The sequence below is a fragment of the Eleginops maclovinus genome, chromosome 9 (genome assembly GCF_036324505.1).
Source record: "Eleginops maclovinus isolate JMC-PN-2008 ecotype Puerto Natales chromosome 9, JC_Emac_rtc_rv5, whole genome shotgun sequence".
In the NCBI taxonomy this organism is placed as follows: Eukaryota; Metazoa; Chordata; class Actinopteri; order Perciformes; family Eleginopidae; genus Eleginops; species Eleginops maclovinus.
Genome location: NC_086357.1, coordinates 27,150,304 through 27,438,661, shown reverse-complemented (window position 1 = coordinate 27,438,661; position 288,358 = coordinate 27,150,304). Strand labels below are relative to the sequence as shown.

At 41.8% G+C, this 288,358-nt stretch overlaps 7 protein-coding genes and 2 long non-coding RNA genes across 15 annotated transcripts in view; 5 read left to right on the top strand and 4 right to left on the bottom strand.

The window, feature by feature from the left end:
- The window catches only part of herc2 (HECT and RLD domain containing E3 ubiquitin protein ligase 2), a 68,387-nt gene extending 28,240 nt beyond the window's left edge, over nucleotides 1-40,147 (top strand). The window contains 63 exon segments of the mRNA XM_063890989.1: nucleotides 137-332; nucleotides 730-863; nucleotides 1,103-1,279; nucleotides 1,359-1,495; nucleotides 1,653-1,804; nucleotides 1,923-2,114; nucleotides 2,503-2,690; nucleotides 2,776-2,968; nucleotides 3,153-3,335; nucleotides 3,409-3,593; nucleotides 3,994-4,141; nucleotides 4,224-4,420; nucleotides 13,690-13,920; nucleotides 14,006-14,144; nucleotides 14,305-14,451; nucleotides 15,119-15,261; nucleotides 15,509-15,740; nucleotides 15,743-15,775; nucleotides 15,930-16,072; nucleotides 16,490-16,588; nucleotides 16,672-16,840; nucleotides 17,684-17,809; nucleotides 17,885-17,993; nucleotides 18,255-18,394; nucleotides 18,489-18,679; nucleotides 19,442-19,547; nucleotides 19,646-19,737; nucleotides 19,834-20,009; nucleotides 20,116-20,227; nucleotides 20,327-20,408; nucleotides 21,101-21,335; nucleotides 21,442-21,619; nucleotides 21,765-21,846; nucleotides 21,980-22,151; nucleotides 22,249-22,393; nucleotides 22,760-22,985; nucleotides 23,125-23,296; nucleotides 23,516-23,702; nucleotides 23,833-23,976; nucleotides 24,547-24,738; nucleotides 24,835-24,988; nucleotides 25,071-25,178; nucleotides 25,301-25,432; nucleotides 25,522-25,680; nucleotides 25,841-25,959; nucleotides 26,165-26,290; nucleotides 26,664-26,819; nucleotides 27,210-27,524; nucleotides 28,484-28,698; nucleotides 29,054-29,231; nucleotides 29,345-29,506; nucleotides 29,810-29,901; nucleotides 30,072-30,211; nucleotides 30,354-30,541; nucleotides 31,303-31,500; nucleotides 31,677-31,760; nucleotides 32,844-32,985; nucleotides 33,580-33,774; nucleotides 35,189-35,301; nucleotides 38,130-38,320; nucleotides 38,409-38,514; nucleotides 38,597-38,809; nucleotides 39,323-40,147. Coding sequence (XP_063747059.1) covers nucleotides 137-332; nucleotides 730-863; nucleotides 1,103-1,279; nucleotides 1,359-1,495; nucleotides 1,653-1,804; nucleotides 1,923-2,114; nucleotides 2,503-2,690; nucleotides 2,776-2,968; nucleotides 3,153-3,335; nucleotides 3,409-3,593; nucleotides 3,994-4,141; nucleotides 4,224-4,420; nucleotides 13,690-13,920; nucleotides 14,006-14,144; nucleotides 14,305-14,451; nucleotides 15,119-15,261; nucleotides 15,509-15,740; nucleotides 15,743-15,775; nucleotides 15,930-16,072; nucleotides 16,490-16,588; nucleotides 16,672-16,840; nucleotides 17,684-17,809; nucleotides 17,885-17,993; nucleotides 18,255-18,394; nucleotides 18,489-18,679; nucleotides 19,442-19,547; nucleotides 19,646-19,737; nucleotides 19,834-20,009; nucleotides 20,116-20,227; nucleotides 20,327-20,408; nucleotides 21,101-21,335; nucleotides 21,442-21,619; nucleotides 21,765-21,846; nucleotides 21,980-22,151; nucleotides 22,249-22,393; nucleotides 22,760-22,985; nucleotides 23,125-23,296; nucleotides 23,516-23,702; nucleotides 23,833-23,976; nucleotides 24,547-24,738; nucleotides 24,835-24,988; nucleotides 25,071-25,178; nucleotides 25,301-25,432; nucleotides 25,522-25,680; nucleotides 25,841-25,959; nucleotides 26,165-26,290; nucleotides 26,664-26,819; nucleotides 27,210-27,524; nucleotides 28,484-28,698; nucleotides 29,054-29,231; nucleotides 29,345-29,506; nucleotides 29,810-29,901; nucleotides 30,072-30,211; nucleotides 30,354-30,541; nucleotides 31,303-31,500; nucleotides 31,677-31,760; nucleotides 32,844-32,985; nucleotides 33,580-33,774; nucleotides 35,189-35,301; nucleotides 38,130-38,320; nucleotides 38,409-38,514; nucleotides 38,597-38,809; nucleotides 39,323-39,595 — 10,044 coding nt within the window. The 3' untranslated portion in view covers nucleotides 39,596-40,147.
- Nucleotides 40,148-55,593: 15,446 nt separating this feature from the next.
- On the top strand, nucleotides 55,594-89,537 carry oca2 (oculocutaneous albinism II). The gene is made up of 23 exons (XM_063891792.1): nucleotides 55,594-55,829; nucleotides 59,026-59,121; nucleotides 59,797-59,994; nucleotides 60,240-60,297; nucleotides 60,509-60,581; nucleotides 61,101-61,258; nucleotides 61,340-61,422; nucleotides 61,867-62,020; nucleotides 67,899-67,970; nucleotides 70,279-70,344; nucleotides 70,508-70,564; nucleotides 71,769-71,893; nucleotides 72,682-72,820; nucleotides 73,514-73,646; nucleotides 76,419-76,566; nucleotides 77,531-77,588; nucleotides 77,742-77,850; nucleotides 80,131-80,258; nucleotides 80,882-80,941; nucleotides 82,198-82,302; nucleotides 82,670-82,763; nucleotides 83,305-83,398; nucleotides 89,359-89,537. Exons 1-23 carry the CDS (start codon nucleotides 55,594-55,596, stop codon nucleotides 89,444-89,446), a joined length of 2,532 nt encoding a protein of 843 aa, XP_063747862.1. The 3' UTR covers nucleotides 89,447-89,537.
- On the bottom strand, nucleotides 62,944-64,957 carry LOC134869095 (uncharacterized). The gene is made up of 4 exons (XR_010166384.1): nucleotides 64,844-64,957; nucleotides 64,151-64,322; nucleotides 63,882-63,961; nucleotides 62,944-63,764 (listed from the first exon to the last, which is right to left on the bottom strand). It is a non-coding gene; the product is annotated as an uncharacterized LOC134869095 (long non-coding RNA).
- LOC134869347 (uncharacterized) lies at nucleotides 65,175-66,259 on the bottom strand. Its single transcript, XR_010166408.1, has 4 exons — nucleotides 66,060-66,259; nucleotides 65,734-65,895; nucleotides 65,479-65,566; nucleotides 65,175-65,320 (listed from the first exon to the last, which is right to left on the bottom strand). It is a non-coding gene; the product is annotated as an uncharacterized LOC134869347 (long non-coding RNA).
- Nucleotides 89,538-103,332: 13,795 nt separating the features above from the next.
- On the bottom strand, nucleotides 103,333-150,540 carry LOC134869035 (gamma-aminobutyric acid receptor subunit gamma-3). Of its 2 annotated transcripts, none has more exons than XM_063890432.1 (10): nucleotides 150,462-150,540; nucleotides 149,931-150,181; nucleotides 149,645-149,790; nucleotides 135,764-135,831; nucleotides 124,651-124,871; nucleotides 120,232-120,314; nucleotides 116,152-116,289; nucleotides 114,325-114,477; nucleotides 110,487-110,686; nucleotides 103,333-109,577 (listed from the first exon to the last, which is right to left on the bottom strand). In XM_063890432.1, exons 2-10 carry the CDS (start codon nucleotides 149,996-149,998, stop codon nucleotides 109,299-109,301), a joined length of 1,356 nt encoding a protein of 451 aa, XP_063746502.1. In that variant the 5' UTR covers nucleotides 149,999-150,181; nucleotides 150,462-150,540; the 3' UTR covers nucleotides 103,333-109,298. The 2 variants fall into 2 exon arrangements, with proteins under 2 accessions (XP_063746502.1, XP_063746503.1); XM_063890433.1 differs by having other exon boundaries at nucleotides 150,050-150,181.
- A 7,752-nt stretch (nucleotides 150,541-158,292) lies between these two features.
- On the bottom strand, nucleotides 158,293-190,140 carry gabra5 (gamma-aminobutyric acid type A receptor subunit alpha5). Of its 3 annotated transcripts, XM_063891703.1 has the most exons (10): nucleotides 189,869-190,140; nucleotides 188,056-188,140; nucleotides 187,081-187,205; nucleotides 185,384-185,451; nucleotides 184,690-184,910; nucleotides 178,190-178,272; nucleotides 169,899-170,042; nucleotides 162,740-162,892; nucleotides 161,970-162,181; nucleotides 158,293-160,809 (listed from the first exon to the last, which is right to left on the bottom strand). In XM_063891703.1, the coding sequence occupies exons 2-10, from the start codon at nucleotides 188,136-188,138 to the stop codon at nucleotides 160,519-160,521; spliced, it is 1,380 nt and encodes a 459-aa protein (XP_063747773.1). In that variant the 5' UTR covers nucleotides 188,139-188,140; nucleotides 189,869-190,140; the 3' UTR covers nucleotides 158,293-160,518. The 3 variants fall into 3 exon arrangements, with proteins under 3 accessions (XP_063747773.1, XP_063747774.1, XP_063747775.1); XM_063891704.1 differs by lacking the exons at nucleotides 188,056-188,140; nucleotides 189,869-190,140 and adding an exon at nucleotides 187,320-187,458; XM_063891705.1 differs by lacking the exons at nucleotides 187,081-187,205; nucleotides 188,056-188,140; nucleotides 189,869-190,140 and adding an exon at nucleotides 186,366-186,394.
- gabrb3 (gamma-aminobutyric acid type A receptor subunit beta3) lies at nucleotides 165,573-218,285 on the top strand. Of its 4 annotated transcripts, XM_063891698.1 has the most exons (11): nucleotides 165,573-165,786; nucleotides 192,546-192,593; nucleotides 194,990-195,081; nucleotides 196,028-196,095; nucleotides 204,425-204,645; nucleotides 206,733-206,815; nucleotides 207,436-207,573; nucleotides 208,930-209,082; nucleotides 212,807-213,051; nucleotides 214,202-214,282; nucleotides 215,755-218,285. In XM_063891698.1, the coding sequence occupies exons 1-11, from the start codon at nucleotides 165,692-165,694 to the stop codon at nucleotides 216,088-216,090; spliced, it is 1,560 nt and encodes a 519-aa protein (XP_063747768.1). In that variant the 5' UTR covers nucleotides 165,573-165,691; the 3' UTR covers nucleotides 216,091-218,285. The 4 variants fall into 4 exon arrangements, with proteins under 4 accessions (XP_063747768.1, XP_063747770.1, XP_063747769.1 ...); XM_063891700.1 differs by lacking the exon at nucleotides 214,202-214,282; XM_063891699.1 differs by lacking the exons at nucleotides 165,573-165,786; nucleotides 192,546-192,593 and adding an exon at nucleotides 193,796-193,947.
- A 20,669-nt stretch (nucleotides 218,286-238,954) lies between these two features.
- Nucleotides 238,955-274,951, top strand: atp10a (ATPase phospholipid transporting 10A). The gene is made up of 22 exons (XM_063890619.1): nucleotides 238,955-239,548; nucleotides 247,896-248,100; nucleotides 249,025-249,110; nucleotides 250,619-250,725; nucleotides 250,814-250,945; nucleotides 251,974-252,104; nucleotides 253,484-253,736; nucleotides 253,816-254,033; nucleotides 254,138-254,332; nucleotides 255,643-255,894; nucleotides 256,218-256,767; nucleotides 263,898-264,001; nucleotides 264,476-264,602; nucleotides 265,034-265,218; nucleotides 265,623-265,980; nucleotides 267,218-267,294; nucleotides 268,273-268,398; nucleotides 269,003-269,203; nucleotides 269,377-269,457; nucleotides 269,556-269,660; nucleotides 271,071-271,258; nucleotides 271,877-274,951. Exons 1-22 carry the CDS (start codon nucleotides 239,136-239,138, stop codon nucleotides 272,343-272,345), a joined length of 4,563 nt encoding a protein of 1,520 aa, XP_063746689.1. The 5' UTR covers nucleotides 238,955-239,135; the 3' UTR covers nucleotides 272,346-274,951.
- Nucleotides 274,952-284,263: 9,312 nt separating this feature from the next.
- Nucleotides 284,264-285,919, top strand: LOC134869979 (growth arrest and DNA damage-inducible protein GADD45 beta-like). The gene is made up of 4 exons (XM_063891968.1): nucleotides 284,264-284,522; nucleotides 284,698-284,799; nucleotides 284,935-285,160; nucleotides 285,269-285,919. Exons 1-4 carry the CDS (start codon nucleotides 284,479-284,481, stop codon nucleotides 285,380-285,382), a joined length of 486 nt encoding a protein of 161 aa, XP_063748038.1. The 5' UTR covers nucleotides 284,264-284,478; the 3' UTR covers nucleotides 285,383-285,919.
- The last annotated feature ends 2,439 nt before the right edge of the window (nucleotides 285,920-288,358 follow it).

Genomic DNA, 288,358 nt, shown 5'->3' with positions numbered 1-288,358 from the left:
GTGGAGGGAACCAAGGAGATGCTGCCTTCAGGGTCCACTACAAAAATACGTCATCACAGAACCATGTACTTTTTCACACAACGGAGAAACAAAGAGAAATTGGATTTTTAGGTTGTGATTTTTATCTTTATTTCAGACCCATCAGGAACAAGGCCGCTCCTATAAGGAGGTGTGCGCCCCCGTCATCGAGCGTCTGCGCTTCCTGTTCAACGAGCTGCGTCCGGCCGTCAGTAACGACCTGTCCATCGTCTCCAAACTGAAGCTGCTGAGCTCACAGCCGCGCTGGCGGAGGATCACCCAGAAACTCATCCGGGACCGCAGGAAAAAGAGAGGTGGGATATTCAAAAAGCTCAGAATTTAAAAAAAAAATGTTATCAACTCAAACCTTTTAATTATTTATTACTTTTACTTCCATCAGTAACTCACCTCTTATATTGTCTTTATTTGACTTCTTTTTGCAAAACATTTTTTTAATTGTTTCATTAATTTACTTATTTTTATTTTGGAATAAATTCTAAACTTTCACTCACCCTTTCTCATATTTTAGTTTTTGTTGATATTTTTCTGGCATATTTCTCCTTTCCCCCCATATATTTTACTCATAATCTTTAAATATTTCCTTTTTTATAATAGTGTATTTATCTTAAGAAGTAGGACTACATCAATAAAGTTTCAAATTATTACTTTCTCTTATTTCTGAATTTAAATGTATATGTCTTTTTTATTCAGTGCCTAAAAAGTCAGAGTCTGCTGACATCGAAGAGCCAAAGCTGGAGAACGAAGGGACCAACGAAGAAGAACTGAACGTCCACATCAGCCCCACGCCTGCCGACAGGAAGTCCCCCGCCAGCAGAGCAACCAAGGTTCTTTAATGGGGGGTTTTATTGGAACATCTCCCTACACACTTCTTTGAACCAAGTTTTGCATCCCTTCTCATTGAGCTTTTTCCATTTTTGACACATAAATAAATCCCAGTCCTTAAAGGGATCCAGACTGGTATTGCATCATATCCAGTTTAAGCTCAGGTATATATTAGTGTGCAACCATCACAGTATCACAGAAGCTATGGTTCATATTCCTGTATATTCTTTTGACTTTGCAGCAGGACAAGTGGCATCCGCTGCTCACCACCGTGGCCAATGTGCAGAAGTACCGGTGGCTGAAGCACAGCGTTCAGGGCGTCTTCTCCCAGTCCAGCCTCATGGCCACCATCGTGGAGTTTGCACTGAAGGAGGAGCCGCTGGACGTGGAGAAGATGAGGAAGTGTCTCCTCAAACAGGTGACTGCAAACCACAGATTGCTGTAAAGTAGAAACACATGTTCGATGTATGTGATTTTAAACGTCTGTGTGTTTGCAGCTGGAGCGGGCGGAGGTGAGGCTGGAGGGCATCGACACCATGCTGAAGTTAGCCTCCAGAGACTTCCTGCTGCCCTCTGTGCAGTACGCCATGTTCTGTGGCTGGCAGAGGGTCATACCAGAGGGGACCAACATCGGGTATGTCAACCATTTTTAAGACTGTCTGAAGAAAGATTGCTGGTCTAAGAGGAGATCAGTACATTCATCTCACCTCTGTAAAGTGTATTAAGTAGACTGTGTGTAGGCGCCATAAATGTAAGTATTAAGCCAAGTAACGAGTCCCTCTCCTCTTCAGAGAGCCGCTGTCCGACTGCCTGAAGGACGTGGACCTGATCCCTCCCTTCAACCGCATGCTCCTGGAGGTCACCTTCGGGAAGTTGTATTCCTGGGCGATCCACAATGTCCGCAACGTCCTGCTGGAGGCCGGCGGTCGCTTCAAAGAGCTCGGTGAGTGGCGGGATCTTCCAGGTAGATCACATTTAAAAAGAAATACAATCTGTGTGTGTGTGTTTGTGTGAGTCAGTCGACCTTATCTAACATGTTGATATCCTGTGTTTGTTCCCAGGAGTGCAGCCTGTCCCCCTGCAGACCATCACCAACGAGAACCCGGCAGGACCGAGTCTCGGCACCATTCCTCAGGCCCGCTTCCTCCTGGCTATGATCCACATGCTTTCCCTGAAGCACGGCTCCAACAGCCTCAGCCTCTTACTCAACTCCGGCATACTGGCCCTGACACAGAGCATACTCCGGCTAATAGGTGGGTACAAACGCATCCAAGGTCCACAGAGTAGAGAGGGGCAGGGATGATGTAGTAGACCCTGATGCAGCGTCTCCCTGCTCCCCTCTACAAAAAGTAAATGTGATTTTGGATCACCGCTAAGCTAAAGGCGGCTAATGTTGGGCTATAAAGCAGTGGTTCTCAAATGAGGGTAGGCGGACCCCTAGGGGTACATTGAGTACTGCAGGAGGTTTGAAGGAAGTTAGAATAATGAGAAAATAGTGGGACATTTTTAAAAGTCGACATTTAGAAAAAAGAGAGCAGCCTGTTTCTTTTGAGAGCCAAAGAAACAGACTGCCTGGAAAAGTGGAATAATTGTCGTCACCGAGAATGACAAAGCGTGTGTGATGTCACTTCCTGTCTGCAGGGCCCAGCACAGACAGCAGTGAGGAGGACCTGAGTGTTTGTCCTCATGGAGGATCAGCTACAGTCCTGGAGGAGTCCAGGAAGGAGGCGGTTCCAACCCCCCTCCCCGCCTCGGGCCCCGAGCTGGCTGCTTTGATGAAGATTGGCACCAGGGTCATGAGGGGCGTCGACTGGAAGTGGGGAGATCAGGTACCTGGATTAGTTCTACATAGAGCTGTGAAGTAAACTGTCTTTAAATCTAGGGTTCAGTGTTTGACCCTGTGCTGTTTTTCAGGACGGTCCGGCTCCAGGTCTGGGTCGGGTCATCGGAGAGCTCGGAGAGGACGGCTGGATCCGAGTCCAGTGGGACACAAGTAGCACCAACTCCTATAGGATGGGCAAAGAGGGCAAATACGACCTGAAGCTGGCAGAGCCCCCCCCAGCTGCTCAGCCCCCGACGGAGGACTCGGACACAGAGGACGACACAGGTCAGACAGCAAAGGGAACATAATAACATCACTATGTAACACTCGCGCTCCTATTGGCTAGCGTTCCAACACATTGTACATGATAGGCTAAGGGGCGCGACATCTGTAAACGGTTGACCAATCACAAGAGAGCCGGCCGAGACATGTGTAATCGGGGTTTTAAAAACAGCATTTATCTTTACAGAAGGCGAGCTGATGGAGAAAAGCAGCCACCCGACGGCCATGATGCTGAACAGCACCGTGAACCTGCTGAAGACCCTCTCTCTGACAGCGGGGATCCATGCTGAGGTCCTGCAGAGCGACGCCACCCGAACCCTCTGTGGGCTGCTCCGGATGCTGGTGGAGAGCGGAGCCAACGACAAGTCAGGTAGCTGAACCGCCGTGTTCATAAATGTCTCTTCCTAGCCTCCTATTCTAAACGGACCTCTCTCTGCTGTCAGGCTGCCACTCCCACAGGCTGGTGTCGCGGGAGCAGCACCGCAGCTGGTCCACGCTCGGCTTCATCCGCAGCATCGCTCTCATGCCGCAGATGTGCAGCACGCTCAGCACCTCTGCGTGGATCGGCCTGCTCATCCGCATCGTGGAGGGACACCATTCCTTCAACGCCGTCACTCTGCAGAGACAGGTAGGAACATTACCAGAAAAAAAAGAGATCCTCAGACATCATTCGTGACGGTAGAAAAGTTAAGTAGCATCCGGTATTAACATTATTAAATGGTAGGATGTGTATTTTAACTAACATAACATCATTTTAAAACACCAGAATGCTTTGTAAAATACTGAAAAAACTGTAATTGAATTCAAATCCTATCATTTAAGCTGTGACTCAGGAAGTACATAGATGTCTTCCACTCAAATTGTTTAATTCAAAACACTTTAAGGGCTTCCAAAGACTGGAAAAGCACTACATAAGTTCAGTTAAAAGGCTGAAACCAATTATTACTCAAGTCTTTTGTTATTTGCTGAACATTTTAGGCTGGAAACCACCTCTGTGACGGTGCTTCTTGTCTGTGTTGTGTTTCCAGATTTTGGCGCTACGTCTCCTCGCGGCGGTGTTGCCCTCGTGGGACAAGACGGAGCGAACCCACGACATGAAGTTCCTGGTGGAGAAACTGTTCAACTTCTTAGGAAGCCTCCTGAGCACCTGCTCCTCAGACCTGCCGCTCCTCAGAGGTAAGGCCTTAAAGGGACTTGTCTTTACTCAAATCTGCTTTTTATTACCTTGGTTTTTTATATTTCCGCTTCCTTTGCACAGAGGGTTCCCTGCGAAGGAGGAAGTCCCGCCCCCAGGCGTCTCTGACAGCCACTCACAGCAGCACCCTGGCGGAGGAGATTGTGTCGGTCCTGAGGACGCTGCACTACCTCGGCCAGTGGAACGGCATGATCAACGACTACATCAACGCCCAGCTGAGCTCCATCGGAGATGTCATCGCAGGCTGCCAGTCTGAAGCTGTGAGTGCAGAGTTATGGACGGTGTGGTGCAGGAATGAGTCCTGAAGCTGGAAATGAGTCAACATTAGCCGCTGTAGCTGCCCCTGACGCTCTTCTTCTGGTCAGAATTAAACCACGCATCGACTGATGCTTAATGAGAGTGATGTTTATTTTTTCCAATGATATTTAATGTCTTCAGACACAAAGTACACCAAACACCAACACCAAACACCGTGAAAAACTGAAATGAAATAAATATAACAGTCTTAACATCGTCATCTTCCAAACAAATGAATATCTTAGGCCAATATCTTTTACAGTCCGTGAATATCCATGTGGCCTTCATGAAACTTAAATATGAAATCTTACAGACTATTTAAACATAAAATGTACAGAAAAAACAGTTTTCATACCGTGTGCGCCTTCTGACCGGAAAATCAGGAGCTGCTAAGGCTTTACGGACACACTGTTGCACACATCTTGCTCCTTGAGCAGCGCAGGTCCAAAAGACTGAAAGCACGTCTTCCCAACTACTTATTACGTTTATCACAAGACTTCCTGTGCACGTCATTACGTCATTATTACGCATCAAATTATTAATTCACATTTAACCTAATTATATATGAAATAGAGAAAGAATAAGAACATAAAACTACCTTAAACCAAAAATATTGCATGACAATAATATACAAAAATATTAATGCAACAAATAAATTGGCACACCTTTTCAGCGACAGCTACACTGCCGCCAAAATCCAGAGATTTATGTTACTCATTTTTGAAACTTGGAATTAAATCTTGGAATTTTCCCTAAGATAAGAAAACCACTTTCCCACTTATTCTTGTGTAAGATCTTAAACACTAAAGATCAGCATGCTTAAAGTGCTTTTTGATACTTGTCTAATAATGTTCAACTAGTACTACTAGTTTTTGAACTGGTCTTTCTAGAAAGGTTGGTTGAGTTAAGCGTTCACCTCGCTTTCCTAATTTACTTTGTGCTATCTGGATTTTAACCTTGCGCACCAGACCATCATCCTCCTCTCTTGCTTCCACAACTCTGGCAAGTCTCCATTCATTTCTCGGAACATTATCCTCCTTGACAATGACAACGTCCCCCACTTTCACATTTCTTCTGGGCACATGCCATTGTTGTCTGAGGCTTAGGTTAGACAGGTACTCTTTTTGCCACCTACTCCAGAATTGCTCCGTTAGGTATTGCACTCTCCTCCACCTTTTCCTGGCATACAAGTCTTCTCTCACAAAACTGCCTGGTGGTGGGAGTGGCACAACAGCTTTCATGGTGAGCAACTGATTCGGAGTTAGAGGTTCAAGACTCTTCGGATCACTGATGGTATTCGTGGTGAGCGGACGACTGTTTACGATTGACATAGCCTCATAGAAAAATGTCCTCAATGACGTGTCATCAAGTCTTCCCTTGGCTTGTGCCAAAACAGTGCTCATGACGCTCCTGACAGTCCGAATTTGGCGTTCCCAAATCCCACCCATGTGGCTTGCATCAGGAACGTTCATGAGGAAATCACACTGCTTTCTTGCAAGGTAAGTTGCAATCCTCTCTTTGTCTAGATCCTTCAGACCCTTCTTCAATTCGTTCTTAGCTCCAAGGAAATTGGTCCCCTGATCAGAGCGGATCTGTCTTACTGCTCCTCTAAGAGCTATGAAGCACCTCAAAGCATTCAAGAACGCGTCTGTTGAGAGATCCTCCAACATTTCTATGTGGATGGCTCTGGAGCTCAAGCAGGTAATCAATAGACCTTATCTCTTGAATTCTTTACGACCCTGTTTGGTATAAAAAGGGCCGAAGCAATCAATCCCTGTGTATGAAAACGGAGGCGAGGGATCGACTCGGTCACTGGGTAGGTCCGCCATACGTTGTTGCTCTGCCGAACCACGCACCTTTCTGCAAGTGACACAGTATTTGATATGCTTGGCCACTATCTTGCTAGCACCTAATATCCAATAACCATTGGCTCTGAGCTCATTCAACGTCTGACCTCGGCCTTGGTGCTGCGTCTTCTTGTGACAGTGGTCAAGAATGAGCTGGGTGACAATGCCTTCCCTAGGTAAGATCACTGGATGCTTCAACTCCAGGGATGCAGAAGACATTCTTAGTCTGCCTCCTACCCTGAGCAATCCATCTTGAAATATTGGATCAAGTTGATGCATCTTGTGAGTCTTTGGCAATATTGATGACCCTTGGCTGAACCATTTGAGTTCTTCTTCAAAGGCCTCTCTCTGTGCTGCTCTGACTAGCACAAGACCAGCTTTTCTTCGTTCCTCAACACTGATGGGACCGGTTCTGTCTTTATGTGCCAGTCTTTGGATTCGCACAGTCACGTTGAGAGCTGTGTTCCAATCTGAGAACCTTGAGATTCTTTTCAGGAAGTTTTCTTGTTCAACCACGTCAGTTCTCAAGACCTTCACCTCAGGGTCGCCCACAAGAAGTTCTGGTCTTCTTTGGTCTGTGACAAGTTCTTGTTGCCACAAGAAATCTGGTCCTCTCAGCCAACTTGAGTCTAGCAGCTCTGCCACCTTGAGGCCCCGTGACGCATGGTCTGCTGGATTCTTACCCGTCTCAACATAGAACCATTGACTAGGATCAGTTGTGTCTCTTATCTTCTGAACGCGGTTGGCTACACCGTTTTTTATGTAACCGAGCACTACCTGTGAATCGGTCCAGAAAAACTCTCGATCTATTTCCAGCTCCAGCTCTTCTCTGAGGGTGTTACTAACAGCAGCAGAGACTGTTGCTGCTGTGAGCTCAAGGCGGGGAATGCTGGTAACCCTTATGGGTGCCACTCTGGCCTTACCCATGACTAATGCACAGTGCACTTTCTCATCTGCAACAACTCTAATGTATGAGCATTGGCCATAGCCATTAGTGCTGGCATCTGAGAAATGATGCAGCTCAATTTTTCTGACTGTGCCGAGGGTTTCAGGGATGAAGCATCTTGGAATTTCTATTTTTTGAAGACTCTGTAAGTCTTGGAGCCATGCTTCCCATTTTGGCTTCAGTTCAGGGGGAATGGGTTCATCCCATCCCACGCCCTGTCTGCACATCTCTTGCAGCACTCTTTTACCGTTCAAGAGGTAGGGAGCTAGAAATCCCAGTGGGTCGTAAACACTGGCTACTGTTGATAAGATTCCCCTCCGTGTGGCTGCCTTTTCTGTGAGGACGACATTGAATGCAAATGTATCCAGCTCAATGTTCCATCTTATGCCAAGTACACTCTGTGTCGGAAGCTCACTGTAATTCAGGTCTACATCTTGGACAGCACTGGCACGTTCACTCTCTGGTATTGCATCCAAAACTTCTCTGTTGTTGGAGACGAATTTGTGTAAACGCAGCTGTCCCCTGCTGCAGATCTGTCGCGCTTCACTGACAAGCTGGATGGCCATTTCAACAGACGTGACGCTGACCAGCCCATCGTCCACATAAAAATTCTTGCGAAGGAAGGTCGCTGCCAGTGGTAAGTCTTCCTCATATTCAGTGGCAAGGTGTTTCATGCCATAGTTAGCACATCCCGGGGATGATGCAGCGCCGAATATGTGGACACGCATGTGGTACTCCTTAGGGTCGCTTTCTGTATTTCCATTGTCCCACCAAAGGAATCGCAGGTATTCACGATCCTCTGGGCTGACGTGGAAACGATGAAACATTTTTTCCACATCGCAGTTGATTGCAATCTTGTATTGGCGAAATCTGCACAGGACTCCAGTCAGAGTGTTCGTTAAGTCTGGGCCTGTGAGCAGATGGTCGTTCAAGGAAGTGCCTTCAAATTTGGCGGAGCAGTCAAATACGACCCTAATCTTTTCAGGCTTCCTGGGATGATACACCCCATGGTGCGGAATGTACCATGTGCTGCCTTCTTTGGGGTCCACACTTGCTTCTTCTGCATCCCCATCTTTAAACACACAGTCCATGAACTTGATGTAATCCTCTTTGTATTTAGGATTCTTCTCCATTTTTCTTTTTAAATGTTTCAGGCGCCCTGTAGCAAGCTGCCTATTGTTTGGCAACTGAGGACGCGCCCTAAATGGTAGTGGCATCTCCAGATGTCCAGCATCGTTGTGCCTGACCTTGTCATTCAACATGTGTAGAAATTGAATGTCTTCCTGTGATATTGTCTTTTCTTTTGGGTTTGTGTCAAGAAAGTCAGTCTCCAGTGCTTTAATCACTGAGGCCGGTGTGATGGGCGGAAGCTCCTTCACAGAGACACGGTGGCAGAATCTGGTCTCATTGTTTGTGCTAGAGCAAGGCACCGTGGCTCCAACTATGCTCCAGCCTAATGCCGTCTTGACTGCATAGGGTTCATGTTCTTCTCCAGATACCACTTCCTGTGGTTTCAGAGCCCTTGCACAGTCATAGCCAACCAGGAGTCCAACTGGACAGTTCAACAAGCTTGGCATCTCTTCAATCACACTGTGAAGATGAGCCCACCTCTTTGCTGTTTCACTTGTTGGAATACTATTCCTCTCCAACGGAACATATTCCTGTGTATATGTTGGTGGTAGCTCAATGCTCTCTTGTGAGTGATACCCTCTCACCCTAAGTCCAACAGCTCTGTGGCAGTTCACAATAGAACTCTTGTCAGTCATTGTTGACAGTTTCAACTTCACAGGTTCTGTGTGAGCTTGAATTTTCTGGCAGACATCCTGATCTATGAACGTACTGCTACTTTGTGTGTCCAATAATGCATAGACTAAGAGTTCTGGGCTATTCTTTGCCGCACTGGAAAGCCAAACTGGGACAATCATGGAAGTACGGTCACCGCTGTCCATTCTCACATTGCACAAGCTTGTGGAAGAACTTTCATCTTGCGATGGTACCTCTTGCTTCTTACCTTGAGGAAAATCCTCGTGGAGTGGAGTTGGGTGATTCCGCTTGCAAATGTTACAAGTTGCTCTCTTTCGGCATTTTTTGGCAACATGGCCGACTCTAAGACACCCAAAGCACATGTTGTTGCTGATAACAAACTTTTTCCTGTCTTCAAGAGGCATGGCTGCGAATTTTTCACACCTGTAGATAAAATGATTTTCTTTGCAGCAGACACATTCTAAGGGCCTTTTTGGTTGAGTTACAGGCAGACTGGCTGTAGAACCCTCTGTGGAGCTTGAACCCTTCTGAGAGGAGGTTTCCCTTGGCATCCTTGCTGTCATCACCAAGGTGTTGGCCTTAGGACGCTTCTGCTCTTTATCAGTTTTCTCATCCATTTGTTTCAGTGCATGAAGGGATGAGACTGGGTTGCACGCAATACATGCTTCTTTTGCCATAAAGCTTGAAAACTCCTCGAAGTTAGGATATGGTTTTCCTTCATCCAATGCTTTACTCACAAGCCGATTCCAGCGGGTAGTTAACCAGTCAGGCAGCTTCTGCAGCAATTTCTGGTTTTCTTCACAATCATCTAGCACCGTTAGACCAGCAACATGTGGCATTGCATTCTTGCAAGAGATGAGGAAATCACTAAGTTCTCTCAACTTCAGAGACTCCTTGGGTCCAATTTTAGGCCAGCTGCTCAACTTCCCCCGGAATGCTCTTTGAATAACGAAGGGATGGCCATAACGTTTATTCAGGGCTTCCCATGCCTGGGTGTAAGCTTCTTCGTCACTCCGATAGAATGTGCCTTCTAATACACAAAGTGCTTCTCCACTAATGTATTTTTTCAAGTAGAAGAGCCTGTGCGCTGAGTTTGTGCAACTTGTTTCAATTAACGCCTTGAAACTAGTGCGCCACTCTGTAAATTTGAGTGGGTCTCCTGTAAACATGAATGGTTCTGGTGCTGGTAGTCTAGTCATTACCAGGGACTGTTTTAAGGCTTCAACCAGCAAGGTTTCATGTGAAGTTGGGGCTACTTTGCTTTCAGAGCTAGGCAAGCCTGAGAGATTTTGGGGCACCTGAATGGGTGGAGTGCTGTTATGCTGCGTGGGAAGCTGACGTGGAGGCAATGTGATTATTTCTCTTTCTCCTATTTCAGCATTTAACTTGAATTCCTCTTCAGCATATACAGTGTATTCAGCCTCCATGGCCTCAATATCCCTCTTATCTTCCATCATTTTTAACCTCTCTTGTTGGGCTATCACCTCTTTCCTTTGTTCGGATATTTCTTTTTCCCTTGTAATTTCAGCACGCTTTGAAGCCAATCGCGCTGCCACCTCTACCTTCTTTTGGGACACCTGACTACCAGGCAGACTGCCCCCTGCAGCTCTCGACACTGTTGAGCCGTATATTGACTTGGCGTCATCTCTTTCGAGCAATTTCAAGAGTGATTCTTTCACTGTGTCGGGGTCAAACTCTTTATCTGCTTCTGCATAGCGTGTATTGAGAAGTTTGACTATTTCTGTTGTCACAGAAGAGCAGCTATCCATTTTTCTCCTAATGTCCGGAGATGGTGTGGTCATGGTGCGCAAGCTATCATATTCTTGCTTTAATATTGGTTCATATACACCTAAGGATTGAATCATGTCGCCTAGTTCCTTTTTAGTGCACTCTTGCTTTAATTTGGTCCTGATAAACTGAACCTCAGCCTTAAAGTTAACATAAGCATACATGAACTTCTTTTCCCTTTTGGAACTCTCCTCTTTTAAGTATTGAACCCATTTTTCAGTTGGATGCTTCTCTCTTTCAGATCGCCTCAATTGTTGTTCAGACTGAAGTGTTGGTTCGAGCCCTATGTTATGAATTTGAAGATCTGCATTAATTTCAGCTATGCGCTCTTCAATGCCCTGTCTTTCTGATTCTTCAAGTTCAGTGTTTAATTTTGCCTCTAAGTCTGTCTTCTCTTTTACCAGAGCTTCAATTACTCCTTCTAGTACACTTGTATCTGTTTTGCCCTCTGCCATTTTGTTCAACACTTAGCATGCAACTTAGTGTAATATTAAATCTTTAAATGTAATGTAAACTACTGAACCATAACTATGGACCCGTCATGAAATTACACATTCACAAATAGAAAACAAGTTACATACTGTTCAATTTACAAACTGTCAAAATGCAACAACAAAGGAGCACGAAATATTCAGTTCAATCTGTCCAGTTCAATGAACTAAATCAAGTTGGAAAATATACAATCTGACCTGTTATCCGTTGCAAAGGTAGGCTTACTCGTCAGCTGAATTGTCCCTGTGCACCGTCTTCTTGCGCTGTGCCCTTTTCCCGCGCTGGTTTGCAGCTCGCGCAGCCTCGCTGAACAGATGCCAGAGTGAGTAGGCAGGTCCACGCGCTGGCCTACCCATAGACTGTATATATAGATGGACAGAGTGGCTCCATTCAGCTGTGTTCTATAGAATTGAAGCAACCGAGGCGACGCCATCTTTGAAAATTTGGAGCCAGTTCGAAGTACGCTTGCGCAGTAGAATCTGAAGCATGCGCAGTGAAGAGGAGGTCGCGATCAGACCCGCCCACTCATCGAGTGAAACACGCCCCTTATCGAGTGAAACACGCCCCCTTCTCCGTCCGTTCCCCACCACACACACAGGCCGAGTCCGACTCTCTGGGGCTAAACTGGCTGAAACTATACAACATCGTCTTCAACATACAAATCTATCTGTTTTTCGTTGGTATATGACCATAATCCTTTCAAGGATGTCCGAAAATCTATAGATTACTGTCAAATTAAGTTAACTTTCTAACGTTAGCGGCTAAGCTATCACTACCGTCATTTTAATGAGTTCGCTAGCTAATATTAAGTTAATATTCACTTACCGAAAAAACTGCACAGAGCTCCCCTGAGATGGCCTGTTGGTACAATCAACAGCACAACACGACATGACTGTCAATATATAAATGTAAAGTAATAACAGCAAATAAAACAAATATGAGTTGCCTGACAAAAGAACACCACTACAGCCGAGCCTACAGCTACTCTGAATGAAATGAAATGTTGAAGGAGGTTGCAAGCGGCTGCACTGTCAATCAAAGTGTAACCACGCCCCTTTTATATTTATTAAAATAACATTAAAGAAAATAATTTCTCGGGAAAAAGAAAAATGGTGTGATGTGAAGCACCTTGAAAGCTATTTTTTCGAATAAAAAGTTGTGGATGCAAAATTTGTTTTAGGTGAGAAAAGTGACATAGAAAGTTGGTTACTTGCCCATTGAAAATACATGGGAATGGGCGGAGCTACGCATTGTACTGCAGCCAGCCACCAGGGGGCTCTGGACTAGCGCTTGCTTCACATTTAACGGACGAACCTCTGTCCATCAATATATACAGTCTATGGGCCTACCACGTCAAGCCAACGCTCTGGAGACGCAGGCCCTCGGAGTTTCACAGGAAAGCTGATGCACCTCGGCTGTTGTTCCGACGGCTGTTGTTCCCTCTCGCGGGTGTTTACGCTGTCCTCCTTCCATCGACGGTCTCGCAGTCACCATAAAAAATCTTCCTCCATCCATCAAACGCTGCACCTCGAAGTTTCTGCAGGAGCACGCTCTTGTCGGGTGTATGCTGCGTTTCACTCGGTCGAGACACCTCTCCTCGACGTATTCTTCACTTTATGCAGACAGTTTCACTTCCCTCGAAGGATATGTTTCTCACTCCCCTCGGAGAATACGTTTTTCACTGTAGCTGCCCCTGACGCTCTTCTTCTGGTCAGAATTAAACCACGCATCGACTGATGCTTAATGAGAGTGATGTTTATTTTTTCCAATGATATTTAATGTCTTCAGACACAAAGTACACCAAACACCAACACCAAACACCGTGAAAAACTGAAATGAAATAAATATAACAGTCTTAACATCGTCATCTTCCAAACAAATGAATATCTTAGGCCAATATCTTTTACAGTCCGTGAATATCCACGTGGCCTTCATGAAACTTAAATATGAAATCTTACAGACTATTTAAACATAAAATGTACAGAAAAAACAGTTTTCATACCGTGTGCGCCTTCTGACCGGAAAATCAGGAGCTGCTAAGGCTTTACGGACACACTGTTGCACACATGTCGCTCCTTGAGCAGCGCAGGTCCAAAAGACTGAAAGCACGTCTTCCCAACTACTTATTACGTTTATCACAAGACTTCCTGTGCACGTCATTACGTCATTATTACGCATCAAATTATTAATTCACATTTAACCTAATTATATATGAAATAGAGAAAGAATAAGAACATAAAACTACCTTAAACCAAAAACATTGCATGACAATAATATACAAAAATATTAATGCAACAAATAAATTGGCACACCTTTTCAGCGACAGCTACAGCCGCCTTTAGCTTAGCAGTGGTGACGGGAAGTCATGTGATGTGAAACCTATCCTCTGTTCCAGTGTTTCCTGGAGGAGTTCTTCCCTGAGTCTGACGGTCCTCGTGTCGGCTGTCTGATGGCGGTGATGGCGGTGATCGGAGGGATCGACGGGCGCCTCCGGCTCGGCGGACAGGTGGTCCATGAGGAGTACGGAGAGGGAACGGTCACTCGCATCACGCCAAAAGGACGCATCACTGTTCAGTTTTACGAGATGAGGACCTGCAGGGTGTGCCTGCTCAGCCATCTCAAACCGGTATGGAAGTCACTTCATGCTCTGCTTATACTTTCAGTTAAGTAGACCAATAATAAACTGATTTATTTGATGTTGTTTTCCTCAGCTGCCTGCGGTTTCCTTCAGTGTGCAGAACCTGCCCTTCACTGAGCCCATGTTGGCAGTCTGGGCTCAGCTGGTCAGCCTGGCAGGAAGCAAACTGGAGAAACAACGCATGAAGAAGTCGATGAGCCGCGGCCTCACAGGTACAGTGGATCCCACACGAGACTCATTAATATCGTATAAAATAATAAAGGAAGGAATAATAGGAACATCCAGGCTTGTACCTCGGCAAAATGCATGACAGTTTGTTCCTGCTTTGATTTGGTGTCCAAGGGGTATTTAATCAGACTTCCTGTGTTTCAGCCGACCAGGTGGACATCCACCTGCTGCGCTGCCAGCAGCTGAGGCTCTACATCCTGAAGGCTGGCCGGGCGCTGCTCTCTCATCAGGACAAACTCCGACAGATCCTCTCCCAGCCCGCCGTGCTGGACATCGGACCCAACCCGAGCGGTGAGGGGAACAGTCTTTATGGAAAACTGATCCGGTTTAGCTCTGTGGAAATGCTGTGTGCATTTGTAGGTCAGAGTACCTTAGGTGTTGTAGATTCCCTGTCTTTACTAAGAAACAGTAAATGGGAATTGTGTATTAAACTTGCAAAATATGTTAGGAGGAGTTATTATTCGGCCTAACAGGAAGACAGCTCAGTCACAACAAGGACAGAAATGCTTCATATCACTTTTACTCTTTTAGAAAAATATATTATTCATTAAAGATACGTACTTCCTTGTGGTTATCTGTTCTTATGGTGCCTTGATTGAAGTACTATTTTTATTTGTTTTTGACACAACTTTGAGCTTCAGTTTAGTTTAAGAGGAGCTGGTTATCTCCATCCAAAGTATTAGAACAAATCACCGCAAGGAATATCATTTAAAACCCGTTATCGAAGTATCACTTAAACATATGATAGCCGTTCCTTTTGTTGTTATTATTTTGTCTAAGAAAGTTAAATAACATTCATAACTTTTCTGCTGCTTCAGTCCAACATCATGGCTTCCAGTAGGGGAACCCAACAGCTGCTCCTGTCTGATTAAGAAATCTGCTTGCAACCTTTGAACGTTTTTCTGTGACCACATTTGAGTTTATTTTTTACAATACCTCTGTTTCTTTCTGCCTTCAGAGGACCCCGTGGTGTCGTCCCCTGATGCGGGGGACTTGTCCCCTGAGGGGCCCCTGCCTCCCATGATCCTCCTGCAGCAGCTGCTGTCGGCTGCCACTCAGCCCTCCCCCATCAAAGCCATCTTTGACAGGCAAGAGATGGAGGTGAGTCAAAGGGCCTCAGTCAGATTACCTCCGCTTTAATACAAGACCTCTAACTTTTGCTAAGCGTCTACATTAGTCTGGTGTTTTCGAACCAATGAAACAAAGACCTTTTTAAAGCTTAAGCACATTGTGTTGGTCTGTAATTGATATGACCAATTCATGCATAAGTCCAGGAAATGCCGAAGGGCTCACCTACCCTTTCTCACCCTCTGTATTTAACCTCAGCTTTCCCTCTGTGTCTCTGCAGGCTGCAGCTCTGGCGGTGTGTCAGTACCTGGCGGTGGAGTCGGCTCACCCCTCCTCCCCCCTGTTTGAGGAGAGCAGCTCCAGCGAGGCGACCACGCCGGTCACCGTGCAGCACGTCCGGCCCCCCAAACAGAAGAAGCAGAAGACTTCCCCCGTGCCTCCCTTACCCATTGTCCTCCAGCTCATGGAGATGGGCTTTGCACGAAAAAACATCGAGTATGCCTTAAAGTCTCTGTCGGGACCACAGGAAGTGCCTCGGGTGTCCCAGGTAACATTTCATTTCGTTAAGTCCTCAAAAACAAAATTGTAACTGCATTTAAACACCATAAATTCCACTTACATCACCACATTGGTTTTAAGAGTGATGAAAATATGACGGCAGACATAGTAGATAGTGGAGAGTAATAACGTGTTGTCCTCAGGTGTGGAGTCGTTGGTGGGCTGGCTGCTGGACCACCCTGAGGTCCCCCAGTCGGAGCAGTCGGACGCTGACACCGTGTCGGACGAGTTCTCTGACGAGGAGGTTCTGGAAGAGCTAGAGGAGCCCGAGCCCACCTTCACTGTGGTACTTGTTTTTCCTTTAATTCCGCCGTACCACCATCAGTAATGGAGTTAAATCCTTCATCATGATATTATATTTAATACTTTTTTCTACTCACTTTATTAATATTTCAATGTATTTTTCTTTATTTTGTTTTTTCAATTTGTTGTATTTTTTAAAATACTTAAATAATATATTTATTTGTATTTGATTTCTTTTTTTATATTCAATATTTTTAAATACTTTATGTTTATAGTTTTTTTTATTTGTTGTATATTTAAACACTTTTTTAAAACAATATTTTTGTTTTATTTTTCATACCTTATTTGTTTTAGCGATTTTAATTTGCATGTCTTGTTTGACATGTAGAAACGATTGTAAATAAGGTCAAATGAATGATTAAATATACCAATAAGTAAAGTTCCCTGTGTGTAACTCCAGCCTCCAGGTGCAGTGGTGACTGAAAGCCAGACGTTCAAGAAGAGATCAGATTTCCAAAGCAACGATGATTACGCCGTGTACGTGAGAGAGAATATTCAGGTAAGAGTGGCGGCTCATTCGAACATTTGCTAATGAATAAATGAAAGAGAGAGTCTGACGGCTCCTCCTCTCCTCCTCTGCAGGTGGGGATGATGGTGAAGTGCTGCAGAACGTACGAGGAAGTGTACGATGGAGACGTGGGGAAAGTGATAAAGCTGGACAGAGATGGGCTTCATGATTTGAACGTGCAGTGTGACTGGCAACAGAAGGGAGGAACGTACTGGGTCAGATACATCCACATCGAGCTGCTGGGTGAGAACATTTTAACCTGATGTCATAGAGCTTTTCTCAGAGACAATGCATTTCAAATATGGTCCTGGTGTTAAAATTAGCCAATTTTGCTTTTTAAGGCTTTTATTTTGAAAACAAGCCTCACCTGGAGTTTCCTTTAAGGATACAGTAACTCTACAGGGCTTTTATTTTGAAAACCAAGCCTCACCTGGAGTTTCCTGTAATGATACAGTAACTCTATGGGGCTTTTATTTTGAAAAACAAGCCTCACCTGGAGTTTCCTGTAATGATACAGTAACTCTATGGGGCTTTTATTTTGAAAACTAAGCCTCACCTGGAGTTTCCTGTAATGATACAGTAACTCTATGGGGCTTTTATTTTGAAAACTAAGCCTCACCTGGAGTTTCCTGTAATGATACAGTAACTCTACGGGGCTTTTATTTTGAAAAACAAGCCTCACCTAGAGATTCCTTTAAGGATACAGTTACTCTATGGGGCTTTTATTTTGAAAAGCATGCCTGTTCCTGAGCTTCTTATAGAGTATAAGTTACTTTTAGGGCTTTTATTACGTAAACATGTGTCTTTCTGTGCTTTCCGTAGGGATACAGTTACTTTATGGTGCTTTTATTTTGAAAAGCATGCCTCATACTCAGCTCCCTGTAAGGATACAGTTACTCTATGTTGCTTTTATTTTGAAAAACATGCCTTTTCCACGAGCTAACTTGAAGGTAAATTCAAGTTATTGAATCACATTTTTAAAAGATAGAATTTTAAAGCTCACACACAAAGCCAGGCGACTTGTTTTCAGCGTCTTTCCTCTTCACCCTCTGACATGTTTCGGGTCATTTTTTGCTTTGATTTCAGGATTCCCACCACAAAGTTCTCCCTCCCATATAAAGATAGGTGACAAAGTGAGGGTGAAGCCCACCGTCACCACACCGAAGTACAAGTGGGGCTCCGTCACTCACAGGAGCGTGGGGGTTGTGAAAGGTAAGCAGGTTATCTGTACATGCAAAATGAAAGAGACAGAATCCACCGCTAACAGAGTGTGATGGTGTGTTTCAGCGTTCAGTGCCAATGGGAAGGATGTGATCGTGGACTTCCCTCAGCAGTCCCACTGGACCGGCCTGCTGGCTGAGATGGAGCTGGTGCCCAGTGTTCACCCTGGAGTCAGGTATGGACTTCTATCATCCTTCCTCTGCCAAATTAACTAGTCATCTCAAAAATGTAGGATGGTTTAAAGACCTGTTTCAAACTCAGCCGGACCGACTGACTGCAGAAAAAACGTATAAGAAATAGATTCAAAGTTGCATTCTTATTCCATAGGTTGCCGATGTAGGCTACCTTTCAACTTGCTATAAACGTGTCATTATGATACATTCTGGTCCCATATAGCCCAGACCAGCACCATTTGAAATGCTTGTGTTGTCTGCAGGTGTGACGGCTGCCAGATGTTCCCTATAAACGGCCCCCGGTTCAAATGCAGGAACTGTGACGACTTTGACTTCTGTGAAAACTGCTTCAAGACCCGCAAACACAACACCAGGCATTCCTTTGGCAGAATCAACGAGCCGGGTCAGTCGCTGCAGGAGCATCACTGGGTAGATGAGAGGAGGCAGTACTTCCTGTTTGTACTGTTTTTTCTAAGCTGTGTTTCCTCCACCATCAGGCCAGTCTCCGGGTTTCTGCGGCCGCTCAGGGAAGCAGCTGAAGAAGCATCACAACAGCCAGCGCGGGATGCTGATCGACGATTGGTCGCGGGCTGTGAAGAGCCTGAACGTCTCGTCCTCCGTGAACCAGGCCTCTCGCCTCATCGACTCCAGCGACCAGTGCTGGCAGTCCTCCGGCTCGCAGGGAAAGGCAAGACATTAAATGCTTAGAAATCTTGACTGTGTGATCCCATGCTTTTTAATACCAGCGTTCAGTAGGTTTTGATAGCAGTAGCCTTATTGTTGCTTTTTGGGGCTTTTAATTTGAAGTTCAAGCGAATACCAAAGCTTCCTGTAAGTATCTAGTGACTTTCTGGGGATTTATTTTGAAAAACAAGAGTTGCCTTCTTTTAAGTATACAGTATTTCTATGGGGCTTTTATTTTGAAAAACATGCCTCCTCCTGAGCTTCTTGTAAGCTAGTGAGTTTCTAGGGCTTTTATTTTGAAATATAACGCTAATTCTGAGCTAACCTTCAGGACAGATTTACTTTCTAGGGCCTTTATTCTTAAAGACATGCCTCTTCCTGAGCTTTGTAAGGATACAATTACTTGCTGTAGCTTTTATTTTGAAAACATGCCTCTTCCTGGGCTTCTTTTAAGTAAGTGTATGTTTCTGGTGCTTTTATTTTTGAAATATAACACTAATTCTGAGCTACCCTTTAGGATAGACTTACTTTCTAGGGCTTTTATTCTCAAAAACATGCCTCTTCCTGAGCTTTGTAAGGATACAATTACTTGCTGTAGCTTTTATTTTGAAAACATGTCTCTTTCTGCACTTCCTGTAAGAGAAAAGTTACTCTAGGGGGCTTTTATTTCGAAAACATGCCTCTTCGTCAGCTTGCTGTTAGATATGATCTTTATTAGAGCGTAATGCACTTTCCTGACAGGATTTTCTTATGCTTGCCTCTGCAGCACTGGATCCGTATCGAGCTGTTTCCAGATGTTTTGGTGCATCGGCTGAAGATGGTGGTAGATCCAGCAGACAGCAGCTACATGCCCTCACTGGTGGTGGTGTCAGGCGAGTTGACACACACTCCCACCTTGGTTTAGACACATGTTTGGAAATGTCTGCATTTTTTGTCAGCAAAAGTAATGTGTTTTCTTCTGAAATATCAGGTGGAAGCTCTTTGAACAACCTAATTGAGCTGAAGACGATTAACATCAATCCCACAGACACCACCGTCCTGCTCCTGAGCGACTGCACTGAGGTCAGTTGGTTTTAATTTGTGGTGATTTTCTATTAGCTTAAATCACTTAGTCAACAATGGTTGTTGTTATAACTAAAATGACGTCCTTCCCAACAGTATCACAGGTACATCGAGGTCGCCATCAAGCAGTGCCGCAGCTCGGGGATCGACTGTAAGATCCACAGCCTCGGCATCGTGGGACGCATCAGGGCGGAGGACGAAGACCTGGCCACCGTCCCCTTCCTCGCGTCCGACAACGAAGAGGAGGACGACGAAAAAACTGCCACTGGGAGGTGAGATGTGTGGCGGTAGAAGAGTTCCTCGTTTATATTAAGCAGGCATTACATTACAGCTGCAGTTAATTCATCCTCACTGAGTGTGTGTGGTTTCTTCCTCCAGTCTTGCTCGTAAGAAGTCCTCCGGTCTGGAGTCAGCAGCCACCATCAGGACCAAAGTGTTCGTCTGGGGTCTGAACGACAAGGACCAGCTGGGGGGACTCAAAGGCTCCAAGGTGCAGAGCTCACCCTAATTGAAGTGCTGCAGGGTTTTAGTGCACATGTATCCTGTGGGAGAAGCTCCTAAAAAAACGTCGTTTTTGTGTCCTCCACAGATCAAGGTGCCGTCCTTCTCTGAAACTCTCTCTGCTCTCAATGTGGTCCAAGTGGCCGGTGGTTCCAAAAGCCTCTTTGCAGGTGAGTGTTGAGTCTATAGAGTTGTTTTTGCACAGCATTTAATTTATAGTGAAATTAATTTACGATAAAAAATAATATAATTATTTATTATTATTATTATGTTTATTTTATTAACAAATCAAATCCATGTATAGTAAACATTATTTTAAATAATTAAAATCCAATTAAAAAAAACAATGCACTATTTTCACCTATTAATTTAATGTTCAATTAATCTGTTCAATATTTTCTCCATTCATAGTTTAAGCATTTGGTCTGAAAATTGTCAAAATCATCTAAAATATTAAAACCTATTTAAATGTCTTGTGTTTTCAGTCCAAAACCTAAAGAAATTAACTTAAATATGATATAAAACAGAGAGAAGCAGCACATTTGAGAAGCTGGAGACACTAATCCTGGCATTTATGAAATGGAAAATGACTTTAAGGACTAATTAATGATCAAACTATAGTTGGTTATCTTTTTTCTTGAGTTGAGAATATTGAGAGACACGGTCAGAGAGACGCTCCCGTTATTCAGACATTGTATCGTCGTTTCCTTGATTGATTGATTGATTGATTGATTGATTGATTGATTAGGAATGATGTGCCAAACACACGTGTGCTGCAGATGGGTTTATTTGTCCTCATGTTTTTAGCCGAACTAGATCAGTAAATATTGAGTTGTGTGTACCCGTTGTGTCTGTGCTGCAGTGACGGTGGAGGGGAAGATCTACGCCTGTGGAGAGGCAACAAACGGCCGGCTGGGCCTGGGTCTCTCCAGCGGCACCATCCCCATCCCCCGGCAGATCACCGCGCTCAGTAACTACGTGGTGAAGAAAGTCGCAGTGCATTCTGGGGGACGGCACGCCATGGCGCTGACCGTGGACGGGAAGGTGTTCTCGTGGGGAGAGGGCGACGACGGCAAACTGGGACACTTCAGCAGGATGTACGTTAACCTGCACTAGTACTGGGAAACACTCCTTTATCTTGTGGGGAAACTTAGGGAATAAACTGGTTCTAAAAATGACGTTTTTTTGGCAATTTTCCTGTAGGAACTGTGACAAGCCCCGGTTGATCGAGGCTCTGAAGACGAAGCGCATCCGGGACATCGCCTGTGGCAGCTCCCACAGCGCCGCCATCACCTCCAGCGGGGAGCTGTACAGCTGGGGACTCGGGGAGTACGGCCGCCTCGGACACGGAGACAACACCACGCAGCTCAGGCCCAAACTGGTATGACTATATTTTTCTATTGAGCGCTTTCTCAGATTTGTGACTTGTTAAAAAAAGTCACAAATCAGCAAAAAAAAAAGTAAAATTTCTAAAATTTAAATCGGATATTCTCTGAGATTTACTCCTCTTTTTCTGTGTCCTTTAGGTGAAAGTGCTTCTGGGACACCGAGTTATCCAGGTGGCTTGTGGGAGTAGAGACGCTCAAACTCTGGCCCTCACTGATGAAGGTATTCCTGTTAATGCACTGAAAGATATCCTTCAGATTATACAGTTTCATTATAAAGTCTCCAGAATTACCCTTATTACTCCTGAGAAGTCTTACAGTTTCTATTTAGTGACGTGTATTTTATTTCCTGCCAGGCTTGGTGTTCTCCTGGGGGGACGGGGACTTTGGGAAGCTGGGTCGTGGAGGCAGTGAAGGCTGCAACATCCCTCAGAACATCGAGAGGCTGAACGGGCAGGCGGTCTGTCAGATCGAGTGTGGGGCTCAGTTCTCTCTGGCGCTCACCAAGTCTGGAGTGGTGTGGACCTGGTGAGAAGGAGGATTTTTTTGCAGTAATTATTTCAGGATGCTTCTGAAACATCTTTTCCCTTTCCAATGAGTGTTGACTCTCTGTGTGTCCTGACAGGGGCAAAGGGGACTACTTCCGCCTGGGCCACGGCACCGATGTCCACGTGCGAAAGCCTCAGATGGTGGAGGGGCTGCGAGGGAAAAAGATTGTCCACGTGGCGGTGGGAGCGCTGCACTGTCTGGCTGTTACAGAAACTGGACAGGTGTGTACTGACCTTCACAGCGTTTAAAAACCAGACCCTCGGCTCAGTTACTGCCGTGGCTCTGAGCCAGATGTGTGGTTTCTCCTCCTGTAGAGCGACTTTATTTATCACTCCTCCGACCTTTGCTGTCTCACGGCTGGTTTCACTTTATATACTACCATCCATCAGAAGGAGTTTAATCACGTCCTATCATGAGAGGCAGCTACTCAATATTTGACCATTTAAAGAGGTTGTTAAGATGGAGTGCTTCGAGCGATTCCTTCACTCTTTCCTTTGCAGCTTTTCTTTCAAGGTTCCTTCACAATTATCCATTATCAAAGTGTGAAGACATGCATGCTTCCACTCTGTCTCGTGCCTCTCCATCAGGTGTATGCGTGGGGCGATAACGACCACGGGCAGCAGGGGAACGGCACCACCACGGTGAACAGGAAGCCCACCCTGGTGCAGGGTCTGGAGGGGCAGAAGATCACCCGAGTGGCCTGTGGCTCCTCCCACAGCGTGGCCTGGACCACCGTGGACGTGACCACGCCCTCCGTGCACGAGCCCGTCCTCTTCCAGACCGCCCGGGACTCGCTCGGAGCGTCGTACTTAGGTACTTTTCCACTCTTAATTGTGGGGTTTGTTTTGGAGTTTACTTACGAGGTGGCACAGATGGGACTGCAGCTCTGACTGTCTAATATTTGCAGGAGCTGTGTGTGTGTGTGTCATCGTGTTTGTGTTTGTTCTCACAGGCGTCCAGTCCGACAGTGACTCGGCAGCAGTGAACAACAAGCTGAGCGGGCAGAGCAGCGTGAAGCCCAACCGGCCATCGCTGGCCAAGATCCTGCTCAGTCTGGACGGAAACCTGGCCAAGCAGCAGGCTCTGTCCCACGTCCTGTCAGCGCTGCAGATCATGTATGCTCGGTGAGTCGAAAATGCATCCTGTCCTGCTGGGCCTGAATGCACCATGTGACACAGCTGGGTTAATGACTAGCTAAGGGCCTCCTAAAGCCTTAGAATAAAAGCCAAAATGACACGTGACATGCACACTAAGAAGTCTGAATAAACACGGAGTAGCTCAGCAGATACAAGGCACGGGAGGGTGTGTGTTACCGCTAACAGGAAGTGTTGTTCATTCCTCAGTGACGCAGTGGTTGGAGCTCTGATGCCAGCCAGCATGATCCTGCCTGCAGAGGTCCCCGCCAGCTCCCCCATTCCCCACTCAGACTCCTCATCCTCCTCCAGTGTCAGCGATGAAGAGGGGCCTCCGGTCCTTCCTGAAGCCGAGGAGAGGCTCAGCCCCAACCCCTGGCAAGACAAGAAGGGAGAGGTGAGGGTCAAGGTGTATTCAGGGAGACATTAGTAATAATAAAGGGTGTTACCATGCTAGATTTGGCACCCTAGTGGGTCTAGCTTATTGTGTGAACATGGCGCTAATGTGTGTGTGTGTGTGTATGTAGGCTACCTCCTCAGAAGATGCCGTCACCCCCTCATCAGCTATAACTCCGTCTGCCTCCGGAGCTTCTTCTCGTCCCTTCATCCCCGTCACTGATGACCCCGGAGCCGCCAGCATCATCGCTGAAACCATGACTAAGACCAAAGAGGTGAGCCTGTCTCACTCAGCAAGTGGTGCAGGAATGAGTCATAAAACCCAGAAATGCATCGGCAGTTTAGCACTTCTTTTTCCCTCGTCTGTGTTTTTGTATTATATCTTCTGCAATAATACAAACTCACACGGAGAAATCCCATTGGCTTTTTGTAGAGGGAAGCAGGGAGATGTTGCCTTCAGGGTCAGACTACAAACATACGTCAACCACGTGTTCCCCACTCTGTATCATAGCATTATGTATAATACTCCTTTTTGAATTTGCAGATGTGACCTCTATTTTGAAATCCCTTTTTCTTTTCTTGCAGATTTCTGACTTTTATTTTGAAATCCTTTTTCTTTCTTTCACATTTGTGACTTTTATTTTTGAAAGAAAAGAATCTTGCAGCTTTGTGAGTTTTTTTATCAAGCATTAAGCCCATCTGTGTCCATGCAAAAATACAAACTCACAGAGAAATCCCACTGGCTTTTTGTGGAGGGAACCAGGGAGATGCTGCCTTCAGGGTCAGACTACAAAAATATGTCAACATCATGTTCCTCACTCTGTGTATTGTTTGCTCCTCCTCAGGACTCGGAGAGCCAGAGTAAAGTGGTGGGTCCGGAGCCCCAGTACCTGGATGAGTTCACCAGTCTGCTCGTTCCCGATGATACCCGTGTGATGGTGGACCTGCTGAAGCTGGCGGTGTCCTGCCGCTCCGGGGAGAAGGGGAAGGAGGTGCTGTCCGCAGTGCTGTCAGGCATGGGAACCGCTTACCCTCAGGTGATTTCTCTTTGTGATTCCTTGTAAAGACGGCAGGGTTGGGAGGGTAACGGATGTTGTAACGTTGGGTTAATCTGCGTCTCTGTGTTGTTGCAGGTGGCGGACATGCTGCTGGAGCTGTGTGTCACAGAGCTGGAGGACGTGGCGACGGACTCTCAGAGCGGCCGTCTGTCCTCGCAGCCCGTCGTGGTGGAGAGCAGCCACCCGTACACCGACGACACCTCCACCAGCGGCACCGTGAAGATTCCAGGTACAAAACACGGGACTTTCAATGAGAGTTTAGGTCTTTAATTGTCTTTTCTCTTTGATGTATCTCCTATTTTGTCCTGCAGGTGCCGAGGGTCTGAGGATAGAGTTCGACCGACAGTGTTCGACCGAGCGACGCCACGACCCGCTGACCATCATGGACGGAGCCAACAGGATCGTCTCCGTGCGATCAGGTAATGAGAGGAGGACCGTCAACCTGAGTAACCATTCAGTGTGTGTGTGTGTGTGTGTGTGTGTGTGTGTGTGTGTGTGTGTGTGTGTGTGTTGATTAATTAAACCTGTGTGTGTGTCTCAGGGCGGGAGTGGTCCGACTGGTCCAGCGAGTTGAGGATCCCGGGGGATGAACTCAAATGGAAATTCACCAGCGACGGCTCAGTGAACGGCTGGGGGTGGCGATTCACCGTGTATCCCATCATGCCTGCTGCTGGTGAGACGCTTTACACAACTAAACCCAGACCATATCAGGGTTTCCATTAGAGAAACATGTGACATTGAGCCTTTTCCGTGTCCCTTCAGGTCCCAAAGACCTCCTCTCAGACCGCTGCATCCTGTCCTGCCCCTCCATGGACCTGGTCACATGTCTGCTGGACTTCAGGCTGAACTTCGCCTCCAATCGGAGCATCGTGCCGCGCCTCGCCGCCTCCCTGGCTGCCTGCGCTCAGCTCAGTGCACTAGGTACAGTATTGTTGCCATAATCATCTCCAAAAGGTTTAAATATATGACTTTTCTTCGACCTTTTAGGGATATTTCCAAGGTACAATAAGGTAAAAGACAAGTCAGATTCCAGGTACAGACTCTACAAATTCATGATGCATTTAATTGAATTTTCGTGCAGCTGCAGGACACAGGATGTGGGCTCTGCAGAGACTGAGGAAGCTTCTGACCACAGAGTACGGTCAGTCCATCAACATCAACCGGCTGCTGGGAGACAGCGAGGGCGAGGCGCGCTCTATGGTGAGATCCCACGAAGAAGAGATTCTTAATTAGTGAAATATTTATTGGGTTTTCATTGAAGCAAATCCTAACATATCATCTATTTTGGTGCAAAGCTACATGCCTGTAATAACACTGTTAATAAACATTGTAAATATTCATACTATACCGTACTATGGAAGCTCAAAGCTCACGAATTAAATGTTAATGATCTATCTCCTTTCAGAGCTTCACAGGCAGTGCACTGGCCGCCTTAGTGAAGGGGCTTCCAGAGGCTCTGCAGAGGCAGTACGAGTACGAGGACCCCATCGTCAGGGGAGGAAAACAGCTGCTTCACAGTCCATTTTTCAAGGTACGTTCATTAGTATTACCTTGTACCACCATCAGTAATAAGCGGTGTTACATAGGAAGGTATTTACTGGACCTTTACTGGAGAAGTCTGTTAAAGTACGAGAAATTTAAAGTCATATTGTCCGGTGAAAATCATCACAATGGTGCGATCCAGACCTGCTTATACTTTGGTGTCTTCCAACATATCCTGTTTTATTTCATCCAAGAATATTAAGAGCTTAAAGACATTATTGGTGTCTCTTAATTATATCATTCTCATCTTCCTATTGGTACTTTTACATTTTCCTGGAGACTTTAACCAAAACCAATTAGGTTTAACGGACAGCTGTGTATTTTTTAAGGACCATAAAGGAGTTTTTGTGTTATTTGTTCAGGTGTTGGTTGCTCTTGCCTGCGACCTGGAGCTGGATACCTTACCCTGCTGCGCTGAGACCCATAAGTGGGCCTGGTTCCGCCGGTACTGCACCGCCTCCAGGGTGGCCGTGGCTCTGGACAAGAGGACCTCTCTGCCCAGACCCTTCCTGGATGAGGTGAGTCTTCATCACACTTTCGCATCAAAATTGTATTTTTTGTTTTTGATAAAGAAATGATATTGTTACTGGGCATACTACAAAATGATCTGTTAGCAGTACAAGCTATCTGGTAGCAGTGTAAGCTATCTGTTAGCAGTAAAAGCTATCTGTTAGCAGTACAAGCTATCTGGTAGCAGTACAAGTTATCTGTTAGCAGTAAATAACTAGCAGTATAAGCTCAATGTAAGCACTACATGCTAACCCTCAGACGTAGAAACAAGCTGTCAGGACTGGAGTATAACCTAACAATAAATAGGCTAACAGCTACATAAATACATATATATAAATAATAGTAGTTTGTCTACCCTCCATTAATCTATTTCCCTCCATATCTCCTCGCCCTTGAAGGTCACAAAGAAAATCCGGGAGCTAATGGCCGACCACGAGAGCATGAACAGCCTCCACGAGAGTCACGACTTGTTCAAGCGCGAGCACGACGAGCAGCTGGTTCAGTGGATGAACCGGCGACCCGACGACTGGACGCTCTCGGCCGGGGGCAGCGGCACCATCTACGGCTGGGGCCACAACCACAGGGGCCAGCTGGGCGGCATCGAGGGGGCGAAGGTCAAAGTTCCCACGCCCACCGAAGCCCTCGCCACACTGAGGCCGGTGCAGCTGATCGGGGGGGAGCAGACGCTGTTCGCCGTCACTGCAGATGGAAAGGTCAGAAACACAGTCATTAACATGTTTCTATGCTCAATGTGCATTCTTTATCTGTAACACATTTTAGCAAGAGTACTAACGGTGTATTAAAGCTCCAACAATGTTACTAATTGATTTCCAACTGTAATTGGTTATTTGCTGGAGGAATCTTTCCATCAAAAATATCAGAAAATGCTGTTTTCAGCTTCTCAGTTTGGGGATTTTCTGCTTTTCCTCTATTCTCACATTAAAGTCAATATTGTTTAAGATTTAAAGACATCAGATCCGTCTTTGAGAAACCAAAGGAGGCATTTTTTAATATTTTCTGACATTTAACACAAAAGCCCTTTAATTGATTGAATAATCTGTAGATTAATTAAACATTAAACTAATTAAAATGCATTAAATCTTCCTTTCATGTCCCCTTAACCCGACACAGACACAATATTCCTATCAAGCTGTTTACATGGCTAATGAAACTTAACAATATTCTTGTAAACAAACTGTCAAAGTGGGATTTTGTTTCAAGATTTCCCTGATTTCTGACTCGTTTGGATGTTAAAAACAGCCTCATTTTTATTCCTTCAGCGACCTTCTTCGAAAGATTGATAGTTGTGATATTTGTGCATTTCAAAAAACCTTTTACATTTCAGATATTTCCTCATTTTTAATAGTTGCTGTGTTTCTCCTCCTGAACTATAATAAGGACTCATATTTTTGGCCTGAAATTTGATGCAAAGTGCAGTAAAAAAACAACATAAGTGCATTTCTTGAACGTGCAGAATCCCAAACATGCTCCGAAAACTGAAATTATAATCAAATATATTGATAAGAAAATGCTGAATAAGTCCCAATAATGAATTTCCAGCTGAATTTATTGTCATATTCTGAACAATAATGGAGTATTAGTGTGTAGTTTTGGCTCTTGTCTTCAAGGAAACCGTGACAGTCAGACTAATGCATTTCTTCTCCATCCTCAGCTGTACGCCACAGGGTACGGAGCCGGGGGCAGGTTGGGTATCGGGGGCACGGAGTCCGTCTCCACCCCCACCCTGCTGGAGTCCATCCAGCACGTCTTCATCAGGAAGGTGGCCGTGAACTCCGGAGGGAAGCACTGCCTGGCGCTGTCCTCCGAGGGGGAGGTGTACTCCTGGGGAGAGGCGGAGGACGGGAAGCTGGGCCACGGGAACAGAAGGTCGAGACTCAAAGTTATTCATTTATGTCTCAAATAAATGTAGAAATAGTTTTAAATATATAATAAAAACATGATTAAGGAAATCCATAAGATAGTGTGATTAAACTATATAAGTATTTCTTAAATGGAATTTTTCATACAAGTTTTGACCATTTTTGGAGGATTTTTTATCTGAACCCCCTTTTTTAATTAAGAAGACTTAAAAATACTAATTAAAGCAACACATTTCCTTCTCTGTGGTCTAAAATAGTGCCCCTACCCCCTTATCTTTTCTCTCTGTCATCTTTAAAAGAAAACATCTTGAATGGCATTTGTTGAAACTGCAATATTAACATCGACTCCCCTCTGTTTTCAGCCCCTGTGACCGCCCTCGTGTGATCGAGTCCCTGCGTGGGGTGGAAGTGGTGGATATCGCAGCCGGGGGGGCTCACAGTGCCTGCATCACGGCCAGCGGGGAGCTCTTCACCTGGGGTAAGGGTCGCTACGGACGCCTGGGGCACGGAGACAGCGAGGACCAGCTCAAACCCAAACTGGTCAGTGATCATAAAGTCTCCATACAGTCTGATCCTTTTGCAACAAACACTGTAATCCTGCTAGTCTTCAATTAACCTTACCTAACACTGTGTGTGTGTGTGTGTGTCTGCAGGTTGACGCTCTGCAGGGTCACCGGGTGATCGATGTCGCCTGTGGCAGCGGAGACGCTCAGACTCTGTGTCTCACAGACGACGACATGGTCTGGTCCTGGGGGGACGGGGACTACGGCAAACTGGGCCGCGGGGGAAGCGACGGCTGCAAAATCCCCATGAAGGTGAGAGAGTTCACACTGTAGGAGGCAACACAGGTCGGCAGAGGCATGGCTTTATACTAGTGGCTTCTTTTCTTCGTTATTTCACACAGGAAGGGAACAGAGTTCGTGTAAAAAGCATCAAAATGTGTTTTAATTTTCTTTCTTTCTACATTTAAATACCTGATTACTAAAGAGCCCAGAGACACAATCAGATCAGGATCCTGGAGGCAGAATGCGTCCACATTGTGCTGGGATGAAATGATTAATGCAATAGATCTGATGCGTGTTGTAAATCCTCACACAGCCGCTGTATTCACTTCACAGATCGACTCTCTGACCGGCCTCGGCGTGGTCAAGGTGGAGTGTGGCTCTCAGTTCTCCGTCGCGCTCACCAAGTCTGGAGCCGTGTACACATGGTGCGTCTATATCTCTGTCTCCATCACCTAAAGCCACGGCTGACACCTGACACACCGTACATATACACACATGTATAGAGCTCAGAGCAGGTCAAGATTGTTCATTAGAATCAATATAAAAAGATGATGAACAGAGATTCCTAAAAACACATGCGTGATGTCGTTCTCAGGGGGAAAGGAGACTACCACCGCCTCGGACACGGCTCTGACGACCACGTGCGACGCCCCCGACAGGTTCAGGGTCTGCAGGGGAAGAAGGTCATCGCCATCGCCACGGGGTCGCTGCACTGCGTCTGCTGCACAGAGGATGGTACGGTTCATGCACGGCCCTCCTTTCTGAAGATATAATAGACGTCACCCTCAATGTATTGTTAACAGTTGGTCTGTTAACGGTGCAGCTAAGCCGTGTCGGACCGCAGATTCTCAGATTGTAGTTTCTGTGTTTGGCTCAGGAGAAGTGTACACGTGGGGCGATAACGACGAGGGCCAGCTTGGAGACGGCACCACCAACGCCATCCAGAGGCCACGGCTGGTGGCGGCGCTGCAGGGCAAGAAGATCAACAGGGTGGCCTGCGGCTCCGCGCACACACTCGCCTGGTCCACCAGCAAGCCCACCAATGCCGGGAAACTGCCCGCACAGGTACTGGAATCAGCCTTCATTCTTTATACAGTGACACGTTGGATTACATGTGATTCATTTATCCCAAATAGGGTATAGCAGCACGTTGACAAGGTGAGTTAAAATATGTAAGGGATCTTATGCTGCTCCTGTTTACCATAAGTGCTTACTGTCTGTCTTCCTTTGTTGATTTCCCTCTTTCCAAATTTAATGCCTTTTTTTTTTTGTTCTTAAATTCAGGATTCTAATATTTTCCAAAAAAAATCCACTGAAAAACATTTTCAGAAAAGAAAACAAATCAGAAAGAAAAAGGTTTTCTGAATTCTGGAAATAAAAATTCCAAAATAAGAAATATTTTCAAAAAATCTGGAGAAAAAAATATCAGAAAATAAATCACAAAACTGTTTCAGAAAAATTCCATTTTTTTCTAAAATTATATAAATTCTGACTCTTAGAGTTCTGAGGTTACCAGGGGGAAAACATCCAAACAAAAAAAGAACAATATATTAGAATTCTGATTTAAACCTCAGAATTTAAGGAAAGGAAAAAAAAATCTGAATTAGTTTTTCACAAAAAAAATACGGAAAGTCAGAATTCAGTAAAAATAATCACCTGGGATCAGATCTTCAAATTATGTATCATATTTTCATTGTTTATTTGTATTTACTTGTGTGTTTCTTTTGGCCACAGCTGATATTAGATGCACATTACGTCACATGTCCAGCAGGTGGCAGTAAAGCTTTGCATCAGCGACTCTGAAATGCCTCTCCTGTGTGTTGAAGGTTCCCATGGAATACAACCACCTGCAGGAGATCCCCATCATGGCGCTGAGGAACCGGCTGCTGCTGCTGCATCACATCTCTGAGCTCTTCTGCCCGTGCATCCCTATGTTCGACCTGGAGGGGCGGCTTGGCCAGACGGGACACGGACCCTCGGTGGGCTTCGACACCCTCAGGGGCATCCTCATCTCCCAGGGCAAGGTGGGCTTCAGGGATCAGTCAATGTGAAGTCCTTTTATGCTTCACAAAAACACACCTGTGCATTGTTTGATCTTTTACTTTAAAATAAAGTCCTTTCCTGAAGTGTGTTCCCAGATTTTAGTGCATGTAAATGGTCAGATTTTTGGGACTGATGAAACCTCTTTTCCTCTGAACAGGAAGCAGCGTTCAGGAAGGTGGTTCAGGCCACGATGGTGAGGGACCGGCAGCACGGGCCTGTGGTGGAGCTCAACAGGATACAGGTGAGAAAAGACACACACACACACACACACACACACACACACTTTCATCCTTCTCCAAGTCTCCTGCTCACTCTCACTTTAGCCTCCCCCGCGCCCCACCCTCCCTGTGTTCCAGACGGGCATTGCATGTGATTCTTTCATAAGGGGATTTTCTGCTGTGTGTGTGTGTGTGTGTCTGCGTCTGCAGGAGTTCCTGGACTTAGTTTTACTCCACACACAGTCTCTTCTCGGCCCACTGACCCCCCCTCCCCCCCCGCCCTCCCCTAATGCAGCTTTGGTTGTTTCCATGTCTCAGAGAGCTGTCTCATCCAGGACTTCAGGCTCTTCACTGCTTTGTTTATATACAACAGGAAGTGATTAAACACAGAACAGAAACAAATTAAACCCTGACCTCTCTTCTTCTCCTCCTCTTCCTCTTTTCCTCTTACTTCTCTTCTTCTTCCTTAACTTTCTTGTCATTCTCCTATTACCCCTCCTGTTCATCTTCTTTTGCTGTATTTCTCCTTATCCTTCTTCTCCTTCTCCTTCTCCTTCTTCTCCTTCTCCTTCTCCTTCTCCTGCTCCTTCTTCTGCTCCTTCTTCTGCTTCTTCTTCTGCTTCTCCTTCTTCTCCTTCTCCTGCTCCTTCTGCCCCTTCTTCTGCTTCTTCTTGTTCTCCTCCTTCTCCTTCTCCTTCTCCTTCTTCTTCTCCTTCTTCTTCTTCTTCTTCTTCTTCTTCTTCTTCTTCTTCTTCTTCTTCTTCTTCTTCTTCTTCTTCTTCTTCTTCTTCTTCTTCTCCTGCTCCTTCTGCTGCTCCTTCTCCTTCTTCTTCTCCTGCTCCTTCTTCTCCTTCTTCTTCTCCTTCTGCTCCTTCTTCTGCTTCTTCTCCTTCTCCTTCTTTTTCTTGTTCTTCTCCTTCTTCTTCTTCTCCTCCCCTTCTGTTTCTCCTCTCTATCTTTCCTTCTCCGACCTCTTCTTTTTCTATTGATTCTCCTTTATCCTCCATTCTCTCGTCCTCCTCCCCATCCTGTTCTTCACATCTTCCCCCTATTTCTTCTTTTCCTCCCCCTCTTCCTCCTCCCCCTCCTCCTCCTCCCCCCTGCAGGTCAAGCGTTCCCGCAGTAAAGGAGGTCTGGCCGGTCCTGATGGCACTAAGTCAGTGTTTGGTCAGATGTGTTCTAAGATGAGTTCCTTCAGCCCGGACAGCCTGCTGCTGCCCCACCGGGTGTGGAAGGTCAAGTTTGTGGGTAGGTGTTGTCAGACCTTATTTACCTGTTGTTGTTTGCTCACAGCAGCATGTAAACAAGGACTGGAACATACAGTTCTTGACAGTATTGCTGTTGTATGTTGTAGGACAGTGTGCATGTTGTTGCATTAATTTCTTACATTTAAATATATATATACTTTTTTTTGGGCCCATTTAGAATTTTTTAATAATTGAATATTTGATCGCACATTTTTTACTCTGGCTTCTCATATTAATGTGAATATTTAAAATATATTTTATCCAAAATGTTATTTTATATTTATACTAATCTGCTTTTTTTCCTTAAATTTGACATTTTTACTTGAGATGTTGTTCATATTAATATATTTATTTTACTTAATGAAAAAGAGCATTTATACTTTAATTTATTTAAATGTTTTTATTTCATTTTGACTTATTGCACATTTATTTGTCCACCTTTTAAAAATACTGCTACCTATTTTACACTTTATTTGAATTGATGTGTGGTTGCCTTTTTATTTAATATGTAATAAAGCTTTACCTTTCCTGCTAATCTCCCCGCTGCAGGTCGGGTTAAGTACTTCTGATTCTGATGCTCTTGTGTCTCTCTCAGGGGAGTCTGTGGACGACTGTGGGGGGGGCTACAGCGAGTCGATCGCTGAGATGTGTGAGGAGCTGCAGAACGCTCTGACGCCGCTGCTCATCGTCACTCCCAACGGCCGCGACGAGTCGGGCGCCAACAGAGACTGCTTCCTGCTCAACCCGGCCGCCAAGTCCGCGCTGCACATGAGCATGTTCCGCTTCCTGGGTACGGTCCCGCTAATCTCCCCGTCAGGCAGTGCTAATCCCAGATAAACAAAAACTGAAAATATGCAAAAATGTGCGAAAGCTTCAGGTGCTTTTTCAGAGATAAAACACCTGGACCGAGCTGTGAGCACGCTCCAGTTACTCCACAGATTCAGTGCTGTTGTGTTCGGGTAAAGCTGTAAGCTGGTTTCCAGGTTGATATTTATCCATACTAAAACACCCCTGTATTTATAATTTACACATTTTAACATATTGGTTTATATTGTATTTATTTGGACATTTTCATTTCATATTTGGTTGCACATTTTAGCTTAACCTTCTTATGTTTATGGAAATATCTTTATTTTATTGGTATGGTTTTATTGCACATTATAACTTCTAACTATTTATTTTTATTCAATTATATATTTTATTGGGAATTTTTAATGTATATCCATTATATTCATTTAAATATTTTATTGCACATTTATACTTTAACTTTTATACTTTATATTTATTCAAATATTCAAATAGTCTTTTTTGTTTAAATTAACCTTTTATTGTTTTTTCCTCACTTATGATTATATAAATATATATATTATCTTATACTGAAGTGGAGCAACTTCAAATTCTCTGTTTATATAAACATTATATTTTAACTTTGAATTCTTATGTTTGTTCAAAATATTTATATATATTTCATCTTTTTGCACATTTTTAATACTTCCTTGTATTTATATACATTATCATTATTATTATTATTATTTGTTATTATTATTATTATTATTATTATTTGTTATTATTATTATTGTTATTATTATTATTATTATTGTTATTATTATTATTTGTTATTATTATTATTGTTATTATTATTATTATTATTGTTATTATTGTTATTATTATTATTATTATTATTATTATTTGTTATTATTATTATTGTTATTATTATTTGTTATTATTATTATTGTTATTATTATTATTATTGTTATTATTGTTATTATTATTATTATTATTATTATTATTTGTTATTATTATTATTGTTATTATTATTATTATTGTTATTATTGTTATTATTATTATTATTATTATTATTATTTGTTATTATTATTATTGTTATTATTATTATTATTGTTATTATTATTATTATTATTATTATTTGTTATTATTGTTATTGTTATTATTATTATTATCATTATTATTATTATTGTTATTATTATTATTATTGTTATTATTATTATTATTTGTTATTGTTATTTGTTATTATTATTATTTGTTATTATTATTATTGTTATTATTATTTATTATTGTTATTATTTGTTATTGGTACATTTGACTTTAGCTACTCATTTCTTTATAAAGACTTTTATTTATTTTATTTTATAGCAACTGTCACCATGTGCCCCATAACTAAAGTCTGGTTCTGGTTCTGTCTGCAGGAGTGCTGCTGGGCATCGCTATCCGGACAGGAAGCCCTCTCAGTCTGAATCTGGCCGAGCCCGTCTGGAAGCAGCTGGCCGGCATGAACCTGACCATCGCTGACCTCAGTGAGGTACGTACACGTTCAACGTCGGTGAGAAACGAAAGAGAAGTGCTCCTATTGGCGAGCCCTCCAACATGTGGTCATGATAGGCCGAGGGGCGGGACATCTCTAAGCGGTTGACCAATCACAACAGAGCCAGCCAGCTAAGAGCAGACGTGAAGATCTCTCGCCTCTGTCTAACCCTCATCTGAAAAGGTTTTCTGTAACACGGGGGTCATTCTACTCCTTCTGTGCTCAACTTCAACTTTCGTTGTGTTCGCTCAACTGAGACAATTACCAAAGGTCAGACCTTCCCTCTGATTGCTTTACAGCAAGATGTTTTTTTAGCATTTTCCATCCCGTCTTTGTACTTGTAGGGAGGTTTGGGGTCCCATTACCAACACTTACTTACTCCTATGTGTTTCTACATCTCCTCCTCCTGAGGGTTCCCGTGAATTCAACCTCCACACAATCACAGCCCAGCAGATACTCTGATGTAGTGGCGTCAAATAAACAGCTGCTCGAAAATAGGAGTCTGCATTACGTTGGTGCAGTTCAACAATCAGTACCAGCAGTGTTTGGTAATGAGCATCTCAGTGTTATACAGTATTTTAATTCCCAGTCTCTGCTTGTGTGAAGTTCTCCAGCCTCAGGAGGAGTGCCTCTCCGTGTCAGACATTATGTAACTCTGTATGATCTCATGATCTGCATTATGACCTGCAACGAGAACCCATTCCTTTACATTCCTGCTCAGATTAACCTCTAATCCTCTACAGTGAGAAACGTTCTGTACCGCGCAGGGTGGGGGAGGGGGTCACTTTAAAAAAGTATTCTGTTACAGCTGCTGGTTACCTGTAAAGAGGTTTAACCTTCTCTGAGTATGCAATGCAAACGAACCCAAGGCACTTCAGGCAGTAGCTAACATCGAAGAGAAGTCAGAAGTTTATCAAAGAAATCAGAATTTTGATAAAATAATCAGAAAGAAATCTGAAGTTTGAAAGGAAACAAACTTGGGAGACATAAAGTGTGATGTTTAAAAGAAGATGATTAGGGCCACATGAAGGAGTCAGAGTAAAGAGAAAATATTGGGACTTTTTGAAAATTTGTAAAAAAGTCCGATTTTTTTTTTTGTGAAAAGTGCAAATTTAAATTTGCGGACATTTATTTAGAAAAAGTTCCAGACATTTAAAAAAAAGTCAGATCTTTTAGGAAAAAAGTGATCATTATGAAAAAAGTCAAAATTTTAAGTTTTAAAAGAAAATCAAAAGGAGAAAAAGTTGTGAATCTTTAAAAGAGGTCATTATGACCACATGAAGAAGGAGTCAGAATAATGAGAAAAATAGTGGGACATTTTCAAAGATTTCAGGAAACACTTTGAACAAGATTACCTGATATTTTTAAAGTCGAAATTTAGAAGAAAAAATCTGAAATTGAAAAGAAATCTGAATTTTCAGGAAAAAAGGGATTTTTTAAAGAAACTAGCAGACAGTTTTAAAAGTCGGCGTTTAGAAAAAGATCCATTCATTCGACTAAAAGTCAGATCTTTTAGGGAAAAAGTGATAATTCTGAAGAAATAGTTGGAAATTCCAAAAGAAAATCAGAAGTTTGAAAAGAAAAACCAAAAGGAAAAAGAATTGGGAGACATAAAGTGTGATTTTTTTTTTTAGAGAAGATGATTAGGGCCACATGAAGAAGGAGTTAGAGCCTCTTAAAGCAGATTCAGGCAGTAGGATTACAGATTGACCCTTAATCCTACAGGACAGAACAGCTGACAGAGGAGAGTAACATCTGATCCTTTACAACAAACACTTTCTACTCTCTTCAGGTTTTACTCACACAGTAATCCTGCTAGTTATCCACACTTATTAGAAATGCACCAGTAACCAGATTCTCTTATGGAACTGTAAGGGACACTTTCCTCATTACTCCCCAAGCCTGCTCTCACTGTACCTGCTTCCTAGAATTCCACATTTCAGTTTTAAGAGCCACACTGTCGGCTTTTGTTTAAAGGGGAAGCGTGAGACCTTCCCTCACGCTGTGATCATGAGCTCCTGAACCGTCATACTACGCAGCGGGAGGGAAAACTCTCCTCCCGCACAAAGCTGCTCTTGTTTGGAGTTAGTCGCCCTGGAGATATTGTAAAGGTTGATGTGAAAGCAGGATGGACCGTTGTGACGCTCACGGCGAATGTGATGCGAGCGTGAGGGCACGAGTGCAGCCACGTAATAAGAAAGCAGAGAAGATGAATGCTGCTCCAGGTGAAGTGAGTGCTTATTAAAACACTGTAGGTTTAAAGCAATCACCTATTCTACACCCTGGTGTTATCAATACTGACACACCACGTTTGTAATATACACATGTGATACATTTTTACTTAACTTGTTCTGGATTTATGAATATTTGGACTGTATCTGATCTCTTACTAGAGCGCATTCGTCCTCTGGAGAGCCCTCCCCACTCACATAAAGCAGTCACCCACCCTATCCTTTAAACAAGCGCATTAATCCCTCCTCTTCAGAATAATTCCTCCGCCTTGCTTTTCTTATTGCTCATTTTCATTGGTACTTCTTTATGTTTGTAGAAATATTTTGTGCATTTTTGTGCAATAAATATATAACAGTGAGATGAATTAAGTTCATATTCTAAATGTATTCATGTTTTTATACATTTTATTGGGTTTTTACTTTTGCTTTTAATTTCTTATGTTTTTTATTAATATTTTAGTCAGTTTTATTTCTTCCTTGTATTTTTAGTTTTCTTTTAAACTTTTACAAAACCTAATTCCGTGGTATAAATAAAGATATCTGATTGAAAGACCGATGAATAAATGAGCGTTTGTTCTGCTTTTAACCCCCCAGGTCGATAAGGATTTTATTCCCGGCCTGATGTACATCCGGGACAACGAGGCGACGGCGGAGGAGTTCGAGGCGATGACGCTGCCGTTCACCGTGCCCAACGCCAGCGGGCAGGACATCCAGCTCAGCTCCAAGTTCTCCCACATCACCCTGGAGAACCGAGCCGAGTACGTCCGCCTGGCCATCAACTACCGGTGAGGGAACACACTGAACGAGTAACAAACAAACCCTCCAATCAGAGCGTGTGTTTAACTCTGTTCTTTAACTCCCATGATGCTTCAGGCTCCATGAGTTCGATGAGCAGGTGTCTGCGGTTCGTGAAGGAATGGCTCGAGTCGTTCCCGTTCCCCTTCTGTCGCTTTTCACCGGATACGAGCTGGAAACCATGGTCAGAGTTTCAAAAGTAGCAGACAGTTGTTATTAAAAGTAACTACTGCACAAAGCTAATGCATTACCCCCCCCCCCCCCAGGTGTGTGGGAGCCCCGACATCCCCCTGCACCTGCTGAAATCAGTGGCCACCTATAAGGGGGTGGAGCCCACCTCCTCCCTCATCCAGTGGTTCTGGGAGGTGATGGAGTCGTTCTCCAACACCGAGCGCTCGCTCTTCCTGCGCTTCGTCTGGGGGCGAACCCGCCTGCCGCGCACCATCGCCGACTTCAGGGGGCGGGACTTCGTGGTGCAGGTAGGAAGAGGCGTCTCAGAAGTGTGACGCATTAGATTCACCATGTTTGGGTAGCCTCCTTTCCCCAGAAGCAGGAAGCGAGTATCACAATCTAAAAGTAACCTGATTACTGATTACTGATTATGCAAACGAACCCAAGGCTGTTCAGGCAGCAGCTAACAATGAATAATGAGAAGTCAGAATTTAATCCAAAAATGAATGAATGTTGGAAAAAAAATCGGAAATTAAAGAAACTTCAAATTTAGGAATATTTTGGGATATTTGGAAACCAATGAAGATTTTGAAAAAGTCAGAATTTTCAGGACATTTGGGGATGAAGGTTAGAGTTTTGAAAAGATGTCAGAAATTTGAAAAAGTCAAGATTTAGAAAAAAAGTGATCAATTTTGAAGAAATAGTCGGAAAGGTCAAAAAAGTCCAAATCTGGAGAAAAAAATCAGAAGTTTGAGAATAAAATCAAACCAAGAATGAACCCGCTTCATTTCCTGCAGACCTAATCGAGTCTCTGCCCCCAGGTGCTGGATAAATACAACCCGCCCGACCACTTCCTGCCCGAGTCCTACACCTGCTTCTTCCTGCTGAAGCTGCCCAGGTACTCGTGCAAACAGGTGCTGGAGGAGAAGCTGAAGTACGCCATCCACTTCTGCAAATCCATCGACACCGACGACTACGCCCGCATCGCGCTGTCCGGAGAGCCGGCGGCCGACGACAGCAGCGAGGACTCGGACAACGAGGACGCAGACTCCTTCGCCTCCGACTCCACGCAGGACTACCTGACGGGACACTAAACACACACACACACACACTTTTAATCGACACACTCATGCAGCTTTCTACGAAGACACAAACGTCTGTGGAGGGAAACGTGCAATGAGCTTTATTATAAGCTAACGAGAGCTCTAATTTAGTTTCTTTAAAATGATGCGCTGCACATGTGGTGTTACATGGGAATTATGTATATTTACACTCAAAAAATAAAACAGGCTCCAGCCTAGCACTGTGGTAGACCGCGCCCCCCCCCTCCCCAACCCCCCCTGGTTTGTGTGATTAAACCCTAAGTGTGTATATAGGAATGGATGTACGACACAACAGTAGTATTACTTTTTGTTTTCTTGGTAACCGCCATTTTTCTTTACAAAAAAAAGCATTTTTAACTTAAAAGAAGAGAAGTGTTGGTCACTCACTGAAGGGTCCTTTTAAGGTATCTACCGCCCCCGTCCCCCGTCCCCCCACCTCCACCAAGTCTGTGCACTGTCTCCTTAAAGAATGTATATAATATGATTGTGCCATGTATTCACAGAAGGTCTCATTCCTGCATATTAAATGTTAATACATTTAAATGAGAAAGACTCGAGTGTCATGGTGTTCGTTTAAATGGAGCTATTTTACATTATTTTCTGACAGGAGAGACCATAAACAATTCATCTCTGAAATAAGGGTTATTTTTCTTAAAAATGTCAGTCAATATTAAGGAATGTAAGTCCCAGTTTCTCAGAGTCAGTGAAGTTGACGTCTAATGGGTTCGTTTCGTTGACGTAGACTTTAATGTTCAAAGATGAGCAGAAAGTCTCCATATTAGAGGCGGAAAAAACTGCCTTAAATAACATTTTATCATGAAAATTGACGTAAAATGAGGATTATCAAAATACTTTGAGATTATTTTACTTTAGAACAACTTTCAATTAGTCGACTCGTGGTAGGATGTGTAGAGGAACTGTCCATCCCAGATCCCCAAAGTCCATGCTTATGCATTTCAATGTCCCAAGATATTATAAATATGATATGAAAAGTGGAAATTGCAGATTATAGAGGATGAAAACACCCTTTATAGACATTTACGCTGGAAAACTTGACCCATCGCAACTGTCCGAAAAAAGGTCTAAAAGTATGTGAGAAATGTCTTTAATGTCCAAATATATATACTTTAATGTTATTCCAAACATAAAACAGCACATTTCTAGATTTGAGAAGAAAAAAACAGCATTTGAAGAAATCAGTGTGTGTGTGTGTGTGTGTGTTTGTGTGTTTGTTTCCCTGTACTTGTGGGGACACATTTTGGAGAAACAACCAATTTTATGGTCGGATTTCTTTTTTTTATGTAATTTTTGACAGATCTGGGAGACTTTACAGAGAAGTGTTTCATACATCTCCTTAAAAGGGTGGTTAGTCTGGATCAGGGACTTTATTCTTTAAATGTAATGAGTTTGTCAAGAGTGAAAATGCTGCTGTCCTCGGGAAGCCTTTGTTTTGAACTTTTTAGGTCAGAGGTTCATCTGGGTTCTCTTCTCTCTTTTCAATCTGAATCATACTCTCAATTGCTGTACTGTAGTACAATTTCGAGATACTTGTACCGTAAATTGAGTATTTCCATTTTATTACTTTTACTCCACTACATTTATTTAATACCTTTAGTTGCCGGGCAGATTTGGATTAATGATGTGAAATATAATCAACCCTTAAATCAGACTTTACTTACTCAAGTACAAGACCTGAGTACTTCTACTTTACTCAAGTACAAGATCTGAGTACTTCTACTTTACTCAAGTACAAGATCTGAGTACTTCTACTTTACTCAAGTACAAGATCTGAGTACTTCTACTTTACTCAAGTACAAGATCTGAGTACTTCTACTTTACTCAAGTACAAGACCTGAGTACTTCTACTTTACTCAAGAACAAGATCTGAGTACTTCTACTTTACTCAAGAACAAGATCTGAGTACTTCTACTTTACTCAAGAACAAGATCTGAGTACTTCTACTTTACTCAAGTACAAGATCTGAGTACTTCTACTTTACTCAAGTACAAGACCTGAGTACTTCTACTTTACTCAAGTACAAGATCTGAGTACTTCTACTTTACTCAAGTACAAGATCTGAGTACTTCTACTTTACTCAAGAATAAGATCTGAGTACTTCTACTTTACTCAAGTACAAGATCTGAGTACTTCTACTTTTACTCAAGAATAAGATCTGAGTACTTCTACTTTACTCAAGTACTAGATCTGAGTACTTCTACTTTACTCAAGTACTAGATCTGAGTACTTCTACTTTACTCAAGTACAAGATCTGAGTACTTCTACTTTTACTCAAGTACAAGACTCTGAGTACTTCTACTTTACTCAAGTACAAGATCTGAGTACTTCTACTTTTACTCAAGTACAAGATCTGAGTACTTCTACTTTACTCAAGTACAAGATCTGAGTACTTCTACTTTTACTCAAGTACAAGATCTGAATACTTCTACTTTACTCAAGTACAAGATCTGAGTACTTCTACTTTTACTCAAGAACAAGATCTGAGTACTTCTACTTTACTCAAGTACAAGATCTGAGTACTTCTACTTTACTCAAGAACAAGATCTGAGTACTTCTACTTTTACTCAAGTACAAGACCTGAGTACTTCTACTTTACTCAAGTACAAGATCTGAGTACTTCTACTTTACTCAAGTACAAGATCTGAGTACTTCTACTTTACTCAAGTACAAGATCTGAGTACTTCTACTTTACTCAAGTACAAGATCTGAGTACTTCTACTTTACTCAAGAACAAGATCTGAGTACTTCTACTTTACTCAAGAACAAGATCTGAGTACTTCTACTTTACTCAAGAACAAGATCTGAGTACTTCTACTTTACTCAAGTACAAGATCTGAGTACTTCTACTTTACTCAAGTACAAGACCTGAGTACTTCTACTTTACTCAAGTACAAGATCTGAGTACTTCTACTTTACTCAAGTACAAGATCTGAGTACTTCTACTTTACTCAAGAATAAGATCTGAGTACTTCTACTTTACTCAAATACAAGATCTGAGTACTTCTACTTTTACTCAAGAATAAGATCTGAGTACTTCTACTTTTACTCAAGTACTAGATCTGAGTACTTCTACTTTTACTCAAGTACTAGATCTGAGTACTTCTACTTTACTCAAGTACAAGATCTGAGTACTTCTACTTTTACTCAAGTACAAACTCTGAGTACTTCTACTTTACTCAAGTACAAGACCTGAGTACTTCTACTTTTACTCAAGTACAAGATCTGAGTACTTCTACTTTTACTCAAGTACAAGATCTGAGTACTTCTACTTTTACTCAAGTACAAGATCTGAGTACTTCTACTTTTACTCAAGTACAATATCTGAGTACTTCTACTTTTACTCAAGAACAAGATCTGAGTACTTCTACTTTACTCAAGTACAAGATCTGAGTACTTCTACTTTACTCAAGTACAAGATCTGAGTACTTCTACTTTACTCAAGTACAAGACCTGAGTACTTCTACTTTACTCAAGTACAAGATCTGAGTACTTCTACTTTACTCAAGTACAAGATCTGAGTACTTCTACTTTACTCAAGTACAAGATCTGTGTACTTCTACTTTACTCAAGTACAAGATCTGAGTACTTCTACTTTACTCAAGTACAAGATCTGAGTACTTCTACTTTACTCAAGAACAAGATCTGAGTACTTCTACTTTACTCAAGTACAAGATCTGAGTACTTCTACTTTACTCAAGTACAAGATCTGTGTACTTCTACTTTACTCAAGTACAAGATCTGAGTACTTCTACTTTACTCAAGTACAAGATCTGAGTACTTCTACTTTACTCAAGAACAAGATCTGAGTACTTCTACTTTACTCAAGAACAAGATCTGAGTACTTCTACTTTACTCAAGAACAAGACCTGAGTACTTCTACTTTTACTCAAGAACAAGATCTGAGTACTTCTACTTTACTCAAGTACAAGATCTGAGTACTTCTACTTTACTCAAGAACAAGATCTGAGTACTTCTACTTTAACTCAAGTACAAGATCTGAGTACTTCTACTTTAACTCAAGTACAAGATCTGAGTACTTCTACTTTACTCAAGTACCAGACCTGAGTACTTCTACTTTACTCAAGTACCAGACCTGAGTACTGTGTAGATGTTAACTCTGGCGCTCGGTGGGATTAAAGGACACCTCCCACAATTCCCTCTGTCAGCATCATGAGGGCCGAGCCTCCTTCACGTTTCTCTCGCTGGGAGAAAGGTGATGTGATGCCGACCCCCCTCCCCGTCACTCGTGCACAGGCACCGCTTCACATTCCTCATGTAGTAAAATACCGTGTGTGTGTGTGTGTGTGTGTGTGTGTGTGTGTGTGTGTGTGTGTGTGTGTGTGTGTGTGTGTGTGTGTGTGTGTGTGTGTGTGTGTGTGTGTGTGTGTGTGTGTGTGTGTGTGTGTGTGTGTGTGTGTGTGTGTGTGTGTGTGTGTGTGTGTGTGTGCGCTTCACGTTGTAGCTTCACGTGTAGTTCAAAGGCATGAGAGTAAAAAACCTGTCCTGTTTTATGAAGGCTTGATTTGGCTTAAAAACCATTAGCATTCTTTGTGGACTTAGTGCTTTGCTTCCAGGGAATAATCACAAAGTACATTATGCTGCTGCGAGTCAGGTGCTTCAAATACAGTCAGGGAGAGTGTGTGTGTGTGTGTGTGTGTGTGGGGGGGATAAGTCTCCATTCATACTGTAGTTATGTGTTATTTTGGTTGTTGGAAAAGCTAGTACACAGGAGGGAAATGTTATGCCTTATTCCTACTGCTGTCTTTCCATGTCTTTCTATTTGTATCACTCGCTGTGAATGCTTGACTCATTTGCTAAATTTACAACAGTTCTGGTTAGTTCACGAGAGCGAGGTTTCTAAAGAGCGACTCGGAGCTCCAGACTGTTGCAGAGGAGGCTTAGTGAACAGGAGTGGAAAAATATGGCTTTAGTTTTAAAGTAAAGAGTAAATGTGCACAGTGGGACTTCTATATTTCATAACTGAGAGGAGTCAATCGCAATGTGGATTTGTGAGCTGGTTTTTCAAAGCACTTTATGGCGGATACCAACCAATGCGTGCTCCCTGTGGCAGTTGCTCCCTCCCTCCCCCTCTATTTTCAACCATTAGCTTCCCTGTTTGATCTACATTACATTTCATGCCACTTATTATATCCAAAGCGACTTTTACACATTCAATACTGTGTGAACAATCCCCCACAGCAATTTGATGTGAAGTGTCCAAGGACTCAACGACTGCAGTGGGACTCGAACCAGCTCTTCCCTGATCCGCACTATCCCACTGCGCCACAGCCTCCCACATCTGACCTGTTGTTTTTCTCTCAATAACTTCTATGTTCAGCTGTGTCGTCTCTAACCTTTTTTTGTAGAGATTTTGATTGTTTTTTTTGCCGTTGAGTTGCTGCTTGGTTTGGACCAGGCTGATCGAATGGACGACCTCACCGCGTAAACCGATAACCATCTGGGGGATAGAATAGAAGGGACCCTTAATGGTCCCAGTGAGGCGACATTTACATTCTCCACCTGACCCATCCTACACTGTAAGACTTTTTCCTGTAAAATAACGGCAGCGTTATTTATTACAGTATGTTCTGTGACATGATTTACAGCGCAGTACAGTGTCGTGTGAGGAGCAGAGGGCTGCCATTATACACGAGGAGCAGTGTAGGGAACGGTGACTTGCTTAGGGACACCTCAGTAGCATTTGGTCTTTCAGGGACTTGAACAGGTGACCTTCCAGTTCCCAAACCAAATCCCTATGGACTTCGCCACCACTGTGCTTTAGGGAAACATCGACGTAACGTTTCCATCAATCAGGTTCAGGATCTTTTAGGTAGATTTAGTTTGCAGGTAAAAGGGGAAGGGATCCATCCTGACACACTCTAAAAACAAACAGAGACATCTCTGATAAAAGGACTAACTAAAGTACACCCTGCTCCGTCAGATCTCAAAACATTTGAAAACATTTGAGAAGAGAAAGACTCGTAAATTCATAAATAATGAATATAAATAAACGAACGGCTCACAGACTGTCCGGGCAACACTTCCATCCACAACATTGGATTCAACATCATTCCCAATGTGTCCTTTGAAGGTTTCTGGACTATTCAAGCAGGAAAATGATGCATCCACAGCGTTCCCACACACGGTATAAATACCAGAGGTTTTATGTATTTGGTGTAGTGTGAAGTTATTTCAAACAGCAATATTAAACTTCCTCGTCTTAAATCTTGAGTGTCTTTGGGATCAAATACAATCATTATCCTATAGGCGTCCAGGCATTCAGCCACACTAAGCAAGTAAACTAACTTGGGGGGGGCTGAGGTGGCGCCTTCGATCAAGCTTAGTCTGAGGGGAGGCCCTGAGACTGTGAGAACCCCTGACATGAGAGATTTCTGTATTTGTGTTTCCCCTGAGCTCAACGTGCACAGGCATGTGATGAATGTGAGAGCATCATATGGAGATCCATTGCTTTCCAGGAAAGTGTTTGTTGGCTGCGTCATTACCCTGAAGGCCAACATCGGCTTTACTTTAACAAGAGTGCATTAAAGGAGGTAGGGATGTGAATCCACGGGTAGCAGGGATAGGCCGACAAAACGGGTGATTATATTGAAGTTCTTCACCATTATTTTTGTCCATCGAGCAATTTAGAATTTATTGACCCATCGCGAAAAAAGGCAGAATTTGTCCAAAAAATCGAGGAAATGTACTAACCAGAAAAGTGTGTGTTCAATGTCTTTAAATGTCCAAATATATCGACTTGAATTGATTGCTATGACATTTTATTTAAAACTTCATGTCCCCCCTCAGGATGAATCGAAATAAATCCGTTTGGTTTGAAGCCCGGAATTTCGCCCGAATTCCCTGTGACCCTCTGACCTTTTGCTTGCTTTTCCTTAAAACCCTAAATCTGGCTTAGCAGGCTGACACACACCTCCCCCTTCAACACTTTGAACTTATATTTGGACTGCTAAACATTTCATCATCAATTTGTTTTGGAAAGGAAAATTCACATTTGCACAACTTTAGATTTAGCTTAGCGGTGGAGACGTGAAGTCATGTGACCGTGCTGTAGTTCCTTTATAGCCCAACATTAGCCTCCTTTAGCTTAGCGGTGGTGAGGTGAAGTCATGTGACCGTGCTGTAGTTCCTTTATAGCCCAACATTAGCCACCTTTAGCTTAGCGGTGGTGACCTGAAGTCATGTGACTGTGCTGTAGTTCCTTTATAGCCCAACATTAGCCTCCTTTAGCTTAGCGGTGGTGAGGTGAAGTCATGTGACCGTGCTGTAGTTCCTTTATAGCCCAACATTAGCCACCTTTAGCTTAGCGGTGGTGAGGTGAAGTCATGTGACCGTGCTGTAGTTCCTTTATAGCCCAACATTAGCCGCCTTTAGCTTAGCGGTGGTGACCTGAAGTCATGTGACCGTGCTGTAGTTCCTTTATAGCCCAACATTAGCCGCCTTTAGCTTAGCGGTGGTGACGTGAAGTCATGTGACCGTGCTGTAGTTCCTTTATAGCCCAACATTAGCCGCCTTTAGCTTAGCGGTGGTGACCTGAAGTCATGTGACCGTGCTGTAGTTCCTTTATAGCCCAACATTAGCCTCCTTTAGCTTAGCGGTGGTGAGGTGAAGTCATGTGACCGTGCTGTAGTTCCTTTATAGCCCAACATTAGCCACCTTTAGCTTAGCGGTGGTGAGGCGAAGTCATGTGACCGTGCTGTAGTTCCTTTATAGCCCAACATTAGCCACCTTTAGCTTAGCGGTGGTGAGGCGAAGTCATGTGACCGTGCTGTAGTTCCTTTATAGCCCAACATTAGCCTCCTTTAGCTTAGCGGTGGTGAGGTGATTGGTGGTGGGGGATGCTGCTCAGCTCAGGATAGTTTAACCAAAAAGCCAAAAAGAAAGAAAGTGAGGGAGGGAGAAGGGAGGGCAGCAGCAGCAGCAGCATGTGACTTTCATGTGGGAGTTAGACAAAGAGGCCTGATGGTCCTGTGTCTACAACTTTAAAAAAACCTTTTCCATTCCTGTTTGATAACTGCCTCTAAATCAGTGTTGTAACAGCTGACTGAGAGGACAGCTTCTATTTAAAAAATAGACAATAATTAACAAATAACAGGAAGTCATATATTTTGTGGCCCAATATTTCACTTATTTACTTTACTTAATTTTCTATCATTTATGTTTCTGTTGATATACTTGATTCCCTCCATGAAGCCCAGTCCTACCCGTTGGGGAACAAAGAGATGTAGATGGCGTTATATTTAAAGGGGTTTCCCAAACGATGCAATTAGTGATAGATGGCAGCAGATTAAGTGCAACTTTGAGGTTCAATAAAAGCTCAAGATCTACGTTAGGATTAACAACTCCTTTTGTTCGGGAAGATCAGAAGCCAAACCCCAAAGGAGCTCAGCGAGATCCTGAGTTACACTTTAGTTCATGTTTCTGGTTAAAGATGGACTTCACGCTGTGGCTGAATTTGTGCTCTGTGCCTTGTGTTGGGTGTCAGCCGTTGAGTCTGGATGGATGGATGGATGAATGGACGGACGGCCAACAAGGTCCATTTAGCAGCCGTTTAGCAATGCCGTTTGCTTCTGGCTATCAACCATTGGATTAATTGCCGTGAAATTCTGTACAAACGTTCATGTCAACAAGGGGCTATATCCTGGATACTGAAGTTACTCTCAGGCGATTTTAGCGCCACTATCTGAACCTTTTAGTACTTTAATTTGATCAATTATCAAATACCTGATGCTGTAACGATCATCGGCACCACTCAGCGGGTTTGCCTTGGATACATGTTTATGTGGCTTTAAGATTCAACCACCAAAGTATCCTCATTTCATCCTTAAGTCAGACGTACTTTGTTTATCCCACACTGGGACGTTTTTGCGTTGCAGCAGCGAAATACAAAGAGAAGCAAAACAAATACAAATAATTAGAAGTAAAAAATAAAGTGTAAATGAAATACACAAATGTACAAAAAGGCTATAATAATATAGTGTAATATACACCCATTAACTTCCCCCAAAAACCTCAAGTCAAAGTTGAGGTCCGAGCCAAATTTGAAGACATTCCTTCCAGGTGTTCCCGAGATATCGCACTGGGACCTTTCAGAAAAACTGTAATCCAGCGTGGACCTTAATGGAAAAGCTCCAGAACAAAATACCTGTTTTCTGGGATGTTTACACTTCAATAGATGATATATTATAATTGGTATTCTACACTATGTTCTTCCCAGTCAAACCATCTTCAGTACCTCAGTAACTGCTCCTCATAATGTCATCTGTGAATCACCCCCAGAGATTTAAGAAGAAGAAGGAACCCTCACTGGTCCCACAGAGGGGGAATGTACATTCTGCATTTGACCCATCCTCGTGTTGGGAGTGTAGGGAACACTGCCTTGCTAAGGGACCCCTCAGTAGCACTTGTTCTATCGAGGACTTGAACCGGTGACCTTTCTGTTCCCAATTCAAGTCTCTATGGACTTCACCACCACTGCCACAACTCCCCTACAGGAGATCCATCTCCAGACTCCTCCACTGGAAGGCAGTTGTGTGAAGTCCCTTTTTTTGTATCCCGCTACATGTAATCCATTACTCCCCAGGCTTGAATTCTCCCACCCCCCCCCCCCATCGTCTGTACACAAATGGAAACTGATGATGTAAATACAAGACTTGTTTCAGAAATAATCTCCAATGCAGAAGAATAGAAACCATGAATCTCAGTTATGTGGAGAGTGCCCTCAGGTCAGTGAACGCACCTCAGGATCGAGACGAGTCCTGCGTCACTCGCCCCCCCGGCTCTCTACATGTGATCCCACAGTGTGCACCCCTCCCCTGGACAATCCTTCTGTTTTATCGCCCTGCAGACCAGGTGACTCCCCCTTCCCCCCCGCCCCCCTCCCCTGCTCAATAGACAACATTGTCTCTTCATTTCTGAGAATGGAGCCGACTGGAAACTCAGAATGGTCACTCAGCTGCAGAGAGCAGTTTTTGGGGGAAGTTAATAGGTGTATATTTTGGGATTTGGTTCAGTGGACTGGATGGATCATTTTTTGTACGGAGGGGGCGGGGGCGGGGGGCGGGAGCAGGGGGTTGGTTACATTATTCTGGATCACTGGATTTCTGCTCAGTTGTGTTGCTTTCAAAGACAAATATTTAAAAAGATGAAATTACCGCCGTTTATCTTCAGGTGTATATCAGTATGTAGAGTCTCTACTTTAAAGAGTCCTCTCCTGCTGATGTTCAGGTGTATATCAGTATGTAGTGTCTCTACTTTAAAGAGTCCTCTCCTGCTGATGTTCAGGTGTATATCAGTATGTAGCGTCTCTACTTTAAAGAGTCCTCTCCTGCTGATGTTCAGGTGTATATCAGTATGTAGTGTCTCTACTTTAAAGAGTCCTCTCCTGCTGATGTTCAGGTGTATATCAGTATGTAGCGTCTCTACTTTAAAGAGTCCTCTCCTGCTGATGTTCAGGTGTATATCAGTATGTAGTGTCTCTACTTTAAAGAGTCCTCTCCTGCTGATGTTCAGGTGTATATCAGTATGTAGTGTCTCTACTTTAAAGAGTCCTCTCCTGCTGATGTTCAGGTGTATATCAGTATGTCAGCAGGACATTGGATTTATCAAAAGGACCTAAAGGGACTCTTTGTCGCAGACATTTTGACATCTCATGGGGCAGATTTTCTCTCCCTCTGACCTTCTGACCCTTCTCTTTCTTTTCCTTGAAACCCTAAATGTGGCTAAGCAACATGAGTCCTTAAACCTGAGATGAGTTAGCATATGAGCAATTCCTTTCTCCTCGTCTGGAAGTCAATGGTTTCTGAATGTGTTTTTGGTTGTTGTAATAAGGTCTGAAAGCCTGAAATAAGGTGTGTGGTTAACACAAGTAAAAACCCCGCTGGTGATAAAAAAAAACCATCCCTGAAAATGCAAAAGAGGGGGGGTTAAGTTTTCCTTGAAGCCGCTCTCTCTCTGACCTGTCTGACCTCTCTACACCTTACATCTGTGGAGTTGTCTCCCCCTGTCATAGCAGGTTAGGCTTAGTGACAGCGCGCCCTCCCAGAAAAACTCACATACATCTCAAAATCACCCAAAAAGATAAGCATAGATCACCTTTTGAGTAATCTTTGAAATCAAACGTTGCTTTAATCCAACTCTAAATCTTTAAATGTGTTTTAAAAGGACGATTATTTAAATGAATTCAAATTGTTTTAAACGTTACTTTTTAAAATGTGTTTACATTTTTGATTTAAGGTATAAAAAGCACTTCTTTATTTGTTTTGTATTTTTGTAGTTTGAACAAAGTACGTGTGTGGCATGGCTCAGTAAAATCAAAGTGAAAGAGTCGGTCGTTCTTTGCGCTGCAGGATTTGTAGTGCTTGAGAGGGGAGTGGGTGGGTGGGGGCAGCTAATCAGCGTGGGGAGTGTGGTTGTAAAAAGGTGGAGGGAGTGATTGACTGGGAGAGGTTCTTAGTGCCACTCCCCCTTTCTCCCCCTCCTCTCCTCCTCACCCCTCGCTGCTCAGCAACATCTCCTCATTCTGCAGGCAGCAGCAGAGGAAGCATCACCTCCACGTCTCCTCTTCACCGTCACAGCAAACAGTCCCAACATCTGCAGCACTCCAGCGTGAAGCCTTTTCTGTTGGAGGTTCATAAACGTTATCATCCTCAGCATCATCCCCTTCATCATCCTCTTCATCATCATCATCTTCATCTTTTAAAACAGCCTCATCTTTATCGGTAAGTCTCATTACTTTCATTTCTGTCCATCTGTCTTTCATGCATTTCATCTCAATCAGAATCAGGGACATTGAAAAGAACATGGAAGGAATTTGCTTCCTAATAATTATGTTTGGAAAATATATTTCAAAACATCAATATCACTTTATACCAATGTTATAATAAGAGAAGTTTATATGTCAAATATCAGAAACACAAGGAGACAACCAATGACTCAAAGTGGAAGAGCAGTGCAGCTGAAAAGAGGTTGTGTAGAATGAGCAAAAATATATAGACGATTATGCAAATTATACAGAGTTATGTGCAGACGTTTACCGTGTGGAGAGAGAGGAGCGGCTCACATAACAAAGTCAGTTTCTTTCTGTCCTTTTGCATTCTCTGCATAATGGATTTACACCAGTGTGTTACACTAGTGGGCTTTGTTTCAGGGGGTTTAAGCATTACGTCCTAATGCTCCTGTGTGCAGGACCTACGAAAGCTTTGCAAAATAAAAATCCCTTTCATCCCTCTATGTAAAAAGTTGCATGAATGGCTGTTGTGTTTTCAGACAGGTTGAAAATTGAAGGACAAACTGTGGCGTCGCAGCCATTACTTCTGTTGATGTTCCTCCTGAATCAATTAGAGCTGTGAACGAAGGGTGGAGAAATAAAGCAAGCAGTTTGTGTTTGTCGTCTCACGCCGCCCACATTAAGCATCTCCTCTGTGAGCGTCAGCACAAGCATTGGATGCGGATGTTAGTGAGGGTCCAACAGCAGCCTGACATCCCTCTCAGGGCAGGGAAAAAGGATAGGTTCAGGACGTATTGAATGTCATTTAAGTCACTCAGGTGTTGTCTGTGTCTGTAATGAATAAATAGGGAAAAATGGATTTAAGTGGAATAATATCAACTGATAAATGTTTTAATAAAATGACATGATAGAATATAAAATACAAATAAAATGAAGGGAAATAAATGTAAAAAATCAGTATAAAAAAGAGTCAAATAAAATACAAATAAATACAATACAAATACAAATAAAAGTACAAGTAAAATAGTGTAAAAAAAACATTCAAATACTAACAAAATGAATAAAATGAAATAAATAAATAAATACAAATACAAATAAACAAGTAATAAAATACAAATAAAAAATAGCCAAATAAAATAACATTAAAAATGTCATTAAAATTAATTACTTAATTAATATTCCTATTAGATCTGGAGTATATGATCAATAATGAAACCTTATAATAAATGTATAATTTGCAAACAAATTGTGCATTATTTATTAACTTGAGTAGGTTTTTATGCATGTTAATAAATAATAATTATTAACTAAATATACATAATTAATGTACTTAATAAATAGTATTTATAATAATATATCTAATTTGAAATATGTATTTAATATATGTTTACTGAAAATGAGTTTGGTTCCTTACAGCAGTTCTTTCATTTAAAATTACAGTAAGACATTTAATTAAAAACACAATGAATGAATCTTTAAAGCTGCTTTAATAACTGTGTATATCATACCAGGGGATTAACTCATGGTGTGAAATGTGATAGGGCGGTTGTTGTTACTTATATTCTCTTGTAAACGTTCCTGTAAATAGTTCAGTATCGGGGATCAGTTTCGGGCCTCCTCTCAGACTGTAGTCTCACTCCTCAGGAGGAATTATCTCACAGGGCCTGAACGTCACACGTGAATTCCTGTTGCTTTTCATGTGAGCAATAATACTCTGAACTCATGCAGCCTTTGTGTCGGCCCACATGTCAGCTGTATAGCTGACCTCCTCCTCTGACCCCCGCTGTGCATTCTGGGTACACTGACTGAATCACTCTCTGTTGTAACGCATGATGGCCCGCCTCTGGGTCGGAGGGGCATGACTGAATTTACATGAGGAAGTGTGTGGGAATCAGGTGTGGTGCTTAACGTGTGCAGTAAATCAAGCTGACAACAGTTCGCTCTTTGTGAAGCAGAGCCTTCTTTCCTTCTGGCCGGGGAGAGGAAAGATAGTGATGTGAAGGAAAGAGAGCTGTGCCGCTGGGTGAAGCTCTGATTTGGGAAGTTGATAAGAGAAAAGAAAAGAGACGTTTGATTAAAACAGTTTAAAGCTGCTACACATTTCATTTTATTGATCCAATTAAGGCTGGAATCGATGTTCAGAACAAGATGTAGTACCTGTAGTATTATCGATGGTTGTGTTGGAGCTTTTTCAGTGTCTTCCAGTTCATTGTTTTTGTTCCCTACTCTCAGCATCAGCAGCTCTTGGTCAAAAACATGTCTATAAGTGAACATAGCTCTGTACCTGTGTGGTGTGTCAACTGTTTGGTTGTGCCATATCAAGCTCAGAGGTGACTCAATTTAAAGACTTGTGCTTGTTTCAGTTTATAGTCTTGCTTGTCCAGCACCTTAGTTTTCTCGAATTTCCCCACGGGGATTAATAAAGGTACATCTTCTCTTACCTTATTTTGGTTCACTCCTCTTAGCCTCAGTGGCTACAGGGAGCTGTTTTAGCAGAAAGCTGTGTTTCCCTTGTGGACTTACTGTGACGTCATGTTAATAAATAGTGTTATACTTTAAAGAGAAGCTTCTTGTTCTATTTAAGACCAACTCTTGGTCCTCAAACAAAGACACTAGCATTACCCAGATGGTAATACATGATTGAAAATGAATGCTAATGCTGCTCCATAACAGCTGGCTGTTGAAACTGGTTGCAAGTTGACAACTAGCTAACAAACACTAACAAATGAGGACCATGAAGTTTAGGAGAAAGATATTTCCCTAAGAAGTGTGTGCAGACTAAAAACCAGGCTGAAAGAGAGAGGATATTAGACTTACATTTCCCAGATGGTCAGACACATGATTGAAAATGGATGCTCATGTGGCTGCTGTATTTAGGGACTGGCTGTGTAAACTGAGTGCAAGCCGAAAGGTGTAATATGACAGTGTTGTGTTATAGTTTACTGCTTTGGTTTTCCATCCTGTAACTAAAGCTTAAAGAGAGACGACGTCAGAGCTATATTTAGGAACAAGGTTTTACAGGAATGCTAATATAGCTTTCTTTCTGCTGGATGTGTTAATAAGCAACTGTTTGCAAAAGTGTTAGCATATCAAGCTAAAAGGTGTAATCATCTTTCATTTTAGTTTATTGTTTTGGTTTTCCAGCAGGTAACTTCACTGTATTAGTGTCAGCAGCTACAGGGACTGACCCAGCACCAAAAAGGAGAAAGACAAAGTTGACAGCTAGCTAACATAACTAGCTAACCCTCACAAAGAAGTGCTAGAAAAGATTTAAGAGAGATATATTTCCCTAAGAAGTTTGTGGAAAGCTAAAACCAAGCTTAAAGTGAGAGAATGTTAGAGTAGTATTCCCCAGATGATTGAAAATAGATGTGGCTATCTGCTGGATGGGTAAACAGCAAGCCTACAGGTGATAATATGACCGTGTTTGGTTAGCGTTTAGGAGCTAGAGAGACGGATGTTTCCCCTTTTTGGTCGGTGGAGACCAAAAACAGAGCTAAATGAGACAAAGTATTCGCCTTTTAGTCAACATGTGTTGGGAAAACATGGCTATGCTAATGAATGCTATTGTTGCTCCATATCTTGCTGGATGGGAACTGTTTTCAAGCCTATAGGTGATCATATGACAACGTTGTGTCTCAGTTTATTGTTTGTGTTTTCCAGCCTGTGACTAAAGCATTTTGGATTTGGATTTGCCAGGTGGTTAGAAACATGGTTTAATAAATGCTAATATTGCTTTGTGTCTGCTCAATGAGTAATGTTTGCTCAGCTAAAATGTGATATAATGCAGTGTTATGTTTATTGCCAGTTTCCTCTTTTGGTTTTAAGTATTCAGGTTCACTCATCTCAGTGTCAGCAGCTACAGGGAAATGTTTATAGCATTGAATACACAATGGACATACCTAGCAATGGCAGGAAGACCAGGCTAGTGAACATAGAGGCTTAGAGATAGATATAGACGGTTGGTGGAGACCAAAAAGAGAGGTAAAAGAGATGGAAATGTAGACTTATATTAACCAGGTATTAAGAAACATGACTTGATGAATTTAGAAAAATGAATGCTGATGTTGCTCCCTATCTGCTGGATGTGTAAATAGGCAACACTTTGCTGAAGCGTTTTCCATATCAAGATGAAATACAATAGCTGGTTACTGGATTATTAAACTTTTAATTTGAACTATTTTGAGAAACTAAATCTGAATTCTTCCTCCCCTGCAGCCTCATCATGTACTTGGAGAACAAAAACAATTCGGAGATGGAGATGACCTCCGCGCAAGGCCACCCGGGCCGGAGCAGCTTGAGGTCGCCGGAGGCCGTGGCCGGAAACTTTGGGGAGCTGCGACTCCTGCAGGGCATCTCGGAGAGGAGGCAAACCCAGAAGCTGCAGCAGTCCGCGGTCCTGCCCAACGGACAGTGTGTCATCCACACCGAGGGCTTCGTCCCGGTGCGGCAGGAGGACGGGTATGAAGGGAGAACTCATTAATTGGAGCTTAATTGTTTATTCGCAAGGTTTTTTGTAGAGGAAAAGTGCTCTGGAGGTTTAACTGTGTTGAGGTCAATGTCTGTCGGCTGAATCAAAGAGGAGATAAAAGCCAAAGTGATGGATGTAGACGAAAACCTGAAAGGGATTTCTGAGAGTGCAGATATTACATAAGGGAAAAACAATGCATATATCTAAGATGTATTCCCGCTCAATAATTGGTTCTTCCTTGGCTCATGCGTCACCCTTTTCCCAAGTTCTATGAAAATTAAGCCAGTAGATTTTCCCGTAATCCTGCCGACAAAGCAGAAAAACAATCAGACAAACCAACAAATCTGACCTTCTTTGCACATATAAGTGTTATAAGGCTACTAGGAAAAGAATGGCAATCATTCCCTCACCATTAGCAGCAGTCTGTGGTCCTGTGCGTCGTCACACTGCGTCTACGTCCCGGTGAGACAGGAGGACGGGTATGACACTGAACGCTTTTCATTGAGAGGAGATCTCATTAATTGGAGCTTAATTGATTATTTGCAAGGTTTTCATGGAGGGAAAACTGCTCTGGAGGTTTACATGGGTTGAGATAGATGAGATAAAAAGCCAAAGAAAGAACAAAGACTGAAAAATGATGCATCTATTTCCCGCATGATTCATATCCGCTCTATAATTGAATTGGTTCTTTTGCGGCCCACGCCTCAACCTTTTGCTAAGCAAGTAGGTTTTCTCTTAATCCTGCAGAACAAACAATCAGATAAAACCAACAAATAAGACAGAAAACACAACCATCTTTTATATTATAGGAAAATAAGAGTTTTAAAGCCACCAGGAAAAGGTTGGCAATCATTTCTATGTTTGCGATTGTCAACAAATCCCATGAAAAGGTTGGAGGCGACCAAAATCAGAGCTAAAAGACTAATTTGATTGACCGCATCAGGAAAGAGGACTCTAAATAAATGCCAAAGAGGTTGAAAGGTTGCACCAAATCAACTTAAAAGGTGTTTCACTTATTTAGTCTACAGTTTACATAATATTTCTCAGGTTTTAGTTCAAACAGAGATTAGCACTGATGGTCTTCTCCTCACGTGCAGAAGCAAATTACACACGCCTTGCTGGCTACGTTTCCATGTGATGATTTACACGTGCAAAAAGTTGAGGCTTTCTCGTAAAGTATGATCATTCACACACACTCAGTCTTAAGTGTGTGTGTGTGTGTGTGTGTGTGTGTATCTCAGTCACTCAGGGGGATGCTAATCTGAAGCCCGTGGCTGTGACGTTATTGGGATTAAACCGAGGAATTTTTTTGCTTCGTGAACTAAATCAAAGTTGCATGTGATGGTGGTGGAGAGTGTACTACAGCGGACACACGGAGAGCCCTGTGGTGGGACGGATTAACAGTTTTTGCAGGCAAAACTAGTTTCATATCTGGACAATATTGAGCTTCCTCAGATAAAAAGACATATGAGGTTGCAGGGAACACCGAACTGGCTTCAGCAATTGCAAAACAAATACATAAGAGCAAGGAAAGACATAATGGAAAATGTGCAGCGGATTGGAAAGCTGTGAGGAAGGATCGCTGCTAAATTTGAACATGATTGCCTCTGACATGTTGGGCATTATTTTTCCAGCCAATTAGCTCATACCTGAACAGAAAGAATTCAGCAGCATGTCTGGCACTATTAACAAAGGCAAAATGGACTGTAATGTGATAAAGAAGCCAATTTACCTGGACATAGTGGAGGATCTAGCTGCTAGAGAGCCATTGACATGCATTTAAACCTATATAACATACTACAGGAAAGGGAAAACCCCCCAAAAGCAGAATAGGGCCTCTTTAAAGCCTCTCTGCTGGGTGCCAATCAACTAAAAAACTGATAATATGTTAATGCCGTGTTTCTGGCGCCTCCAAGTGGCCCAACATGTTAAATCACATGACTGGTTTATGCATTATAAAGAAACAACCTGCATAGCAACTTCAAAACCAAAATTAGAAGAAAAGGGCCGTGAAAATGATGAATAACTCCTGTGAAATACGACCTATTTTCCATTGAGAGATATTATTATCCTCGCTGGTGTCCTTAAAACACTGCTCTATAAGTCATCTCTAATTCCAGCTTCAATTTGCTCTCTGTCTGGGCTCAGTATTCCTTAAAGACTCCTCTGTAAACTGTGACCGTGCAAATCTGCATGCAAAGTCACATCTGGAGGACATGAGCAGAGGAAGAAGAGGGGAGAAAACATTTGTTAATCTCTTTATATTCGTCAAAGCGTGTGGAAGAGGATTAGTGAGTCCTTTATCCCCCACATTTATTGATTCAAAGCACCCGAAACACCTTTCAATAGCACAAGGAATCACTGAATAACCTCCTTATACAGAAAATCACATCAAACTATCACAAAGTAGGATCTCCTTAAACTAATTAACCAAAAATGCATTCAAACGTGTGAAGAGCACAGTCTGGGTTTGAGCATGCAGAGGGTGAAATCCCTCAAAGATTATAAGATTAGCCGAGGGGGACCCTTTCAAATTTCTGATTTCTATCGGACAGTTTCGGCTCAGTGGGTTTCGGTGTTTCATTACATAACGATTCCCATGGCGTCTTAAAGTAATTGCTGGGATGACAGGGCTTAATGAAGTCCAAGAAGATGCCATTTATACAGCTTTTGAGACTCTTTACAAGCAAAATAAGAGCATTTCTAAGGGTCCCGTTTATATTTTATAGGGCTTTTCCCTTTCCTGTAGTGTGTTCTAAAGGTTTTAGTGCATGTCAATGGTCTGCAAAGGCTAAAATCCCTGTGTTACCTCCAGAATTCAGCATATATAGTGATCATTTAAATGCATGATATGTCATTTCCCGCCCTTGATTGAAACTGCTGTAGTTCGGTGTGGTCTGCTGTCGTTTTGTCATTTTATTGTGGAATTATGGGTTAATGTGTGTGTGTGTGTGTGTGTGTGTGTGTGTGTGTGTGTGTGTGTGTGTGTGTGTGTGTGTGTGTGTGTGTGTGTGTGTGTGTGTGTGTGTGTGTGTGTGTGTGTGTGTTAATATGACCTCCAGCTGTGCCCCAGTGATTGACAGCTGTGTGTAGACAGCTGATGGCTCCTCGATAGGGTCGAATGACATATATAAATGACTCTTCCTTTATTTTATTGAACTCTTTCTTGTCCCTTTTGTTTTCCAGGCACAGCTTCAGCGTATTAAATATCCTGAGAGGAAAAACCAATTCTGCAAACCTCACAGAGAGGTCGCCGCTGCTGAGGTTCTCTCAGGACGACAGGTGAGTTTTCATTCACAATAGGTTATAGAGCTACGGTGGCCCAAAGCTGCCAAAGTTAGAAAGAAATGGATCAATAAATAAATGGATAAATAAATAAACAAACAAATAACGAATAGATGAATAAATATATAAATCAAAAAATAAACAGATCAATAAATAAGTAAATAGATAAACAAACAAATAAATAATAATAATAATAATATTTGTAATTTAATAAATACTCAAAGATGTATATGTAATAGTATTTTTTTTTAAATGACAGTAATAGTAATCATAATAATAATAACACTGATATCGGTATATTCGTTATTATTATTATTAATAATCTATACAGCATCGATATAGAACTTATGCAAAAATGGTTTCCTTGGTAAGAAATGAACAGAATACAAAAGAAAATGAAATAAATAAAAAGCTGATTTCTCTGTTTTTATTATTACGTGTTCGGTCGAAATGTCCCACATCATTGTACAAGCCTTAATACATTGATTCAGATAGCGCTCTACAACGTCCCACAATGAAAAGCTGATTATGGGATGTTTTTGCTGCTCGGGAACATTTTTCAATTCAGCCCCTCACATCCCCAGCTGGTGCCTTTAATATTAGAGCGATTCCTCTCTGAAGCTGCAGAGGTGCATGCCCTGAGGCCTGACGCCGGTTGTTACTGTTTTCCAGCATGACCTACATGACCCTGCACGACCCGGGCTTCATAGGCGAGGAAGAACCCTGGGACGGAGGCTCTCTGGACCTGGAGAGGAGGTACCGGCTGGGCAGCGAGGTCACCAGCCTCTCCTTATCCCGCTCCAGCTCCTCGGAGAAGGGCGACCCGCTGGAAAACCTTAACCTCAACTTCAGACTCACCAGCAACGTGAAGTGAGGACGCAGGAAAACATCTTCTTATACAACCCCTTAGCGTGCATTCAAACAGGGACAATTTGAGTCCAAGTATCAATAACTCCACCCCTCCAGTACCTAACAAGTAAAAGAAACCTTGAAATTGCTGAATTAAATTGAACTGTTTGGGGAATCGTCTGTTTTAAATGATTTGTTCTACACTGGTTCTCATTCTGAGCCACCTCTGATCTGTTTCAATCTATTTCTCCTTTATTTTTTTACAGATGCTTCTTCAAAATCTCCAAAATTGCCACCATGTTTACCATAGTCGTCCTCTGCAGTGTGAGTACAGAACATCTAGATTGTAATGAAAATAATTCTACCAAAAGATTCTTTCCTTTCCTCTTGTTCCACATCTTTACATTTGAACTGTAATAGATGTTATAAAACACATTCATTATTATTAGTAATAGTATTTGTTATTATTAGGAAGAGTACAAGATCTTCAGAGTAATAGAAGTAAATGATAACAACATCCTTCTCATTTTTCCAGCTGTTCTTCAGCATGTACCCGGACAGAGATAACCCCGTGAGGATGTTGGCCGTCTCCCCCTCAGAAAGTTTCTGTATCCTTTCAGACTGACATGTTGTTTTAGACTTTGTTCTGAAGATACGAACTGCAGCTCTTAAATGCACACTGGAGGGGGGACACGATGCAGATGGGTTTTATTTTGAAGGCACAGGTGAAAAAAGGTGTTAATTTACAAGCGCTCTTCATTCAGAAGTAATCAGTGTGAGTTATGCAGGAGGAGAACAGGTGGGAAAATGCTCCCCACTGTTTTAATATTCACATTTCTTTACCCTTATGTCTTCATTATATTTTTTAAAAGTCTGAAGAGGAAACCAGAATAGTTTATTCAATTTTTAGGAATGAATTAGAAGGGAAATAGAGCTGTTTATGTCTCTTTTTGGTCAGTTTTTGCCCATTTTTGTAGTCAATTTGCATATCTTTATAGTGATTTATAGCTACTGAGTGCACTTGTATAGTCGTTTCATGCCTCTTTGAGTGTCATTTTGTAGGCCAAGCTCTGCACAAACACACATCAGCACCTACAGATTATTTCCCTAACGGCCGTGTCCTGCAGCCATGAACCTGACAGATTTCCGGGACAACGCCCTGCTGAAGCTGCAGGTTGGGGGGGCGTTCTCAGGGGGGATGGTGGACATCAACACGCAGGACTACATCCTGATCCAGGTGGAGCAGACGGAGGGTGGGGGGCAGCGCCGGAGGAGGACGCAGCAGGTGAATTTCTGTCTGATAGAAACATTACTGTGTGTGAAGTGTGGGTCTGCGAGTCATTCATCTTCTGCTGTTTGTGAACAGGTGATTTACAACTGGACCATTCCTCTGCACAGTGAGCGCAGCGACCAGATTCTGCTCACCAAAACCTTTGAGATGCTCAGCAGGTACTTTAAAGCACTCTGACACGTTAATGAAAGAGCTTTTATCCAAATGCTAACACATCATTATGCTACCAATGCTGCTACAAAGGATTCATTGTAAATGTAGTAGCCATTATACCAAAGCACTAGCCAAAACTGTCCAAACTATTATGACAGTAAGTAACACATGATCATTTAACCCCCCTACCCACCCAAGATATTTCAATAACATAAAATAAACACCTGGCAACAGGTGAATTGCGCAACAAAATGTCAACCTGGGTGAATGTTTTTGCCCTGCTATAGACACCCGGATGTAAATAGCCTATGGCAGCCTAGGTGCGTATAGCTTTATGAGCTAAGGACACCTTGGTGTAAAATAGCAAACTGAGTCCTGGATGCAAAGGACCTTCAACACGTGCCTTCAAATAGATAACATGATAATAATAATGCACGTTTCCTGCACAGCGACCCTATCGTGATCTCGGTGCAGGCCTTCCTGCAGGAGGAGGAGGTGGTGCCGCTCTCCATGACCCACCAGGCGCTCTACGTTAACGTGGAGACGCAGGTGGCCATCGCTGCCGTCATCCTCACCGGGGTCTACGTCCTCATCATCTTCGAGGTAAATGTGATGCTACACTCCTCTGGGGAGAGATGACCTATGAGTTTCAATGTGGTTTCTGCTCCCTTGTTGGAAATGTGTTGACAAAAAACTGAAAAATGTGCCATATTAATAAAATAACAACAACAACAACAACAACAACAACAACAATAATAATAACAACAATAATGATAATTAACCAACATCAGTTCTGTTCATAATTCCCAAATGTTCTCCATGTTCTGGATGTAATTGTTCTAATAATGCCATTGTTTTTCCATTGCTTGCTGAATGCTCCCATACATCAGACTCTTCTTTAAATTATAAGTTAAGATGCAGGATATCCAAGGAAGCTTATTTAACGACAAACAAGCCAAACTAAAAACACCTGAGAAACATAATACTCGGGACAGAAAGTCAAACAGCAGAAGGAAACATCTTGAAACAACAAGAACGATTATTGAAGACGATAAATGCATTTCCCACAACACTACATTATTCCAGATCAGATTTTAAGGATAATATTTCGCTTTTATTTGGACTATATGAATGCAATCAAAAGCAATTGGTTGTTAATTGTTAACATTTAACTACACACTAAGAAATGGAAGTACCACTGTGTACCTAAGTCGGTACAAATGCTTGTCGCTGGGGCAGTACCCTTTTGAAGAACAGTAATGTACCCATGCTTACGGGTACTTTTCTGTACCCTAGTCATCTGTACCTATCAAGGTACACATGTGTACCTACAATGACTGAAACGTACCTGTACAAATCATTACCACATAATACCCTTAAAAGGTACTAATCTGTTCTTTAAGGGTACTAATCTGTTCTTTAAGGGTACACGCCAGTAATAATTTAAGGTGGTAAGGAAAATATGCACAAGTAGGTATATTCAAAAATTTTATTCTATAAAATGTCTGCACATTTATGTTCACACCATACACATATAATTTCATCAACTGGATATACAAGTATTCATACAAATGGTCAACCCATAACACAATATTTAACTGTCTTATTCTATAAAATGTATGTACATTTATATTCACATCATATGATTTCATCAACTGGATATACAAGTAGGCTGGATACACATAACACAAGATTAATAATAATGCAATAAACATGTATATAGATGGTCAATCAACACACAATATCAATACTAACACAATTCAAATTCATAGACATGACATTGATGTTTTAAACACCTTTTCCCAATGTGAAAATCTCTCAGTAAATGACATTTCTGCAGAAAATAGAACATGTAAATAATTGTCAAAAGACAGTGGACATACAATTTTGACCAAAGCTTGAACATTGACATTTAGACAAAATATTTTAAGTAAACAAACAAGCTAACCTAAAATTAGGTTCGTGGGCATGGACAAGTCCAATATGCTGAATAAGTTTAGTAAGAGTGAAAGTTCTGCGGCGGCACTTCGTACACTGATATAATGGCGGCATTTCAGTATAGGAGGTTAATAAGGCGAGTCACTGGTGTTGACAGCTTGTCTCCAGCCACCACTATCTGTGCAATGCACCTCTGAAAAAATATGAATGTGTTTTTCAATTGAGCAGGGTACTCCATATTGAAAACGAAGTACATGCAGAACACTGCTCGGAAAGCCTCTTCAACACCAATACAGGAGCACATCCTAACCCCGTCAACTTCGATGATGGTTTCAGCTCTGTCAACAATAGCAGTCTTCCAATCATGGTCCCTCAGCCTAATAGTTGGGTGCGGGGTGGCCGGCTCATTCTAAAAGGCAAAGAGGCAGTAAAGAAAGAAAAACATAATTATACATGGAATATGGTCAGTAGTGGCAAACCAAAGCCATCACATCTTGTGTCTCAAGCAACAGTTATATCATGTTACCTGTCCAAGAATGATCAAGTTCTCGATTTTCTCTTTAAAGATCGATGGCAAGAGGAGAAGTCCACCCCTGGTGTCAATAGCTTGAAAAAAACATATACAAATTAAACTGTAGTACATTTACATCTGATTTGGAACATCAACACAAGTTTGGTATATAACACAACATGTGTAGTCTTTTAAAAAGAACAAACTGCTCTCAAAACTTTGGTTGACAAGACAAGTTTGCTGTACAAATTTAAGTTAAATTTTACAAATTGGCAATCAAGTACCTGCATGGTCCACAGTCAGGGCATCACGTTTTGCATCTAGGTAGACTTGTTTAAGAGGTGATGTGTCCTTCACTAATTTAGTAAGTTTAGGAAGCAGGGAAGTTAAGTTCTCTATGATGCGCCTGTCTACTGGAACTGGGGCAGGATGAATGCAGTCCACCTCATCATACAACTGATTAATAAAGAGAGAGAAGGAAAAAAAAAACATTATAATATGCTATAAAATGCTTTTCTGAGTCAAGAAATCAGGGACATAGAACTGAGATCAGGATACATGAATGCTCTGGAAAATACAGGAACAACAAATTCAATCCTCCATCGGCTTAAGGTTGCTTCATATTATTTTGACAGAGGGTCATAAAGATTCTATCATAATCTATTAATCTGTTTTGTTTTATTTGTAATGATACAATGATCATCATACAGCAGTTAGATGTGTGTACCTTATGGCTTTTGTAACTTGTTGCAATTCAGACAGTAAAGACATACCATCATGGTAGTTTTGGCCAGAGATAGAGATGGAGGACTTGTATATTAATTTCAAAGAATGCCAATGGTTGTACATCTTCGTTTAAAAACGCATACAAAAAAACAGACCATTTCACTGACCGCTGCTGACCAATCATGTAAATAAGTTTAGTCAACGAGTATTTGGTAAATGCAACCTCTGCTATCAGTCAAATGTCAACTTACCCCAGAGGGTGTTGAAAGAAATGGATATTTTTTCAACAGGTCCTCCACAGAAATTCCCTCAGCAATTTCTGAGCGTCTCCATGAGAATGTCCTGGTCATGCGGTCTTTCACGATCATCATGTCAGGTTGCATCTTTGTGTATTGTTCTGTTAGAACTCTGACATGGGCTTCAATAGAGGTAGCGTCTTCCCCAATCACAGCAAACTCCTTTATATACAAGGATTAACATAACAAAAATGACATTACCATATAAAGTTGAATATGACATGAGGTTCAAAAGCTCAAAAGTGAAAATGAATGTGGCTTGCTTACTGATGCACCTCTAGCCTGTTTATGGACTACAACGGCTGATTCATCCACGGTCTTGGACTTTCTGGACTCGGCATACCTCTCTTTGTACTTTCGAACTTCTACATCATGAACTAGAGGAGCACGTTCAGTCTTGAATTTTCTTTTCAATGACATATGCCAAGTATGCTGGAGACCAAAAAAACAAAAGCAAAAAACAACACATTCAAATTCAACATTCAGAAACGCACAATGCACATCACATACGATTATACAAAATAATGAATTTATATGCAGTTCTTGATAAATATCTATACTGTTACCAATTCCATCCATGTATAACTTACATAACCATTGCCATCGATGTCCTTCAGAGAGGGGTATTTCAAGATGAATGCTTTGGCAACCTGAATATACTCCTGGTTACTTGGAAACCTGTTTCAGTAGTGACACAATTGTACACATGGTAAGACATGCTATATGAAATCATCTGTCAGTCCACAGCTCATATGAACTACTGGATGAATTGTACGTCAGCACAGTTTTCTATGAGTCGGATTGAGTCAAAGCTCTCTAATCTGAAATCTGATACCCGTACTTACATTGTGTACTGTGCCATCATCTCATACAAAGTTCGTACGATTATGTTCCGGTATTTTGGAATCTTGTGGCATGGTTCTTTTGCATCCAATTTGTGCTGCACGTCATATGGGAAACGTGGAATAGAAATAATGGCTGGAAGTGTTTTACGTGCTGGCCCCACACTGCAAAAGTAGAATATCATTGCATGAGGCCTCATTCAAATTAAATCAGACTACACTGCCCTGTTAAATATTCATCAAACCAAAAGAAAAAAATAATGATAACTAACTCCCCTCTTAAACATTGTTATACACATTCTAATAGTATAGTAATACAAAACACCTACCTTCTTTCATTTGATGCTGGAGTCTCAATAAATTGATCATCCGATGTCAGCACTTCCAACTCAATTGTTATTTCTTTGTTCTGCTCCACAAAGTCTCGTAATTGCAGTTGCTTTTTAAACGATCTTTCAAATAGGTAAGACATCATTGCTTCCGTAAGGCCTCGTCCCAACGTCTCTCCGTCCACATCATTGTCTTAAAAAAAAAAAAAAAAAAAAAAGGATAACCGGTATCAGTAAAGTGTTCATATATCAACACCAACTATGTTAATATACCATTAAATATGCATAATACTGTATCCAAGTCAAATAAACAGATACGACTTCATATTACAGGTACTTATATTTCTACCGACTGTAAGATACTCTGACTTGCTTCAAAATGACACGTGGGGCAATTTGAAAAACGTAGCCTGCAGTACCCTAATGTAATAGGATACAGATAATTTAACAATTAAAGTAACTGTATGACTATAAATAACCGCACAACATAAGAAACTGTTGAAGGCGAAACAGGAATCACATTAATAGTACCGTTCACTCACAGTAAATTACCAATTCAAGAATGATAACGTAACAAGCCTATTCATCTTTCAAAATGGACACCGCATCTTTCAAAATCACACCGCATGATGTATCAGTCTATTACCATATGCCAATCTAAATAGGCTAAAGTAATATTAGTCGTCGTCCCCGATAGCTTATTGTAATGAATTAGCATCAATGTTTAATGTGTAGTTTTCGAATTTACATTACTGTTCCTTCCATTAACAGTTAGGCTAACTGACTAGGCCAACAGTAACTGCCTCAAAATGGCGAACACGTTTTTAGCTAGACAAGGTTAACAGTAACTTCAATGTCATAAGCTCCAGATAACTTTGTGTTTTAAATACTAGCACACTGCACAACTATTAATAACCAACTACACTCAAACATACTATTGTTGGCCAAACAGGTATCACATTAACTGTAGTTAATAACTTTAAAGTAAGCTGAAGTTCACTATAAAAGCACTAACCTAATGTTAACGTTAGCCAATTGCTATAAATCACAGAAATTCCTACTGACATTAATGTAAGCTATGCTCAACATTGAACCAGAAAATTAGCGTGTGCTATCTTACCAGACAAATTTCACCAGCCCTAACGTTAACGGTCCTGCACAATCATTCTTCGATTCCAGTTCTAACTAGCTAGGTGTTTAATGTTTAAGTTACAGTATATGTAACCTAAATCACTGGTTATTCACACATGAACGTTAGCACTTTATGAGATTAGCGCGCTAATGCTAATCCATTCGCTTGGGAAAGCTCATATAAAAAGTCGTTTACACTTCATACACGTACATAAAAAGATTGTATACACTTACCTCTAAATTTTTGTGCCTCCTCCTGTGTAATATTAATTCCTTCTGACTTCAATTTTTCTAACAGTTGTTCCGTGTCCAAATTTCTGAGCGCCATCCCACCTTGCTTGTACTCTTGCTGATTGCTGAATGATCTAACTGTCATTTTCATGTAACGTTAACGTTAGCTCCTATTGGCGCGCGGATGTGGATGGAGTGGGAAGGGGAGGGGGAGGGGGGAAAGCTGGCTTTTTCTGGGGCAAAAACGGTACAACATTGTACTTCATTGTCATTCAGTACCTTTGTGTACTTTCAGCTTGTACAAAGTACATTTCTGGCCCTGCAAAGCTAAATAGTGTACCTCTGTGGCTGTTATGTACCTATCAGTACAGAAATGTACCTCTTCTGTACTTCAATTTTTGAGTGTGTAGTGTGTCCTTGTTTGATTCAGAGGCGTTAAATAAAGAGTTAATAGGGACTTTATTTTTCATTTTTCAGGTCGTTCACCGAACTCTGGCGGCCATGTTGGGATCGTTAGCAGCGTTAGCCGCTCTGGCTGTCATCGGGGATGTAAGTCTCTTTTAATATTTGAACTATAAAAACTATTCATTAACTTAATCTTAAAACCAAACAATATATTGCTTAAATAAGTTGTGTATGTGTTTAATCTGCCTCCTTCAAATGTGTTAGTTGTCTTTCTCTCTGTGTGTTAATCTTTATGCTAACTATGCTAGGTTTTTTTAATCCCCCTGTATAGTTGTTCTTCTCTCATGGTGTGTTTTTATGGTTTGTTTGCTTTTAAGGATAGGAGTGATTCTAATGGAGACCCTTAAATAAACAATTAACTACATTTATCAAAATATGAGCTGCCATCAATTTTAGGAAGAAAAAAATAACAGTTGAAATTAGCCTTAAGGTGAGCTAGCTTATTAGCCTTAAGCTAGCTACCTTCAATGTGTTGGTAGCTCCATAGGTCGGGAGCGTGCCTGTGTTCCCATAGCCTTATGTTCCCTCAGCCCTATGTTCCCTCAGCCCTATGTTCCCTCAGCCCTATATTCCCTCAGCCCTATGTTCCCTCAGCCCTATGTTCCCTCAGCTCTATGGTCCCACAGTCCTATGTTCCCACAGCCCAATGGTCCCACAGCCCAATGGTCCCACAGTCCTATATTCCACAGTCCTATGTTCCCACAGCCCTATGGTCCCACAGTCCTATGGTCCCACAGCCCTATGTTCCCACAGCCCTATGGTCCCACAGCCCAATGGTCCCACAGTCCTATGTTCCCTCAGCTCTATGTTCCCTCAGCCCTATGTTCCCTCAGCCCTATGTTCCCTCAGCCCTATGTTCCCTCAGCCCTATGTTCCCTCAGCTCTATGGTCCCACAGTCCTATGTTCCCACAGCCCAATGGTCCCACAGCCCAATGGTCCCACAGTCCTATATTCCACAGTCCTATGTTCCCACAGCCCTATGGTCCCACAGTCCTATGGTCCCACAGCCCTATGTTCCCACAGCCCTATGGTCCCACAGCCCAATGGTCCCACAGTCCTATGTTCCCTCAGCTCTATGTTCCCTCAGCCCTATGTTCCCACATTTCCTTTTTCATAAATTTGTATCAGATTTGATCCCCCTTTCTCCCAATTTGGAAGCCAATTACACCCAACCTTTTATCCAGTAGCAACTGACTACAGATGTAATGTAGCTTTTAGCTAAATCTGGGAACATAGGGCCTTTTTTCATGTTCCCATTGAGTACCATGTAAATCTGGGTAACATAGTGCCCTGGGAACATAGGGCTGACCCCTTCCAAACTCTCTCGAGCTCAACACCGCTACTCCAACATTGGGTAAACTCAACTCCATGAGTTAGTGCAAAATTGGGCTGTGGGTCCATAGGACTGTGGGACCATTGGGCTGTGGGAACATAGGACTGTGGGACCATAGGGCTGTGGGAACATAGGACTGTGGGACCATTGGGCTGTGGGAACATAGGACTGTGGGGCCATAGGACTGTGGGAACATAGGGCTGTGGGACCATAGGACTGTGGGAACATAGGGCTGTGGGACCATAGGACTGTGGGAACATAGGACTGTGGGACCATAGGACTGTGGGAACATAGGACTGTGGATACATAGGGCTGTGGGTACATAGGGCTGTGGGACCATTGGGCTGTGGGAACATAGGACTGTGGGAACATAGGACTGTGGGAACATAGGACTGTGGGTACATAGGGCTGTGGGTACATAGGGCTGTGGGACCATTGGGCTGTGGGAACATAGGACTGTGGGACCATAGGGCTGTGGGACCGTAGGACTGTGGGAACATAGGACTGTGGGACCATAGGACTGTTGGAACATTGGGCTGTGGGAACATAGGACTGTGGGAACATAGGACGGTGGGAACATTGGGCTGTGGGAACATAGGACTGTGGGAACATAGGACTGTTGGAACATTGGGCTGTGGGAACATAGGACTGTGGGAACATAGGACGGTGGGAACATAGGACTGTGGGAACATAGGACTGTGGGAACATAGGACTGTGGGTACATAGGGCTGTGGGTACATAGGGCTGTGGGACCATTGGGCTGTGGGAACATAGGACTGTGGGACCATAGGGCTGTGGGACCGTAGGACTGTGGGAACATAGGACTGTGGGACCATAGGACTGTTGGAACATTGGGCTGTGGGAACATAGGACTGTGGGAACATTGGGCTGTGGGAACATAGGACTGTGGGAACATTGGGCTGTGGGAACATAGGTCAAGCAACCCCCACATGAACTGTGAAATGTCCTTTAAGAGGCTTTAAATGTGTGTCCTTTCTAATGAAGTGCTTTTTATTGTAAGTAAATCCCTGTGAACTCATTATTTATTTCTCAAACAGCGGCCCAGTCTGGTGACGGTGGTGGAGTGGATCGACTACGAGACGCTGGCTCTTCTCTTCGGCATGGTGAGACTTTAATTATGTGTTTACTCTGACTAAAATTGAACACAACATCTTAAAGTCCTTAAAAGTGGGCACAATTTTCTGCAGTATCAGGATGGCCAGTGTACAATCCTCTCACATAAGAAGAAGTGTTCTTTTATTCACTCTGATCAAATGCGTCTTCCAGATGGTGCTGGTGGCCATCTTTTCCGACACGGGCTTCTTTGATTACTGTGCTGTGAAGGTGAGTTTTCTCTCAGAAGAAGGTCAGGTATTATATTTATACGGGTTATATATTATGTGCATCTGGCATACTGAGTGACAGGTCTATGGAAGCAGCTGCCTCCTGTCTTTGAGCTATTCCTGAAATCAGCGATGACAAGGCTACAGATTTAACGTTGACTTATCTGACATGAGGAAGATTTAGGACCACCTTTTGAGAATATCTAACGTGCTTTGATGCTTTTCGTTGCATCTTGAATTAAAACTCAGCACTATAAGAGGCTGAGAGGAGTGATGTTAGCTCTGTTTAGGGGCAAAGATCACAGAACTGGGCCATTTACTTATTTAAAGACAGTCTCACTCTTACACAGGCAAGCTATTCGTCTGTGAAAGTGCTGATTAGGAGAAGGGTCTTTTCGTGTCTGTTCGTGCTCCATTTTTGTTTCCTTTTTATACATTTATCCATGTCTTGTGTCTCTTTGTGCTCGTGTTTTGTCTTCTGGTGTTAATTTATGTCTCTTTTGGTTCATAATGGTGTTTTGAAGAGGTTTTGTATCTCTTCGGAGAGGCTTTCAGATGAATTCTGCATCTCTTTATGGTCCTTTTGTGTCAGATTTTCATTGAGTTGTGTCTCCTGATGTCAATTTGTTGTCTCTTTTGGGATCTTTTTGTAGATGTTTAGCCTCTTTTTGGTTGGGTTTGGATTGTTTTACTCTCCTTGTGAACCTGCCGTGTCCCTTGCGTCTCCTGATGTTATTTTTGTGTCTCTTTTTCGGTCATCATAAACTACTACAAATATTTTTGTATCTCATTTGGTGACTCTTTAGGGTCGTTATGATCTTTTTGAAGAGGTTTTGCATCTCTTGGGTCTTTTTGTATCTGCTTTTGGTTAAATTGTGTTTCTTTTTGTTAGTTTTGATCATCTTGTGTGTCTTTGTGGTTGTGTTGTGTCTCCTGATCTTAATTTGATGTCTCCTTGTAGACATTTTGACTTCCCACAACAAGAACTGTTAACAGTAACTTCAAACATAGAAGCATGCCAATGGGGGATTTGTTTGTGAACCAATTATACGACTAATTGTGAAATGATTTAAAAAACAGCACCTCTTTATAAAGTTTCACAAAGACATTTCCCTTTTACTCAATGAAGTGAATCAACACATCTGCTGTTTGTGTTTGCTAATTTTCCACTAACACTGACTGGTGATTATATTCCCTCCCTGCAGGCGTACCAGTTATCCAGAGGACGAGTCTGGCCGATGATCATCATCCTCTGTCTCATCGCCGCCATCCTCTCTGCGTTCCTCGACAACGTGACGACCATGATGCTCTTCACTCCGGTCACCATCAGGTACAGTGATGACGTTTTACATTTCTGTCCCTCTATACCGCCACCCTACCTTGGACTACGTTATCAGGAGACAGAGAGGAATTCAGATTACTGTTACTTTTCTAAAATTGTGGATAACTAACGGGATCACTATGTCAATACAATCTCAAAGCTCATAAAGTGTTTGTGGTAAAGGATCAAATGTGAGCTGTTCTGTTTTTACATGTGGCCCTAAAATTCAGACTTTTTGTCTCTGATGTTTTTCCTCTTGATTTTCTTTTAAAAATGACCACTTTTCTTCAAGATTTCGGACTTTTTCTCATTCCTGACTTAGTTTTGAATTTTCTTTGGGTAAATTTTTCTATCTTTCAAATGTTGACTTTTTCAAAATTCTGACTTATTTTCCAAATTCAGACTTTTTCTCAAAATGCTGATTTATTTGTAAATTCTCACCTTTTTTTTCCCCAATTTCGACTTTTTCTAATTGCTGACTTTCTCAGTCTACAATTTCCTGCAGATTTACACATCAGCTGTTTGTGTTGCCCACATCATAGTCTTTATCACTGCCTCCTTTTTCAGCCACAGTGAACCTTTAACTCCTCAGAATTGCTTCACAGACTGCCACAAACAGTTGATATTTGACTTAAATAAGAGACTAATGACACAGAAGCAGTCGCTCTCGTCTTCAGCAGGGTTGACATCCTGCACGTTAAAGAACCTTTCTATTCCATTATCCTCTTTTATATGTATTATTTTGCTGTAATCTAATCTTGGCTAAAAGGCTTTTGTGTCTCTATCTGATGCTGCAGGTTGTGCGAGGTTCTTAATCTGGACCCCAGACATGTCCTGATTGCTGAAGTAATCTTCACCAACATTGGGGGGGCCGCCACAGCTGTCGGAGACCCGCCCAACGTCATCATCGTGTCCAATCAGGCACTGCGCAAAGAGGTACGTCACAGCTCTCTGCATAAAACCTGTGATATTACACTGACAGAGGAGCGGGTGTGATCTGACACCTGAAACACAACACTGACTGTGTGTGACGGATTAATAATGAGAATGAGATGAAGAGAAAATCCATTTTTGGGATGTACAGATGACGCAGCTCTGACACGTCATCGTCACGTCATTATTATCCTTCATTTGTTTTTACTTTGGTGATAATCAATCTTTTTGAAATGGGTTGCTTTGGTAACTCAGGGGAACACTTGGTCACATGCAATTTCTCTTGTGAATGTTCAAGAACTTCCTGCATGTGCTCTCATGTGCACTTACAGATATATATACTGTGATAGTGAAACAAAGAATCCTATAAAGGTCACAGTTAACCACTTTTCATATTACTCAATATATATTTCTTTATTTTCAGAATCAGAAATACTTTATTTAACTGGGAAATGTTTGTTCACTTAACCCATTTTACCCGGGATGAATAAAGTTTTCTGATTCTCTTTATTTGATCTTTTATTGGACATGTGTCCGCATACTGATTCAGATGGGCCACTATGCATAAAAAAAATACCTTTCCTTTTGATTCTTAAAGAATATTTAGAATCTTTGTGTCCGTGCTGCACGCGGTTTCTGTTTAACGATCAGAATGAAATCTCTCTTTATGTCTAACACATTTCTTCTCTCTTGCAGGGGATTGATTTTGCCAGCTTCACCGGCTACATGTTCCTGGGAATAAGCGTCGTCCTCGTCTCCTCGTTTCCCATCCTGCGGCTCCTCTACTGGAACAAAAAGCTCTACAACAAAGAGTCCATCGAGATAGTGGGTGAGTTCACGCTCTCAGGGCTCTGACATGTGGAGAGCAAGAGGCTCTGGATGTGGAACGATCTAGAAAAATCAATTGAGGGTTTGATTATGAGATTGAGGTGTCTTAACCCCCCCACACAGCAGAGACTCACCTTCTAAGACGATGCAATGACCTCATAGAAACTTCATTATACACATTATTATATCCTGCGCCCTCCGACCCTCACACTTGATGCATATTGCTCACTGAATTGAAGACCCGCCCATGTTTGGCAGGTAATTACAGAATTGCTTCACATTGTCCTCATGGTGATGGAAATCCTTATATACTGGAAAGAGGCTGCTGGAGGAAGTGATGTCTTACACTCCTGAAGGTGACTTTAAAGAGGTCCCAATATGCTTCTTTGGGGTGTTCCGTTTCCTGTAGTGTGTTCTATAGGTTTTACTGCATGTAAATGGTCTGCAAAGGCTAAAATCCCAAAGTTCCCTCCATCCAAAAACCGAGACATTAGAGAGACAGAGACGCTACACACTGATATACACCTGAACATCAGCAGGAGAGGACTCTTTAAAGTAGAGACTACATACTGATATACACCTGAACATCAGCAGGAGAGGACTCTTTAAAGTAGAGACACTACATACTGATATACACCTGAACATCAGCAGGAGAGGACTCTTTAAAGTAGAGACACTACATACTGATATACACCTGAACATCAACAGGAGAGGACTCTTTAAAGTAGAGACACTACATACTGATATACACCTGAACATCAGCAGGAGAGGACTCTTTAAAGTAGAGACACTACATACTGATATACACCTGATCATCAGCAGGAGAGGACTCTTTAAAGTAGAGACACTACATACTGATATACACCTGAACATCAGCAGGAGAGGACTCTTTAAAGTAGAGACGCTACATACTGATATACACCTGAATATCAGCAGGAGAGGACTCTTTAAAGTAGAGACTCTACATACTGATATACACCTGAACATCAGCAGGAGAGGACTCTTTAAAGTAGAGACGCTACATACTGATATACACCTGAACATCAGCAGGAGAGGACTCTTTAAAGTAGAGACACTACATAATGATACACACCTGAACATCAGCAGGAGAGGACTCTTTAAAGTAGAGACACTACATACTGATATACACCTGAACATCAGCAGGAGAGGACTCTTTAAAGTAGAGACACTACATACTGATATACACCTGAACATCAGCAGGAGAGGACACTTTAAAGTAGAGACGCTACATACTGATATACACCTGATCATCAGCAGGAGAGGACTCTTTAAAGTAGAGACACTACATACTGATATACACCTGAATATCAGCAGGAGAGGACTCTTTAAAGTAGAGACTCTACATACTGATATACACCTGAACATCAGCAGGAGAGGACTCTTTAAAGTAGAGACGCTACATACTGATATACACCTGAACATCAGCAGGAGAGGACTCTTTAAAGTAGAGACGCTACATACTGATATACACCTGAATATCAGCAGGAGAGGACTCTTTAAAGTAGAGACTCTACATACTGATATACACCTGAACATCAGCAGGAGAGGACTCTTTAAAGTAGAGACTCTACATACTGATATACACCTGAACATCAGCAGGAGAGGACTCTTTAAAGTAGAGACACTACATAATGATACACACCTGAACATCAGCAGGAGAGGACTCTTTAAAGTAGAGACTCTACATACTGATATACACCTGAACATCAGCAGGAGAGGACTCTTTAAAGTAGAGACTCTACATACTGATATACACCTGAACATCAGCAGGAGAGGACTCTTTAAAAAGCTGGACTAAGTTTGCAGTCGAAACTGTTCTTGATTAAACCGACAGTAAAACTCCCCGGGGATTTGGATAATGGGCAAAGTGGTAAAGCAGGGATATTCCTGTAGAAATTGATTAGCCAGAAATACAAACACCTCTTAGCAGTGTTTACCCACACTCGTGCAGAGAGGCGCTCAGCAGGGGATCATTAAAACAGAGACGCCCCCCCCCCCAATCACTGCTCACAGTTAGAGAGAGAGAGTGTTAGGAGCTGTGTGTTCCACTGAGCTCCATGCACACTGAGGGGAGTCTCTGCCAATCTGCACAATGTAACCCTGTGCAGAGTCCTCTTCTCCCTCTAACCTGGCCTAACAGATAAAGATCAAACAGAATGTAAATATTAATATTTTGTATTATCTAATCATCTGAATTAGAATTAGACACCAGTTTTTATCCGAGAGGGAATTTGGGTTAAAAAAAAAAAAGAAGCGATATTTATTAAAGGATTTAAAAGAGAAGGCAAAAAAGATCACATAAAATTAAATAAAAATGTTTATTAAATTATAGTTAAATTTCCAATAAAAGACTAAATTAAATACAAATGTTAAATATATATACAAACATAAGAAGTAATAGAAACATGTCTAATAAAAGACACAATAGAATAAAAGAATATATAAATGTATTTAAACTCAAGACAAACTGTGCACATTGTAATACAACATATAACTAGTAGTTAAATGGCAAAAATGGAGTATAAAAAAGTACAATACTGGCTGTTAAAATGTAGAGCCTAGATGTATAAAGTAGCATAAAGTGAAACCTTAAAGCTGAACTGAAGGACAGTGTTGTTCCCGTTTGTGTGTTTTTGTTGTTGTTTGTGAACCCTGGATGTTGACTGGTGACATTGAGTGGCATTAGTCACCACAGACTTTAATAAAGCTACTCTCCACCACTGACAGGAGGCTTTTTGTTGTGTCCCTGCAGAACTGAAGCATGAGATCCTGGTGTGGCGTCAGACGGCGCAGCGCATTAACCCCGCCAGCCGCGAGGAGACGGCGGTGAAATGCCTCCTGATGCAGAAAGTGCTGAACCTGGAGAGTCTGCTGCGCAAGATGATGAAAACCTTCCAAAAGTAAAAAGAAAATACATCTGGCATTCCTCAGGATATTTAGATCCCCGCTCACAGAAACACTTATAGTCTCGATAAAGACATTTACCAGAGTTTGGTGTAAACCGGGTAACAGGGTCTCTGCTCCCTCTCAAAATGCAGATTTCTCTGTAAATGTTAAAGTGGTGCCAGGAAACAATCTCTCTGTGGGTCAGAAAGGGTTTAATCAGTCCAGAGATATGGAGGTGGGGTCAGGTGTCTGGTCAGACGGCAGAGACAGCTTACGGAGGATAAATAGGGGATGGATGTCCGGTGGGTCTGCCGGGGGACGAGTGGCAGGCAGCAGGCTGACACTGAGACTGAGATTTCTGATCCTTTCTTTTACTCTCCTTTTCTCTGGAGAGGAAGTAAAGGAACCGGAGCTCTGGATCTATTTGTTGTTGGAGGTGCAATATCTGACTCAGCAGCTTTAAGACGTGAAGACACTATTATTTTCTGCTTCACTCTGATGCAGGATTTACACCTGAAAGTGGGCGGGGCTTAACTTAGACAGGAAGTGACGTCAGCACCTCCTGCTATATTCTATTCACAACCCGCTTACAATGAAGTACTCCATTTAGCATTTATAATGATATTCCTGCTGACTTGTGGTTCATCTAATGCATGCTTGATAATGCACATTTAGCTGAGTTTATTTATAAAAACACAGCATTAATCAAAACAACAAGCGAAGGAAGTCCGAGAACAGTTTGTCCTCTTACCCCAATGACACACATAGCAATTATAGCACAAAACAATTTACAACACTGGGAATTATCGGAAACAAACACACAAAAACATCACACCGGTCATTATGTATTCATAAACAGCTGCTGGAGGCATTGTTTTCCACAGTTGAATACGACTTGAGCCTCAAATTAAATGTATTTTTGTGCTTTAAAGACTACAATATGAGGTTAACATAGCATATGTTTCCTGTGTCCGACAGACAAATCTCTCAAGAGGATAAGAACTGGGAGCAAAACATCCAGGAGTTGCAGAAGAAGGTAACTGTTTATTCTTCCCCCTCAGACCCTGGGACTTGATGCAATCTCCATAATGAAGCCGGCCTCATTCTCTTGAGACTAAAAGCCATCAGTTGTGAAGATTAAAAACCTTGCAAAGCTTCTGACAGAATATGTATTTGTTCTGGTCCACAGCACAGAATAACAGACAAGGTTCTGCTGGTGAAGTGTGTGTCCGTCCTCACTGTGGTCATCTTCATGTTCTTCCTCAACTCCTTCGTTCCCAGCATTCACCTGGAGCTCGGTGAGTGCACGATCATTATCAGCGTCTGTCCCTGCATGGCTACTGATCTGGATTTAGACCCAACACTTTACAGCTATGTGATGCAATTACTGTGTTACTGCAAATTATAACGTGCACTTTTGACCTCATCTCTTTTCAAGCTAAAATATGCAACAATAAAACTGAGTTGCACAAAGAGAAGCACACTTGCAGCCCCTCCATCATGTTTCCTGCCTCACTATCTCAAGGTCTGATTCACAAGAGCTATTGTGGTCATGATATTCCACTTCAAACACGACCATAAAGCCTGGCAAGCTGTGTTTTTGTGTCTGATTGCTGTTATCCATGTGGCAAAGTAGTGAGAGAAGGAGAGAAAAATAAATGTTAAAGGCTCAAAGTGCTACAGGTGTTGACATGCAGAGAGATCTAGAGAGCACTTAAAGTGGAGAAAACCCGGTTGAGTGCCTTCTAGGATGCTCATAGAGAAAATGTGACACAAAAGACATTATGAAATGACTCCTACAGTGGAGAAAACATTATAGATTGACCTTTTCAATCACAATTAAGTGCATATTAGGATGACTTTTTAGTGGAGAAGACATGATTAATTTTCCTTGACGAGGCCCTTCCAGTAGAGTAAACATGACAAAGTGCACATTAGGATGGAACATGATAAAGTGACCCATTGCAGTAGAGAAAATGTGATAATGTGTCCTAAGGTGCCCTCGCAGTGCAGAAACATGAATAAGTTCCCTATTGGGTTCCCTTCCAGAAGAGAAAATACCATGAAGGGATCCCTTCCAGTGGAGAATGGGGGTGGTCTTACAACTGGGAAATGATAATGCTGTGCCATCCTACAGGCTTGACAACGTATTACCCGCTGCTGCCCTTTTTATTTTTCCTGCCTGCCTCTCAGTTTGAATATGCCTCTGATTCGTCTGAATCCTGGCTGCATATTTTGTGCATGTTAGTAATTGCAGACCTGTTGGTGAGGTGGAGGGTTATCTCTTGTCAGCCTGACACAGCGATGTCTCGCTCAGTAGATGACCCTAACAGCATCTCATTAATGCTAACACTTTCTCTAAATGAAGATGGCTGTCACCCCCCCCTCCCCACTGTGAGGGGACACTCAGCCTCCAAACAACCTCGCTTAATTACAGCCGCCGCTCAGGTTCCCTCTCTGTGGCATTTATTAAATGGGAATGACCCCACAGCGCCGTGTTTTCTGTCCCTGTGGAGGGGGAGGCGCCCATCCAAACACACTCTCATTAATGCACACGGGTCACAAGTCTTTTCACTCACAGGTGTTTTTAAAACTCAGCCTCATTAATTTCACACACAAAGATTTAATTTCAGTCTAATTGTCGCCTTGTCTTTTTCCTTCCTCGAGCAAATCTGTTTTAGTTTGAGTTACAATTGTGATTGATCCATCTGCAGAAATCAGGAGCAGTATACCACATACTAACACTTTACTATTTGTGAAGTAAAAAGCTAATGTTGGGCTATAGAGGAACTACAGCACGGTCACATGACTTCACGTAACCCCCGCTAAGCTAAAGGCGGCTAATGTTGGGCTATAAAGGAACTACAGCACAGTCACATGACTTCACGTAACCCCCGCTAAGCTAAAGGCGGCTAATGTTGGGCTATAAAGGAACTACAGCACAGTCACATGACTTCACGTAACCCCCGCTAAGCTAAAGGCGGCTAATGTTGGGCTATAAAGGAACTACAGCACGGTCACATGACTTCACGTCTCCACCGCTAAGCTAAAGGCGGCTAATGTTGGGCTATAAAGGAACTACAGCACGGTCACATGACTTCACGCCACCACCGCTAAGCTAAAGGAGGCTAATGTTAGGCTATAAAGGAACTACAGCACGGTCACATGACTCCACGTCACCACCGCTAAGCTAAAGGAGGCTAATGTTGGGCTATAAAGGAACTACAGCACGGTCACATGACTCCACGTCACCACCGCTAAGCTAAAGGAGGCTAATGTTGGGCTATAAAGGAACTACAGCACGGTCACATGACTTCACGTCACCACCGCTAAGCTAAAGGAGGCTAATGTTGGGCTATAAAGGAACTACAGCACGGTCACATGACTTCACGTCACCACCGCTAAGCTAAAGGTGGCTAATGTTGGGCTATAAAGGATACATGTGAGAGTGTGTTTCACTGTAAAGGCAAATGTTGATGAATCTTTTTCTTCTTCTCCCCCTCCTCTTCCTCTTTCTCTTCCTCTTCCCCCTCCTCTTCCTCTTCCTCTTCCTCTTCCTCTTCCTCTTCCTCTCTCAGGTTGGATAGCAATTCTCGGCTCTCTGTGGCTCTTGGTGCTGGCCGACATCCAGGACTTCGAGATCATCCTTCATCGGGTGGAGTGGGCCACGCTGCTCTTCTTCGCCGGCCTCTTCGTCCTGATGGAGGTATTTAAAACTCAGACCATATCTATAGTATCGGCTGAATTCCAATCGTGTATTTTAGACGAGGTTTTCACACAAAATATTGAAAACTGAAGCGAAACAGCAGCTTTTGAACTTAGCCTCCATGTATTCCAGGTGATTGTATCAAGGTCAACAATAAAACAATAACCCTGTTTAATATACTAAGGTTTCAATAAGGGATTATTTGGGAATTGTAAGTGTAATTTACATGTATAAAAACATTGTATAATCATTTTTGAAAGGTATAATATCTAACATTTCTTCATTAAAACATGTAATATATTCAGCTTTGTAATTTATTTCTTGCTTTTTGTGCATTTATTAGGGTTTTTGTGAATTGGTTTAATATAAATAATGCTTCTTTAGTTCATTTTAATAATTTCTAGAGAAGGTTAGAATATTTTAGCTGTAGATTCCTGTAGTTTTCTAGGTAAAATATGTAACATTAGCTCATTATAAAGGATTGTGTCATTTAAGAGGGCTTTGTAATGGCTGCTGAAAACCAAACAAATAGCTTTTCTTTTCTCAATGTATTCCTACCTGTAAACAATCCCCCTCAGATCTTTTTTTGTTCCATGTTAATCGACTCCTCTCTCATTTTCCAGGCTCTAGCGCAGCTGCAGCTCATCGACTATATTGGAGTGCAGACAGCGATGCTTATAAAAGTGAGTTTCCTCTTTGCTTCTCATCACAACAATCCTCTCTCATGCAGCCGGCATAATTGATAGTTGTGCACAGGTGACATGATATTGCTTTTCATGCATATTGATCCTTTTGTTCTGCACAGCTCTGAATTCAATTATTTTGTTTACATGTGATTCGTTGCAAGGGCCTTGAGGTAATTTTAGCCAAATTCTAGCCTGTGTGCACCGTGCAGACGAGGTGTGTGTGTGTGTGTGTTAGCAGAGAATTGAAGCAGTAATAGCTATGTCAGCTCGTGTTTGGACAGAGAGCCTCCATGAGAATAATAATCACACATGACAGGTGGAGCTGCTCATGGTTTCTGACCTGCACAACAACAGAAAAAATGCTGGGGAGAATAGAGTGGGGCAGGGAGGACACATTTTTGTTGTCCCACCCTGAAGGCAGCATCTCCCTGGGTCCCTCGACAAAAAGCCAATGAGATTTTTCCGTTGGACTTTGGAGACAAATGTTTATGATGCTTACAGGTATTGTTCAGCAGGATAATCTCGACATATTAACACGTGATTTTGGAAGTAAAGAGCTAATGTTGGGCTATAAAGGAACTACAGCACGGTCACATGACTTCACGTCTCCACCGCTAAGCTAAAGGAGGCTAATGTTGGGCTATAGAGGAACTACAGCACGGTCACATGACTTCACGTCACCACCGCTAAGCTAAAGGCGGCTAATGTTGGGCTATAAAGGAACTATAGCACGGTCACCTGACTTCACGTCTCCACCGCTAAGCTAAAGGCGGCTAATGTTGGGCTATAAAGGAACTACAGCACGGTCACATGACTTCACGTCACCACCGCTAAGCTAAAGGCGGCTAATGTTGGGCTATAAAGGAACTACAGCACGGTCACATGACTTCACGTCACCACCGCTAAGCTAAAGGCGGCTAATGTTGGGCTATAAAGGAACTACAGCACGGTCACATGACTCCACGTCACCACCGCTAAGCTAAAGGCGGCTAATGTTGGGCTATAAAGGAACTACAGCACGGTCACATGACTTAACGTCACCACCGCTAAGCTAAAGGCGGCTAATGTTGGGCTATAAAGGAACTACAGCACGGTCACATGACTTCACGTCAGCACCGCTAAGCTAAAGGAGGCTAATGTTGGGCTGTAAAGGAACGTTTAGTCGTCTCATTGAGACACATATTGTTGTGTTGATGGTTTAAGTGTCAGTGAAAGCAGCATTAAGCTAAGTGTCTGACTCTCTCTCCTCTCAGTCGGTGCCAGAGGACCAGAGGATGGCGATAGCGATCATCCTGGTGATGTGGGTCTCCGCTCTCGCTTCTTCCCTCATCGACAACATCCCCTTCACTGCCACCATGGTGAGAGGCTGCATGGTTTAATGTCTGACACACACAGTTCAAACAAGTCACCTTTGTGCGTGCAAAACTAGTCACCACCATTTATTACTTCTTACTTATGTTGTTTAGGATTAAAACTAGCTACCTGCACCTATTGTATTCAACACTATTTATTAAAAAAACATGATCATATCATTTGTTAAGTGGGGGAACCAGTCAGAAAAAGGCGGGGAAAACGATCAAGAAAAAGGCGGGAAAACTATCAGTAAAAGGCGGGAAAACACAAAAACAGGAAGTGAAACAAAACAAGACAAAATAAGATTGTCCTACAAAATGAAACACGCTACACAAGATCCTGACTCCTGTCCCGTCTCTCTCTGTGTCACAGATCCCAGTTCTGATCAACCTGAGTCAGGACGCAGACGTGAACCTGCCGGTGAAGCCGCTCATCTACGCCCTCGCTATGGGGGCCTGTCTGGGAGGTAAGACAAAGCAGACTTAAAAAACAAACCTTTGTTCGGTTAAGATCTTAAGAAAATAACCGTCATCAAGGCCTGACAAGTACTTTAAGGATACTGTGTGAAGGACACAGCGTCAGACAGCTGTCAGTGTTACGGTTAGACTCTCTGCACTGTGACGGTATCGATCTGAAGGATAACGATACCACACTGACTCTCTGAGATCTGAGCGTCAGCACTCTGCCCTCAAGAGATCAGAAAATACTAAAACTTCATAAAAGTCGAGACTCATTTGTTGTATTTATAGTGTCATATGTCTCTATTTCATTGTTTTGTAGTACAGAATAAACAAAACCACAGAAGAAGAAGAATACTTTAACCTTTGATATTTTATCTAAATTTGGCCAATAATGCGTCTGAACTTCAACCAATTAAGGAGTTTTCTTCTATTGAAGCAAAAGGTCTGAGTTCCTCTTCCACCATTGGTTTAATGTGACATTGAACCTATTGTTCCTCACTAAAAAATCATTTAGATGAACAGTTTTTTTCCATATATTATCCTCAGGAAATGGCACGTTGATCGGAGCGTCAGCTAACGTCGTGTGTGCAGGAATCGCCGAACAACACGGATATGGATTCTCCTTCGTCGAGTTCTTCAAGTAAGATTTCTACAGAACTGAACACAACATGTAGGCAGACTTTCTCTTGCGCCCTCTTACCCTCTGCGTGAAAATTGTACTTAAGTCCTTGAGTAAATGAAATGTTACTCTCCACCTCTGGCAGCAGGTGATGTGCCATGCTTGCTTTTAGCGGCCCAAAAAACATCCATTCTTCTTGAGTTTCTTCCGTCAGTGTGTGTGTGTGTGTGTGTGTGTGTGTGTGTGTGTGTGTGTGTGTGTGTGTGTGTGTGTGTGTAAGCTTGTGTAAATTATTCTGCAGGAACAAACTCTGACTGATTGACTGTCACTGATTGAATTGATTCTGAGAGAATCACTCAGGGCCTGATTTTAGAAGTCTCTGGTGGATGAAAAAAAAAGAAGAAAAAGCGTGACGTAAAAATGTCATTAAATCTCAAGCAGGGTTTTGAGTGTGCTGCCACCTGCTCACTAACACCCTTCATTCCTGTGGAGACACACACACAAACACACACACACACACACACACACACACACACACACACACACACACACACACACACACACACACACACACACACACACACACACACACACAAACACACACACCGTGCAGTTTGCTTTGTTGGAGAAGGGGTCAGCGCTGAAAGATGAATAAAGTCTGATTAGGGTTTTAAACGCTCAGTAATAACTTGTCATTTTATGTATAAGTGCAGGTTTGTTAATGAAAAGAGGGCGAGAACATTGCATTCATTTAGTCCTGCAACAAGTCTGAACAGAAAGTCTGATTGTAATGTCAGCAGGTGGGGTTAACACACCGGTGGAATTTGAAGAAGTACATTTACTCAAGTGGAACAAACACATGCCTTGATATCAGAGTCAGAAATAATCTATTTGTCCTACAGAGGGGAAATGTACAGCACAGGTAGGAGGCATATAAGGAAACACCGGTTAATCAAATAGAGATTAAATAAAAATGTAAATTATAATTATGATAAAAAGTCAAACAAATAATTATTATAAATAATTTTAAAAAGTATTACAATAATAATATTTAAAAAATAAAACAGTGATAAATAATCATAACATTTTACTAAAAAGTATTAAAAATAATAATAAAATATATATATTATAATAAGCAATAATAATACTTCATAGTATTATTATTATATACATATTTTTAAATAATAAAAACAACAGAAATACAAAAGCAATATAATAATAATAATAATAATAATAATAATAATAGTAATAATAATAATAATAATAGTAATAATAATAATAATAATAATAATAATAATAATAATAATAATAATAGTAATAATAATAATAGTAATAATAATAATAATAATAATAATAATAATAATAATAATAATAATAATAATAATAATAGTAATAATAATAATAATAATAATAATAATAGTAATAATAATAATAATAATAATAATAATAGTAATAATAATAATAGTAATAATAATAATAGTAATAATAATAATAATAATAATAATAATAATAATAATAATAATAATAGTAATAATAATAATAATAATAATAATAATTGTTTAGAAATTAAAATGTAATTATAATTGTAATTATTTTGCACACAAAGTATTTTCATTTTTTATATTTCCCAGTTTGGGGTTAATAAAGTATTTCCGATTCTGATTCAATTACATCTTGCATATAATACCTATTGCTGTCTTACTGTACTTTTACCTAAATAACATTTCCATTCAGTCCAGTAGGATAAATGCTGTGTGCCCCCCCCATCCCCTTGCTGCAGATATTGGCCTCTTCCTCTGGCTGCAGCTCTGTCTGTAATTGTGTGTTAGTGAGTGCTGGGGGTCTCAGGTGTTTGGACAGACAGGTAAAGAGAGGAGAGGTCTGTCTGCAGCTCTAGGCAGCTGGGACTGATGAGAGACACCCCAACCATTATACTGAGATCCAGCTGAGCCCACAGGGCCCTGGAGGCCTTTATGATAGACCAGCACCATCACAGAGACTATAGTTAGTGCAACCTGTTGCTCCCATCATGCCCCTGGCCCGGATCATCCTCCTGTTGACCTGGGGAGCATGGGATGAAAAATGACTCTGTTGGGTCGTTATGGTACATGAAGCTCACAGAGTTTGAAACATTGCCAGTGGTTGTAGCTTAATGTTTCTAATAGCTGCTGTTAAAGTTTAGCACCTGATTTTTGAACGTGATTTCATCCATACCCGCCCTATAGACGCCGCTTTTTGTGAAGCATCTTAATGCAGAATGTGGGTGGTTAATTAATTATACTACCGTGTGCTTCTTCTCCACTTCAGTTCAGAGGTAAATGATGTACTTTTACTCCACTACATTTATTTAGTTGCTAGGCAGATTAGGATTAATGATGGTAAATATAATCTCCTTTAAATCAGACTGTAGTTCACCTGCAGTAAATCCAGCAGCTACCCTGCAGTATACAAAGCCATTCTAACTAGCTGCACCTTTACCAGCTCTGAGAACACCTTAATGATCAATCATTATAAAACATATCAGAGATATTATTCTGAAATGGACCAATCAGACAATGACTACTTTTACTGTCGCTACTTTAAGTACATTTAGAGGAGAGTACTTTCTACTTTCACTGGAGGAACATTTAGAATACTTTCACTGTGACAGAGTATTCCTACACTCTGGTACTTCTGCTTTACTCAAGAACAAGATCTGAGTACTTCTACTTTACTCAAGAACAAGACCTGAGTACTTCTACTTTACTCAAGTACAAGATCTGAGTACTTCTACTTTACTCAAGTACAAGACCTGAGTACTTCTACTTTACTCAAGTACAAGACCTGAGTACTTCTACTTTTACTCAAGTACAAGCCCTGAGTACTTCTACTTTACTCAAGTACAAGATCTGAGTACTTCTACTTTACTCAAGTACTAGCCCTGAGTACTTCTACTTTACTCAAGTACAAGCCCTGAGTACTTCTACTTTTACTCAAGTACAAGCCCTGAGTACTTCTACTTTACTCAAGTACTAGCCCTGAGTACTTGTCCCACCTCTTCTTTGATGCATCGAGAAATGAACAGCTGTAAACTGTAGTGTTAAAACAGACGTGTTTCTGCAGGTTATTCACAGATACTGTTCTGATGCTGTCAGGATGTCTGACCTCAGACTTCTACAGCAATCAATCATACATTAACAACCACATCCTTTCTGTCTCTGGCTCTACCAAAGATTGGAGGTAGAGATAAAAACATGCGTCCTAAACACTGCACGTTCTGCAAGTCATGCTGTTGATTTACCAGCCTCCCGTTGATCTAGACAGCGTCTCTGAGATTTCATCAGGGTCTTTCAAAGAGCTCCCATCACATGCAATTAGCTCAACAATCGCAAGGTATGATGACAGTTTTAAGACAAGGTGAGCCTCGCTCCTCTTTCTGCCGTTTTGTGGAAACTCTTTCCTCTGCCCTCCGTCCCGCCACACTGCTCCTGTGATGGGGAAGATGAGCATGACTCAGCAGAAGCAGAGGTGACCGCAGCTTGTCTGACTGTGATCAGAGTTTAGAGATTCCCTCACATGGATGCATTTGTTCAACAGACACCAGAATCACAACAATCTCACGTTACATTTCCAACATTTCTACATAAAAAAGGCTGTAAAAGTGGAGTTGTGTATTTAAATGACCGCCTATGTATTGTTGTAAATGCAAAACCCCTAGTTTAAACACAAGCATATTCTGTGTCTGAAAGCCTCGTAGAACCGAAAGTCCCATTGTGACGTATTATATCTACTTAATGTTCTCATTGGGAGGCCAGTCAGTAAGGACTTGGTCTGGTATTTACCTCCTGGGCACCCCTCCCCCCACAGTACCACGATAGGTTAAATCCATAGGCGAAGTGTCACTGTGTGTGTGTGTGACAAGTAAAGAGGGTTTGAGTCCTCTACCCTCCCCCTGCAGATCAATGCACACCACTGAGCTGTTGTGTGACCCTCAGCTAAATGCTACGTGACTATGAAGCTCTGCAGGGTTTTATATCATTGATTCTGCAGCTTGGGGGGGGGGGGGGGTGAAAGGGAAAGGTCTGATAATAGGAGCATGTCAATGGCTGTATGTTGTACACCATTGTAAAGATACCAGCTAAGTGGAGAGGACCTTTGTGTATCTCAGACTCTTAAAGGAACCACAGTCCTCTGATGACGTTAGACGGCCTTGTGAGTTATTTATGTCCGTCGAGCATCGGTGCAGCTCTGTCGGACTGCTCTGGAAATATAATATTGGCAGTTGAACCATTGATTGGTTGATTGGTTTATTGGTTGAATGGTTGATTGGTTTGTTTGTTTGTTTGTCTGTTGGTTTAGTAGTTTGTCCGTTGAACGGTTGATTGGCTGGTTGAACCATTAATTGGTTGGTTGGTTGGTTGGTTGGTTGAATGGTTGATTGGTTGAATGGTGGTTTAGTGGTTGAATGGTTGATTGGTTGATTGGTGGTTTAGTGGTTGAATTGTTGGTTGGTTGATTGGTGGTTTAGTGGTTGAATGGTTGATTGGTTGATTGGTGGTTTAGTGGTTGAATGGTTGGTTGCTTGGTTGAACAAACACATGTGCATAGGTAACCTAAAGTAGTTAATTTTTTCAGAATGCCAAAAAAGAAAAGGAACTATGGGATGGCAGATTGTTTTTGGTTAATCATTGTCAAACACTGGAGAAAACAACTTACGACAGTACTTAGGACAGATATGGAAATAATTGACGAGACATATTTGACCTAAGATCCCTAACCCTCTTACGCTGTTAATCATTAGGAGTTAACTTTGATAATTGATGGCTAAATACAAGACATAATCACCCTGACCTGAGCAAGTCATTCCTGCTCACACTTTGCCTGTGTTACATTAAGATTCAGCACCACGCTGTGCTGGACTCATTATCAACGAGCCTGAGTGCTTCATTAATCCTTAAGTCAAGCAATAGTTTGACATTTCCACATGCAGTTTAAAAGGAATAGTCCAAATTGCTTCCACCTGAATGAAGCGATAGAGACAGCAATTAAGAGGAATTCCCTGACACACAATTATTAAATATGCACACACACTTCCATCATTGTGTGTGCTGCAGAAGTCAGTGTTACATGCCCAAACTGAACACCAAATAATGATCAAATTACTATAGAAAAAACTGCCATAAAATACACTTTTTAATTGATAAACATTTCAAATCAGAGAATATCTCCAACGGTTTCTTCTGGATGTGTGTCAGGGACTGAGGGCGAACAGATCCAGGGCCCGGGAGCAGCCATGTGTTCATGTAGGACATGGAGGGCGTCCAAATAACAAACCATCTGCAGATCTGGAGTTATCTGAGGGCGCATTTTAAATTCACCACGCTAATAAGAAACAAGACAGTAGGCCTTTTAGCTGAATCGACACAGGCTATGATTATATTTAAGGGTTGGAAATGTATAGTAGGGGTCCCCAGCACGTAGAAACTGCCGTATGCTAACTTGCATATGTTGGACAATTAGCCAAATTAGCATGAGTTTTATTAATTAGCATATTCAAACAATGGCAAAAGAAATGACTGGGACAATTTTGGACAATTTAGTTGTAGTTTTGGAGGTAATTGAGCATGTTGAATCCATTTCTGATATTTGGAGCATGTAAGATGGCAGTTTGAGTCCCTTAAATCAGTCCACAGAGGGTAGGGATGTGCCCACTTTCTGGTTAAAACTGCCATTTTTGATCTTTGAAATGTCAGACATTGCTCCAGCATCCTCAATAACCCCACAAAAAATTCCAACAATGTCCAAATCAGCCAAGTCCTTTCTGAGAATATTTTCTGCATATGCTAATTGTGCAATTACAGCAGTTTGTACGGACACGTTTTCTCTGAAATTACCTTTTCATTTCACACGCACTGTTAAATACATCATGAAATGTCATAACTGTGAGAATAAAATGTTTGAATTCATGAAATTAAAGTGTTTTTTTTCCTTTCCTCTTGCAGGTTAGGATTCCCCATGATGATCATGACCTGTATGATCGGCATGTGCTACCTGCTGCTCACACACATCGGATTAGGCTGGAACATGTGATCGGAAGACACTGTGTTAGTGTGTGTGTGTGTGTGTGTGTGTGTGTGTGTGTGTGTGTGTGTGTGTGTGTGTGTGTGTGTGTGTGTGTGTGTGTGTGTGTGTGTGTGTGTGTGTGTGTGACCACTCCCAGCATTCAGCTCTATGTCTCTATCGATATGAAGAACAGCAGCCATATTTTTGAAAATGGCTTTTTTTTGTGTCTCAACTCACATATGTATTTACTTATATGTGCTGTTATGAGTGCATGATTACTCCCCAATACAAGTAATTGCAAAATGTCCTACGAGTACTTTGAATAGTACATTTATAACGATCAAAAAGTTTAGTGTGGACACTTTTCACCCGCCATCTTGGCTAATGGAAGCAGCCACACTAGCAGCGCTTCCTCCAGTGAACAAAGCACTATAAAAGTAATACATGTGTTTCTTTTGCCACTTTTTAATAGACACACCTCTATACAAGTGTCAAAAAGAAGCCATTGTTTATTTAATTGGGTTTATTGGGCAGCTGTAAGGATTTTGCTGCCACTAGCTAGCTCGCTAACGAACAGCAGCCGGGTGGAATTTGAGACCTTCGACCAACGTTGTTACCCAAAACAGTCCCTTTCCCAAAATGCTGACCATGGTGCTACTGCCTCTCTGACTCGTGTCAAACTGTATATTTGTTTGGAGGTCTAAGTGATCTGTTTACATCGTCTCATTTCCTAATTAACTGTATAATACTAAATTGCTTCCTGGAGATGTTTAGGACACATTTCACCCTCGGTTTACCAAACGTTTGTTGATATTTTAAAGGAATACCCAGTGAAAGGGATTTTATAACGTTGAATATTTTTGTCAGATGCCGGAATCTCAATGACTGAACGGCATCGATCTAATCAGAGAGGAGCGGGATGATTAAATACCACTGTTATTAAACTATGTATTATCTATTGTACTGTGTACACAATGATCTCATGTAAAGTGGATGATTTCCTCCAGTTAACCGTGTAGAAAATGTTGGATGTAAAGGCTCTTACCTGGATCCTTCAGTTGAAACTCTCACCTGTATTTATTGTACAGTTCGACGACCTCAAGGTCACGTATGTTTAATGTTCCAGACTTCCACACAGACATCAACATGAACAATAAAGGTTGTGATGTTTCTGCTTTTCATTCGGCTCAGTTTCTGTTTATTCCTTATGAATATTGTCATCACTTTTCTAATAAAGTATAAATAAGTACTTGAAGATTAATCCTCTCATTCAAAAAACATGTGTTCAGCTTACAGTGAAATCGATTAGTGTTCCCTTTATATTAAAACTAAATAGTTGAGTACACCGTGGATTTGGAGAATGCGTATGACCTGGTTCCCTGGGAGATACTGTGGGAGGTGCTGCCATCTTCGTTCCTACCCTCACCTCTAGTCATGAAGGATGGGTCAGGACCGAAAGAACGAGATGGCGGATACAAGCGGCCGAAATGGGATTTCTCCGCTGAGTGGCTGGCATCTCCCTTAGGGATAAGGTGAGAAGTTCAGTCATCCGGGAGGGACTCGGAGTAGAACCGCTGCTCCTTCGCGTTGAAAGGAGCCAGTTGAGGTGGTTCGGGCACCTAGTGAGGATGCCACCTGGGCGCCTCCCTAGGGAGGTGTTCCAGGCACGTCCAGCTGGGAAGAGACCGAGGGGTAGACCTAGGACCAGGTGGAGGGATTATATCTCTTCGCTGGCCTGGGAGCGTCTTGGAATCCCCCAGTCAGAGCTGGTTGATGTGGCCAGGGAAAGGAAAGTTTGCGGCTCTCTGCTGGAGCTGTTACCTCCGCGACCCTGACGGATACGCGGGAGAAGATGGATGGATGGATGGATGGATGGATGGATGGATGGATGGATGATGGATGGATGGATGGATGGATGGATGGATGGATGGATGGATGGATGGATGGATGGATGGATGGATGGATGATGGATGGATGGATGGATGGATGGATGGATGGATGGATGGATGGATGGATGATGGATGATGGATGATGGATGATGGATGATGGATGATGGATGGATGGATGGATGGAGTTTAGTACACCATAATATATGAAAGAATTCATTGTAAATTATGTTGAAAATGATCAAACCTTCATTACATTTTATATAAAAAATATTAAAACCAAATAGTCATAAAAAAAAACTCCGACTAAAGTTTTGTTTAAAAGTATTTAGAAAATGAAAGGTAGAGAAAGTCAAATCATATACAAATGGCAATAGTGCAAGGCATAGCATTTAGAAACAAAGAAAAGAAAGTAGTCAGAAATATAAATAAGTCATACATGAGTTTGTCAAAAAAAAACTAGTATGCTGAAAATACATTTGAAAGTCATCAGTGATATTATAGTATGTCAATAAACGCTTTGCTTGAAGTTCGCTGTTGTTCTCACACCGTGTTAACCGACTGTGAGTTAAACTGACTGCTGTTAATGAGTCAGACTGCAGGAGAGCTGAACAACAGATCAATGTGTTCCTGTAGCTCTGTCTTTACATATTACAACTTTACTCCAGATACTCAGCAGCTATAAGTGTTTGTCTGAAGCATAAGGAGCCTGTTGTGTTGTCCACTTACCCTCCATCCCAAGGTAACGCTCCAGATCGGTTCAATCAGCCGCTAATTTATCAAAGACAGAGAACTCTACAACCAGGGTTTGGAGGAGTACTTTCAGAGGGGTAAACTAACTAAATACATTTACTCAAGTACAAGATCTGAGTACTTCTACTTTACTCAAGTACAAGATCTGAGTACTTCTACTTTACTCAAGTACAAGATCTGAGTACTTCTACTTTACTCAAGTACAAGATCTGAGTACTTCTACTTTACTCAAGTACAATACCTGAGTACTTCTACTTTACTCAAGTACAAGACCTGTGTACTTCTACTTTACTCAAGTACAAGACCTGAGTACTTCTACTTTACTCAAGTACAAGACCTGAGTACTTCTACTTTACTCAAGTACAAGACCTGAGTACTTCTACTTTACTCAAGTACCAGATCTGAGTACTTCTACTTTACTCAAGTACAAGATCTGAGTACTTCTACTTTACTCAAGTACAAGATCTGAGTACTTCTACTTTACTCAAGTACAAGATCTGAGTACTGCTACTTTACTCAAGTACAAGATCTGAGTACTTCTACTTTACTCAAGTACAAGACCTGAGTACTTCTACTTTTACTCAAGAACAAGATCTGAGTACTTCTACTTTACTCAAGTACAAGACCTGAGTACTTCTACTTTACTCAAGTACAAGACCTGAGTACTTCTACTTTACTCAAGTACAAGACCTGAGTACTTCTACTTTACTTAAGAACAAGATCTGAGTACCTCTACTTTACTCAAGTACAAGACCTGAGTACTTCTACTTTACTCAAGTACAAGATCTGAGTACTTCTACTTTACTCAAGTACCAGACCTGAGTACTTCTACTTTACTTGGGTACGAGCTAATGAATTACAGCGGTTCAATGAGAACCCTCTGTCTCTGCGGAGGGGATTGAAGGAGTCCTGCCCTCTGTAATTAAGAGCGCAGTGAGGGAGTTTAAGAGGATCCACTTTAAGGCTATTTTTAAAAACCTCTCGTTACAACACAGAGTAAAACGCCACAGACAGAAAACATCTCTCCTTTGATCGCCCTAACATCGGGATCTCATGAAGGTCTTTTTAATTAGTCCGGGAGGGAAAATCAAACGGAGCATTATTAAACACCATCTGGACGAAAGGTTAGAGCAACATTTACAGAAGAATAAAAGGCTTTAACTGTGAAAAACAAAACAACAAAACTGGAGAAACTGAACTTCGGACTTGGACTGAGTTTTTCTACACTATTATATATATTATTAGTAGTATTTTTACTTTAACGTACGTATTTAAGTTATGTAACCCCGCCCCCTTTTGCCACTTCCGGTTTCTATTAGCATTAGCATTTTTGTGAACAGTACATTTTATCAGAGATCATTTACAGGAAGAACAGGGTAGAGGTAAAGTCCTAATGAATCTGAATGATCCTGTCATTGTGCTTTATAGCTAGCAAACGCTATGTTTCTATCTTTCTGTAAATCAAGCTAGCTACTGTTCGCTAACTATCTGCTAGTATGGAGCTAGCTTACGTTAGCAACAGCTATCTGGCAAATGTTAATGAGCTATCACCAAATCTGTAAAATTGTAAATGAAAATGATCATAAAATCAATAATGAACACGTTTGCAGGACCTGTGTCGACCATTCATGCAATGAGAGTTATTGTCAGGGGTTAAACTGGGATTTGATATGTGGGGGGGGGGGTTTGGACCCTGGACAAAATGATCATTAGCGTCACAACAAAGCTTCTGGTTTCCTCTGGAGCTGAATTTAAACTGACATGTGAAAATGCAGGTTTGTAGCCGATAGCTTTTACTGTCCTGACAGTCTGCAGTAAAAGGAAGCTGAATGATTAATGGCACAACAACAATCCCACGCTCTCTGCAGCTCTGCTCCTGCGGTGGGGGGTTGGGGGGGTTGTAATCTTGCAGGATGTGTGCAAAAGGCATCAGAGTCATCGACAGAAACTGTTGAATTGAAGCTCATTTCCAAACAATCTGACGTTTCTTGACAAGAGTGTCTTTCAGAGCACTGAAATAATGAAAGGATTCTCAGGATAACACCATTTTGATTTGATGACATGGAAAGAAAGACTCTGATATGATGAAGATCCAAAATGCTAATGGACTCATCGATAACCACTGGCACTCTGATCGACCGACTTCTCTGCACACCTCTGTGTTTTCTCATTGCTTTTCCACTGGATTTACCAGCATGAATGCAGGTTACGGAGCGCTCCTGAATGCACCAGGGTTTTTTCCAATAACCAATGATAAATGATGACAGTGCCAGAGTTCATTGTGGCTAATTACTTATTTTATTTTGGACAAGCAAGAAGATTTCTGTTGCATAGTGAATTCAGGGCACAGTGTCCGGTGCCTTGCTCAAGGGCACCACGGTAGGGTCCAGAAGGTGAATTCGGACCTCTCCAATTAGCAGTCCACACTCTATATTTGAAGTCTGTTCAGGCACTTGTACCGGCAACCCTACGACACCCAGTCCAAGCCCCTACTGACTGAGCCACTGCCGTTAATTGGAAGTCACACACTTTCTGAAATATCTTTCAGATGTTTCACTTTGTCAGGGGTTGTCAGCTTTCTAAATGACAGAAAAAAGGCTTGTTTGAAGAAAATATGGAATGGATTTCTTATTATTTTGCGCATTATACTAGAAATGTTTGCATGGAACTATTTGCCGTTTCATGTCTGAGAGTTTACTAACTTTGGGTTTGTTACTACCTGCTTCGGTCCGCCATTAAACCCTTCAAATATATCTTTAAAAATGATGTTGGCTACCTAGCTTCCTCCCTCTTCTTCATCAACCGGCATTCTTGGTATCTGTTGCTCACTGAGATGATTCCCCCCCCCCCCACCTTGATGTTTGTTGGCGTCTCTTAAGCTAAGGAGCCAATATAAGGCTTAGCAGTACAGATAAATGTGGGCTCACTATTTGGCAAGCAACCGGTCACCGTTGTCCTGTTTCTCTGATAAAAGCTGATTAATGATTTATAAAACGTTCACAACCTGATTAATGAATGAATTACAAACTAAACCCTTGAGGGTAGTCTTATAGTCCTACCAAAAATCTTAATCGACCCATCTGACATTTTGCTAAATACTCTTCTTTTCTGTCTTACTTCACTTTTGAACCGTCAGCTCTTTATGTTGCAGCCTCACAGCGTCTGAATCTACCCCTGACGGCATATCTATCTTTACATACGGCATATTTAATGTGATTGGACACACGTTTAAGCTTTGATTACAGGAGCTGCTTCATGGTGAGGATGTGTGGACGACCGCCGGGTGCAGTGACGCGGCTCAGCGTGACTCCAGCAGGTGGGCTTTACATCGAGGTAGCTGCTTTTCCGATTACCAGGAGAAGTAATCACACAGATGTCAAGGTGAAGCACACATCTACAACACTTAAGCACGTCTGTCTCCTGATGTAAGTCAATTGGAAAAATAATTTTTGGGCCCAATGCTTGATTGAATGACACCAGAGTTGTAGTACCACCGTTTGGCCACTAAGGGAACATTTGCCTCAACTGAAGGCTCACTTTCTGGGGGTTCTAAGACAGGAGGCTTCACACTCTGCCTGAATGTGCAGCACTATGTTGAAGTTACTCATGATTATTATCTGTCGCAGCACAAACATTCACACAGGAGCCATCAAAGGCCTTTTGTTCCCCTCTCAACACCGCAGACAAGAGGTTTCACGGGGTAACGGCTTCCCGGTCGATCTAAACTCTCTCGCCTCGTGACCGTTCCATCCCCTAATAAGAGTGCATTTGCATATCTATGACAAAACTGTATCAACCTTTCAGTGGCTCATTGTTTATAGACATGTACGATGATGAGATGATTGCAGAGAAGGGGAAATAAGACGGCGAAGCATCGACTTAATTGGATTTCTTATCGAGGCATTGTGTGCTCGATGAGAGTGTGAGGGCTCCGTCTTGTTCGATGCATGAACGGTTTAACTTTCAACTCTGTGTCCAAACTTTGTTGTCTTTGGGTATTCAAACACTGTGATAGAGAGAAATGCACAGGTGAGACACAATACAAACATCACAGTGAGATTAGCGTCTTTTAAACACCCAAACTAATTCGATTTAGACAAAAAAAGAAACCTGTTTTGTTATGAAATGCCTTATGCAACTACTGAAATGCTGAGGACATATTTTAAAGCTACAGCCAAAATATTGAAACAGGAAAAGAATTACCTTTGCATGGGCTGCACCTACTAGCACCTCCAAAGCTTTGCTGTTCAGCTCATGGCAGGTAAGTAATATATCTCCGGGTCACTTAATCCATCTGGTTGCACAATGACAATGAAATGCCAATGACATCTGACATTGGGCATTGTTCTGTGAGCGGTTTTCACACAAAACAATCAGACAGTTAAACTGCAACTTTCTGGACATGCAATAAGGGTCAATTTTCAAAGTTTGAGGTACATTCCCGTACATTTCCCATATTTTCTCCATTCAACCGTCAAGAAGTGGGGCTTTTTCTTTTACATTCATGCAGCTTTGAAGTTGTTCAGACAGGTAAGCGTCAAGCTAACTTTTTCCTTCTGTATCTACTCTTCATGCTATGCTAAGCTAACACCTCTTCTAGCTGTAGCTTATATTTAGTGTACTGACATTGCAATGATATCTGCTTTAGGTTAACTCTTGCCAAGATGAAGAATAAGACAAATGTCCTCATGCTAAGCTAATGCTTTTCTTACATGTTTTGATTTTTGTTATTCATTATTTTTTAAAATGTTTTTAATTTAATTTAACTTTTAATTTGATTTTATTACTTTTCTTACTCAATCAGACAGGAAACATACGAGAGAGTAACCAGACATATTGACTCCTTTGTGTGGTTGCAACTGATCGGCCCTTCTGTTCGGCATTTATTTGTACCAAACATTAAAATGATACTGTATGCAAAATACTGAAGTTTCTAGGAAAATAATCATGCTCTATGATTTCTGAGATTCTCTGAAGTGTTGCCTGGAAACATTTGTACAGATCCGCAGAGTATCTGAGTTTAATGTGAAGTGATCAGACTGTCTGTGAGAAACAGTACGAGGCAGGAAGGAGATTATTCCTGCAGCTAAATGTCTACAGCCTGCAGCCTCTCAATCCTCTGCACCTGCGCCCTTCGTATGTACAGTACAGTCTACGGCTGAACCTACAGATCAATGTGCAGCCGGTCGGGGTAACATCTTCCTCCCCAACAAACTGAGGATTGGGTTAGAGGGGTGCCTGAACTGGGACCGTAAAACTGCTCAACCTTACCTTCAAAATGCTATAACTCTCTAGTGCTGCATGTTCATCTGTGGAGTTGACACTGAAGAGTTGGTCTTGCATCAGCGCGGAAAGGTTAATTGTTAATGGTTTTAATTTACAGGAGTAGCCACTTTATTTAATCAATTAAATGTAGAGCAAGCAGCAAGCTGTGAGTGATTAAATACAGGTAGAGCAATTACTAAAACAGAAGACTGAATGAAGATTTAATTCAACAACATGCCGTTTGAATAATTGACAAAATCCTAACTGCTAAATTCAATTAATGCAACAAAACCTCCTGATAATTAAGAGGCGAAGTGGCAAGACCATGCAGCGGCAAGACCATCCAAGACCATGCAGCGGCAAGACCATGCAATACCATGCAGCGGCAAGACCATGCAAGACCATGCAGCGGCAAGACCATGCAAGACCATGCAGCGGCAAGACCATGCAATACCATGCAGCGGCAAGACCATCCAAGACCATGCAGCGGCAAGACCATCCAAGACCATGCAGCGGCAAGACCATCCAAGACCATGCAGCAGCAAGACCATGCAAGACCATCCAAGACCATGCAGCGGCAAGACCATGCAATACCATGCAGCGGCAAGACCATGCAAGACCATGCAGCGGCAAGACCATGCAAGACCATCCAAGACCATGCAAGACCATCCAAGACCATGCAGCGGCAAGACCATCCAAGACCATGCAGCGGCAAGACCATGCAAGACCATGCAGCGGCAAGACCATGCAGCAACAAGACCATGCAGCAGCAAGACCATGCAGCGGTCAACAGAAAATACCCGCATACATAAGCACATCCGACCAAACTTCACCAAACTTGTTCTCATAGACTTGGAGATAATAAAGATAATAAAGATTTAAGGAACTTCTGATCTCACTTTACATTTCTTAACCAGGAGGCTGTGGCGCAGTGGGATAGGGTGTTATTCTTCTGATCAGGGGAGCACCGGTTCGATAGCAAGACACGTCACCCCAAATTGCTCCTGCGATTGCCCACAGTATTGAGTATGCTAGTCACTTATAAATAAATAAAAGTGTCCAACAATGGCTCACACAATAGCTGGCTTAGGGAGGTCCTAACTCATATCAAACTTGAGAAGGTTAGATTCTCTGGTTTTCAACAAAACCTGGCAGCCCTTCATTGAATATTTAGATAGAACTACTATTCACCCAGAAAGAGACTAGATGCTCCCCCCCCCCTCCCCTCCCCTTTTTGTTTTTGTTGTTTGTTGTTTGTTGTTTTGCCTTTCTCCTTTTTCTGTGTTTTACTTTCTTTTCTTGTCCTAACAGTGGGTGGGAAGGGATAATGGGTAACTAAGGTTCAGTCATAGAAGCTGTTCTGGCTTAGGTTAAATTGGTTGTTGTTTTCAGCATACACTGTAAGACAAAGCGCTTACTACCTCTTAACAAGTCTACCTGGAAACATTGTATGTGTCAAGTATTGTTTTATATGAACGAAAAATCTAATAAAAGGATTTATAAAAAAAAATAAAGTGTCCAACAAGTAACATGTAGATTTTCTCTTGGGAAAAACCCCGTTAACCTCCCCACACCCAAACAGGCCTCAGACAGTAGCGTCAAGAGAGTTCTGATTATGTGAGCAAATAAATGTTGAATTTGTGATTGAAAATGTCTAATGAAAGATCCATAACATAACTTAAGATAAGATAAGATCTCGTTAAACAAAGTCAATCTGTGCTGAGTTTGTGGAGAGAGATAGGGGGGAGAGATCTTCAGAGTTGGTAGTGGAAACCACTGTGTCACCTCATGTCTTTGTGGATTCTCCGGCTGCTAACTTCATAATAAACCTTCAGTGTTTGCCATCAAAGCTCCAGCGCTCCTCGTGTCTCATTGTGCTTCGTCTCCATTGCTCCAGTAGTTTCCATCACGATTAGCATGCCATCGGAAAATACCTCTCTGCTCCATGGCTTCACTGTGATAACTGCACTTAAAGCACACCGTACATTTTACATTATATTTAATATTCCATACCTTACACACTTAATGTCTATCAAATATCCTGCTTTAGATTGAGCTTTTGTTCCTTTTTTGTGTACATTTTTAGTCCAACATGTCAGTCAGTCAGCCAGTCAGCCAGCCAGTCAGTCAGCCAGTCAGTCCGTCAGTCAGCCAGTCAGTCAGCCAGTCAGTCAGTCAGCCAGTCAGTCAGTCAGTCAGTCAGGCCAGTCAGTCAGCCAGTCAGCCAGTCAGTCAGTCAGCCAGTCAGTCAGTCAGTCAGTCAGCCAGTCAGTCAGTCAGTCAGTCAGCCAGTCAGCCAGTCAGTCCGTCAGTCCGTCAGTCCGTCAGTCCGTCAGTCCGTCAGTCCGTCAGTCCGTCAGCCAGTCAGCCAGTTAGTCAGTCAGTCAGTCAGTCAGTCAGTCAGTCAGTCAGTCAGGCCAGTCAGCCAGTCAGCCAGTCAGTCAGCCAGTCAGCCAGTCGTCAGCCAGTCAGTCAGTCAGTCAGTCAGTCAGTCAGTCAGACAGTCAGACAGTCAGACAGTCAGTCAGTCAGCCAGTCCGTCAGTCCGTCAGTCCGTCAGTCCGTCAGTCAGTCAGGCCAGCCAGTCAGCCAGTCAGTCAGTCAGTCAGTCCGTCAGTCCGTCAGTCCGTCAGTCAGTCAGTCAGTCAGTCAGTCAGTCAGCCAGTCAGTCAGTCAGTCAGGCCAGTCAGCCAGTCAGTCAGTCAGTCAGTCCGTCAGTCAGCCAGTCAGTCAGCAGTCAGTCAGTCAGCCAGCCAGTCAGTCAGTCAGTCAGCCAGTCAGTCAGCCAGTCAGTCAGTCCAGTCAGCAGTCAGTCAGTCAGTCAGTCAGCCAGTAGTCAGTCAGTCAGTCAGTCAGTCAGTCAGTCAGTCAGTCCGTCAGTCCGTCGTCAGTCAGTCTATCAGTCAGTCAGTCAGTCAGTCAGTCAGTCAGTCAGTCCGTCCGTAATAAACTTTGAAAGTTGCTTGAAAAGTACAAAAGGTGACATGTTGTCAATGCCAGCTGCAGGAAATCAGATCTTTATTCCAAACTTCTGCATGGCAGAAAGGTCGGTCACCATGGAAACTGTCAGTGTGTGGTAACGGGTCTGCAGAGTTTTGAATGAGCGTCTACTTTTGTTTTGGTTGTTTCTGCAATGACATCTAGTTGATAAACGCCTTTACTGTGGCTACTTCTGCACGTTTATTGCACGTTGTAGATTTTGTTCCTGCCAATGTTTGTCTCAAATGCATTTTTGCACAGTTGACACCTTGACTTCTCTCCAGTTGCTTTTATTCCAGCTAATAATGCCTGAGAGCAAATTCCTGCCCTCTACTCTTCACACTTCCCTCTCTCGTATCTCCTGTCTCTTCCCTCCCACTAACAAGACACACTGTTAGAGACTGGTGTTGCAGTGGGCTATTTGGTATAATGGTAGCTGTATTTTTAGCATGAGCAGGCAAAAACAGAGCATAACAATTCAGTGTTTTGCCAAATGACCATTTACCAGTCGTGGCGCTGAAGCTAGTCCATTCTTTGTCTATTACATCTACTTTATTATCAATTAGACCTGGATGAATTGAGGTACATTGAGGATGCACAGAAGGATGTTGATACTGGGGTAAAGCACAACAGATGGAGTGGAAGGGAAAGGAAAAAGTCATATGTGCTGTAGGGTCCGTTCTATAACGTTGTGGCACACTAACCAACCCGAGCCTGTTGGAAGCAAAACCAATAACTTGTATTGATGGTGGAGAATATCCCAATAAGGTTTCTTGGAAGATCCTACATCCAAGATATGATCAAACCATACACTCCACTCAATACTGGACCAATCTCAGTCACTTAGAAGACATATCAAAATTGGGGAAAACGTGACCCTTTAGGAGTTATTATATAGTCCGACCAAGACTTGAAGCTTGTGTCTTCCTCAGCTAAACAACCTTTAAAAGGATATCTTTCATTTTAGTTTCATCTTGCTGGAATTGTACAGCTTACCTTTCACCATGTTCTTAAATTACTTAGCATTTAGCTAAAGCTTTTATCCGAAGCAACTAACAATAAATACAATAAACCATAAAGATTCAAAGTAAGGACAGCAAGAACAGCACTAACATATTTAAGTGCATTACTTTGATTATTCCCCAAGGTATTAGTGAAACAGGAGGGACTTCAGTTTGTGACAGAGGATATGTGCACTCTCCGCTTTCCTGATATCAGTGGGAAGCTCGTTCCACCATTTGGGAGTAGGGAGAGCATCAAGGCGTGTCTTTGTTGGAGTGTAGCTGCATGTGCTGAAGTGTAGGTTGATTATTGTTATGACCATGTCTTGGATGTAGGATGGACGAGAAACCTTGGCTGTACTCCGACTGTATAACCCCTTGAACCAATCATGGACAATTTCCATTAGAACGTTGTCAGATGTAGCCTTTCTGCCTCTCTGTTCATGAAAGGGATCCTACTGTGTCTCGTGTGCAGAAAACAGATGGTTAATGCAAAGGCTTATATTTAGCCCCTGCCCTTTGGCAATATTACGTTATTTATTTATAGGTAAGCAAGGGACATTCAATTGTGTTAGATCCTCTTTCAGGAAGGGCCTAATTGGATTTCATATGATTGAATATGTAGACAGACTCAGAGTCACCGGACACTGGGCTCACACCATCACAGTTATGAATTCTTATTTTGAAAAAGTAGAAAACTCATCAAACTGACGGACCCCCATCTAAGTATCACAGCTACGTAAAAGGTGGGTAGATTTGTACGTGTTTTTAGAAGCTTGTCTTTAAATTGACATACTTATGGCTTGTTGCTCTTGTGGACATTTCCCGGGTGCCCTGAGGGTCTTTTTTTTGGCCTATCCTCAATTTCGCCAATGACCAGCGGTCGACGGGGAAAACTGGAGGCATGTTTTCTAATAAACATCCTTTAGACCTTCTTAAAAATGCCTTCCAGTTAAATGCATCAAAGAACAGACTGCACTGCGCTGATGTACATTAAAAAAAAACTTTATTCCAAAAGTACCATAGGTATGAAAATAGCATGGGCATCAGAAATGGATGGTTCAGGCCAAACCCCCCCCCCACACTCACTGGACAGGGGTACTTGCACTTGAATTGAGTAATGGGGTACTTATGCACACTGAAGCCACACACGTGGAAACACAAAGCAGAAGGAGTGTACAGTTGAGTATTGTTGGGTATACAGTAAGTTAGGATACATGTCAACAGAAATATGATGCACCACGCTGAAATACACTGCAGATATCATGGGTCTGGGTTAAAAGTGAAACCTCATCAGCACAAACAGTAGCTGTTAGAAATATTTAAGCCACTAATAATATAGAATGGTGCAGGGATGAGTCCTAAACCCAGCTTGAGTCAGCATTTTAGCACTTCCTGTTCCCTCGTCTGGTGGTTAACACAAAAAGAGATTTTACCGTCATCACGCCCAACATTAGCCTCCTTTAGCTTAGCGGTGGTGACCTGAAGTCATGTGACCCTGCTGTAGTTCCTTTATAGCCCAACATTAGCCTCCTTTAGCTTAGCGGTGGTGACCTGAAGTCATGTGACCCTGCTGTAGTTCCTTTATAGCCCAACATTAGCCTCCTTTAGCTTAGCGGTGGAGAAGTGAAGTCATGTGACCCTGCTGTAGTTCCTTTATAGCCCAACATTAGCCTCCTTTAGCTTAGCGGTGGTGACCTGAAGTCATGTGACCCTGCTGTAGTTCCTTTATAGCCCAACATTAGCCTCCTTTAGCTTAGCGGTGGTGACCTGAAGTCATGTGACCCTGCTGTAGTTCCTTTATAGCCCAACATTAGCCTCCTTTAGCTTAGCGGTGGTGACCTGAAGTCATGTGACCCTGCTGTAGTTCCTTTATAGCCCAACATTAGCCTCCTTTAGCTTAGCGGTGGAGAAGTGAAGTCATGTGACCCTGCTGTAGTTCCTTTATAGCCCAACATTAGCCACCTTTAGCTTAGCGGTGGTGACGTGAAGTCATGTGACCGTGCTGTAGTTCCTTTATAGCCCAACATTAGCCTCCTTTAGCTTAGCGGTGTTGACCTGAAGTCATGTGACCGTGCTGTAGTTCCTTTATAGCCCAACATTAGCCTCCTTTAGCTTAGCGGTGGTGACGTGAAGTCATGTGACCGTGCTGTAGTTCCTTTATAGCCCAACGTTAGCTTTGTACTTCAGAAATCGTTAATCAGTGTTAATATGTGGAGGTTATCTTGCTGAATCCAAGTCTCATCCCTGCCCCGCTCTATACAATAGTGGATAACTTGGCAAAAGACAGAAACCATCTTAGAGCACTTCTAGGCTTATTATTTGTTACGTTCACAGTACTTCACTGAACACATGGATCCGTTACCCAAAACACAACCATTTCCTCCAACATGATTCAATCATTTAGAGATTGATCAGAAACAGAAATGTCTTTGGCTTTTTCATCACAACACTGAATGTGCCTTTGAATCAGTGCAGTGTTTGCACTGGGTTTGTCACCAAAACGGCATTAATACTACACACAGAAGAACACAGCTGTCCTTGCAAATGGATTAGCATAGAACAGACTAATATCATGTCTAAGTGTCCGTCCCTCAGAGGCCAGTCTGGAGACACACAATCAAATCCCAGCATGAATCCCTCCCAGTGTTGACTCCCTTTTGCTTTCCCAGTTTCTGCAGAGACAATACTGGGAAATCTGGACAAAAACATGGGGCCAAAACAACAGCAAATATGAGAAGGGAGCGGTGTGGTCTGCAAATTAAGATCTGTAGTGTCAGTTTAAAGGCACATTGAGTTCATTTTGTTCTGGTAATATGTTAATTATGGGGGATTTGTGGATGTTCTTCGTTAACCCTTTAGGTCTAAATCAACACCTGGACACCGCTTCCAATACACACTGAATATTTAACCATGTTACCGCAACCAACATGTGATTTGTGTCCAAAGTAAATCCCTTTACTTTCATGGTGTAAAATAAAGTCTTACACAAAAGAAAATGGGACATGATGAACATTTAAGGACCCTCCGGAGCCACGTTCACAATAACCCTTGACCTTACATGCGATTTAAAGCCTTTACACACTTGGGGGTGACTCAAAATGTTTAATTGAAGTATTGTTTTCGTCTCAAGAACTTTTTCAATATAACAGCGATGTTTCAGTTTCTACGAAAAGGTGGATATTCTTTTTCTTTACAGTTTTTTTACCGTTTTTAAGATGAAATAAAAGCATCAACCCTTTATGTTTTATTTTGCAAAACTGACATATTTTAAACGTACACTGGAGTGAGCAACGGAGACTAGGTGGAGGCGCCACACAATGATCAAACAATCGTACATACTTGGTGCGACGTCGTACAACGGAATAGAAATGATCGTGATGTTGTAACAAGAGGAAACTCAAATTCACCAAATAAATGTCAGTAACTTCGGCGATATGAAGCTCAGCGCACGCCTTAATATTCTGTCCTTCACATATTTCCATCTTGCTCGCTCACGACTCCAAATCACCAATCGGGGGCTTCTCTCCCCAGCTTAACCTATTACTTTCGTCTGTATTCCCACAAGCCAATCACAGCGCATCGTTCAACCTTTAAATCTCCCCTCCTCACAGCTGTCATTTCAGGTGACTCGATGCAGCCCTCCTCCACCCCCTTCCACCTCCTGCTCCTCCGAATCCAAGGTTCACATCAAGCTTAAACCACTCCTCTTCAGACCGACCTCCCTCAATCCCTTCATGCCTCCACCACCACCAGTGTCTAGACCCCAGGGGGGGGGGTTATCAGCTCAGTTTTCCCTCCCGAATGATTCTCCCGCACAACGGGGTCTAATCGCCAAACACCGGAACATTCATCTGTGTATTCTTGGCAATAACTATATATCAAGCTGATTGAAATGTCAATTAACCTCTGACCGACGCTGCTCTGGGATATTGTTGGTCATTATTGATTGGGTTTTGCATCGCTGCCTTTACAGTATGATGGGTTTAGATGTTTTGTATTCGTCAGCCCCCCGGTGTGTAAAGCCTTTACTGAAGAAAAGTATTACTACTATGATATAAGGACCTATCGTGTGTGTTTTTAGACACTATTGCGTGATGATACGGACTGACAGAAGGAGTTCATTCGACAGATTTTAACAGTCAGGGCCTGTTGAAAGATGTGTTGTGAATTGGGATCTCTGCCCTCCCTCTCTCAGTCTAACGAAGGCAAAAAATGTCCCGAAAAAGAGTGTGTTCTTCGAGCTTCAATCCTAACATGGTACTGCTAGAGTTATTGTAAAGTATAGCACCACTCAGAATAACCTTATTGCATCACCCTTCATCTGTCAGCAGAACATCTGGGCTCCACAGAGCAATCAACAATGATCATAACTGGATATAAAACAATATTTCTGTGGCCAAAAACATGCCATACATTTTATTTTATTGTTACAAAGTATGATGACTTATAAAAACGAACACATTGCCAAATAAAACAACTGAAAGGACATTCAGAAGAGCTGCTCTCAGTGATGAACAGGTGCACTGCCGTGTGTGGCTGCATCCATTTTCATTCAGTATCTCGTTGGTCTGCAGGCACAGAAGGCAGGACTTTACACCAATGCTGAACATAAAACCATGAATACAGCATCAACCCTGGCTAAATCCATCCAGTACCAGCTTTACATATATGTATTGTACTCCTTAAGGTGAGACACTTCAGGCTAGAAAACATCCATAATCCACATTTGGTATTTTACTTTACGGACCTTCTCTATTTGTGTCTGCAGATTTCTACTAAATTCACAAAAAGTAAACTTGAGATGATGCCTCATTTGCACATTTAAACATATAAGTAATGAACTGGGGAAACAGTATGGTGATATATTCAGTTAGCTGTTAGTGTGTATAGCATTTTACAATACACATCTTTAATTCAATTCTCCCCAAAACGTTTTTTTCCCTTTCATCTCATTCAAAGAGTTTATTATTACTAAAAACATGGAGGAATTACGTTCTCCCCCCCAGGATTTTCTGATTTATGAAGTGATTCAAAGAGATGTCAAGAATCCCCTTTGTAAGAAACACATGCCAACAAAATGTAAACTGGTAAACTACGAAACAAGTGTACCTTTTTTTTCATATTCGCCTGAAGTGTCTCCCTTTAAGGTCTTTACCTCCCAACTATACTATATATATACACTGCCCGGACAAAAATGTCCCACACTCTATATCCGTTGGACCTCCTTTAGCTTTGATTACGGCACGCATTCTCTGTGGCATCGTTTCCACGAGCTTCTGCAACGTCTCAACATTTACTTCTGTCTTGCATTCATTTTTCTCCAAGATCTTGTATCGATGACGGGAGATTCAGACCACTACGCAAAGTCTCCTCCAGCACATCCCAAAGACTCTCCATCGGGTTCAGGTCTGGACTCTGTGGGGGCCAATCCATGTGCGAAGTGATGTCTCATGCTCCCTGAACCACTCTCTCACAATCTGAGCCCGATGGATCCTGGCATTGTCCTCTTGGAACATGCCCGCTCCATCAGGGAAGAAGAAATCCACTGATGGAATAACCTGGTCCTTCAGTTTATTCAGGGAGTCAGCTGACCTCATTCTTTGGGGACGTTGCTGAACCTAGACCAGACCAACTGCAGCAACCCCAGATCACAGCACTGCCCCCACAGGCTGGGGACCTGTCTTTGGGCCGGGCAGTGTATATTCACAATTTATACTCTATATTCAAACTTGGCTGAACTTAAAAGACTGGGCACATATGTGAAATATTTGGCACATACATAGCAAAGATAAAATAAATAAAAATAAAAAGGGGATATAAAAAGTTCCACTGCCCAAAGCAGTAGCCTTGGCTGAGGTTATAATCAGAGGTAAATATGTATTTAATCTCAGGACTGGGAGGGCTACACTAAGGCAGTTTAACGGTCACTAATGCCACGTTTAAACACGGGAAATCAAATTATAACACAACCATTTGTTATTAGAACTATAACTCTATCCCAGAACGGATTATCTTGATGTTTCACTCTCTATTGCGTGCAAATAAAAGACAAACTGCACTAAAATCAGTGATCCTTACGAGTGAGATTATTATATTCGTGCCTACAGTAAAGTACAAATGAGACACATTACTTTTCATTTGGCCAAGCAGTGTTAGGTGAAGGGGTCGTTGTGAGTTTGACTGAAAGAAAAACACATTTATTGTGTGTTAAGAGCTCTGGTGAGAAGAAGCTGCTCAGCAACCACTAATACAAGGTGAGAATATGTGTTACATCTAGAAAATAACTCCTGGATTAAAGCGGGGCTGCCTTGGTTCCCTGGGAGTTAACCCTCAGAGGCTCTGGCCTGTGAGAAAGCAGTCTTCATGAGAAGCTGCCTCGTTATTTTTACAGCCTCCAAAAACTCCTCAGCATGATGGAAAGAAATATGGGCCAATTTACAGCCACCAATAAACCACTAATTATTATACATTTACTTTAGGAATATCAGAACATTTGTGGGACATAGCTTACTCACTTTTTACTGAGATAATTGAAACCACTCTTGCAGGATAAGGAGCTAGTGCTAGCAGTCTGTTAGCTTATATTAGCATAATGGGAAACAGGCTAACAGCTCGCCTGGCTCTATCCAAAGTTAAACCTTTATCTTATAGGCTAATCTTCATAGAGAGCTGTTTAAATAACACACATATCAACCTCCTAACCGTACATGATCAACCATTTTAACCCCTTCATATACATCTTGGTAACTTTGGAGAGCAAATGTGTTTCCTTCAGACAAACCCAGGCTAGCCGTTAGCCTGTTTTCAGTCTTTGCTTTAGCTAAGCTAACAGGCTGCAGAGTGGCTAAATATTTAACAACACAAAAGTGTTATCAATTTTTTATCAAACAAAGCTATTTCCTTAAATACCCCAAAAATATCGGTGTTCTTAGAAGATACATAGAATTGCCTGTTGCAACCTCAAGTGTTAGCTTGTGGCTAGCATGTTTTCAGTCTTTACATTAGCTAAGGGGGCTGCTAAATAGCCAAATATTTAGCATAAAAACACGAGTTAGCTTTCATTATATCAGCATGAAAGTCAAGATCTTCCCCAAATAACCTAAAAATATTCCCTTTTAAAGAAATGTGTAAACATTTAAAAAAAGGATTGGCCCAAAGCTGTTAGCATGTGGCTACATCAGGGAGATATTTAGAGACACATCTGGATAACATAGGATTGACCTCATACTTGTTTATTATTAGCTAAACTGAGGGGCTGTCGGCTAGCTTAATATCGAGCATAGAGACAGGAGAGTTGGTATCAATTTCCCCGTGAAGAAAGCCAACAAAAGAGAGTTTGCTGGCTAATCGAACTCTCACCTCCCATCCTCTAACATAAAAAGATGCCAATAAAGACATTGAATTCTTTTTGCTGTACGTTTATATTAATGGCTCTCTTCCCTGGGAACCAATGTATTTATTATAGGGCTCTGATAGTGAGGAGGAATGAGTCAGTATGAAGAGATTTGTCATGTGGTTGTTATACAAACGGCTGTTTTATAAATCTGAACAGGGACAGCCACAATCAGTCAAAGCCAGACTCTTCTATTTTTTAAATTATAAATCATTACTCCCTGATTATTCTAGCAGATAGTATCTACCCCCCGGAGGAAGGCACTATGAATGGTCTGAACGTCCTTGGATTTTCATCAACTGGATCTGACTGATGGCTGGATAATAACGTTCCCTACGAGACGAGTCGTCATCCTGATTGAGAAGTTTGGAGTAGCTTCTTTGTCTTCCCATTCGCACAGTCCATCCTGTTCTCCGTCTGTGTTTGGCATATTGAATGGATGTGCCGTATTCTCTCACCTGAAGTCAGAAATCTCTGCAAAGCTGTGGCACACATTCTCTTTTTATCTCCAGGTAGCTGCTTCAGGTATGCGATGTTACCTTTTTATTAACCTTGAATCTCCTCCGTTAAACTCCTGGTGTTGTGAGCCCCTCTGTGTGCTAAAGGTAGAGATAGCCCACCCAGTACACGATGTTGAACAGCAAGAAGGAGGTGGGAAAAAACACACGTGAGTATGCGTCCAGTTCCAGCAGATCGATGTGGAGGTGTCCTCTCCTCCACCCTCCTCCTTTACACTCCTCCAGGCAGCAGAAGAAGCTCTGGCAGTCTTTCCCGTCCAGACACTCGTAGACACAAGCATCCTCGAAGTCCTGCCAGTACAGGGAGTTGTTTAACGCGATGACGGTGTGCGGAGGCCTCACATCCAGCACGGAGTAGTTCTGAGAAAAAGGGGGAAGACTTTCTCAGACTTAAGCTACCTTAATGTGGATTACGGAATGACATGGAAAACATCCAACAACCTAAAGTCATTTTGTATTTCTACTTATTTATTTTGGTTGTTATCCATGTAATGGTGTTTTCATTTTAATATCATTTCTGTTTCTTCATCTTTCTGTTTGTTTTCTTGCAGCATCAGCACTAAGTATTTTCTCCTGTTATTTCATGTATATTTTAAATATAAAAACCCAATAAATAAAGTGTTAAAAAAAGACTGATTTGATTTGCAAATATTTCAAAAATACTTTGGAATATTTGTTGCTATATGTAATTGCTTTGTGAAAATTCAGTAAGGACTTAATTATATGATTTAAAAAATAAATAAATCCTTGCTAATAATTAAATGTAAATAATTAACTACAATTTGAAGTAACCTGGCTGCTTGTCAACTACCCACAATTAATTCTTTTCCATTTGAATGTCATTAGTTAAATTATTTTTAGTGTTGTATTTTATTCTTTTACTTATTTTAAATAAACTGGCATATTTATATATTTTTCTACTGATTTGCTCATTTATTTGACTGTTCATTTCTCTTGTAAGATAGTTTAAAACTAAATAGATTTCTCCAAATATTAATAATGAATAATTTGATGGAATTTAATATTGAATTTATCTTGTAATTTATTTTATATTTTCATTCATGTTGATCTAAAGCTCACTAAGACATGTGTTTTGAGACACTGGGCTATATAAATGGAATTTGACTTGATTTGAAGCTAAACTGTTAGCATGCAAAGCTTTTAGGTAGCTTTTCCAACAGTTAGTGACACCACAACAAAGTATATTTCTACTGCTTCAATATTTCATTTACCGTACAGAAACACATTTCTAACTGTATTCCTACTCACTGTTCTTCTAGGTTCCCTGCAGCGTGGTTTCTGAACGCTGTACGAGTAGAAGTTCAACGTCGCGTACTCCATCAGCGCGGCGAAGACGAACAGGAAGCAGACGGTGACGAAGAGGTCCATGGCGGTGATGTAGGAGACTCTGGGGAGGGACGTCCTGGCCATGCTGCTGAGGGTGGTCATCGTCAGCACCGTGGTGATTCCTGCAGAAGAGGAAACACTCCTCTTAAGACATGCTGATACAGAGTTTGACCCTGTTTATGTGACTCTGAACTGTGTTTGTTCTCTGGGTGACTTTCATTTTACTGAAAAAGCTCGATATGAAACCCTCTTCAGATCCTGCAGTGTTTGTCTGACGATCCTTCATGATCTCTCATTTATTCAATAGCATATTATATGTCTAAGAGAAGAGAAAGCAGGCAACATGAAACTGTTTGTAGAGTGAGTTTAAAGATATGCTCTAAAAGCTAAAGAGGTTTTACATTAAGAAACATTATTTTAGCAGAACATTTTGCCCCACATGTTTGAGCTCTATTTGATATTTGTTTGTCCTTGTTTATTAAGCTCTTTTTTGGGGGGTATTTTGGTGAAGCACATTGTGTTACATATACAGAAGAGAATCAGGGCGATGTGATATCTGATCCAGTAACCTTTACTATATGAAGACTACAGTTTGATTGCTTAAGTATCACTAAATTGTAAGGAGTCCTTGGGTGTCATGAAGAAGCCCTTAATTAAAATGCAGTGTGTGTTCTTTGGATGGGATTCATGTCGAACGTCCAAAAAGACAGTGAAAACTCCACATAGACGGACACCTGTAGTGAATAATGTCCTCAATATGATATAAACATATACTGTAGGGCTATCCATCGCACATTCACTCCAACATCATGATGGGCTCGTTTAAAGTGATTTCAAATCTTAAAATCCCACACCTGTCGTTTCTCCATCCAGTAACCGTAGCACTGAGAAGCTAACGGATCATTTTCTCTCACAGCAGATTTTTTTCTTTGTGCGTCTCAGATTGACAGACGGGAGAGAAACCTCCGTCCTGCAGCGTCTGTGTGTATGATTACATTTTTTTCCCAGCATTGTAGAGGTGTCTATCAAAAAACACAAACATCTGTGACTGTTTCATCCGGGTTCCCATGGCAACAAGCTATTTCAGGTGGACGCTCGCACTTCCTCCAGCCGCAGCTCGCAAACATGATCACACTTACCTTTCATGAATTAACACAAAGGCACTGACAGGAGAAGTAACGTTCTTCCCATTTCCTGTAGTGTCTTACAGGTTTGTGTGCACGTAAATGGTCTGCAAAGGATAAAATCCCTGTGTTCCCTCCAGAGGGAATTTCTCTCCCACAATAAAAACCATTGGACTCCTTTGTTTACTCCAGCAACATAAGTGACATCACTATGGAACACTCACGCTCCTATGGGCTGGCACTCCAACACATTAACGTGATAGGCTAAGGGGGCGGGACATCTCTAAGTGGTTGACCAAATCGCAACAGAGCCGGCCAGCTAACCAATCAGAGCAGACTGGGCTCTGGTTTCAGACAGAGGGTGAAAAGAGATGCTGCAGCACAGGCAGTATGAGAAACATAAAGAGACTCTACATACTGATATACACCTGAACATCAGCAGGAGAGGACTCTTTAAAGTAGAGACACTACATACTGATATACACCTGAACATCAGCAGGAGAGGACTCTTTAAAGTAGAGACTCTACATACTGATATACACCTGAACATCAGCAGGAGAGGACTCTTTAAAGTAGAGACACTACATACTGATATACACCTGAACATCAGCAGGAGAGGACTCTTTAAAGTAGAGACTCTACATACTGATATACACCTGAACATCAGCAGGAGAGGACTCTTTAAAGTAGAGACTCTACATACTGATAAACACCTGAACACAGTTAATGGTGTTCTGCTTTAGACAGAGCAGCAGAGGAGACAGACAGTGTGGCGGCCCTTAGTGAACATATTACATGCTGCTACTCAGAGTCACACATTGATGCAAATGATTCAGAACAATGATACTAAATGTAATTTTCACTTTCAAATAGAATAAATCAATCAGAGGAAAATAGACAAAAGCAATATGAAATGAATTACCTTTTAAAGAGTGATCCACAGGACTGCACAACAAACAGAGAGCATGCACAAGAGAGACAAATCATAAAACAGAAGAAGATTTAATGACTGAAACTAAATGATAAACACATAGTCATGCAGGTGGGAAGTAAGTACTGTGCTTAAGTAGGATTTAGAGATACTTGTACTTTTCATGCTACTTTATACATCTACTTCAATGCATTTATTTGACAACATTAGCGACTTAGCAGGTTCGTTTAATTAATACAAATATAAATCAACAAGTCAATTATGAGGATTAATTATCAATTAAGAAACCTGGCTTCACCCTATTTGGTAATACTGTTTTAATTTAAAAGAGTTTGAAAGGAAGAATTTTACTTTAACAGAACCTTTCTACAATGAGGTATTATGACTATTACTTCAGTAATATATCCCAGGACTTCTTCCACCGCTGATGTAGATAAATGAAAGGGACAGAAGCACTTTCAAAGAAAAACACGACTCAAGAGTGCAAATGGAAAGCTATGAGAACAGCCTTGACATGAGGTCTGCATCAGTACTTCCTTTTATCTTTATCAGCTGAAGTTTAAAGCAATGTTCCAGACATAGAGCTAAAGTGGGGACAGGATAAATGTATTTATACATGAAGAGAGACTTCTGAGAGCTGCAGATAGACTGATAGAGCTGCAGAGAGACATATAGAGCTGCAGATAGACTGATAGAGCTGCAGAGAGACGTATAGAGCTGCAGATAGAATAATAGAGCTGCAGAGAGACATATAGAGCTGCAGAGAGACGTATAGAGCTGCAGAGACTAATAGAACTGCAGAGACTAATAGAGCTGCAGAGAGACTAATAGAGCTGCAGAGAGACATATAGAGCTGCAGATAGACTGATAGAGCTGCAGAGAGACGTATAGAGCTGCAGAGAGACTAATAGAGCTGCAGAGAGACGTATGGAGCTGCAGAGAGACTAATAGAGCTGCAGAGACTAATAGAGCTGCAGAGAGACTAATAGAGCTGCAGAGACTAATAGAGCTGCAGAGAGACTAATAGAGCTGCAGAGACGTATAGAGCTGCAGAGAGACGTATAGAGCTGCAGAGAGACGTATAGAGCTGCAGAGAGATGTATAGAGCTGCAGAGAGATGTATAGAGCTGCAGAGAGACATATAGAGCTGCAGAGAACTAATAGAGCTGCAGAGATGTATAGAGCTGCAGAGAGACGTATAGAGCTGCAGAGAGACGTATAGAGCTGCAGAGAGACTAATAGAGCTGCAGAGAGACTAATAGAGCTGCAGAGAGACTAATAGAGCCGCAGAGAGACATATAGAGCTGCAGAGAGGCTAATAGAGCCGCAGAGAGACACATAGAGCTGCAGAGAGGCTAATAGAGCTGCAGAGACACATATAGAGCTGCAGAGAGGCTAATAGAGCTGCAAAGAGACTAATAGAGCTGCAGAGAGATACATAGAGCTGCAGAGAGGCTAATAGAGCTGCAAAGAGACTAATAGAGCTGCAGAGAGACACATAGAGCTGCAAAGAGACTAATAGAGCTGCAGAGAGGCTAATAGAGCTGCAGAGAGACTAATAGAGCTGCACAGAGACACATAGAGCTGCAGAGAGACATATAGAGCCGCAGAGAGACTGATAGAGCCGCGGAGAGGCGTATAGAGCTGAAGAGAGACTAATAGAGCTGCAGAGAGAGGTATACAGCTGCAGAACGAACGCAGGTACCTAAAGCGGTCCTGGCTGGAGTGGCATCCTTCTTGATCCAAAAGGAGACCCAGGACAGGACCACGGTGAGGATGCAGGGGATGTAGGTCTGGATGGTGAAGTATCCCATCCTTCTGCTCAGGTCAAAGTACACGGTCATCAGCACATAGTCACCTGTTTTATAAAAACAACACAACATGATCAGAAACTTTACATTAAAACACACACACCTGGAGTCACTGTGACATATACACACATCACCAGACATAGGTAGAGAAATTGTAGGGATAAAGGTTAGACCAAAATAACTCTGACACATTTGGGTTAAGGACTTCTGAAGGTCTTGCATCTAATAAGACAAAAGGGAGAGGCAAGGCAGGTTTTTTATTTTAAAGAAAGTACAAGTCTTAATGATGAATATATCTGTTAATAAAGACTTTAGAGTGTCCCCATAATAAGTGCTAATGAAGCAGGAAGGATGAGTCAGCTCTTTTCAGCTTCCTATTGGAGAGTCTCTTATCAGTGCTTCCTCTCTGCAGCCAATATCACTTATTAGTACTTGAAGGGAATGTAACTTTATTAAGATCTATTTAATTTAAATTATCAGATTGATAGAAAATAAGTCTGCAAGGAAGCCTTCTCACACTTTGGCAATTTAGTTTCCAAGTGTGGTTGGTTTCGAGGACACATTTGACACCTGTAGTCCTTTAATTCTTAAAGGTTTGATGACTTTGCATTACATTTTCTGCCTATGCACATTTTGGGCAATTTGCACAGTTAGCATAAGTTGCGTTCATTAGCATTAAAGCCTATGTTGACAATATCAGAAAGATGGCTTCGGCCGGTTTGGACAATTTTCGAGTCCAATCCAACCAATCCAGAGTCGCCTTAATCTTCAAAATGGACCCAAAATGGACCAGAGGATCATCATCATATGGACATTTTCTGGTTAAATCTGCCATTATTGATCTGGAAAATGTCAGAAATGGACTCAGCATCCTCAATAACCTCTAAAATCACTTCAGAATTGTCCAAATCGGCCAAGCCATTATATTGTCCCCATAGGCAATATTGGTAATTATTGGTAATTATTGGTAATTAATGCCATTTGTGCAAATTTCCCAACATATGCAAGTTAGCATCCGGCAGTTTCTATGTGCTGGGGACCCCTACTATACATTTCTAACCTAAAACTTTGGGGTTCTCAACATTTCCAGGTTGACAACAGGACTGTATGAGCTGGCAACTACAATATATAGTTGACAGTTGTCAGCGTACAGGCAGACAGGAAGTGAGTGTTGGTTCGGATAGACATGCCTCAAAGGTCCTTATTGAACCAGCCACGTTGCTTGGTCACAGGGCATTCTGCCCCCAGCACGGTAGTCTTTATACCACCTGTTTCTTTACGTGGAACAGTCATGCATTAACAGCTCTCTTAGAGGATATGTCAGCAAAACAGTCTGCAAGAAAATGATATGCAATGCAAATTCAAATGGTTTAAAAACACATTGAATGCAGCAGAAGAAAACACAGATAGACTTAGAGGTAGTGCTTAACAGTGATACCTGTTGATGTGTAAGAATGCAGGCAGACAGTTTGTGTGCAGAGTAAAAGAGGCCGAATGCAATCTTGGAACCTATCAGCTGCCCACAATGTAGGGTTTTAGTAGCTTAACGTTAGCAAAACTAGCCACTTCATAAAGACGTCTTGGCCTGGATAACATCCGGCTAAACTGGATCACCCACAGGACCCCAGAAAGGAGTCACTGTTAGACCGAGGGGTGCTGAGGTTGCAGTTGATGTGACAAAAGACTTATCAGGTATTCCACTGATCCGATCCACTCCCTACCTGCTGTCGTCTGTATGACGTCCGTCGTGTTCCTCAGACCCATGAAGTCAAACTGGTAGAGCCTCCAGGACTTCTGGTCCGTCGCCTCCACAGAGTTCTTCCTCCACTTGTAGATCATCTCATCTCGAGGGTATCCGTCTGGAATTACACACACAGCGTGAGTGTTTGACCCCCAGCGATTCATCCTAATGATGGATCTGCTGTTCAGACACACCTGCAGCCGGCGGAGCAACATTAGTCTTTAGCTGCTAATGAAAGACTGTCTTCATGAGGACAGAAAGGCAGATTAAATCGAGGCTTTGGTTCAACGATGCACTGAACCCATCCCGACGGCGCCTGACCTTCACATGGTGTGCACAAATATGAGGAGTGTTTCAACAATCAATCAAACGAGGTTAATGATGTGAGATGAATCCATTTCTGCTTTGGTGTTTGGCCTGGACTTTATTTAACAGACAGGTAATTATATTCAGTAGAAAAGCTAACAAAATGAAGATCTTGCCTGATAGCAGTTTGATGTAAAAGGGATTTAACTAACGAGAACATTAGAGGAGGGAATGTTTCCCAAATTACTTATTGTTACATGTCTGATGAAGAAATGCAATTAACATTTGACACAACTCTCACTGGCTTAAGATGATGCCATTAAAAATGCTTATACTGCGACTAAAATTCACAGTAAAAGCATCATGTTGAATCTTGAATGAATGGCAGAAAACTGCATTAAACAAACCCCAAATTATAGGTTCAATATAACATAGCAGGTTATAGCCTCGAGCTAATAGTTGCTAAATGAAACGTACTATTTATTGTCCTGATTATCGACTTACGTCAATAACATCTTTATGTTTTATGAAGTATTTATTTGGCTTAGTACTTCCATGGTTTCAGTAGACCAGGAGTCATTTCTCTGTAACGTTAAGCTGCTGCTGACTCGTTAACCCACGCGATTATTTCATTTCAGGTTGCTGGAGTGGAGTCCAATTTCCGGCAATTTCATATTAATAGTTATTTTTCTAAGATCAAGATAATCCTTTTTATTGGATTTTTCTGCTAAAACTTGGCCACACCGTCACCGTGGCACAGTTTTCTTTTAAATAGAAACCTTGTCAAACTTTTGCTGCTCCTACACATTGCTCGTGATAGGCTAAGGGGGCGGGACATCTCTAAGTGGTTGATCAATCACAACAGAGCCGGCCAGCTAGCCAATCAGAGCAGACTGGGCTCTGGTTTCAGACAGAGGGTGAAAAGAACATCAACAGGAGAGGACTCTTTAAAGTAGAGACGCTACATACTGATATACACCTGAACATCAACAGGAGAGGACTCTTTAAAGTAGAGACCCTACATACTGATATACACCTGAACATCAGCAGGAGAGGACTCTTTAAAGTAGAGACTCTACATACTGATATACACCTGAACATCAGCAGGAGAGGACTCTTTAAAGTAGAGACACTACATACTGATATACACCTGAACATCAGCAGGAGAGGACTCTTTAAAGTAGAGACCCTACATACTGATATACACCTGAACATCAGCAGGAGAGGACTCTTTAAAGTAGAGACTCTACATACTGATATACACCTGAACATCAGCAGGAGAGGACTCTTTAAAGTAGAGACACTACATACTGACATACACCTGAACATCAGCAGGAGAGGACTCTTTAAAGTAGAGACTCTACATACTGATATACACCTGAACATCAGCAGGAGAGGACTCTTTAAAGTAGAGACTCTACATACTGATATACACCTGAACATCAGCAGGAGAGGACTCTTTAAAGTAGAGACTCTACATACTGATATACACCTGAACATCAGCAGGAGAGGACTCTTTAAAGTAGAGACTCTACATACTGATACACACCTGAACATCAGCAGGAGAGGACTCTTTAAAGTAGAGACACTACATACTGATATACACCTGAACATCAGCAGGAGAGGACTCTTTAAAGTAGAGACACTACATACTGATATACACCTGAACATCAGCAGGAGAGGACTCTTTAAAGTAGAGACGCTACATACTGATATACACCTGAACATCAGCAGGAGAGGACTCTTTAAAGTAGAGACACTACATACTGATATACACCTGAACATCAGCAGGAGAGGACTCTTTAAAGTAGAGATGCTACATACTGATATACACCTGAACATCAGCAGGAGAGGACTCTTTAAAGTAGAGACACTACATACTGATATACACCTGAACATCAGCAGGAGAGGACTCTTTAAAGTAGAGACTCTACATACTGATATACACCTGAACATCAGCAGGAGAGGACTCTTTAAAGTAGAGACTCTACATACTGATATACACCTGAACATCAGCAGGAGAGGACTCTTTAAAGTAGAGACACTACATACTGATATACACCTGAACATCAGCAGGAGAGGACTCTTTAAAGTAGAGACGCTACATACTGATATACACCTGAACATCAGCAGGAGAGGACTCTTTAAAGTAGAGACTCTACATACTGATATACACCTGAACATCAGCAGGAGAGGACTCTTTAAAGTAGAGACGCTACATACTGATATACACCTGAACATTAGTTTTAAATATTAAATATGCATCAGGATAATTATAAACAATGATCGATGTGAAAGGGAAATAGAATACCGACATACCTTTAAGTTACTGCTCTACACTTTCACCAGTTGGAATGAGTGTGTTGAGAGTAAAACCAAAACCAAAAGCTAAAAGAAGCCAAAGCGCTGAGAGGAGCTGAGGCAATGTGTGTGATACTTACTCAGTACTCCGTTAATTAAATCAATCCCAGAGGCGTGATGGCTTTAAAGATGAGCAAATCTCCCTTAATCAGAAAAACAGGGACGTCGGCATGGAAACGGTTGTAATGCCTGCAGATGTCCTCAGGTAAGGAAATGGGTTTAATGGATCCCAGCGGGAAGGGCCCACACGCAGATGAGGCGCAGCAGCGAGCCTTAAGCTCTAATAAGCCGCACAAGGTCTTCTCACAATAAAGACTCCTGATAACGGATCGCTGCGAGACCACTACCGATCCACCGCACATCCGCCACCACTCAAAAGCTTTACTGTCGTATGCTCCATAAGTACCGAGTTTTTGACCAAGGCTCCTCCAACAATGCAACACACTGAACCCAAAACATAAAAGGAAATACAATAGTGCAAGAGACTGAGAGGTGCAAGTACGATGCAGGAATGAGCAAGAAACACAAATATAAAATAGATCAAATCGAGCACAGAGTATTAAAATGAAATAATGTACAATAGAATAAGTTTAAGGCTCCAAAACAAATCAACATACAATATACTTAAAGCATAAAATGAAAAAAATAAAACGATAAATATTATATTTCTTATTATTGAAATTAAATCACTTCCAAAAAAATGGAGTAAATATGAAATTAAAGAACTTAACTCATATTAAAAATGTTCATCGTTGTCCACAGCTGACGTTAAATCGACCGGACTTCTTTCTGCGTATTGATACGACTGCACATACTGTAGTCCCAGGATCAGAGCATCAGAACCAGACCTCTAGAACGTCCAATTCGACCGATCAAAAATCCTAAAACTAAACTGAGCTGTGTAATAATAATACCTAACGTACACGCTTGTGTTGCATGGTGTTCCCTGAGCCCCCGTAGACTGAAACACCTTATATTTAAAAGGATATTCTTGGTGCTCTTCCTCCTCATCTAAGGATCTACATACACCGAAAATGCACAGGATCTCATCGGCTTCCCTCTGAGGACTTGTTTCTTCTCACAGGAACTCAGAGAGCTGGTTTCTTTAAGCAGACTCAAAGAGACTCTCAATGACTTTGAAGCCGCTGTGTCTGAAATGCTTGGCTGAACTTCTAATCTCAATGAAAGCTATCCTGCTAAAATAAAGGTAACACAAACAGATAAAAGGAAAGTCCCGTGGCCATAATAGTCATTAAGCCACTAAATAAAATCGATGTGTTCTACACCCAGCACATTTACTTGGAGGGGGCCACGAGCCAAACGAATAAACCCAAATAAGCAGCCGATGAATACAGAAGAGAATGTGGTAATGTGTCACTTGAGGCGTACTCACAGCTGGAGAAGACGAGCGGACAGGAGTGCTCGTCCATCGGGAAGTTGTGCAGCTGCAGCTGACACTCTGCGTTTATCGTCAGCCTGGAAGAAAAAACAACACCACCAGTTTGTGAGGTTTGATTCCCCTCTCCTGCGTTCTATAGGTTGTGTGCATGTGAATGGTCTGCAGAGGCTAAAATCCCAGTGTTTCCCTCCAACACACTCACAAACAAACGCCTCCATTGGACTCCTTTGTTTACTTCAGGATAGTGATGGAGTCGAGACCGCCTTAACGAGACCAAGACACTACCAAGACCGGGGGGGGGGGGGGGGGGGGGGGGGGGGGGGGGGGGGGGGGGGGGGGGGGGGGGGGGACATTTTCATGAATTTACAAAACCCCCCCCCGGATGCTCTGGACAGGACGTAAAAATCCCTTCCAGATTGGTGATGTCCGAGTTCGAGTCCGAGACCGAGACCTAGACCACGTAAAAGTGGTCTCGAGACCGGTACTACAACACTACTTCAGGAACATAGTGACGTCACTTGGTATCACTCAGGCTCCTATTGGCTGGTGGTCCAACACATTGTAAGTGATGGCTAAGGGGCGGGACATTTCTAAGCGGTTGACCAATCGCAAGAGAGCTGGTCAGCTAACCAACGAAATCACAGAGAGAAATGACTCATTTGAATTAGTGTAGTATTTATTCTTTACGGGTTTTTTTCAAACATTTTTTTAACTTAATTTAAAAAATTGCTTCATTATATATTTAATAATAGTTGATACGTTTTCATATGTGCTCATTTTTCTCCCTGGTTACTTCTCATACTGTGTCTAGGTATCAAAGCCTTTAAACTTTCCACTTTTAAATTCTGATATGCTGCACATCTTATTTTCAGGAGCAATTTTTCAAATTCTTTAAGCTGTTTTTCATATATTTCAAAAAGTTTGTGTGTTTTATTATATATATTTGTGCTCAGTTTTTTAAAACAAATGAATTCCTTCCTAGTAACATCGTAATCCTGCTGATGAGGGAATACAAGGAATGGTTTTTGTATCCTGATTGCGTAATCCTGTTACATGTAATCCAAGTAATTGCAGTATGTCAGACTGACAGCCTACACACACACACACACACACACACACACACACACACACACACACACACACACACACACACACACACACACACACACACACACACACACACACACACACACACACACACACACACACACACACACACACACACACACACACACACACACACACACACACACACACACACACACACACACACACACACACACACACACACACACACACACACACACACACACCAGCTGTATTGTTTGGAAACAATGTGACATTATATATCTAGGCTTTCTTTTCACTGCTCTGCTTCCATTATACCTGCACTATGAGGTTGTATTAACAAGCTTCTTAGAAAACAGCCCACAGCAATTATCCTGTGCAGATTCAGGGGGAGTGTGTGTGTGTGTGTGTGTGTGTGTGTGATGTAGCTAAAGGCCAGACGTCCCATAAGACCAGAGAAACCTGTGGATGTAATTATGCAGCCAGTGCGTTGTTGACCTTCAATTAAAAAGCAGTTAGAGAACGCAACGTTACATCTCTTATCTGAACGGGAACAGAGGACGGAAGCATTAAGGCGTCCCTGACCTCTTTACACAAGATGGAATCAAACGATGAGCTTCGAGATTCAAGAGCTCGTGTTTCCTCTATAAACCAATCAGCTTTTAAAAAAAACGTACGTTGTGGACCTCGTTCTGGTGGTTAAACCAGGGGTTAACCTTTCCTTCGAAGAGGCCCTATTATGCTTTTTGTGTGTTCCCTTTCATGTAGTGTTTTCTATATGTTTTAGTGCATGTAAATGGTCTGCAAAGGCTAAAATCCCTGTGTTCTATCCAGAGGGAGTTTCTCTTCCACACAGAACAGGTCCTCTTTAATGGTTTTGTCCCCATGAGATAAAGTCCAATATAAGAGTAATTAGCACACAGTATCAACATTCGTTCCAATAGCCCACAAGGCAGGAAAAATTAACTCAGCACAGTCAATTCAGAGCGATCTTTGAACCTCATTAAAGCGTGCTATCTGGACAATGCAATGCCTGTGGGAGAGGCGAGGGTATCACAAAATGTCATCTCTGTTTCAGCGACCAAAGCCAATACACATTTAATACCCGATGACATTTCATTGTCTTTCTCTCATGCCACCAACGGAAATTACTCTGCAAAGTTTCCAATGCCAGAATAAATACCAATAAGGCTGCATGAGGAAGATTGTAGCTTCTGACTTGTTCATAGAAACCTTTTGTTTGTGCTGAAATGTTTTGGATATTTAAACATATTGTCGGGTCAAATACAGTGTTTTATGGAGCCTGCTCGTCAGAATTAGACTGAATGAGTAAAAGGAACTACAGCACGGTCACAGGACTTCACGTCTCCACCGCTAAGCTAAAGGAGGCTAATGTTGGGCTATAAAGGAACTACAGCACGGTCACATGACTTCACGTCACCACCGCTAAGCTAAAGGCGGCTAATGTTGGGCTATAAAGGAACTACAGCACGGTCACATGACTTCACGTCACCACCGCTAAGCTAAAGGAGGCTAATGTTGGGCTATAAAGGAACTACAGCACGGTCACATGACTTCACATCACCACCGCTAAGCTAAAGGAGGCTAATGTTGGGCTATAAAGGAACTACAGCACGGTCACATGACTTCACGTCACCACCGCTAAGCTAAAGGAGGCTAATGTTGGGCTATAGAGGAACTACAGCACGGTCACATGACTTCACGTCTCCACCGCTAAGCTAAAGGCGGCTAATGTTGGGCTATAAAGGAACTACAGCATGGTCACATGACTTCACGTCACCACCGCTAAGCTAAAGGCGGCTAATGTTGGGCTATAAAGGAACTACAGCACGGTCACATGACTTCACGTCACCACCGCTAAGCTAAAGGCGGCTAATGTTGGGCTATAAAGGAACTACAGCACGGTCACATGACTTCACGTCTCCACCGCTAAGCTAAAGGCGGCTAATGTTGGGCTATAAAGGAACTACAGCACGGTCACATGACTTCACATCTCCACCGCTAAGCTAAAGGCGGCTAATGTTGGGCTATAAAGGAACTACGGCACAGTCACATGACTTCACGTGTATAAAATAAATGATAACCGCAGAGTTGGATAATAGTGCTGCAAATACCTCTACCTTTCACACGTACAATATCAACTACTGAACCTCTGAAAAGTCCTTAAACGTGATCAGTAATTCTGGAAATGTCTCACAACGTAAGACCAGTGCCAGGAGGATGAAGGGCAGCGTGGAGCCGGTTGTCACTGAAGCAGCCGTTTAAAATAATGTCACGGCTCTAATTACAAAGAGAGCTTCAGGGCAGGAGGGTAGAGCCGTTGAAGAGTTTAAAAGCAGCCAATTTGCACTTACCATCGCAAATGACACTGGTTAATGGTTTTCATGTTCTTACTGGAGCATGTTGGCATCCCAGGATGTTGCAAATATGTCTTATCTCTGCAATAGAGACTCATGGGTCGATTGATAAGTGTTTTGATTCCCAACGGCAGGTTTAAATGGTCTGACTGCACAGAAAACATGGAGATTCAGGGCTGTTTTTATATGAAAGAGGCTACAGACAATAACATACTGAAACCCTAACCATAATGATGCATTCATTGAAATACATTACTGAGTGAACAGGAACTTCTGGAGCCCAAAACCATTCTGAAGAGTAAAAACGATGTAGTAAATGATATTTAAAGGATGAGTTTTCGCAGAAAGACTAAAGGAAGTAAAACTCTTTAAGTCTTTTGTACAAACTGTTCATACAAAGACTCTGCAAACATGGGGAAATGAATAGGTCTGAAACCCTTTTCAGTAGCTCATAAATGGACAAATATCCATAATATTTTGACTCATTTGTGTCAGACAGAGACAAAAAATGTTCTTTCTGCAACTTCTGACGTGTGATGATTTGTAGAATAGTAAATTGAACATCTTTAGTCACCTTGAGCTTTGGAAAACTGATGAGCAACACCATAATCAATAGAGCTTAATACAGCGCAGGTATAAAGCAGCATGAGGTTTATTTACACCGTATTGTACTCCTACAGTTTGTGCAGCTGCTGATTTGGACTCTGTAAGGTCTTCTAAAGACTCTTCTTCCCGAATGAAATGCTTGATCTGCGTCCAAGTACTAAATACATCTTAAAGTAGGGCCAACCCGGTGTCCTAAACTACAGTAACCTCCATTTCTTCATCATTCAGCAGTAGAACAGTTGCAACTCAATTGCCAACATATGCAAAAGCTCCAACGGTACATTGCAAATCTTGACCTGAAACCCTTTACTTTCACTTTACCAGGAACCAATTAGCCAATTAATAACTTAAATCCATTTACCTCAGGGTGTAGAGTATCTTCCCGTCGTTCCATATCCGGAGCAGCTGGTTGGGCATTGTGATCCAGTGGGAGTCTGCGGTCTTGGAGTTTCTGAAGATGGTGTCGGGAAGCCAAATCATTCCAACCATGTTGCTGTTCAGAGTCAGTTTCTTCATGGTGCTGTTGTATCTGAGGCGGCTGTCCGTCCACGTCTGGGCGAAGATGATGTCGATTTGGTATTCCTGAGAGAGCAAATCAAAAGACTTTAAGAGCACGATTAATGCGTTCCCTTATATTTGCTGTCTTTATAGTTGCGTTGATTAACAATTTACATTACATTGTTAACAGACACGTGTTGACAGTGTCTGTTAATTGATTTCTGTGCCTCGGGACTGCAGATAGAAATCAGCTTAAAACTCAAATCTGACATCAATTATTTTTTTCTTTTCTGAGAGAAATGTTGGTTTTGAAGTTTGTCCAGTAAAACATGAACTGAGGGAGCAGCTTCACCAGATAAATAGACTTTTCATTTTGAGATGACACACACTTTATAGAAGGATAAAAGAATTCACTGGACACGCCTCACCTCACAGCTAAGCTTGAGTGCTAACAGTAGCATTTCAGAATCAGATTACCTGTATTCGTGCCACAGAGGGGAAGTTTACAATCATTGCAGCAAAGAACCAAAGACAGCTTAATATCTCTCAAGAAGCATGCATAAAAGCATTAAAGATAACATTTTAATAACTATAAATTACACGATTTACAAGATGCATATCCAGAAGCAATAACAGATAAGCCAGGTGAAAGTATAAAAGGGGGTAGTATAAAAGGCACAGCTATTTACGGTATATATACATTGCATATAAGTCATTGAGTGATACAGTGTTTTTTATACAGTATATACTGTATGTGAGTGGTGGTTGTAAAGTCATGTTGATCACACACACTTCCCAGGAGTCAATGTACATTCTGAACACACATCCAGGAGTAGCTGCACTCAGACACATGAACTGTCCCATACAATCACCTGAGGGTAAACACATAAAGGAGAGTGTGTGCTTCATAGATTCACAGTGTGTTGCCCTTACACATACTGTAAATAATGAAACACGTATAAGTATATGTGACGCTGCCGATCGGAGGCGGGGCTTATGCAAAACTGGACCTAAAGCTCATGAACCCCAAAGTGGTAAGAATGAATTCCCAACTGTTGAAATGGGACCATCTGAAGAGCACCTGAATGGCCTTGATGGAGGTCTACTGTCTCAGATTGCCAGGTGGTTGTAATTAAAGACTAGTCCTTACTTTGGAACTTCTCCGGTGCTCGGTGGGGCATCAACTGGCTCAGAGAAATCTCTTCAGCAACAGTTGAGTTTCTTAGGGTCCCTCAATACAGATTTGCAATACAATGAAATTAATAATAGTCTCCATCCTCCACCGCCTGGAATAAATGTGACCTTTTATCAAGTCTCAGCACCAGTTCACATAGCTTCCCAATTAGGATGAAGGCTGTAATCAGGAGAAGCACTGGGGGCTCGTGACCTTTAATGGCTTTAAGGAAATGAAACACTATGCAGCATCTAATGACCGGGGGGAAAAGTGCTGAAAATGAAATAAATAGAAATCAATTCAGCTGGAGAAATCACATCTGGACATGAATCAGGAGATCTGGGTTGGGATCATTTAAGATATAAACATGTGTAATATGTTATGATAGAAAGACATTTGCTGTAAGAGAATCGATCACTCCCCCCCCCCCCCCCTGCAGATGCTTTCAGCCACTTTGCTGAGAACAGAATAGGTCTTTCACCTCAGCCGCCTCAGAGGAGCTGCTATATTAAGCTCACTGATGTAGAGGTTCTGTGTATACACTCTCAGTGAAATCACAGCTGCACAGTGGGAACAGCTCCACATGATGTACTGCTTCAAACTGAACAAGAACTAATGGTTTCCTGAGGACCTGATGGGTGTTGTATTACTTGTGGAAGTACAAACTGTATAGAGTTGTGCAGGATTGAGTCCTTAACTCGGAAATCAGTCAGAATTTTAGCACTTTTGATTGTGTTCTTGGTTGTTAGCCCGAGCCCTAACCCTATAAGCTGAAAAGATGTTATGTTATATTTTACCAAATAAAATACGTCAGTAAATACCCAACTGCTGAATTTAAAAACACCGCTTGCTTACAAGTTTCTAAAGTAGACGACTAAACGTCATCACGCCCAACATTAGCCTCCTTTAGCTTAGCGGTGGTGACGTGAAGTCATGTGACCGTGCTGTAGTTCCTTTATAGCCCAACATTAGCCTCCTTTAGCTTAGCGGTGGTTACGTGAAGTCATGTGACCGTGCTGTAGTTCCTCTATAGCCCAACATTAGCCGCCTTTAGCTTAGCGGTGGTGACGTGAAGTCATGTGACCGTGCTGTAGTTCCTTTATAGCCCAACATTAGCCTCCTTTAGCTTAGCGGTGGTGGCGTGAAGTCATGTGACCGTGCTGTAGTTCCTTTTTAGCCCAACATTAGCCTCCTTTAGCTTAGCGGTGGTGGCGTGAAGTCATGTGACCGTGCTGTAGTTCCTTTATAGCCCAACATTAGCCTCCTTTAGCTTAGCGGTGGTGGCGTGAAGTCATGTGACCGTGCTGTAGTTCCTTTTTAGCCCAACATTAGCCTCCTTTAGCTTAGCGGTGGTGACGTGAAGTCATGTGACCGTGCTGTAGTTCCTTTTTAGCCCAACATTAGCCTCCTTTAGCTTAGCGGTGGTGGCGTGAAGTCATGTGACCGTGCTGTAGTTCCTTTATAGCCCAACATTAGCCTCCTTTAGCTTAGCGGTGGTGACGTGAAGTCATGTGACCGTGCTGTAGTTCCTTTTTAGCCCAACATTAGCCTCCTTTAGCTTAGCGGTGGTGGCGTGAAGTCATGTGACCGTGCTGTAGTTCCTTTATAGCCCAACATTAGCCTCCTTTAGCTTAGCGGTGGTGACGTGAAGTCATGTGACCGTGCTGTAGTTCCTTTATAGCCCAACATTAGCCGCCTTTAGCTTAGCGGTGGTGACGTGAAGTCATGTGACCGTGCTGTAGTTCCTTTATAGCCCAACATTAGCCTCCTTTAGCTTAGCGGTGGTGACGTGAAGTCATGTGACCGTGCTGTAGTTCCTTTATAGCTAATAGCTATGTACAGAGTGGTCATATAAGTTGTATTTCATCTGGTTTAAGTAATTCAGTCCTCAACTAATTATTTAAATCTTCTATTTTTAGGATTTCTATGTAATAAAATGTCTTTCCACATGAAATGGAAAGAAATGGAAAGTGAAATACTCAATTATAATCCTCTCCTGTCTAAAAGGTGTTGAGTCTGAACACATTTACTCTTATAATGGAATATTTCTCCCATCAATCATGTGGACAAATGACTCATTATTGAGAAACGGCACATGGCTTAATGTGGACTCTGATATGTGGGGAATTATCCACCAGTTTGCTCGAACGTTTAAAAATGAGCAGAATTTAAATCAGACGTCGAGGCGGCCATGATGACCAGCTTTTCATTTCTTTGCAAACACAGCGAGGCTTATTCCTTATTCCACTGACCTTCATGAGTCCTCCTGTAAACAAGGCTTTAGTAATGATTTCTGCAGATTTTATGGATGAACTGGAGACCGGGTGGGAGGTAGGACATATTTAATCATGACGTTATGTATATGCAGGCCAAACAAAACCCAATTCTTAAGGTTTCCCCTGCAAGGAATTGTGTGTTTTATACATTATCAAGGTCTGTATTTCACATTGTGTTGATAATAACAGGTGCAGACAGGGCTGCAGTTATTGTGGCTGTTTAAGAAACGCATATATTATGTATCTTAATGCTTTTTGGTTGGTTAAGGAACACCGTATCAGTGAAAAGATACTCAACTCTACTTTTTTATTTATCTTATTTGCACCATGTATGTTGAGTTGTTGGAGGAGCACGCGACATAAGATTTTCATTGCCAACATATACGCTGTATCTGCTGTGCATATGACAAATAAAACCTTGAAACCTTGAAATCAACTCTACTTTTTCACTGTATTTTACGTATGTTTTTCTCCAGTAGATTTTATGGCTTCACACAACGTCATTTTTACTCCAGAATTTTTACATTTCTTCTTTTTTTTAACCCTTCCTGTTATGTTGTAGTATAATGTCCACATTTTATTATTAATTTCTGATGTTTTTTATAAATATCTTTATTTTATTTGATCTTTTTTTGGACCTTTACTTTAAACTCGTACTTTCAAGTTTACGTAAATATTTCATTTCATTTTGTTTTTATTACAAATACTATAAACTCATTTTCATTTACCTTTATCTTTACTACTTCACCTTCTTTATTATAATATTTGAGTTTTATTTTATCTATTTAAAATTGCACCTATTATTTTGAATTAAATTTGACTTCTTTTTTTTATTGCACCTTTTACTTTAAGTTCTTATGTTTATTTAAATAATATGTGTAATGCTTTTATTGCACATTTTTCAACGTGGTAAGTTTAAATAAATATTTAAATTAAGTTTATGTTTGTATTGCAAACTTAACTTGTTGTGTTTTTATAAATATATATAACATTTTTAATCTCTTTTTTTCTGTCCAGTGGAGCGAGTGTCACGAAACTCAATTTCCCCCAGGATAAAGGAAGTGTTCTGGTTCAAAGCCCAAGGCGTGAAATATTCAGAATATTCACATTAAAGGCAAATAAACCCCCCGATATAATCTGGTTTATTAAACTGAGATAGTTAACTTCTTAAAGTCTGGGTCATTGCTCCAGAAACAGTAAACTGGGGCAGAGCATCGTCTCCGGGGTGCAGCTGAGGATTATGCAGCAGAACATGCTGTATCTGCACTGAGCTCAGAGACTTCCTGCTCCTCCTTCAGCTGCGGGTCTCTCTGCATGTCTCTCTGCATGTCCTCCTTACAGGAAACTAAAGGTCATCCATCATGAGGAGACAAACTCTCCGCCTACACCTGGTGTGAGCTGTGCAGCTGCTGCTTTTATCAAGCCACGCGTAGTTTGTTACGGTACAGTGTGACTTCAGGGTATTGCAAGAAAACACCACGAAAAGAGAACCGGCGTCAGAGGCGGGACGAGGGGAGTTGATCTGCTGATTTTTAAATTACAAAGCTATTGATTTTCCAGCACTGAATAATAACGCATTGAAGTCATTTATCTGAATCTTTTGTCTGTGAATGTTTTTAGGTAAAAGTGATCATTTAGAAGAAAAACAGAAATTCAAAAAAGTCAACATTTTGGGGAAAAAAACAGAAGAAGAAATTATGAGACAAAAAGTGGATCCTTAAAAGAAGATGATTAGGGCCAAATGAAGGAATTAGAATAATGAGAAACACGTGGGACATTTTTGAACGTCGAAATTTAGAAAGTCAGAAATCAGATTTTTTTTTTGATTTTTGGGGAAAAAGTAAAAATAAATAAATAATCGAAAATGTGGAAAAGTCAACATTCAGAGAACATTTCAGAATTTTGAACAAAAGTCAGATCTTTTAGGGAAAAAGTGATAATTTAGAAGAAACAGTCGAAAATTCTAAAAAGTTGAAATTTGGAAAAAAAATCTGAAGTTTGAAAAGAAAATAGAAAGGCACAAAAATTGGGAGACTATGGAACACTGACGCTCCTATTGGCTAGTGCTCCAATATCTTGTATGTGATAGGCCAAGGGGCGGGACATCACTAAGCATATAACCAATCACAGCAAACTGGTCTCTGGTTTCAGACAAAGGGTGAACAGAGGTGCAGAGGTTTCCAGCACAGGGAGACATTTCACAGTAGAGAAAAAAAAGTACTAATATGAACCTGATGAGCAGAATGTCCTCTTTAAGATCCAAAAGTAAAAGTGTTTGCTGTAGGTAACTGTTTTCAGAATCTGGATAATGACTTTTGATGCATCATGTTTGTTAAAGCTGGTAAAAGTTGAATTTCTTTACGCACACAGACATTATCCATCACTTGGTTTATGACTCATTCCTGCACCACTCTATTGCATAGTGTTCCTTTGCCCCGCTGCATGCTGGGAAAGGCTCTTCTCCCCCTTGACCCTTTGTGTAGTAAATAAATAAATGGATGTAGTTTGTTAACAACAGGCTGCTCTGCCCTGCAGGGGGATCTTAATGTCACGCAGTTGTTTTTGTTGTGCATTATTTATGTTTCACAGGTCAATTAATCCAATTAACCTCTGACATCATCAGCTGTCCTCAACAACAAACATCAAACAAACAGCACGGTGTTCGGGGAGCGCCTCTTTATTTAAAAGGTTTTTCTTTAAAGCTTTTCTACCTCCGGAAACTGCCTTTCAAGATGGCAGGGAGAGATAAACCCAAATCTGAATGTATTATTGATGCGTTCGTCACAGAAGCTGGCTCCTGCTCTCTCCACAGTTTAAAGGTTACAGCACTCCCATTGTGTTAAAACATTGGTTGACATTTCACGCCATCAAGGAGAAATTAAAATGGGATGTCTGTGCCGCGGCGGCCAGGACTGCAAATGAGGAACATGTGAAAAAACAAGAAGCCTTTTGTCTCTGTCAGTCTTAGTGGACCTTTCACGATTCTGCCCTCGGACATTTCACTCAACTAATGTCTTCAACTTTATCAGTGAGAGATTTTATGAAGCTCGTTTAAAGCAATCAAAAGGGAAGCACATGCATTCATTCTCTGCAGGTTTTGGGTCACAATAATCTGCACAAACGATGAGTCTGTCTTTATAACACCAAAGGCGTATTAAACTGGCCAGGAGGGTTCACCCTAACTTCCTTAAAATCAGAAAATAAAGGAAAAAGTTAATTATGGATTTGTTTTAAGGGTCCCTTTTCTGTTGTTGGGGGTTTCCCTTTCCTGTAGTGTGTTCTATAGGCTGGTTTGCATGTCAATGGTCTGCAAAGGCTTGAATCCCAGAGTTCACACATTCCCCCCCCCCCTGCCTGAAACGCCTCCATTTGACTTTGTTTACTTCTGTGACATTGTGACATCACCATAGAACACTCACGCTCCTATTGGTTAGTGCTCCAACACATTGTACGTTGCATTGTAAGGCTAAGGGGTGGGACATCTTTAAGGGGTTGACCAATTACAACAGAGTCGTCCAGCTAACCAATCAGAGCAGACTGGGCTCTGATTTCAGACAGAGGGTGAAAAAAGGAGCTGCAGGACAGACAGGATGAGAGACATAAAGAGACACTGCATACTGATATACACCTGAACATCAGCAGGAGAGGACTCTTTAAAGTAGAGACTCTACATACTGATATACACCTGAACATCAGCAGGAGAGGACTCTTTAAAGTAGAGACGCTACATACTGATATACACCTGAACATCAGCAGGAGAGGACTCTTTAAAGTAGAGACTCTACATACTGATATACACCTGAACATCAGCAGGAGAGGACTCTTTAAAGTAGAGACTCTACATACTGATATACACCTGAACATCAGCAGGAGAGGACTCTTTAAAGTAGAGACACTACATACTGATATACACCTGAACATCAGCAGGAGAGGACTCTTTAAAGTAGAGACACTACATACTGATATACACCTGAACATCAGCAGGAGAGGACTCTTTAAAGTAGAGACTCTACATACTGATATACACTTGAACATCAGCAGGAGAGGACTCTTTAAAGTAGAGACTCTACATACTGATATACACCTGAACATCAGCAGGAGAGGACTCTTTAAAGTAGAGACAGTACATACTGATATACACCTGAACATCAGCAGGAGAGGACTCTTTAAAGTAGAGACACTACATACTGATATACACCTGAACATCAGCAGGAGAGGACTCTTTAAAGTAGAGACTCTACATACTGATATACACCTGAACATCAGCAGGAGAGGACTCTTTAAAGTAGAGACTCTACATACTGATATACACCTGAACATCAGCAGGAGGGGACTCTTTAAAGTAGAGACTCTACATACTGATATACACCTGAACATCAGCAGGAGAGGACTCTTTAAAGTAGAGACACTACATACTGATATACACCTGAACATCAGCAGGAGAGGACTCTTTAAAGTAGAGACTCTACATCCTGATATACACCTGAACATCAGCAGGAGAGGACTCTTTAAAGTAGAGACACTACATACTGATATACACCTGAACATCAGCAGGAGAGGACTCTTTAAAGTAGAGACACTACATACTGATATACACCTGAACATCAGCAGGAGAGGACTCTTTAAAGTAGAGACTCTACATACGGATATACACCTGAACATCAGCAGGAGAGGACTCTTTAAAGTAAAACTACAGAAGTATTGACATCATGATATTCTCCAAAGGACCAAAGAGGAGCGTTATGCACCAGTTCAGAATCATATTGTTTGTATTATGATTGTTGATGCGTTCATGTGCATCACAGCTGGTAAATGTGTCTGAAGGACTGTAGATACTGCTGCTGGATATCTTAAGTGTGATTATTAGGAGATGTATAATTGAAGTCGGTAAAATGGGGATTATGGCTTCTAAATGTCTGTACCAAGTTACCTTTCACCACTGCATTAGACACACCTGTAGAAGGGACATTGTTATGAAGTAAATAACAATATTCCAAGGTTGATTTCCCTCCCTGCAGGTGGGAGCCAAACAATTACAGCAAGCTGCAAATATCAGGAACATTACACATTAATATTGAGCTGCAAGCGGAAAATAAGAGGCTGCAGACTTCCTGCCAGCAGCTCGCTAACACAGGGGGAAATGAACTGGCATGGACTGTGTGTTTCTTGGACAGTGTGTGATAGCTCTCCCCACGGTGGGGGGTTAGTATCGGGACCCCACTGGCTCCAGCTTCTGGTCTGGCTTCTGGTTTGGCAGGAGGTCCTGGATTATAGAAGGTTGCTTTGGACACTGTGTGACCCACAAGTGTAAAAATAGCTTTTCCAGAAACACAGAGAGTCTGCCTTCTCCCAGTTATGTTCACTCCTTTTGAAACTCTAAATGTGTTTTATTATATTGTTTGTTTTATATTTTATTGGACGTTTTAGTTTATGTTTTTACGTTTCAATAAATAACTTTATTTTGTCTATTTCTGTAGAAAGTGGGAAACAGCAGATCGAGTCATAGCAATGCTAATGCTGAGCGAGCCTATAGCCTAGTTAGCCGTAAAGGTGGTGTGTGTGTGTGTGTGTGTGTGTGTGTGTGTGTGTGTGTGCAGCAGGAGATTGAAAAGAAGCTGCCACAATGCTGTTATAGTTCCAGTACTGACATTCTCAGAATTGATTAATCATGTTTGTTTCTGCAAACACACAAAAATAATACTGTCTGGATGCAAATCTGTATACCGTATTAGCAATGCTAATGCTAACTGAGACTATAGCCTACTCAAAGCTTCTGTCCCAAAGAAGAAACCAGCATCACTGGAGGAAAATCCCCCTTCCCGAGCAACTAACAATAAATGAAGGTATCTCATTTAAAGAAAACTATGTTAGCATTCAAAACTCAGATGTGACATTAGCATGTTTCTTTTATTGGGTTCATATAAATGTAACACTACCAAATATTCATGCTTTTAAGAAGGTAAGGTTGGCATTTAAGAGAAGTATTTTTATTTGTAATAATATAAAAGGTTCATCATTTAATAACATTTATAATAGATTTCTATGATATTACATTTTCTAAAAATTAGAGCTTTCATATTCTGGTGTCAGTAAACGTGTCTTACATACGCAACACAAACAAGCGGTAATTATAAATCACTCAAAGTCCCCCGGTGATATTATTCTCATAGGAAAAGGCTTCATATTTATGGATTCCTCGAAAAAATACCCAGATCTATGGGTGAGAAGAGCAGATATCGGACTAAGCACTGCTTCTAAAAGTCAGTTTGGCTCAGGCAGCAGATACTGTAGTCAAAGTAAGAGGTGCAACAAACATGAAAGACGTCCCCATGTGTTAAAGACAATCAGAGGTCAGGGGTTTGCTCTGAGTGAAGCTGGTTTTCTGCAGAGGACTCAAACCTCTAGCCTGGCTCCGCCTTCCGACGTACTTCCGCTCAATTTTCATTTCCCTTCAGTTCTAGGTCTGGGGTTTTTGGTATATTAGCGGGTTTTCTCCGGCCAATCTTTCCCTGTCCAATCAGCGAACAGAGGGAGTGGCTGAGAACGATGACGTTGAGGTCGTGCGCGAGTTTGAGTTGTAGTTCAGCGATGGCGGCGGAGAAAGATGCGAGTGAAGCCATTCGGTCTGTTGTGGCAACGCTGCCACGCATGACAGAAGTCACGACCAATCGTAAGCCATTGGTTATGGCAGATCCAGAGTGGCACTGAGCAGATCCCATAGTTTTGAACTTCAACAGAGTACCTGCCTTCAAGTAAAAAACACTTGTCAATGGGGAGTGCCCAGACTGTCTGTACAAATGAAATGTAGTACGAGAGTCTGGTAGGTTCAGGCTATCAAAGCTCAGCATGTGTGCAGTTATATCAGAAACCCTGGAAGCAAAGCTGGACATTAATAAGCCCCTTTCATTCAAACTTTCAGAATACTTCTCTGTCTGATTGTTCCTTGGATGTGGGAGTTATGTCATTTCTTCAGGCGTTATTCCCTAAAGCGGAGGAAATTAATCACCATCTGTCTCCCGGCAAAGGGAGTCATGAAACCCAGGATTATACTCTGCATTGTAATTAGAAACAATAAGAGTACGACAGCTGATACTGCATATGAATTCTTCTCCAACAATGGGGCTTAAAATTAGCTTGTCACACAGAGGGGTGTAGATTTCTTGAGTATGCCCTCAACACGCAAAAGCACATGACGTTGCTTTATGTGGATATAATTTGCAGATATGACACTTTTTAGAAGGCCAAGCCGAAGGTTAGCATCGCAAGAGGTCCATCAAAGAAAAGCAACGGGATGGGAGGTAGGTTTTAGTGCATGTAAATGGTCTAAAAAGGCTCAAATGTCCCCTCCTATTGGCTAGCGTTCCAACACATTGTACGTGATAGGCTAAGGGGCGGGACATCTCAAAGCGGTTGACCGATCACGACAGAGCCGGCCAGCCAACCAATCAGAGCAGACTGGGCTCTGGTTTCAGACATCATGAAGACAGATGGAGAGCTGTATGAGTGTAAACAAATGATTGTCTTACCATATTGATTGAAGACACGGGTCCAATGCTGTTCACAAATATGCCCACATCTATAACAGTTGGTTTCACTGTGGAGAGAAAAGAAAGAGAGGTTATTGATCAAAACCATCGTTGAGGCCCGGTCCGGTACCTGCACCTCCGTCAGATCGATGACTCTTTGTTGTTCAGAGGGAATAGAGCTGCTTCCGTGCTCGTTAACATGAATCGCTCATTAGTCTTCATTACAATAAACACCTCCATGCGTGTCTCCTGAATGCAGAAATAATGCATGTCAATGATTTTGAAATGCAACCGCAGCTTCAAGTTGAATACTCGAGGAAGTTCACGGTAGTCTGCGGGTTTTCAATCCCTCTTATCCCCGCCGGTTTTCACTCCTGCCAACTAATTAAGAAGTGAATTACAACTGTGCAGGCAGATGAATGCAATTAACTGATAAACCAGCGCTGCTTCTACCCCTGATGTGACCAAGATGAAGCGCTGTGGAGCTCCATCCCCAAACTCCAATGTTTCCTATCTAACTCGAGCTGGAAGATAATCCCGCACATGAAAAAAACCTCATCAGCAGCTGAGCAGGAAACACAGGCGGACACAGAGAGGAGGAGCCGGTGTGTGATTAGCAGTGGGGGGTTGCATTACTTTATAAGGATTCAATCACAGCTAAATATAAACCTTTTCCCCCACCACAGCTTTGTGGAAATCCTGAGTTTAAATGGGAATAGAGAGGTGCAGGAATGACTTAAATAGATCAAGTTTATTTTGATATTGCATGTTTAAATATGTTGTGCTGATTTATATTGTAGAGCAGTGTGTTTAAATTAGGGCTGGGCAGGTTAACGTGTTATTATCGCTAACCCATTAATTAATTAACGCCGACAGTGATTTTCATCCATCCGTCTTCTCCCACTTTTCCGTCAGGGTGTCGGAGGTAACAGCGCCAGCAGAGAGCCCCAAACTCTCCTTTCCCTGGCCACATCAACCAAAAAATGGTATTATTTTTTAAAGTCTGTTACTCTTCGGTTTAGGATGGATGTCGTCACGCGCCTCAACCAATGAGATCATAGGGGGCGGGCTTAATGCAAAGCGCAGAAAGTTGCATTTCCTTATCAGTGGACTCTGAGGGTAACTGGTGTTTTCTATAATTATCATAAAACGTTAAAGATAGTGTGAACTAACTTTGGTTTTATACTTGATTTGATGACATTAATTAATACATATTTTAACTGCTACTGTGTTTGCAAACCAAAAGTTATTGCACTGTTGTTCATATTGCAGTACTTTTAAATGAAAAGTACTGCAATTCAATTCATTCATATTCACTTGTTACATTCTTATGTTTGTATAAACATTTAGATTTTATTAGGATTTAATTTATTTAATAGACTCCATCATTAATTGTTACAAAAACCCAATTTCAACATTATTTTGATCCTTTTTTAATATTTAAATGGAGGTTTTTTTTCATTTGATTTCTGATCCTGATCATTCCATTTATGCATCACTACGCCAACAATGGCCTCAGCCAGCACATCATCTACACACACCAACACATTCCTCTTTGCAGTGAACACACACAAAGGAATGAATATCGGCTCCATCTCCTCCGGCAGGATCTCCCTGGTTTCCCCGGCTCTGCTGCTCTCCATGATTCCATGCTCGGAGTAAATCTGTCACTTAGCTCCTGGACTTTCAGAGCGGCTAAGTGACAGCTGTGACACACTGCCGCCACCAGCGCTCACATCCACACTGCGTACAGCTCCCCATCATTTCACATTACCAGTCTTTGTGTCTCGGCCAATTTAGCCCTCAGCGAGAATTTCTCCACCTGCCAGTCTGCGTGTCAGCACTCGGCTAACGTGCTAACAGATGGTGCACGAGAGGACACTTCTGCAGAAAGCCTGCTGAGGCTGCTGCTCAGAAAGCACTTTATTCATAATCACACACACCTGGGGAGGAGAATGCACCGGGTTAGGCTCTAAAAATAAATTAAGCAAAAGGTTAGAGATTCTGAAAGTAATATGTGGCTTTCTTAAAACTTTTATAAAACATAAGTCTCTCAGTCTGCAAATCAGACACATCACCAAATGAAACCCAGTGCAAGTTCAAGCAGGAAGACTGGGTATACATTCATTCACTCTATAGCTGCATTGATCAGCTCATTATAGACGTCCTCTTTTAATCAATTACATTTCACCACAATCGTCAGCAGCCAATCATCGTGCGGCAGTCAAACTTTGATCGGCCCTGGGCGACTTGCGAGGCCCATAGCTCGACGTCAAGTGTGGGTTTGAGAGAGACAGGACGTCTGTCATCTGAAACCGTTGCATGCATTAATGCAAATTGTAGTGCTAAGTGTTTATACCTTTTGCACCCTTGATAATCAGGTTCATCTCGGAGGCGGCACTGGGTCTACGCCTAAACTGAGTCAGATCCTCCCAATCTCCCCATTTATTTAAACCATGAATAAAACTACTGATGTGGGGAAACGATTGTGGTTTAGGTATTAAAAAAGGATGCGAAATGCAGACATTTTATTGTACTTAAAAGAGATCGATAATACTAAAAATATCAAAGCTTTCTTTAGTTCATCTCCAAAAGGAACAAATATAAAGGATAACGTCTTATACAGTATGATCAGGCTCACCGCAGAACTTCAAATCAGACAAAGAGAAGAAGGAGTCAGTGTTTTTCTGATCCTATTGAACCGATAACCTAGGTTTCAAAAGAGAATATCACTGAAAATATAAATCTAACTTAGATCAGAAAAATGATCTGCAGTATACACTTCATTATATTACGGTGGAATTCTGTGACCCTGTTTCTAATAAATTAGGCTTGTGTGCAACTCATTAGCATTGGTAATGTATGTTCAGCAGGAGTGATGCTCATGCAGTGAAACGGAAAGCAAGAACGTGGAGGTCACAATAAGCACACAAAGAGGTTATTAAAATAGCATTTCCCATCATCATTCATAGTTTAGTACCCACTTTCAAACCATGAATGGCTCATTTAGACACGTGACATCAAGTGGACCTGTACAGCAATAACAAAATGAGACCAGCAGGAACAACTTCATCCACAACCACCGCATCCAACCTACAGAGAACAGATGAACTGAACTACAATGACATCCTATTTTCTACATATAGTGGTTGATTATTTGTGCAACACGCAGGAGAAAAGACCTGATTGGAAGTCAATGGACCCTCCGCTAACCCCGTCACCTCAACAGTGAATGTGTAATCACACCAGCTTTTATAGGAGTTAACGAGCCGACGTCACCGGAGACAACAAGGTCGCCGCGGGTCAAAACACATTACAGTGATTTATGGAATGGATTGCTTAGTGATGTTTAACAAAGTGAAATCCAGACACTCAAGTCTTCCTTAGATCGGGTCGGTCGCTCGGTTGTTTTTAGCGTAACTCTGAGGCACTTTAGTTCGTTAGCACCCGCGTCTTTGCTAGCTCTGTGTTTGGTGGGATTAGCATGTTGCTATTGCCGTCGAGTACCTGTGTTTTTGTTATCATAAAAAAAATCATGGGAAATAAAATGTTTTTCAGAAAATACAACTTAAAAATCATTTTCATGTTTCTGAAAAAAAAACGCTTTTAAATTATTTTTAAAAAAGTTTTCGAAAAGAAACGTTTTTTACGGAGCCCGCGAAGGGTCACGTTGGTAAATATTTTCATTGCGTTCCCTCGCAATAGTTTTGCGTTCCCACGCAATGCTTTTTGCGTTCCCTCGCAATAACTTTTGCGTTCCCTCGCAATAGGCTACTTTTTTCCTCACAATAACTTTTGTGCTCCCTTGAATAGGGCTCTGTATTTCCAACCTCACAATAGGCTACACGGTTGATTTGGATTTCAGTCACCATGGATAACCTGGACTTTAAAAAATGATCACAAAAAGGTATTGCGAGGGAACGCAATAGTTTTGCGTTCCCTCGCAAAACTATTGCGAGGGAACGCAAAACTATTGCGAGGGAACGCAATAAAAATATTTACCAACATGACCCTTCGCGGGCTCCGTAGTTTTTTAATAATTTACCAGAAAAAAAAGTTTTACATATTTTTCTAAAAAAAACGTTTTAGAAAAAATATTTCTGAAAACAGTTTTTAAAAAACATTTTCCAAAAATAAAGTTTTTGAATAACTGGAGAAAAAAAAGTTTGAAATTATTTTTCTAAAACCAAAGTCAAAAAAGAAATCTGAAAAAATTCACTTTTGGTCTGATCCCAAACATTTTCAATCCTGTTCCGTATCAAATAGCATGTTGATGTGCTTTGCTTTAAATACCAAAGGGAAGTACAAAGCACATCATGGTCAGGTAAGCACTACACTGCAGCTCTGCTTACCTGACCATCAGCCTTTGTCCTGGAACAAAAAAAGCCCCTTCAGTGTGGGTGGTAACAGACTTAGGTAGGGCAGTAGAAAATGTGTAACCTGTGTAATGAGGCTGCATAGCACTCTTTTGCTGATCACAGTGCTAATTGTGTCGCAGGGTGTAATTTTGAAGCTACGTACAATGCCACTTAGCAGCAGTTAGGCCTTGACGAGTCTTTAATTGAAGTAGAAATTAATTGGTGGTTGTGTGTTGTTCAGCCATCAGGGAAAAATTCAGGGTTGCCACCCGAGAACCGTACTGCACTCTCCTTACGTACAAATACAAAGAACCACCTGGAAACGGGTAGTTCTAAATAACAAGCGGAAGAAGAGAGAATAAGTGCTCTCAGGGGGAGGTTATAATGTGCTCTGGAATACAGTGGTGCAGGGAGGATGTATTTTTGAAGCCCGACCTGGAAGTCAGAATCACAATGGCTCCCTTGATTAAAGCCAAAGGGATTCTATTTTATTATTATTATGGTATGTTTTGGGACATTGCAGAAAATAAGCTCTGTTGGAAACACACATTTATTTTGCTAACACATTTTGTTCAGCAGGATGATCTCCAGACAAAAAACACGTTTAAGCTATAATCCAACTACTTCACGTCACCACCGCTAAGCTAAAGGAGGCTAATGTTGGCTATAAAGGAACTACAGCACGGTCACATGACTCCACGTCTCCACCGCTAAACTAAAGGTGGCTAATGTTGGGCTATAAAGGAACTACAGCACGGTCACATGACTTCACGTCTCCACCGCTAAGCTAAAGGCGGCTAATGTTGGGCTATAAAGGAACTACAGCATGGTCACATGACTTCACGTCTCCACCGCTAAGCTAAAGGCGGCTAATGTTGGGCTATAAAGGAACTACAGCACGGTCACATGACTTCACGTCTCCACCGCTAAGCTAAAGGCGGCTAATGTTGGGCTATAAAGGAACTACAGCATGGTCACATGACTTCACGTCTCCACCGCTAAGCTAAAGGCGGCTAATGTTGGGCTATAAAGGAACTACAGCACGGTCACATGACTTCACGTCTCCACCGCTAAGCTAAAGGCGGCTAATGTTGGGCTATAAAGGAACTACAGCATGGTCACATGACTTCACGTCTCCACCGCTAAGCTAAAGGCGGCTAATGTTGGGCTATAAAGGAACTACAGCACGGTCACATGACTTCACGTCTCCACCGCTAAGCTAAAGGCGGCTAATGTTGGGCTATAAAGGAACTACAGCACGGTCACATGACTTCACGTCTCCACCGCTAAGCTAAAGGCGGCTAATGTTGGGCTAAAAAAAAAGACTTTTTTTTCTAATTTCTGGATTTTTTTCTAAATGTTGACTTTAAAAAATGTCCCAATTTTTTTGTCATTATTTTAACTCCTTCATTTGGCCCAAAATTATTCCTAACGGCACCTAAAAATAATAGTAATAATAATAATAATAGTAATAGTTATTTATATAGCGCTTTTCCCTGGTTCTCTAACCCTAAATCACAGGTTATTTTAGTTCCCTTAAAAAACCTTCGGGAACAGACTACATTTTTATCACTGTCTACTCTCTCAAACTGGGACTTGTTTAGTTCTTTCTCGCAGGAGTATCTTCTTCTTCACATTTTTGTCTATTCATTAATCACATGACCTAACAGGAAGTCCAGATGACACGTGCTCTTGTTTGGTGTTCCAACGAGCTGCAGAATAATAATGAATAATGACTGTATCGTCTTCTCTAACAGACCAGGCTCATTACTACTGGAAGAAATGCCAAGGGGCTCTGAAATATTCAAAAAGCAGAACAGATCACTTCCCTCGGGCTAACGGAACCACGGCCGATCATCTGTCACCCAGTAGCCTACGCAGCGAGACACCAGAGCTACTTAAAAAAGGGCTCTGTAGTGAACGTTAAACTCTGCAACTAAAAGATATCCCTCAGCGTATAAATATCATACAACTGTACCTCCCATAAGGTCCATTTATTTAGCTAAAATAAATTTAGCTTAAGAATTTTTGCAAACATAAAGAAACATAAAAACCGTCTCTAATTAAATTACCCAACTGGTGAATAAAAAAAGGGCAGTTGCTAACAAGAGTCTAAATGAGATGACTAAACGCCATCACGCCCAACATTAGCCGCCTTTAGCTTAGCGGTGGTGATGTGAAGTCATGTGACCGTGCTGTAGTTCCTTTATAGCCCAACATTAGCCGCCTTTAGCTTATCGGTGGTGATGTGAAGTCATGTGACCGTGCTGTAGTTCCTTTATAGCCCAACATTAGCCACCTTTAGCTTAGCGGTGGTGACGTGAAGTCATGTGACCGTGCTGTAGTTCCTTTATAGCCCAACATTAGCCTCCTTTAGCTTAGCGGTGGAGACGTGAAGCCATGTGACCGTGCTGTAGTTCCTTTATAGCCCAACATTAGCCTCCTTTAGCTTAGCGGTGGTGACGTGAAGCCATGTGACCGTGCTGTAGTTCCTTTATAGCCCAACATTAGCCTCCTTTAGCTTAGCGGTGGTGACGTGAAGTCATGTGACCGTGCTGTAGTTCCTCTAGCCCAACATTAGCCTCCTTTAGCTTAGCGGTGGAGACGTGAAGTCATGTGACCGTGCTGTAGTTCCTCTAGCCCAACATTAGCCACCTTTAGCTTAGCGGTGGTGACGTGAAGCCATGTGACCGTGCTGTAGTTCCTTTATAGCCCAACATTAGCCTCCTTTAGCTCAGCGGTGGAGACGTGAAGCCATGTGACCGTGCTGTAGTTCCTTTATAGCCCAACATTAGCCTCCGTTAGATAGCGGTGGAGACACACAAACAAGAGAGTATGGAGTAAAGGTGGAGTCTGTTTTAAATTATAGATGTAGTTGACATGTTGAACAATGCTTTGAAAATTCACTTCCAACTGGTAAATATCTAACTGGTGCCTAAGTGTCCCCCCCCCCCCCCCCGAGAGCTCTTAATTACTAGAAGTGAACGCATCATGCGTTAGTCACATCAATCCATGACTGTCATCTGCAGAGTGCAGTTTGACAGAATCCTTTATAAAACATGTTCTAGGTGATGGTTCCAACAAAAGCTTTTTTATGTTCTTGTGAAAACGGTTGTATTATATTACTGTGATGGGGTGATGAGCTGGTGTCCTGACACTACACACACAATGGAGAAAACAATCGGCTTTTATTGTAATTATAAAGGGGTTTTACACAAGTCCATCAGAGAGTTGCACAGGAACTCAGTGAACTGGAGCTGCATTAACTTTCCTGGCTTAATCTTTAACATTTTTATGAAAATGGTACCTATTGTTGATATTATTTAAGTGCTTTAAGTAAGGGAAACATGCAGCGAGGCAGTCGTTAATGCAAAGAGAACAGGGTGATCAGGATCCAGACGCAAAGCAATCATTCTCCTATAAAATACCCCGACTCAATTCAGTATTCCCCAGTGTTTCCTGAAGGAGAACACTGATGTTCTGTTGTGGAAAGCTGACGTTAAATAGACCAGACTTCTTTCTGTGGAGTAATATGGATGCACTTGATCCTCCTTAGCAACAGTCTGCTCCTCTTTCGTCTAAATAACAGACCTCTGGAATATCAAAGATGACCAATCATAATCAAGCATTAAACAGCTGTGCAGTAAAATGGATTTACATTCTGCAAACATCTCTGTATAAAAGCCCTGGCGCCGGGTTAGTGGCAGCCTGTTTTAGCAGCTCTTCTTTGTTTCTACTTTTTCTTGTCTTGTTTTATTTCCTTTCCCACTAATCTTACTTTTTATTGAACGTAGTTTCATTGGGACACTGATTTCCAACTTGTATATAATATTAGTAGGATCTTTTTATCACATTTCTACCTGAATTTCCTCACAGGGATTAATAAAGGTCCATCTTATCTTGTCTTTAAGTAGTGTGCCATTCCTGTGCTCCACTTAAAGTTTGCTATGAAGGATCCTCATGTATCGGGGGGAGTGTGTGGGAGAGAAGGCTAAAAACACATGGATTTCAGCGTTTGCAGACCATTTACATGCACTAAAAGCTCTATAACACACTACAGGAAAGGGAAAACCCCCAAAACAAAATAGGGGCTCCAAAATCATAAAGAAATAAAACAGATCCTTAACTAAAGGTAAAACTGCTGCTGAGGCACCAGTCAGCGATTCTTACGCAGGGAAATGATCCAAGAATCTCCCTTTGTGCCTTTATTTCCGTTACCAAAGTACCATGAACACATTTCCAATCGATTCCTTTTCTTGAGCCTTTCATGCGACTTCTCCTTGTGGCTTGAATAACCCTGGGTAAAAAAAAACCAGCTCTCTACTCCCACCACCACCACCTCTCCAATATATACAACTACACCAGCTGTCCTCATCACCCGGTGCCCAAACATGCCTTCAGAATAAAAGCATAGGAACTCATGTAGCTCACTTAAATACAACACTAAATAATAATACATTCACTATAAACAAAAAACAGCAAGTGAATAACACATTAACTGTGAAATAAAATGAATAAGGGCCTCTTTAAAGACAGTGAGGAATAATGTCCACTTCAAGTGTGCTAACACTATGTAGCTGCTTCAAACCGCTCATTAGTAATGGGATGAAAAAGCTATATCTTTCTTTCTTCTACAGTCGTTTAAGCCGACTTAAAGTCACTGCTCTTTATATTCCTGGAAACAAAACTTCAGGAAGACGTCTCACAGCTGAATCCCTCCTCAGATATTCTTCCCTTTAGTGAGGACTGTCTCTAAACACCTCTTAACCTCCGGCCCGGTGGGGAAAAGCCTCTCGATGTTCCGCTGTTTTAAAAAGTCACATTCATTAAAACTCCAGAGGACAAGGTCAACTGAGCACACCATCTGCCATCCAAGGGGCCAGCTCCCCCCCCCACCCCCCAACAGTCATTATCTGTTGTTTAAAGTCAGGATAATAAAGATGATAATTATAAAGAGCCAATATCCTATTAATCATCATTTATTTGAAATGATCCATAAAAGGTGATTTAGTCAGCCAGGGAGGAGTCAAATACAGTGGGTATGAGTGTGTGTGTGTGTGTGTGTGTGTGTGTGTGTGTGTGTGTGTGTGTGTGTGTGTGTGTGTGTGTGTGTGTATCTAGTCCCTAAAGCAGCTTTGTAAAAAGGTGACTTTGTTCATTTCTGACACACTGAGCAGTGGGGGAAAACATCCACAGTGTGAAACCCCCTTTTTCTCTTCGCTGTTTTACTATAAACAGTATATCTTTTTGGAATGAAACAAAGTCACGTCCAAGACAACATCACCTTTTCTAGGACGGATATTTTCCAGCTCAGGCTGTGACGCTCTTTGAAGAATGAAACCAAAAGCAGAGCACAAAGTGAATTAGGGAAAACATGGTTAATGAAGAATGAATAACAGTAGAGGATCGAGCACACGCTCGGGGCAAGAGTCGTTTTAAAATGTCCCTTTTTCTCTCTGTGGTCTACTACTGTTTTCTAGCTGACCGTGGCTAAGGGTTGCAAAGGGGCGGAACAGTTTCGGTAAGTTTCCATGGGAAGTTAGGCTAGGGAAATTTTGGAAATATTCCAGATTGGAAACTTTCTATGGGATTAATGGGAATGTATGGGAACTAACTGGGAATTGATGCAATGGCATGAACAGATATATAAATAGTTAGGCTAGCTAAACAACTGGAATGATCTTCAAAACATCTGGCAGGAGGCAGATAAAAACAGCGTCACATTTGAGGTAGCTAGCATCTTTATGAGAGTGCCTCGTAGATGGAGAATGAATGATGCTAGCTATGGCGTATTTAGCTTCTAAGTTATCAGCTAGCTATCCACTAGATGAATGCATCTGTATGTGATATCCATCCATCCATCTTCTCCCGCTTTTCGTCGCGGAGGTAACAACTCCAGCAGAGATAAATGTGTTACCCTATAATACCATCACACCTTACTTCACTTTGTGTAGTCCACAGCTTCAAATATGTGGCTTCAATACTCCTGTGCTTTGGGCTCAAAAGTGTGGTCCAGTCTTCTAGAAATCCTATGTGATGGAGGAATGCACAGTTGCCTGTAGGGGGTGTGGTCTCAATAGCCATGCAGTAAGCAGTGTGCTATGGAAGGAATGGCATGGATATACTTGAATGGCATCTGTTTGTTTAAGTCAAGATTATGCTAAAATATACTTTCCCCAACTGTATTGAAGTTCCCAATGAAGAGCCAACCTTCCAGTTTGAATTCCCAGTTTAATCCCAGTTTAATCCCAGTTTAATCCCATGGAAAGTTTCCATCTTTGAAAATTCCCGGAATTTTGCAGCCCTACTAAGGATTTCAGAGCGTTGCTAAGGAGGACCATGGGAGTAGGACGGATATTTTCCAACTCGTGCTGTGACGCTCTTTTAAAAATGAGACCAAAAACGGAGCAAAAACTGAATCAACTTTTAAAATATAGCTCTGCCTCTGAAAGCACTTAGGAGATTAAATATGCCCTTAATATGACAACATCTGTAATACTTGATGAACACAAAGTTCTAGAACTCCCTCGACACGATGTTAATATTGTTTGACAGATTAAATGTACTGAAAGGCTGAGCGGGAATGACACAGAATGTATTCTCTCTGATGTTTTGTTGTCTTCCTGTAGGGCAACTCGGTCAGCATCAGTATTCACGTTTGTCCTCCATCGCTCAACGGTGCACCTCATCATTTTCATTATTAAAAACATGGTTCAAATAATGAACAATGACTAACAGTAAATCCAAAACATATGTATTCTGGGTAAAAGCCATCTACAATGTCCCTTTTTACCTTTCAACATTCTGTGGTCTACTATTGTATGACTAGCTGAACGTTGCTAAGGATATCAGACCGTTGCTAAGGATATCAGACCGTTGCTAAGGAGGACAATGGGAGTATGCGCAGTCATATCAATCTGCGGGGAGAAGTAAGGTCAATTTAACGGGCAGCAGTGGACAACAAACACTGGTTTTCCTCCGTCAAAAAGCAGCGTTAAAAACGTTTGGATTATTTATTTTCATATTTTGGAGAGCACGTAACTAATGTCCGTATGAACGTTATCCCTTATCCCCTAAAGTTTGAATGCCAGAAATATAAAGTAGGGGTCCCCAGCACATAGAAACGGCTGGATGCTTACGAGAATATCTTGGGCAATTAGCACGATGTTGCGTTAATTAGCATTATTTGGAATATGCAGACAATAGTGAAAAAACTGCTTGGCAGATTTGGACATTCTGAGAGGTATTTTAGGTTATTGAGGATTCTGAGTCCGTTTCTGACATTTTCAGGATCAAAATGGGCAGTTTTAAGAAAAGGGCCACATTTGTACTCTCTATGGGCTGATTTTGATGAAATTTGGATCGATTTACAGATTTAGGAGACCTAAAAATGCATTTTTTATCCTAAAAAGATCGGAATTGATTCAACATCCTCAATATACCTAAAAAAAAATAGTCCAAATCAGCCAGGCCATGTTTCAGCTATTGTCTGCATAACTAATTAATGCAACTTATGCTAATTGTGCAAATTACCCAACGTATGCAAGTTAGCATCCGGCAGTTTCTAGGTGCTGGGGACCCGTGCTATACATGTCTAACATAAAACGTTGAGGTCTGTTTTCACGTACTACGAAAGACTTTGGAGCATCAGTTGAAGTGAAAAATAAAACCACCTGAGTGGTCAGAGGTTGAGTGGAAGTATAAAACCCCCAGGTGTGTTTCAGGAGACGATAGTGAGAGGGTCATGGAGTCAAAGTAGCACTCAGGAAGAGAGAGGGATCATCTCTCTGAGGACGGCCTCAGAAGGTCTTTTCCACCCCTCTTTGTGCGAGCGAATCGACCCTTCGAGGACTTCCTGTGTGGCGGCAATATTTCCCTTTCTGTCTGAAGGCCACACAGAGCTTTACTGACTTGGTATCCATAGTAACAGATGTATATGTGCAACAGCTGCACACACACTCATGCTATACAGATACTGATGACTGGTAAAAGGTAACAGTTATTCTATTAGAACAGGACCTTATTGGGGACAGACAGGTTTCCATTTTGGGGGAAAAAGCACAGCTGATTTACCCAAAAAGTTGATTAAGCTAAACAATAAAAATAAGTTACCAAGGAGAAGCAAGTTGCAAAATGGGCTAAAAGTCAAATTGTGCTTTTTTTTCTGCCACACTGGATCACAACCCATATGGGTATGACCATCACTCTCACTCTGGATCCTGATTGGTTCAGGTAGCCTGCAGGAGCTCCGCATAAACAACCTTCTCTCACATCTCAAACTTAAGCTGAGTCTCTGAATTATAAAACTCCTCATCTCTCTCCTGAACTAAAGCTTCGTCCTCTAAACGTGATTTATATTCATGAGGATATGCAGATGAGCTGCGTCTTGACCTTTGTTGCTGGAGGTCAGCATAAACAAAAAAAGCTGAAAAGTGAATTTCACCTCGTTTGAAACAACGCCTGATTTCATGCGACAAAGACTCACCTTTGTTAATGATTTACCTGAAGACATTTCTGCTGACCAATGTTTGCAGCTCTGGATATTTTCCTCAACTTGTCATTATTTAGCATTTACTAACAGCTGGTTTGAATGAACGATGTAAAGAAATGGAGAAAAAAAGATTCTATAAATTAGGTTATTTTCTCTGGGCCGTTGGAGGGTCAAATGTCAGGAAAAAACTGTCAAAGATTTCACAAAGATCAAGAGTATGTCTTTAGATGTACAAAAACACTCACTTTAAAGTCCTATTCAAACAGAAAGGCAGAACAATTCTCCACCTCTGAAAGCTGGAAACAGCATTTAAAGACATCTTTCGTAAACGATGACTTGTTGTTTATAGACTATCAGAATAGTAACTGATTATTTGTCTTTTTTCTGTATTTCAAAAGATACAAAACAGAGAAACTGGACAATGTGCACAATTGAGGAGATGAAAACGGCATTCAAAGACATAGTTGCCGAATTCTTGCAGCTATAGATATTGGTTTTGCCCTGAACTACAGAATCTGTGCAGCCTGACAGAAACACATCTCCTCACAGATCAGATTCTAACACCTGCTGCAGGTTTACACAGGTCAGGGGTTTCTGCTTTTTTCAAACTGTAGTATGTGCTCATGTGTTTCAGTGTTACTGCTTGAGTAGTGAATCTGCTTCATGAAAGGCAGGTTTTCATATCAATACAATCATGTCTGATCCTAAATATCTCGGTTTCTTCGTTTTTAAAGTCACTGATACTCACATTAAGCGTCCGTTTACATTCATTTACAGGTAACTGATTACTAGTCTACTTCTTACTCTAGATGCAAAACTACAATTCTTCCATTTTTAGGCAACAGAACGATTTTTCCTAGTTGTTGACTCCTGATGGTATATTGTGATCCTCAGATTAGGTTAATGATTGCATTTGTTCACAGGTAACAAGTAACTGTAAGCATCCAAATCCTGGACATAGCATTTATTAAACAGCTGCATGCATGTGGTGGATTTACAGCATGCACCTGAAACAAAAAGGACGTGAATTACCTCCGATATCCGGTCTCAATTTCTTATCGTATTCCTTCAGCAGGTTGTTGAGTATCTCCGTGGCGTCGCTCTCCTGAGACCTGGGAGCCAGCATCTGGTTCACAGTGACATCCTCATAGTCCTCCTCATACTGCACTGTGAGCGAGCTGTGGAGGCAAAGAGACACATTTCCGCAGACTGCATGCACACCAAACTAAAACCCCACTCGGAGTCCTTCAGGTGAACTTAGAGCCAAAGTTTTCTGCAGGAAATGTGATTTATCCGACATCCCTTGAACGCCACTTACCAGGTGTGGAGGACAGACAGCAGGAGCACGAGAGAAAAGCTCCTCATAGTTTGTAATCCGACACACATTTCACTCCTTGTGCATTAAAATCCCCCCTCACGAGCGCGTTCAGTCCTCACCTCGCGGACACTGCTGTTGCTCTCGACCAGGTGCGCGCGCTCCGCATGCATCGATTCATCACAAAGTCCTCACGCGGAAGTGTGCGTCACGCCACTTTCTCAGGGACTACTTTGCACTACTTTGCCTCAAACCTGCAGAATATATACTTTGCCCAACTTATTTACTTATTTGTGACGTGTGCAAGACTTTACATAAACGGTTTGCCTTTTAGAAACAACAACAACAACAACAACAATAATAATAATAATAATAATAATAATAATAATATCACATCCTTTAGCTATCAGTATAAAAACATAGGCAACAAAAAGTCAGTCTGGCTTCGGTCCAATTAAACTGGAAGTCTGAATTACCAAATTAGCAGCAGAATGGAACTAATTTCATTAAAGAAGGGTTAGCGATTAAGGTTACCTTTAAAGAGTTCCTTTTAGGCTTTTGGGGGTTTTCTCTTTCTTTTAGTGTGTTCTATAGGCGCTGTGCACTTTGCAACACTCCCGCTCCTATTGGTTAGTGCTCCAAAACTAAGGGGGCGGGACATCTCTAAGCGGTTAACCAATCACAACAGAGCCGGCCAGCTAACCAATCAGAGCAGACTGGGCTCTGGTTTCAGCCAGAGGGTGAAAAGAGGTGCTGCAGCACAGGCAGTATGAGAAAAATAAAGAGACGCTACATACTGATATACACCTGAACATCAGCAGGAGAGGACTCTTTAAAGTAGAGACACTACATACTGATATACACCTGAACATCAACAGGAGAGGACTCTTTAAAGTAGAGACACTACATACTGATATACACCTGAACATCAGCAGGAGAGGACTCTTTAAACGAGAGACACTACATACTGATATACACCTGAACATCAGCAGGAGAGGACTCTTTAAAGTAGAGACTCTACATACTGATATACACCTGAACATCAGCAGGAGAGGACTCTTTAAAGTACAGACGCTACATACTGATATACACCTGAACATCAGCAGGAGAGGACTCTTTAAAGTAGAGACACTACATACTGATATACACCTGAACATCAGCAGGAGAGGACTCTTTAAACGAGAGACACTACATACTGATATACACCTGAACATCAGCAGGAGAGGACTCTTTAAAGTAGAGACGCTACATACTGATATACACCTGAACATCAGCAGGAGAGGACTCTTTAAAGTAGAGACTACATACTGATATACACCTGAACATCAGCAGGAGAGGACTCTTTAAAGTAGAGACCCTTCATACTGATATACACCTGAACATCAGCAGGCGAGGACTCTTTAAAGTAGAGACGCTACATACTGATATACACCTGAACATCAGCAGGAGAGGACTCTTTAAAGTAGAGACCCTTCATACTGATATACACCTGAACATCAGCAGGAGAGGACTCTTTAAAGTAGAGACGCTACATACTGATATACACCTGAACATCAGCAGGAGAGGACTCTTTAAAGTAGAGACACTACATACTGATATACACCTGAACATCAGCAGGAGAGGACTCTTTAAAGTAGAGACCCTACATACTGATAAACACCTGAACATCAGCAGGAGAGGACTCTTTAAAGTAGAGACACTACATACTGATATACACCTGAACATCAGCAGGAGAGGACTCTTTAAAGTAGAGACACTACATACTGATATACACCTGAACATCAGCAGGAGAGGACTCTTTAAAGTAGAGACTCTACATACTGATATACACCTGAACATCAGCAGGAGAGGACTCTTTAAAGTAGAGACACTACATACTGATATACACCTGAACATCAGCAGGAGAGGACTCTTTAAAGTAGACACTACATACTGATATACACCTGAACATCAGCAGGAGAGGACTCTTTAAAGTAGAGACTCTACATACTGATATACACCTGAACATCAGCAGGAGAGGACTCTTTAAAGTAGAGACACTACATACTGATATACACCTGAACATCAGCAGGAGAGGACTCTTTAAAGTAGAGACACTACATACTGATATACACCTGAACATCAGCAGGAGAGGACTCTTTAAAGTAGAGACACTACATACTGATATACACCTGAACATCAGCAGGAGAGGACTCTTTAAAGTAGAGACTCTACATACTGATATACACCTGAACATCAGCAGGAGAGGACTCTTTAAAGTAGAGACGCTACATACTGATATACACCTGAACATCAGCAGGAGAGGACTCTTTAAAGTAGAGACACTACATACTGATATACACCTGAACATCAGCAGGAGAGGACTCTTCTGTCTTTGGAGCTCCAGAGAGGCAGATGATTGCTTTGTGAAAATGGAGGAAAGGTGGATCTCTCTCAGTGTCCTTCAGAGAGTAAAATGACCTGTTTCAAATAAATCTGTGGCTGAGGAGTAGAAGAACAACAAGTATTTCCTCCTCTCTATTTTTCCTCTGACACATCCCAAAGATTACTGAAGGGGGGGATTAAGTGCTGAGATAAATAACCCCCCGACGACAGCAGAGATCCAATAAATGCAGTTTCCCTTGGTTTTGATCACCACGTCCTCGCAGCAGTAAAGAAAGACTAATAGCAGACTGTCCCTCGCTGAGGCTTTCTCTGCAGTGTTTAACACAGAGCGATCCAGTGTGAGGAGACAAGCTGCTGTCCTCCTCTGCTGGTGCAAAGCAGAAATGCATGATACTCAGAGCTGGAAGTACAAGTAGATTCTATTTGCATGCTTATATCTGGAAAAGATTCCCAGCAAACAAGCAACTCTTACTCCTTTTATTCTCGTATTTCAACGTATTTTTATAACGTATTTCCATTGCACTATAACCCTAAGCCTAAAATAAGAGTTCTAACTAACCCATAAACCTTTTAAAAGCAACAAATGAATTAAAGGAAGTGCCAAACTTACACAGTTATAATTATAACCCAATTTATTTGCCACCTTTTAAAACCTTGAACCTTAAAGTAAAGCTTCGATTTTGGGATTAAAATGAAAATAAAAGGAGTTTTAAGAGCTGGGAAATATAAAATTGATGCAAAAACTAAAAACAATGTCAACATACAGCGTACTTCAATATTCAGAAGCAGGATTACATTTGTTTTAATGCATTATTTATACTCTAAAAGAGAGCTACACTAAATGTTGACCTTTGAGAGTCTCTGTAGGATCTATGCTTCAGTGCACAAACACTACGGACCTGCACAGAACATGACTCATCAATCATTTAACCCGAGACCTTTTCAAGTTGCTTCAATCTCTGCCAACATGGAGACATTATGAGCGTCATAGAAATTAAATACACATCATTTTAACATTCTGTGCAGTGTGCAGCACTTTGGTGTTTGTACACTTTCTTTGCAAATGACACAGAATCAGAGGAGGAATTGGGTTTTGTGACTTTTGCTCCATTTAGAATAAAATAAGCTATATATATATATCTATATATATAGATATGAACGTAAGCTGGTATAAAAATGTGCTTTGAAATTATACAATAAAATTTAACATGATATCATTATTAATATAAAAAGTTAAAGTAAAAATAATCTATAAAATATTGAATATAAAAGAAGAAGAAGACTTATTAATCCCTTACAAGGAAATTGCTTTCTCTTCTCTGTTGTGTTGACACACATTACACACACAGAGGATATACATGCACAAACACAGAGGAAATACATGCACACACAACCACATGCAGAGGAGAGGTGGCAGAGCAGAGAGGCAGCCAGGTACCCGGCGCCAAGGGAGCAGATAGAGGTTAGGTGCCTTGCTCAAGGGCACCTCGGCAGTGGCCTAGGAGGAGAACTGGTACCTCTCCAGCTACCAGCTCACTCCATATTTGTTTTGGTCCGATCGGGACGTGAACCGGCGACCCTTCGGTCCCAAGTCCAAGTCCCTACTGACAAGTTCAAAATAAAATATAAAATAAATACAAATATTAATTAAAAGTAAAATATCCAATAAAATATTTAATGATATAAAATAAATACTAATATTAATACAAACATAAATTAAATTAGAAATGTGCAATAAAAAATATAATAAAAGTATATTTATAAACTTAAGTTAAAGCGAACGGGCAATAAAACATAAACACAGATACAGTTCATTTAACAAATGAATACAACAACATAAATATCAGCAGTTAATTAAAAACAAGTTCACATTGCACTTTTATAATATACAGAAATATATATTGTACCGGGTTCATGGAGTTTATTCACAGCCAGCAGAAAGTGCTCTCTCAGCATCCAGAAATCAAAGACCGTCAGTGAGCTGCACATAGAGAACAGATATAGGAGCTGCAACATATACGCTGTATCTGCTGTGCATATGACAAATAAAACCTTGAAACCTTGAAACCTTGAAACCTTGAAACCTTGCAGCATGGGTCCCCTCATCCCCAATGACTCAGCAGTTTTGCAGACGTGTCGTAGATAGTCCCCGTAATGAAAAGTGTCTTATACTAGAATTGCCTTTAAGTTTTCTCCTTGCTTTAACACAGACCTGCAGAGTTGCAGAGTTGCAGCGTGGACACTTTGAACAGTTCGCATTTACTCCACAAACACATGCACAGCGTTGGAGGGTAATTAAGTATATTTGCTTAAGTGATGTTCATTTTGGACATTGCAATATTTGACTCCTTCAAGTAGCCAGTAAATGAACTGCAGTTTACGGATTTGCTTTGGAGGTTGCAGGTTGATAGGATCATGCTGACCGCCAGGGTTTGAATCAAAGGGAACTGATGCTCTTTTAAAAATGAAACATAACTTTTGTTTGTGGCAGACTTTTTGTCCTGGGGGTAAATAGGGTTTTGTGACAGGTGCATGATTTAGATTTCAAATCAAAAGCTTCAGACGGCGACGAGACGGCATACAGAGAGGAGGTCAGAGCCCTGACATCTTGGTGCCAGGACAACAACCTCCATCTCAACGTCAGCAAAACAAAGGAGCTGATTGTGGACTACAGGAAGAGGCAGAGAGAGGCACACACACCCATCACCATCGACGGGACTCCTGTGGAGAGAGTCAGCAGCTTCAGGTTCCTCGGGGTAAACATCAGTGAGGACCTGACATGGACACATCACACCAGGGTCATATCCAAGACGGCTCGACAGCGGCTCTTCTTCCTCCGCAGGCTGCGGAAGTTCAACATGGACTCCAGGATACTCTGCAACTTCTACAGGTGCACCATCGAGAGTATCCTGACTGGCTGCATCACCGCCTGGTATGGCAGTTGCACCGCCCTCAACCGTAAGACTCTACAGAGGGTGGTGAAAACTGCTCAGCACATCACCAGGACGGAGCTGCCATCCATGGAGGACCTCTACACCCAGCGGTGTAGGAAGAAGGCCGGTAGGATATTAAAGGACCCCCATCACCCCAGCACCAATCTGTTCTGTCTGCTGCCGTCTGGCAGACGGTATCGCAGCATCCGGACCAAGACCACCAGACTCAGAGACAGTTTTATACCACAGGCTATAAGACTACTGAACTCCTGAGCTCTGTGAATGACTACTCACATCTGTTTATAGTACACACATACATATATATATATATTATACACATCTGCCATACATATCTGTTTATAGTACACATATCTATATATTATATACATCTGCTATACATAATATATGCATCTGTCCATACCTCCTCATTCAACAGTGTAAAGTGTTTAAATACTCTCAATGTATTCCACATATGTATATATTTCACATCCTCAAATCTGTATTGTTGTTATTGTAAATATTCTTCTCTCTTTTTGCACTATTTTATTATCTTATCTGCACCATGTATGTGGAGTTGTTGGAGGAGCACGCGACATAAGATTTTCATTGCCAACATATACGCTGTATCTGCTGTGCATATGACAAATAAAACCTTGAAACCTTGAAACCTTGAAACCTTGAAAAGCTAAACTATTAATACAAAACAGGGTAAATTAAAAAGTGCAATAAAAATATGTAATTCAGCAGAATAACAAAATTAATTTAATTCAATATATGTTAAAAGTAAAACATGTGCAATAAAAAGCCTGTAGTGGTTCAGCTCCACTCCAAAAGAAATAGTGTAATGGCATGTTTTTTCAAAGCATAGAATGGAGCAGCTCTGTGTCATTCTGTTGAACTAACATAAGTGTTGAAGCCACTATGCAAAGGATTTCCCTTCAAATTGGACAAGTAGTGGTAGATAGCGATGATCTATGCCAGAGAAATTGTACGGTCGCACCAATTTCAGGTAGTTTACTTCCTCAAAATACACATATTGAATTTAAAGATCAGTTGTATGATATAAAGCAGTACTGACATTCTATATGCATCTATTTGTCTTTTGCTTGAGCATTTTACAGTGTTTGCATGTCTCGAAAATAGCTTTTTGCAGTGTGCCGTACAAAATGTGTGTACAAAGGTCAGAAAGCCAGAGTACCTTCTGTTAGCCTTTCCTTTTCTGTCGCTCCTCTCTGCTTCTCAAGCCATATACTACCAATGATGTCATGTGGAGCCATCAGTGGCGGCTTAATTTGGTGTAGAGTATGGGCCAGCTGAATGGAAAAAGCAACTTAAATGGAGCTAAATCCTCAACAAACAGATGTGAGCCAGATGTTATCGCCACAGAGAACCCCAAGATGGATTTACCAGTCCAGCAACTGCAGAGGCGGCATGATCTGGATGCATGTGTATAATCAAAGAGAAGCAGCACATGCAGCCCGTTGTTCCATCAGGCGAGATTAAGGCACGTTTTATCATGTTGCATAGATGTATGTCAGTATGTCCTGCTCGACTGTGTTTTTATTATGAATTTAACAAAAGTAAAGTGAGAAAAAACAAACAGCTTCTACATTAGTGGTGCAGTGAGGAACTGTTTTTGTAGGTTGACCCGGAAGTTAGCATCGCAAGGGCTGCCATTCATCAGCAGGATAACCTCCAAGCATTAACACCACTTTAGGATTTATGAAGTAAAACGCTAATGTTGGGCTATAGAGGAACTACAGCACGGTCACATGACTTCACGTCACCACCGCTAAGCTAAAGGAGGCTAATGTTGGGCTATAAAGGAACTACAGCACGGTCACATGACTTCAAGTCACCACCGCTAAGCTAAAGGAGGCTAATGTTGGTCTATAAAGGAACTACAGCACGATCACATGACTTCACGTCACCACCGCTAAGCTAAAGGTGGCTAATGTTGGGCTATAAAGGAGCTACAGCACGGTCACATGACTTCACGTCACCACCGCTAAGCTAAAGGAGGCTAGTGTTGGGCTATAAAGGAACTACAGCACGGTCACATGACTTCACGTCACCACCGCTAAGCTAAAGGTGGCTAATGTTGGGCTATAAAGGAGCTACAGAACGGTCACATGACTTCACGTCACCACCGCTAATGTTGGGCTATAAAGGAACTACAGCACGGTCACATGACTTCACGTCACCACCGCTAAGCTAAAGGCGGCTAATGTTGGGCTATAAAGGAGCTACAGCACGGTCACATGACTTCACGTCACCACCGCTAATGTTGGGCTATAAAGGAACTACAGCTCGGTCACATGACTTCACGTCACCACCGCTAAGCTAAAGGTGGCTAATGTTGGGCTATAAAGGAGCTACAGAACGGTCACATGACTTCACGTCACCACCGCTAATGTTGGGCTATAAAGGAACTACAGCTCGGTCACATGACTTCACGTCACCACCGCTAAGCTAAAGGTGGCTAATGTTGGGCTATAAAGGAACTACAGCTCGGTCACATGACTTCACGTCACCACCGCTAAGCTAAAGGTGGCTAATGTTGGGCTATAAAGGAACTACAGCTCGGTCACATGACTTCACGTCACCACCGCTAAGCTAAAGGTGGCTAATGTTGGGCTATAAAGGAACTACAGCACGGTCACATGACTTCACGTCACCACCGCTAAGCTAAAGGCGGCTAATGTTGGGCTATAAAGGAACTACAGCACGGTCACATGACTTCACGTCACCACCGCTAAGCTAAAGGCGGCTAATGTTGGGCTATAAAGGAACTACAGCACGGTCACATGACTTCACGTCACCACCGCTAAGCTAAAGGCGGCTAATGTTGGGCTTGACAGACCTTATTTTAGGCCTCTTACCAAAAAATCCAAAATTCAGACGAGGAAACAGGAAGTGCTAAAATGCTGACTCATTTCCGGGTTTTAGGACTCATTCCTGCACCTCTGTTCATCACAACTTCCTTCTCAATGAGATGTTGTATTAATAACCTCAGATTAATGGATTCAGTGAAGCTTTATTGGGAATCAGGTATGCATAACAATTAAGAAAGAAAGTATTCATTGTGACCCGAACCCTTTGCACTGGTCATCTGCACAAGTATTTTACAAAATTAACGAGTAAATACATGAAACCTGGGCACTGTGCTTCCAAAGAGGGAGGGGCGGAACTAAAAGGAATCAGAGTACAGCTATACATAGAAAAAGACTATTGCCAAATCTGGATAAAAACACATCGACAAAAGGAAAGTCAAAGATGACATATCACCATAAACAGAAGTCATTAATAATTATGAGCATTATTTATTGCTTCAGATATTTGCATTTAAAGAACAGCCTGTACCTAAAATTCATTTAAATGTAATAATACAATACAGCTGGTGAGCTCCATAAACGTATTAAATAGACGCCGGCCACGCAGAAGGCAGAAAGTCACATGAGAAGATCACATTCATATTTCAATTCTCGAATACTCGAACGCTAAAACTCAAATCTGTGAAGGCTGCTAAACTTTCTCTGCTGAAGTGAGTGTTGTGCATGCACTGTCGCAGTATCACTTAAAGGATATGCCTTTGAATCCCATTGTTTTCTTTCTTCTTGGACTTAAGTAACAAGATCAATGCAACTTGTGTAGCTAAATATGAAGCCAGAACAAGGAGACGGCTAGCTTAGCATAGCTTAGCCTAAAGACTTGAAACAGAGGGAAACAACTAGCATGACTATGATGTCGGAAGGTGAAAAAAATGTCCTTCCAAATGAGTCAAATTCAAGATCAAACCTCCACTAACCAGTGAGGGAAATAAGTGAACTACACTACTGGTCCTGATGAAGCTATGAAGTCTAAACTCTTTATTGTATCTTAAACGGGTCAATGTTTACAAAGTTCTGGCGTTAACCCTTTGCTACATTCATGCTAATGCTAATTTTAGACGATGCAACTTTCTTTAATTTGTAAAAGCCTGACTAGTTGTTTACCCCATTTTACATCTTGACAAGAAAACATGGCGCTATGCTAAGCTAACAGTTGCGCTTTAGCTTCATTTTGACTCCACTGACACATTTATGCCTTTATGACAAAGAAAGACAAATTATTTCTTTAATGGAATAACTTTTTTTGTTTGTTGCTAAGCTAAGCTAGCCAGTTGCTGGTTGTAGCTTCATATGTAACGCACAGACATGAGTGGTATCAATCTGAACAAGAAAGCTAATTGTCAAACTGTTCCTCATTCAATTAAACCTTTAAATTGATATTAGATCCCATATTTTTGCCTGGATCCGGAATAAGACATCATGAATCAAAAGGATCATTTCTTTCCCTTTGGTCCCGGCTCACTCTGACCTATAGCAGGGACTCTAAATTATGACAAAAACCTGCTCAAAGCATCTACACTTTTACAAACAATATTCCCAAGTAATCATGAAAGCTTATAGAAACAACAAATTGATGCAAAAAAAACAACAAATATCAGTTAAAAAAGCATTGTCTATATTCAGTCAAAAATGCTAAAGCTGAAGCTAATCTGCTCATTTCTCAACCTCCAGTCATTGAAGCGCTAGAGTAACACTGTGCTGCTGAATATGCGTAACGTAGAAGCTTAGTGGTACTTTTCTAAAAGCAGGGAATATATACATGTTTCTCTTTTAACTACAAACATTAATACCAACATGGCGGACAGGAAACAGAAATCTGTCCCCGTTTGAAAATGATATCCATGAAAAAACTGCCCATTTGAAAATTGCGATCAAAGTACCAAAACATGAGTCGTAAAATCTGGCTTCTGAAAAAAGTAACTGCAGGAGATTTCAGTGCATTCGTAATGAGTTCTCACACTCTGAAAGGCAACACATTTAGCATGGCTATTCATCTGCTTTTAACAAGGAAGCAAAGTCCCGGTCCTCGTACATCTGGACCCCCCCCCCCCCACCCCCCTCCCCGGCCCATGTATACAAAGAAATAGAGTCACAAAGGCAACAGCCGCTTTAGAGTAATGATAGAAATGTTGTTTTGCATAGCATTTGGCTTTGCTGTACCATCATACACTGTGGACTCAAGGAGGAAATATAGATGCCAAATGCTAAAAGATCAGAATTCATTGACTGGAGTTTCTAAAATGAGATAAATCAAAGTTGGAAAGGGGTATATTTTGTACAAACTCGAGGCATTTTCCATGCAATGACCTCCAATGGGCTAAAAAAAACACTATCGGACTAAGTGGCATCGATTGAGTCAGGAGGATGGGGGGATTGCAGAGTTTAAACCGCTCCTTTGATCACGGGTTCCCTGTTGAGATACGTGGCCCAGTACACCAGGTTAAAGGTCCCAAAAAGCACCGGGAACACTATTCTGGACATCTTGTCGATCTTGCTCACACTGTTGTAAGTCTTTTTGGGGTCCGGGGCCTTGGTTTCAGAGGGTTTGAGTTGTACCGCAGTGCTGTTTGAAATGGTGGAGATGGACGAGTCCTTTGTGAGGTTGGTTGTGTAATTCAAGCCGGATGAACAGGAGTTGTTGGGCTTTTTAGACAGAGCCAAAGGGTCCTTTTTCTGTGGAGGAGAAAAGAAATGCATTGATTGGTGCTGCACATTCATCTGACATAATAAAACAGGTGGTTAATAACACACAATGAAAGATGGCCACTGAGGGTTGGAAGTGAGGATCGATGTCCGAGGGCAGTAATGGACTGGCATTGAGCCACAGGCTGGCTCTATTGATCCACCATTTATAACTTATTTTCTGATTCAACTCTTACTTTATTATCCTGGACTTCATTACAACTCCTTTCTTCCCTTTCCACTCTAGCACTCTTGATGTAACAGAGAAGAGAGAACGAATAGAAGGGAAAGGGAGGTCGATTTTGATCATTGATTAAACCCATGGTGAGGTTTTTAAGCTGCTTTAAAAACAGCAATCGCTGTAACATAAGCGTTCTTGAAATGACCAATGTGGAAGACCTCCTTGGATAATAATATGGTGGCTTTCAACAACTGTAGAAATAAATCCCTACTTAACAAGTTTATCCTGATTTCTAGATATTATTGGCATCTATTACCAACAGAGGGACTTTACTGAGAGTCACAAAAGGGCAATAATATTGGCTAAAACTGCCTTAATAATCTCCCTGAATGCCTGCTCAAATCCACAGTCTTGCTTGTAACCTTAGCCTCTGATTCGCTAGTATGGTTTTAGGAGGCTTGGGGAGCATTTTCTCCAAAGAAATCCTTAAAAAAGTCTAATATATTGGGTTGACTTTCAAAATAAGACGATATGACGCTCACTTAATCAAGTTACTAGCATTTATGGCTTATCGGGACATGGTGAATAAATCTACTCCCTAATGAACTACCCCTGGTGGTCACCTAAGGCGCTGCATTCACACCAAGCTGAGAGACACCATCAATTGAAATCTGATGGATAAAAATACAGCCTAACATTTACACAGACTTAAAACTGGTATGGTGAATCCAAGTCTAAGCCAAAGAATTAAACGTGTAAGACCTTTCTTTTAAGTTCTAATAATTAGGTCCCCACAATGCCAGTCAACCATACATGGGTCCTCATAATGTACAGAAAACCAGAACTCACATACACACCAGGATTGTATGAGAACAAAAACCTTAAAGAGAAACTAAACTTGAGATAAGCAGGAATAAAAATGACGGTGCACTTCTTTAACTTGTAGTATATGACTACCAAAAACACAAACCTTGGGCTGTTGGGCCTCCATGGCCTTCTTCCCGTCCCAGGCCCAGCTCCTCTTGGTGAAGTAGTTCACGGTGGCGAACTCGATGAGGGCGGAGAACACGAAGGCGTAGCACACGGCGATGAACCAGTCCATGGCGGTGGCGTAGGCGACTTTAGGAAGAGAGTTTCGAGCGCTGATGCTCAGAGTGGTCATGGTGAGCACCGTGGTCACACCTGGGGGGAGAGAACTGAGTCAGTATCACAGAACAGAAACACTTCTCTGGTTTTAAATCACACAGATTTAGTTGTAGTGAAAGGAGGGGGGTTTATTTATAGGCAAATCATGCAGCACCAACACCAGGTTATGGATGCTTTTATATTAAAGGTAATAAATTGTAATTATGGACCAAAAATGTTTGCATGAATGGAAATTTGAGATCAATTATTATAGAGTTATAGAACATTTTCAAAATGTTGGAACATTGCATTTTTCTTTAAGGTTCAAATTGAATATTGTTTGTTGAATACACTTATTGTTGTTGTTGTTGTTGTTGTTGTTGTTGTTGTTGTTTTTGTTATTGCTTGGTCTTATGGAGGAGTGAGCCCAGATACAGTGTGAAATGATGTCCTCTGTAAAGCGTTTCCTTTTTAATGTTAATACGGTTATAGGATGCCCATGTGCAAAATGGATCCTTCGGGTTACAAACGCTGCAGTAGTTTCACAGGTAAACTCCTACCTAATCAAAAGTTAAATGGGTTTCTAGGATGTCCATGAAGTGTGTGTAAACTCACCGAACACGGTCCTCGCCGGCACTGACTCCCTGTTGAGCCAGAAGGAAACCTGGGACAGGATGACCGTCATGAAGCACGGCATGTAGGTCTGGATGACGAAGTATCCGATCTTCCTCTTCAGGTAGAAGTGAGCCATCATCACCGTGTACTGACCTGAAGCAGCACGGAAAGAGGAAGGAACCATTCAAGTGTGTGTGTTTAGTTTGAAATGTAATCCTTACTTAGGTAACAAAGACAGTGAATAGTAATCAGAATTAAAAGTGAATTATCATCAGGGGGGAAATTGTGTTAAAAGAAATACACAAATAATTTAAGAAAGAATTTACAATTAAAATATTAAAGGAAAACAAATCAATTTCACATTTTGGTTTTAGAAAAATATAATCCTTACTCTCAATAATTAAGAAAGTGTACAGTTTATTAGTCAGGATCAGAAAACTTGATATATCCAGCGGGGAAATTGGTTTAAACAAATAAAAATGCACAAAAATAAATAAAGAATGAAGAATAAATAATTGCATATATAAATAAATATCTGAATGAATACAAAATAACACAAATTAAAAAATAGAAACAATTACAATAATCATAAATTAAATAAATACACAATAATTAATATATAATATAATAATAATAATAATAATAATAATAATAATAATTAATATATAATAATAATAATAATATATAATATATAATAATAATAATAATAATAATAATAATAATAATAATATATAATATATAATAATAATAATTAATATATAATATATAATAATAATTAATATATAATAATAATAATAATTAATATATAATAATAATAATTAATATATAATATACAATATTAATAATAATAATAATTATAATAATAATAATTAATATATAATAATATATAATATATAATAATAATTAATATATAATAATTAATATATAATAATAATAATAACAATAATAATAATAATAATAATAATAATAATAATAATAATAATAATAATAAATAATAAACCAGTAAAATAAAGTAATACAGTTGAACATTAGCATTAATTACATATTTAAACTAAAGGAAAAGACCTGAAAGCTATTAATAGACTCCACCTGTAATCATCTTTCACCTTCATTAGGGCGAACACAGCACCGTTTATTTTCAGACAATCCTACACACACCGTCCCGCTAATCCCAATCCCAAAATAGTCCTCGAACAAACGCACTCTTTACGCCCGGCTGAGCAATGTGCTGAACAACTACAGTGTGCGGTGGATTTAGAAAATGACAAGGATGAAAAGTATTAAGAGAGGGACTAACACACTTTTGGTTTTGATCTTTTCATGGGATTTATTGACAATAACAAAAAAAGTAATATCAGCAGCTTTATCTTAAAACCCTGGTTTTCTGCAGCTGTCACTTTTTCTCCCGCTGTGTCCTCGTTTCTCCCTGCCGGACAAACAGTGCTGCACCAACCACAGCTTGAAGTGAGAACGTAAAGATTTACACACTCATGAACACATAAATCATAAGCCAAGAAAAAGAGGCAAGTAGTTCACCGATACGTTTCACTACGAATACAATTATTACCTGTAACGAAAAGTAAAGTGTAGTTAAAGTCCTTAAACTACAGTAACAATGCAGATAAGCTCTTTACTGTCTCTCCTGGGACATGTCTCCATGCTCTGTGTCTCTCCTGGGACATGTCTCCATGCTGTAGTGTCTCTCCTGGGACATGTCTCCCTGCTTTAGTGTCTCTCCTGGGACATGTCTCCATGCTCTGTGTCTCTCCTGGGACATGTCTCCATGCGTTAGTGTCTCTCCTGGGACATGTCTCCATGCGTTAGTGTCTCTCCTGGGACATGTCTCCATGCTTTAGTGTCTCTCCTCTCCATGCGTTAGTGTCTCTCCTGGGACATGTCTCCATGCTTTAATGTTCAGAAAGCTCTTTATGTTTCTCAGACTGTCTGTCCCGCAGCTCCTCTTTTCACCCTCCGCCTGAAACCAGAGCCCAGTCTGCTCTGATTGGTTAGCTGGCAAGATGTCCCGCCCCTTAACCCATTACGTACAATGTGAGTGTTACATTGTGATGTCACTGTGTTCAGGAAGTAAACGAAGAAGTCCAATAGAGGAAGGGTGTGTGGGAGAGAAACTCCCTCTGGAGGGAACAAAGGGATTTTAGCCCTTGCAGACCATTTACATGCACTAAAACCTATAGATCAGAGGGGAAACCTCAACAAGCAGAAACTCCTTTTACCTATTTCTTATATTTTTGACATACTATAGGGGGATTCCTCTCTCTGCACATTTCATGTCATTTTCAATTAGGTTTTGTTGCTTGCTGTCTTCTATTTTGTGTTTTATTTTCCTCCTATCAGTGGACGTCTGCACAACTAAACTTCCAGGGCATAAATACTCCTTGTAGCGTGAGCTAAACCACTGAAAACCAGGTTTGTGTGTGTGTGTGTGCGTGTGTGTGAGAAATCATCCTATCCTGTTAATCAACGGAAGATTGCATTTGAAGGATTCTCAAAAATCCTGTCGAGCCGGGGAGTCTGATCCACAGATGACTGCCGCTTTCTCCTGGCAAAATCCGATTTTTCTCTCCCAGTAATCCCCTGTCACAATCTGCATCCTGTATATCTCCCTCGCCCTGCCTCTCTCCCTCTATGTGTGAGCGTGTCTGTGTGTGTGTGGGAGTGTGTGTGTGTGCAGCAGGCAGACATCCCATCCTGACAGGCCGGCTCTTGATTGAGGACGTAGATCCAGAGCAGGACCGGGATCAGCGGTGATTACAGGTGCACAGATGACTGAATCCGAGGGGGGTTGAGAGGGGACTCTGGGGGGGGGGGGAAACAAAGTTTGGATGTGCAATGCGGCGACCATCATCATGTCCCTAAAGATCAAAGCACCTGTGCTGCCTTCGCTCCGAGGACTCCCGGCCACGTGGATGGAAATCTGCAAGGTGTGAAAAGATGCGGCTGTGGTGGATTTTACTCTTTGCTTTCTGGAGTGTCTGCGGGGAACTGCCATTCATAGCGGAGAACAACGCGGCTATGTTGGTCAACTGGTAAGAACTGTCAACTTCAAAATCTGTGGCTGTCTAGAGAAATGCAAAGATAGGAAAACCAATGCGCGGAAACATCTCCTGAGATCTTTTAAAACTTGTATGGCGTCCTCCTAGACACTGAGGTCAGTGCCTGTTGCACAAAATCAAACTCATCCATATGTTGTCTTAAAGCCCCCGTGCCATGAGTTTATCCTCCTCTTCTCTTCCTGCAACATTTCCATCTGCTGCTGTCAAATAACAAGATGCACAGAAACACGTGTTTTAATCCTCCTTACATCTTTGAACCGTGCAAGTGTAGTGTCCTCATAGACGCTGCAACAGGTCGTGAGACATCCTCTAAAAAAACATTCAGCGGAGAAATTCCTCCCTGTGTTTCTGTAAAAGCCACCTTGCAAATGAGTTAATCTTTCTTCCTGCAGTAGGGAGACACTTTATCCTTATTACTGAAACATTTTACAGCTTTAAAATGCTGCTGTCTAGAGAAGATTGGAAAGCAATGCACAGAAACCTTGATTCATCCTCTTAAGGTCTTTTAAATCTTGCAAGTATGGTGTCCTCCGAGGCTCAGAAGCCAGCAACAGGTCATAAAACATCCTCCAAATAAACACTCAGAGGACAGGTTGCTCCACATGTTGTCCTGAAAGCCACCTTGCAAATGAGTTCATCTGCCTTCACCCTCATAACCAAAACATTTGTATCACTTTCAGCAGCTGTGATACAGACCCTCGTACAACTATGTTAGCTTAAATATCTGCTGTACTGTCCAAAGGAATAATGAGATGCACAGAAACTCGGGTTTGAATCCTCCTTAGATCTTTAAAAACATGCAAGTACGGTGTCCTCCGAGATCAGAAGTCAGCAACAGGTCATAAAACATCCTCTACTGCGCGCTATTTGAAAAGAAACCCAACATAGGACACTCAGTGGAGTAATTCCTCCATGTGTTTCCGTAAAAAGCCACCTTGCATTGAGTTAATCTTCCTTACTTCTTGTAAAACGTGCAAGTATGGTGTCCTGCTGGCTCAGAAGTCAGCATCACACACTTACAGGTCATAAAACATCCTCTATGTGAAATACAAACCAAGATAAGAGCGGAGAATTTCCTCCAAATGTTTCGATAAAAGCTACCTTGCAAATATTCCTCGTCTCTTCCTGCAGTAAGAGAATACTTCATGCTCATTAGCAAGCATTTCAACGACTCTGAGCATCTTCTATCTCAAACAAATCGGCGATGTTGGCAGCTGGTAAGCTTACAATTCTACAAGTTTGGGAACCAATGCACAGAAACATCGGTTATTCCTCCTAAGATCTGTTTAAACTTGCAAGTACGGTGTCCTCCGAGGCTCAAAAGTCAGCAACAGGTCATAAAACAGCTTTTAGTGTGCGCTATATAGAAATAAAACCCAAGATAGAAGACAAAGTGGACACATTTCTCCATATTGTTATGAAAAAGCGTACAAATTCCTTCAAATTTGGACAAAAATAATAAAATCCCTCGTATTTTTTTGCAAAACAGGACAAATTTCTCCATATTTTGACGTCAAAGTGGTCAAATGTCTTCTTCTTTTTACATAAATTAAACAAATTCCTTGATATTTATTCATAAAAGTCACTTTGCAATTCGTAAATCTTCCTTCTCTCTTCTCCTAAAGTCCACCAAGCATTTTATTGTATAAGTATACCACCCTTACGTCTCAATTGCTGCATTACTTCAGGTATATCTCACTGGGATTACAGTCTTTCCCACTGCTGCTACAGCACAACCATCTGTTGAGCTTTGAGCGAGCGGCGGTGATGAAACTAGAACGTTTGCTTGTCATCGATTTCCCGTCCTGTGTCTATTCATCCCGTGCGGCTTAACCTGCGGGGTCAAAGGTCTCCTCTTCCGCAATGTGAGCTTTGCAGAGCTATTCTCGGCATGTTAAAGAGGGTTTGTGGCTCAGATTAGCTAATTAGGACCCATGCTGGCTCTGGGGGGGGGTTACACATTTAGAAGCAAAGCAACCTGAGAGATAATCTGAGGCTTCATTTAGTGCATACTCTGGGGCGGTAGTGGAAGAAGTAGTAGTGTCTCTACTTTAAAGAGTCCTCTCCTGCTGATGTTCAGGTGTATATCAGTATGTAGAGTCTCTACTTTAAAGAGTCCTCTCCTGCTGATGTTCAGGTGTATATCAGTATGTAGCGTCTCTACTTTAAAGAGTCCTCTCCTGCTGATGTTCAGGTGTATATCAGTATGTAGAGTCTCTACTTTAAAGAGTCCTCTCCTGCTGATGTTCAGGTGTATATCAGTATGTAGTGTCTCTACTTTAAAGAGTCCTCTCCTGCTGATGTTCAGGTGTATATCAGTATGTAGTGTCTCTACTTTAAAGAGTCCTCTCCTGCTGATGTTCAGGTGTATATCAGTATGTAGCGTCTCTACTTTAAAGAGTCCTCTCCTGCTGATGTTCAGGTGTATATCAGTATGTAGAGTCTCTACTTTAAAGAGTCCTCTCCTGCTGATGTTCAGGTGTATATCAGTATGTAGTGTCTCTACTTTAAAGAGTCCTCTCCTGCTGATGTTCAGGTGTATATCAGTATGTAGTGTCTCTACTTTAAAGAGTCCTCTCCTGCTGATGCTCAGGTGTATATCAGTATGTAGTGTCTCTACTTTAAAGAGTCCTCTCCTGCTGATGCTCAGGTGTATATCAGTATGTAGAGTCTCTACTTTAAAGAGTCCTCTCCTGCTGATGTTCAGGTGTATATCAGTATGTAGTGTCTCTACTTTAAAGAGTCCTCTCCTGCTGATGTTCAGGTGTATATCAGTATGTAGTCTCTACTTTAAAGAGTCCTCTCCTGCTGATGTTCAGGTGTATATCAGTATGTAGCGTCTCTACTTTAAAGAGTCCTCTCCTGCTGATGTTCAGGTGTATATCAGTATGTAGAGTCTCTACTTTAAAGAGTCCTCTCCTGCTGATGTTCAGGTGTATATCAGTATGTAGAGTCTCTACTTTAAAGAGTCCTCTCCTGCTGATGTTCAGGTGTATATCAGTATGTAGATCCATTTCTTAGCTGCACATGTTCCCGTACATTACTCCCCCCCTCCTGCTGATACACTCACCGGCAACAAGCGGCAGAAATGTATTATCATACTTCTTTATATAACAGAATCCAGCAGATGCCTTACCCCCCACTCCCTTGATGCTGCCCCCCCCCCCCCTCTTCCATACGTGTCACCACTCATCAGCCAATCACAGAGCTTGACGTCACTCAGTAAAAGCACAACTGATGGGCCTGCGTACGGATTAACCCTGCAGACCCGGGGGCTCAGACCAAGGATAAGTGATTTTTTTTTGCCCCCCCCCCGGAGAGACAGCTGGCTATGTGTGGGAGGCTCTCTCAAATCCTTCCTTCATTGTCTCTATCCAGTTTGATTTGAAATATATATATATATTCTTCTCACAGCATCTTTGGGCGGCACAGTGTAATGAGAGGAATAATAGGGTTGAGGCTGGGGGGGTTAATAACTGGTGTAAGGGGGGGTGGGGGCATGATAGATCTAAGGTGACACTAGATAATAAAGATGTATCAGGGGTTTTTAAATATAGGCTGTCTCTGCCGTCCGACGAGACATTTGACACCATCTTCATATTTCTGGAGTCATTATACCGTTCCTTAATTGGATAATCAATTAGTGAAAAAGGTACCTGCACAAACAGTGAATGAAAACACCATCCTCACAGACCACGAAGAAAGTCCGGTGTAGATTTGTGACGGAATAGAGAGGTGTAGTAGTGAGTCCTAAACCCTGAGTCAGCATTTAACCACTTCCTGTTCGTTCGTCTGGAAGTCAATGGTTGTCTGAATGTGTTTTTGGTTGTTAGTCTGAAATAAGAGAACCAAGAAAGAGGTGAATTCAAAAACCGCAGTGTGTCTTAACGACGCTCCAAAATACGTCATAGGGCATATTTGCGGCTGTGGCTCAGTGGTTTAGTGCGCTCATCTTCAGTAACAAGGAGCACCGGTTCAATCCCACCTTGATTGTCCCTCTGGATAAAAGTGTCGAGTAAGATGTAATTTAAAGCCTCTTATATTATACTTGATCAGAGGGATGTTCTTTAGTGTCCTCACTGTACCTCTGCTGGTGTAGATGTCCTCGGTCCCGGCGGTCTGTCCGATCAGATGGTACTGGTTGAGGCGGGACCCTTCCTCGGCCACCACCACAGACTTGGCTGCTCCCTGAGTCCAGGTGTAGACCACCTCCGACACCGGATACGCGTCTATGAAAACAAAGACACACAGAAAGCTTTGAGTATTCTTCATAAGCCGTTAATTAACTCTGATTCTGATCTCACATGTGAGGGTTTGACCTCAGCATTCAACAGCAGTGGAAATGCTCTCATAGTTTCTCTTTACTGCACTTTATTTCCCTTTAACTCGAGGATTTACACCTCCTTTCTGCTCTGTATTCTACCTCTTATCTGGTATCCAAGTAAGATTTTGAGTGTAGTACTTTTACTTTGAACTGAGTATTTCTACACTGTGGTATAACTACTTTTACAGAAGCAAATATCCATCAAAACGTTTCCTTTAATAGTCGAATAATGGGTACACTTTACCGGGCTGTTGAAAACGTTAAGATAAGACGAGTGAAATGATGTCGAATTTGGAATACTTACTGAAATATTTGATTTTATTTAAGAAGGTTTATTAAAATGCCAATGTTGCGCATACTGAAGTGCAAAACAGATCAGTAAATTGTTACATTTACACTCTTAATCCACTCCTAAACAAACAAGAGGGACAAAGAAGCTACTCCCCAAATATCTCCTGATAAGTAAAAAAAAAACAGTCACTTGGGATAAAAGCCTCTGACGGTGTAACGGATCAAAACAAATTCATTTCCTGATTTCCAACGAACACAGAGGCTCTCACGCTCCCTGTATTAATTTCAGGGTCTGCTTTGACCCTTTTTTGTGACTTCCTCTCAGGCAAAGATGAGTTTGATAGACGACATGTCAGAGTTGTGTTTTTAGGGATGTTTTCAGGTGCAGGTTCCCTCGGGTTATATTCGGCTGCCTCTGTTAACTCTGAACTCATTAAACCCCAAACAAGGACTCACCGTTAAGCAGATAAACTCAGGTAGTTCAGGGACTCTTTACAATTTCACATCCTGTTGTCCTTTCAAATTTGGCTAAAAACAACTCTGTGCAGCTGAAGAAATAAGTAGTTTCTGAATAAATTAAACCTCCAATGATGATCAGAATGATAGAATATGTGACCTGATGCAACTTTAAGGCTTTGTGTGTAGTTTAATGAAAAGTTCCTTTTAGTGGAACACGTTTTGTTGTTAGTGTTGGATTATTCATCGTAGGATTTGTTGACAAAGAAAACACAGGGTGTAGAACATCAGTCCAACTTAGTCCAGCAGTGGCTCAGCCGATTCTATCAGCCACACTGAAAATTCTCAACTCAGTTTTTAAATTGGGCTCAGTCAGTAGGGGCTTGGACTGGGAACCGTAGGGTCGCCGGTTCAAGTCCCCGAACAGACTTGGAATATGGAAAGTGGACTGCTACTTGGAGAGGTCCCAGTTCACCTCCTAGGCCCTGCTGTGGTGCCCTTGAGCAAGGCACCGGACACCTCCAATCCCCCCTCCCCATTGCTCCACGACAGCTGCTCACTGCTCCTAGCACTAGGATGGGTTAAATGCAGAGGTGTGCTCTGCTGTGTGCATGTATGTGACAATAAAGAGGGTTTCATCCTCCTCCGATTCTATCAGCCACACTGAAAATTCTCAACTCAGTTTCTAAATTGGGACAGAAACTACAGACGTCCAACTAGAAAGGTAATATGAATGGTATATAGAAATGCCAATGTGATGTCATCCAGGGGTTTGAGGACTTGAGTTTTGAAGGATACAGCCAAATGTTGAACCAGCTTTTATCAAAGTGACCAAAATGTTCACAAACTATGAAAGAGTTAAAAAAAAAAGTGGCCCCGCCCAAATATAGAATTAAAACCACAGACCATCAAGTCATCAGGAAAATGTTTACTGCGGTAATAAATCAAATCAGAAGTAGGCTCAATTTCTCATAGACTTCAATCAGACACTCCTTTTATTTTGGATATTAGAAGGAATGCAGATTTAGGGCACATCTGCATTGGCTTCACTGTTTAAACTTCAAGGTTATCTTAGAATTCAGATTCCAGATGCATTATGGGAAAAGGCAGCCTTCAGTGTTTTTGGAGCTTGACCAATATTCATCCCGAAATGTCAGCACATCTCCACCTCTGCTTTTGACCAGATCGACTAGGCTACACAAAACCAGAGAGTGTGACAGTGACCTCATTAAGATAATGTTAAAGGTACTCATAGGCTTCCATACATCCACACAGCTGAAGCTTAGGTTACTGTTATGCCTTATTGAGTAAGCTACATTGAACTTGAACTATGGAACTACATCAAGATCATGAATTAGTCCAGAAAATGTTTCCTGAACAGGTGAGAAAAATCTGTTCATCCAAAGCTAAACGTATTGTAATGCCTTATCAACCAGGCTGCATGGAAGCACAGATCGAGACCATGAATTGTGAACTGAGGTAATAAATCAAGTAAGAATTAGGGACATTTTCTTATGGACTTCTATACATCTGTACATCCAAATTTAAAGTTTTTGCAATGTCTGATCGTCTAGGATACATGGAACTAGAGAGTGGGACCATCAACTCGTTAAGAAAGGGATTATTTAAAGGGGGTCATTTTCTCATAGACTCCTATAGATCTATCTAAAGTTAAAGGTGTTGTAATTCCTTATCGACTGGGACACATGGAACTAGAGAGTGGATCATGAGTTAATCAAGACAATCTGTATGTAGGTAGTACATTTTCTCATAGACTTCTATAGATCTGAAGTTTAAATATTTCTGTAATGCCGCATCGATCAGGCTTCAAGAGATTGAGACCATGAAGGAAATGTTTGCTTTGGTAGAAAGAAAAGGGGTCATTTTCTCATAGACTTCTATATAATCAGACTTTATATAAAGAGAGTATGTTGTTGTTGTTGTTGTTTGTCAGTTCCTAATGTTTCTAGCTAAGAAATGTGACTCTGTGGCTGCGATACAACCCCTGACCTCTGACCCACTTTGCTTCATTACACACAGATTAAGTTGGTGTCACAGCTCAGAGCTCGTGTGTGGATCTGATGTAATCACACTGAATGCATCACAATATGCAGATGTTACTGATGTGAGTGTTGGCACAGTTTCACTCACGGGTGTTGACCTTTTAGGCTTTGTATTTGAGTTGCTTGTTAGCTGTTGTGTGTGAAGCACAACTGAGGGACTGTAGTGAAGGACATGTACTGCACCTAGAAGGTTCTTTAATCCGAATACTTTCATTTCGGAAGCAAATATATTGTTCTTTTGAATCCACAAAACGTTGTTGACAGCTTTGTTTTACTTTACAAACTGCTGTAAACAAAGTACTTCAAATTAGCGCAACTTTTACCAGCTGATACAAACACAGCCTTGCATTAATTCAATATATTTATATACGATATGTGCTTCTGAAGTGGGCCATTATGCATAACGAGTGCTTTTGTTACAGAGCATTTTTATACATTTATGCAAAAACACTCACTCATACTGTACTGCGCATGCTGTAGATGCACATAATCTGTGTGTGTGTGTGTGTGTGTGTGTGTGTGTGTGTGTGTGTGTGTGTTTCCAATCAAACAGTATTGCATTAATCCAGCAACCTGTGGTGTTAGAAGGCAGTAATTTAGATTGACCCCCGTCGGCCCGTCTGTGGATTATCGTCTCAAAGACACTCCACATTGTCTGGAATAAGTCTTCGTAGAGCTGCGCTGCGTGACCTCATTTATTATCTTCTCTTAGGAACACACTTTTTACTTTAAGACTATCTATTTATATTTTCAGCTGTCACTCAACACGTCTTCCTCCCGTGATAAGAACTGAGCAGCAGGAATGAGTCCTAAATCCAAAATGAGTTTTAGCCTTTCCTGTTCCTATCAATGGGCTTTGAAAGATGCCTAAAATATAATCAGTGGTTTCCCCAACGTAACTTCTTTTATTCCAAGTATTTTCAAGCTTTTACAAATCTTAAAAACAGCTGTGTGTCTAAATGAGACTACTAAATGTCATCATGCCGGACTTTAGCCGCCTTTAGCTTAGCATGCTACTGTGGATAGCTATGTTGTTAAATATGTAAAGTATCTCTTTTAGGAGGCCATACTCAGAATATCTGACCCTTTGTGTACTGGTACACTATTGTTTCCAGGCAGAAATACTGCTAATGATCACAGGAAGCACAATGTTTAGTCTGAAGATGAGCCAGTCTCAAAAAAGCTGCAAAAGCAATATTACAGGGAAGGCAATGGGACCCTTAAACCAGCATGTTTATAACAGACACAGCGACTAAAAGGGCTAAAAGAGAACCTTAGAGAAAGTGGGAATGAACCAAAAGACATCTCAACATGTGAGTACTTCAGTCAAATAAACAACTGCATAAACCACTAGACACCATTACTCAAACCATTAGGGTTAGGGTTGCCTCACGTGGCTAGATTCGCAGCTGATCAGGTATTCAATTACCAAGACAGTTTCCAGTCGTTGTTGTTGTTGTTGTTGTTGTTTACAGTGTTGTATGATCACAGGGTGCAAAGTCCTGCTTTGTGTTGAGCTGTCTGTTTCCCTTCATATAAACTAACATTGTAAGAGTTTGGTGAGGATTGTCTCTCCTGGTAGAATTGCAAAACATCAAAAGAAAGTGGGTGTTTTAAATACAGAAGCAGCGGAAATCTGTTCGGCCACTTTGGTATCAATATCTAACGTAAAGAAAATGGCCTTTAAATTTGAGGGTTTCGTTCAACATCAGGCTGCTGTAAACTGTGACATTTGACCTGCAGGAACATGCATTGCTGAGAAGATAAACCCCTTTGAAAGGTCTAAGAGGATATTGAGCTGGGGAACACGGGACCCTGGAACATATCTACCCAGAGCGTGTTCTGCAGAGAGGTGATTAACCCCTCGGCAGCACAGGACGGTCTCTGCAGATCTAAAGCCTGCAGAGTGCTGTGCATTAGCTCGGAGGATTAGCAAAGGGTTAATGCAGTCGAGAAAGCACAGCATCTTCTACACGTATAACCCTCACAACCCGGGCTCAATGTACTTTCGCTGGGACGTTTGCTTTTGGTAGAACATTCTCTGGTCAATAAAGACCTTCTGATTCTTTAGCTTGCATTGTTTGTGCTGGATAGGGTGATGTTTTCTGACATGCTTTTGTGCATATTTGGATTCAACTACAGCACAAACATGTTTAAACAAACTCCAAGCTGAGAAATACACACATAGTTAGTGTTGGAAGTACATCCACTTAAGTACATAAATTCAGTTTTGAGGGACTAGGGTCATTTACTGGAGTACTTTATTTATTTAAGGACAGTTTTGAGATCTTACCTGAGTGTTTCCATTAATATTCCATGGCATGTTTCTGATATTTCATACTTCTAATCCTCTCCATGTAACTTTTAATATTTGTGTTATTTTTCTCTTTTTTATTTTAATAGAAATTGTTTTGTAACTTCTTATATTTATATGCATACCTTCATTTTATTTGAGACTTTTATTGCACATTATTTCTTCTGTTTAGTTAAAGATTTGTATATTTCATTTATATCTTTCTTAAAGGGTTAAATCCTATCCACTGATTTTGGCGAGTTACTCAATGCATCAATCCTGAAATTCCCGCGGGTTTTCTGGGTGAATCGACCTCAGATAGCTCCCCATGAGGACACCTGTCAGTGCAGTCTGGGTTCGTTACTGTGAGCAGAGGGGAAAGTGACCAAAGCAGGCGTGGGAGCAGCTTAAAAGACACATCATGGCTCTGCCTCCACACGTCAGGAAACACCTCTAAGATTATCTAAAGCCTTCATGACTGGAGATCCCCAGATATTTCTGAACCACTGGAGCTGCGAGAGGCAACCTCTCCAGCTTAGACTGAAAGGCAGGCGTTACTTTACTTTATACCACAATACAAGAGTGGTGCAAGAGGAACCCTCAAACCTGGAAGCAGTTTAGCACTTTCTTTGCCCTCGTTTGGAAGTCAACGGTTTCCTGAATGTGTTTTTGGTTGTTAGCCTGAAAAAAGGTCCGTGGTTAACATGAGAGTCTAAATGAGGCGACTAAACGTCATTACGCCCAACATTAGCCACCTTTAGCTTAGCGGTGGTGACGTGAAGTCATGTGACCGTGCTGTAGTTCCTTTATAGCCCAACATTAGCCTCCTTTAGCTTAGCGGTGGTGACGTGAAGTCATGTGACCGTGCTGTAGTTCCTTTATAGCCCAACATTAGCCTCCTTTAGCTTAGCGGTGGTGACGTGAAGTCATGTGACCGAGCTGTAGTTCCTTTATAGCCCAACATTAGCCTCCTTTAGCTTAGTGGTGGTGACGTGAAGTCATGTGACCGTGCTGTAGTTCCTTTATAGCCCAACATTAGCCTCCTTTAGCTTAGCGGTGGTGACGTGAAGTCATGTGACCGTGCTGTAGTTCCTTTATAGCCCAACATTAGCCTCCTTTAGCTTAGCGGTGGTGACGTGAAGTCATGTGACCGTGCTGTAGTTCCTTTATAGCCCAACATTAGCCTCCTTTAGCTTAGCGGTGGTGACGTGAAGTCATGTGACCGAGCTGTAGTTCCTTTATAGCCCAACATTAGCCTCCTTTAGCTTAGTGGTGGTGACGTGAAGTCATGTGACCGTGCTGTAGCTCCTTTATAGCCCAACATTAGCCACCTTTAGCTTAGCGGTGGTGACATGAAGTCATGTGACCGTGCTGTAGTTCCTTTATAGCCCAACATTAGCTTTTTACTTCCGAAATCATAAAGAGGTTAATATGTGGAGATTATCCTGCTGAACTAAACCTGTAAGTATCATATTTAAAAAATACAGATCTTTACACCATGGAGAATGAAAGTAGCCCAAATGAAAACCACAAAGCTACTTCAGACAGCACTTCTACCTTTGCATAATTCCCATTTTAAAGACTGGAACAGTAATCTGATTACGTGTTTTCATTCTGTAACTCAAAGTGAACACAGGTACTCTTTTATCTTAATCCCGTTACATGTTTCTCCTCAAGGACAACACAAGTGAGGTTGGCGTGTGCAAGGTGTGTGATTTTAGAGGTTACCTTGGTGCTAAATATAGGTTTGCTGTGTGTGTGTGTGTGTGTGTGTGTGTGTGTGTGTGTGTAGCTGTTTCCTCTCAGTTCCTTTCACATTTTTCCCATTAAATGAAGGCGAGGCGGTGAGGCTGCAGGAGAGCGGCTGACATGTTGATTAATGGTTTAATCAGCAGCAGTGTGTTTCTGCACGGCTGTTCCCTGCACCGACACAACACCGCGTTACACCTGAGGGACACGCACTGTCACACACACCACCTACACACACACTGCATGGACAGAGACAGTAAAACTCTAAGCCAAAACTGCAGCAGAGATGTTGTAAGATGTTAGGGCTACTTTGCTTCCATAACATGTTACACACATGGAAAACATTTAGGCCAACATAATGCCTCATTTGCATGTTTAAAAATAACAGTTCAGAAAACATGTAATACAAAAAATAACTGTCTTAATGTCAGGGATGAACTCAGGAAGTTTCATTGAGATATATTTGAGTTAATTTATTTTCCCATATTCTCCTGTAGTCTTTACAACGTGTATGCACTCCACAATTCTCTCTCAAATGTTCAGATTAACCCGATTTATTCCCTTTAAATTAAATTATTGTATGCACTTTGAGCCCCAGGAAAAGTGCTTTAGTAATTACTATTAATTTGTTGAAATTATGAAGACTTTTTGGGAAATATTTTAAAAGTTGTTGAACTTTTTGACTCAAAATATTAAATTAACTCTTCATTTTTTTCTCGATGAATTTATCTCTTGAAATATTACAGTATTTTTTCTCTGTTTCCGTTGTATTCTTTCCGTTGTGTTACAACCTTTTTTAAATATAATTTGAATATTTCTTCCACAAAATAAACACATTTGTCGATTTTTTGTAAAAATCGAAACTTCTTTAATTTCTTTAATTTCCAAATATATTTTATTCTCCTCTCAGCAGAAATCTCCACTTCAGTAGCTCTTACACACAACCAGTCAGGTTGAATTCTTCTCTATACTCTGAAGCTTTTTCCAGATGTTCAAACAGTCTCATTTATTATTGACCTTTAAAAACCGAGAGAGTTGTGTTGTGTTTTTAATGATGAGTAAAGAACAGGTTTCATGGTGATATGTATTAGTAACATGTGTCTCTCTGTAAGAGTGTTTGGAGACACTTTGTCCACAGATTGTTGATTGTTGAACATTTTCCCGCATTATTTAAAGCTGCTTAAAGTCGAGTTTACTCACAGCTCCCGAATTTTAGAGGACAGGCGTGGGCGTCCATGGGGAAATCCTCGAGCTGCATGGGGCACTCTGCAGAGATCGTGAGTCTGAGGAGAGAAGGAAGGAAGTCCTTATTAGGAGGCACCTTTACCAGCTCTGAGACACTTCAATGATCAATCATTATAAAACATATCAGAGATATTATTCTGAAATGGACCAATCAGACAATGACTACTTTTACTGTCACTACTTTAAGTACATTTAGAGGAGAGTACTTTCTACTTTCACTGGAGGAACATTTAGAATACTTTTACTGTGACAGAGTATTCCTACACTCTGGTACTTCTACTTTACTCAAGTACAAGATCTGAGTACTTCTACTTTACTCAAGTACAAGATCTGAGTACTTCTACTTTACTCAAGTACAAGATCTGAGTACTTCTACTTTACTCAAGTACAAGACCTGAGTACTTCTACTTTACTCAAGTACAAGACCTGAGTACTTCTACTTTACTCAAGTACAAGATCTGAGTACTTCTACTTTACTCAAGTACAAGACCTGAGTACTTCTACTTTACTCAAGTACAAGACCTGAGTACTTCTACTTTACTCAAGTACAAGATCTGAGTACTTCTACTTTACTCAAGTACAAGATCTGAGTACTTCTACTTTACTCAAGTACAAGATCTGAGTACTTCTACTTTACTCAAGTACAAGATCTGAGTACTTCTACTTTACTCAAGTACAAGATCTGAGTACTTCTACTTTACTCAAGTACAAGATCTGAGTACTTCTACTTTACTCAAGTACAAGACCTGAGTACTTCTACTTTTACTCAAGTACAAGATCTGAGTACTTCTACTTTACTCAAGTACAAGATCTGAGTACTTCTACTTTACTCAAGTACAAGACCTGAGTACTTCTACTTTACTCAAGTACAAGATCTGAGTACTTCTACTTTACTCAAGTACAAGATCTGAGTACTTCTACTTTTACTCAAGTACAAGATCTGAGTACTTCTACTTTACTCAAGTACAAGACCTGAGTACTTCTACTTTACTCAAGTACAAGATCTGAGTACTTCTACTTTACTCAAGTACAAGATCTGAGTACTTCTACTTTACTCAAGTACAAGATCTGAGTACTTCTACTTTACTCAAGTACAAGATCTGAGTACTTCTACTTTACTCAAGTACAAGACCTGAGTACTTCTACTTTACTCAAGTACAAGATCTGAGTACTTCTACTTTACTCAAGTACAAGATCTGAGTACTTCTACTTTACTCAAGTACAAGATCTGAGTACTTCTACTTTACTCAAGTACAAGATCTGAGTACTTCTACTTTACTCAAGTACAAGATCTGAGTACTTCTACTTTTACTCAAGTACAAGATCTGAGTACTTCTACTTTTACTCAAGTACAAGATCTGAGTACTTCTACTTTACTCAAGTACAAGACCTGAGTACTTCTACTTTTACTCAAGTACAAGATCTGAGTACTTCTACTTTACTCAAGTACAAGATCTGAGTACTTCTACTTTACTCAAGTACAAGATCTGAGTACTTCTACTTTACTCAAGTACAAGATCTGAGTACTTCTACTTTGACTCAAGTACAAGATCTGAGTACTTCTACTTTGACTCAAGTACAAGATCTGAGTACTTCTACTTTGACTCAAGTACAAGATCTGAGTACTTCTACTTTACTCAAGTACAAGACCTGAGTACTTCTACTTTGACTCAAGTACAAGATCTGAGTACTTCTACTTTACTCAAGTACAAGATCTGAGTACTTCTACTTTACTCAAGTACAAGACCTGAGTACTTCTACTTTACTCAAGTACAAGATCTGAGTACTTCTACTTTACTCAAGTACAAGATCTGAGTACTTCTACTTTACTCAAGTACAAGATCTGAGTACTTCTACTTTGACTCAAGTACAAGATCTGAGTACTTCTACTTTGACTCAAGTACAAGATCTGAGTACTTCTACTTTGACTCAAGTACAAGATCTGAGTACTTCTACTTTACTCAAGTACAAGACCTGAGTACTTCTACTTTACTCAAGTACAAGATCTGAGTACTTCTACTTACTTCAAGAATAAGACCTGAGTACTTCTACTTTACTCAAGTACAAGATCTGAGTACTTCTACTTACTTCAAGAATAAGACCTGAGTACTTCTACCACCTCTGGAGATTTCTTCTTCTACTCTTTTTGTTTCTAACACCTCACAGTATCCATCATGATGATCACCACTTTACCAGATGAACACTCTCTTATTAAACACGATTTCCTTCATTTGCTTAATTTAGTTTGCGTCCATTAACCGATGAAGAGGACACGTCTTCATCAGAGAGTGAACGGCAGAGACTTGTCATTTACATTGAACTGTAATGAGCTCCAGAGCCAGCAGAGGGACCCGTGATGATGTCTATCTCTCCAGGAATAATGAAATGATGCAACACTGTGCAGAAAGAGGAATTTGATTGAGTGTTTGAGGATTATTTCATGGAGCGAGGCTGCCACCTGTCTGTGGGAGAGGAACACAGCTTTGAATAAAACTTTATTGGAAACAAAACAAAAGAGCTCCTGTAGGGCAGACAGGGAAGCCTTATGAGATACTGCCCTCTGCTGGACACAATTTTATATGAACACACACACACACACACACACACACACACACACACACACACACACACACACACACACACACACACACACACACACACACACACACACACACACACACACACACACACACACACACACACACACACACACACACACACACACACACACACACACACACACACACACACACACACACACACTTCTAAAGTTCTAAAAGTATAATGCAATATGGCCCACACATTAAACTTCTGCTTGTCTTATTTTATACTTCTCAAATATATATGTTCACATATATTAATGAGCCCAATTTAAAATACATTCAGTCATTAGAATTTAAAACATGTTCTGACAAATCTCAGTTTAAAAAAAACCAGTAACTTCTTTCTATAACCAGCTTGAAAAGTAACCTTCATATTTGCCTCTGATTCTCAGCACTCTGAGGCTCCTGTTTTAAGGGATGAGCTGCCACAGAATAAATGAACCCTAAAGACAGACGGGGTGTAGGCTGTTCTTTCTGAAAGCGTGTTCAAGTATCGCGCATCATTCCCCTACATCTGATTTGTTTTGCTAACTTATAACTGAACTTTTGAGGCAGTATTCACCTCTAGAAGGGGCCCAGCTCTCCGTATATTTGTCTGTATGTGGCCCTCGGTGAAAAAAGTTTGGACCCCCCTGCTCTAGCGCCTCGCAGTGTTTCAGATTCACTGGATCAATATTCATTTCTGACGTGCACCCCCGTTCACTTCCTCCGACTTCCTTTGTTAATATTTGATTCGGAGGATTTATTGTCGTGGTGAGGGGAAGACCCAGCGCTGACATGAGAGTGGGTTCTGCTCTGGAGAGAATGTCTGTCGTGCAGAAAGACTGTAATGTGATTCTCTGAGGAAGCACCCAAACATCAGCAGTGATAACGAGTGGAGTAGTGAGCTTTGACTCTAAAGAACTAAGTACTTTCAGACACTTCAGACCTGTCCATAGCAGCTCATACACTATGGCTCCTGTATATGAAGGTAAGAGTAATACAAATAATACTTCTGGTTGTTTTTCCTGCTATAAAAAGACTTCTGTGAAGTGGAAAGTTAATGCTAAGGGATGCACAATATACCAATAATGGATAGGTATAAGCTTCTGATTACAGACACGGATATGATTACCAATAGCTTCACGTTTTTGCATTTTAAAAAGGAGCTTATAACCTGCAGTTTAAGCACAACTGAGGGTAAGGGAAGCTAAGATTTAAGGAGCAGAGATGGATATTCTTATATGATAAGCACGTTTGGTTTACATTACGTACATTATGGTTTAGACAAAACCCTGTAGCTGTTAAACAGTGATACCAGAGTGTCCGACACGTTTGCAGATGTCTCCTTATTTATTCTGCAGCTGTAAATCATGCCTCTAAAGTTATTAATGGTAAATCATAACGTGAGGTGGAGTCCCGGTGACCTCCATCCTGCAGAGCGAGGACCCCCCTCCGAGTCGTGCAGTGAGAGTGGGCTTCATCTCCGCAGCAGGCTCTTAGGAAAACATTAAATAACTATTAGAGGCTGATGGATGACTCATCTCTAATTGGATTACACAACATCTCCAAAACTCACTCTTATGATTCGTTCTTTTAGTCTGAAGCAGTCAAATGATGCTAGTCTTTCTGACTGAAGAGTATCTTTGTTATGAGTCTGTGTCGCCTGCGTTTGGGACCACCAACCCTCTCACAGGAAGTTGTTAAACCCTCATACAGGAAGTCTGCATTAGTCCCAATCATGGGCGTCACTTTGTAGGAATAAGTGGTGTGAAACTGTCTTCCACTACTGCCTTAAGCTCCGCCCACAAACAATACATACAAAGATAAGCTTACAATGCTCTTTGACAAGTGCTGCAGTAACTGTGCTACGCTGCTGCTACGTGTTAGCAGCGCTTCTTTTACTATTCTCTATTCAATCATTAGTAATATCAAACGTGTCCCACTTTGTACATCTTCTCAAAGTGTACAATTCTTCGTGCACGCTATTTTCAGAACAGCTTTAACAGATTGTCCTAATGCAAAGCGATGGGGACAAAGTTGGCCATTTCCAAAAGTGGTGGGGACATGTTCCCAGCGTCCCCAGTGGAAATTACGCTGGATTAACACGGATTGGTCCTCTGTCTTTTCAGACCCCCCTGTCCACACATATTAATCCACATGAATCCTGATTAGTCTGATTGAAGGAAAATATTCTGAATAACTAAAACTCATGTTCAATATATGCACAACTTGTCAGACCTACACATCTATCACATATAATCTATAAACTGTAGTAAACAAACTATAAAGCAGGATATTTATATTAAGTCAAATATAAACTGAAAGTGTGAAAAGTGTTCCAGTTAAGAAAGGCGATGGAGCAGAGAGTATTCCAAAACGGTTTCAGAAACCCCCCCCAGCTCAGTAGACACTAGTGTTGTAGAGACCGGTCTTTTTAAAGGTCTGGTCTCGGAATCGGACTCGAGATTTTATGTCAACACCAGTAGTATTAGTATCTATTACTGGCAAGTGGAGTTTCCTTACCGTCTGTTTTTGTTGGTTCTTATTCCACTTATCTGTTCACTGTTTATATTTGCCTCCTGTTATAGGCTCCTAGTTAAGACTCCTCCCTGGGTTTTATTGGTCTGTTATTTAAACCTGCGGCCCTCTGTGTTTTATTTCAGGCTGCATCTCTGCCATTTATGCTGAGCATTTTCAATAAACAACTTTAATTTACCAAGTCCAACCGGTTTTATGTGACCTTCCCTTTTCCCCGAGCTGGGACGTAACATACAGTATCTGAACCCTGTGAAATGTTGACTTAATTGACTTAAAATGACCTAATTTTGCAGTAATTAGCACAACGTTTACATTTCTCCTTTTGGTTTAAAGGTCCCCTATTATGCAAAATGTACTTTTTGCTGTCTTTTATACAGAAATAGGTCCCCGGTGTGTAAGGAGACTCCCCAAGTGTCAGAAAATACAACCCTCTCTCTTTTCCTCCTTACCCACATCTCTAAGAACGGGGGTACAAACGAGCGGATCCAGATTTGCTGCCGATATGACGTCATAACCGAAATGTGGGCTGGCTTTACATTGAACTCCTGGCAACGTCCCGACCACGTGACATGTCTCAACCTATCGTCCCCCATATACAGTCGAGCTGAATCCCCTCCTCAGCACCTCTGTGTGTCTGTGCAGGATGTCTGCAGGAGGGACTGAGAATTGTTGTTTATATAGTCTCCGTTCTAGAGGTGAACTCTGAGAAGTGTTTCAGAAATAATGCTGGATGTGGTTTGGAACATAATATGGGGTTTAATCACGGCAGCGTTTAGCTGAGTTTCTCCGTTAGAAACTCTCTCTTCTGACTAGAGGTTGTGACGCTCCAAAGGGGCGTGGCCAGCTTCCTCTCCAAAGGGGCATGGCCAGCTTCCGCTCCAAAAATCAATGACCTGTTTTTTAAATATATTTGAGACCTATAATATATGTCATAAAAGAGCATAATAGGAGACCTCTAAGTTAAGTATTGAAAGTCCAAAAAGTATAAACACTATTACAAGTTACAGCCTAACTTTTAAAGCCCCTTGACTTAAATGTTCTGCATTTCTGTGAATGGACATGGTAAGGAATTGTGACAGAGCATCAACTCCGTTCCTTTCCAGTGTTTCCTAAGCTAAAGGAAGCATTGAAGTTCTTTCCTATCATCTAGGGAATCAAACAGCTCTTATCATGGCGTTTTCCCTCTGTGAGGAAACTTAAATGGATTTAAAAGGAGCTGAACTAACGAAGGGATGCAGCGCAGGTGTACAGGAGGTCAGAGGGTTGCAGGTCTGATGGGGAACAGGTGGAACCATTGCGGCCAGGACAGGAGAGAAAAGGGAAACAGATTACCTCATGGTGTAGAGCAGCGTGCCGTCGTCCTTCAGCCTCAGCAGCTTGTTGGGGGTCGTCATGTTGTGAGCGATGGACTTCTTCCCGTTGAGGAAGAAGGTGTCCGGGGTCCAGATGTTACTGGCTAACAGATTATTGAGCGGAAGCATCTCCATCGGGCCTTTGAAGCAGAGGCGCTCGTCCTTCCAGCTCTGACGGAAGAACACGTCGATGGTGTATTCCTGCGGGAAAATAATACGGATATAACCTCATTAATACTCTAATCTGTATGGGAAGTAAACAACAACACCGAGCCTCATTTAGAGGGAATAAACTGCACCTTCCACATGTTTATTTAGCATTGTTTTAAACACCAAGGCATGACACTTCTTTCAACATGAAGGTTTTAAGTGAAATTATGGAGAATAAATAAACAAATATACAAGAGCTATGTTTACGTACATGCACTTAATTTACTTTACATGCACTGAATGCTTTTACAGAGGGCTGACATCATTCCCCGCCTCATTTATACACACTTTTATTACTGAAATCACGCAGGAAGTGGAATTTTCACATCAAAATGTAGACGTAGTTTAGCTTTTTTCTACAAAGTTGTATTGTGTTGGAGGTGCTGGCCTTAAAACACAGATAGGGTTGTATTGTGTTGAGGAATTCCTACACAAAACAGCTTTATTTAAATGTAACTTCTTACCATTTCCGTGTCCGACACGGGACCGAAGCTTGTGACGAAGATGTTGGTTTTAATCTCCGTCACCTTCTCTGTGAGAGGGAAGAGAAAGTAGTGTGTCAAATCAATTCTAAACATGAAGGCAGGTTTAAGCTTTTGGTGACATCACAGGAATTAAATGACAAAAATGAATTGCCGAAGTGGTTGCACATTAGGTTTAGGGTCTCTGGGTCTTTTGCACTTCTGTTTTAATCCATATACTTCATTATATTTAAGAAAAAGCAGTTCTCCCATGTTCTGAAACACTAGATTTTGTATAGCAATACCATCAAGTATGAACTCAAAACACGTAAGTTACCAAACATATGCACACATCCAAAAAATGTGATTTTATAAAACACAATATAAGCGGTTTTTGCTCATTTTAGGACGTATCGAACTCTGTCTATAGCTTAAAGTGTGATTTTTTATTTGATTTAAAAGGTTGCACTGTAAGATACTTCCTCAAAGAATATCTGTACAAGACTTCAAGACTTTAGACCAATCAGAAAAGAAACAGCAGCACTTTTTCTCACCCTAACCCCAGTCCTTTGACACAAATGGTGTAAAGATCCAACACTGACCTAAATACCAGTAAAAGAGATGCACTTCCTCTCCTTATTCTCTGAGATCTTCCCCGGGTTTTTATTGCTTCTCCTGAGAACAATGGAGCGTCTGTTTTACGAGCAGGAATAATGTCTTCCTCAAGGTCACAGTATCTGCCTCAGTACAGTGACATTAAATCACACTGAGGGGAGATGCAAACAGCTGATCATGCCTCTCTGTCAAACACTTCATGAATACAGACACATTCTGCCAGTCCGGGGAAGAGACGGATGTTCCAGAGTGAGGAATATCCACAGACAGAAGAGCTTTTTTCTACCCTTTTCTGACCCTGAAGGCAGCATCTCACTGGGATTTCTCCATGTGAATTTCTCTGTGGCAAACACACGTTAATGATACTTACACTTATTGTTCAGCAGGACAATCTCCACATATTAACACCGCTTTGATTTCGGAAGTAAAAAGCTAATGTTGGGCTATAGAGGAACTACAGCACGGCCACATGACTTCAGGTAACCACCGCTAAGCTAAAGTTGGCTAATGTTGGGCTATAAAGGAACTACAGCATGGTCACATGACTTCACGTCTCCACCACTAAGCTAAAGTTGGCTAATGTTGGGCTATAAAGGAACTACAGCATGGTCTCACATGACTTCACCTCACCACCACTAAGCTAAAGGTGGCTAATGTTGGGATATAGAGGAACTACAGCACGGTCACATGACTTCACGTCACCACCACTAAGCTAAAGGTGGCTAATGTTGGGCTATAAAGGAACTACAGCACGGTCACATGACTTCACGTCACCATCACTAACCCAAAGGCGGCTAAAGTTGGGCTATAGAGGAACTACAGCACGGTAACATGACTTCACGTCTCCAGTGCTAAGCTAAAGGAGGCTAATGTTGGGCTATAGAGGAACTACAGCAATGTATGTCGTAGAACAACGAAAAGATAAAATGCTAAGTCATTTCGAGGTTTTTAGCACTCATTCTTGGATGCTTTCTGAAAAGAGACACCCCCGAGATATCTGGCACCTTCACTTGCCACCTGTCAGATGTGTGACTGTTTTAATTATCTCAAGTATCAGAGGTGTTGAGGCTTTTTTTTGGACCTACCTCCCAGTCCGGGCCGCAGTCTGTTGTCATATCCGTCCAGCAGCCCGTCCAGGATGCGTGTGAAGATGGTGATGTTGTCGTTTAGTTTGGGCACATTGGGAGTTCCCGTTACTTCCTGGGAGAGGCTGAGGATGAGGGACAGTGATTAGGAAACTAGATTCAATGGAGTTTTACCAGGATTCATGTATGGAGATGTGATGATACACAATAACGGTGTCTAAATAGAAGCACATCCTTACCCAAATTCCTCTTAAAACGAGGTTAAATGTGGTTTTAAAGAGGCCCTGTTCTGCTTTCTGTGCTGTTCCGTTTCCTGTACTGTGTTATAAAGATTGTGGAGCATTTAAATGGTCTTCAAATGCTAAAATCCAAAAGTTGGCTAGCACCTTCAACACATTAACGTGATAGACTAAGGGGCGGGACATCTCTAAGCTGTTGACCAATCACAACAGAGCCGGCCAGCTAACCAATCAGAGCAGACTGGGCTCTGGTTTCAGACAGAGGCTGAAAAGAGGTGCTGCAGCACAGACAGTATGAGAAAAATGAAGAGCTTTCTGAACATTAAAGCATGGAGACATGTCCCAGGAGAGACTTTAATTACTAATATACACCTGAAAATGAACAGAGTATGTCCTCTATTTTTGAATGTTATATTTAAATATGCAAATAATGTGTAATGTTATAATAACTTTTGGCTAAACAAAGTTACTTAAAAACAGCTAAATGTGATTTTTGGCTGTTTTCCTTCCAGGATTAGTGCCACATTAGAATTAGTTTTTGAGATCTGACCAAAAAAGAGTTCCCTTTGTCTCCCAGATATCTGACTACTCTGTATATGTGTTCATGCATTTCAGTGCACAGCTGGAAATAAAGTAGCATGTCAATCATACAGTTCAGTAGGCAAGTATATTTAGAAATAGATTATTATTAAAAAGAAAGTGCGTTCATGTTTCCCTGCAAAGAGTCAGTTCTCACCTCAGCCGGCAGGTGATGCTCAGCATCAGGACGCAGACACACACTCGCCTCATTGCAGAGCTGAAGCTCTTTCCATCGCCCATTCCTGAAACACACAAAAAAACCTCACAATAACTGGCTGAATTTAGACTCTGTATTTATCACAACGGGCAATTCATTTATCCACTACTTCAAGATGTCAGAGGCAGAAAATCAGCATACATGCAATACCAGAGCAGCAGTAAATAAAGAATACATAAAAGATTAAAACATGTAATCAATTAAAGCTGTGAATCCTGTGATTATGTATCGCACAGCTTCTCTAGCAACAATTTTACTTTGAAACTAAATAAATAATATCCAATCAAACACATTCCTTATTATAAACTTCTTGGTTAATCAGCTTTTGTGCGAAACAAATTGCACAATCGTTCTCACTGCATGATGCTGGCTGCAGAAAAATCAGTGAACAGAAAAAATATCTCCAACTACTTTTATAATCAAATTTGTTAAATTAACTTTTCATGTAAAAAAGTTAGAAAATGCATGTTTTTCTGTGTTATTGCACATAAAGGGCACATCTCCAACATGCACCGAATACAACTTTGGAAACTGAATAAATAGTCATTAATCTGACATTTTCCTTCAGCAGTTTTGCAGGCAGCTCTAATATTTCTCCCTCACTTCATGCATGTGGATGTGAAGTGATTGGTACATCTGTATTAGTGTGCACAAATGTTTTCACGGCAACAAAATCACAGCACTATCAATTGTATTTTCATCCAAAAATGTTGGGAAACGTTTTCAGCCTCTTTTCTTTGAGTTTCATCAAATTAAAGACGTCACTTCGCACTTTGAGAAACTGGAAGTGACATGTTCACTATTTTCTGATATTTATTGGACAAAATAGAGAAGATAATCAGCATAATAATCAATAATAATGAAACTATTGCTAACCTAACACAATATCCAAAGGAGCAGCATCGTGCACCTAGACTGTAGTTTCACATATTCTCAACACTACAGAACATCTGCACAGATGTTGGCTGAGTTCCTCTCAGCCTTTCTTTACATACTTTTTAAATTTCTGGCAGCACGTGGAAGATCATTGACACCTGGATGAATCTTCTTTTTCTTTTTATGAACACATTATCTTCTGTCTGTGCATGTATTACATTTTTTAGTCTATACACGCAACATCTTCTGCATGTCCTGGAGAGGCGTCCTCCTCCACTGCTCTCCCCGGGGTTTCTAACATTTTTTGTGGGAGATTTTCCTGCGAGGGTCTTAGGACAGAGGATGCTGTACACACTGTAACCCCCCCCCCCCCCCCCCCCACGACACACATGAGTAATTTGTGAAATAAGGATATAAAATAAAATGAGATTAAGTCTTTCTTCCTTTGTTGGATCCTCTCCTGTAGCTCGCTGTTCAGTTTCACTAATCCTCTCTAACTCCATGGTGAGTCACAGCTAAAGGTGTGAGATACCTCCACCTGCACACATCTGTCCCTCTGCATCCTCACACACACACACACACACACACACACACACTGATGCATGCACCCCGCGCTGTCCAGCCTCCATTCACGACTCACTCCTGCACACACACACACACACACACACACACACACACACACACACCACTTAATTTCCCCTCTCTTCCTCCACCACATTCCCCGGCTCTGAGTCTACATTCTCCGGCTGAAGGTCCCCCCTCCCGCAGCCTCACCAGCACATAAACCCCCCTCCTGTGCCCACACACACACCCCCACCCCCCACACACACACACACACACCTCACCGGCCTGTAACACGCCGTGCTGCAAAGCTTACCACACAAGAAGACGATGCGCAGTCAAACTTCTCCCTGAATCTCACACGCAGACTCCGGTATCTGGCATCAAATGTGAGGAGCCATCCGCGCAAAGAGAAAAGAGGAAGAGGAGGAAGAGGAGATGAGGAGTAATTCCACTGTCAGCGGGCTTTATGTGCGATTAAAGGGTTTGCAGCGGGAATGTGAAGGCTTCCCAACACTTGTGCTGACTGACCATCCTTCAGTGGGGTCTGCACACAGAAAGCTCTGCAGGAAAAATCCAATGCTCTATCCAGAGGCACAATTCAAAGTGCGGAGTGAAGGGAGAGCATGCAGTGCAGAGAGGATGTGTGATGCACGGGAGAGAGAGAGATGGGGAGACTGATAGGGAAGGGAGGGGGAGAGAGAGAGGGAGAGAGAGAGAGGGAGTCAAAAGTATGAGTAGTATCAATGATAAACATGAGAGGGATCTCCACAACAACAAACCTTTCATAATCTGATCAATAACAGCAAATAGCATCACACGTTTATTTTCTGAATCATTTTGCAACTCTTTAAAAGAAAAAGTACTCTCCATGTTTGGGGGTTCAGGTTTTTTTAAAGACTTCATTTGATTGTGTATGTATGCATGTTATATGTAATTACTTAGCACCATATACTTAATTTAAATGGGGGTTCCCTTTCCTGTACTGTGTTTATGGAGGTTTTTTAGTGCATGTAAATGGTCTGCAAAGACTAAAATCCCTGTGTTCCCTTCAGAGGGAGTTTCTCGTGCCTCCATTGGGTTAGGGTTAGGGCTGTTTACTTCAGGGACATAGTGACATCACTCTGTTACCCTAGTGCTCCAACAAATTGTCCGTGATAGGCTAAGAGGCGGGACATCTCTTAGCGGTTGACCAATCACAACAGTGCTGGCCAACAATACCCCTGTGCAGTTAAATCTAAGTATTGTAGAAAAGGAAAAGTTGTATCAGTGCATGTCAGTGTAGTTTTGTCTGACTGTATAAACCCTTCACACTTTTATCCCACTTTTGAGAGTGCAGTCTATTGTCGGCCTGACTTATGTGGGACACAACTATTCATTTTCCTTTTTTTCTGGTGGTTACTGGTCCAGATTTCAGGAGGAGACGATACGTCTGACACATCTGCAGCAGGCTATATTTCATCATCGTGCGTTTATCTCCAGCAGGATCAGGGTCAACCCACTCACAACTGAGTCACTTACGGAGGAGTACTTCTTACAAATCTTACGAATAAGAAGTACATAGAGGTGTTTGAAAGAGTGGAGAACCTTTTATGATGGTGTAAAACCTTCTGTTTCCTGACAGGGTATAGTGGTGCAGGAATGAGTCCTAAAAAACAGAAATAAATCAGCATTTTAGCACTTACTTATCCCTGAAAGTCAATGGTTTTCTGGATGTGTTTTTGGTTTCCATCCTGAAATAAGGTCTGTGGTTAATACAAGCTGAAGTAATGTTAACGTTTTTGTTCTACGACATTAAATACGTCAGTAAATATAAAAATATAAAATGGAGGTTGCTAACAAGTATCTAAACGAGATGACTAAACGTCATCACACCCAACATTAGCCTCCTTTAGCTTAGCGGTGGTGACGTGAAGTCATGTGACCGTGCTGTAGTTCCTTTATAGCCCAACATTAGCCTCCTTTAGCTTAGCGGTGGGGACGTGAAGTCATGTGACCGTGCTGTAGTTCCTTTATAGCCCAACATTAGCCTCCTTTAGCTTAGCGGTGGTGACGTGAAGTCATGTGACCGTGCTGTAGTTCCTTTATAGCCCAACATTAGCCTCCTTTAGCTTAGCGGTGGTGACGTGAAGTCATGTGACCGTGCTGTAGTTCCTTTATAGCCCAACATTAGCCTCCTTTAGCTTAGCGGTGGTGACGTGAAGTCATGTGACCGTGCTGTAGTTCCTTTATAGCCCAACATTAGCCTCCTTTAGCTTAGCGGTGGTGACGTGAAGTCATGTGACCGTGCTGTAGTTCCTTTATAGCCCAACATTAGCCTCCTTTAGCTTAGCGGTGGTGACGTGAAGTCATGTGACCGTGCTGTAGTTCCTTTATAGCCCAACATTAGCCTCCTTTAGCTTAGCGGTGGTGACGTGAAGTCATGTGACCGTGCTGTAGTTCCTCTATAGCCCAACATTAGCCTCCTTTAGCTTAGCGGTGGTGACGTGAAGTCATGTGACCGTGCTGTAGTTCCTTTATAGCCCAACATTAGCCTCCTTTAGCTTAGCGGTGGTGACGTGAAGTCATGTGACCGTGCTGTAGTTCCTTTATAGCCCAACATTAGCCTCCTTTAGCTTAGCGGTGGTGACGTGAAGTCATGTGACCGTGCTGTAGTTCCTCTATAGCCTAACATTAGCCTCCTTTAGCTTAGCGGTGGTGACGTGAAGTCATGTGACCGTGCTGTAGTTCCTTTATAGCCCAACATTAGCCTCCTTTAGCTTAGCGGTGGTGACGTGAAGTCATGTGACCGTGCTGTAGTTCCTCTATAGCCTAACATTAGCCTCCTTTAGCTTAGCGGTGGTGACATGAAGTCCCTTAAGAATTAGGGTTAGGGATTGGATTATTTTGGAGGGAACCAGGGAGATGCTGCCTTCAGGGTTTGACTACAAAACACGTCATCTCTGCAACAATTGACTGACATAAAGTAATCACACCTTCTGTTGTTTTAACAGGGATGCTGTTGACGGGAACAAAAACCTGTACGCCATCTATGACACAAGGTAAGAATCACTTCCTGTGAATAAACGAGTGTTTGGGGTGGTAATGGGATGATGTGTACATGATGTTATTAGAGAACACAGATATAAAAAGATACAGTGCAAAGGTCGGTGATATAACAGTACAAAGGACAGGTTGTTTGAATTGTTGTTACACATCATAGTCTATCTCTCTAAAATCTGCCACAAAAAAAGGTTTCCTTCCTGGAATTGAACGAGCAATGTCTCTCTTAAAGGAATGTGAGAAAGTCTTTGGGACCATTTCAGCTCACTCTCTTCCCTGCAGTGATATTGAACTTCTTCCACCACAGCAAAGACTGAAGCAGAGGAGAGAAATCTACAGATAGCATTGACATTAAAATCTTGAAGTTGAGTGACACTATGTTTTTACACCCTCTGCAGCAAAGAATCAACAACAATTATATCAATTATTATATTTAATCATCATCTCTGGAGAGAACACAGGGATTTTAACATATGCAGACCATTGACATGCACTACAGGACCTAAATCACACACTAAAGGAAAGGGAAACCCCCCCCAAAAGCATAGTAGAGCCCCCTTAACCTTTTCTGATACAGGATCAATATTTTTGTACTATATTTCTACATTTTCGAACTAAATATCTGAGACACAGTACAATATTTGCCTCTGAGATAGAGTGCAGTAGAAGTATAAAGAAGCAGGAAATGGAAAGTAAAAGTACCTCCAAGTTAAATAAAGTACATGACTAAATATACTGTTATATACCTATACTACTACTGATCCAATAAAACTGAGGAGTCTCACACTCATATTGTCTCCTGTAAAAGCATCCCCCCCACCCCCACCCCCACCCCGCCCTCCTCTCAGAGCTGCATCTTAACGTAATTGAACTCGTGCACTACTCACTTAACTCATAACATGCAGGGTGTCACGTGGGCTTTAATGATCACCAAGCCTCGCGCACACTGACATGAGGAGTCATAATGAAAACTCACTCACTGAGACCTCTCTGCTCAGAGTTACAACAGGAACTGTGAGCGGATGTGTTGATGTTCACTCAGCGGCACTTTGCACGGAGGACTTGTGGATGGATATTTGAGAGCGGCTAACCGCACTATGGGGACCCGGGCTGAGGCTGCTGTTTCTCGGGCAAACGCTGCTCCTACCCTCGCCTCTTGAAGCATGTTAACCGGCTTCATAGGCAGACACAATGTGGAGGGAGCCCCGCATGGTTTAGCGGAGGTTTGCAGGAGTGTGTACACGTTGTGTTTGTTGCACACACACGCGCAATGTGGGGACCGATAAACACGGATCGTTTGCGGAACCTGCTCTCTCTGCCGCTCGTGGTGGCGGTAGTGTGTTGTGCGCAGAGGTGAGCCAGGGTTACCTTAAACATGATATTTATAATAACTAGTTACCTGGAAAGAAAAAAAAATGCAAGCTAAGCAAAATATAAAAGTAACCGGTTTGTTTTCCGTTACTTTTGGATCACCTCTATATCAAATCAATCAAAGGAACCAATGCATTCATTTAAAGAAATACTCCAATGCAAAAAACCATCCATTTTAAATGTTACTTAAGCAAAAGTACAGAAATTAACTAAATTAACTCGGAGTATAAAAAGTAAAAGTAGTAGTTTTGCAGATAAATAACCTCTGATTCATCGTCATGTCTTTTTGTGTCATTTTTAAGAATATTGTTGATTTACTCCTGCATATTATTGCTAATGTTTTTTATCTGCAGATTCACAGTTCTTAGGTTTACTTTTCTTAGAGATGCTTTATGTTAAAAGTTCTAAAAATGAGATAAAGATGTTAAATAAATCCAGAAAAAGTAAATTCCCCCTTTTTAAATGGAGTGGAGTAGAAGTCGCATCGAATGAATTTCTAAGGAAGTTAATGTGTTGTGGTTTCACTGGTGAAGTGTCTTAATGTGTGCATGTGCTTTGTAATATATCGTTCTGTATTTTAAAATGTCATCCTGCAAGTGATCCCCCTTTCTTTAAATGTTCCAGTAATTTGATGACGTCTTTTTTAAGTAACTGTCAGAGAATACAGTTCCATAATATGTAATCCTGTTCCTTCCTAAGCCTGGTCTGGGGATCCAGGTGTTGAGCAGTTATTTTATGAGAGGGTCCCTTTCGATTTGGGACAAAAGAGATGTGCAAGATTTCACTAGTAAAGTAATAGTGATGTCAGTTCTAATTCAAAACAAAACACATTCCTGATAACTTGGCACAGAATTGACTGCAACACTTTTCTTGCAGAGGGGGACACTGGGGGGTCCAGGCTCAGTGTTACAGTGTTATGGCACTGGACCATGTTGACCCCCTTAGAACCACCAATAACCGGGTGTTCACGGACCGGTGGTTCCTCCGGAGAGTTACCATCACTGTTCCTCTCTTTTCTTTTCAGCGCCAACGAGCCGGGGAACATGTCCTTCGTCAAAGACACCGTGGACAAACTGCTGAAAGGATATGATATCCGTCTCCGGCCCGACTTTGGAGGTATGTCCCACTTTGGTGTGTTGCACAAATTCTTTTCTGTAGCTCACTCTTTACTTTGTAGTGTAGGTCAAAATATGTAATCTATCAGAAGTAAAAGTCATGCATTTAAGTTTTACTTCAATACAAAAGTTTACGCTCCAAAATAAACTTCAAGTCCCAAAAGTTTAAGTAATTATTTTGCAGAACATATCACTTCTTAATGTTAGTAGGAATTTGGAAGATTACCACAGTCATCAAATAATATAGAGGAGTAAAACACAGTTTGTTCCTCTGAAATGTTGTAGCCTAGGTACTGTAACGCAAAATTGTACTCGTACCCAGGGCCGGTTCTTCCTACAGGCCATCAAGGCGACCGCCTAGGGCGCCAAATTGGCGGGGGGGGGGGCCACTAGGGGCGCCCTTAAGCACACATCTTTGTTTTAACAACATTGATTAACGAATTTTTGAACTGAATTAAATGAACATGCCCCAACCCATATTTCGAATGAGAATGTAATATTATATTATATAAAAATATACGTGCATGGGGGGGGCGCAAAATCTCAATATCGCCTAGGGCAGCCAATGGGCTAGAACCGGCCCTGCTCGTACCGTTTTACGTTGCACGACTGAGTTTGTTAAAAATAATGATTCTTAGAATTGGACTTGTTCAGGTATGTTCTGTGTCCAACGAAAACTCAATGACTCAATATACGAAAGCTAACGTCACAGTAGGGTGCACCTGTACACCTAAGTTCAATTAGCACTTAACTTTGTGCAGCAATACTCTGTTACAAGTAAAAGTCCTGCATTCAAAATGTAACTTAGGTAAAAGAGACAGAGCATTTCTACCCGATCTTTTGAGGCTAACGGAGTGGAGGAAACGTACAATATAATATTGTACCTCAACATGTACTGAAGTTACTTTCCAGCTCTGTTAGTTGACTTTCTCTTTTTGCATTTGAAGGTAAACCCGTTGCCGTTGGAATGAGTATCGACGTGGCGAGCATCGACATGGTGTCAGAAGTCAACATGGTGAGTTCAAAAAAGAGCCTTTATTTCCTGTTTGTCTCGTCTGTAGTTTTGGTAACCTGTCTAAAATAATAAGTTCAATAGTTCGATTAAAAATGTCCACTTTCATTTTAAAAAGTGACTAATGGGAAAGTGGGATCTACTGAAGAGTGTATGGGAAAGAATGAAGGGGAATACATAGGATAAATATGTTGTTGTGCTTGAATTGCATTTTCAAAATCTAAATGTAAGAAATAAAGGCGATCTACCTTTTGGAGAATAAAGTCAAACATGTTAAGAATAAAGAGTAAAATAAAGTCTGTGAACAAATGTCAAACATGTCAAGTAAAGAGTGGAAATACTGTTTAGAGAACCCATTAAAATGCAGAGAATGAATTAAACTACCAGTTTATCTACAAAAAGTGAGACTTTCTTCTGGAAAAAGCTACGTAAATAAACGTCTCATTTTCCGCTTAAGATCTTTCGTATGATCCAGAACAAAATTGTGAACATACATGTGCTTCATGACACGGATTTCCCCGGGGCAGTGTGTAAAAACAAAGCAGTTTATGGAGTCGTCTGGAGTGGTTTGGTTCTCTACTGTTTCACATGATGGCTCCGTGAAGTTTTACATCCTGGTTCACTGGCTGTGTGGCTCCAGCTCTGAAGATTTACTAATCCACTTACAGAGGTCAGTGTGTTCAGGGCTGTCGTCTCCGTTCAGACATGTAAACCAAGATAGACCTTCGTGTGTGTGTGTGTGTGTGTGTGTGTGTGTGTGTGTGTGTGTGTGTGTGTGTGTGTGTGTGTGTGTGTGTGTGTGTGTGTGTGTGTGTGTGTGTGTGTGTGTGTGTGTGTGTGTGTGTGTGTGCCATGTATCATTGGTGTGATCTGCTGACAGAGTTTGATGCTCCATCACCCGCCACCAGGAGGAAATGTCCCCCGGCTCGCTGTCCTGACAGGATGAACCGATCTGTGCACAGCAGGACAGTGAGAACTGAGACTCAGATTTAGGAAAATATTTGGATGTTTGAAAAGATTTTGTTTGACGTGTTAAATAATCCGTGTTGTCGGGATCGGTGTTCACCCTGTCTGTGGGTTTGTATTCATAAATGAGCGCCTGGCTGCACTTTATCTCACTTATTACACGGCTTCGTACGAACTACACCAACGACTTCACTTTGATTCAACATTTGTTCATATAAAGACCGTCAGAAAACTAGTCTGTTCCCTTTAGTGTTCACTTCCTGTCTGTCTTCTTCTGATGTTCCCTTTAGTGTTCACTTCCTGTCTGTCTTCTTCTGATGTTCCCTTTAGTGTTTACTTCCTGTCTGTCTTCTTCTGATGTTCCCTTTAGTGTTACTTCCTGTCTGCCTTCTTCTGATGTTCCCTTTAGTGTTTACTTCCTGTCTGTCTTCTTCTGCTGTTCCCTTTAGTGTTCACTTCCTGTCTGTCTTCTTCTGCTGTTCCCTTTAGTGTTCACTTCCTGTCTGTCTTCTTCTGCTGTTCCCTTTAGTGTTCACTTCCTGTCTGTCTTCTTCCGCTGTTCCCTTTAGTGTTACTTCCTGTCTGTCTTCTTCCTGCTGTTCCCTTTAGTGTTACTTCCTGTCTGTTTTCTTCTGTTGATTCTCTGACTTACAGCTGACGTTAAATTGACCGGGGAATTCTTAGTCTGGGCCATAGTTATTCTTTGCCTTTAATCGGATAGGACAGTGGAGAGTGACAGGAAAGTGGGAGAGAGTCGGGGGGGGATCCGGAAAGGACCACGGGTCGGGAATCGAACCCGGGTCGCCGGCGTACGGTGCAGGTGCCCCAGCCAGTTGCGCCACGGCCGGGCCCGGACTTCTTTCAGCGGATTGATATGACTGCACATAGTCCCTTCATCCTCCTTAACAACGGTCTGATAGCAAAAATTAACAGACCTCTTAAAAGTCCAAATCGATCAATCAGAATTGAGTATTGAACCAAATGATGTAATATATATATATTTAATGCAAGGCGTTTGATTGCAAGTTAAAAGAGACATGTATATTTGGTTTGTATCTAATCCGCTGTGATAATGTATAACCCATTTTAACACTTACTGAACCAAACCTGATTTCATTTTGCTCTGAGCTCGAGAGAAGCTGCTCTACTTGAGCGTTCAGCTAATGCAGATGGTACAGAGAGAATAAGATATTCTGCTCATAGCCGGAGGAATTGTACACATCCAGAAAATAAACACTCCCTGTGCCACTTGAGCATGTGCTGAAGGTGATGCACTCCTGATACGGTGAATTATAACACACCAGGAGCTGTTTGCATCCTTTCCACAAGGCATTACAGGAACACTTCCTTGTTAGGGCTGCAAAATATATAGTGTTTTATCTTCAATGCAATTTCAATAAGCATTGCAAAAGACGAGCACATTGAACTCAGTTAACAAACACTGAAGCTAAATGTAAGTGAAGACGCTGCAACCACAGGACCTGTAATAAGGAACTGATTCGGACGGATACAGCAACAGCTGCCACGTCATTGCAGATTGAAAAGTGAAGCGAAGAGTCATGACAGCGCAGTGAGCGGCGTGTACTGCGTTCAGTCAGGTCACTGAAGGCGTCACACAGAGTGAAGGAGTGTCAGTCCTCTGATGGACCGCCTGATGGAAAAGACGTCTGATGAAAGCAAGATGGGGAAAGACTCGACTTTGTGCAGGCGCTGAGAAAAGCAAAGCTCAACACCATGGCACTTTGATTACAACCAACATTTATTTTCATTGTGAATAATCCGTAGATCATTTTCTAGATTAATTGTTGATCCAAAATGAGTGAAATGTCTGACTCAGCCTCATAACTGTTCTGGGAGATACTTCAATATTCATCTTCCTGTAGATAGATTATTATTAGTTGTTCTAATTAAACAATAATAATATTTAATTCATGCAAAAGCTATCTTTATACAGAGGGATTATTTTCATTGTCGATTAATCTGCAGAATATTTCCTACATTAAAGTTCGGTCTAAGAAGTATTAAAGTCGAAATCCAAAACATCCCCACTTTTATATTATATATAAACAGAGAAAAGCAGGATTTCTGCATATTTTAGATACTGAAAAGGAAATATTCAGACATTGTCACATCATGAATTACTCGATTATCAATCAAGCTGTATTTGTTGCAGATTTGCAGAAAATATCCATATTTTAGAGGCATGTTCTGATGTTTCTGCCTCAAAGATACCATCGACCTGATCCATTAGTCATCTGTAGTTTCAGCTCTGCAAACTAAACTCCACCTGATGGTGAGTTATTTGGGTTAAATCTTCAGCCTGACTTGCTAGAGCTGCTGATTGACTCCTCTGCAAAGTGTATTTGTGCACAGGTGTGATTATGTGTGTTATTTGCAGCAACTTTTAATCTGTTAACAGGATCAGAGACTATATTTGGTAAATCGGTGTCAGCGGTCGCTGCTCGGTTCAGAGTCGTGCTGTAAGAGGAGGCAGCAGACGGAGTGGATCTGCAGTGCAGCTCTTGTCTCTTTTCATTTATTTCCACAACATCCTGTTAGTGGTGTTACTCTTTCTCTACATTTGTTCCAGAGGAGCAGAGAAGTTGTGAATTATCTGCAGTCCAGTCACACTACCAAGGAGGTTAGGTGTTCTGCTGGTTTGTCTGCAGTATTGCAGGAAAACATGACAGTCAAATACACCACTGCTCTGTAGGTGATTCAATATCTTAATTTAGTTGAATACTGGATTCTGATTGGTCAATTCAGACATTCCAGATGTTGTTAATTTTCCGTTTGAATATATATTTGTGGAGAGCAGGAAACTTTGGATTCATGATGACTCAACTGTCCCCAGTAAAGAAAAAAAAACAGAAACAAGAAAAGGAAAGAGGTTAAAGAAATAAACACTACCGGGAGAAAGACAGGAAGTAAACACTAAAGGGAACAGCAGAAGAAGACAGACAGGAAGTAAACACTAAAGGGAACAGCAGAAGAAGACAGACAGGAAGTAAACACTAAAGGGAACAGCAGAAGAAGACAGACAGGAAGCAAACACCAAAGGGAACAGCAGAAGAAGACAGACAGGAAGTAAACACTAAAGGGAACAACAGCAGAAGAAGACAGACAGGAAGTAAACACTAAAGGGAACAGTGGAAGAAGAGGGATGGGAAGTAAACACTAAAGGGAACAGCAGAAGTGGACAGACTAAAGGGAACGCAGTATGGGCTCTGCAGTGTTCAAAGACTGGTGAGTGGAACAGAAACTGTGAACAGACTTGGACAGTTACAGAAAACCTGAACCGTCCTTTTGGTGGCGTTTGTACGCAGTGGAACAGACAATATTTTTCTTCCCTGCCTCAGTCTTTCTGGTCGTACAGACTCAGAGAGAAGTGGAGTAAAGGTGTTGGTGGATTGCTTCCAAACAGCCGGTCACACAAGCACAGCGCTGCCCGTTATAAACTGTGTGGGCGTCTGCAGAGCTGTTGTCTAGGAAATGAGAGTATTAATACATTTCTCTCTTTACTTGCTGCACTCCTGTGTTTATAGCTTGGAAAGGAAAATCGCTTAGTGTCCTTTTCTATTCTGTTGATTATTTTAAACCTCTAACTTTGTCCACCTCTAGCTCTAGGAACAAAATGCAGTATCTGTGTATTTATTTGGGACTTTATCGCCCATCAGAGTCTCTACACTTTGCAGAGAAACACCTGTCCAGGTACAAAAAAGTCCTGAAGCTGTAAAGCGGGTCCTCCCTGAGGTGCTGTTAGACATTAATTCAGTCTCTACAGTGAGAGTCAGCAGGAATCCATCATGTGCTTAAACCCCCCCGTCCACTGTGACACTTTAACATTATCCACCTGCTGCCTGGAGGAAGTGTTACCCTTAAAAAGCGCAGACTACAGATGTTCTCCTAGTTTTATATCTGAGGAGGTTAGTTAATGAGTCAGACCCATAGCCCCGAGATCCAGCTGTTCACTAGCAGGGCAAAAATGCAAGGTTTAGTAACTTTTCTCCATTGAGTTTAGGATTTCAAGATGTTTTTCAGACTTCATTGTGTGGAGAATAAGCTCTGATTTTGTCCTGAACCTTCGCTCCACAAAAATAGCTCCCCTGCCTCTTATCTGTCAGAAGACCATTGTATGTAGAACTGTTATAATAAATAAAGTACAGAATGACTATCAGCTAAATGTGGCCCAAGTACATGTTTATGCACAATGGCTCCTGAAAGTATGATATAGGAACACATTGACTTGCATGCAGAAGAGGATGAGGGCCAGGTGTGATTCTTTTTGTTAGATGTGACCCAAAGTAAATGTTTCTGAGATTTAGACTTCAGTCTCAGAACTCAAACCTAAAATATCTCTTTTGGTCAGATTTTGTATTTCCAGAATTCTTCCTTACAAAAACTCAGATCTCAAAATGTTTTCAGGTGGTCCGAATCCTCTTCTGTACTTACAAAATAAAGGAAGGAGCATTTTAATGTTGTCGGTAATTAATGTGGGTCAAATTAAGAAACTCCTAACTTAATACTGAGTATTTCAGGAGTCCAGTATTTCATCGTATCATGTAAATGTTCCACCCCTGCCGACTGCACATTTTATTTTTGGAGAACATTTAGAAGTCTTCCTGGGATGGCCTCTGAAAGCTGTTGTATGTCCCCTCATTAATATCTAGTTGTATGACTGATTTCATTTAGAGGAAGGCTTGCACAAGGTTTTGTGGGAGGGAGCAGGGACACGGCTTGTAGAACAGATCACTTTTGAATACTCCGGGGATCGTTCTTTTGACTCATGCAGGGATGGAAACCCTCCTCCTGCACGGAGCGAGGCTCTCGGAGATGGTTCCCGTTCTCCCGGCAGACGTCAGGGTGTCAGGTTGACGTAAACGAGGTTTGACTGGCACACAGTAACCGTGTCTGAGCGCGAGAGCGTGAACCCTCTGAGCCGAAGACGACACGACAGCCTCGTCCTCCCACTGGGACTCATTTACTCTGCGGAGCTGAAGCAAACCTCCTCCTGTCTGCTGGGGTTTGCATATCCGACAACTAACAGCAACACCTCAAATCAGAGTAAAGAGGGTGGATTCTAAACATGTGCAAACCTCTACGGCACGGCCTCTGAAAGCTTTTGGATATCAGATATGTTCCTCGGTAACGTAATTACGGTTTGATGGAATATAACACTCAAGAGTTTCAGGTCCGGACGGTCTGCACTGAAGGTTCATGCTCAATCTCGTGCCGGGACATCATTCAATATTATCATTAATGACTATAGACGATTAAAATACTGTGCTGTAATATACTTAGTGACTTCCCACCACAGTTGATTATTACAGAACAAACTCTGTTTTCTCCCCACGTGCACATTTAGTCTTTCTGTCAAAATTCCGTATAAGCGACTTTTGAACATAGGAGAATAAATACTGACTGTACACACACACTGCATTATTCATAGGGATCAATATTGTGTTATATTAGACTGTCAGTCAACGCACATTGTGTAATTTATCCCAAACACAGAGACCGTTTGTCATGATGCAGCCGCCTCGTTGATCCAAATGTGTTCAGAGAAGTCAAGAAAAATAATGCAACTCTTTTGTTTTGTCAAAATGGAGTCAGCACTTTCTGACCAATTATTCGTTTTGTGTGAGGAAACAGATCCTGATATTGATCGTCACATCCATTTCTTTATTAATACTCTTTGTTTTGAATATGCAGCTCAGGATTGAAACGTCTGCGTTTTCTGCCCTGCCAAGTTTTTGTTTATTTCCTGAGACCTGCTTATTTATTTAAGAGAGCATTAGTCAGCAGCACAAAGCGCTGCTAAAGAGCTCCATTAAAAGCTTTTCTGTTTGGTGGACACACCTGTGGAGCTCCGTGCTCAGTGAATTATTAACAACAGCTGCGTGACGTTGCATGTATGGCCGGTAATCTGTCATGAAATGTACCTTTTAGTCTTTTGACTTATCCATCTTTCTATCAGCTGTGGGTGTAAAGCTTTTGGTATCCGACAATTCAATTTGAATATTATGCTGTTTGGGGTTTTCCCTTTCCTGTAGTGTAGTAGGTTTTAGTGCATGTAAATGGTCTGCAAAGGCTAAAATCCCAACCCCCCCCCAGCTGCCTGAAACGCCTCCATTGGGCTCCTTTGTTTACTTCCGCAGCATCACTCTGTAACACTCGCGCTTCTATTGGCTAGCGCTCCAACACATTGTACGTGATAGGTTAAAGGGCGGGACATCTCTAAGTGGTTGACCAATCACAACAGAGCCATGCTAACGTAAGCTGTGTGTTTCAATGTTTACTTCGGTGTTTCTTTTATTTATTTATTCTGTGAAAGGTTGTCTTGGCTACCTGCTCTGTTCTGTCCAGCACAAAAAAAGTGCTTTATAAATGAATGTGATTGCTTGATTGAATCAATTAGAGCAGACTGGGCTCTGGTTTCAGACAGAGGGGGAAAAGAGGAGCTGCAGCACAGGCAGTGTGAGAAAAATAAAGAGCTCTTTGAACATTAAAGCATGGAGACATGTCCCAGGAGAGACACAGAGCATGGAGACATGTCCCAGGAGAGTTATTGTTTTGTTTACATGTTTTCAAGGCATTGCACAGGAGTTGCAGTATTCTAAAATAAAACATGAACTCTAGATCTATACATAGCAACAGTACACAGATATCTTTCTATCTCTCTGAGGTGTGCAGAGTAGTTCTGTGGTCACCAGATGAAGCCCGGTGCGGATGCTGTGGCTGCAGAAATGTAAATCCATATATTGTGAAGTGTCTGCAGAGTTCAGAGCTGTGCAGAGAACAGCTGAGAGGTGCTTATGAGACAGGTGTGAGATATGGTGACCTCGGGCACACTGATGAGCAGCACAGCTGTTTGACCATCTATAAATATAATCATCTATAAATATCACCTTTCTTACCAAGAATCCATCCTGGGCTCCGGGCTGCAGACTTTGTAGAAGAGGTCCACACTTCAGATCCTCTCTGGAGATACATCTTTCCCCTTTCATTGAGATTTAATGTTCATTCTTTTTCTATTTTCAGATGTTTATATTTTAGAATTGTTAGTTCTTCTAATTATGTGCAATGCCTTGTGCCTGTTTCATGCTGCTGCGACAGAAAAATGTCCCAGTTTGGGATTAATAAAGTACTTCTTATTTGATCTTATCTTATGTTGAGCTCGTGTGCAGTGCCTTGTTTATCTGTTGCTGCTTCTACAAAATGATCTCCCGATTTTAGACAAACAAAGTACATTTGATCTAATATAATGAGTGCAAAAGTGCATGGCAGAAGATCCTGAATTCAGCACGATTTTGAAACAATAGTGTGTGAAATGTATTTATAGTATTTCTGTCCCCCCCCCCCTCAGGACTACACGCTGACGATGTACTTCCAGCAGTACTGGAGGGATAAGAGGCTGGCGTACCTGGGGATCCCTCTGAACCTGACGCTGGACAACCGAGTGGCTGACCAGCTGTGGGTCCCCGACACCTACTTCCTCAACGACAAGAAGTCCTTCGTCCACGGAGTCACCGTCAAGAACCGGATGATCCGGCTGCACCCGGACGGCACCGTGCTGTACGGCCTCCGGTGAGGAAAGGTTTTAATGTGCATGCTCAGAAAGGGCGCAGGATCTATATTACTGCTGTGCAACTCTTCTCCATGTAGTAAACTCAACTTATAAACTCAAATATGTTTAAGTTTGACACAACGGACAAAAGGATTTTCATTCTATTGGAAAGAAAACATCTAAAGTCCACGTCTATGAGTTTATTGTACTCACGTTGTCTATGTGTGTTTGATTTCCTATAAAACAACTCAAACATAGCAAAACATAACGTTGTTTGGTTCATGCATCTGCAGCCGTGGTCCTGGTTATGACTGGAATGTTGTCTAATATATGCAATATATAATAATGAAATCAAAATGAGAGAACACGAATAGTTGTTATTGCACGATGCGTTATATGCAACATAATATGGAGCCACTACTCGAAGACAACTCCATGTGTCTCATAATCTGTTGAATGTAGTTAGTAAGCACTTTGATAAACACTAAATACTGTATGTTTATTAGCCAGATTTCCTTTGAACACTCCAGTCTGATCCATCGATAAATGCATCCTAGCTAATGCTTTCTGTCGCATTAACTCCCAACTTTCAGTCTCCTCACATTGCTATCCAATCTGCCCGAGATGCATAAAGTGACTAAAGGTTTAATTTGTTTTTCTGAAGCCACTCAGCACTAACACAGCTCATATTGCATAACTCTGTTTATTGTGACTGCGGCTCAGGATTGGATTCTCAATAGAGATCTGGACAGCCTGAAGAGCCATTAGCAGTAATTGACAGAGTCTGAGTTTCACACACATCGTAATGAATGCTTCTGTGTTGCCGGGATGTTTGTGGTTCTCGCTGTATTGATTTGTTCTGTAGAAAGAAACCATAATGGAGGACTCTTCTTTAAATTCACTATTGCTTCCTCCTCCATTACAGTACGCTTTGAAAATGATAAAACAAGGAAACCAAAGTAATGTAGACCTCACAGTTTCTACTCATTTACATTTAGTTTGATCGTAATCTATTTTATATTTTCTTATCCCTGCAACTAACTTGCACAATTATGCCTCTTTCAATCCTTTATTTCTTATTTTCTGTATTGAGGAGCCTAGGACTTAAGATTTCCATTGTCAAATCTGCGCTATAGCTCCATAGAAGTGTGGGAATGAGTCCTAAAACAAGGAAATTAGTCAACATTTTAGCATTTCTGTACTGTACATTCAGCACTCCCTACTGCTGTGTCTGAATTCAGTACTTCCCTTAGTGCACTGCCTTATGTCCGTGTGCTGTGCCCTTAATTCATGACCTATTAGCTAGCTAGCCACGTTATCATTTGTGGTAGCAAATTAAAGAGTGGTGCAGTAATGAGCAATGAATCCTAATGAGACAGCATGTTATCCACATTAGCTGCCTTTAGCTTAGCGGTGGTGACGTGAAGTCATGTGACCGTGCTGTAGTTCCTTTATAGCCCAACATTAGCCTCCTTTAGCTTAGCGGTGGTGACGTGAAGTCATGTGACCGTGCTGTAGTTCCTTTATAGCCCAACATTAGCCGCCTTTAGCTTAGCGGTGGTGACGTGAAGTCATGTGACCGTGCTGTAGTTCCTTTATAGCCCAACATTAGCCGCCTTTAGCTTAGCGGTGGAGACGTGAAGTCATGTGACCGTGCTGTAGTTCCTTTATAGCCCAACATTAGCCGCCTTTAGCTTAGCGGTGGTGACGTGAAGTCATGTGACCGTGCTGTAGTTCCTTTATAGCCCAACATTAGCCGCCTTTAGCTTAGCGGTGGTGACGTGAAGTCATGTGACCGTGCTGTAGTTCCTTTATAGCCCAACATTAGCCGCCTTTAGCTTAGCGGTGGGGACGTGAAGTCATGTGACCGTGCTGTAGTTCCTTTATAGCCCAACATTAGCCTCCATTAGCTTAGCGGTGGTGACGTGAAGTCATGTGACCGTGCTGTAGTTGCTGGGAAAATCCCATCGGTGTTAGTCAAGGGAACCAGGTTGATGCTGCCTTCAGGGTCCATAACAGTAATACATAATCACTGCACCACTCCGTTGTGTATTGACAATAAAGCATTTGAATCTTTAATCTTTCTTCCTTGTCTCTTATGCCTCAGGATCACGACGACAGCCGCCTGCATGATGGATCTGAGGCGGTACCCGCTGGACGAGCAGAACTGCACTCTGGAAATTGAGAGTTGTAAGTTTAAGCCTCTCACATCTTGTTCTCAGTGAAATACAGCAGACACTTTTACCTTTTCATCCCTTTAGAAATATGAACTGCACAGTGATTCCCATAAAGAAAAAAGGGGTTCTCACACTCTTCATCTCCCAGAGACAGCAAGTGCACCGCCGGCTGAATCGCTTTGGATTTATTAAGCTGTCGTATCTCTGGGGATTACTTTCTGCAGCCTCTCCATTCACAGCTACTTTCTCTGTACTTTCTCACATGCTGGTACTTAAGCGTTATGCCACGTTTACTCCATTACTCATAGCATAACATTTTCAATTTAGGACTTTTCTTTAGCCCACACTACTTCTACTTTTACTTAAAGGATTTGAGTTCTTCTTCCACCTCTGAATATTGGTGGTTATGAATCCCATGCATTCACACACACCCCCATGCAGATTTACATCTCATGCCATCAACACTTACAGCCGAATATGATTAGCACTGGTAATCTGCTGTAGCTAATAGGGCGCCAGATTTCCCTTAAACAAATATCAATACATTATTAATTCAAGCCCTCAAACAAAAAGACATTTTCACTTGCTCTCCTACTCTCAATATTCACACCTCTCCTGTGTGCCGGTTTGCAGACGGTTACACAACAGATGACATCGAGTTTTACTGGAAAGGAGGCGACACCGCAGTGACCGGAGTGACACGAATCGAGCTCCCTCAGTTCTCCATCGTCGACTACAAGCTGGTGTCCAGGAACGTCGTCTTCTCCACAGGTCAGCGCTCACTTTCCACAGTTAGCAGCCGATAGCTGAAATATTATCCCTATTTATTTATCGTACAGAGGTGAGAGTGGTGTCAAAATGATCAGAAATAAAAAAACAGAAACATTTGCTCTCTGGCTGAGAGTTAGCGAGAGGGTTAATACCATCCAAACTTTACCTTTTCCCCAAGTATCTAGAAGATCTAATTATTGGCCTTTTAGTAGTTAATGTTAACTAACTAACTCACTCACTCACTCACTCACTCACTCACTCACTCAGTCTCTCACTCACTCAGTCTCTCACTCAGTCTCTCACTCAGTCTCTCACTCACTCAGTCTCTCACTCAGTCTCTCACTCAGTCTCTCACTCACTCATTCACTCACTCACTCACTCACTCACTCAGTCTCTCACTCAGTCTCTCACTCAGTCTCTCACTCAGTCTCTCACTCACTCACTCACTCACTCACTCACTCACTCAGTCTCTCACTCAGTCTCTCACTCAGTCTCTCACTCAGTCTCTCACTCACTCACTCACTCACTCACTCACTCACTCACTCACTCACTCACTCACTCACTCACTCACTCACTCACTCAGTCTCTCACTCAGTCTCTCACTCAGTCTCTCACTCACTCACTCAGTCTCTCACTCAGTCTCTCACTCAGTCTCTCACTCACTCACTCTCTCACTAACTCACTCACTCACTCACTCACTCACTCACTCACTCACTCACTCACTCACTCACTCACTCACTCACTCACTCACTCACTCACTCACTCACTCACTCACCCACCCACTCACTCACTCACTCACTCACTCACTCACTCACTCACTCACTCACTCACTCACTCACTCACTCACTCACTCACTCACTCACTCACTCTCTCACTCTCTCACTCAGTCTCTCACTCAGTCTCTCACTCACTCACTCACTCACTCACTCACTCACTCACTCACTCACTCACTCACTCACTCACTCACTCACTCACTCACTAAGTAGATAACTCACTAACTCTCTAACTCGTTCCTATCTGATGAAAACATGTTACTACAGCTATTAGCCGATTAGCTTCACTGTTAGCCTTGTATTATTATTATTACAGATATTGGTATCAGATTTATCAACAACAAAAACAAGGGTGTGCATTTTGAGTCAAACGTCTTGTTTTCATAGTGAGGAAACCAGTTCTTAAATTAACCAGGGATTTCTTCTTCTTCTTCTTCTTCTTCTTCTTCTTCTTCTTCTTCTTCTTCTTCTTCTTCTTCTTCTCCTTCTTCTTCTTCTCCTTCTCCTTCTTCTTCTTCTTCTCCTTCTCCTTCTCCTTCTCCTTCTCCTTCTCTTTCTCCTTCTCCTTCTCCTTCTCCTGCAGGTGCCTACCCTCGACTGTCTCTGAGCTTCAAGCTGAAGCGAAACATCGGGTACTTCATCCTGCAGACCTACATGCCCTCCATCCTCATCACCATCCTGTCCTGGGTGTCCTTCTGGATAAATTACGATGCCTCGGCTGCCAGAGTTGCATTAGGTACGATGTTTGACCTCGGCTCTGTAGCTTCACCGTCCCTCCTCACATGTCCACAGTTTTCTAAACATTTGCAAGTAATTAACTATCGCTGCAGGATTTCACACCCTGTGAGATGTGAGACTGATTGATGGCCTTCAGTCCCCGTAGAGATGCTGTGCAGGTGATTGAACGTGTGAGGAAAGATCATGTCAAGTTCATATAATTTACTGCTGTGGGAGCTGAGGGGATGATAGGTGGGGTGTAGAGGACACAACCAGAGGATCTGACCTTTAAAAGTCTTAGTTTTATTTATGATAAACAGACAAAGAGTGACCCTTTCCTTATCGATGTGAGTGAGGAGTCTCAGGGACGAAGAGGTTTACTTTAGTATTATAAAGGTTCACCGTGCAGTTTAGGCCTTAAAGAAGCACACTGTTTGGAGTACAGCGATATGTATTTGCTATTGACAAAGCACCAAATGGTGTTTGTTATGTGAAAAGTGTTGCTCAGTTTAGATTACAAAGGAACTACTGCAATATTTCAGGCTTCGAAGCAAAAACACATTCAAAAAACCATTGACTTCAAGACTGGTGAACAAGAAGTGATGAATTGCTGACTCAGTATTTTAGGGGTAAGGACTCATTCCTGCACCTCTCTATCGTAAGTTATTAATGTTTTGATTGCTTCTAGATCACTATACCCAGTCACTGGCAGCAGGGCGGGAAATGGCTATGCTGCAGATAGGCATGTTAGCCACAGTGTTTGAGCGTCCCCGCATTTATGTTTCTCATCACAACACCCTAAGTTTGATTTCAACCCTAGTATCATTTTAGTTTATTGGTCTTAAGAAAAACAAGACACTTTCAAGCATTCTTTGACCTTTTTTTACTCTTTAGTTTTAAATATGAACCTTTCTTTATCCTGTGTTACGTTCTGGTCTGTTTGCTGCCGTGTGATGTATGAGGAGATCTAAGACTTTCCCTTTGGCCCGAGGACTGAAACGAAGAGGAGGCTCAGTTCACCTCTGGAAAACACCCCGCCATCTCTAATGCATTCAGCGCCGCCTTAATGGGAATCCTCATTTATCATGTGCTTGTAAGAAAGAGCGTTTTATTGCAGCATTCATTAAATCCCAGGCGTGTGGATTCTGTGACGTAAAGATGAATGTGGTGCTTTGTGAGGAGGACTTTCAGACAGATTTAGAAGAATCATTTACAATTATTATCCAAATGCAATAGTCTATCCAAAGTCTTGTTGCCCTGAGGAAAAGTACATTTGAAGGACACGTATTTATACCTCTTACAGTAGTATTACATTTCATTTCGCTGATGCTTTCATCCAAAGCAACTTACAATAAAAACATGTATGAGTAGTAGAGGTTTACTTTCGAAATGGTTCTTAAGAGGGATGGTTCACAGTGTTCTGAGTGCAGTTACAGTCCAACCCTAACCCTGACTATTCAATGGTAATGGTAGACCAGCAACCCCTGTGTTCTGCGAGGTAAAATTACAGTTCTTCTCAATGGAATCTGGAGGATTGGAAGAAAATGTAGATAACAGCTTCAGTTTCTGACAGAAAATATTCCGATTATAGCACACACTGCCTCTCACTGGGGGCGCGCTTCCTCTCACTGGGGGCGCGCTCCCTCAAACCAAAATGCAGATTTCTCTGTAAAATGTTAAAGTGATGCCAGGAAACAATCTCTCTGTGGGTCAGAAAGGGTTTAATGAGTCCAGAGATATGGAGATGGCGTCAGATGTCTGGTCAGACGGCAGAGACAGCTTACAGAGAATAAATATGGGATGGATGTCCGGTGGGTCTGCCGGGGGACGAGTGGCAGGCAGCAGGCTGACACTGAGACTGAGATTTCTGATCCTTTCTTTTACTCTCCTTTTTCCTGGAGAGGAAGTAAAGAAACTCTGGATTTATTTGTTGTTGGAGGTGCAATATATGACTCAGCAGATTTAAGACATGAAGACACGATTATTTTCTGCTTCGATCTGATGCAGGATGTTCACCTGAACGTGGGCGGGGCTTAATTTAGACAGGAAGTGACGTTAGCGCCTCATGCTATATTTATTAGTTTTCCAAAAATAATGAACATTTGGAGATGAGTTTACCAGACAGTTTTGCTAATGGATCCACAAGAGCTCATCTCAGTCCCTGCCTTCATCAGGTGTTACGTCAGACAGTGAACTATATATGTTATATTTACGTATTATATAAAATCTTCTTTGTTGAGTAACCGTCTCCTCTGAGTTTAGCTTCTTGCTCTTCTCTTTGTTCTGCAGGAATCAATGCAGTGCTCTTAACGCCCCCGCACACACACTGTACCTCACTGTACAGAGCAACCGTTTTTCGTTAAATTACGTAAGCCTGAGTGGACAGAAATAGACACAGCGTCCAGGTTCGGTGAGCCATCCAGGAGACACAAAAACAACTCCGACACATTTACTGTTGATGGTGCACATTATTGGGAGAAGTGCTACACTGCTGTTTACACTGCATCTGCTGAGTGTGTTCACTTCCTGCTGGATAAAGTCATCAAACCAGACGAGGAGAGGCGTCAACAAACTTTCATCTGGAACGTTTTCAAGGCTTTAACCTTAGCTCTTATGGTCGGGTTCAATGGAGAACCTCGGCCGACGCTTTTCAATCAGGGAAGACTTCTTTTGATGTAACAATATGTTTATTGCCAAGAATACACCAATGAATGTTATGGTGTTTTGCGATTAAACCCAGGATTCAGGAGGGGGAAACCGAGCCGATAAACCTCCAACCTAGGGTCTAGACACTGGTGGTGATGGAGGAGGCATGAAGGGATTGATGGAGATCCGGAAGAGGAGTGGTTCAAGCTTAACATGAACCCTGGATTTGGAGGAACGGGAGGTGGAAGGGGAGGAGGAGGGCTGCGTCGAGTCACCTGAAATGACAGCTGTGAGGAGGGGTAGAGAGACAGCTGTGGCATGTGGGGTAGAGGCGAAGTGATTGGAGGGGTGAGCGTAGTAAAATGGAAATATGTGAATGACAGGATATAAAGACGGTCTTCCTGGTTGAACTTGCGTTGAGCTTCTTTTATCCAAAGCGACTAACATACTCAATACTGTGGACAATCACAGGAGCAATTTGGGTGCTGAAGTGTCCTATTATCCCAGACTACTGCCCCTCAATACCACCAGGGATTGGCTAAACTGGGCAAACTAATTGGACGTGTGTAATCTCTATTAACGACAAAGTTTTAGCTTTTTCAATTCCATTTATTTCCAACGAAAAAAAGCATGTGAAAGCTCAAAAAAACTGTTGCTCTTCCCATTCCAAATCACCTGCACCTGTGCCCGCTGACGTCACCTGATCACCCAGTGCCCCATTGCACCATCTACTGCTCCCAAAAACATACAAATGGTTGCAACAATACATGAGTTACTTTGTCAACCATGTAGTGTGTGTTGACATAAACAGTTAACCAAACCCTTAATCCATGACTTGGTTTTGTGCACCAATAGGAAATGAATACTTAAAAAAACTATAATGACACGCAGGCCTCCAAGATGACTCTTCTTACTTTGGTGTTCTCACATCGTAATCTGGAGATAAATTGACGCTACAAAGAAGATGTGTTGCAGTGTATTGAATGATAAGCAGGTTATCTTACATTCTTTAGATCTGGATAACTGTCTCATGGTTAAACATCATCTATGTTTTTCAGAGACCTTCTTAGTCAACTGTTTGTCTGATTTTCCTCCAGGGATCACCACTGTCCTGACCATGACTACCATCAACACCCATCTGAGAGAGACTCTGCCCAAGATCCCGTACGTGAAAGCCATAGACATGTACCTGATGGGTTGCTTCGTGTTCGTCTTCCTCGCTCTGCTGGAGTACGCCTTCGTCAACTACATCTTCTTCGGGAGAGGCCCTCAGATGCAGAAGAGGCTGGCGGAGAGGGCGCAGAAGGCCAACAACGACCGGGAGAGTTTAGACGGACCCAGGGTAAGAATCATATCTAAACGCCAGGAAGTCACGTTACAATCTCTTAACTTGTCACCTCTAATCGTCTTAATTAAATGAGTTGGGAAAACTTAAAACTATAGGTTTGAGGTCAGACTCATTTCAGAAACGTATACAAACATGCTGCACCATATGTGAGAGCGGTGTGGAGCTCAGCTATACGAGGCAGTTTGAGAATGACTCATTTAACCCTGCACGGAGATACACTCCACAAAGTAATGACAACACTCCAGTGCAGTCTTCAATCCCAGAGATCAGCCATGATCTTCTGTATTGAAACGGTCTATGTTAGAATAGACTTTCTGACTGATTTGGTTATCATTTCCATTATACTGTAGAACTCCAAAAATAGAAGTTATAAAACATACGACAGAAACAACCTCTGAACTAAAAAGCAGCTGGCACGATTTCTACTTATTGGAATTCGAAGTATGTGAAACTCAAAAATGTGAGTCACCTTACCTATGAAACAGTTGTCTTAACGTAGGATTATTAGTAGGCTCAAATGTTGGGCAGTTTTAAAGCTGAAAACATTTGGGTTGGCCTCGAAACTCACAGATCTATTGCAGACAGTTGCCTTGAAGTTTTGAGTGATCCCATCTTTTATTTTCTTACAGCGTGGATGGGTGGGTCCAAAACAACCTCATTTATTTGACCTGTAGACCACTCAGGAGCTATTTTATCCAAACCAAGATCTTTTCCAAATCCTAACCTACCAGCCTATTATAGAGCAGAAAATGACATACTGTACGTGAGCGAACGCACAAAAAGTGAGCAATAACTTTCATAACGTGAGGAGTCATTCGAACCGCTGTTTGAGGAAACGTTGCAGAATTAAGTAAATAAATGGTTCTACTTTGGGTTCTTAATGTGAACAATTTGCACCAGGTTAGGTGGTGTGTCGTACAATTCACAGCTTTAAGTCTCTGAGAATTGATTTGATATTCAAGGTATCTAAAATATATCATTGGGAAATCAGTGGCATACATCCAGGTAGGAATTGTCAACACTGGTCCATAAAGTAGAACAACCTCCTTCTCCTCCCCTTGCACTTTCCCTCTCTGATTGTCACCTGAATACACCTGACCCGAGCTCAGACGGAGGGGTTTCTCTTTGTGTTTCTCCTGGATAGTCCCTTCTGGAAGGAGGCAATTGCAAGTCTTCGTCCGTTAAACAGTCCAATCAGGTTCACGGGCGGCGCCCCTCACGGAGGGTGAGTGTCTGTCACTGCCTGTGGTGTCGCATCTGTGAAACAACATCTGGGCCCAACTGTGACCTCCTGTAATCCAACACAAGCAACATATCTCATCTTAACCACACATCACCATCACATGTGAATACGTTCCTCTTTAATTCATCGGTGGTGGTTTATTTTCTTCATGTGTGACGTATACAAACAAACCACTTGAATCTGAACAGAGATGTAAACAACTTAGTACACAGCCAGTAAAGAGGGGGAAGTCCCGCCCCCTTTTGGTTACCTCCGAAAGCTAATTATAAGATACAAATATTTTTACTTCACGTTAAGTATTTTGCAATTCCAAACTATTTTTTAAGCAGAGTCGATTGAATCATGACTCTGGGATTACAATTCGATATTGTAAGCAAATATATTGCAAATATGTTACTCATCTGAGGAAAAGTGTCCTAGTTATGGAGAAACACACCACAATACTATTCATGTTTCCTTGCCCTACTTGTTTGTTTTTTGTCCGTTTTGACTTGGTTCCTGTGAAAGGCTCTATAAAGTTAATCTAATATTATTATTATCTGTATTAATATAAATAAAATCTGAGCAAAATAAAGCAGACTTTCTTTTATTCTTGTAATACATAAAAAGGTGATATTCGCATGAAAATTGTACTGTTTTGGGAATCAATAAATGGGGTTGTCATTTTTTATATATATTCATTTGATATATTTCTCGTTAAATTAAAAACCTTGGTGAAAAATGATAAAACTAAACACTATTTCCCTGAAAAATGGCACATCAGTTTTTAAGATAAACTTCACCTGTTAAGTGCTTGTTATTAATCAATTAGGGAATGTAAAATGTATCACGACTATAAATAATAGTGAGCTTTATTTGTAAAGCACTTTTCATGCATCAGGTGCAGCTCAGAGTGCTTTAACAACGAGGCAAAGATCACAAACTAAAACAGCAAACACAGAATCATGATACAACAGCTTAAGAGACACAGCAGTAAAAGGTGTGATGATGCAAAATAAAACGTGAGCCTCTCGTGAAAACAAAGGAAGACCAAATGAATGAATCATATACAATATAAATACCTTTTAAATAAATAAACAGACGAGGAAATCATTGTATTCGAATTGTAACCCAGTCCAACACCTACAAGAGGTCCAGTAAATACATATTCACCTTGTCACTTCCTCTCATGTCTTGTCGCCACGCTGTTGTGACTGTGTACATATTGTGCTGCTATTTTCACCACCGTGTCTGAATGATTTATAGATGTTTCTCATTGTGTTTTTGTGTGGGAAGCAGTAGCTGTCATGACATTAGTATTACAGCCGACCTTGAGCTCGGGAGTGATTTAACTTTGGGACAGGAAACCTGGTTCTGGAGGCCGTAATCCGTCAGCCTGCTACACGGCGGCGGCCGCAGCACGCGCGTCATTAGTCACCGCGTTTTTTAACTGCGCTCCTGTCTGTTGTGCACAGGTCGACTCCCAGGGGAACATTTTACTGACAACCTTGGAGATCCACAACGAGGTGGGCGGGAATGAGATCACCACCAGGGTGTGCGAGACCCACAACTCTTCCTCCATGGTGTTCGACAACTCCGGGGTCCAGAACAGGAAGCCGAGCGGGCCGCGCCCCAGCCTCGAGGGGAACGTACATCGGAGGATATCGCGTCTGCAGAGACGATCCTCTCAGCTCAAAATCAAAATCCCAGACCTGACGGATGTGAACGCTATCGACAGGATGTCACGGATAATATTCCCCTTCAGCTTCTCCCTCTTCAACGTCATCTACTGGCTTTACTACGTCAACTAACGCACTGGTGTTGTTTTTCTAAACCCACGCTGTGTCATTTCTTTATGTGAGGAACATCATACTAAAACATCTTTTATCATAGCTGGACTTTGATGACAGAGACAGATTCAAAGTCACGATGATTTAACTGCAGAAGATGTATTTTACAAAGACTTTGCTGAACTGTATCTCTGCTCTATGAGGAGCCGGGACCTGTCTTTGCAGTACTGTTCATCAGACAGAGTTCGGGTGTGGGGTCGATGATACTCAATGCTTTCCTACTGGACCAGACAGCTGACGAAGACTCTTACCATTATTGGACTTTATTACAGCTGTATGTCAGTCTGCACAAGGACACATATGATCGTGTAAACAGAGACTCTGAGTTTATGGAACTAGATTCAAAGGAATTGTTCAACATTTTGGGGAATTCACTTATTCCATTTCCTGCAGTAAGCTAAAGTTAAACATCCGATAGCTCCAACCTGTGATGATGTTGGTGATTTTATTGAACACATTTAAAACTCAAATTGATGTGAAGATCTAGCAAACTACAGTATCTGCACAGCGTTCGGAGATGGAGAGAAAATGTTGGCATAAGCTTAGCATGTTGCTAACGTTAGCAAGCAGTTATAAGCTAACCGCTGACACCAACAGTTGAATGATGAGAGAGATCGTAACTTGGACGATGTCGTTGTGTGTTCTGCTAACCTTATCCACAGCCATAAGTGCTTGGCTGCAGCTAGCAGAAGTTCAACTAGTAAAAAGATGGAGAGACACTGCTGCTAGTACTTTAGCTTATTGCTAACCAATGTTGCGGCAAGTATTAGCTAGGGCTGCGGCTAGCAAACGCTAAACTACTAGCAACATTTTTCTGTATGTGCGATATAGTAAGGCCATCATTAAACCCCATCATCTTCTCCCCCGCTATAGCTACTTTTTCATCAGGATATTTAAGATTATAAGCCCTGAGGTTCTCCATTTTCTCTGCGTTATAAGCAGTCGGGTAGAGTGAGTGACATTCAGAGAAGCTGTCCAATTTGCTTATTCTGCTTCCACCTATTATCCCCCCACAACATCATGTTAGCTCACAGGAAAAGGGGGTCTTGTGCCAGCAGTTACTTAGCTTAGCTTAGCAGCACCACGCCGCTACATTAGCATAACATCTGTAAGCAGGGGGAAACATTTAAGCGTCTTCCCTAAAATCTTGAACTCTGACTTTAATTGGTTTTGGAGTCGGTGACTGCTTTCAGGTTCTTCAGTAGTGGACGCCGCCGGTACTGCTGAGTCTTTGCTCCGGTCGGTGGTTGAACACTGTTCAGTTGTCAACCTGAAACTTTGATTTCACAGCGGATGAAATCCATACCAGCATTTTATAAACTTCTCCTTCTTGTTGAGGTGTTGTTTTGTCATCCACAGCCAATATTGAAAAGATTATTTTGACATTTTGGGAAATAAATAAATGCTTCTTTGGTTCTTACCACGATTTTCAGTCAGTTAGCTTAGCTTAGCTTAGCTTAGCATAACAGCCGGAAACAAGGGCCAGTTTAAGGCCGTATAAAACATCTAAAGCTAATGTTTAACACGTTTAATCTCATTTAGTAAAGCTGTATATAAATGGTAAACGTGCAATAACTATTCCTTGGCCGGACATAGAGATTGCCACTTCATGTCCTTTTTAACATTTCTATGATTTGGGATTTGGCACAGAGCCAGGCTAGCTGTGTCCCTCTGTTTACAGTGTTTATGCTAAGCTAAGCTAACCATTTGCTGGTTGCAGCTTCACGTGAATTGTCTCACTTCTGATGAGAAAGTGCATGAGAGTATTCCCCAAAATATCAAACCATTTACTCAACATTTACAGCTACCCGTTTACCGTTACATTTCCATGTTCAATGTCATATATCCAACAGCAAGTGGAACATTTATGTGTGACAGGACCGTTTATTCCCAATGCTTTTATAGCAAACATGTACAATATCTCATCAGTTTACACTACTTCACTCTTTGTGCTTTCAGGACTTCTGTCTCGATCTTTTATTGAGTTTGTGAGATGCGTATCATAATTCACATTTTCTTTTTTCTTGGAGACTGGGGAGGCATTTCTGCTCGTGTCAGATTTCCATCACGTTGTTGGTTCTGTGTGAAATGTAATGTACATACTGTAACTACACATTTTGTCTTCAGTTCACATGAATTACAAGCCTTTGTTGTCAGCTGTGTGACGCTCGGTAATTATTTCAATGAGAAGTAAGTGAAGTGCTACAAGTGACGGAGGAATATGTTTTTAAAAAATTATCATTCGTGTCTCCAAAGCAACCACTGTTGGCACTCGGCTCGCCAAGCACCATCTGCACCGCCTGGCTGAGCGGCTCGCGGCGCGTGGGAGTGACACCACCTGTCAGAAGTCTCGCTCAGCGACACCGGTGTGCAGCCGCCTGACGGAGCCCAGCATCCTGTCACAAATCAAACCATAACTAATGATCCAGGCTTCGTACTTCTGATGTCTCTGCTGTGAGTCACAAACAAAAATATACGAAAGAGGACAGATTGGATTTAAATCTTCTCCCAATCCTTCAACCCTTCTCCAGTTAGCGTTCATAAGTGGGGAATAAAGTCATGTTGAGAACACAGTATGGTGGCAGAAAACAGTAGGTTATTTGTTAGTGGGTTTTAATGCAATTGTCAAAGCTTTGGAGCCACTACAGCTTGTGTAAAACCAGATATTTCGACAGATAAAACACAGTTGTAATCATACTATCATGATTAGGACCAACACGGGTTGCTTTGAGCGAAATGCTCATATATCAATGCTCACAATAACAAAGCTTAGATGCAGATGTTAAGCATTTTCAATGTGGGTCACGACCTCGACTCAAAGCAAGAGAATCCAAAAGCACGACCCAGAGACACAGTTTTGAAATGAACAAACATGTCTTTTAATAAAGATGAACAGAACCTTCTTTCAGGGTAGGTATCAAGGAATAACAAAAAGGGCTCACAAGGAGGAACCAGAGAAAACTTAACCAAAGGAGAACTTCAGGATGATCTCTTCTCTAGAGATTAACCTTAGCTTGAAACACATTAGAAAATCACTCGACTTTCCAGGACAAGAAGCACACTTATTGAATAATCACTCTCCGACCTGAGGCCTGACATGACCACAACGAACAAGATGAACTGACACTGGGAGACAGGAGTATTTATGCATGAGGTGAGTGGGAACAGGTGGAAACAATCAGGGGCGGGGCGGACACTGAGGATGGCGGGAAAACACAAAGGGAGGAAGTAACAGGGCCTGGAATGAAAAACGGGAGGTAAGTCCAAAATAAAACAGGAAGAGGGAAACGAGACATGACATGAAACACGGGGGCTTGACTAGACATGACAAAAGCACTTAGACATGACGTGAATCCATGAGACCTGACTTGACATGACGTAAACACTTGATTAAATGACAGACATAATAAATAAACATAAGTAACGGATTTGACGTGACACAACAATGTGTACCATGTTCACTTTGTTAGTGTGTTAGCATAGTCCAAAATAAGTGCTAAAATGCTTTAGCTGATGTGCATCTCAATGTATTACACATCACAAAACTCATTTAGATTTACTCAAAGTGAAAAGGAAAAATATATAACAGCAGACAGAAAAAAACTAAATCACAAAATCTATTGAAAGAGTTCTGTCATATTCACCATATTTTAATGAGACATTTACCTTAAAAGCACATATTTAAGCCACATGAGGATAACATTTGGAAAAGTCACAGGATCCTGAGAGTCAGTAAGATTCATCTTTAGAGGAACATGAATGTCTCCACCAAAGTTCATGGCAATTCATCAAACAATTGTCGAGATACTTACTTCTGAACCAAAGCGATGGACCGTTGGAGCGACCAGCATTGCTAGCACGGCAAAAAAGAAAATCCACTTAAATTGCCGCTGACATCTCAAATATACTCCACAACCCAAAGGTACAGTCAGAAATAAACCAGTGTGTGTTCCCACCTTTCATATATTATGTGTTATCTACTGTTACAGCATAATAAAGTCAAAGCACAAATGATATCTTCTGCAGAAGAGGCAATCTTCCTGCAGGACCTCGTCAGCAGAAACACACTGAAGGAATATAACAGAGACATGATGGCTGTTTTATTATTCAATATGAGTAGCAACGATAGGGAGGTCGTGGCACAGCGGCTCTCAAATCAGCAACACTGGTGTCATTTTCATAAACCGCAAAACAGTAATCCCGTACTTACCTGCATACATTTGTTATTCCTCTACTGTCTCTACGTTCATCATTGTAATCTCATTTCTGCATCTTCGCCGGTTTCTTCCTCGTGCTAGTGTCGTGTGGGATTTGTGGATTTGGCTGCATGATATGCTGCAGCTGCACTAATTCAAATGGCAAATTGCATGTGATTTACAGTCACATAAATGTTAAACGTGTGTGTGTGTGTGTGTGTGTGTGTGTGTGTGTGTGTGTGTGTGTGTGTGTGTGTGTGTGTGTGTGTTTGCTTCACATTATGATGATGTGACTGTCTAACATCAGCATGAAATCTGGATTCCTCTGCTCTAAATGTCTCAGTTCTGGAGACAGAGGAGATTAATCAGCCCACTGGATGAAACGACTTCCTGAAAGTAATGACTAATAGCCATTGATGAATCAGGAATTTTGTACTGTAAATTCAGCACTCCCTACTGCTGTGTCTGAATTCAGTACTTCCCTTAGTGCACTGCCTTATGTCCAAGTGCTGTGCCCTTAATTCATGACCTATTAGCTAGCCACGTTATCATTTGTGGTAGCAAATTAAAGAGTGGTGCAGTAATGAGCAATGAATCCTAATGAGACAGCATGTTATCAACATTAGCCTCCTTTAGCTTAGCGGTGGAGACGTGAAGTCATGTGACCGGGCTGTAGTTCCTTTATAGCCCAACATTAGCCTCCTTTAGCTTAGCGGTGGAGACGTGAAGTCATGTGACCGTGCTGTAGTTCCTTTATAGCCCAACATTAGCCTCCTTTAGCTTAGCGGTGGTGACGTGAAGTCATGTGACCGTGCTGTAGTTCCTTTATAGCCCAACATTAGCCGCCGTTAGCTTAGCGGTGGTGAGGTGAAGTCATGTGACCGTGCTGTAGTTCCTTTATAGCCCAACATTAGCCTGCTTTAGCTTAGCGGTGGAGACGTGAAGTCATGTGACCATGCTGTAGTTCCTTTATAGCCCAACATTAGTCAATCAAGGCACTACTCTATAGGTGATGACCAAAGGAAGTGACACATCTAGAATTGACCATGATGATGAATTTGCTGTGACCTAAACTTTGGTAACTGTTGATATAGATTTCCTCCTAGAGATGGCATGCAACACATTCAGATATGAGGCTCGCCTGATGCGTCCCTGAGGATAAACTCTTCACAAATAACACATAGCTGAGGATTTGACTTTATAATTTCTAAGAGGCAGACTGTCAGATGGTGGGCGTAAGTGTCACTCATAAAAAAAAATCAGGCTGTACAGATTTGTTCACTAATTGCTTGTAAACCAATTGCATCAGATCGGACAAGTAGGGGGAAAATTACACTCGTACAAAATGAGGTGATTTTAACCATGAATTATGACCTTGGACCTGTTGGTTCTTCACCTCCATGTCCTCAGAGACTCTCCTAATGAACCTGTGTGTGTGTGTGTGTGTGTGTGTGTGTGTGTGTGTGTGTGTGTGTGTGTGTGTGTGTGTGTGTGTGTGTGTGTGTGTGTGTGTGTGTGTGTGTGTGTGTGTGTGTGTGTGTGTGTGTGTGCAATAAAAGCAATAAAGGATACAAGCCGGGACACTGAGGGAGATAATGAGAGCATGGCAATAATACATCTCTGGGCATAATGAGACAGGCCGTTTGAATAACTGTACATTCACACAGGATAATTAATCTTAATGAGAGATATTAAAACTGGAGGCGGGAGCATCAACCCCCCCCCCCCCCTATCGACCAACAGCAAGAAGCCGAAGGGAACATGAAATGCATCTCCATCAGAGTGTGATATTCATATCTGTAGAAGAGCTTGCATGAGAGAAGTCCAGCATTTCTAAGGTTAATCAATGATGAAAAATGGAACTTTTAGAAACAATTTTCTGAAAAATATTTTAAAAACATGCAAATAAAACACAGATAAAAACATAATGGGTAAAAAGACAACAGCTCTATTCACTGCTCGAATTTTGATGGCTCTTTTTGTGCATGGTGTTATATTTTTTGACATTTTTCACACACAGTCCATCACACCGTGCTGTTGCTAGGAGATTTATGATCTGACACAAGGATTGGTTTCATGAGTTTAACACACAAATAAATGAATTACACATCATTATAATTATGAATTAAAAAGGCTCCTTTTTATTTTTTACGTATTGCATTTGCATTTGTTCAAAATAATAAAAAATAAAACCTGATCAGGTTTATGGTATACAAGCGAAAACCTTTTTAAAGATGCTATTTGTCGAGCTTGAGCAACACAAAAAAACCACATTCAGATCCTCAGTGTTGACACCCTGTAGACCAAATTAAATTAAGCAGTCGGTGTGTTAAACTAGCGACCCTTAACTATGTAGCTAACTAGCGCATCTTAGCTATGTAGCTAACTAGCAGTGACGTGCGGTGAGGGGAGGCAGGTGAGGCCTGCCTCAGTAAGTAAAATGAAGAAATAAATGTAATGATCATATTTATCCAGTTGTTTGTATTATAAAGTTATTTTCCTTTTAATTTCACCAGTTTTACATTATTTGGATCCAAAATCGCTGAATTTTCATATTCACGTTCAAACACTGAGAACGGCTGCTCGGTGAGGCACCAACCTGCTGACATGCTATACAGTGAGACTGTAACTGCTGTCTGTCTGTATGTCGCTATTCAAATGTTCAAACACTCTGGCTATATTAACTAATTTCCATACTTTAGCTGGTGTATATAATATACAGTGTTTTTTGTCAACTGTATGTCTGTAACGTGTCTCTTGTGCTGAGCAAAACCGCTGCGAAGAGAGACTAGGTGAGGCACGCAGTTCTCCTGCCTCATGGCAGTGGGTGCTAGTGAGTCCAGTGATTCTTCGTGCGCTGCAGAATAAGTGACAGCGAGCTAAAATTTACAGTTAAGTCAAGTGCAGTCATTTGCTTATTTGTTCGTCTCGCCTGACCCTACTTTTAGAATGGAGGATTGCATATCCAAACTAAAACCATTTTCATAAGATGAACATTTAATAAGATGCTCTAAGGTTCAAATCTGATTGTGATGACGTCAGTGCCTCACCAGCCATGAACTTCACCGCACGTCACTGCTAACTAGCTAACCTTATATATGTTGCTATCTAAAAGGCTGGATAGCGAACAATACTTATATATCTATATGTCCCATAAATCGTTTCTTCTAACTATCTGTTAAAGTAGTTCGCAAACATTAGCTATCTAATTAACACAGTAGCTAACATTTGCTATCGATCTAGGTTAGTCAACACTAGCTATCAAGCTAGCAAATGTTAGCTGTGCAATGTTTAATGCCAACCGGCCTCTGTCATACTGCTAGCAGTTTAATACGGCTCCAAACATCACCGTTCATTCCCCAAAACACATTGTTTGGATAAACTAATCCCATATCGATCATCTAAATGGATAGTTTCTGTCATGATCCTTGTTTTCTGTCTGTTTCCTGTTTTATTTTGAAATGTTTTCCCTCCAGTTTTGTCATGTGTTTTACTTCCTGTCTTTTGGCTTTTCCTTGTGTCTGATTGTTTCATTGTTGTCACCTGTTGCCCTCATGTTTCTGCCTCCCCTCCCCAGCTGTGGCTTGTGTTGTGATTAGTGTCTTTGTATTTAGTCCTGCTTTCCCTTCTGTTCTCTGTCAGTTCGTTGTCGTCTTTCATGTGTTCAAGTCAAGCGTTTTTCATGTCCTGGATTTTTCCTAACTTCGTATTTTTGTAAAACAGCTTTTGGAATAAAGCTCGCCTTTCGTTTGTACCCATACCTGCCTCCCTTTGTTGCTGCACTTGGGTCCTATTTCCCCAAACCCTGACAGTTTCTCGCCTTGGATACTTGATAGCTCTTAGTAGCAGTTTATCCAAAAGTTGAAAAAAGGTTCTTTGGTATGTGAAGGTGGATAAAGCTGGAGACATTATCCAAAATTATAGCAACTGACTCTCTAACCAGATATACCAACACACAATAAAGCAATGTGGAAGCCCCCTAGAGCGGGTAGCAGCAAATTGAATTTTTTAATGTCCTTATGTGACTTTTTAACCATCCTCTCATTACCAAGAACACCATTAAACTGACAAGCAAATAAATAACTCAGACACACCTGAACTCATCACTTTCTGTGTTTTATTCGCTCCCCTCAGCTGCTGAAGTGTCACCAGCTGTGGACCCAGATGCTGCAGCTGCTGCATTTTCACCCCAGCATCGTGGAGAGCTGAAATGTAATATATTCTAATAAACGTGTCATATATAATCACTGAGTTATGTCATAACTATTAGCCCCTCCTTGGTGGTCTGGCAAAGAAAAAGGATCTCAGTGTGTGTTTACTCATGAACTCAAACAGTTTGTAACCCCCTATAAGAGCTAGTTCTATAGACTGAGTGTGTGAGTGCATATTAATGCACCGCAGAGTGTGAAATAATACTAGTTTGATCACAATTTGTCTCCCTATTTTACATAATACTGCTCTTGCATTGTTATTATTATATAAAGGATGTCAAATGATTTTATTATAAAGAATAAAAGGAAATGTAAATGTAAAAATGTTAATATGACAAAAGGTATATCTAATTAGAATGAAAACATGGAGAGGAGGATTGATCCTCGGGCCACTTCTCTTTAACCATTTCCAATTGAATTATATTCATTTTAATTTCATCAATATCAGTGTTTAATATGCAACAGCCTCCTCCCCTCAAACACACAAAATGAAATAATTGTTTTTGGGTGTTTTAGAAAAACAGAAATGGATGAATGTTATACTTTTTATGACCATATTATTGTGTAATGTTGTCTTTAAAATCTGAAATAACAGGATTATCTACACTGGTTTTACTTGGTTCTTATAATGTAATGTAATTGGGCTTAGTCCCCCTCAACACAAGTGTTAAAATGTGTAAAAATACACTTCGATGTTTAATAGTTATTTTAAATGTAAAGAAATATGTATTTACTTTGCTTTTGTATTGACTTAAATGAGGACTACAGTGAATTTAGCATATTTTGCAGCTTGATTTAACTAGCAGTGGCTACCAAAACATTCTTAATTAATTAGTTGGGTTTTTTTTGGGGGGGGGGGAGTTAGGGTTAGGGTTAGGGTTAGGGTGGTGGGTTGTATGTGAGGATGCACCAGAGACCAGTTTACATCTAAAAACTCCACACTCAAAATGTTTGCTGTTTTCCAAATGTAAAATATGCTATGCTAATGGTTAGCGCTGGATGTTTCAGGTTTCTTTTCCAGTGTTATTGACTGTTTTGAAGATGGGAAGTACCACATCTACTTTGTCCTGGGTGTGTTAGAAATGTTAGAAATAAGGACACAAACATCTCCGCCTTCAGCAGAGGAATGTGAAAACACCTCTGGTGGAGAGGGGACGTTAAGTTATCAGCTTTCTTAATAGATGACCATACATGCACTACAATCCATACTGTCCCAATTAAATTAAGTCACTAATGGAATATTTATGAGTCACCTGAGCATAAATAATAACTTGACAGTTAACAAATAACCTGTGATTTAAATACCAGATGGTGTATGAGCCTCTCTGTCTGTGCATGAACACATTTCTCTTTATTTACTTCCCTCTGCAGAGTAATTATTTAAGTTGAATTCATTGAGGATTCAGACTCCCATGATGCAGCAAAGGTGCACTTCTCCTTTTACACGGAGACATTAAAGCTGCAGCGGTGCAGGCTTCGTGTTCGTGAGCACAGAAACAAAAACACCCGTGCTTTTCAACTTATTGTCAATTTCATGCTTGGATTTGGAGAAAGGGCTTGGTAAGCAGTCGGTTCGCTCCAGAAAACTCAGCATTAGTTCAAGGTCAGTGACCGGGACTGTGATGACGGATATTTTTAAATGAATTTCACAATCAATCCAGCGATGAAGGAACATCCTCATTCATTTATGAGTTTGCAGTAGACTTTTCTTGATTGCATTTTAATTTAAAAAACTGCAACGACTTTAGAGAATGTTTAATGTGTATAGTCTATTTTATTTATTCTGTGTATTTAATGTTTTTGTATTTAAAGATATTTTATTTGTACATATTTTCATGTGTTATTTTTTCATATATTTATTTATTAAATGTAATTTTTTTAAATTGATTTTTCACCTCGTTAACGTGCTGCTAAATGTAAACAAATCAAATACCTTTATAGAAACACAAAGTCCCAAATCTACTGTAATATATTTTCCATATACAGTCCAGCAGTGGCTCAGTCAGTCCAGCAGTGGCTCAGTCAGTAGGGGCTTGGACTGGGAATCATAGGGTCGCCGGTTCAAGTCCCCAAACAGACTTGAAATATGGAAAGTGGACTGCTACTTGGAGAGGACCCAGTTCACCTCCTAGGCCCTGCTGTGGTGCCCTTGAGCAAGGCACCGGACACCTCCAATCCCTCCTCCCCATTGCTCCCCGGGCGCTGCACGATAGCTGCCCACTGCTCCTAGCACTAGGATGGGTTAAATGCAGAGGACACATTTCACTGTGTGTGCTCTGCTGTGTGCATGTATGTGACAATAAAGAGGGTTTCATCCTCCGATTCAATCTATCTATCCATCACCTTTTCCGTCTATTTAATCCTTTAAAAGATGTCTTTGAAATACTTACTTTTACTTTCCTAATACTTGACCTTCTCATAGTAAATTGCTTTTGTTTGAACTGAAAGGGTATAAGCCTAACTAACTCCAGTGGGATTTTGCTGAGATTATGACCCTTTTCACTTTGTGTCTTGATGTTGCTCCCGCCCTGATTCTTTTCACCTCCGTGCAGCAGTTGTGTCTTTACCTGCGCTCTCCAGCTGAGTCTTGTTGTTGTAATTTGTCCTTTCTCTAAATATGTCTTTCCAAGTGTTCTTTGTCATGTCCATGAACTGGCCCGGATGATCTGGTTCTTCTCCTCCAGTTGTGTGTCCTGTCTGCGTTGGATACTTTTTATTTTTCTCCTTGTGTTTCGTCTTGTCTCCCAGGACTGTCCCCTTCATTTAGGTCCTGCCTTACTCACAACTTGTAACAATTGCCCCCTTTTCACTTTATAACTGCAGGATATATTCTATACTATCTCAAGAGCTACCTTTGCCCTCCCCTGCAATGACATTTTCTATCTACATGGCCGCATTTACTCTGTATTTATGCATGCATTTAAGTCCATATGTCTGGTGGTTTGTTTTTAAAGCACTCCATAAATGATTTTGATACCATTGTTCAGTGAACTATCTTTATACATGCCTCGCTGCTGCTGCTGCTGCTGCTGTGATGTATTTCCTCTTTTCCCTTTGCAATTGATTAGACGTCTCACAGTGGAACCTCTTTGGACTTGTCCGTGCAGAGTCAGCAGTCTTCGGCCTTCCTCCTCTTCATCGCCTCCTGCTTTTAACGATACTCCCATTATTACAATCAGCAGTAAAGTCCAGGTCTTACAATCTGCTTTGCTTAGTGTGTGTGTGTGCGTGCGTGCGTGCGTGCGTGCGTGTGTGTGTGTGTGTGGTTGGTTTTTGGCAGGAGGGTAAATGGATGTGATTAGTCAAGCGTTTCAGCTAGAACTGCAAACTAACGAAGGGTTCAATTATTCTCTGTATCCCGTACAGTAAAGGCTTTAACCTTTGTTACAAAACCCATGTCTGAAATTATCCAGCCTTTAATAAGACAGAGAAACTTCATCTTATTTGACAAAGATTAAAAAATGTTTTGATTTTGTATGTAAAACTTTTAATATAAGTTCTTTCTGAGTGAGTATAGGACACATACAACTGTTTTTATTAGCATTTCCATGACTTTGTTTACACAGAGATAGATTCAGTGACAGTTCAATGCAAGAAACAGTGAAAAAAATGCTCAAAAACAAATAAGTTTCATAAAAATCATAATTTAAAGCCACAGCCACATGTAGCTGCCTTTATATTAGCTATAAATGCAAATATCCACATCAGCTCACATCATGTCTGATTTAGTTTGTCTGTTTCCTGTTTTGTTTTGAAGTTTTCTCAATCTGTGTCATGTCTGTTTCTTTATCCTGTCTTTGTGGAACTACAGCACGGTCACATGACTTCACGTCACTACCGCTAAGCTAAAGGAGGCTAATGTTGGGCTATAGAGGAACTACAGCACGGTCACATGACTGCACTTCACCACCGCTAAGCTAAAGGCGGCTAATGTTGGGCTATAAATTAACTATAGCACGGTCACATGACTTCACGTCTCCACCGCTAAGCTAAAGGTGGCTAATGTTGGGCTATAAAGGAACTACAGCACGGTCACATGACTTCACGTCTCCACCGCTAAGCTAAAGGTGGCTAATGTTGGGCTATAAAGGAACTACAGCACGGTCACATGACTTCACGTCTCCACCGCTAAGCTAAAGGAGGCTAATGTTGGGCTATAAAGGAACTACAGCACGGTCACATGACTTCACTTCACCACCGCTAAGCTAAAGGAGGCTAATGTTGAGCTATAAAGGAACTACAGCACGGTCACATGACTTCACGTCACCACCGCTAAGCTAAAGGAGGCTAATGTTGGGCTATAAAGGAACTACAGCAAGGTCACATGACTTCACGTCTCCACCGCTAAGCTAAAGGAGGCTAATGTTGGGCTATAAAGGAACTACAGCATGGTCACATGACTTCACGTCACCACCGCTGAGCTAAAGGCGGCTAACGCTGGGCGTGATGACGTTATGTTGCTCATTTAGACACGTTTTTTTTATTCACCAGTGGGGTATTTACTGACGTATTTTATGTCGTAGAACAATAGGTTAATATCTCTTCAGCATGAGTTAGAAAAGAGGACAGGAAGTGCTAAAATGCTAACTCGTCTCAAGTTTTAGGATTCATTCCTGCAGCTCTCTAAAGCCCTGCTGGCGCCCTCTTGTACTGAAACGGGTTCTGGTGTGTAAGAGCAAACAACACCAAACAGTCCTCAAACACGACCCCAGGTAGCAGTATAATTGTAACCGTGCTATCGCCCTGCAGCGCTCCTCCCTGTACAACATCCACCCTTAACCCTGCATGTAATGAAGCATACTGTAGATCATTGTAATACCTCTAAACAACATTAGCTCTATGATGCTCCGCTAGCTTGGCTCACTTCATCTGAGCTGGCGGGACGCCCAGAAAGCCTTTAAATTAATGAGCTCGCTGTACATATGCTGCGTTCACCTGATTCCGCCGCGCTGATGCTGCAAACACACACACACACTGGCCTCGGGATTCACTTTGTAGAAAATCTGATAAGAGAAATTTACATGTCAATTATCAGGTTGCATGTGCAGGAAGAAGAGAGAAAGTACAGTAGTGCTTTGGGGGATGTCGTCTTGCTTTTCGCTGATGTGTGTTTATGAAATCCTGCAGGAATGAGTCTTTTAGGAAAGCTACCTGGCTACTAAATAAACAATGGGATAGGGATTGTGTGATAGTTTAAGTATAAACTACACTTAACGCCGCTATAATCAATCTTATTATAATTAAATGGAATTAGCTATGTGAAAAACCCTCAAATCTCTGTCAGGGTTTAAAAGCTTACTTTACGTTTGTGTTCCCTCCCTCAGGATCTCATTACCTGTGTTCTTGCAACATAGCTGAAAGAAAAACACTGTAAAACTACATGCTTTGCAAAAAACAGGCACATTTAGAGACTGCTGCTGAACATTGTTGAGCTTTCAGCAGAAAAGATCCAGACGTTTCGCTCAGAGGATGGAGGAGACCAAAACAGAGCTTCAAATACAACGTCCATTTATCCCAAATTGTTGCTAATTTCCTTACTACAAGCTGGATGTGTAAACTATTTGCTGACATTCAAAATAACATCTGGAATTGGCAGAAGAATTGAAAAGGATGTTGTTTACTGTCTTGCCAAAGAGTTAGCTAAGAAGCTTGATAGCATTTCTAAGCGTGGAGCTAATGCCGACACCAAGCTAGCTTAGCCTAGCATACCACAGCGAAGCGAGGTACCTCAGGTCCACAGATCACAGCAGCTAACCCCAAAATCATGCCGAAAAGTTTTTGGAGACTATTCTTACCAGTAGCTGCACAAAAGCTAAACATATTGAATCGTTGTGAAAGGTGTCTTACTGCAAGACTCCCGTTTACTCTTTAGCATGCACCTGCGATGATTCTGAAACAAGATCTGTGCTTTTATAGGTGCAGTTATGCATGTATTTAGGTATTTATGTGGAGTTGTAATCTTTTTGTTGAATTTGCTGTGAGGCAGAGACCTGATTTGTTTTTAAAGCAGCCTGTAAATTAGAATGACCTTGACATTGAAAAAGCATAATATCAGGGGGGAAAATAACAACTGGCTCGGCTCCAAGGTAGAAATTCCTGTAAAAGGCTAATAATATGTCAGTGTCGTGTTCTTTATATAAGTTTACACAGTCCAACGTTATTCTCTTAAGATACTTTTGGTCGCATTTTCAAAAAGAAAGTTATATTTCCTCATTTAAGTGTCTAAAATGTACTATCACTATGTTATATATTGCAGTTTCTTGCATTTTGCAGGTCTTTATTGAGGTTGCTTTGGATGTTTTTTGAATTGCCTTGTTAAAATGTACTATATAATTAAACGTATGGCCATTTATAACACTCTTAATGTCCTTTAACCTCTCATCTGCAGCTAGATCTCTGTCCTGCGGCTGGTCGTACAGTAATCTGTGCTCCTGTGCTGAGTGATCAGGATCAGACCCCCGGGGGCAGGACTCTCCTCCCTGCGACACTTTGACCTTAATATTTACCCAGCCATGCTTCTCTTCACATTGCATGAGCACGGAAGATAGACTGCAAGTGACCCACAGTTAATTTTTCTGAGGAGTGTGTCAGAAACTGTAATCTCTTTTCCTCACCAGAGCTGAACGGGAAGAACAAATATAGAGAGCACAGGGAGGAGGAAAGAGAAGAGGGAATGCAGGATATGCCTTTTGAGTCATAAGTGAGACTTCAATTAAGGAGTTTGTGCCAATTAAAGTCCTGTTTAATGACTTTATTATCATTTTATTGCACAGTGAAGTCTTCAGCAGGCGTAACTCGAACAGGATTTGAGCAATGTACTTAACTTTACACCGGCTGTTATTCAGAGAGCCAATCATGCTCATTTTCAAGTTCATATCAGTATGTAGAGTCTCTACTTTAAAGAGTCCTCTCCTGCTGATGTTCAGGTGTATATCAGTATGTAGTGTCTCTACTTTAAAGAGTCCTCTCCTGCTGATGTTCAGGTGTATATCAGTATGTAGTGTCTCTACTTTAAAGAGTCCTCTCCTGCTGATGTTCAGGTGTATATCAGTATGTAGAGTCTCTACTTTAAAGAGTCCTCTCCTGCTGATGTTCAGGTGTATATCAGTATGTAGTGTCTCTACTTTAAAGAGTCCTCTCCTGCTGATGTTCAGGTGTATATCAGTATGTAGAGTCTCTACTTTAAAGAGTCCTCTCCTGCTGATGTTCAGGTGTATATCAGTATGTAGAGTCTCTACTTTAAAGAGTCCTCTCCTGCTGATGTTCAGGTGTATATCAGTATGTAGCGTCTCTACTTTAAAGAGTCCTCTCCTGCTGATGTTCAGGTGTATATCAGTATGTAGCGTCTCTACTTTAAAGAGTCCTCTCCTGCTGATGTTCAGGTGTATATCAGTATGTAGAGTCTCTACTTTAAAGAGTCCTCTCCTGCTGATGTTCAGGTGTATATCAGTATGTAGCGTCTCTACTTTAAAGAGTCCTCTCCTGCTGATGTTCAGGTGTATATCAGTATGTAGTGTCTCTACTTTAAAGAGTCCTCTCCTGCTGATGTTCAGGTGTATATCAATATGTAGTGTCTCTACTTTAAAGAGTCCTCTCCTGCTGATGTTCAGGTGTATATCAGTATGTAGAGTCTCTACTTTAAAGAGTCCTCTCCTGCTGATGTTCAGGTGTATATCAGTATGTAGTGTCTCTACTTTAAAGAGTCCTCTCCTGCTGATGTTCAGGTGTATATCAGTATGTAGTGTCTCTACTTTAAAGAGTCCTCTCCTGCTGATGTTCAGGTGTATATCAGTATGTAGTGTCTCTACTTTAAAGAGTCCTCTCCTGCTGATGTTCAGGTGTATATCAGTATGTAGAGTCTCTACTTTAAAGAGTCTTCTCCTGCTGATGTTCAGGTGTATATCAGTATGTAGAGTTCCTTAGCTTATCACGTACAATGTGTTGGAGCGCTAGCCAATAGGAGCGTGAGTGTAACTATGTTCTGGAAGTAAACAAAGGAGTCCAAAGGAGGCGTTTCAGGCAGGTCTTCTTGCAGAAAAAGACGGGGGTAATTACCCTCTAACAGCTTTTTTTCTACCACAGAAAGACTTGTATTGTATTTGGGAGTATAATCATGAAAGAGTGCATGTGAGATTCTATAATGTGTGCTAAATTACAGTGCTGTGTGTGTGAGGGCGATGATTTACGACCAGGAGGATTTATTTCACACTCATTACACTGCATGAGGAGCAGAAACATTCTGCAATTTAATGTTGGATTCAACATAATGAGATATAAAGTGGCAATAATGGTAATAAGGGGCGATGAGACTGAAAGACAACTTTATCCTGCAGGGGCTCCCCATGTTAAACACTGTTAGAAATACCACATTAAGGGACGATTTATGTTGCTGTTATGACTTTTAGAGGGGACATTGTGTCAATTCAGTGTTTGGGTTGTGGTTAATGGGTTAGTATTTTACCACTTCCTGTCCCCTGGTCTGGAGGTCAATGGTTGTTGGCCTGAAATAAGGTCTGTCAAGCTGATGAGATTTTAGTCTTTGTTCTACAACATAAAATCCATCAGTAAATACCTGTGGATTTAAAACGGCTGTTGCTAACAAGTGTCTAAATGAGACGACTAAACGTCATCATTCCCAACGTTAGCCGCCTTTAGCTTAGCGGTGGTGACGTGAAGTCATGTGACCGTGCTGTAGTTCCTCTATAGCCCAACATTAGCCTCCTTTAGCTTAGCGGTGGTGACGTGACACAAAGACAGGGAGTAGAATCAGACAGAGATTGCGCAAACATTTAAAGAAAACAGGAAACAGACAAACTAAAAACTAATATCATGAAAAATATCTGTAAAAAATTGAAGAGCAATTCCTCCAATAGTTTTAATGATATTTCAGTCCGGACTTAAGTAGTGGGAAATTCAGAACAACATCCCAGAATCATGGGACCAGTGCACATACATGTACAGTTATGAATACACATTGCACTATGATGAATGGAAACGGTACTCTAATATAAATTGCTGTTTTCAGATGAAAAATAGCAGCAGCGTTGTGGAGTCCCATGCCATTGTTGAATGACTTGGATCAATATTTAATTCTAAATTAACAGCAGTTTGTTCCTGGGCGGATATTGATCCCACAGACCTGAGGAGGAGTTATTGCAGGAAAATCGTTAAAAATTATTTCGCTTTTCCTGCTCTGCTGGACCATTGGGACAAGGGACTTGGGGTAAAAATATATATTATATAGTGAGTTTCCAGGAGGAGACGAAACAGGAAGGAGGGTTGTATTTGCATACATTACACCCCAAGTGTAGAAAGGCTGCTATAGAGGTTCAGTGATGACTTATTCAGGCCGACCCGGAGCATTGCAAGGCCTCCCTTTGCAGATGCAATGGGATAATCTCCACATATGTGCAGCAGTTTATGATATTCAAGCTGAAATGCAATGTCCAGTAAAAAAAACAACCATTAAATGAAGATGAGAAGCTGTGATATATTTATCATTTTGCTTTTATCGATACACCAACTTGTTCAACTTAAGCATAAAAGGATTGTTATGTGCTGTGGTATGCATGTGTGTCTCTCTCCCACCTCTCCCCCTGATTGCCTCCCCCCCGATGCAGCCTCTCCCTCAGGTGATCCCAATCTCCTTCTTCTGTGAGATGCCTGGACACCAGTGTTTGCCAGTGCAGCATGTTTAGTGCTTGGTCTCTTAGAGTGTTATCTAGTTTTTAAGAGGTTATTTTATACTTTGTTACTTCCCGTTCACCCTAGAATATTAGGGAACCACATTTCTTTAGATATTTCAAGGATTTTTTTGCAGTTTTTTCAAATGCAAATAGAAGTCGGAACCTGTTCACACGGTTACATGTTCAGAAATGGTTCTTTTATTTTGAAAAGCTCGTCTCGGATGAACCTAACAACCTGAAACAGGATCAGCCTTTTTTTAATTTCCCAACAATCAGAGAGACTATTCTGACTTTCTTTCTGTAAGCAAGACGAGAATGGTGATTAACTCAGAGCTGTGTGTACAGTAATTACAAGACGATGAAGCTCATTTTAGGCGAATCACATTTGATCACTTTTTGCTTGACAGGAAGTGTTCTCTGCTATATTTCCACATCTGAATGGAACACAACCACCACTCAATCATCGATTAAAGGGTCGCACCACTCCACTGTCTCATAATTAAAAGTGTTTTACCCTCTGGCACAATATCCCCATTGTTTATGCAAAGATCTCTCTGAGTGATTTCCCCGAGCCCCGACAGCTGCACGGTTCTGCAGATTTAGCAGAAATGTCTCCATTTTGCGGGAAATTCATCAAATCAATTATTGAGTTAATTACTTTGATTTATTTGGGCCTCTGCACAGCGAACTCCTGAATGCATTACACATTCAAGAAGCAGTCAGCTAAATCCTTTGATAAGATGGTGCACACACAGCTGAGTGACTTCTGCGGATCAACAACAAAACACAGTGTGTGAATTATTAACCACTATGGGTTTTTGTGAGACTACAACAGTGAGGCTTTTCTTTCGGATGTTTGTTTTCCTATTCCATTTCTACGGTGGAAGACCCATACAAACACGCTACAATAAAAAAAACACATGCAGATGAAGAAACATCTTAAGCAACTTGATGATGCATAAACGAAACGCTGCAAGAAGCTCAAAACACAACGGAGACCAGGGGACACTAAAGAGAGACGCACACAGCTGGAGACCGGGGGACACTAAAGAGAGACGCACGCAGCTGGAGACCAGGGGACACTAAAGAGAAACGCACACAGCTGGAGACCAGGGGACACTAAAGAGAGACGCACACAGCTGGAGACCAGGGGACACTAAAGAGAGACGCACACAGCTGGAGACCAGGGGACACTAAAGAGAGACGCACACAGCTGGAGACCAGGGGACACTAAAGAGAGACGCACACAGCTGGAGACCAGGGGACACTAAAGAGAAACGCACACAGCTGGAGACCAGGGGACACTAAAGAGAGACGCACACAGCTGGAGACCAGGGGACACTAAAGAGAGACGCACACAGCTGGAGACCAGGGGACACTAAAGAGAGACGCACACAGCTGGAGACCAGGGGACACTAAAGAGAGACGCACACAGCTGGAGACCAGGGGACACTAAAGAGAGACGCACACAGCTGGAGACCAGGGGACACTAAAGAGAGACGCACACAGCTGGAGACCAGGGGACACTAAAGAGAAACGCACACAGCTGGAGACCAGGGGACACTAAAGAGAGACGCACACAGCTGGAGACCAGGGGACACTAAAGAGAGACGCACACAGCTGGAGACCAGGGGACACTAAAGAGAGACGCACACAGCTGGAGACCAGGGGACACTAAAGAGAGACGCACACAGCTGGAGACCAGGGGACACTAAAGAGAGACGCACACAGCTGGAGACCAGGGGACACTAAAGAGAGACGCACACAGCTGGAGACCAGGGGACACTAAAGAGAGACGCGCACAGCTGGAGACCAGGGGACACTAAAGATTGATGCACACAGCTGGAGACCAGGGGACACTAAAGATTGATGCACACAGCTGGAGACCAGGGGACACTAAAGATTGATGCACACAGCTGGAGACCAGGGGACACTAAAGAGAGACGCACACAGCTGGAGACCAGGGGACACTAAAGAGAGACGCACACAGCTGGAGACCAGGGGACACTAAAGATTGATGCACACAGCTGGAGACCAGGGGACACTAAAGATTGATGCACACAGTTGGAGACCAGGGGACACTAAAGAGAGACGCACACAGCTGGAGACCAGGGGACACTAAAGAGAGATGCACGCAGCTGGAGACCAGGGGACACTAAAGAGAAACGCACACAGCTGGAGACCAGGGGACACTAAAGAGAGACGCACACAGCTGGAGACCAGGGGACACTAAAGAGAGACGCACACAGCTGGAGACCAGGGGACACTAAAGAGAGACGCACACAGCTGGAGACCAGGGGACACTAAAGAGAGACACACACCGCTGGAGACCAGGGGACACTTAAGAGAGACGCACACCGCTGGAGACCAGGGGACACTAAAGAGAAACGCACACAGCTGGAGACCAGGGGACACTAAAGAGAGACGCACACCGCTGGAGACCAGGGGACACTAAAGATTGATGCACACAGCTGGAGACCAGGGGACACTAAAGATTGATGCACACAGCTGGAGACCAGGGGACACTAAAGAGAGACGCACACCGCTGGAGACCAGGGGACACTAAAGATTGATGCACACAGCTGGAGACCAGGGGACACTAAAGAGAAACGCACACAGCTGGAGACCAGGGGACACTAAAGATTGATGCACACAGCTGGAGACCAGGGGACACTAAAGATTGATGCACACAGCTGGAGACCAGGGGACACTAAAGAGAAACGCACACAGCTGGAGACCAGGGGACACTAAAGAGAGACGCACACAGCTGGGACCGGAGCGCTGGGTGACGTTCAGGATCATAAAGTTGGACAGCTGTCTCAGAGAGAGTCTGTCTCATGACTGGAAGTGTTTGTCTGTATATCTGAAGGTTAGCTATGTTAGCTAGCTCACAGCTGATCTGCAGTGACATCAGAAGGAGTCATGTGATCAAGTTGTTAAAAGACCAGAGAACATTTCAGGTAAGTTTCACAACAACTAAAGAAAAGGGGAAAATGGAAACAAAAACAAACAAAAGGAGACACAGAAAGACAACAAAGAGATGCAAAATATTCACAAAGTGGAGCAAAAAGACAGCACTGTATTTCTGCACGGGCCTCTTGTCTCATTAGGAGTCCATGCCCCCCTTATTGTGTGTGAATATTCAAACAGAATTTACATAATGAACAAGGCAGCTACATTTGCACATAGAGAACATGTCATGGCTACAGGAGGACTTTAGAGGCGTTAAATCAACCTGTTAGTCAGCTGTCTTTTCTGCAGAGTCATGTTTCCTGGTTATGGACGCCATCTGCAGTCACTGATCACCTGGTCTATAACGAGTCGCTCTTCATCATCCTACAGATTGATGTGCAGCTTCACTCCCCTGGAATCACAGGGGGACTGTTTTCTGCAAGGTGGAAAAAAGTAAGTTTTTATATAAGTTTTACGGCTAACTAGTAATTGTAAAATAATACAGTGTCCTCTAACACACACACACACACACACACACACACACACACACACACACACACACACACACACACACACACACACACACACACACACACACACACACACACACACACACACACACACACACACACACACACTGCACTGTTGGAGTATCATGCCCTCTTCAGGCTGTTTGCTGTCTGTAAGATGAGTAATATAATAAAGAGTGAAGAAGAAGAGAGAATTGAACGCCGGTGTGATTGCAAAGTTGTTTTTGTAGAGCATTAAGTTCTCAGGATATGCAGTTCACAAAAAAACTAATAAATAAAAACATATTTAAATCAATACAGACAATATAAGTGCTGTTTGAACTGTTTATCTTGAAGACAATGTTGCACTAGCTGACTGATCTTTGTTATGCATTTATTTTGTATTATTTTACTCTTTTATTACTGTGTTCTTTTTTCCTTTGTATATGGATTTAGCAACGGATGTTTGCACATTAGCAATGGTTTAATTGCAAAGTATTTTAATTGATTTAATTACCTTATTTCTATGAAACTATGACAGTTTCCAGATGAAAATTGTTCTTACATTTCTTTAAAAATAAATATTTGAATGATATTTTTGTGCAATTTCTTGTGAAATGATTTGTTTTTAATACATTTTATTTATATGTTGCTGTATATAATACTTTGATTTTAAAAAATGTGATTGCTAATACATTTATTATATTTCTAATGTTTTTTGTGACATTTCTAATGAATTTCTGTGACTTTTTAAATCCCTGTTTTAATGAGAAATTATGCAAAGTAAGTGTATTGCCTGTTGCTCTTATTTTTTCTTATATTTGTGTTTTATAGTTTTATTTTTATTTGAATACGTTTACATTTTTATTTATTTTGCTTTTTATATTTTTCTTACAGTGGTATCTCTTCCTACTTTTTACACAATCTCGGATGTAACAACCGTATACTATTGCAAACCCTCTCAAAAGAGTTACAAATAAATAAGAACTAAAGGTAATCGTTGTTATTGTTTATTAATAAGTGTTGTCTTCTTCTCTATTTTGCTCGTTTCTCTGTTTCCTGTCAGTCTCCACTATACCGCGTGGCACTTGGAGACACAAAAAACCGAGGAGGAGGGGCGAGCTTCCTGTTTGTGCGCATGCGCCGATCTACAAACGCAATACCATCATTCCACCAATGGCTGAGTTCCATCCGCATGACTTACAGATCTACTGTTAGAAGTCTAAAGTCCCTGAATGCCTCCCTTACTATCTCAGCATCCTTCCCAGGGAAAAAAGCAGAAGCCCAACAAGAAAAAGTTTCCTCTGACGGGAAAGAGGAGTCGCCATGGGTGAAAAGGAGCAAGTTAGAGCGGATAAACCGGCGAAAACTTAAAGAATGATAACATAACTCAGGGTTTGTGTAATTTTTGTATCTGAAAAAGTCCCCAAAGTGAGGGGAAAGTTTGCAGATATGGCGCGGGACAGCGAGGAGGACCCCAAAGCTGCAAAAAGGCAAAGAAAGAGGAAACAAAAGGAGAATAAAACCCGGACTGTGCACGCTAATATACTGTACGACCACGCGAAAGGAGAGGAAAACCCCAACAGACACTATGCAAACAACAAGATAAAGACCACCAAGTACACCGTGCTGTCCTTCCTGCCCAAAAACCTCTTCGAGCAGTTCCACAGGTTCGCTAATGTTTACTTTGTCTTCATCGCTCTGCTCAACTTCGTCCCGGTGGTCAACGCGTTTCAGCCCGAGCTGGCTCTGGCCCCGGTGGTCTTCATCCTGTCGGTCACCGCCATCAAGGACCTGTGGGAGGACTACCGGAGACACCGGTCCGACAACGAGATCAACCACATGGACTGCCTGGTGTACTGCAGGTGAGAGGACAATATGAAAAGCAACAACAACAACAACAACAACAACAACAACAACAACAACATAAAAATGGTTACTTATTCATGTAGAAATCATAGTATAACATGTAGAGGAAAATCATCACAAAAATGACTTAAAAACTGAAAGAAATGTCACAGGAAAAAGAGGTAAAGATTTCAGAAAATAATAATTATAAATGTCTTAAAAACAGGAAATAATATCAAAGAAAAAGGCAGAAAAATTATGAGAAAAGATGCAAATAAATATGAGAAAAAGGTCATTAAAAGGTGTGTATTTTTTAAATGAATATCACAAGTGCTGGTGAGGTTAATACAAAGCAACAATTGCTCAAATGTAAACTCTTTAATATATTAATCATAGTTTAAAATGTAGGGAAAAGGCTCACCTGAGGGAGAGGCTGCATCGGGAGGGAGGCAATCAGGGGGAGAGGTGGGAGAGAGACACACATGCACACCACAGCACATAACAATCCTTTTATGCTTAAGTTTGTAAATCAGTACAAATGCCACAAAAACTTCTTAGAAACTGAAAATAATCTGTGATAAGTGCCGGGGAGATTATCACACAGTCAAAGGGTTTACTGTCAACAACAATAATAACAATCTGAAGTCTTACACGTATACTACAACTGCAACCTTGGGTTTTGGGTGAACTACCCTCAGTTTGAACCTCACAATTACTATTGCATGTTCAAAAAAGCAAGATCAATTAGAATTTGGGTTAAATATCCTTGAAACCCCCCCCCCCCCAAATATCTTGTGTATTTCAATAAAATGCTGTTGTGTGGTCCATCATGACAACTGATTTGGGACCACTTGTTGCAACCGTCCCCGCTCAGTCAGCCGTGACACAGCACACCTCGTGCAGCTACACACACATATTTCAACACATGCTTACCATGACACTTAGAAGTCAACAAAACGTGACTAAAACAAAGTGAGATTGGATTCTATCGATAGGAACACCTGCCTTTCATGAAGCATATTCAGCCAATACCACATGAGCACAAACTACAGTTTAGAAAAGCAGAAATCAAATCTGAGCTGACAGAAAATGCTCCGTTTTGGTTTAACACACACAGTTAATCTCACACACACTATTTTATGAACATATAGGTTCACCTGCTGAATTACAAACAGAACAAATGAACCAAAGAGAGAGAAAACCATGAAGCAGATTCAGGCAGTAGGCGTGTAGATTCACACTGACATTGTTAGCCGACAGAACAGAACATCTTACAGAGGAGAGTAACATCTGAGCCACGCACAATTACACAATTTTAAAAAATCAACACTTTGAAAAATAGTCGAAATCTGCAAAATATTAGGAATTTTAAAAATGTGTCGGAAATTAGAAAAAAAGGCAGAGTTTTGAAAAAGTTGAAATTTGGAGAAAAAATAATCGAATAATTTTCGTTTTTTTCAGAAGAAAAGAAAAGTGATGACATTTAGAAAAAAGTCAGAATTTAGAACTTCCTAATTTTGGGGAAAAAAGTGAGAATTTTGCAAATAAAACATCCGAATTTTGAGTGCCAATAAAGTAAGAGCTCATGAAGCAGATTCAGGCAGTAGGCGTATTCACTCTTTAAGTATTAGCCAACAGAACAGCTGACAGAGGAGAGAGCCTCTGATCCTTTACAACAACACTATCTGCTCCTTTTAGGTTTTACTAACACAGTAATCCGGATTATCCACAAAAATGTGGATTTCCGCTTCTTATTATTTGGTATAATATTATATTTTGCTGCTGAAACAAAATAATCCCAATTTGGGAGGAATCAAGTATTTCTGATTCTGATGAATGTCAATATTTTCTCATTGCTCTACTCCTATGTGCTGCAACAACACAAGATATTTAGGGGGAACATTTTGTGACTTTTCACCTACTTTTGACATTTGATTCAAGGCCTCTACTTTAAAGAGTCCTCTCCTGCTGATGTTCAGGTGTATATCAGTATGTAGAGTCTCTACTTTAAAGAGTCCTCTCCTGCTGATGTTCAGGTGTATATCAGTATGTAGTGTCTCTACTTTAAAGAGTCCTCTCCTGCTGATGTTCAGGTGTATATCAGTATGTAGCGTCTCTACTTTAAAGAGTCCTCTCCTGCTGATGTTCAGGTGTATATCAGTATGTAGTGTCTCTACTTTAAAGAGTCCTCTCCTGCTGATGTTCAGGTGTATATCAGTATGTAGTGTCTGTACTTTAAAGAGTCCTCTCCTGCTGATGTTCAGGTGTATATCAGTATGTAGCGTCTCTACTTTAAAGAGTCCTCTCCTGCTGATGTTCAGGTGTATATCAGTATGTAGCGTCTCTACTTTAAAGAGTCCTCTCCTGCTGATGTTCAGGTGTATATCAGTATGTAGTGTCTCTACTTTAAAGAGTCCTCTCCTGCTGATGTTCAGGTGTATATCAGTATGTAGTGTCTCTACTTTAAAGAGTCCTCTCCTGCTGATGTTCAGGTGTATATCAGTATGTAGCGTCTCTACTTTAAAGAGTCCTCTCCTGCTGATGTTCAGGTGTATATCAGTATGTAGTGTCTCTACTTTAAAGAGTCCTCTCCTGCTGATGTTCAGGTGTATATCAGTATGTAGTGTCTCTCTTTCAGCTCCTCTTTTCACCCTCTGTCTGAAACCAGAACTGCTCTGGTTGGTTAGCTGACCGGCTCTGTTGTGATTGGTGCACTGCTTAGAGATGTCCTGCCCCTTGGCCTATCACGTACAAAGTGTTGGAGTGCTAGTGTTACACAGTTCTGTCACTATTTTCCAGAAGTAAACAAAGGAGTCCTCTGGAGTTTTAATCTTGATGCAGTCGTTCCCTCTATACTATCTTTAATAATCAGTCCTAAGTTACCTGACAACCTGTTTCTGTCCCGAGCTTCCTCTGCTGCTAACTTTACTGTGTGTGTGTGTGTGTGTGTGTGTGTGTGTGTGTGTGTGTGTGTGTGTGTGTGTGTGTGTGTGTGTGCGTGTGCGTGTGCGTGCTCTAATGAAAAGCAGCACTGTGGTCCGTGCACAGAGCAGAATTCATGGTAATCAAAAGGCTCAGTGTGCAGCGGCTCCACACTTTTAGCAGAACTCTGACCCAAGCTGCTCTGTCAAGGTTGGACATAATTGAATTTTCTCGTGCTGCTGCGGCAAAACACTTCCTCTGTCAACCCGGCAACAGCTGACCAGTCTCAACCTGAAGTTATTTTATCCACCTCAAGGTTAAAAACACACTGAACTTTCTGTTATTTTAGATTAGATTCAACTTTATTGTCATTGTGCAACGTACAGGTACAAGCCAATGAAATGCAGTTAGTATCCAACCAGAAGTGCAGAACGTGCTGTGTATATAATTAAATATAAGGTGTATATTATAATTACTGACAGTACAGGGAGCATTGAATGTGCAAATATTATGAAAATGTATGAATGGGAATAAAATAGGGCCAGTTAGATTTCCATAACGTACATTAATCAGAGCAGGTGAGAGCAGGTGAGAGCAGGTGAGTGCAATGATGCTACTGAGTGACGGAGAGGAGTTCAGCAGAGTCACTGCCTCGGGGAAGAAGCTCTTCCTGTGCATGGAGGTACGGGAACGGAGGTTTCTGTAACGCCTGCCAGATGGGAGGAGGGTGTCTGGGTTCGGGGTGGGAGGCATCCTTGATGATGTGTTTGGATTTGCCCAGACTGCGTTTGAGGTAATTGTTATTAATGGAGGGTAACTGGGTGAGCATTACCTGAGACATCTTCACTGCAGCTGCACCATTCGGGAAAAAAGTCCTAGCCCTCACGCTTAAGAGATTTCAATATCCAAAAGACGTTTTCGAAGTGTCTACCAACCACATTTAGTTTAGTACTACACCGACGGTGTTCAAGTACGTCATACACCTTAAAGCTTCTGAAATACTATTTTAATCTGCGCTGGTCAAACTTAAATTCAGCGACCTGCAACATATTTACATTCCAGTGATTGAACAGGGTGTGTCTGACTTTTTGAAATCTACATTTAGGAGGGATTCAAATCCTCCTTCAGCTTTGACACCCGATTCAAACAGCTATTGGGACTCATGCAGTACTTACAGGACTTTAAGCCCAATATTTGGTAAAGGTAAAATGTATAAATCAGCATGAAGTTCTGTGGAGCTAATAGTATCCAAAATCAATGTGGTCCTAATTAGTTTCAAGTTTTTGTGACATTTTCTGTTATTTAAGAAGATTTAGTAAACATTTTGGGGATTTAAAGAAATACATTTAGGCTCCTTAAAAGTTATAGATGAAATGGAGTTTTCTGTCAGAATATTATGACTTTCTTTTTTACATTTTCCCATAACTTACACTCATTTTTAAGGACACATTTAATATTGTTTAACATTATTATATTTGAAGACATTTTCTGTGTTATTATTATGTTTTAATAATTAGCAGTGTCCCGCTGTGGAAGTGTTTCCCACACCTCGATATCAGTTTAAGTTTATGCTTTATTTATATTATTTCCCCTTCTTCTCCTTGCTGTGACATAGCCCTTTCCCTCAGACTGCATTCACAAAGAGATACGTTTCTACCTCACAGAGCGCACGAGTTTCTGGTTAAGTCCTGACTGCAGGGTTTTGTTCGCTCTCAAACCAAAATACAGATTTTCCCCCGTAAAATGTTGAAGTGAGACAATCTCTCTGTGGGTCAGAAAGGGTTTAATGAGTCCGGGAATATGGAGACGGGGTCAGGTGTCTGGTCAGACGGCAGAGACAGCTTACGGAGGATAAAGAGGGGATGGATGTCCGGTGGGTCTGTGGGGGACGTTTTTCTGTATGTTGTACCAGTCTCATTCTGGTTCTGCTAGTTTTAATGCTCAACACTCGTTGTTGTTCTCTTTGTCCTTCTGATAATTGTCCTTTTTCTTGTACCCCCCCCCCCCCCCCTCTTAGATTATATATTGTGTTGTATTTTTGGTCTAAATCCACTGAGGTAGTTTTACTTATGCTTTTTTCACACAGAATAACTTAATCCAATACATTTAATGAGCCGATCTTTGGTTGAAAACAAGATGTAAAGTGGGGGTTTTCAAATAATGACCAGGTTGTGAAAAGGTGAGCGAACATGTTTCCCGTCCCACAGGTGGATTTACATTTTATACGCATGAATCCTCGATGCATGTGGTTTCTGTTATCTTTGACTTCACACTTTATTAAATGTACAAAGTCCTGTGTAAGCATAACATACCAAGATGTGTATCTCTAAATACTCCGGAGCGCTCTTCTTACTGCTCGTACTCGTAGAAAAAGCCACAACACGTTCTCTTTAAGAAGCGCAACTTAAGGATTCATAGTTAGTTTCCCTACGTTTACTTTACAAATCAGAAAACGTTTCTTGGGCGCAAACAAGTACGTGATAAATCACATGTCAGAAGTCTGTCCTTCAATGCTGCAGGAATGTATCTTCCATTCTTAGTGCATGACTAAAAAATACTACAGTTAATAGACTGCAAAAAATATGGCCCACACACACGACTAAATAATTATCCAGTTAGGGAGGAATGTAAGAGCTGAGAGACAACAGCAAGATAAGGTTGGGATGTTTTGAAGCAGGGATGTTTGGGGTTTCTCTCCAAAGTTGGTGTATTCACTAAAATAAGTGTAATCTTTAAGCTTCTACATTTCCACATGCTGTTCCCTTTAGTGTTTACTTCCTATCTCTCTTCTTCTGCTGTTCCCTTTGGTGTTTACTTCCTGTCTGTCCTCTTCTGCTGTTCCCTTTAGTGTTTACTTCCTGTCTGTCCTCTTCTGCTGTTCCCTTTGGTGTTTACTTCCTGCTATCTTCTTCTGCTGTTCCCTTTAGTGTTTACTTCCTGTCTGTCCTCTTCTGCTGTTCCCTTTAGTGTTTACTTCCTGTCTGTCCTCTTCTGCTGTTCCCTTTAGTGTTTACTTCCTGTCTGTCCTCTTCTGCTGTTCCCTTTGGTGTTTACTTCCTATCTCTCTTCTTCTGCTGTTCCCTTTGGTGTTTACTTCCTGCTATCTTCTTCTGCTGTTCCCTTTAGTGTTTACTTCCTGTCTGTCCTCTTCTGCTGTTCCCTTTAGTGTTTACTTCCTGTCTGTCCTCTTCTGCTGTTCCCTTTGGTGTTTACTTCCTATCTCTCTTCTTCTGCTGATCCCTTTAGTGTTTACTTCCTGTCTCTCTTCTTCTGCTGATCCCTTTAGTGTTTACTTCCTGTCTGTCCTCTTCTGCTGTTCCCTTTAGTGTTTACTTCCTGTCTGTCTGTCTTCTTCTGCTGCTCCCTTTAGACTTTACTTCCTGTCTGTCTTCTTCTGCTGTTCCCTTTAGTGTTTACTTCCTGTCTGTCTTCTTCTGCTGTTCCCTTTAGTGTTTACTTCCTGTCCGTCCTCTTCTGCTGTTCCCTTTAGACTTTACTTCCTGTCTGTCTTCTTCTGCTGTTCCCTTTAGTGTTTACTTCCTGTCTTTCTTCTTCTGCTGTTCCCTTTAGTCTTTACTTCCTGTCTGTCCTCTTCTGCTGTTCCCTTTAGTGTTCACTTCCTGTCTGTCTTCTTCTGCTGTTCCCTTTAGTGTTTACTTCCTGTCTGTCTTCTGCTGCTGTTCCCTTTAGTGTTTACTTCCTGTCTGTCTTCTTCTGCTGTTCCCTTTAGTGTTTACTTCCTGTCTGTCTTCTTCTGCTGTTCCCTTTAGTGTTTACTTCCTGTCTCTCTTCTTCTGCTGTTCCCTTTAGTGTTTACTTCCTGTCTGTCTTCTTCTGCTGTTCCCTTTGGTGTTTACTTCCTGTCTCTCTTCTTCTGCTGTTCCCTTTAGTGTTTACTTCCTGTCTGTCTTCTTCTGCTGATCCCTTTGGTGTTTACTTCCTGTCTGTCTTCTTCTGCTGTTCCCTTTAGTGTTTACTTCCTGTCTGTCTTCTTCTGCTGTTCCCTTTAGTGTTTACTTCCTGTCTGTCTTCTGCTGCTGTTCCCTTTAGTGTTTACTTCCTGTCCGGCTTCTTCTGCTGTTCCCTTTAGTGTTTGCTTCCTGTCTGTCTTCTTCTGCTGTTCCCTTTGGTGTTTACTTCCTGTCTGTCTTCTTCTGCTGATCCCTTTGGTGTTTACTTCCTGTCTGTCTTCTTCTGCTGTTCCCTTTAGTGTTTACTTCCTGTCTGTCTTCTTCTGCTGTTCCCTTTAGTGTTTGCTTCCTGTCTGTCTTCTGCTGCTGTTCCCTTTAGTGTTTACTTCCTGTTTGTCTTCTTCTGCTGTTCCCTTTAGTGTTTACTTCCTGTTTGTCCTCTTCTGCTGTTCCCTTTAGTGTTTACTTCCTGTTTGTCCTCTTCTGCTGTTTCCGTAAACTCCATTTCTTTCTGTCGATTGATATGACTGCAAATAATCCCTCGACCCTCCTTAGCAACGGTCTGCTCTCCTTAGCAACGGTCTGTTAGCGAAAAATTGCAGACCCCCTGGAATGCCCAAATTGACCAATCAGCACGAGTATTCTACAAAGCTGTGTAATGAATTAAAATAACCACCTCATGGAATAAGTCTCACCTTGCACTGATACTGCTTTTACTGCGATGGGAAAGTCTTCACTTTTCCTCAACGTTATTCATCGATTTTCCCTTAATGCAAATTATGAATGTATAGGTTTTCCGTTGCCTTTGTCTCTGATTTTGTTCTGTTCAAGTACAAAATCATCAATGTTTACACCTCGTGCATTTCAGTGTCAAAATTCCAGGGAGGGAATGTTTTTATGTGGATGTGAGTCATTCATTTCAGGGAAGGGGAGTGTATTCCTCACAATTCCTTACCATATGTCGCTCTGGTGTTCGCATTTTTGATCATATCCTCCTTCCAGGAATATCACAATGTGTTGACTGTTTTTCACATCAAAAGTCAAGAGTTCAGCAAGTTCCATAAAATAGTGTGAACACAAACTCGTTGGTTGATCGTGTGGAGAAAAGAAAACGCAGCAGGAAGCTACCAATGTGCTGCTGTGGACGTATTTAAACAATATTCAATATCAGTTTAAATGATTGCTTTATTAAAATTAAGGACAATTTGAAGTGTATTAAATATTTACAGAATATTTTCGTAGAATAATATATATTTGTTTTCATTAATAACCTTTTTTTCACATTGGGAAGATTTTACATTCATTTATTTTAATCTTTGTTTTATTTTATTTTATTTTAGTTTTTTTAAAGATATTTTTAAAGATATTTTTAAAGATATTTTTAAAGATATTTTTAAAGATATTTTTAAAGATATTTGTATTAATTTTTATTTTTATTATTTCAATTATTATAATTATTTTTCAACTTTATAATAATCGTAATAATTCATGGCTTTTATTTCAGCACTTTTCTTTCTCATTGTTCCTTCAGAGTGGAGAGGCGTTACGTGGAGAAGTTCTGGAAGGAGGTGAGGGTGGGGGACTTCATCCGGCTGCGCTGTAACGAGATCCTCCCCGCCGACGTGCTGCTGCTCAGCTCCAGCGACCCGGACCGCCTGTGTCACATCGAGACCGCCACGCTGGACGGAGAGACCAACCTGAAGCAGAGGCAGGTGGTGCGCAGCTTCCTGGACCTGGTGAGACCCAACGCTGCCGTTACAGCCATCCTGGTGTCATGATAAACACCCCACCGGTGAATTTAAACACGGTGGTTGCTAACAAATGTCTTAACGAGACGATTAGACATCATCACGTCCAACAGTAGAAGAAAAGGTGGAGAAAAAGCCGATACTAAAATGTTTGTGAAAAACTGAAACTAAAGAAAAGAACTATTTGCAAACGACTAAATCAAAAGTCAAAATCTGAATAAATAAGCATTTCCTAATAAAATATTACACTTTTTGGCAATTTATGAAATGCTAAAATGCATATAAATCCATTTTATTCAAATATAAGGCTGTTTCTGCCCAATTAAACTACCTGAAATAAGTCCAGCTCTGTCCTGGGGGAGCCCTCTGGACACTGTGGATGTGGTGGGGGACAGGAGAGGGATGGCAAAGCTGTCCTCCCTACTGGACGATGTGTGCCGCCCCCTCCAGGACACCCAGCTCCTTCAGTGACAGACTGCTGCACAGATAGGTCCTTCCTTCCTGCAGCAGTCAGGATGTACAACCACCACAGCCCCTGATAGACCGCCCCACACACAGACTGGAATCCCCCTGATGTGCAATAACACTATATGTAAATATAAACTCTGTGCAATATACCGTCCTGCAGTTTCACTGTATGACCATGTTATTTTACGTGTTAGCCATCTAACAAAACAAACAACTCCTCCCTTTACCTGCACTATTTACTGTTGTAATCAGGTACATTTCCCCTTTGCGGGACAGATAAAGGATCTCTGATCTAAAACGTATCTTCTAGGAGGGGTATATAATGCATGGTTTTTGTATATCTATGAATATTAATAAGCAGAACATCAGTCCAGAGTATCATTATTCCTGAGTTGCAGCCGCGGCCTGAATGAGCAGCTGTTGTGTTTTGTTGTTTATTTGCAGGATTGTGATTTCGACCCCCTGAAGTACAACGGCATCATTGAATGTGAAAAACCAAACAACGACCTGAACCGATTCAGAGGCTACATGTGAGACCTCTCTTCACTTCCGTTTCTCTGTACATGTGATGCAGGGACATGTAGAGTAATGAATCCTGCAGGATGGAAATAATGTGAAACAGTGTGGTTTGTTTACCAGAAGCCAGAAAAGTCTCCAACTTATAATTATGACCTAAAGTTTTTCCAAAGTCAGGATTAGGATTTGACTTCTTGGGATGTGGTTGGACCGCGCTACAGATGTATGTGCTTCATCAGGAATATACTGGAGCTGTAGTACGTTGGAGAGAAACGGTGGTAGTGAAACAATAGTGATCTGATCATTCAACAAAGGAGATTTATAGAAAGCATTTGACTTATTTTATACATTTATTGACAGGGAGCTATGTAGACCACGAGAGCTATATATATACCATGATGTGATGCAGCAACTCTGCAAGCATAAAAGAATCCTTTGCTTCAAAACCTTATTTTTCCACAGTTGTACTTATGAATAATAGTCAAATAATCCCAATTTATCGGGTTTTTCTGTGGAATTCGTACCCAAAATGGGTCTAAGGACACAGGATTGTTAAGCCCCCTGAGAAAAATGTATGACATTGCGATAAATAGAGTACCACTAAGCACTTACTTTTCTGTAGCCTGACCCAGACTCCTACAAAGTCAGGGTGTCTTAGCATCTCCTGTTTTGTTTGAACCTTTTTTTGTTCTGATTCCTGTGAGAAAATGCAATGCATATTGACCGCTTTACAAACCTGGATACCACTTAACATGAGTGTGCACTTCTACATCAGCTGGAGAAATGAGGTTATTTGTGAATGCATTTGTAGTTATGTACGTTTTCATGTTCCTACAAAACCTTCTTTCATTGCCTGACAACTTCATGGTGACAACAAGACCCCTGTTAAACCACAATGTGACCTTTCCACTCTTTGGTTCAAAGAAAGAAGGAGAAACAGTTTGTTTTAGAGGTTCTGATTGGCCGATTTTGCTCCCTTCAGACAGAGCCAGGCTAGCTGTTTCCCCTTGTTTCCTGTCTTTATGCTAAGCTAAGCTAACTGGGTATCTATCTTCTTATAAAATCCTCTGCGCGAAAACCAGAAGGTGCATTTCCTAAAACAAGTTCTGGTCGTGTTCATCAGTAGGAAGCATCGTGTGTTGAGAGCTGGATGAAAGGAAAGTGATGTCCTCTGAGCTTACAGTCCGGCTCACCTGCAGTCTTATGTTCCTGACGGTTATTTTTCACTCTGAAGGAGTCCAGATGCTGCAGGTTTTAGGTTGCCAGGCTGCAGCGGGACTAAAGAGGTTCCGGGGGGGGGGGGCATTTACATCAGCAGCGTTTTATTGCTTTAAGGCCGATCTCTGCCGAGAATCCACCATGTGTCTCAGAGTGTGTGTGAAGTACGGCAGCAGCTTAGGGACAAGATTAGTCATCTGTAACGCCGTAGGGTCGTTGTGTCGTGATACTCTTCCAGTTGTGCTTTTAAATTCCCAAAACAAATCAATGTATTTTTATTAATCTGCATCTTTTCCCTCGACAGAGTCCATCGCAGTGGCCGGAGAGATGCACTTTACAAAGAGAACCTGCTGCTGAGAGGATGCACCATCCGCAACACAGAGGACGCCGTGGGGATCATCATTTACGCAGGTCAGCAACACCCTCCCCCACCCCACCCCACCACCACATTAACCTTGTCTCTCTCCACTTGTTAACCTCTGACCTTTTGTCCCTGCAGGTCACGAAACCAAAGCCATGCTGAACAACAACGGGCCGCGATACAAGCGCAGCAAACTGGAGCGGCAGATGAACGTGGACGTGTTCTGGTGCGTCATCATCCTGCTCGTCATGTGCCTGTTCACTGCGGTCGGTAAGAAACTCCCCCAGAGATACATACTGATATACACCTGAACATCAGCAGGAGAGGACTCTTTAAAGTAGAGACACTACATACTGATATACACCTGAACATCAGCAGGAGAGGACTCTTTAAAGTAGAGACTCTACATACTGATATACACCTGAACATCAGCAGGAGAGGACTCTTTAAAGTAGAGACACTACATACTGATATACACCTGAACATCAGCAGGAGAGGACTCTTTAAAGTAGAGACGCTACATACTGATATACACCTGAACATCAGCAGGAGAGGACTCTTTAAAGTAGAGACTCTACATACTGATATACACCTGAACATCAGCAGGAGAGGACTCTTTAAAGTAGAGACTCTACATACTGATATACACCTGAACATCAGCAGGAGAGGACTCTTTAAAGTAGAGACTCTACATACTGATATACACCTGAACATCAGCAGGAGGGTACTCTTTAAAGTAGAGACACTACATACTGATATACACCTGAACATCAGCAGGAGAGGACTCTTTAAAGTAGAGACGCTACATACTGATATACACCTGAACATCAGCAGGAGAGGACTCTTTAAAGTAGAGACACTACATACTGATATACACCTGAACATCAGCAGGAGAGGACTCTTTAAAGTAGAGACTCTACATACTGATATACACCTGAACATCAGCAGGAGAGGACTCTTTAAAGTAGAGACGCTACATACTGATATACACCTGAACATCAGCAGGAGAGGACTCTTTAAAGTAGAGACACTACATACTGATATACACCTGAACATCAGCAGGAGAGGACTCTTTAAAGTAGAGACGCTACATACTGATATACACCTGAACATCAGCAGGAGAGGACTCTTTAAAGTAGAGACTCTACATACTGATATACACCTGAACATCAGGAGAGGACTCTTTAAAGTAGAGACACTACATACTGATATGCACCTCTGACTGTTTACGGAGCCTTTTTTATTTATCCTCTCTGCTGTGTTTTTGTAAGTTGACCTTGTGCTGCTTTCCGCTGCAGGTCACGGGCTCTGGATGTTTCAGTACGGAGATAAGAGGCCGGTGTTTGACGTGCTCAGCCCCGAGGGGACGGACTTATCACCCGTCATGTCGGCCATTTATCTCTTCCTCACCATGATCATCGTCTTCCAGGTACGCGGCAGAGAGGAGCAGAGGCTCAGATAATAGTAACATTAAAGTTAGAGATGTTTTATCCCTCAGTATGCTATAAATCAGCCGACCTCTAGATCTGTATCTACACTTTTTAATCTGGAAAGGCAGAGAGGACTTGCTCCCTGCGGAGGAATGATCTTTATGACAGCAGAAGGAGATTGACATGGTTTCTCTCAGAAATGTCCTCCTGTCCTGTGTCACATGTCGCAGTTCTGGCTCACTTTGCAATCCTGGTCGTTTTGGAGGTTGGAGACCTTTGCCAGATAAACTTATGACTGTGTTGGCGGGAGCTGGGCTTTCCCTCCCAAAAGCCATGACTCATTTCAACTTTCCAGAAATGTTGCCTGGAAATGTCTCACCCTGGATTACAGCAACATTTCATAAGAAACCCAACATACACACACTACATGTATGTATTTCTCCCATTGGTCCTAGAGGTAAAGAGACATGGTTCATTGAATATATTTGTTCTATTGCAAGACTAGATTATTCTCTGAGAGCTTCTGCAAGGAACGCTTGTTCTCAGTTTGATGATTCATCGGGTCATGACAGTCATTTCATTTAACCATTTCACGTGTTTATCTTTCACTTTTAGTATTTAAACTCTTCCCATAACTTTAAGCCTTATATCTCAGCCCTTTAACCATTATTATCATTTAATCCTTTCATGGTTATTCATTATTTTAATCTCTTTATTTGAGTGGTTTATTTTGTTTTTGCTTATTATTTTTATTTATTTATAAACTTTATCCATATTTTAAGGTAATTATCTCATTATGAACTTAATTCCGCCTTTATGTTTTATTTGTATTTAATTATTTGAATTATTTCTTGGCTATTTTTTGCTTTTTATTTAACTTGTTTGTCCTTTACTTTCAGCATATCATTTAAGCCCATTATTTTTAACGTCATTATTTAATTTATAAATATTTATTTCATTTGTCCATCGACAAACTTGTCTGAATAATATATTCATAATTTTTTAAGATAATTAATGAAACATTTTTAAAGCTAGTTGTTTAAACAGTTTTTGTATAATTTTAGTTTTTTATTTGAACAATTCATCCAGATTTTCTAAGCTAATAAATGAAAGTGGACATCCATACTTTTACTGTTAATGCCCTTTATGTAGCGTATTCTTTGAAAGAAAATCCATGTTTTTAATGTAATATTTAAAACTGTATGCATTATTTAATGTAATTATTGAAAAGGTTTTCCATTTCTTCCTAATTTGTTTACATCATCATTGAGTCTGTGAATGCATCATCTGTAACTATCTGTGAATCTTTTTTTTACTCCATGTTCTTCCCATCATGCACCTCCTGTAAATCTCTCTCTCTGCCCCCCCCCCCACCCAGGTGTTGATCCCCATCTCCCTGTTCGTGTCGATCGAGATCGTGAAGATCTGCCAGGTGTTCTTCATCCACCAGGACCTGGACCTGTACGACGAGGAGACCGACTCCAATCTGCAGTGCCGAGCGCTCAACATCACCGAGGACCTCGGACAGATGCAGTACATCTTCTCCGACAAGACCGGCACGCTGACGGAGAACAAGATGGTGTTCAGGCGCTGCACTGTCGCCGGGGTGGAGTACTCCCATGATGCAAATGGTGTGGAAAACAAACACCTGTATTACTTGAAGTCATTCATCGATAGAAAGTCACTCTTAATGATGCGTGTGTTTTCCAGCCAAAAGACTCGCCATGTACCAGGAGATGGACTCTGAGGAGGAGGAGTGCCCGTCTCGCGGCGGGACCCTCCCCCGGAGGGACAGTGTGGGCAGCCATCAGAGTGCCAAGGTGGTCCTGCGCTCACAGAGCACCAAGTCCCACCGCAGGACCGGCAGCCGGGCCGAGGCCAAGAGGGCCAGCATCCTGTCCAAACACACCGCCTTCAGCAGCCCCATGGTCAGTACCGTACCACACCATAACAGACGGCCAGCTGCCTGTCCAAACACACCACCCTCAGCAGCCCCTGAGCCCCTGTCCCTCCCCCCCTCTCTGATAAACAGGAGAAGGACATCACCCCGGACCCTCAGCTGCTGGACAAAGTGAACGAGTGCGGCAGTCAGATGGACTTCATGCGGTTCCACAGCCAGCCCATGTCCCAGCTGCCCTCTGACCTCGCAGACGTCCTGGACTTCTTCGTCGCCCTCACCATCTGCAACACGGTGGTGGTGTCCTCGCCCAACCAGCCCCGGCAGAAGGTAAGACCCCCCTACAAGGACTCATTACCTCAATTAAACAATTAAGCCTTTTTACTGTTAAGGAATAAAGGAGAGAGTCCAATCAGCCAGAAAGTAGGAGCACTTTTGGGGCTCATTTGTGTACAGTTTCTGGTCGTATCTCTGATGGTCCACTCAGAGTGTGTGTGTGTGTGTGTGTGTGTGTGTGTGTGTGTGTGTGTGTGTGTGTGTGTGTGTGTGTGTGTGTGTGTGTGTGTGTGTGTGTGTGTGTGTGTGTGTGTGTGTGTGTGTGTGTGTGTGTGTGTGTGTGTGTGTGTGTGTGTGTGTGTGTGTGTGTGTGTGTGTGTGTGTGTGTGTGTGTGTGTGTGTGTGTGTGTGTGTGTGTGTGTGTCCTCTACAGAGCTGATATCCTCTCCTCCACACAGTCTTCTCCAGCTGACAGTCAGAGGCACAAATGAGTCCCAATTAGTCGTTATGTTTTGTTATGAGTGTGTTTCTGTTGGAGGTGATCTGAGACGATGTGAGGAGGTGTAAATCTGCACAGAATCATTGGCTTTGATACCGTCTGCTCTCTGATATTATTGTGGGTCCTCTGGGCCAATGTGATTGTTTACATTTTATTATGATGCCCTTGAGGCTAACCCGGCTCCTGAGTGATTTATATCTGTGTGTGAGAACCACTGTGAGTCACTCCTGCTACTGTACCGCCCCGCCTCGGGATGCAGAGAAAGAGAAGCTGCATTTCCATCAATACTGAAGTCTTTTTTTACTGATAATAACATAACTCTGATTACAGATTAATAAGAGAAACCAAACTTAATGAATTTATATTTCAATTTGTCTAGTTTTTGTTGATTTGTTTTGGTCTTGAGCTAATGTTGGGCTATAGAGGAACTACAGCACGGTCACATGACTTCACGTCACCACCGCTAAGCTAAAGGAGGCTAATGTTGGGCTATAAAGGAACTACAGCACTGTCACATGACTCCACATCACCACCGCTAAGCTAAAGGAGGCTAATGTTGGGCTATAAAGGAACTACAGCACGGTCACATGACTTCACGTCACCACCGCTAAGCTAAAAGCGGCTAATGGTCAGCTATAAAGGAACTGAAGGGAATTTCTCCTCTCTGTTTCAATTTGTGATGTTGAAGCACTTTGAGCTGCACCGCTATGAAAAGTGCTGTACAAATAAAACCTTTACTTTGAAATCAAGCATTTATTTCCTCTTTCTCAGGTCCGTATGAGGTTTGAGCTGAAGTCTCCGGTCAAGACGATCGAGGACTTCATCAAGCGCTTCACCCGAGCCGCCTGACCTCGGGCTCCAACAGCAGCAGCTCCTCCAGCCTGGTCACCAACCGCTCCTTCACCCGCGGCTGCTCAGCGTTTTGTCCTCGCCGTCCGCCGAGAGCACCCTCACCAAGCTGGACGAGGAGCAGAATCTGCAGCAGGCCTTCAGCCCTGTCCCGCCTCAGTACGACGGAAGGCCGTTGAGTGCGGCGGAGGGCGAGCTGCGATACGAGGCGGAGTCTCCGGACGAGGCGGCGCTGGTTTACGCCGCCCGGGCCTACAAGTGCTCCCTGGTTGGGCGCCTCCCGACCAGGTGACCGTGGAGCTGCCTCACCTGGGGAAACTGAGCTTCGAGCTGCTGCACACGCTGGGCTTCGACTCACCAGGAAGCGCAATGTTCGGGTGGTGCGACACACTGACGGATCAGATCACTGTACCTTAAGGGAGCCGACTCGCTAAGCGAAAAGCGGCTAATGGTCAGCTATAAAGGAACTGAAGGGAATTTCTCCTCTCTGTTTCAATTTGTGATGTTGAAGCACTTTGAGCTGCACCGCTATGAAAAGTGCTGTACAATAAACCTTACTTTGAAATCAAGCATTTATTTCCTCTTTCTCAGGTCCGTATGAGGTTTGAGCTGAAGTCTCCGGTCAAGACGATTGAGGACTTCATCAAGCGCTTCACCCCGAGCCGCCTGACCTCGGGCTCCAACAGCAGCAGCTCCTCCAGCCTGGTCACCAACCGCTCCTTCACCCGCGGCTGCTCCAGCGTTTTGTCCTCGCCATCCGCCGAGAGCACCCTCACCAAGCTGGACGAGGAGCAGAATCTGCAGCAGGCCTTCAGCCCTGTCCCGCCTCAGTACGACGGAAGGCCGTTGAGTGCGGTGGAGGGCGAGCTGCGATACGAGGCGGAGTCTCCGGACGAGGCGGCGCTGGTTTACGCCGCCCGGGCCTACAAGTGCTCCCTGGTTGGGCGCCTCCCCGACCAGGTGACCGTGGAGCTGCCTCACCTGGGGAAACTGAGCTTCGAGCTGCTGCACACGCTGGGCTTCGACTCCACCAGGAAGCGCATGTCGGTGGTGGTGCGACACCCACTGACGGATCAGATCACCGTCTACACTAAGGGAGCCGACTCCGCCATCATGGAACTCATCAGACCCCCCGACACAGGTAGGACCCTCATTCTCTAATTGAAGGAACTCGGTGTGTAGGGTGGACTTGAAATTTGAACATATTTTAAAGGAGAAAAAATTCAGGTGTATATCAGTTTGTAGCGTCTCTACTTTAAAGAGTCCTCTCCTGCTGATGTTCAGGTGTATATCAGTTTGTAGCGTCTCTACTTTAAAGAGTCCTCTCCTGCTGATGTTCAGGTGTATATCAGTATGTAGTGTCTCTACTTTAAAGAGTCCTCTCCTGCTGATGTTCAGGTGTATATCAGTATGTAGAGTCTCTACTTTAAAGAGTCCTCTCCTGCTGATGTTCAGGTGTATATCAGTATGTAGAGTCTCTACTTTAAAGAGTCCTCTCCTGCTGATGTTCAGGTGTATATCAGTATGTAGCGTCTCTACTTTAAAGAGTCCTCTCCTGCTGATGTTCAGGTGTATATCAGGATGTAGCGTCTCTACTTTAAAGAGTCCTCTCCTGCTGATGTTCAGGTGTATATCAGGATGTAGTGTCTCTACTTTAAAGAGTCCTCTCCTGCTGATGTTCAGGTGTATATCAGTATGTAGCATCTCTACTTTAAAGAGTCCTCTCCTGCTGATGTTCAGGTGTATATCAGTATGTAGAGTCTCTACTTTTAAAGAGTCCTCTCCTGCTGATGTTCAGGTGTATATCAGTATGTAGTGTCTCTACTTTAAAGAGTCCTCTCCTGCTGATGTTCAGGTGTATATCAGTATGTAGTGTCTCTACTTTAAAGAGTCCTCTCCTGCTGATGTTCAGGTGTATATCAGTATGTAGTGTCTCTACTTTAAAGAGTCCTCTCCTGCTGATGTTCAGGTGTATATCAGTATGTAGTGTCTCTACTTTAAAGAGTCCTCTCCTGCTGATGTTCAGGTGTATATCAGTATGTAGTGTCTCTACTTTAAAGAGTCCTCTCCTGCTGATGTTCAGGTGTATATCAGTATGTAGTGTCTCTACTTTAAAGAGTCCTCTCCTGCTGATGTTCAGGTGTATATCAGTATGTAGTGTCTCTACTTTAAAGAGTCCTCTCCTGCTGATGTTCAGGTGTATATCAGTATGTAGTGTCTCTACTTTAAAGAGTCCTCTCCTGCTGATGTTCAGGTGTATATCAGTATGTAGTGTCTCTACTTTAAAGAGTCCTCTCCTGCTGATGTTCAGGTGTATATCAGTATGTAGTGTCTCTACTTTAAAGAGTCCTCTCCTGCTGATGTTCAGGTGTATATCAGTATGTAGTGTCTCTACTTTAAAGAGTCCTCTCCTGCTGATGTTCAGGTGTATATCAGTATGTAGAGTCTCTACTTTAAAGAGTCCTCTCCTGCTGATGTTCAGGTGTATATCAGTATGTAGTGTCTCTACTTTAAAGAGTCCTCTCCTGCTGATGTTCAGGTGTATATCAGTATGTAGTGTCTCTACTTTAAAGAGTCCTCTCCTGCTGATGTTCAGGTGTATATCAGTATGTAGTGTCTCTACTTTAAAGAGTCCTCTCCTGATGATGTTCAGGTGTATATCAGTATGTAGTGTCTCTACTTTAAAGAGTCCTCTCCTGCTGATGTTCAGGTGTATATCAGTATGTAGAGTCTCTACTTTAAAGAGTCCTCTCCTGCTGATGTTCAGGTGTATATCAGTATGTAGAGTCTCTACTTTAAAGAGTCCTCTCCTGCTGATGTTCAGGTGTATATCAGTATGTAGCGTCTCTACTTTAAAGAGTCCTCTCCTGCTGATGTTCAGGTGTATATCAGTATGTAGCGTCTCTACTTTAAAGAGTCCTCTCCTGCTGATGTTCAGGTGTATATCAGTATGTAGTGTCTCTACTTTAAAGAGTCCTCTCCTGCTGATGTTCAGGTGTATATCAGTATGTAGCATCTCTACTTTAAAGAGTCCTCTCCTGCTGATGTTCAGGTGTATATCAGTATGTAGTGTCTCTACTTTAAAGAGTCCTCTCCTGCTGATGTTCAGGTGTATATAGTATGTAGAGTCTCTACTTTAAAGAGTCCTCTCCTGCTGATGTTCAGGTGTATATCAGTATGTAGTGTCTCTACTTTAAAGAGTCCTCTCCTGCTGATGTTCAGGTGTATATCAGTATGTAGAGTCTCTACTTTAAAGAGTCCTCTCCTGCTGATGTTCAGGTGTATATCGTATGTAGAGTCTCTACTTTAAAGAGTCCTTTCCTGCTGATGTTCAGGTGTATATCAGTATGTAGTGTCTCTACTTTAAAGAGTCCTCTCCTGCTGATGTTCAGGTGTATATCAGTATGTAGTGTCTCTACTTTAAAGAGTCCTCTCCTGCTGATGTTCAGGTGTATATCAGTATGTAGTGTCTCTACTTTAAAGAGTCCTCTCCTGTTGATGTTCAGGTGTATATCAGTATGTAGAGTCTCTACTTTAAAGAGTCCTCTCCTGCTGATGTTCAGGTGTATATCAGTATGTAGTGTCTCTACTTTAAAGAGTCCTCTCCTGCTGATGTTCAGGTGTATATCAGTATGTAGTGTCTCTACTTTAAAGAGTCCTCTCCTGCTGATGTTCAGGTGTATATCAGTATGTAGAGTCTCTGATTGGTTATCTGGCCGGCTCTGTTGTTATTGGTCAACCTGCTTAGAGATGTCCCGCCCCTTAGCCTATGTTGGAGCGCGAGCCAATAGAAGTGCAAGTGTTCCATAGTGATGTCACCATGTTCAGGAAGTAAACAAAGGAGTCCAATGGAGTCGTTTCAGGCATACAGAACACTGTATAACACACTACAGGAAAAGGAAGACCCAAAGAAACAGAGTAAGGCCTCTCTTCCTCTTAAAGGATAGTGTTTTTATTCATTTCCAGTTAGACAACAAACTATGTACTCTCGCCTTTTCCAACACGTGTGATTATTGGCTTCATAAAAATGTACTCAACATTTTACTGGAAAACCTGAAAGAGTCCTTGAATTTATTTGGAAAAGGTCTATGACCCCTGCATCTGACATGTAGGTTATGTAGGAGCTTTTATTTTTAGACGTTGCTTCACTGCCGATCTTTATTGGAACCTTAAAAAAACACACACACTTCCTGCCACGTCGCGTGTTTTCCTCTTGATCTGAAACCTTGTTCCACACTCGGCAAGACTTTAATGGTTCAATGTTAGTATTCAAGGCACAAAGAGCCACACAGGCACTTTCACTAATGCTCTGTACACAGCCTCCACACATCTGTACACACACACACACACACACAGTCTGTGGTTCTGCACGAGTTTATTTTCATTATTCAAAGACAATGGGCCCCATTCACTTACCGTGGAAACTGCAAAAGTGTTTTTCTTTTTTTTGCAAAAGAACACACACTTACTTCGTTTTTCCCAGAGTGTTGTTCTTATTCAGGATTTGTTATTGGGTGAGACTGGTATGTTCGCACACTTACACACATTTATTAAGGCTGGCGTGTTTGAGCTCCGGAATTTTATTTCCAAAGACAGGCAGAAGAAAAGGGACACAAACGTCACGTTGACTCCTCTTGGTTATTTATAGAAAGCCAACGTCGACATGAACAGGCAACACTATGGCAGAAATGAGTCCTAAAACCCTTAGAAGTCCTTTTTATTTCTGCAGATTTATTAATTATTAGTTATTGAGGTAAATTGCACATTGATAAACATACCGTCAATGCGCCAGACTTTGCTAAGAAGCTATTTTTTAAAACTGTAATACAATCAATAAAAACATGCACCTCAGATTCTAATATTGCATTGACGCTTTTGACAGAGCTCAAAGAGGCTTTACAAGCAAATAAATGAACAACAACTTTCATTTTTATCACAGAAAGATTGTTTCTAAACCTCTTTTTCACAACATAATACAAACTGTTCCCGCTGTCAGCCAATCAGAAGCGGAGTAGGGCGAGTCATCCTTATAAATCAAGTATCACCCTCCCTCTCCTCCTCCGTGTGTCTCAGCTCAGAAACTTTAATGGCCGACAGGGTGTGTCCACATCATAGACCGTATACTATATAAAGGTCCACACAAACACACACACACACACACACACACACACACACACACACACACACACACACACACACACACACACACACACACACACACACACACACACACACACACACACAACTCCCCGCTTTGTTTTTACCATTGGGTGAAAGCAGCCAATCAGAGTGCAGTATGAGTTGGTCCTCCTCATAACACAGACCTCCATAAAGGCTCCATTCAGGCGACAGTGAGGGGGGGGGGGGCTCAGTTTCTCTTTAATAACAACACTCATGGTGCCGAATGTCATGACGTTGTTCCAGCCTCGCTCTCCTGCTGCAGAGACGTGACGTCTAACAGCAAATTCCACCTTAAAACTGAACTTATATTTTAGTCCATTACATTAGCCGCCATTAGTTTAGCGGTGGTGACGTGCAGACATGTGTAGTGTGTACTTCTTTATGGCATTTCAACTGATATTAAAGGGGTCCTTTTATGCTTTTTGGGGGGGTTTTCCTTTGTTTACTTCCTGAACATAGTGACATACTATGTAACGCTCCTATTGATATACTGAGGGGCGGGACATCTCTAAGCGGTTAACCAATCAGAGCAGACTGGGCTCTGGTTTCAGACGGAGGGTGAAAAGAGGTGCTGCAGCACAGGCAGTATGAGAAAAATAAAGAGACGCTACATACTGATATACACCTGAACATCAGCAGGAGAGGACTCTTTAAAGTAGAGACTCTACATACTGATATACACCTGAACATCAGCAGGAGAGGACTCTTTAAAGTAGAGACGCTACATACTGATATACACCTGAACATCAGCAGGAGAGGACTCTTTAAAGTAGAGACGCTACATACTGATATACACCTGAACATCAGCAGGAGAGGACTCTTTAAAGTAGAGACTCTACATACTGATATACACCTGAACATCAGCAGGAGAGGACTCTTTAAAGTAGAGACTCTACATACTGATATACACCTGAACATCAGCGGGAGAGGACTCTTTAAAGTAGAGACGCTACATACTGATATACACCTGAACATCAGCAGGAGAGGACTCTTTAAAGTAGAGACTCTACATACTGATATACACCTGAACATCAGCAGGAGAGGACTCTTTAAAGTAGAGACACTACATACTGATATACACCTGAACATCAGCAGGAGAGGACTCTTTAAAGTAGAGACGCTACATACTGATATACACCTGAACATCAGCAGGAGAGGACTCTTTAAAGTAGAGACTCTACATACTGATATACACCTGAACATCAGCAGGAGAGGACTCTTTAAAGTAGAGACTCTACATACTGATATACACCTGAACATCAGCAGCAGAGGACTCTTTAAAGTAGAGACACTACATACTGATATACACCTGAACATCAGCAGCAGAGGACTCTTTAAAGTAGAGACTCTACATCCTGATATACACCTGAACATCAGCAGGAGAGGACTCTTTAAAGTAGAGACTCTACATACTGATATACACCTGATAATGAGCAGAATATGCCCCCTTTAAGTTCACATTCCTCTCTGAGACGTAGTGTTTTGTCCTTGAAGTTCAACAAAAGAGCTGAAATAATTTCCTTCCTCGCAGAAAACTCCCCTTTGTCTCCTACATTGTCTAAATCCGTGCAGACTTGCCCTTTTGTGTTGCACATTGGTTTGTTTCTTTGCACCTGATGACCAGGGGAGTAATAAATATATCAGGGAGCTCCACATACAAACTGAATCTTCAAAGTGGTCGTAATAATCCCCTCAGGGACTCTTTAACGTGCAGCACACTAATCCTTTTTAAGGTGGACTTTCCTTTATTTCTGCTGCAGGAAAAATAAACATTGCAGTTCCACCTGCGTCTGTTGGCGGTCTGCAGCGCTCTGTCAGAAGGGAAAAAACTCCTATTTCCTTGCAAATATTTAGTCTTTTACAGCCAAGAAAGACTGTTCCAAACAACTACAGTTATACAAGAGAGCAAGATGAAGTCTGGGGCTGCAACTCAGGAGCATTTTTATAATCGATGAACTGTTTCTAAAAGTCCAGAGAGATGTCTTTTTTCTTCAGACCAAAGAAACTTCACTTTATTGTGATATAAAACAGAGAGAAGCTGCAGATATTCACATGTTTTGACTAGATGTAGCAGTTCTAGAAAAGAAGATACGATATTTAGGACTTTTTTTTATCCCTTTCAATTATTAATAATCAGGAAATTGTTAAAAATGTCGATCCTAGTTTCTTAAAGTCCAATGGGATGTCTCGTTTTGTCCGGCTCGACCAAAACAAACAAAGACATGTTTGCATGAAAAGTTTGTGGTAAATCCAACATCAAAACGACTAATGAATCAGTCTAATTTAATCGGAGCCGTTCTAGAAAAATGTGTGAACGTCAGAAATGAAAAAAGCCATTTTAAAAAGAAGTCGGGATTCTTTTTGGAGTCCAAACATGTAAATTAAAGAAGTCCATCCCAGTTCCTCAAAGTCTGAGGTGATGTGTTTGGAAGTCTCGTTGTGTCGGGGATTATAAAACTCAGACAGCAGCAGATATTCATGTTTATTAGAGGCTGAAAGTATTACTTTTCCTGTTGCTTTACAGGCATCAGTGTGTCAGTGTTGATCTTTTCTCAGGATTAACAAAATGATCCGTCTTGTGTTTGAATCCTTCAGATTTCTGACGGTTTAGTGTTCGTATTCTTTTCAGTAAATGTATTCATGTGTGGCGGTGTGAGGGAGAGAGTGTGTGTGTGTCTGAGGCTGTGTGTGTGTGTCAGCAGACGGATGAACCAATCTGTTTGTCCTCCTGCCAGTAACCAAAGACATGAACACATTTGTGAATACAGTTATATTGAAATCATTTAGACGGCGGTTTTGAATAATTTCCTTTGCATTTATTGGGATTTATATTGATGTATTTTTCCGGATTTAAAGTATATTTATATATTTATTGTATTTGTACATGTTTCATGGTACATGTATGGAAGAACTAAGTCAATAAAATGACAGACAGACAGTTAATAGGAATATTTTACAGACATTTTGAGTAATATGAACACTTGATATGAAATATATAACAGCAGCATAATGTAGTAAATGTAGATAGACAGATGGCTGTTTCCGTGGAAGTTAATGTTCAGTATTGTTTATTTTGCTGTTCCTTTTAAGGAAACTCCAAAGGGAAACGGCACAAGAAGATTCTCAGCCGGACCCAGCACTTCCTGAACCTGTACGCTGCAGACGGCCTGAGGACGCTGTGCATCGCTAAGAAGGTAAAACACGTCCTCAAGAAGTGTCCTCTCCTTAACCTGTTTTAATAAATTGAAGAGGAAAGATAAGGCATGTAATCAAAACCCAAATTAAGAGGGGATACCTTTCATATTGTAATAAAAAAGCACAGTAATTTGCAGCCCAGCTCAGGGTGTCATTCTGCGTGACTCAGATGCAATCTGTGCCACTTTCCCAGGCTGTTAATATATGCTCTCACCAGCCGCGCTCATTATGTGTGTGTGTGTGTGTGTGTGTGTGTGTGTGTGTGTGTGTGTGTGTGTGTGTGTGTGTGTGTGTGTGTGTGTGTGTGTGTGTGTGTGTGTGTGTGTGTGTGTGTGTGTGTGTGTGTGTGTGTGTGTGTGTGTGTGTGTGTGTGTGTGTGTGTGTGTGTGTGTGTGTGTGTGTGTGTGTGTGTGTGTGTGTGTGTGTGTGTGTGTGTGTGTGTGTGTGTGTGTGTGTGTGTGTGTGTGTGTCAGGTCCTGAGTAAGGAGCAGTATGCGTGCTGGCTGCAGCGCCACCTGGAGGCGGAGACGGCGATCCAGGGCCGAGAGGAGCTGCTGTTTGAGTCGGCGCTGCGTCTGGAGACCAACCTGCAGCTGCTGGGTAACTCATGGATTTTGCCCCAAAACACCTTAATAATCCATATTTTGGGGGGGCTTTCAAGGTGTATTGGGAAACTGCCGGTAAAGAAAGAGTTATGGCGCTGATGGAGGGAGTAAAACTGAGAGAAAAAGCTGAGAAAGACTCAGTTTGGGAGAAGAAAAGCTGAAATTCTCCATAAATCTTAATCTTTTCATGAGAATTTCCCACTTCAACTGATTTAACACTTTGATCTCAGGGAATATTTCAAAATCCTCATTCATTTCTTCTCGGGAATAGACCATTTTAATGTCAGATAATCATGTTTTTCTTGGAATATTAGTTACTATTTGTTTAGTTTTTTTACCCACAATGCATCTCCTACTCAGGATAATTGTGTTCCTGCTACTGTGGATGTTAGAGGTTGTATCACCGTCGTGTTTCTCCCCCCTCAGGTGCGACGGGCATCGAGGACCGGCTGCAGGACGGCGTCCCCGAAACCATCGCGTCCCTGCGGCAGGCCGGGCTGCAGATCTGGGTTCTGACCGGAGACAAACAGGAAACGGCCGTCAACATCGCCTACGCCTGCAAACTGCTCGACCCCGAGGAGGAGATCCTGACGCTCAACGCCGACTCTCAGGTGCGAGGGAGTACACGTTAGCATTCTGATGTTAGCATTGAGCCCACAGCTCCGCTCTGTCTGATTCAGATTACTTTGTTGAGTTTTGGTTAGAAAAAACAAAACAGTAAAGATATTTTAATTCAAACTAGAAGTTAAATTAAATGTCCAATCGTTTTAGAAACTTAAGCAGCCAAAGTAAAAACGTGATGTAGAAGAGGAAGTATTTACTGTACAGTCATGAAAGCAGCACCAATGATTCCATCTTCCTCTTGGTGAGATATTCGATCAACATAACACTGTTTCCGTCTCTGAAAGGCCTTTTTTAAAGAGGCCGTTTAAGGACAATGTTAGTCTGAGCAGCTCCACATCTGTGAGCCAGATGTTGCTCAGTTCACCTGACGACTCGCTGTGTCTCTGAACAGGAGGCGTGTGCTGTGCTGCTGGAGGAGAGTCTTCACTACATCCAGGCCAAATTCCTCTGCAGCTCGTCCGAACACACCACCACCAAATCCTACCACAGCAACGTCTCGCCCTTTGGGATCTACACTCCCCCTCCCCCTCCCTCCTCCTGCCCCCCCGCCCCGCCCGCGGTCCACCAGCTGGGCTTGGTGATCGACGGCCGGACACTGGCGTACGCTCTGGATCGGAGTCTGGAGGATAAGTTCCTGGCGGTGGCTCAGAGCTGCCGCTCAGTGCTCTGCTGCCGCTCCACGCCGCTGCAGAAGAGCATGGTGGTCAAACTGGTGCGCAACAAGCTGAAGGTCATGACGCTCGCCATCGGTACGTTCAAGTTCAACATCCACGCCGTTCTGTTTCAGCCCTTCTGACTTTTTAATGAGAATCCTAGAATTCTGACTTTTTTTCAGAAAATCTCAGAAGTCTTGACTTTTTTCTCATAAATCTGGAATTTTCAAAATAAAGTCTGAATTCCCCAAATATCGAAATTCTGTAAATGTTCGGAAAATTCTGAGTTTTTTGAAAATCTCAGATTTCTGAAGTTTTTCACAAAATTATGTTTTTTCTAAAAATCAGAAATTTCAGTAAAAAGTCTGAATATTGTTTTTCAGATTTCTGACTTTTTTTGATTTTGATAAATACATTTGTTGCAGTAATGCCAGAGAGAACGAAATACACCCGAATCACCCGAATCACACACATGATGGGTTTAAAAATCTACGGAGAAAATCTGTCCTATAACTCAACCTGTCTGACCTAAAGTACATTTAGTTTTGTAATATTATACTTATGCTAAGCTTCAACTCCGGGTGATTTCTCATGAGTGTGAGGAGTAACCGGGACCAGCAGAGGGATTTACTCAGAAGTGTGATTCTGACTAAAAGAGGCTGCTACTGAAATATGTCTCTTTGGTTTCACCTGTTGGCAGTGCTTTAACATTCCTCTCAGATTTATCCTCCGGTTCTCAGGGTACTTCATGTACTCGCTGCTCTGGAGGAGAAACAAATATCCAACATTAAATAAACCGCTGCTGTCGAATAAATAACCTGCAGCTGATATTATTCATACATATACAAACTTTAGCAGCTCTGCTTTGAGAGTTTGTAGAATCAGGAACAGCTACAAAAAATAAACAGTGTGTGGGAGAGAAACTCCCAAAGCCTTTGCAGACCATTTACATGCACTAAACCTGTAGAACACACAACAGGAAAGAGAAACCCAAAAAGCAGAATAGGGCCTCTTCAATAGGAGTTAAAGTGTCATAAAGAAGTACACACTCCTCACACACCTCCATGCCCCTCGTTGTGACCACTGAGTCGGCACAGAGGGACTTTCGATCACCTTAGTAATTAACTCTTAATGAAGCTGCAGGAGGATGAAGGTGACTCGGGGATATCGGGGTGACTCTCAAAGACTGCTCGTTCGTTCCCGCTGCTCTCTGGAGGATCCGTTCTGCCAGCTCAGCGCTCTCCTGTCATTGTGCTGTTAGCAGCGATGCGCAGGAAACACGATGATGCACCTGAGTGTGTGTAGTGACTCTCTCTCTGTTCACTGATCTCAGGTGACGGGGCGAACGACGTCAGCATGATCCAGGTAGCGGATGTGGGCGTCGGCATCTCGGGACAGGAGGGCATGCAGGTGAGCAGGGGGACAAAGTGAGGCGGGGGGTTTGGATCTGAATCCTGTAATTATACAATTTCTGACTATTTCTTAAAAATGATGCTTTTTTTACTCAAAATTCTGCCTTTTTTTCCTACATTTCGACTTTTAAAAATGTCCCACTCTTTTCTCGTTGTTCTGCCTCCTTCAGGTGACCCACACTTTGTGTCTCCCAGTTCCTCTTCCTTTCTTTTTCTTTTCGAACTTCTTATTTTTTTTCTCTCCCAAATTTTGGCTTTTTTGAATTTGCGACTTTTTCTTCAAATGTTACTTTTTTCCTAAAAAATCTGACTTTTTTTTTCAAATTTCTGACTTTTTTCTAAATGTGTTCAAACACTTATTTTGAAAGTGTTTTTAAAAAATGTTAAAAATGATAAATAGTGAAAAATAAAATATACACATTGTTGTGTGGACCAAAATATAATACCAACTATTATGCACGTGATATTCTTCCCCACCATGACAGAAATGGAATAAAGACACATATTCTGATATGGGTCATTTTTGACCCACTTAAAAAGGGATGAATGTACCCCTTACTCATTTAACTGAACCCCCCCCCCCCCACCCCCGGTACCAGAGAGGCGATCCTGAAAAGCATGATGGAGATCCCCAATTAGTCTGCAGAGGCGCGCTGCTGTTCAGCACATCTGTTGGAGTCCCGGCTACATTAATCATTTCTAATCACAAGGCAAACCGTGCTCGTATGTTTGAGTCACGGGAAGATAAAAGGGCCTCTGGGAAAATAACTGAATAAATGATATCTATAAAAGTGTGTTTCAGAGGCCGGGATGTTTTTAGTTCTCCCTCTCCTGCAGTGTGTCATATCTGTCATCCCTGTGCAAATGCAGTCTTTCCATGCTGTTGAAATTCACGTCTATAGCGGGTTCGCTTGCTTTACTTGATATAATATAGCGTATCTTTCTCATCACGGTCTGCCTCCGTGTTTTCCTGCAGGCCGTGATGGCGAGTGACTTCGCTCTGCCTCGGTTCCGGTACCTGCAGAAGCTGCTGCTGGTTCACGGACACTGGTGCTACTCCCGCCTCGCCAACATGATCCTCTACTTCTTCTACAAGAACGCTGTGAGACGCTTTTACTGCTGCACCAATAACCTTCCTCTCACGGCATCCCTGCAAACACTCGTATCCCTGAATACAAATGTGTGGATAAGATAGTCTCAAACCAAATCTCCGAATAACACCAAGGAAAACCAGACTTGTGTTCCCTTCTGTAAGCTCCACATACGTCAGTGTCTGAAGAAACCTCTCGCTATTCCTTGCCTTGAAGGAATTGTTTTTACACAGCAGCATGTAACCAAAGCACAACTCATGAGTTAAACATTTAATAGAATTAGCATAAAATACTGTCAATAAATCCCAAACTTTATTGTTATTATTTATAAATGATTTTCTTTAAATGAAATGAATATGATAAATGAGCACTAACAGTAAATATCAACCAATAGAAAATGTACATCTATAGAATGCACCATTAAAATATACAGAATGGATTGGTTAACATTTCTCTGTTATCTTTATTATTCTGATTATTTTTACTGTATATTTTCTGTTTTGGGGGAGACACACAACTCTAAATGTCTTTGACTTGACATCTAAAATGGCAAAACTAAAAAACAACACGTGATTGATTTAATGTATTCTCTCCGTTCTCGCTCTGTCCCCCCAGATGTTCGTGGCGCTGATCTTCTGGTATCAGTTCTACTGCGGGTTCTCTGGGTCGTCCATGATCGATCAGTGGTACCTGATCTTCTTCAACCTCATGTTCTCCGCCTTCCCTCAGCTCATCACCGGCACGCTGGACAAAGACGTGTCTGCAGAGACTCTGCAACAACTACCTCAGCTCTACACCAACGGGCAGAACTCTGAGGTCTGCGCGCTCTTATTTTGAAAATATCTGTAGCGAGAGCATAGAGTGTGTTTCTGTTTAGAGAGGCTCACAGTGAGAGGAAGAGGAGATTCTCCTCCGGTGTGTCTCAGTATTTAAGTGGTTGTTCTTTGGAGTTAATTCCTGTTTCATTTATTGCTGTTTTATTGTCTCAGGAATATAAGCCATATATGTTCTGGATGAATATGATCGATGCCTTCTATCAGAGTCTGGTCTGCTTCTTCATCCCCTACTTTGTGAGTCTCCTTTTCATTATTTGAATCATAAATAATTCCACTTCAGTTTGTTCATCTGCTCATCACCCCCTCCTCCTCCTCCTCCTCCTCCTCCCCAGGCCTACGCTGACTCTGACGTGGATTTGTTTACGTGGGGAACTCCCATCACCTCCCTGGCTTTATTCACCATACTGGTGCACCTGGGCATCGAGACCAAAACCTGGGTAAGAAGGAAAAACGTCTAATGGTTGTCGTCCCCTTGATCCTCCTTAGCGACAGTCTGTTCTCCTTAGCAACGGTCTGCTTGCGAAAAATAACTGACCTCCTGAATGTCAAACTCGACCAATCAGGATCAAGTATTCAATTAAGCCGTGTGATAATAGGATTTCATCACTTAGAAGAGCCTGTTCTCTCTCTGTGCTGCTTTTTCTCACTCAAAACAAGGAGGAACACGGATGTTTACCTGCAGCTGATTGGATTGGAGCCGAAAGCTTTGAGAATCAGAGGCTTTAAATCAGTCTGACAGCACACTGCCTCCCCCCCAAAGCTCCCAAATATTTATTTATTCGCCCACACTCCCTTCCTCCCTGCCTCTCCGTTTCACTCTCAGGTGTCCACATGTTTCCAGTAAACGTGCTGGTCAGGAGCCATTTCAAATTTACGACCACGCAGTGAATCAGAGTCTCCTCCATTATGCTGAGGCTGTAAATTCCCCCCACCCCCACCCGACATGTTGAAAATGTCCTTTTCTGCACAGAGGGGTTTTCACGGTGAGCGGCAGGTAAACACCTCCTGCTGCTCCGAAGCATAATGCATGATGGGAAAACGCTGTGAAAGTCAATTAAAGGTATTTGAGATGACAGCGGGCCGGTGTGTGTGTGTGTGCGTGTGCGTGTGCGTGTGTGTGTGCGTGTGCGTGTGCGTGTGCGTGTGCATGCGTGTATAGCGTTCACCTTGTCAGATGTCTGTCATTCAGGGGCAGGAGGTCCATTTTGCGGTAACGGCTTAAAAACGAGGATAGAAAATGATTTGTGTGCTCACTTCTTTTTAATAACTTTTGAATGTATTGTTTTTTTTCACCTGCTTGAATTTCAAGTATGTAAAATGTTCCCCAAGGTTCTAGAATAAACTAAAAGTGTTCCTAAATCCCAGCATAAACCAGTGCCTTATAAAGAAGGTTAATATCTAGAGAAACATCTGCAGCTATTACACAATACAAAGATCAAATGCCTAATTGTTATTGGTTATCATTAAGATAAATGCCAGCTCAAACAGACTGCATGCTTTTTATGAAATCAATTAAAGTATTAAATACTTTCCTTTTTAAAAATGTCTGTGTGTGCAGCCTCGTAGGATGCAGTCTCCACCTTTCCATTGACCCACTCCCTCATATCCGGATGCTTGTCTATTCTCAAATGTCTAAATATAATTCCTTAAGCTGTAATCAAACCAACCATAATAACAGGAAATGCTCTTTTTGAAATATGGGGCATTTGAGATCTGCCTCCCAACAGACACAAAAGAGGAGTCAAGGGGATTACTGAGCCAGACCGGCTTTGAACACCCATCCTGATGCGTGATCCTTATTTTTAGTAAGAAGTTAAATGACCCTCCTCCTGTATCCTCTCCGGCAGACGCGGATGAACTGGCTGTGCATCTCCTTCAGCGTCTCGTTGTTCTTCACCGTGGCGCTGTGCTACAACGCCTACTGCCCCACCTGCTTCTCCCCCTCTAACCCTTACTGGAGCATGCAGCGCCTCCTGCAGGACCCCCTGTTCTACCTGCTGTGTGTGATCACGCCGGCAGCCGCACTACTGCCCAGGTACTGCACACACTCTCCCCTGTTCCTCAACAGACCTCAAAGTTATTCATTCCATTTTTATTCATGACCTCTGCAACCAGCTCTCTCCGCACCAGATGTTCTTCATGTTTATCCAAAGAGTCGTCATTCCTTTCATTTCTTTGAAGTAGTGCTGGCCTTTTAGCCTGAATCGCCTCCATTCGACTCCTTTGTTTACTTCCTAAACATAGTGACATCACTACGTAACACGCATGATTCTATTGGCTAGTGCTCCAACACATTCGACAATAGGTTAGGGTGGGACAGCTCTAGACAATTGACCAATCACAACAGAGCCGGGCCAGCTAACCAATCAGAGCAGACTGGTTTCAGACGGATGGTGAGAAGAGCTGCAGCAGCACAGGCAGTATGAGAAACTGCGTTAAAGCATGGAGACATGTCCCAGGAGAGACACTACGCACTGATATGAACCTGGAAAGGAGAATAATGTGTCTCTCAAATAAATTCAGATAGCGGTAAATTGATAATTTGATCTTTGCAGTTGAGTAACTTGACTACAGTTATTGCTGTGAGAAGTTTCTGAGTTGTTGTGCAGAGGAGAGGAGTGCTTTCCTGATGTGTCTCTGTGTTTGTTTGCAGATATTTCTACAGGGCATGTCAGGGCACGCTGTTCCCCAGCCCGGTGCAGGTCGGCAGGCAGTTGGATAAACTCCCCGCTGAAACCCGGAGGAACATCCTGAGCCTCAGCGGGGTCAAGATGGGGTTGCCGCTCGGCCCTAAGCCTCACTTCCTGTCCCTCGGAAAGACTTCCTTTAAAGGGTGCAATAAAAAGCAGCAGCAGCAGCAGCAGCAGAGGAGGGGGCTGCAGACAGACAGTGACAAGGAGCTCCCCTCTGCAGATAAAGACACTCTGCCTTATACCAAAGACGCTGCTCCTCCTGCCTCCAAAGACTGTCTGGATCAGACTTTGGATGCGTCCTCCTGGATCACCTCCACGCCGCTGCTCTCCCCGTCAGACGGCGTTCAGTTTCCCCCCGACGGAGACTCATTCTGCGTCAAATACTCCAGGGGCTCGGAGGACAGACTGAAGTCCGATCAAAGCTCCTGATGTCTTAAATAAGATGCTCAGACTCCAATTTGCACGCTAGTTTTTATATAAAAATCTAATTTTATTGAGATTCTTTTATAAGAGAGACACATAGGTACTTTATATTTTGGATGGTTTTTTTTAATGATGGAAGAACTGGAATACTTCCTGTTCGCAAATCCTGGATCTGTCTTTTCATTTCGAAGATGCATCTCAGTCGTTTTTATATTCCACAGCTGCCTTACCTTAGGAGATGTTTTCCACCTGTAAGTGCATAAAGAGGAGGATCACCGCGGCCTTGAATCAGTGTTTATGCTCCAGAGAAAAGAGAGATTTACTGTCTTTCTACAGTAACATGTCGCAGTGCAGATTCTCAAAGAGTTTTATCTTTACATAAATCAGCAGGTCGATGTCGTGGCTCTGTGCACCTGTCAGTGTTTTTGCTGGATTTGCAAATGTTTGTTTGCTCATTGTTTTAGGAACTGTATACAGCTGATCTGTCCTGCTGTACAGTCCGCTGAAGAATTATGAGAGCTGTCAGCTTTAAATATGATTATGCATCAAAAAAGCTTCTTATACAGCAACAATCTACCAGTTATGATGCTTGTTCTGACTCCTGTTATAGGGGTGGCTCATTAAAGGAATAGTTTGACACTTTAGTAAATACATATATTTGCTTTTATCACAGTAGAGCTGCAACAATTAGTCAAAGAAATTGCTGAAAATATTTGTTTTTCATGCAGAAAATGCTGCTCTTCAAGTTATTCACTGAAAAAAAGGATTTAAAGATCTCCTTGGACTTTAAAAAGCTGGGATGCACACTTTTCAATATTTCCTCACATTTTACATGCAGACCCTTAATATACAGAGTTATTGGTAGATTCAATTAAAATTATAGTTGTAGATTGACTTCAAAATCTGTAAAATCAGTAATCTGTGCTTTTTTATATAAACTCTATGCACCTGGCCCAGAAATACTCCAGTTTACAACCTTTCTACAGAGCCATGCTAGCAGTTACCATTCATTTCCAGTCTCTATGCTAAGCTAAGCTAACCGTTTCTTGGCTGTATCTTCACAGTTATGCATCTGCCCCAGAAATAAATATGTACGTCCGTTTTTATTCAGAGTAAACCAAAGATAAACAATATTGATTTGATGTAACACTACTCCATTTATTTACAGCCTATGGAGAGAGCCAGGCCAGCAGTTTCCCTTCATTTCCAGTCTCTATGCTACACTAAGCTAAGCTAAGCTAACCGTTTCTTAGCTGTATCTTCACATTTATGCATCTGCCCCAGAAATAAATATGTATGTCCGTTTTTATTGGAGTAAACCAAAGATATGGCATATTGATTATGTAGGTTTTAGTTTAATGCTACTCTGATTATGAATAACCTTTGGACAGAGCCATGCCATCCGTTTCCCTTCATTTCCAGGCTCTATGCTGAGCTAACCTTCCCCTAGCTGTAGCTCCATATCTCACACAGAGAGGTGTCAATCTCCTCATCTCTAAATTGTCAAACTATCCCTCTGAGCACTGTAATCACGTCTCATAAATGTAATTTTACTTGAAGGTCATTTTCTAACCGTTTAGTTGAATCTGTTTCTCAGCTGGAAACCAAAAACCTCTGCGATGTAAGAAGAAGGTCTTTCCTAAATGTAAAAAGAAGCGGCTTTAAGATTCAAAATGTGCACTTTGAAAGGATTATTTTAGAGTTTTGCTCCTGCAGGTTGCATGCTCCGTTACCTGTTTTATTTCTTTCACTCTACTGGGAGTTATAAAGCTGCACACATTTCTACAGTTTAATTGCATTCAAAGCAGCAGCACCTTTACTATGTTATGATTGTTTAAATGTCAATGCAGTAACCAAAGATCCTTTATATTCCTGTAATAACAGAGCAATACGTTGTGCCTTAACACTGGAAAAGAGATTACAGGTCAGCTGTTTGTGTGCAGAGGTGAGGAGCGTGAGGTGGAGAGGATATTTATGATGAACACGCGATGTGGTTTCTCCCTTCGTCTGTTCTCTGGCATGTTGTTCATTCTGCCGGCCGATCTGTTGTAAAGCTTCGGTCTGTTGTGGGGTTTAGCTTTTTGGCGTCGCACTTCGTGTGACAGGATGAAAATCGAGGGTTTTCACTGATGAATGTTTCTCAATTAGCAAATCTGAGCTCCATTTGTTGGGTTTCATTTGTATTTTCATTCCTAAATCAAATTAAAGGGGCCCTATTCTGTTCATTTTCAGTTGGATCTCAGTATTTAATGTCTTACTGATGTCATTACGTTACATAAGTAAACAAAGGATTCCAATAAAAGCATTTCAGGCAGGGGGGCGAGAGTGTGGGAGAGAAGCAAAGGGATGTTTGCCGTTGCTGAACATTTACATGCACACAAAAGTACAACAGGGCCTCTTTAAATGTGTGTATATTGTAGATGTTAAGATATCTGCTGTTCACTTCAGTGTCATTCCAAAGTATTACAACTAATTGACCAAAAAATCACTCAAAGTTCTTTAGCCTCAAAAGAAACACCTTTTTTTGTGTTTTAACGTGTATTCGAGTTGGTGGAGATGACTTGAGTGAACAAAATAATAAAGTATTCATCCTTTGCTGCCTGTTCAGGAAACGGTGCTCTCTGTCTGCTTCAGGAAACGGTGCTCTCTGTCTGCTTCAGGAAACGGTGCTCTCTGTCTGCTTCATGAAACGGTGCTCTCTGTCTGCTTCAGGAAACGGTGCTCTCTGTCTGCTTCAGGAAACGGTGCTCTCTGTCTGCTTCATGAAACGGTGCTCTCTGTCTGCTTCATGAAACGGTGCTCTCTGTCTGCTTCAGGAAACGGTGCTCTCTGTCTGCTTCAGGAAACGGTGCTCTCTGTCTGCTTCATGAAACGGTGCTCTCTGTCTGCTTCAGGAAACGGTGCTCTCTGTCTGCTTCAGGAAACTGTGCTCTCTGTCTGCTTCAGGAAACAGTGCTCTCTGTCTGCTTCATGAAACGGTGCTCTCTGTCTGCTTCAGGAAACGGTGCTCTCTGTCTGCTTCAGGAAACTGTCTCAGTCCATCTGCTTTGTGGTTGGGGGTTACTTCAAAACTGTAATCTGTAACTGGTTACTTCTGTTACTTTTGGATTCCTGATTATTTATATGGTGTGTGTTTAATCTGCGATGTCGTGGTGGTGGTGGGGGGGGTTATTAATATTTCCTCTCTGAGGGGAAAGGGACGGACGAGGCTCTGCTGATGCTGCCTTTGTTGCAGAGCCACGCTGCACTTTTATCCCGGTGTGAACATGGAGATAATGATGACTCCTCCGCCCTCTCTGCTGCTGCTCCGTCTCTTTTAAAGCCCGGGTGTAAAGCAACCCTCTGATCAGCTGTTTTTATCTGCAGACTGTGTGTAAGAGAGGGACTTCTGTGCCCTTGTGCATCGCTTCTACTCTGAGAAACAATATGTCCCTGCTGGACGAGGCTTTAGATGAGAAGCACGTGCAATAACATGGATTTTGTCACACATAGAGATTGATACCATAATAAAAGTCCTCTCTGGACATCCTCACAGTCGTCCGTCTTTGGAGGATACTCTGTACTTTTACTCCACTACAGTTAATAGCTTGAGTTGCTAGGCAGATTAGGACTTTGTTATTGTGACAGAGTATTCCTACACTCTGGTACTTCTACTTTACTCAAGTACAAGACCTGAGTACTCCTACTTGTACCTGCAGTCAGTCAGGAGGCTCCTCCTGCAGAAGCTATCAGACTCTGGTCATCATGACACCTGACTCCTTGACCCGCCGCGTGACCCATTGTTTTAACGAGCTTCAATCAGGATATTTTCAATTTCCTAAACTGCCTCGTAAATAATCTGTTCCCATGAAGCTGCCAGAGAAGTGCATTATGGGTATTCTTTAGCCTCTCCTCTCCACTTTGCTGGTTCATTCAGTGGAAACATGCATCTCTTTTCCGTCCAAATAAGACATGAGTGCGAGCCAACACCATCTGTCCTCCAGTTGGTGGAGTCACTGCGAGGCTCTGTCTGCAGCAGCCAATCACAGGAGCGGATTCAGAGCCAGAGCTTTAGTATTGCTCCTTTACAGACTGACTTCACACGGACTCAGGAAGCTGCAGCACAGACCCTGCAGGAACCCAGACAGACAAACACCTGCAGGTCCTTCACTGACTCCAGCTCCTCTGTTGGAGGAAACACGAGCGTTAAGTGACACATCTCCCTCCCCAGTCACGTCTGATCTGCTAACCCTCTCACCTCTTTCAAAACCCACCTTTTTACTTTTGCCATCAACTCTTAGTCCTCTCACCCCTCCCTCCTATTCCACCTAGCTCAGCACATTTCCCTGTTGCTGTTATTTTTCTTTACTTGCTTGTGAAGCGCTCTGAGCTCCAGGAAAAGCGCTTTATAAATAACTTGTATAACTATAGTGTAGATATCCAGAGGAAGTCATATCAAGTCCCTCTCCTGACCCTTACTCACATTGTCCTCACATTTCCAGTGAATCAAATAGAAACTAATCCCTGTTTCTCTCTGAGGGGCCCTCCTGACGGACCCTCCTGGATGATCTCCTCTGATGTCTTTATGTTTCCTCAGTCCTGACCCCCTCAGTGACCTCTCTGTTTGGCTCACTTCCAGAATCCTTCACAGCCATGATAATAATCCTCCATGCAGCACTGTTGTCCCCCCCCCCCCAACCCTCTGTCCTCCTGAACCATCATCTGAGGTTAATAGAAATGTCCCGGGGATGGCAAAAATGACGGCTCTCTGAATCCATACCAAATGTCTGCGAGGGGAACGATGCAATCACAGATGATCGCCTCGTTCAGAGCAGAGGAATCAGCTAATGTCCGGAACTCCACCAGAATCCCTCTCTCACCACCTGAGGTTATCTGAAGTGATGAAACTAATTCCTGTGTGAACGGATACTTCATTATGTTTCTGTCTCTTGCAGCAGTGACTTAGTGCATGCATTAAGAGGACTCTGAAGTAAAACTAAATAACAAAGAGGATGCAAAGCAAGAAACAGTGCAGAATGCTCAACATGTCATGGGCATTTTTAATTGAATTTAAATTTATTTTTCACTGTTTTATTTTTATTTTATTTGCTTGATTTTATTTTATTTTGCTTTATTTTAATTATGTTTAATACACTTTAATTTATTCATTTTTCAATGTTTGATTTGATTTATTTTTATTGTGTTTTATTTTATTTTAATTGTTTTATTTGATTTGATTTAACTTAACCTGAATATGAGCATAGTATGTCCTCTTTAAGGCATTTCTGTATATATGCGTATGTTAAAATTGCGATGAAAGGTCAAAAGGTCAGTTAATCACTGCTCTGCACAAACTGAATATTTTTTTTCTCAATTTATCTCTTTATATTTACCATTAAATGTAGAAAATCTGACATATTAGAAAAACAAAAGAGAAATGCCCTTAAATTAAAATGTCCCTCCAGCGCCCCCTAGTGTTCATGTGGGTTACTGCAGACCGCACAATGACTTCAGGGTAGTTGTTGGCAAAGACAATTTGAAATCCCAGGCTCCTCTAACAATGCAACATACTAAACTTAATATATGGAAGACATAAAGTTGTGCAAAAGACAGAATGGTGTGGTTAAAACAGCAAGAATAAGAAGCAGCTCGTGCAACAATGGCACGAGTTAAAGACACTTACACTGACTCGATATATAGAGCAGCAGGGCAGCTTTCAGGAGCGTCCTTTCAATAACCTGTGCATGCACTAAGTGACCCAAATATCTGAGTTACAGAAACTAAAGGTCTCCCTGAAATACACAAAATGCTGCATGTGAGGCTCGTTCAGAATATCAAACGTCAGAGCGACGCAGGGATGACATTCTGCATGATTTACAGAGCCCTATTGAAGTATGACATGATGTATACACCTGGCAGGTTTTATTTATGGGTTATGAATATGATTTAGAGGTTACTGATGAGATGCATGTTGCTGTGGCCTCCATCAATACTGTGTGTATGCATCGCTGCAGAGATGTTGGTTTAGGTACCAGATCATACTGAGTGTTAACTAAACAGCTGTTTTCATGCAGCACAGAGATGCAGGGAGTATTTAATGGAGATGTATGAAAGCATTAAAAAGCCATTTAAATCATATTCTAGTATGCAAGTTAAAGTTGTAATGGCTTTGTCTACTGCAGGGTAGCTTGTGAATTTACTCCAGGTGGAACTACAGTCTGATTTAAGGGCTGATTATATTACCATCATTAATCCTAATCTGCCTAGCAACTAAATACATGAAGTGGAGTAATCCAATATGACATCTATTTTATTTCCTGCAACTTAATAAACTACGGTGTGTGTGTGTGTGTGTGTGTGTGTGTGTGTGTGTGTGTGTGTGTGTGTGTGTGTGTGTGTGTGTGTGTGTGTGTGTGTGTGTGTGTGTGTGTGTGTGTGTGTGTGTGTGTGTGTGTGTGTGTGTGTGTGTGTGTGTGTGTGTGTGTGTGTGTGTGTGTGTGTGTGTGTGTTTATGCAGTGAAGTGCAGGGCCTGCCACAAACTGTATGTGGGGGGAGACAGGGAGCGAGCTCAACGTCAGGATCAAACAGCACATCTATATGATGAATAGTGGGAACGGCACCACTGTTTTATATTCACATTTTAAGCTCCATGGCCCACATAACCTCCAAAGTTTGGGCCTGGAGAGCAACAGGGAGTGGACCACGGCCCAGAGACGGGCAGCGGAGAGGAAATGGATCCACCGCCTCTGTGTGTGTGTGTGTGTGTGTGTGTGTGTGTGTGTGTGTGTGTGTGTGTGTGTGTGTGTGTGTGTGTGTGTGTGTGTGTGTGTGTGTGTGTGTGTGTGTGTGTGTGTGTGTGTGTGTGTGTGTGTGTGTGTGTGTGTGTGTGTGTGTGTGTGTGTGTGTGTGTGTGTGTGTGTATTGTCCTGCAGACTCTGTGTTATGTTACTGGTTTGGAGGTGTGAGGTGTAAATGGAGCTGCAGGAAAACCCTCAGACTGAGGAGAGGACGAGGGTCCCTCAGCAGGACACACACTCTGAATCATCGCGCCTCAGAAATGTTAAATTAGACCTTTAATTAGTCCCTGTGTGAATTCTGAAATACACTAAAGGGTCTTCAAACGAAGAGTCTCTGCTTTAAATCCGCTGCAGGAAAACTGAGTGTTAAAACCCCTTAAAGTTCATTTTACAACTGAAAGTCACTTAACTTAAATCCAATTAATTTAAGGACTCTTAAACTTTATTTTATAGCTTTTAAACTCCTTAAAATGATTATTAATACAAATGTTATGACTTAAAAATACTTGAATTGAAAGCTGCTCTGTTTAAGCCTTTCTGGGGATTTAAATTGCTTTCATTTTGAGCCCTTTAGACTTTAATTTAACACTTAACAGCCACTTAAACTTTAATCATATGCCTTAAAAAAACACATTTTAAACTGGATAATTTGATGCTTGGAAAAAAATAGGAAACTGCTTTATGGATATATAATTTAGAAAAAGGAAAGACATATAAATATATGATTATTGGTCTTTAATATCACTGGATTCAGATGAGAAGAAACAAAACACTTAAAATGATTTAGAATCTTAAAGTTACAAATGATATATCGAAAAAAAGATTCAGCATGTTAGAAAAAACAAATAATGTATAACCTTAAATAAAAAGCAGAAGAATACTTTGTCTCTTAAATTATTTTAATTAATACATTAAAACCTCTTAAACATTCTTTTGGAAAACACATCTCTAAATATATATTCCTCCATTATTTGTGTTTATGTAGTTGTGTTTCTTTTTGATGTGTGTGTTTTTAATACTTATTTATAGGTTTTTATTTGATTGTATTTGTTGGTTATTTACTCAAACATAAATTGGGATTTACAGGCAAAATATAAGTGAAGGATTTGTTTATGGTTTAGAGTAAGTATTTCAGGTATACATTTAAAGTGCCTTAAAGGTCATGAATATTTAAATTAAATGTCAAAGGGTTTAAAGGAACAACATCTTAATGTATATCTTGATTAACTCAACAAGTAATCCAGTCACATGATCCATCAGGAGGTCCTTTCACAATAAAAGCCCATCATTAACCCTGTAAACCTGGACAAAGACACTAAAGACCCTTTAATGACTCCCATAATCAAGAATAAATCCATCAAAATAAATCGGAAACATGAAGGCTCACCTGACCTGAAAGACAAATACACATTTAAGGGATAGTTAAGGGGTTTTACCGTGATTCATTATGAGGAGGATTTATCCGCAGACTGATGAGCTCGTTAGCAGCCAATCACAGCGCTCATTAAGGACACGTGTGAAGTGGAAGTAAAACGGTCACATATGATGACATCACTCATTCAAACGGATCCTGAGGAAACGACTCATCACGTGATGAAGTGTAAAGGGCTTCACTGATGTATTAATTAGAACTTACAGGAAATTAATCAGCTGGTAGAAACGGAAGTGAGATGAATTTAGGGCCTAAAACATATCTCTGTTTTAAAAGATATGTTTTTATTAAAACCTTTAAATCACGTGTTAAACCCTTAAAGTTGTCTTAGAATACATGTGTTTAATGGTTTAAATGAATGTCTAAAATACAAGGGTACTATAATAAAAGTAAATAATCAACATAAATAAAAGTGATGAAAATTTAAAATAATTATATAAAATAAAATCAATAATAATTCAAATAAATACAAATGATTATAATTCTAAAGACAAAATAAATGTTTGTAAAGACACATTACCAGGTAAAATTAATTAAAAAACATTTAAACAACACACAGAATTATTTATATATCTTGTAAAATAAAGACATTTTCAAGAAGATTTAAAGACATTAAATAAATTACATTAAATTAAGTGTCACATGAGCAACGGTGGAGTCATTGGGAGTAAAAAGGTTGCTCCTCATCATCGTTAGTGTCTATCATAAAGTGTTAATGAGCAATCAGCTGATCACATGTCTCTGATTTTAGTTAAATAAAGTGTAATGCAATGATTAATGGAAAACAATCAGATAGAACATTTTGATTTAGTTCCAATAACTGTAGGAAACTGTAAAATAACTCAACATTTTAGGTCATTATTTGATGTAAAAAAGGAAAATTGGGTGCAATTTTAAGGGAACATGACAAAATAAGACAAACTTAAACAGATCTCAGGGTCAGGTTGAGTATATTTAGTTTGCTAAAATATCTTAAAAATGTAATATAATAAGCTAAACATTAACATATTAAATGACATCTTAATAAAAACTCTTAATTCAGGTCCAATAACCACAATAAAATCCTCTAAAATAGGCAAAACTATATTATATTATAATATTTAAAGGAGAAAGGACAAAGCGAAAGGAATCTAGAAAACATGAAACACATGTAGAAGTCGTTTAAACAACAAAAAGAGAGCATTTTAACAACATAAATAATCAAATAATAAAGTATTATTGGTCTAATCCTCCTGTAGTAGCCGGGACTGACCCGCAGGTGGCAGCAGAGGATTTTACTGTCTAACTTCAACCTCAGTTTCTTCTGCAAATCAAACTCTATTTAATGTTGCATGGCAGATTCATTATGTTATGTATTATTAGATCTGAAATAAACTGATTAAACCATAATATAATTTAACAGAAAATAAATGGGGAGTGAACGTGGTGCATCATCATCAGATAGTAATCCTGGAAATCCCTTAAAGACACTTACTGTAAAACCCCTTTAAGGACAACCAGAACTTCTAAAAATTGAAACCTGAATCCAACATTTTAACTTAAATAAACTTCATTGTGAAATTATTACAAAGGGCAAACATGTGGAATATGTGATTTATGAACATATATCAGAATAAAAGTCCATTAAACTTTAGTTTTATATATGCATTTGACCCTAAACCTCATAAACGTTCATTGCTTTTACACATGTCATAAGAATATAGTGGTATGGGAAACATCACTCAACTAAAAGTTCATTTCTTAGACCTCAAATGAAGGGCTTTCATATATTAGCCTTAGATTAAGTGGTCCGATCCCAGGTAAGATTGAATATTTAAGAGAGTGTGCAGAGAGGATGTGTGCATGCTGTCTGAGGTTTTAGATCAGTCCTTAGAGAAACAACCTGCAGATTTGTTTCTGATTATTTTCGTTTTCATATCTGGAAACCCTTTAAGGATCCACTGAGGTTTCCTAAACAGCTTCCAACACTCCCATGAAACTGTCCTGAAAAACCTGCAGAACTCCCCCAAACTTTCTGCATCTCGTAATAAAACCCCCTCAAATCCCCCTTAATGGACCCTGAAACTCTCTCAAAGACACTCAGGTGTCCCCCCGCCTTCATCCGGGACTTGCATGTCTGTTCTACTAACTGGTTTCCCCTCAGTCTTGTTCCAACATGTCCTGCTGGTTTCACTGTGCAGGGTCACCATGTGGTCTGTAGGGGGCGTCTGAGTCTCTGCAGACTGATAGGGGTGATGGGGGAGGGTGGGGGGGGGGGGAGTGTGTGACAGGAACATGTGGTGTGAGCATATATGCAGGAACCCACAGCACAGTGACTGCATGCTTTTGTTAAATGAATAACGTTGCATCAAATAATATATTATTCCGCGCGAGTCCTGCACGCTGCGTCAGCCGGAAGAGATATTAATAACCCGGATGTACGCCCCCAGAAGCTCCATGCTGCACACTGAAGCTTTCCGTATCAGACACTAAACTGCAGAATATGAATTAAAGGGATTTGAGGGGGTTTCTTTAGGAGATGCAGGAGTTTTGGGCGGGTTCTGCAGTTTTTCAGCACAGTTTCATGGGAGTGTTGGAGCTCCTGCAGGGGGTAAGAGACTCATGGGAAACCTTAGTGGATCTTTGAGATGTTTATATTAAAAGGAAAATAATGCAAGAAAAACCTGCATGTTGCAAAACGTTCTCTCCTGTTGTTGCCTCTTTTGATGACTGAAAGAACCCTCAGACTACATGCACATATGCTATCTAAAACTGCAGCTACTTTGCACTCTTTTGTATTTTATATAATATCCTTATTCAGTATTTGTATTCAGGATTGTGTAACAGAAATTCCCCTACTGCAAGAAACAAAACAAAACAAGGTGAAATAAAAGAAACCAAACGGTCATGTGAGTTTAACCTCGTGTGTACCCACTCACATATTCAGTTTTTTTTTTTTACTCCTCTCTTGCACAACCTCGCCTCAGTTACACAACGCAGAGCACCGGACTCTGGCACGGGGTCGGTCACCTGTTCCCCTAAGAGCTACTGCAGAAACCAGGTTTCAGTTTACGAATTATTCATTTCTGTTTCACCTCTGCAGTGTGGCTGTATTGTGGCGCGCGCGTGTGTGTGTGTGTGTGTGTGTGTGTGTGTGTGTGTGTGTGTGTGTGTGTGTGTGTGTGTGTGTGTGTGTGTGTGTGTGTGTGTGTGTATTCAATATTCAAATGCTTGTGTCATATGCACAGTAGCTATAAAATGTCCCATGCTCCTCCAACAATGTAACATAAAATAATACATAAAACACATTTAGAAAACGTTATAGATAATATTGTAGGTGGATGCATGTGATGTGGAAGCAGTATCAGCTGGATGTTTACTCATATTCGGCTTCATTTCAGGGGAATTCTGCAGCTTCTCCTGGTGCAACTGGGAGCAGATTCTGGGGTTTGGGCACTGAGATCTGGAAATTCCTGCAGTGAGAGAAACAGATCCCAGTCAACAAACTCGAAGAGTGTGAAGAGAAAGAAGAGGAGGAGGAGGAGGAGGAGGGAGGGAGAGGAGGGAGAGAGCGGGGGATTCTCCGAAACCACCCACGTGGGCTCAGCGGCGTCTGCTACGCATTCAGCCAATGGGCGCAGAGTACGGGGGATCTATTGACAGCCGCGGACCAATCAGGAGCCGAGCAGCCGGGCGGGGTGACGAGGGCTTCGGAGAAGGGGTATAAAGGTAGCGAGTTTCTGCTTCAGAGGCAGAGAGCTCCACACAGACTCACACAGCACGGATTTTACTCTTCATTTGAACTCCTGTTTAACGGACTCTGGAAGGATCTCTGCACCGAGCTGGATTACTTCTTGTTTGGACTTTAAATTCAGGAACTAACAACAGCCTCTCCGCGCTGTGGATACTTGTTTTACCCTGGATTTTGTGGATTACTTTACTGACTTCAACATGACTCTGGAAGAAGTCATCGGATCCAACAGCACCGAGAAAAAGTAAGTTACTCATGCGTAATTGTTTCCCACATGCGTAATTACGCACTGGCAAGTAGCAGCAAATAACGTTAGAGCAGATTTGAATCATACTTTCTGTTGAGCCTGTATTATAGGAGATCATAAAGCCATTTAGTGTCACTGTTTGCTCGTTTCTAACCGCCTCTGTGCTCTGCAGGATGGAGACGGTGAGTCAGGCTCTGGAGGAGCTGCTGGTCGCGGCTCAGCGGCAGGACTGCCTGACTGTGGGAGTCTACGAGTCCGCCAAACTCATGAATGTGTAAGTCTGATTTTCAACAGCACCTTTTCCGATCTTTACAAGTATACCTTCCACTTTTCATACCAGGCAGTAAACCTGTTTTTGACTTTACGATGATGCTGATTTTAACCCTTCCTCCTCCTCTTCCTCCTGCAGAGACCCGGACAGTGTGGTCCTGTGCGTCCTCGCCACTGATGAGGAGGATGAAGGTGACATCGCGCTGCAGATTCACTTCACTCTGCTGCAGGCTTTCTGCTGCGACAACGACATCAACATCCTGCGGGTGTCCGGCATGAGGCGCCTGGCGCAGCTGCTGGAGGAGGACAGCACTGGGGACAGCAACGGCAACGAGCCCCGGGACCTGCACTGCATCCTGGTCACTGTAAGTACAAGCCCAGAAATGAAATCTGAATAAATGCAGAATAAAGACGGTTAGGTTGTGACGTGTTTCCGGAAGTCTGACCGTGTTCCCCTCTCCTCTGATCCACAGAACCCCCAGGTGCAGCCTCTGCAGTCTACGGCCCTGCAGAACATCAGCAGCTTCTGCGAGGAGAGCCGCTGCAGCAACCAGTGGGTTCCCTGCCTGGAGATGCACGACCGCTGATCCGAATCGGGCCGAACCGAACCGAATTAGACCGCTGCTGAGCGGAGAGAAAGAGTCCAAACAGCCGGCCTTCTGCTGAAGACGATTAACGGCGTTTGAGTAAAGAGAATTGGGCCGAACCGAGCCGAACCGAACCGAACCGGGGCTTAACTGCAGCCCGACCGGGGGATTGATGGTTCCGGTACTGGACGGGTTCTGAAGGCCGGACCGGCCTGTGCAGGGGGAGGGCTTAGTCCTGAAGCTGCAGACAGAGGGGGGAACTGTGTTAAAGAATGTGACTGAGAATGTCACGTGACCGAACCGATGTTGAATGAACTGAGCACGTGAAGCTACCTGAGCTGCTGGTGCACGTGCTGCTCACCCGTCCTCACACATGAACTGAAGGGGGGACGTTAAAAGGACTTGTGACGTCATTTTATGATTTCCTGTGAGGAGTGGAGTCACACACTGAACGTTTACAGCTGATTATTTAAAGCACAGATGCATTAATATATGATGATGTTTATTTAACCTGACCAATAAATTATTTAACGAGAACTTACTGATATTGAGTGGTTCCTCCAGCAGGAGTGTGTGTGGAGGTGTGTGTTTGTGGAGGTGTGTGTGTTTACCACATTGGAGTGATGACTACAGTTGAGTCATGCATTTTGCACAAGGGAAAAAAACAGAAACTTGAAAAGCAGGAGTGTTTTTACAGAGGAGTTTCTCCCTGGAGCTTACTGCAGTTGAATTTGAATGCAAATACTCTAACAGTTATCAACGTTTTGAGTCTAATTTCTAAAAAGCAGCACTTCCTGGTGTCCAAAACAGCTGTAGTTGAGGTGCTCTTATTGTCTGTATCTGTAGATGCAAAGGAAACTATCTTTAAAAGGGGCTTTATTGTAATGGCAGTTCATGTAAGATAGACTAACAGGCTCATTTAAACCTGTTTATGGGTTAAACTCTACAGAATGACTCACCCTGAAGCCAGTTATAAAATAGTGTTCCTATATAAACTGAATCTAATAATGATCCATATTAGTGGATTTATATCTTTAAAATAATCTGGAAATAGCTCTTAATTTAAGCGGTAAAAACAACAATGTTTGCCTCTCAGATTTAGTGGAGCGGAAGTAAAAAGCAGTCTAAAAAGGAAAGACTGGATTAAAGTACACATATTTGAAGTGGTGTGTTTATGTGCAGTTCTTAAGTAAATGTACTTGAAACCCCACTGAGGACACGCCGTGTTTTATTACATCCTGATTCAATCACTGCCGCTCCTGCTCATGAGTCAATACTCATCTGTTTGAATACAGCATAGAGACACGATCCAGAGGGAGTCTGCATCTGAACACTGAATAGAACATCCAGAGAACATTCACAGATGTTCTGGAGTCCACATCTCTCTTTCTGGTTGCAGGAAATCTGTGTGTAAGAGGAAAATCGATGGAGCACGAGGAGTGTGTTTGCAGAGATCTTCACACCACTTCAGTTTCCATGGTGTTGTTCGCAGTGTGTGTATTTTAAACACACACACACACACACACACACACACACACACACACACACACACACACACACACACACACACACACACACACACACACACATTGGAAGGGACTCTGATCCTGTGCTTCAGTCAAAAAATACTGGCTTTCAAGCAAAAGTTCAAAATGTTGTACAGAAATGTTATCAGGAAAATGAACTTTAAGATAACAGAAATAAAAGTAAGCATCTTGATAATATATTTTATTATTATGGAATATTAAAATCTGCAGGATTTAATCATTGACAACCAACATACCAGAGTGTTTATGTGGTTAACTTCGATGCAAAGCAACGTTCAGTGCAGTAGTACGGTGGCCGACAAGTGCAAACGCGTTACAACGGCCCAAAGACTATTTACATAAAAACATAAATGTGACAAAACAGAGAGAGACGCACACAGCTGGAGACCAGGGGACACTAAAGAGAGACGCACACAGCTGGAGACCAGGGGACACTAAAGAGAGACGCACACAGCTGGAGACCAGGGGACAGTAAAGAGAGACGCACACAGCTGGAGACCAGGGGACACTAAAGAGAGACGCACACAGCTGGAGACCAGGGGACACTAAAGAGAGACGCACACAGCTGGAGACCAGGGGACACTAAAGAGAGACGCACACAGCTGGAGACCAGGGGACACTAAAGAGAGACGCACACAGCTGGAGACCAGGGGACACTAAAGAGAGACGCACACAGCTGGAGATCAGGGGACACTAAAGAGAGACGCACACAGCTGGAGACCAGGGGACACTAAAGAGAGACGCACACAGCTGGAGACCAGGGGACACTAAAGAGAGACGCACACAGTTCAGGATCATAAAGCTGTCTCTGTCTCTGTTGTTGTTTACCTGAAATGTTCTCTGGTCTTATTTTAGCAACTTGATCACATGACTCCTTCTGATGTCACTGCAGATCAGCTGTGAGCTAGCTAACATAGCTAACCTTCAGATATACAGACAAACACTTCCTGTTCTGAGACAGAGACACATTTTGCACTGTCTGAGGCAGACATGTGTTCCATCAATAGATCGGCAGAAGGAAAAGTAGCAGAACATTTGAATAGTAAAGTACCTCAAAAGTAAACAGTACATTTACTTAGTTATATTCCACCTTAGTGACATTGGTTCCATATTTCCTTGCACTCCTCTTGTCTTACTTTGTGTCGTTCTTTTAGTGTTTCCTCTCTGTATGAAATAACCTCAATATCAGTCACACAGCGTGCGTTTAGAGACCTCACATCGACTAATGATATATAAAGTCTTATAGTTGCTTAACTTAACTGGTTTAGCTTCATCCTTCTGTCATTTTCAATGGTTTTTACAAAGTCCCAATAGTCTTGTGTTGAGATGTACTCTGAAACACCGTGAACACAATGAACCCTTTTCTTTACACTTTGTCTGAAAGGTCATAAAACTTCCCAGATGATTCTTTTAAGAGATGTGTTTATAA

Excerpts from the sequence above, each read along its gene's own strand:
- oca2 (XM_063891792.1), top strand. The coding sequence starts at position 55,594 with ATGTACTTGGAGAACAAAAACAATTCGGAGATGGAGATGACCTCCGCG. Across the intron at positions 67,971-70,278 it reads CTCTGGCTGTCATCGGGGAT|CGGCCCAGTCTGGTGACGGT; the intron begins GTAAGTCTCTTT and ends TTTCTCAAACAG. Across the intron at positions 71,894-72,681 it reads TTCACTCCGGTCACCATCAG|GTTGTGCGAGGTTCTTAATC; the intron begins GTACAGTGATGA and ends CTGATGCTGCAG.
- LOC134869035 (XM_063890432.1), bottom strand. The coding sequence starts at position 149,998 with ATGTGTGTCGGATTACAAACTATGAGGAGCTTTTCTCTCGTGCTCCTG. Across the intron at positions 149,791-149,930 it reads CTGTCTGTCCTCCACACCTG|CTCGCTCACAGTGCAGTATG; the intron begins GTAAGTGGCGTT and ends TTGCCTCCACAG. Across the intron at positions 114,478-116,151 it reads CGTCATACAGACGACAGCAG|GTGACTATGTGCTGATGACC; the intron begins GTAGGGAGTGGA and ends TTTATAAAACAG.
- gabrb3 (XM_063891698.1), top strand. The coding sequence starts at position 165,692 with ATGCGGCTGTGGTGGATTTTACTCTTTGCTTTCTGGAGTGTCTGCGGG. Across the intron at positions 207,574-208,929 it reads GAACGTCGTCTTCTCCACAG|GTGCCTACCCTCGACTGTCT; the intron begins GTCAGCGCTCAC and ends CTTCTCCTGCAG. Across the intron at positions 214,283-215,754 it reads GGCGGCGCCCCTCACGGAGG|GTCGACTCCCAGGGGAACAT; the intron begins GTGAGTGTCTGT and ends TGTTGTGCACAG.
- gabra5 (XM_063891703.1), bottom strand. The coding sequence starts at position 188,138 with ATGGGCGATGGAAAGAGCTTCAGCTCTGCAATGAGGCGAGTGTGTGTC. Across the intron at positions 185,452-187,080 it reads ACTGCGGCCCGGACTGGGAG|AGAAGGTGACGGAGATTAAA; the intron begins GTAGGTCCAAAA and ends TCCCTCTCACAG. Across the intron at positions 170,043-178,189 it reads TCCTCTAAAATTCGGGAGCT|ACGCGTATCCGGTGTCGGAG; the intron begins GTGAGTAAACTC and ends TTGTTTTCATAG.
- atp10a (XM_063890619.1), top strand. The coding sequence starts at position 239,136 with ATGGCGCGGGACAGCGAGGAGGACCCCAAAGCTGCAAAAAGGCAAAGA. Across the intron at positions 255,895-256,217 it reads GGGCCTACAAGTGCTCCCTG|GTCCGTATGAGGTTTGAGCT; the intron begins GTTGGGCGCCTC and ends CCTCTTTCTCAG. Across the intron at positions 271,259-271,876 it reads GCAGCCGCACTACTGCCCAG|ATATTTCTACAGGGCATGTC; the intron begins GTACTGCACACA and ends GTTTGTTTGCAG.
- LOC134869979 (XM_063891968.1), top strand. The coding sequence starts at position 284,479 with ATGACTCTGGAAGAAGTCATCGGATCCAACAGCACCGAGAAAAA. Across the intron at positions 284,523-284,697 it reads TCCAACAGCACCGAGAAAAA|GATGGAGACGGTGAGTCAGG; the intron begins GTAAGTTACTCA and ends TGTGCTCTGCAG. Across the intron at positions 285,161-285,268 it reads TGCACTGCATCCTGGTCACT|AACCCCCAGGTGCAGCCTCT; the intron begins GTAAGTACAAGC and ends TCTGATCCACAG.